We start from the raw sequence: 226,304 nt of genomic DNA on the forward strand, positions 1-226,304 counted from the left end.
CTGATCTGCAGCAGTGACTTCTTATGGAAAATATTATGCCATTAGTGCCAAAATCTGGTTATAGTGGCAAAGGCCATCGTATCGTCTTTTGCATTCATCACGTTTCCCATAAACTTGCAGTGATAGTCTTGATAAGCAAGTGTTTTGAGTTTCTGTGGTTGTGTTGTCAAGCTGCCACATGAAATGTCCCATGGGTAAAGAGTGTGTGTTTGATATGATCATGTTTGACATCGCAGTGTGACACTCTGCACATTAGTTTGACAAAGCCAGACACTTTAGCTATTCTGTGACACTTGAGTGTGTATGTTTACTGTCTATTTCTCTAGGAGACTGTTTGAGGGTTCAGAATGAATGTAAGTGTTTTTATGTTGCAGACCATTAATAATAGGATAATACGAACAGATAAGAGAAAACTGTCTCGTAAACAGAACTGTTGTCTCGACTGGCGTCAGAGCAATTATATTAGATTGATGCTGCAGGGATTGTAGCTAATTTATAGTGTTACAGTGAGAGTGGGTGTGTGTGACCGAGAACGCGCTATTCTTCACAGAGAAACCAGCTTTTTGAGGTCAAGCTTTTACATATTCCATACACATTCGAACACGTTCAAACACACATACTTCTCCACAAAGCGGTTTGGTCAGGTTTTGCTTTTCTGGAGAAATGTTTGAAATATCATCCCTACAACCATAGCAAAACCTGCCCACACACAGATTTCGAATTGTGTATATATCAGAAGCATATTAATGCATATTCAACTTGCGTGAAACACACTTGGAGGCTAGCTAATCAAAACAGAGGTCATTTATATACAGCCGTCTTCAAGGTACAGAAGCAAAAACAGCCTGTGTAACTTTAAGAGTCAGAGAGAGGACAGAAAACGGTTATATAAAACCCCTTTTTTCCCCATTTTATTCAGTTAGCATGCACTTAGCATGCAGCACTAAAATACAAGAGCAAACCAGAAGTTTTGCTGCCACAGGAAAACTGAACTTATATGTAGACTTCAGGTAGAAAAGAATATGCTGCAACAATCTTGGCAAAATAGCTAATGCTAATGTCAGCCGGTGAGGAGTAGACTGAACAGTTACAGATGACTCTGTGTGGTTGTCTGATTGATTTTCTTTTAAGTCATCAGAATAGAATAAGTCTTATTGTTAGACAACCTTTAGAGTAGACAAACTTAAGACTCCATTCTTCTCTCTGAGGGAATCCAGCTTGAAATATTAGACCTTCGCTCCTGTTTTTCTCTGTTGTTTTTGTCTTCTGCTCTCTCCTCCCATCTCTGCTGAAGGATAATTTACTGCACCTTCAGCTGTTGGAATGTATTTGTAGTTGTGTATAATGGAGGTCATCTATCCTGCCTGTCAGCAGCGGGAAACACTTTTCTGACCGCACCGGGAAGAGCTATGTGATGTTCAGATTGCTGTTTCTGTGGCCAAAAAAAGTTAGCGTACGTGTGCGTTTTGGAGACGGGTGGGACTTTGTGGGTGTCAGAGTTTGAAAGACTTTGTGCGCAAGCCTGTTTTCTGAATGAGTGCACCTCCAACTCTACATGACCTTTACACTACAAAGATTCATTGTTACTTCTTAGGAATTAATGCTTAGTTGGTACTTGTAAGAGTGAATGTCATCCTGTTTATCGCTACATTCTGTTCAGCATACACTACTGTTCAGAAGATTGGTGTTGGTAAGATTTTTTTATTGTGTTTGAAAGAAGTCTCGTATGCTCACTAAGGCTGCATTTATTTGATAAAAATACAGTAAAAAATTATATTCTTAAAATTTTTAATAAATTGCAATTTTTCCAGTCTTCAGAAATCAATCTAATATTATTCAAATAAAATTAAAATGACATTAGAAAAGCATTTCCCATTATTAGCAATGCTGAAAACAGTTAATATTTATGTGGAAATCATGATCCCCCCCCCCCCAGAATCTTTGAGGAATACAAAGGTTCAACAATGTATAGCAATGTAAAATCTTTACTGTCACTTTTGATCAAATTAATGCATCCTTGCTGAGTAAAAGTAATACATTCTTTATTTAAAAAAAAATAAAAATCTCCAACATTTGAATGGTGATGCACCTTAAATTTGGGATCTGAACCTTTTATTTTAAGCTCAAATTAAGTTGCATGCAATACAGTGCCATAAAAAAGCCCAACACTCAAAGTCCAAAGAACCGAATTCAGACTGATTTGATATCAGTTTTCACACTCGGTTTTCTGACTTGAAACATTGATCATAGTCTTAAGAAACACATCTGTTTTGATTAAATAAATAGCCAGTGTGTTTTGTGCATGGCAGAACATCCCCACACATTTCAAATTCAACATGGCTTCTCACACTGTCTGTTACTCATTAGAAATGTCAGCTTGACCTTTGTTAATATTGCTTACAAATTAATTGGATTCATTTGCATAAATTTCAATAATTAAATCTTTCTGTTGCTTGTAGTATCACTCTGTATTCCCTATACAGCATGCAGGGGAAATTAAATACATGAAACAGATCATGTGTTTTGTGTTGCATGCAGTGTATAATGTAAGTCTGTGTATTCTGAGCAACTACATTTGGATTACTAAAATGAGACAATATTATGACATCCACTGAACCACTGTTTTCTCGTTCTGGACCTCTTGATATATATGCTTAAATGCTTGACATTTGGACACTGGACACTGTAACCACACCATCTGACTGTAAATATCATTCAAATCCAGTGCTAAAAAAGTTTTTAATGCATTAATTAAAAAAAAAATTAAATTGCAAGTATTCCATTATATTGTGTAGATTTGTACTAGAGTTGGATTTGGGCTCTTAAAGGTGCACTAAGCGATTTTTGCCAAATTATATTGATATTTGAAAGCACCAAAACAAACATGCCCACACCCCAACAGGATCTTGCCTCTATTTTGATATCTCTGCCCCACACGTAAAATTAGATTACTAACTTTTAAGACTAGTCTAAACTCCATGCAACTGGCCCCAGGTCATTTGTGAAAACTATAGATTGTACTTCCGCATTTTTATATCCCTGCTCACAGATAGTCTAATCGAGCTCAGTGCATTATGGGTGTTGAAGTTTTCTTACTTTTTTTTTGCCACGGCCCTTTTTCTTTGTTTTCTCTAGTTATGTAGCACTATCTTAGACAGCCAATTTTTATTACAACTCCTTTTTGCCAGCAGTGAATTACCGCTTTAAAAGTGTGGCCTTTCTAAGAGACAAAGTGATTAACTTTTTTTATATGATCAAGATATGATTGTTTTTGTCAATGCATAATTCACATACTTCCATTTACTTCATATCACAGATAAATGACTATTATTCTAAAATATGGAAAATAGTAATAATAAATTCTGAGTATGTGTCCAAACCAATTTCTGCATATTTGCCAAATTATTTTTCCTTTCATTTATCTATACTGTTCAAATTAAGTTTGAGTATTGCTATGTTCAGTATTGGAAAAAGGACACAACTTTTCAGAGTATACTACTTTTTCGCTGCATGTGTAACTTCAATGTGTGATGACCCATCTTGATCAGGGATACAGGAATCACTCCTGCATTCACTCATACCCCATAAGCTCCACACTAGACACTAGACAGATGTCTGGAATTGAGTACATTTCTTCTACTTTTCCTTTTTTTTTGGTGGAGGAAACAAAATGTCAGTGACTAACGGCTTTGAGAGATTCCAGTGCTGTGAAACGTCAGCCTGAAGAAAGTGTGTCATTTATCATGGGAGAGAAAGTGAGTGAGAAAGAGACGGAGAGGATAAACACAACATTCACAGTGGACAACTCTTCCCATACATGGCCAGGCTCTCCAAAACACCTGTTAGCACAACATTAGTCCATCCAGCACCTGCATCCCCTCAGTCACTCCCTGTGGAGGAGACAATCTGATGTACACACTGAACAATAAACACCACACAACACCTTTTAAGGACATGTTCTTTGCTTATCAGCCCTGTTTCTAAAGTGCATAATTAACAGCTAAATTTGAAGTGAGTTACACTGCGTCTAAGTTTAAACAGTTTCTCCTGGTTCAAGTCTATAATGAGATGCCTTTTCAACAAGAAAAAAAATGTAGGGCAGGATTTCATTCCATTGGGAATGGATTGGATTCCTTGGATTGTGAAAAGTGAGCATTTAATTGAGCCTGTGTTTTACTTTTCAATATATATATATATATATATATATAGCTTATATTTCATTACAATTCTGTTTTCAGCTCTGTCAGCCATTCTGCTTTTCTGCATGGGTAGAATTTGGATCATACACGGCCCCCTGCCCCCTCTCAGTAAGGCCGGTGTAGGGGGTAGGATTAACGAGTGATTAATTGATGTCACGGCTGCGGATAGACAGTAAAAAGCACTGGAGTCCTGGAGGCTGTGTCAGTGTGACTCATTAATGGCCTTGCTGGCCTGGCCTGAGCTCTGTATTACATTAGAGCTGGTGAGTGAGTGAGGGAGAGAGAATGACAAAACTAATTACAGTGATGTAGGGGCTTTGTTTCACTCTGCTGCACATAGCCGCCGAGTGTTGCAACCGCTCACACATGTGCGTGCACAGACACACATGAACCAAAAAAAAAAGTGAGTGTATTTTATTCACATAAACCAAACTTTTGAAAACGGCACACTTCAGCTCCCTCGCACATGTGCTGCGCGTAATGCAGATGGATTGGTTATACAGTCACAGGCTGTGATGACACTGGTGCTATATCTTTCTTTTGAGTCCAGATGTTCGATCTGTCTTAAGGTACAGCAGGATCTTTGCACTCAGACATGGCCTACTCATTAGGAAACAATCAGACGGTAGGATCTGGAACAAAGAAGAGCGAGAAAAATAACAAGAAAACACAAGAAATCAAGGAATGGGTAAGAACTTCTCCAAATTGGTCTCATCTGCTGGAGTGTGATTCTGGATCGCTGACTTCAGTAATGATTCACACTAAGTTTACTAAATTAGTCAACACTTTGCTTTGACTGATCAAGGACCAGAGGTTTAACAGAATGACAAACAGCACAAAAGTGTTCCAATTTTAATTACTCATATGTGTATATTTGACAGCTTTTTGCACTAAAAATTGTTCACAGTTCCAAGGTCATGTTTCTGAAAAGTTAGCTAAATGTATTGTTTGATATTGGAGCAATTAAATAATAATCAATATTTTTGCCCAAGTTATAGTTCACCCAAAAATAACATTTCTGTCTTCATTTACTCACCTTCAAGTTATTTATGAGTTTGTTTTTTCTGTTGAACATAAATGAAGACATTTTGGAAAATGTGGGTAACCAAACAGTTGTTGGTCTTCATTGACTTCCATAGTATGGAAAAAAATACTATGTAAGTCATTGAGGAACAAAAGCAGGTTGGTTACTCAAATTCTTCAAAATATCTTCTTTGGTGTTCAGAAATTGATACAGGTTTGGAACATTGAGTAAATGATGTTTTGGGTGAACTATCCCTTTAAAGTCAAGTTGAAACAGAAGTAGCAACAGATCTCTTTTGTTTTGTGCACTGTACATCTGAGTGAAACTGATTATGAAAAAGAAAAACTATGTAAAGTGGAAACTTCTATCCATCGGTTGTTGATTGTATGGAGACAGATCTGAATGTGAGCTTGCAGGGTTTAGGCGGACTAAATAATTGGAGAAGTCTGGCAGACATCATCAGAGAGAAGTCTATCATTGCATGGATGAATTGTTCACTATAAAATCAATTTAGAAAACAGATAGGGTGACTTTCCATTTCATGCTTACTTTAGTAATTTATTCTAAACCCCTAGCATTCGGTATGTATAACTTGGATGTAAACAAAACATTATAGAGATATCTGGGTGAGCTCTTTTAACTTGGCCTGGTAAGCAATCATTGGCAATGTCCTAGGAATCACAGAGTAATGCCTTTCCATGCACTTACAATTAGTGCAGACTGCATAGCAACGTCCTGTTGACTTACTAAAACACCCTAGAACTGTGCGCTCACGTTTGAATAGTTTACATGTATAAAAATTGGGCTTGGATTAAATAGACATTTAGATAAACAGATATTGTTTGAAACTAGATCACACCCTAAAACAATAGACGAATCAAGGACAAAAACAGACATCCTATGCTGAAGGGAGTTTGGCTCTGTTTCTGACCCATAGTAAAACTCCAACCGAGTACGGGGGAGAGATTCTGTCATTATTTCTAATGTGTCGTGATGTTGATTACAGGCCCCAGATGCAGCCTACTATGACTACAGCTACAGCCTGCAGAGAGACGGTGTGAAAGAGTGCTAGGATGTAGAGGTCAGCGTGTAGAGAGGGTCAAGAGGCAGACCTGGAGCAGTAGGTTAATCACAATGCTCATATAGCAAAAAGCCAGTGTCACCAATAGAATTTAGCCTTTATGTCTCTTCTAACATTACACATCTGTGGTTGCTCTGATATTGTGAGGATTTTTTTTCCAGCCAATCCTCCTGGTGTTTGTGAGGCTGGAACAGCTGTGGACTTCAAGTCAAGCATTGTTCTTCATTAGGTTAATAACACTGCCTCAAGAACTGGGTCATCTACAATGATCACTTATGGTGTCAGTCATTCCCTGTTATTTCTCTCTAATTAAAACATGTAGAAATGATAACTGCTTGGGAATCAGTTTATGTTTTAGTATTGTTTTCAATCATTCTTATAACTGGCTTGAAATTAGAAATGGCAAACATTCATACAGTGTTATAAGATATGAGTGAGATGTTTTTATGGGTAATAGGTATTCTCAGACATGTTGGAAAGTTCCATGTTATATTTTATTTTGTGTTATATCAATAATAAATTATTAGTATTACTATTTGGGGTGGGTGATATACCAGTAAACATGATTAAATTTGTAAACTGATTTTTTGGACTATCATCTCTATGGCGGTTACATGCTCAGGTGACATTGCTGTGTTTCGTAGTCATGTAAACTTATCGTTTGCATGCAGTTTAAAAACAAGTGGTTTTAAGACATTGAAAGAGAACTGCACTGTCTGAGAGACTGTTTCTGAGAGCTTTCAGAGAGGGATTCGCACATGAAGATAGTCCTCATAGAGCGTGGGAGTATTAAATTGAGTTATTTTTTCTATTTTTATTTAAATTACATTTTAAATAATCAGAAAAGATTGTTTTGTAATATCAAATCCAATTTAGCGTCAGCACATCTGTTTTACAATGTTAGATAGAAGTGGTAGTAGTTCTAATATTCTTACCTAGCTCTAAGAATATTAGAACTACGTAAGTGTTGTGCATGTCACGTAAGAGCTGTATTCATAATATAGCCGTTTCAGCCATTATCATCAGTATGCACTATTATAATCTATTGGTATTAAAGACGATATAAAAGGGAAGCAGCGCTGAATCTTTCTGTGCTATTATCTGCTCAAGACTGTTCCATGTTTCAGAGCCCTGCTAACATTTCATCCTTTTTTAAAGGCCTTTAGTGAGCATCTGAGAACATTAATACAATTAATCCCAGTGTAAGGGGACATGTGGGCACTCATGATCATTGAGCTTTGCTACATTAATAGTAAAACTAATTATTTCATGACGGTAGATGGCTAACGACCTGCAGCGCACCCAGAGGACGGGCTCATGATAAATGGTCTCATTTACCCTTATAAGGACGCAATCATTTAACACAAGGCAAGAATCTCTGCAAGCATTTAATCCTGTTTAATGGTTAGGCTGAGAGAGAAAGCGAGAAGCCGACAAGAAGAGAAAATAGATCTACATGAGAAATTAGGATTGTGTCTGTGTGTTTGTGACAGACAAAGAAAGAGTATAGTAGGAGGGGGTAAAATCACAAATGAACTTAACAGTTAATCAGAGAGGAGAAATGGTTGCTGGGTTTATGTCCTCCTAATTAGAAATAGCTCAGATCTATCCTCTTGCCGCAAGTGCCTTGTTAACGACTGTTTCACTAACGAGCTTAGCTCAGTGGCAGTTACGCAGATAAAAACCCTTCCTGATTGATCTGAGCGGCCTTCTGAAATTTGTTTCACTCCAGCGTATTGATTTAATTCTGTTGCTTGAAAAGCTCTAATTAATAATGATAATAAAAGTGTCCCAGCTCGTTAACATCAGCTGTTGTTTTTTTTCCCTCCTGCACTCATCCTTTCTTCTTTTATCTGCTCTTGCTCTCTCTCCAATCTTTAAGGTCTGCTGGTGAGATGTTTTCTCTCCTGTTGTGTCTCTCGGGTTTAATCAATGGAGAGCTGTGTGGGTGACTATGAGAGGCCCTTTGGTTCTTTGAAAATACGTAAGTGATAGCGAATTTTAGAAAGAAAAATAAATTTAGCTGGTTCAAATATTTGATCTGTTTCTACATCAGACAAGATCTTCAGATTTCTAGTATTGAAGCAGCAGCCTCGGGACAACCACACTGTAAAAAAAAAAAAAAAAAAAGTTGAGCCAACTTAAAATTTTAAGGCAACCAGCTTCAGCAGATTTTTGAGTTCTCTCAACTTATTTTTGTAGGAGATTCTCAATTTTTTGTTGTGTAAACTTAAAACAACAAGTTGAGAAAGCTGGTTGCCTTAAAATTTTAAGTTGGCTCAACTTTTTTTTTTTTTTTTACAGTGCACCGAGAACACAAGAAGACAGAAATGTTTTTGTCAGCGAAAAGACAGAAATGTTGAGGTTTCAATTTCTTTTGTTCCAATCAAAGTAAAGTGGTGTAATTAGCCACAAAATGCATCTGATTTCATGTTGTTTGATATTGTTTCTGTCTCTAGTGGGGTTTTTTTTATATCATTTTTAAAAATAGTTTGAATTAGTTTTTTATTTTAAGTTTCATTTTGTTATGTTTGTCAATTTTGTTTAATATGTCTATATAGTTTTATTCGTTTTTATTTCAGGTTCAGTTTTAGCTATTTTTGTACATCAGAGTGAAAATCAGAATGTGTCTTGGTTACAGGAGCTTCTAGTGCACAAAGTGCAGATATAGTGCAGACATACATATAATTGAAGGTAATAAAATAAAATATAAGACTAATATAAAGAGAATAGACAATAAATAAAATAAACAAATAAATACATAACTATATATATATATATATATATAATTTTTGAAGTTATTGTTTGTTGGACTTCAAGCAACAAAAAAGAAAATTGGTTTAGTTTGGCATCTGTTTTAGTTAACTACTACCATAACCTTGTCTCTTTCTGTATTTTTACTTCTCACTTCGGCTCTCTTCCACACCTGTGTCCTCCCTCTTTTCCTTCTCGGCCCGGCAGGGGGGCGGGAGCGGGGGCTGCATGGAGGCGTTAGGGGCTACTGATGAAGATGAAGCTGTCTGGCTGTGTCACAAGGGGCTGTTTCACCACATTCTGACTGAGGGAGGAGATGGAGAGCAAATGAAAGAGAGAAGAAGAGAGAGTGAGAAAGAGTGCCTAATTCATCACGGGAAGGGAGGACTGACACAACAAAAGACAGAGTGCGGAGCAAGGCTTTTTGGCGGCTAGGGCCGAGGCAACTTCGACAATATTTTTTGGCGCCTGTCAGGCTGTCTAATAAAGCAGAGCTGGAATATGAACTATCTCTCACTGCTGTAATACGCCTCATAAATCAGATTTAATTACGTGGTGTGGGGACAGGCAGTGGGAGCCCTGGCTGGATTTATGGGGCCTTGACTTGGCATTTTAACAACTTTGCGCTTTTAATATCATTACACTGTCATCTATTTTGCCTCCTGCCACAGAGCACGCCCAAACTCCCTGTGTAACAGCACATTTTTTTTCTCATAGAGCCATCTTTTTCTTCACTCACTCTTTTTTCACCTGGAGAAAAGTGTGTTGACACCACATAGAAGCAGCGTTACACCAGGCCTACAGCACATGCCTACAGGTCAGCACATTTCCACCCGGAATCTGTCCGTTCATCCGCTCAAGATTTCACTCATCTTTTCCTCTTTCCTTCCTCGTGCTTTTTGCGTCATTGTCCTCCTTTCGGCACCATCTCCTTTCCTTCGCTGACCCCCGTTTCCTCCCTTTGCTTAATCTCCTTCGAGCCTTTCTCACCGGGCCGTTTGTCTTGCCCATTCTTCCTCGTCTGTGGCGCGGGCCTTTTGACAGAACAATAAGAGAAGCAGAAGACAAAGAGGAAGGAAAAGAAGAAAGGGGGCTTAAAAAATGAGCGCGGAGTGAAAGCAGAACCCTCTGCTATCCTCTTCCTTGTCTTACTAATGGCCCCTAGAGCGGCGTTCCACATAGCGCGCAGACGCTTGTGACGTTAGCCATCTTGTTAATGCTAGCCTCTAAATGCCTACGCGAGCTCGGTGACAGTGACATATTAGTTTTGCAGCCCTGCGTAATCTGATATTTCAAAGCATGCTGCTGCACTAAAGATTTGATTAATGCTGTTCCATTTGGGCTCAGTAATTGGCCGAGACTAGAGCGGAGAGAGAGGGAGAACGTGAGTTAGCCGGTGAGAGAGAGCCGTATAGAGAGAGTGTTAATGAGAGAGAGGGTTAATTAAGCTTCTGGCATCATAGGGACAGTTACTGATGACTCCCTATAACAAACTGCCATTGCTAATATGCACTCGCGCACATGTGCGTGCACATGGTGTTGGTAAAAGCTGAGTTTAACCTCATACCGGCTCATGGGTGGGGAACTGGCTGCTTCAGGAGTCAGGACAGCAGGCCTCTGTGTTTTAGGCCTGCAGACCCTGGTTTATTTTAAGGTACAAAATGCAGTAATTACAGCAACAGTTTCAAGAAACTAGGTGAGTTACGCTGAATCCATGCGGTTGGACCCAGTGTTTGCGCTCCTACTTAAATGGAGTGACTTTAAATAAGGTGCTATCATGAACTAAGTCGCTATTAGGCATCGAGGCCACGTGTTGTGGGAAACGACTGAAATATCAGATTTATCTGTGGCTCATTAAACCTGTTCAGTGCCCTATAAACTGCATGAGTGATTCAAACCCACGCCAGGGGCCTGGCTATTTTCAGCCTGTGCTTCACCAAGCCAAACCGCTCACTCCATCAGAGCAAACACTCGGACCAATAAGATCCGAGGTCATTGTTTATGCATGTGTGGAAGTATTTACACAGACCAATGGTGTAGTAAAGCTCAAACTGATGGAGAGACACTTAAAATGCCATTAGTCACCTTGTGTTGTTAACAAATCATGGAAGTGAGCAAAACAGACTTAATACCATTTGCTTTATAACATCAGCGAGCAGCGCATGCACAAATATAGCTGTTGTATGAAGGCCATTAAGGTCTATCTAAACATCGTTCATTGTGTCGGGGCTGTAGTTTTGTCTTGGTTATGTTAATCAGCTGTGTTGCGTTTACACAGAAGCACTCAGCACCTTTCAATATAAGCAGCAATTGTTTCATACACAGGGCAAGAGGAAATGTTGGTGACAGACGCTTGGATTGTGATCTGGATTGATGAAACTTTACAGCAAAGGTTATGTCGACATTAATCAACGCGATTGTTGACGTGAACTAACAATGAACTAGACTTTTACAGCAATTATTAATCTTAGTCAAGGCTATTTTGCACATATGCTGATATATTTTATACATTACAAATTATACATTTGGTGATGCATTCATGTGAACTGATAATTTGGGATGCGCTTATTATTAATGTTATGCTTGATACTAATAAGCCGATCATTACGTTCATGTTAAAGCCAATGTATTTTGTAAAATAAAACACTAAAACACCGGTTTCACAGACAGGGCTTAGACTAAGCCAGGATTAGGCCATAGTTCAATTAGGACATTTAAGTAATTTTTATAAACATGCGTAGGAAACGACATTACTGGTGTGCATCTTGAAACAAAACAAAGGCACTGATATATTTTAAGATCAGTCAGTGCAATTTTATTTCAGTTGAAACAGCTAAGACTTACATTTTAGTCTAGGACTACACTGTAAAAAAAAATCTGTCAAATTCACGGTAAAATACTGGCAGCTGTGGTTGCCAGAATTCTACCGTATAAAATACAGTAGCAACGTTTTAGGTTTTACGGTTTTAACTTAAATTTACAGTTAAATACCGTAATTTCTTTAACTGATATAATCTTAATATACCAACCTATTAAAGTACTGAAATCTGTTTTGTTCTTTTGAAATACACTGATAACCACCAAATGCAGGTGATGATGAGAAAGTCACATGATGAGCCAAAGCCCATCACAAGCAACTTTTAAACAATAGCATTTACAGAAGGTGCAGATGCAGTGTCATTCATACAAGCACTAAACACCATCATGGTGAGACTCCTTAAAATGAAATATGCTATAAACATTAATTTAACAACATTAGATGTAACATACAACCCTAATAAACATAACTGATAAGAAAAAACTAAGAAGAAACATAGTTATTTCAAAGAAAAAACGTCAAATTCAAACAGAATTTGAAATGGAACGCAGGGAATTCTGGGAACATCAGTTTACGGTTTTTCCCTGTAAATTTTACAGGAAGTTTCCGTTAACCATGTAACAGGTTTTTACCGTAGCATTTTCACAGTTTTTTACCGTTAAATCACGATCATTTTTTACAGTGTAGGCTTAAGCCTTGTCTGTGAAACTGGGGGAAAAACACTTAAAACATAATAAAGTAAATAGGCATCACAATGTTATAATGCACAGTATAAAATTTTGAGATTTTAAAAAATGTAAATAAAAAATCTCTAATCGATATGTAGTGGATACAAAGTAAAATATTAAATTAGGCAAGATTAATAAATGCTGTTGATTGATCGTTGTTAGTTCCTGATACAGAATACTTCATCAAATGTATTGTAAGTGTTACCAATGGAGTAAGCAAGTGACATATAATGAACTTTTATTGACATTGATACTTCGAAATAAAAACAAATTGGTAGCTGAGAGTTGTGTAGTATGATTACGATATGTGTGTCTCTGCATGTAGGAAGGAGAGACGTTACGAGAGGGAGTGTCTGTATTGGTATTTATGGCCACATTATTCTGTCATGATATGTGTACACAAGCAGTGTTTATTGTTTGGTCGTATTGTGCGGGAAGGTAAAGAGAGCCGTATTTCTTTCTCTCGGTTCGACAAGCATCCTCTTTGTGTCCCCCCTCCTGAAGACGAATTACAGAAAACAGAGGGGAACAGCATCTGTGGCTCTTCAGGGCTGTCTGAAGGAACAGGGGGAGGAGAAAGACGAGAGGAGAGATGGATGTGGCACAGAGGAGGCCGGGAGGGGAGGTGCAGTTGGTGCTGTATTGAATGTGCCCCGACCTCACTATAACCTCACCACCTCTCCCTGACCCTCACACACAAGACCTGCAGGAGAAAGGAGGGGAGGTCAAAAAGTTAGTCACTGACTTATGAAAGAAGGGGAGAAAAGAAGAAAAGAGATCCCCCTTTCAGAAACATCTGGTGCAGGGTCTTTCAGGCCGGCCGGGATGAATAGAAACGGGCCGCCCTCTCCTCAGAGCTACTAGAGTAATTAGGCCTGGTGCAAAGGTTCTGGGCACGCTGTTCATCTAAAGAGCCTGCTCAAGTTTTATATACACCTTGAGTAAGCGCTTTACGTTTGTCAAACCGACAGGGTTTGGGAGGAATTACTCTTCATTTGAGAGCCATAATGAGGTTGTTGAACTGTTGAGGAAATTTCAAACCATTGAAGTCAATATACTTTTTTAAGGCACTTTTTTTGGTCTCATTGCAAATGATTTATTGGTGGATGTTTCAGTGTTTGTCTTAGTAATATTATTCAGATGTGCTGCTTATTGGACAATGAGCATGTAGCTATTGAGGGAATGTTTAAGCAGGCTCACATTAAATCTGGCTCCAACTACCAGTCAAATTGTTTTAGGAATTAAGACCTTTTATGTTTTTTTAATTTGAAGTATCTTTCGCTAACCAAGGCTGCATTTACTTGATCACAAATACAGTAAAAACAGTTGAAATTGTGAATTATTTAAAGAACACATGATCCTTCAGAAAGTATTCTAATATGCTGATTTGGTGCTCGAGAAACATGTTGAGAACCAACATGAAAACACTAAAAGTTTTTACTGTAAGAATTTTGTGGAAACTAAATCCAGCATGATTTCAGAAGAATCGTGTGACACTGAAGACTGGAGTAGTGGGTGCTAAAAATTCTGATTCACCATCACATGTAGTGTTGTTTTTGGCGGCCTGTTTTAATTTTAGTTTTAGTCTAGTCTTTGTGTGAAGCTGTCATTTTAGTTTTTATTAGTTTTAGTCTTTTTAGTCTAGTCAAGTTTGTCAACTAAAAGTCTGAGCATTTTAGTCTTATTTTAGTCAGAATTATCCCTGACTATTTTCGTCTAGTTTTAGTCGACGAAAACTGATGACATTAAGTCTAAGTTTTAGTCAATGAAAATTGCATTTTAGTCTCTTTTTAGTAATTCTATTTAACTCAAGTCAATATAGTATAAGTACCTAGTAGCAGTGGCATACCGTGGGGTTTTAGTCAGGGCCTTCAGTAAGCAAGCTTATTTGTGTATAGGTTTATAGTGTTTTTTTACTTCATTGTTGTATGTCTGTATTTATGTAGCACCGTGGTCCTGCGAGGCACGACATTTCGTTCCACTGTATCTCCCCACATGTAGCGGAATGACAATAAAGCTCAACTTGAACTGTAAACATCTTACACATCTCTGTTACAGCTAATGCAGCTATAATGCACATATTATGCTGCACACAGGCTCTCAACAAACAATGACGGCTGATTAACTATTTTAATAGTAGGCTAGATTGGGGTGGGTTAAATGCAGAGTAAATTTCCCTACATGGTCAGTAAAAGTAATCCGCCAATACTGTGCACATTCATGTCACTCTAAAAAGACGACGTGCCCAAAGCAGCAAAACTGTACAAAGTCTGGACATCCACACACCACCCCACAGTATTATCAACACACCACCTACACCTCCATAACAATGTGCATGATGCAATGCTCATCAAATAATAAAGCACTCACCTGTCACTTGTAAATAAAGTCCATGTGTCTGTCATTCCATGCCATTTTACTCGGATTTAAAAGTAAACACAGCCAACAAAATAACTTGTGCTCGGTGCTAGCTGTTAGCCACTGATAGCACTCATAGTTGCAATCGTTGAAATGGCGCATAAAACCTTTGCTGGCCTTTGTTAGCGAATTCACTTTGGGTGTAGGTCTTCCTTTCTCAATTAGTCTCTTTTGTCTGCAAAGAGCGCCTTGAAAAAGACGATTTTAGTAGATTGGCAACAAGATATGGTGTAGGCGCCGATGACTGCAGCTGTCATTTTCTTTTCGTTTACCTTCATGTTCGTTCCTTGGAAATCCCTGACGGCCCACCACTGCGCTAGTAGTATAGACAAAACCAAAATTTTCTTTTAGCCAAACCCATTTCAAACAAGGTTATCTTATTATATTATTGTTACCTTATAGACTTAAGAATACATCCATGCCAGACGGATGACACTCTGATTTGAATTTACAACATTTATTTTACCAACCAAACATGTTAACTTTGTTTGTTGTCGTCTTCTAAATAATGCCGCGAGTGGGGCTTGAGGAAGTGACGTCGCCTGCGTCTCCGCAGTGTAACCTGATGCAGCCCCAGAAGTGACACAGGAAACAGAAATACTGCAAAATAATAATAATAATAATAACGCGACTAAATGAGATGAAATAACGTTATAACATTTCGTTACATCTGGTTTTAGTCAACAAAAATGAAGAGACATTTTAGCATAGTTTTTATTTTGCACAACACATTTAGTCTCATTTTTATTCGTCAACAATATTGCATTATATATTTCATTATCGTCATCATCACATGATCAGCATTTACGTTGCGTCTCGTCTCGTTTTCGTCACGTGATAAAGGTTTGTTGATGATATTTAGTCACAATTTTCGTTGACGAAAGCAACACTAATCACATGAATAAAGGATTTTAAAATATATTAGAATAGACAACTGTTCTTTTAAATTGTACTGTGTTTACTGTATTTGTGATCAGATAAATACAGCTTTGGTGAGTATAAGAGAAATTTTTGAGCTGTGGTCTAACTCTCACTTTTCACGATCAAGTCAATTCCTGATAGAACAAATTAAGTCCCACCCCACATTTTTCCTCATTGAATGTAATGAAAATACATTGTATTGTGAAATCAAAATAGCTTTTAAATGGCAGTTCACTTCGACTTGACATAGGTGTTTGACCTGTTATAACTTGTGTTTTTTGCTTTCATTTCTATTTTTGTTGATTTAATTGTTCATTATTTTCAGGGCTGGGCTTTTTTAAGGTCAATGGAAAAATGGAGAGAATGTGAGAGAGGGTGTGTATAGATGAATAGTGCTCTGTGCAGTTAGGGGTGTGTGTGTGTGAGAGGGAACTTTCTGTAATTAAGTTTTACAATATTCTTCTCGGTAAATGACACATAAAGCTTGCCCCTCCTCGTCATGCAAAGATCGTAATCCCCTCCTCAATTTCCTGTCTCTGTGGACACTCACTTGATTTAATGGTCTTTGATGATCGCTCAGTAAAACAGTACATGGGGTTTCCACTAAAGTTCCTAGAGGGCAGTGTGTGTGTGTGTGTGTGTGTGTGTGTGTGTGTGTCTCAGTCAGCATTCGTCAGTGAACAGTTGTGTTGAACTGACATTTGTTAATGTTTCTATGGCAGATCATCAAATGACCATTGATTGTTGAAAATGTATAGTTTCTTTTTTTTTGCACAGGTTTCCTGAATACTCCTCTGATCTACCATTTATTGGACCAACGAATAGCCCCCCCCCCCCCCCCCCCCCCCACCTCACACCATTGGTTAAGCCAGTGTTGTTGTGTCGGGATGCCCATTCAATCAGATAGTGTCCCATGTTATTCGTTTCAAGCAAATCATCCAGCAAATAACTTACTTCTAGGTGTCTGTACATATTAAGCCGGAATATTAGAATTTTTCAACCTTTCCTCTCCATTTTTCAAGTATTTCCTCACAGTGCATGAAAATAGTCTATTCTCATTAGTCTTTCAGAAACCACATTATCTGCACAAGTCAAGCAATTAAATCAGCACGTCTTAATGTAGCTGTTATGATTGATCATGTTTATTGGATTGACTCAAGAGCTCTTGGGTTCTTCATCAGTTATCAGACATGAGAGCGGCAGAAGGACGGGGGGTACGAGTGGCAGCGAGAACAGATAAACACTCACCTTGTTGTGTGCTAATTGTTGTGCCTCCTTCTGTTAACATTCCCTTCCTTTTGTTTCTCTGCTGTCAGCTCTAATCAACCATTAGATCTTCAGCAGATGGAAGAGACGATGTGGGAGCGACAGAGAGAGACCGTGGGAATAACTGCTCGGTTTTAGCAACGCTGCCCTCTATCTGACAAGGAGAATGTGTTGGTCTTTCACAGATAGAATTATAGAGAAGTATATATAGTTGATTGTTGTTATAATTATTGTTTTCGGGTTCTCTCCCTGTTAGCTCATGGCTTGGACTACGGTTGAACAGAAAGGTAATTATTTATTCCCATGGTGCACTGTGATTTCCATAAACACAAGCATGCAAGCATATTGGGTTCCTGCAGATCATATTTTACACTATTAATACGCCATCTGCTTCTGCTAACACACACACACACACACACACATACTCACAGTCAGCAGAAGAGCTGAGAATGCATGCTGAAAAACAAATGATCACAGGGAGACCAAAATATGCAGATACACTGTCACCAAAACACGATTTTGCACACTCGCTTACACAAGTCAGTCCAACAAACACATGCACATTATTTTTGGTGTTGTATATGCCAGACTTCTCCAATCATTTATTCAGCTTAAACTGTGACAATTTCTTACACTCAGCTTTAAGTTCGCATTCAGATCTTCATTCAATCAATAACTGGTGGCTTGTTAAATAAAACATTGTCGCTATATCTGTTAAATCGTGACTTTACAGATTATTAATCAAAGTGAATTGTCACTTGTAACCCATTTTACTTCCATATTGTTATTCTGGCTGAAACAGGATATTTAATAAGGAAAGAGGGAATTGGTTGGATTGAGAAAAGTGCGGCCATTTAAATAGCTATTCAACTATTGCTTAACAATGTCTAATAGCCTGTGCGGCCTCAGTTATGTATGCAGAAAGGAAAGACATTCAAGGGGAAGAGAAACTTATTAAACTGTGATTACAAAGACAAACAATGCTTTTCTTTGGAATAATATACACCAATGAATCATTCACAATTAGACCAGGAATGCGTATTAGAAAAATAAATAGTCGATTTTGATTTCGTGTTGACTTTAAAGTCTCTGGAAGGTTTTAGGGGGTTATCGGTCCATCTCATTTTCTGCTAGGAAAAAAAAATTAGACGCAGGACATAAAATCCACAGAACAATTTAGCAGAGGTCTTGCTATTTATTTCTCAGGTCAGTCAAGAGTCTCTGTTGGATTAGAGTGGAGGTCAATGACAGGTCGGGAGATAACTGCAGGCTCACCGAGGAAACTGCTTTAATGAGAACAGCTGATCAGCTGCCACGGATTAGCATTCCTGCCATACTACGGTGGGGGCTCTGATGATGGAGGGGATTACACTAATGACTAATGCATTTAATATGTCTATCAGTTTGTCAGCAGTGACATCAGGAATTACATGATGGGGTCGACCTGCTATAGTTGTGAAAATTTTTCAAGTGACTGAGGGTTTTGTTTGCACATGAGAGGCAGAGAGAAGAAAACGGTTTGGATCACCAACCTCCATGAGCCAGAAACTAGAGGAGAAAACCAGGCACTGAGAAAGTGACAGAGAGAGAGAGAGAGAGAGAAGGAGGAGGGGTGTTCTGGCTGGGTTGACAGCAGCCCATTCATCCTCCATGCTAGAGGAGACAAAGTGCTGGCTGGCTCAGGACAGGCCCCATAAATCACCTTCCATAAGACACACTACCTACTGCTTATTACATTCAGCATGACAAAGCCTCTCTCCCTTCCCCTTTTTCAGTTTTCTCCTCTCCACTCATTCTCTCTATTCATTCTGCCTTACCTTTCCTTTTCTCTGTGCTTGTTTCCTTTTTCCCGTCTTCTTGTCCTTCCTGTCTCACTTTCCATAGAGGTACACTAAAAAAAACCACTTAACAAAATGAATAGTATTTTAAAAATATTTTAAATCATGTATAATCACATTAAATTAAGACTCGTATCATTAGCCTAATAAAAGCTGATTTATTTTCCATGCACCAAGTCACCTCATGGGGGCGACATGTTGAGATCACATGACCTGCTGTCTCTTTCGGTTTACATCAGTAACCTTCTTGTTATTTGACAGTTTTACTGGCACATCTTTCCATGTAATGAGAATGAATGAGGATCCAGACTGTCAAGCTTTAAAATGACAGAAAAGCTCCATAAATGTATCATAAAAATATTGTCTGCTATGTTCCATGTCTTCTGAAGCCATAAAAGAGCTTTATGTGATGAACAAACCCAATTTTAAGTCATTATTCATTGAAATTTATACCGTCTTTTAAAAAAAGGAGCCTGTAGATGGAAACTGTCAGGTTTAACAAACGTGCGTCATGTGATGCAGCAAATCTGAATATGCAGACGTGTAGTGTTATATCTAAATGAGAGCTACAGTGGAGGTATATGAACAATGGGAATATTTAGATTTATTTCTCAAACAAAGTTATCATATGGCTTTAGAAGACTTGGAATATAGTGCATAAATTCTATGAATTCTAATATATATATATATTGTCACAAAACAGCCCGTCTCCACCTTCACTGATCACTTCCACCTGCACCTCATCTAATCATGCTCACCTGATCATCGTCACCATCATCATCCTGCACAATAGAAAAGCACGCACCTCCAGTCACTCGAGGTCCGATCTTGAAGTTACCACACTGCAAAGCCTGTTGTTTCTACAAGGACCGACTCCATACGAAGCTTCCAGCTGAGTATACTCCCTGATATTATCTACCAGTCGTACTTACCTGTTACTCTGTTCCTCTTCATCTCCTGCTCGCAGAATCCAGCTCCCGGTTCCTACCGCCATCCCCGAACTCTCTGAGACTCCCATCATCTACGGATCTGAAAGAGGAAAAGGGGACTGTTATTATCAAGCCTCAAGGTCACCGTCACGTACGGAGAAGCATTACTCACCTGACTCCACGCCATCCACTGTGTGCTGTATTCACTCACGATCTGTCAATAAACCAATTCACTTGAACCACTTACCTCTGTGTCAGCAGTTATGTTACAGAAGATCGGACCATTTACTTAAGAATGGAGTAGGAGGATCGGATTAATGCTCTGGCATGCCAGGATCTGGCACTACCAGAGTATGCGGAGGGGTTCAGCCAGATCGCCGTCATGACAGGGCTGGATGACGCAACGCTGAACTCCTTGTTCTGGATCGGGGCAAATTTCCATCGCTCCGTAGACCTCCCAGACACCACCGGTCTCAGCTGGAGGGAAGGGATCCTCCGGTGTCTGGAGAGTGTTCAGCCCCGATCCGGAAACAACATGCTGACCGCAGCTTGCTCCAGCCTACCGCCGTTCAAGGCGATGAAGTTTCCGCCCGCGGCGAGGAGGATTCCGCCGCAAAGGGCGATGAACGTTGCGCCGGCAGCGACGAAGAGGGTTCCGCCGCCTCTTTCGGATCTCCCCGAACCATCGAGGGAGGAAGATCAGGTGCCAGTGGGAACTTTGATCGAGTTTGAGGGTATGTCATGCCATCCAGTGCCTGCTCCTCGCCAGTGCCATCCAGTGCCTGCTCCTCGCCAGTGCCACCCAGTGCCTACTCGCCAGTGCCCTCCAATTCCTGCACCTCGCAAGAGGATCCCGTCCAGCCCACCTGAGTTCCCGCTGGTCCCGTCCAGCCCACCTGAGTTCCCGCTGGTCCCGTCCAGCCCACCTGAGTTCCCGCTGGTCCCGTCCAGCCCACCTGAGTTCCCGCTGGTCCCGTCCAGCCCACCTGAGTTCCCGCTGGTCCCGTCCAGCCCACCTGAGTTCCCGCTGGTCCCGCCCAGCTCTCCTTCGTCTCCGCTGGTCCCGCCCAGCACCGCGCTGCAAGAGCGCCCTCAGGTGTCCGCGCTGCAAGAGCGCCCTCAGGTGTCCGCGCTGCAAGAGCGCCCTCCTGTGTCTCCGCTAGTCCCGTCCAGCTCTCCTTCGTCTCCGCTGGTTCCGTCCAGCTCCGCGCTACAAGAGCGCCCCTGTGAACCCGCACTTTCAGAGCGCCCCCGAGAATCTAGTTCTCAAGCCACGGCCAGGAGTGCCGATCCCGAATCCCGAGAATCCAGTACTCAAACCACGGCCAGGAGTGCCGTTCCCGACCCTCAAGTGCCGCTCCTTCTGAGCGCCCCCCTAGAGCCCGCTCCTTCTGAGCGCCCCACAGAGCCCGCTCCTCCAGTAAGACCCCTTGTGGGGAACATTCCCAAATAATTTTTTTGGGGGGGGCTATATACCTGTAATCCTGGTAGCCATAGTGGCCTTGCTAGGGACATTGGTCAGGGCCACTATGGCTCAATCCTCATGGCCTCATGATTCCCTTTGGGCTCCCCTAAAAAGAATACAGCCAAGGCCGTCCAAGCTCCCTGATCCGCCATGGTGTCTCAAGGATCCTGCTCCGCCATGGCGTCCCGAGTCTCCTGCTCCGCCATGGCGTCCCGAGTCTCCTGCTCCGCCATGGCCTCCCGAGTCTCCGGATCCGCCATGGTCTCCCGAGTCTCCGGATCCGCCATGGTCTCCCGAGTCTCCAGTCCTGCCCTGGCCTCCTAAGGCTCCTGATCCGCCCTGGAGGCTTCCCTGTCCTGTCCTGGTTCTGCTCCAGCCTCCAGGGCGCCCACCCCCCCTCCCCGATATTATTGTTACGTCGCGGGACGCGTCGTCCGGGAGGGGGAGGTAATGTCACAGAATAGCCCGTCTCCACCTTCACTGATCACTTCCACCTGCACCTCATCTAATCATGCTCACCTGATCATCGTCACCATCATCATCCTGCACAATAGAAAAGCACGCACCTCCAGTCACTCGAGGTCCGATCTTGAAGTTACCACACTGCAAAGCCTGTTGTTTCTACAAGGACCGACTCCATACGAAGCTTCCAGCTGAGTATACTCCCTGATATTATCTACCAGTCGTACTTACCTGTTACTCTGTTCCTCTTCATCTCCTGCTCGCAGAATCCAGCTCCCGGTTCCTACCGCCATCCCCGAACTCTCTGAGACTCCCACCATCTTCGGATCTGAAAGAGGAAAAGGGGACTGTTATTATCAAGCCTCAAGATCACCGTCATATACTGAGAAGCATTACTCACCTGACTCCACGCCATCCACCGTGTGCTGTATTCACTCACGATCTGTCAAACCAATTCACTTGAACCACTTACCTATGTGTCAGCAGTTAAGTTACATATATATATATATATATATATATATATATATATATATATATATATATATATGTATATATGTATGTAACGTAACTGTGTATATATATATAACATGGGCAACAACCATCGTGATGACACCCACTCCTGTGACCCTATGGTTTATCTGTATGTGAATACAGAGCCAGTGAGCAACGAGCTTTCAAAATAATAATAATAAAAAAAACATTAATGTGCGATTAAAATAATTGTCGGCGTTAATTATTTAATGCGTTAACGCGATAACACGCTAACTTGCCCAGGCCTAATATATATTTAATTTATTTTTTGTGGAGGTTAAAAGCTTCCGGCTCAGTTCATTGTGATTGCATGTAAAAGAGAGACCAACACAGTCTTCAAAATTTCTCCTTTTGTGTTCTACAGAAAAAAAAAATGCAATTCATATTTGACTCACAGGGTGAGTAAATGACAAAATTTGTATTTTGTGCTGAACTTTTTTTATCAGTCACCATGTGAGGCTGACAGAAATCTGCACAGATTTCTTGCCTCCCTACTTATTTGTACTTGGTGCATTCACTGTTGTTGTTGAGCTATATTTTAATTCCTCATAGCAAGACAGGGTGGGTGGCTACGTGCCTGCTGTCTTTGTTGGACATGTCGCTAATGCTATGAGTCAGATAAGTAGAGGCCAATAGAGACGATATTAAGATGGAATTGCAAAATACGTCCTTAGGCAGTGTGCACAGGAGACAGAATATTCCAGTGCAATTGTGATGCGTCGTGGCGTTTACCTGACGTAACCCTGGTAAGATTTCATGAGATATTGGGAAAAGACTTGGGCCTCCATTTTTGTCCATGGTTCAAAAGAAGCCCAAACCCCTCATCAATCTCTGCCACTACATTATAGAAACACAATATTTTCATTTCCCTCTCCTTTCCATTCTATGTGTGCATATGTGTTTGTGCGTGCTGCTTTAATGGAGGATGCGTTTCAGCAGGGTAATGATCTGTGCGTGTGTGTGTATTGATCAGAGTGTGATTTATTTCAGCCGTTTCGTGATTATCGGGTCGTTCATCATGCCTGAATTACCCTATCAATACTGCTGCCTGCACAGACCACGAGAGACTGCGCAGAGAGAGAGAGAGAGAGATTTGTTACGAGGGCAGGAGTGGAGGGGATGCATAAGGAAAGAGGAGAGGAGTAGAAAAACATTTAAATACCTCCTCGCATGTTATCCTACATGTCGTAAACAACTGCCTTCTCAGCAGTTCTTTAATACGTTGAAACTCCACTACGTTATTGGAGTGGAAGACCAATCTGTTGAGCTCACACTCTGATTAGGAACCTTGTGAATAAACTCAACTAACAAGGTTTTCCTGAACGGGCTCAGCTAAATGTGTATGGCCTGCATAAGGAAGTAAGATTTCATTTAAACTTAGGATCAGTTTAATGACAGACAACTGGGACTGAGTGAGAGGAAGGTTTGAATGAAAAAAAATCCCTCGCTATGGAACTGTCAGTCCTCTGTCGTGTGTGTCATGTGTTTGGTTTGTTTCGTGTCCTTGTTTAATGTGATTATTAGTTAATTCTTGTCCAGCTGTGTTTGTGTAATTATCCTGTGTATTTAAGTTCCTGCCTGTTCAGTTTCGTGTCGTCTGGTCTACTCGTTACTCCCCGGTGTTCCTGTCTGTGTCTGCCTTGCCTTGTCTTGCCCTGCCTTGTTTGGATTCATTAAAAACTGTTATTTTGAGTTTACATCCTCGTCTCGTGTTCCTCGTTCATCCTTGCTGTGTGCACCATGACAGGAACCCAAAAGCTTTTTGGGAACTTTATCTTTAGTAAAGAAGCAGTACCATAATTAGCATCCTCTAGGCTTATGGTGAACGAAACGGAGCATGAGGGCCTGGAGAAGTTTTTAATATGTCTGGACACAAACACACATGCATTGTTTTATGTTTGTGTTCGCAGTAACATCATGAGCACGAGGGCATTTCTTGTGACCACGCTGGTTTAACCACTTTGAAAAACACTCCATTTACAACACTTTTGTCAGCTTAATTATATTCTTTGTGATCTCTACCATAATTGCTGGCACAGATTGTCCCTTTGAGTCTTTCACTGTCACCTCCTTGTCTGCATCGAGGGATGTCTGCTGTTGCTGTCTTTTTACGTGGCCAACATCATCATTTTAAAAGCTCAAAGGGCTATTCTGAAAGCCAGCGAACATGATTAGATGCTAACTATATATGGCCCAAAGCATGTTAGCATTTTAGAAGCTAACCTCGAAGCTGAAACTCAGCACAGGCACTGGCTTTGGTGGTTAGCATGGGTGTGTCCTTAGCTCATCTGTGGCTCATCCTAGAGCTCTGGGGTTTAACATAATTGAAAAGAGTCTGGACGACAACACTTCGTCCAGACTCCACAAGTCTGTGATATGTAATTATTATTATTTATTTTTTATGTATGTACTGGAACATAGCAGACAATACACCAAAAGGTCAAAAGGGGATTGCATTTTTTTTTTAATTAGTTGGGAGTTATTTGATCCCAGGGATCTTTGCTTTTTATTGTTATTTTTATTTTATTGTATTACTACTACTATTATTATTATCATCTAGGTTTTTCAGTTTTCATATTTGATTGTTGTAAAGCACAACTTGCATTGTTTTTAATGGTGCTATAATAAAAAAAATAAACAAACTTGGCAATAAACTTTTTGTTTACTATTTTAAAGTACTAAACAAGTACTTTAGTACTGTAAATTAATTAATTAGTACTGTAAATTAATACTTTGGTTAATCAAGGATGCATTAAATCAATCAAAAGTGACAGTAAAGACATTAATAAAGTTGTAACATTGAAATTTCTATTTTATATTGAAACAACTGTTATTTTGAAACGATTTCACAATATTAACAATATTATTGTTTTTACTGTATTTTTGATCAAATAAATGCAGCCTTGGTAAGCATAAAAGACTCCTTTCAAAAGCATAAAAAAAACTTTTCAAAAGACCTCAAACCTTTGAACAGTAGTGCATATATATATACATTTTTATGTATTCAGTCATAAAGATGACTGTGCTTTTAATATCATCTGACAAATCTCCAAAAAAAGCAACGGCTTTGTATACAGGTTGAGACAAAGCAGTAACACTATAGTCATCCCTGCCAAATCTCCCTGAAGCCAGTGAAGCCACATTCCCTAGATATCAACTCTATGAACTCCATTTTGAGACAGACACTCACTTTCCAATACCTTTTCATATAGTCTTGCCCAATTCATTCATTCAGCCAGCTTGGAATTTTGCCAGATTGAAACAGGACTTAAACTAATATGGGTGCTTTACATTCGGGCCTCAGAGTCTCTCTCTCTTTCTCTCATGCTGTTGGGAGAGATTATACTTCAGAAAGATGAGAAACACTGTAGACAGTGTGGATGGGATAATCAATCAGGCGGTGCAGGGGAATGTGAAAGCACAGAAGCTGAGGCAAGGAGAGGGCAGCAAAATAAAATACATATACACGGTTATGAGTGCAGGCTGAATCTGCACCAGGGAATTGGAGCCATAAATCAAAAAGGCTGTCAAAGGACAGAGAGTGAGAGAGAGAAACAGAGAGAGAGAGAGACAGAAAGGCAAAGGTAGTGTGTGTGTGTGTGTGTGACACTGTCACTGACTCCTCTGCTCCCTCCTTCACTGGAATGCAATTTCCTGGAATGTCAGGCGTAGAGATGGGGAGCAGATAACGTGGCATGAGCGTGAGTGTGTCTGTCCTCCACAGCGGCAACGCAGCTCAACCCAAATCTCATTACAGAGACATGATAGAATTTGCTCAGTGTGTAACCTCATTATTCTCACTCACAGATAAGGCCTGTAATTGGCCAGATCTACAGAATGGAGGAGAAAGAGGGACTGGCAAGGCAGGTGTGTGTGTAACTGGCCAAGACTACGCTGTGTGAGACAAGAAGTGACTGACGTTGCAAGATGTGTGTATGTAAGAGTGACCAAAAGCACGTGAGCGAAGAGGAGCTGTGGGTGCAGGAGATCATTGCTGTGGAAGTGGGGTTCATTGCATCATGTGGAATTAAACATTGGTCAGACCTGTATACAGTTATGCTGAGTGTGGGTGAGAGCCCTCCGGGAAAACACTGTTACGGTTTTGTTTTTATCTAGTCTCAGTTCCTCTATTCTCACCAAAAAAATCATAGTTGATTTGAGAAATCCGTATGGAAATTGCCTGAAATTGCAATATGTCTACTTTCAAGGTGATTTCTGGAGGGACGTTGGATGGAAATTGGTTCAACTCTGGGAAATTGTACCTCTAATTTGATATGGGAGAAATGCAACTTTTGTCTTAATTGTGTCAGAGAAAGATAAATAGCATAAAATAATAATAATAATATATATATTCATTTTATTTTAGAGATAATCTTAAATACCACAATATGACCAAATACAAGGATGAAATATATTATATAATTAATGCTTTTGTAAAATAAATTTTTAATAAAATAAAATGTATTTTATTTTGTTTTGTTTTTTTATTTTTGTTTTGTTTTATGTTGTGTTGTGTTGTTATGTTGTTTTGTTTTTTTCTAACAATGCTAAGACCATCATGCGCTTCTATATAAAAATAACATTTTAAAAACTTTATAAAGACTAAATAAAGATGAATTTTCATTATGTGCACATTTAATATGAAGTACAAATATATAGACATAATGAAAGTCCATCGTTATTTAGTCAAAAAGTTGGTACAGCATTTCTGAAATATGACATTTTGACAGAAAAATAAGTATTCTAATGAAATTTAATGACATTTTCCATAGCCGTTCACTATATCTGTGCTCTGTAGTAATTCATAGTAGTTCAAAGTGTATGCTCAAGCTGCATACTTGCTCGAAACCACAAAAGACGGATCTGAAAGCCATAAAACCTCTGAATCCCATGTTTCTCCGTCAGTGTAATTTGTCAAACAGTACATTGAGCTAGAAATCACCCAAATGAGAGAATAATAGCTTTAATGTGGTGGAGACCGCCGTAACTAAATATTGTGTGTGTCTGTGTGTAAGTTATCTGTCCCAAGGACCACCCATCAATCCGTCCACCCCGCCGGCACACACACGCAAGTCTTGAGGTCACTGCAGCTTTCACTCTCACACACGGTAAACGTACCCTATCCACCGCACACCCTGTGCCGGTTCAGGCGCACCGATCCAAACCTAACATGGAAAATCATACTGTGGCTGCACTGGTTCAGAATGGATGAGTGTGCTTATTCTGCAGGCCTGTTTCATGTCCAATCAAGCCCACCGCAGAGAGTGTGACCAAAACATAAACATTTATTCTGTATTTAGCTCTCTTTCTGGCTTATTATTTCTCATTAGGAATGACTGTATCAGACCACTGCTCAAAACCAAAATAAACAGGCTTTATAAATATGTCTCTTTTGGGTCTTGACTCTACAGTATATTCTCTTGAAAATGCTCCAAATAGAACCAAATAGGCTTATTTTAATAAGTTTTAATTTATAAAACAGTAGATGGTGTTCAAAATGAAAGAAACCGTTCATCCAGAAATGAAAATTCTGTCATCATTTACTTAAGCTTATGTTGCTCCAAACCGGGAAGACTTTCTTTCTTCTGTAAAGATACAGATAAAGTCCTTGTTACATGTATTTATTATTATAATAACAAAAAATTATGGATAATTAAATGCAAGTGACCTTAAGCCAAACTCTAATCCTAACCATAAAGTAAGTAGTTAATTCATATTACTCAGGAATTAAATGTATAATTACACTGTAACAAGGACACCTTAGAATAAAGTGTCATTCAGCAAGAATGCATTAAATTGATAAAAAAAATACATTTATTATGTTACAAAATATTTCTAATTAAAATAAATGCTGTTCCTCTTGAATATATTTGATCAAAACAATATAAATTCACAAACCCCAAATTTTTAAGTAGTGTGTTTTTTTAGAATACCTTTTGTTTTACAGAGATACAAAAAACATGACAGTGAGTAAAATGTGAAAAAGCTTCAAGTGTTTGTTTCTGATTCAAAAACACATCTCTTACATTCACATTATTCTTTCCTTTGTATTTTAAGACCCTCCGTCTACTTTACTTCCACAGCCATACCCAGTTTGAATTCAGACCCCACTATTACATGAAAAAAGCAGGCCTGATCTCAGATCAGTGGCAGCATTTGCTCTCTGAACCACAATCAGTGCCGGAGTCTGGAGTGTGACATATTCTTCTGCTGACAGGGGGTGGAGGTGGGACAGTTTGACTACACTGGGGCCTGCCAGGGCTGTCATTACATTCTGAATGGCTTCTCCCACACACACACACACATACATACACAGGCAGCTGGTTGTCTGTCCTCCGAGGAGGCAGACATAATAACAGAGAGAGAGAGAATTCAGATCAAAACAGGAAAACAAAGTGAGAGGAAGACAGAAACGGGATTTGTGAGTAAAAGAGAGCGAGAGACAGGGGGCGTATCGTTATCCCCCTTTTTTCCCTCTCAGTGAAGGCATGTTGACATGTCGTGAATTCAGTTCCTGCTGCGAGCCGGCTCTGTGTGTGTGAAGTCAAACAGCACGAGTGGCCCATTAGTGTCATATACACACACGGCTATCATATAAGGGATTATGAGTGTGAAAAGGGCAAGCAGGCCCTCTTAGAGAACAGGAAGGCGTCCCAAACTGACTGTGTGTGTGTGTGTGTGGCGTCTCCTCCTTCCCTTTCAAGTGTGACAGTGATTAATGATTCTCAGCTGCCAGGTACATTACTCACATGACCTCTCCTTTTCACTGACACATTTTCTTTCAGAAAGACTGGAGAATGAAAAAAGGAAAAGAGTGGAGGGTGGAGGAAACAACATGTGTCTCCCTATGGACAGTAAGTAGGAGTGCTTTCAGCATGCGGGACAGAACCACTAATGAGGGGACAAATAGTTTCACATATGCATCAGTGTGTCCTCATGGCTTTGTCAGTTTGAAGAAACCAAGGCGTTACTCCATCTCCCTCCCTCCCTGGATGATTGATGGAGAGGAATGAAAAGTTTCCTCTCCTGGATCGAGCCGTCGTCAACAAGCAGGCATCTGCTTTCCATCTCCGCCCTCCAACCCAGCCGCAGATCTCCGAGGAGAAACCTTCCTAAACCCCGACATAGACTGTTTCTGAAGGAACCGATAGATCTGCTCTGTAAGGCAACGACAACTCCAATCTGTCTCTCGATGGTCAGAGAGGAGGCGTAGCGGTGAGGAGGAAAGCCTGACGAGGCATTGTCTCGTCCAGAATGGAGCGAAAGTTCTTTAGGGAAATGACTTTGCTTTTAAGCACAGCAAGTCAGCCAAGTCTTTGATTTATTCGACTGGATTCTTATTCAGATAACAAAAAGACTGGACTCAGAGCGGGTTCGTCTCCTGAGGCCTAGAATATCGTAAACCTTTCAGATGTGCGCTAGCATCACAGAAATCCTCCTTTAGCTCTCCACCCTCCAACACAGAATACAAAAGAGAGGATTCTCTGTGGGGGAAAAAAATTAAAACAGGGGAATAGGAATAAAGCGCTCCAAACTTCAGAGTAATTACCCATGAGGCTCCTCCCAGCTCTCTTTCTTTCTTTCTCTCTCTCTGCAGGCCTGTCACAGAGTTATGGCAGGAGTGGAAAGTATGTGAATTTAAACAAAGATTTTAATCGCAGCAGCGCAAGCCTTTCTGTCACATTTGATTTATTACCAACAACGGATTAATGCCGGAGAGGTGAGGAGGTCAGTGGCTACAGAAAAGAGAGACGAGAGAGAGATTTTTCAGGCCACACAACACAACTGCCATGAATGTGTAAACACGCTTGTCCGGTGCTTTCCGTTCGTTTGCTTACAGCTGCTTCCACTTCTCAATCTTTCGTATTAGTCAGGAGGAGGAGAAAATTCTGAAAGAATTGTATAAACTGATGAATTTAAGCATATTTGGCTGCACGTGATGGAGGGTTTGAAAATGAGACTCGACTCAAGCTCTTAATACTCCCTGCACCTTTTAATCAATGACAATTATATAAAATCTGATGCATAATAGAAATGAATGAAAATAGAGATGGTGAGATGCAGGAAGAATTTCCGTAAGCGGCTATATTGTGATTGACAGGACTAGATGGATACTCTCCCCAAAATTAATTTAGAACTTCATTATGTACAAAAAGAATGGCTGTGTCTCAATTCGTAGACCATCTGTCCTAAATAGTATATGACAGTGGGAGTTCCCCAGCACTGCGAATTTTACGCACCTAATTTATCAGCTCATTAGCAGAGACTCCAAGACCTAAGTGGGTGTGTCAGATAAAGGAGACATCCAAAGTGTGCAGTGCTGGGCTGCTTCAGGACCACAACTCAGAACCAGTGATATGTGCTGGAGAGAAAGACGAGTTTGTAACAGCTCTCTATCGACATTTGTAGTTCTTCGGTTGTAAAGCTGACACAGCAGTTTTTAAATGAACAGAAAACGTTAGTATAAATGAATTTTAAGATAATTATTATTTTAATTTTTTTTAGCTAGATGTTAATGTTAATGATTTTTCCTTTTATTTTGGCAGGTATTTTGCCACTTTGGGTAATAAAAAAAAAAAAAATCAGTTTTCAGTTGAATAGATTTTAAAATATGTTTTTTTCCTGTGATGCTCCAGTCTTCAGTGTCACATCATGATACTTCAGAAATCATTCTAATACTTTTATTCGCAAGAAATATCTTATTATTATCAGTGTTGAAAACAGTTGTGCTACTTAACATTTTTGTGGAAACCTTGATAGTTTTTCAGGATTCTGTGATTTGAAACCCTTTTTAAGCCCTTAGCTATGGACAAACAAACCCCTTTAAACCCCCTTAATTCAAATTATAAACAAGATGGTCTTTGCTATAAAGGCGCAATTTTATAACATGGTGGAATGTCTCAGTAATGGCTTGTAATGTCCTTTGATGTCATCATGTACTCAAACTGGCTTGAGAGTTTGTGTAAAAATTGGTGAGATGTTATCCTTGCATGATTTGTGTTGTTGGTTTTTATTAGTAATGTTAGAAAGATCGTCTTGTGCTTTACTGGAATCAAAAAGAGTTCACATGGAGTGTCACAAATGAACATATTTGATTAGTGACCTGTAAATAGTGCAGAATGATTCATAACTTTTTTATTTTTAGCACTGTTTTTGTTTTAAATATGATTTTAAATCCTAGATTTTCAATGTGGTCTCAGATTTTTAGATTTTAGATCCCGCTGTATGTATTTCCCCATGACCAGCCAAGTACTGTACATACTTACTGTGCAGTTAAAATATGAGAACTGGTACTCGGGCAGCTAATGGAACATTATCCTACACACGTGTCTGTTGATCTGCCATATATTAATGCTTCTTGGTTCATGTGCTGTAGCATATAAGCTGCCGACTTTGGGGAGATTGTGTGTGTTTAAGAGCGTGCGTATCTGTCTGAATCTGGTGCATGGTATTTTTCACCAGGACGGTTAAGTTTGTTGCAGTTTACACAGATCACCTGACAGCAGGAACCGATTTTTCTGCTCTCACATGCACTGTAATGCACAATGTCACACACACACCCGCATGCACCCACTTTATCCCAGACCTCTCTGTCATCTCATCCACAGATATAAAACAGACTTCCTCCCTTTTCATAACACACACTCAGTGGAAAATATGTGGCGTATTATCTCAGACAGACAGGCAGAGATGACAGGTGACAGGAGACAGGTGAGATGAGGATGACAGCTATGGCGTGTGTCACGGCAGGTGAGTTACAGGTGGGTGTGACCTGCCAGTCAACATCTGTTAGACTAGCGGCGTCTAAGCCACATGTAAACATCCACCTACACCGCACACGTGTGTGCAGAAACAGCTCTGTTTTAACAGAACGTTGTCTCGGCATCTGCACTAATACCAACTTTTTTGAATTCAGAGTATGTAAATAAACCGTGTGAGATGTAATTTGAGTTAATACAACACAATAATTAGCGTGTAAACACAGAGCGCACTTCAGCATGGATACACAGGAATACATTTACATTAAGAGACCGGCTGAGCTAGAATAGGAGTGTTAATGTGCGTGTGTGTGTTTCGCTATAACCTGACAAATGCTGACATATTGTAGCCATCAGAAGTGGAATTGGAGGTCGGTGGTCCAGGGGGAGATCATCCATCATTTCCATCCTCATGGCTGTCTAACAGCATCTGACAGCCTGCTATGTCTCTATTATCCCTCCTCTCATCCCCCTCCACTCTATTCTTCCACACTTCTCTTATTCCTTTTGTCTCTCGCTCTCATTCTGGCCCTTCACTGACGCACATGCTGAAGTTCGACACGCTGTGGCATTCAAAGAACATCTGCTTTTCCAATAACATAAAAAGTTACTTGATGTAACATTTTGTGAAATAATTCTTTGTTGCTTTATGTAAGATCATATCTCTTTAATATCTCTTTCTCCTAGACAGCAGATAAATTAAATGGAGAGCAAGTGAACTGGGTCTTCTGCTGCTCAATTCTTTTTTCTATTGAGAGAAACGACCTCAGTTGTCTCATATGTGTCTCCTCTAGCTTTTTTAAAACTAAAAGCTCCACATTTATGCTTTGAAATTTGCCCCACTTTCATCCACGGTATGTGCCTCACTGAAACCTTGTTTTTTTTTAAGAATCGATCCACGATCCAGAACCCACAATATTCTTCAAGTCAAATCAAGTCAAGTCAACACTTTATACAACACAAAGCAGCTTCACAGTAGCAAACAGGAAAATAACAGAATCGGTGATGCAGAACTTTATCAAATATGAAACAAAATTTTAAAAAGGCAATAGTGACATTATTTAGAAATGGAGTTCAGTTCCGTGTTGGTTCAAGTTCAGTTCAATAACTGTATAGATCATCAATAATGAAACAAGTTCATTTTAAGAGATAATCTGAGACCAAGTTACTGGATATAACAATAAAATTCAGACTTCCAATTAGTCTGATGAGCTACACTACCATTCAATACACTCTTAAAAATAAAGGTGCTTAAAAGGTTTCTCATAGCGATGCCATAGAAGAACCATTTTTGGTTACACAGAGAACCATTCAGTCAAAGGATCTTTAAAGAACCATCTCTTTCTTACCTTTTTATAATCTGAAGAACCTTCTTTCGCCACAAAGAACCTTTTGTGAAACAGAAAGGTTCTTCAGATGTTAAAGGTTCTTTAGGGAACCATTTAGACAAAAAAGGTACTTCTATCATCGTGAAGCACCTTTATTTTTAAGAGTGTAGTTTGGGGTTCGTAAGATTTCGAAAAATAATTACAAAGCATGCTCACCAAGGCTGCATTTATTTGATAAAATAATAACATAATATGAAATAATATTACAATTTAAAATAAATGTTTCCATTTTAAAATATTTTTAATTAATGTATTGCTGAGATGGATGAATTTTCAGCAGCCATTACTCTAGTCTTCAGTGTTACATGATCCTTCAGAAATCATTCTAAAATACTGATTTGACATTTCTTATTATTTTTAATGCTGAAAACAGTTGTGCTGCATAATATTTTTGTGATATATTTTGTTTTTAGGATTCTTTGATGAATAGAAAGTTCAAAAGCACTGCATTTATTTGAAATACAATTTGAAATACATAAAAGTGTTTATATCTTTAAAAAGAAAAAAAAAAATCTTACTGACCCCAAACTACTTCTATACTTCTGTCCTGCAGGGCAGTTCTTTGTTTGTACTTCTAAAACACAGGCAAGAATTTGCCTTGTAATATGCATTTGTTTAGGTGTGGTTTAGGATTTCATAGTCAGATCCTTCCGCCTCTGAAAAAACTCACAACTTGTGTGTGTATGTGTGTGTGCATAATGGTGTGGCGTATCAATAACAGTTTGACAAGCATCTCTTTCTCTCTTAGTGTTTCACCATTTAGCTGTGTATCCATCACTCTCAATCAATAGTCTTGTGGTTCAGTGAGATGGTGCGGCAGTCACCTGACTGACAGAATCAATCGCGGCCTCTCCACAACAATGAGCTCAACCCGCACCGCCAAATTCCACTTTAGACAGAAAGCCAGTGAGTGGAGAGCTGGAATTCTTCTCACTGTGGGACGCATGACTCAGAGAAAAGTGAACTAGAAGACTGGAAGGAAGGCGGGTGCGAGATGCTTTGTTCAAGATTTTGCCGTATTATACTTCCTCGAGATGGAACCCTGGAACTGTCCTGTGTCGGCACGTAGAAAGCAAATGAAGTAACTCGCCCACTTAAAATTCTTTCCCACACTCTCTGGTGGTTAAATGTCAGGACCGTTTTGCCTTTATGAAGTTTTACACAGGCAGCGCAAGTGGCACCTAATGGGCAAGTTTGATTGACAGGCGATTGTCATTTCTGGACAGGAATCCCCATTATCCCTCAGGCCTTCTAACACCGCTATAGGGATTAGTGTGCATTCATTACTGATCAGGGTTTGATGAATTACTTTCAGATCCTCTGCACCTTACAACAAAAGCTGTCAAACAACTATTCAGCTCTCTAGACAAGCGGCTCAAAATCTACAGATACTTTTTCATTATCTCGTTCTCCCCCAAAGCCGGAGAGACACATACTAAGGGGGCAGTGAGTCAATATTCCAGCTTCAGTGTCTTGTTAAGAATGACAGTTTATGAATATGTATAAACATGTATAAAGGATAAAGATCTCTCTTCCTTTCTCTCTCTCTCTCTGTCGCGCTCTTTCTCAGCTGTTCAAATATTGGTGGGCTATTTATACTAGGGTAGTGGAAATATTTACCTTGGGCTGCTGGAGTAAAATGATATGAATGGGCATCATTTCAGCTTGTCAAATTAGGCTGTGTGTGTTACCTTCCCGTGTGTGTGTTTGTAATTGGAGAGCTGGCAGGCCTGTCTGTCTGCCGCTGGGCTGTCCTGTGTGTCCTATCTTTGTAGAGATGTCACCAAAGCTAAATTTAATGCAAGGCTTTTATGTCAGGGTCCTGTTAGCCACGGGTTTGTGTGTTATTTTATTTATTTATTTTCTTTGGTAATGACATAATTGCAAGCTTGACAAATATAGCTGTTTTCCTTTTTAAAGCCAATATTAAAGGAATAGTTAACCCAAATATGAAAACACTGTCATTAATTACTCATTGTAAACCCGTAAGACCTTTGTTCATCTCTGGAACACTAATTAAGATATTTTTGATTAAATCTGACAGCTTTCTGACCCTGCATATACAGCAACGCAACTGCCATGTTTAAGGCCCAGAAAGGTAGCAAGGACATAGATAAAATAGTCCATGTAACATCAGTGGTTCAACCGTAATTTTATGAAGCTATGAGAATACATTTTGTGCAATGTGAAAACAAAAATAATGACTTCATTCAACAATTTCCATTAGGCCACGGGAAGTCGTGGCCTAATGGTTAGAGAGTCGGACTTGTAATCCGAAGGTTGCGGGTTCGAGTCTCTGGCCGGCAGGGATTGTAGGTGGGGGGAGTGAATGTACAGCGCTCTCTCCACCCTCAATACCACGACTGAGGTGCCCTTGAGCAAGGCACCAAACCCCCAACTGCTCCCCGGGCGCTGCAGCATAAAATGGCTGCCCACTGCTCCGGGTGTGTGTTCACGGTGTGTGTGTGTTCACTGCTGTGTGTGTGCACGTTGGATGGGTTAAATGCAGAGCACAAATTCTGAGTATGGGTCACCATACTTGGCTGAATGTCTCTTCACTTCACTTCAATTTCTTCTCTTCAGTGTCAGTCTTTTCCACACGTTCACGACATGCATGTCAGATTTCGACAAAGAGGATGATTTAAAATTTTTTGCCCAGCCTTAGTTTTTTATACCAGAATATACAGACGATGAACTAGGAGATGAGCGTTCTATGTTAGAATGCCACGGAAGATAAGAAATTGTTGAATAAAGTCGTTATTTTTGTTTTCTTTGTGCACAAAAAGTATTCTCATAGCTTCATAAAATTAAGGTTGATCCATTGATGTCACATGGACTATTTTAATGATGCCCTTACAATCTTTCTGGGCTGTAAACGTGGTAGTTCCGTTGTGTTCTAAATATGAACGAAGGTCTTACAGGTTTGGAACGACATGAGGGTGAGTAACTAATTAATGACAGAATTTTCATTTTTGGGTGAACTATCCCTTTAAGTCAATATATAGGCCCTAGTAACAGTTATGTACAAAATATCTATGAAGAACCAATTTAGAAAAAACATCCAATTGGAATCACTACAATCGAATCTGCATATCTCCATTGGTACAGACTTATTAAACATCATACACAATTTAAAATTTAATTAAGAGATTTGGATGGTGCAAAAAACAGTTGTTCTTAATGATAGTGGCAGCCTAAAATCAATATTTTCTCTTTTTATCGATAGAGTCCCCCCGGGTGTAGAGGTAGACAAAGAGTGAGCGAGAAAAGAGAGACAGAGAAGGAAAGCAAGCAAGCATGTATTGATCTTCTGCTGGGAGAGATTGATAGAGCAATAAGGAGCTGGGGGCGAGGAAGGAGGGACGGAGAGGGAGAGAGATGGAATAAGGATAGAGGAGAGGGACAGAGATAGAGTATATGTGCGAGGAGGAGAGAGGCTAAATGAAAGTGTGTGGAGACCATCTCAGGCCAATCAACTCATATGGGCTGTATTATAACCGGGGATAAGATGACAGATGGGGTGACAGTGAAAGAGAGCGACAGAGAAGACGAGAGAAAAGGGATGAAAGAACAGGTGATTCATTCTCGTCAAGAAACAAGGACCGAGGGGCCTACGGCAAAGAAAGGGTGATGATCTCATCATATAGAGATAGATGAAATGATAGATAGATGGGTAAATGGATAGATAGATAGATAGATAGATAGATAGATAGATAGATAGATAGATAGATAGATAGATAGATAGATAGATAGATAAATATATCAATGGATGGATATACTATAGATAGATAGATGGATGGATGGATATATCAATGGATGGATGGATATATAGATGAATGGATATATTTTCCAGAAAGGCCCTATTCCCTATTGTTATAAAGGTTTCTTTCTAGTTATAATCCCTAACTAATTTGCAGATAACATCATAAATATATCAGAACCAGAATAAGCGATGTACAAGCCTCAAAGGTCACATATAGATTACCTATGCATATGACTGATAACATGCATTCACACGCATGTCTGATAGCCTGCGTCTCATGTTCAGTTTAATAAAGACATCTCCTTTCACACTGTCTCACTCTCTTGTCTTCTCGCTTTCCTCCTGCCTGTCCCCTTGGGTCAGGTGTAATTTACATTGAGCGATGTGTGTGTGTGGATGGACAGGGTCATTAAATAGAGGGCTCTAGAATGACACATGATGCATAGCAGCTCTGGAACCGTTATGTTGTGAGGTGTCTGAAACGCTGCGTGTGTGCGCCCGAGTGTATGTGTGTCCCATCACTCCGGTGCAACCCTAATGGAAGGCCTGTGTCTGACAGGCGCTGACAGATCACCCATCCCATAATGCCGAGCTGCAACAGTCATTAGATAGCCCTGCTAATGTCTGACCTCTTTCTTTCACTGTTCTTCTCATCGGTCATCTGCAGAAAGAGGGAGAGAGAGGAGGTGAGAGAGTGGAGAAAGATTTTATGATGAAAGAAGAAAAACAAATTGCTTAAATTTCTTCTCCTGTCTAGATTAGACGTAAATCAAGATTACGTAAATTTGCACCGTTTTAGTGGGATGTAGAAGTCATATAATTATCCTGCACATAAAGGAACACTGAATACTCCAAATACTAAGTGACATCATCATGTTCCCATTACCTAAAAGAAAACACACACACACACACACCTACAAAAGAGAAACTGAACCCACATGTGTTTCAGGTCGTTGTTGCAGAGGAACATGGCTGCCATCACTTCCCATTAGGCTGTAGGCAGATGAAATGCTGAGAGACATTAAGGTAATGTTACAGCCCAATAAAGTATTTAAAGACCCCCAGGGGCTCTCTCTCTTGGGGATTAAAGAACGAGATGAAAGAAAGGGAAAGAGTGAAAGAGAAGGATAGTCATGCTACAGGACCTTGATTATCTCCACTTCCGTCTTTACATTTGTTCTCAGTGTAAAATAGTAGTAGCTAACAGAAACAAGGAGTTATGTAGTATGAGGTCCAGTATTTACTTACCCCTATGTGACTCCAAACAAGAGTGTTGCTCAGAGATGTGATGTGGTTCTACTGTGGCTTCACGTTTGGAATTGTGTTTGTTGGTGAAGCAAAAACAGGCAAAGTAACAGGTAATTGTTTAAAATGTAATGTTGTTGTTGATTGAGCTATTATATAAAAGCAATATCACATTCACATACGATTATGATACGTATCTTCTTGGAGCAAAATACTTGTCATTGACAAAAAACTTTATTTTATTGAAAACAAAATGAAAACAAAATGAGATATGTTAAATATTGTTCATATGGTTGCTTTTTCTATATTGGAGTGTTATTTTTACTGCCAAGGTTTAAAAATGACAAAATGCACCATTATACAACCATTTCTGGGTTATTTGGCAATAATATTACCTAATGCTGGTTAAATATTGAACAGAACACATTCTGGGTTATTTTGACCCAGCTGGTTGGCTTAAATGTTTGAACCAACATGCTGTGTTGTTTTATTTAACTCAACTATTGTTTAAAAATTACTATATTGCTGGCGTAAAGCACCCATGGAAAAAAGTAATATGACAAATGTAATTTATTCGGATGGATACAGCATAGTTTACAATATTACCTGCATTTATACTCATTTTTGCTTTTTATTCTAATTAATTTTTTGCATTTTAGATATAAAAAATGTAACACATAAAAGTAACATTTTAATTCAAGTGTATTCTCTGTTATCCCTTTTCTCTGAAATAGTGCTGATCCTCGCGCCTGTGTTGCCGAAATCTGAGTTGGTGATGGGCTGCTGTTGGGGGGGAACTGTAAAACTCAGACCGCCACCTCGTGTTTCACTCGAAGCTGAAAGATACCATGACTGACTCCATAACCTGCCCATAAACAAACAGTACTGAGATAAGAGATCATAATTTATAATCAAAATAAATTTAATTCAGTATTATAATGAATAAAATCAGCTTATGTTATGCAAGGCAAAGGTGTTTCCATCATGCTGGCACATTTAGCTGACTGATATCTCGTCCCTGTATGTTGCGTTGCATAAAATAAAATAATTTACAGCACAGTAAAGACTTTATAGATTAAACAATATGTAGGTATACAAACCTTAATTTTACTGAAGAAGTGCACCATTAGGCAGTGCCGAGAACCGCTCTCTCCTGAAGAGGATGCTAAAAGCCTGTGCTCTGACTGTAACTCAACAGCTGGTTAAAGTAAACCTTGCGCTGGGTTGTTTCGGAGGGAGGGATGTATAGTTTCAGAGGTCATTGAGACTGACCCAGCCACTAACCCAAAGGCTAGTTATTATATTAGTTATATTAGGGAGGTAAGTATATCGGAGCCATTGAATCATTCATTCAACTGATTTGCTCAAAAACGCTGATTCATTCACAAACGAGTGTTGCTTGGATGTTGTGGCGGTTCTACTGTGGCTTTGTTTGGAATTCTGTTTGTTACAGGCAGTAACAGGCAACATAGTGTGTAAAATGTAAGTTACTCAATATTATCTTCTTCTTTATTGAACTGTTGTACTAAAGCAACATCACAGTTCACCTGCGGCTGAATCACCTGCAGCTGAATCACAACCATTTGTTTTACATGGAAGGGTTTGGACAAAGTGAGGGTGAGTAAATGATGACAACATTTTCATTACCGGCTGAAGTGATCTTTTAAGCCCTAACAAACTTGTACATTTATGCTACTTTATCTGAGGCTTCTCGAAGCAAATCCCTGCTATTGACAAGGAGGACCATTCAAGACATAGATTCAAACCTTAAACTTGAAAAATCCAGAGCGCAGCCACATTTAAATGACATGGGCGCAACGATAATGATCACAGATCCATTAGGAAAGTGGTCGAAAGACAAAGTCCAGGAAATAGTCTGGCTGTATTGATTTTTCACAAGCCTTTTATTGCATTGCAGCAAATAGCTAATAGCCCCCGTTCCTGCTCTATGGTGAATTATTAAACAGAGTGTTTTGTTATGTGTCAGTAACAAAGTCATTGTAGATTTATTGTAGCTGATATCCGATGCTCCCAAGGAGTCGCACACACCAGCAGTTCTCTGATCCGCTGTCAGCGGCGATCAAGCAGAACGGAAACCAATGGCCTATAGACCCTACAGACTAACATAAAGCTAATGCGATGTGGCGAAATCTATGCGAAGAAATCTATGGCATTTACTGGGTGTAATGGGCTAAAGACGGAGGAGCCGTTTCAGTCACAGGTGGAACAGAATAATCTCACACAATTTCCTGTGGTGAGACATTCAACTAAAACAGAGAGAGAGAGAAAGAGAGAGGATATTAAAACTAGAGAGAGATTACTGTAGAAACAATGACTTAGAAAGTGATAAAGCACTTGGCAATGACCTAATGTGAACAGAAGAGATGGAGAGAGAGAAAGAGAGGGATGATAAAAGCAGAGAGAGAGGGAGAGAAGTAGAGGAGTTAGTTAAGATTCAGGAGGGCTGCAGTAGGCCTATCATTACCATACATCAAGACAATAAATGAGGCTTTCAGCGGGCCGTAATAAGAGTTTGATAAATCATCAGGCGAGAATTAACTAGACGTCAAAACAATGTGCAGGGCCTGATGGATGGGAAGGGTGGGGGCCAGGACACACATTAGTCAGGCTGGCCACTGACATACACTCACACACACACTGAGGGTGGGGGCCTGCACGCACATTAGTCAGGCTAGTCACTGGCGCACATACACGAGAAAGGAGAGGAGAGGGAGAAAGCCAACAAGGTCACAAGAAAGTGTGTGTGTAGAAGAAGGTCAGAGGGGAGATTTTGATCAAAGAAAGAGGTGTGTGTGTGTGTGTTCAGTTGCATGCAGTAAAGTTGGAATGAAAGAGGTATATGATGACTACATGACATAAGGTTAAATGAATAGTTCATATTCTGGCACTATTCACTCTAATGTCATGTCAAATCTGTTTTTGAAGCATTTTACACACCATGCCAGTCAAGCTCAAAACAAACAAAAAAAAGATAAAAAAATGTTGCGCTCATTTTGCAACACCAGGTTTGATGTGATTGAAGCCAGATCATTGGTTTCTGCTTTTTTTAATCTACATTTGCTACATTTTCTCACATAAAGCTATCATGTAGCTATATAGTGCTTTAATATAAGCACAAAAGCACAGAAATTATATAAAATTATATTTTATAATCATTTATATTTTATTTTAATTCAACTTGATTTCAATCACCAAAAGTGATTCTAATAGTTTTAGTTTTAGTTAACCATAACAATACTACTCTGAATTATGGACTACTTCTATGGTCCCTTTATGGTGTGTGTTGGTACTTTTTTGAGCTTGGAAACAACAAAAAGAAATCCATCAGCGTTTGTGATGAGAAAAAAACTATATACATTTACGCTTTTCAGCTTTCAAGCCTTCATCGGAAGCCCTAGTTGACTTAATTCACTGTAAAGTTGCGCCAGTTTTACTTTTGTGAGTTACTTTTTGGAACTTGACAGCACTTTTTTTTCTTTGTATGAAAAAAACTGTGATACAAAGTATTTGGAATACAAACGCATACAATATTTGAACAAAATGAACCTGGGTAAATAATTACAATGCTGTTATTTTTGGGTGAACTATCTCTTTAACAAACAAAAAAGCCCTGAAGACAAATGAAGAACCTAAGCAAAGAGGGTGAGGAAAAAATAGTGAAGGAAAGAGAGAATCTCAGAACTCTTGGCTAAAATAGATCCAAACAAAACAAAGAAAAGCAAACCGTTTGAACAAATGAACACTGTGTCTAATCTTGTAGTAATCTACAATACATTCCATTTTCAACTCGGAGAAAGCCAAACAAACACATCCATTCCTTTTACAAGCAGTTCACAATGAAAGAGAAAAAGTAAAGAGGTGAAAATAGAGCGAAAACAGGAGGCTGAAGATAAATGAAGGGAAAGAGATACCCCTGCAGGCCGGTGTGTGTGTGTGTGTTTTTATGATGAGCAGCATAAGTAGGCTACAGTGCGAGACATTAGGGCCCTGGTGTCACAGTCAGCGCCGAAGTGCCCGTGTCTTATTCTCCTCTCTCTCCGGCCCACTGCAGGGAGATTTAATTGCATGGCGTTGACCTTTCCATGGTCTCCTTGACAACCCTGTGGGCAGCAGGGAGAGGTGACGGCTGCCCGATTACTTCTGACAAGGCGAGCAGGCACTAACGATGACGAGGAAGATGAGGACGAAGAGTGGATAATTAGAGCTCATAGTCAGCATTGGCTAGTCGCTACTGCCAAGCTCCAAGGACTCCTATGTCAAGTCTACTCAGCCTTCGGGAACTTGAGCGAATGTGTGTGTGTATGAACCTGTCAGGCCAGGGAGCAGAGGGCTAAGCTAAAGCGACAGTTCGATTGAACAGCACGAGGCACAATTACTACGTAACACTCAGAGGATAATAATGTTCCGCAGTAACACACACACACACACACACGCTGCTTTCCAGTTAACCTGATGTAATATCTCTCTCGGGGCCGCTGAACGTGATTTGTCCTACAGAGTCACCGTTCGAGGCTGAGAGTTCAGGCCTGTAGGCCTTAGAAGTGCTGTCACTACATTAGCCTCTGCTTGTGGTCATGCTGTTAACTTAGCTAATATTAGCACATACACTAACATTTGGAATCGCATTACAACATTTTCAGTATATTTTCAGCCAAAATATCATTGTAACTGCAATAAAATTGCTGACTTCGTATAATGTGCCATTGTCATCCAAAACTGACGTGATCCTGAAAGCTTCTGACAGTGTTTGAAGGAAATGTAAAGGTTTTAATGTATAAAATTAGAAACATTCTATTATATTTGATGCTTAATTTAAAAAGTTATTCTAAAAAAAATAATATAGAGTAGAAATACACTAACAAAAAGTTATTATAATGCGTCATAAAAAACGATAATCTAAAAATACATATAGTAATAAATCGATTAAATTTACACTAACAATACCAATAAGAACCATGGTTGTAAATTTTTAAACATAGATCCTTACGTTTGCTCATGGTCGTGGTTGTACCATGGTATTCCTTAAAAGTACTTAGGAGTACTTACTACTATGGTATTGGTTAATACATGGTTAGTAGGATGTAACGATGCACCCCGAACTGGTTGAAAATTAATACAAATATGTGACGATTCAAATCGGTTGAGATGTTAAATGAATTGCAAATTTTGCCATAAGTCAAACATATTAAGGTTCTGCAAAATATAAATATATTGTGGAAACTTAAATTCCTGTAGAGCTGCTTTGCAACGATTTGTATCGTAATTGAATTGAATTGCAATACATTTGGGGGTGGGAGTTTATATGAGGGGAACTTACTGTATCCACAAAAGTTTAGATGGTGTTTTCTTTTCCTCTTGCCTCCATGTAATGCATATTATAGTAGTGTTCATAAGCGCAGCACTGCGTTGTTTACAGTGTAAACACCTGCTGTCAGAGAGTGAATTTGCGGTTTCATTCAGCTGTTTTTTGTTTCGTTCACATGTTTTATGCAGTATAGTTTCACAAAATTAAAGTCAGCCAGTCTGTTTTTGCTTCTGATGGAGAGAGAGCACAGCCAAAGCTTTAGTTTGTTTATATGAGGAGATTTCTTTTATTTGTGTTATTTATTTATTTATAATTTTCATTTATAAGTAGTATTAAATCTCTTTTTTTTTTAATTGTGAGAAAATCATATCGTGAAATCAATATAACGGTTAGCATTCAGTACCTCAGTACATATCAAAGTACCATGGTTTTACCTGATGACTATACCATGGTACCCCTACAGTCCAAGTGTTTTTAGCGTAGTAAGGGCATGCTAGCAATGAGACCTAGCACCAAACTACATGACAGTGTAAGTTACGCTATTGAGGAGTTAGTTAACGAATAAAGGACAAGTGCTACCACTAAAACAAACAATGATCATTAAGTGTAGACTATGCTTTTCTTCAATCTACATGAGACCTTCAGGCTCATCGAGGAGGACATTTCAAAATGGCCGCTGTATGTGATTACATGGGAATGAGTGATGGCAAGAGAACTAATAGAAGCCATATGTCCCAGTAATGAACACACTCATCTTAACGAGCTGTTTTTAATTAAGGCCCACTGCATTAGCCGTGATATGTTGCTTATCAGCAGTCTCCGTCATTATGCAAATATAATAAAGATCATCAAGCAGCATAGAAATTAATAACTGAAGTGGCTGCCAGGTTTTGTTTAATGGATAGAGCTTTTGTGTCGCCTCACCACGCTTGTGTCAGGGTTGTGCTTTATTTTTAAAGGTGGTTTTGAGGGCAGTCTTTCGACCAAGATCCAGGGATGACGTAAATAACAACAGGTTTTATCAAGCGTTATTTAACTACGTTTATAAACCAGTAACTTTGTGGAGTTTTAGATGCTACAAGATGCTAGCATGCTAGTGCACTCCAGGACAATTGTAGCAGCTATGCTAGTTCACAAGCTGCAGCAGACCAGCATCAGTTTTTTGTCAGCAGGGAGGATTTTCCATGACATTTATGTATTTGGCAGATGCTTGACTTCAGGCTATACATTGTATTAATAGGCTATGTATGAAGCTGGAAATCAAACCTATGACCTTCTTACTCACACTTTCCTAACATTACAATTCTTCATTAAAAACTCCCACAGTCACAAAAAGGCTCATTTTCTGTCCATATAACCAGTCGATTGACTGTAGGATGTATATTAGTCCACTTCAAATGATTTCCGTGTGGCTCAGGGTCTGTAATGTCCAGAGCCAGCTGAGGAGAGAGACAGAGGGAATGAATTGAAAGCCAGAGAAAGTCCAGAACTGGAACGAAAATCTGCCCTCAAGCTCAAAATCTAACTTAACACTGCTGAAAGACCTGACAGCGCTGCGTAACTCAATATGCTACCATGAGTAAATGGAAAGGACATGGAAATGCAAGAGAATAACCACAATACTTCCCAGGGAAAATTACGATTAATCCAGATCTTACTCTCTTTTCTCCTTCACACTCTGTACCTATTTTAAATACTGTATATATTATTGGTTTTGTGTGTGTGCAACTCACCCTGCTTTGCTTCAAAGACAGTGTGTGTGTGTGTGGGGGGGTGGGGGTTAGGGGGCAGTGGGCGCCCCTCGCTGACCCCGTGGTCATTAATCTCTCTCCTTGTCAGGGTAATGGATGATGATGGACAAGCCAGTGTTTGCTACGTATCACTGCACACATACTCTAAAAAACACTCTTGGTGCCCCACTGACAGCTCCACACACACACACCCTCAGTCATTCAGTGGTTGACTGTCTAAAGCAATCAGTCAGTGGGTTGATGCTAAATCTGCACTTTGTGTGTGTGTAATGTTGAAGTATGTGTGTTTGTGGAAGTGTGGTGTAGAGGTGAAGTGTTAGCAGTAAGCCCCTTCTGTGATACAGCATGGCCATTGTATGTAGCTCAGCTAACTCACTGTGGCACATAGGCAAACACTAATGCCTGGGCCTCAGCCACCCCCTCTGGTGGTGGAGCAGGGAACTCCGGGCAATGGTGTCCATTCATTCTTTACCTCTGTATGTGAACCTTAGTAAAAATGTCCAAGGCTGTATCCGAAATCGCCCCCTATACCCTCAAATAGTGCACTATTTGAGGGGACAGCCATTTTAAGTGGTGTTCGAAACCATAGTGGATGTTCTCGAGTGCACTCATTCAATCCCACAATGCACCGCAAAAACGAGTGTACAACTGATGTACACTCAACGGCTAGAAATGACCCAGAATGCACTGTGAGAGTCACGTGCCAAGTGAATTCCCACGTCTCACCAGAAGATGGCACCCGCAGCTGAATCATCCATTGATTTTAGAAGCGCTCGTCCACGGCGCAATACAGCGTAATACAACACAGGTACAAATTAATTGTAAATTGACTATTAGGGTTTATACATCATTTCTGTGACAGAGTTCAAGATAAATCCTTCAATCTTACTGCTGGAGCTGCCCGTTTCAAATGATTATTAAACAGCAAGCAAACTATGCAAAAGCGGCAGTCCTTCCTGTGCACTCAGTGTCCGAATTCACTCACTCGTTTTCATTCACTCCTTCAAGTGAACTATATGAGTGGACTAATGTAGGGAATAGTGAATGAGGGTATAGGGGGCGATTTCGGATACAGCCCAATTGTGCATGTGATAGAGAAGATGCATTGAAAACTTTCAATGCAATGCAAACTTTTTAACCTTCATAATTGTACTATATATTTTGGGATGTTGTCATTTTCTTGTAAAGTGACCTTGAAATTTGGAATGGCTCAATCATATATACATATAGACTTATTTTTGTTATTTATATATATAATGTGTGTGTGTGTGTGTGTTATTATTATAGTAATATTATAATAATCAAAATGTCAATTCAAACTGAATGAATGAATTCACCAGAATGAACGAGACTTTCCAAAAGCTTAATTTGAAAAAAGTAGACGCTTTAGAAAAGCATGCTTGATTATCATCTCAATTTGCTTAGTTGTAAGGCTGCATGCAATACAACGTGACATTAAAAACTGCAAAGTAGCATTTTTGTTGTGCAACTTTATTGGAAAAAAAGCAGGCTGTGCCCAAAAAACCTCTGTAATGTGTATCTGAGGTGTCACGGGGAGGTCAGAAGCACACTACTCTCACTCAAAGCCTGTTTCCCTCTATTTTTCACTCCCTCCCTCCCTCCTTCCTCTGCCTCTCTCTCTTTCTGTCCAGCCAGCACTGTTCCAGCACATTTCAAAGCAATTACTCTATGTTGATTTAGCTGTCATTGGGGGCATGTGTTTCAACATGATTTATAGACTCGCTCTCCGTGCCAGTCGACTTGCCATAAATTGCACAATATTCAGAAAGGGCTCATTTGCTTAGCGTTACATTAGTGGGGCCGATGATTGCTGCACAAAGTCATGTAAATGAGTTCTGAGAGGCCCCATCACTCATGATGTCATGTAGCCAATCCTATTATTATTTATTAGCATAATTGCCCTGTGTTTCCCCAGGCCATGTAGCACTCCTGATATATGCCATGACAGCTCCACTCAGTGTGACAAGTAGAGATAGATAGAAAAAGAGAGGGAGACAAATCTGAACCCCTGAACATTATCACGTGCCCGAATGCGTTTCGTAAAACCTTGGTGTGAATATGTTCAGTATGGCATACTATCATTGTACGCTTGCTATTTCTGCAGTATATTGTATGGGTGCTGTGTGTGGTATGTACATTACCTTTCTGTACTAGATTTGCCAAGATGTGCAGTACGCCACAGACTTTATTTGGGAGTAATAAGTTCCATGCGCTTGCTTGAACCAGAAGTATTGGCTGTGATTTCTTTCTTGACTCATTATGTGATTCGACTGCCAAATTATTTCATTTTTTTACTTGTTTTATTTTCAAAATGACAGTTGGACACCACTCACTAAATGCTGAATTCAGAACAGCATACTAGCTTATATGGCAAAAATAGTACATGCAGTATACTAGTATGCTATTCTGAATTCAGCCACATAATGTGATATGGTCATGTGACATAGTGAGCTCATGTGACAACAGTGTAGCATGCTACTTTTTGAATATTGCATTTTCAGAAAGATTGTTGGTACACCATCAAATTAAAAAGTATACGTTTTATACAGTAATCTATAATAGTAATCTAGTATGCCATTCTAATCATGTTCAATGTCTTTCCCCCGTTTTATTGATAAAAGGAAATGATGGAGGGAAATGAGATCAGGGCATATTTTGAACCCTTGTTTCTCACATGAACACCAAGGCTCACTGGCCACAGTTCCAACTACAGTGCTTTTTTTCCTTGGGCTTCTATATGAAACCAAAGAATTCTCTCACCAAACACTGATCTATTGTTTCCGACAGAGATAGACGGTGTCTCTCAGCAAATGGAGCGATAGCTGTGTATATCTGTGAGATGTACATCTGTGAGATGAACTCTGACTGGATAATCTGTGCAACGCACCTCACACTTCGCATGTGCACACTCGCACAACAAACACACACATCGCCTATCACTCACAAGCACTTACAGTTTGGTATGGAGGCCGTGTTTATCTGTGAGAGGAAGGAGCCAGAGTCTGGCTGTTATCAGCTGGAGTACAGCAGGAGGACAACTGATACCATCACTGCTTTCTCAGACAGACGGAATACACATTTACTGTCATTGTCTTGTGTGTTTATAGACACTCAGACTCAAATTGGTCGTGGAGGCTTCGCCCTCCAGTGGAAACATGTGACACAGAAGACTGGAGTAAAGGCTAAATTAAAATTATATTTTATTTATTTGTGATCAAATAAATGCAGCCTTGGTGAGCATAAAATACTTTACAACCCCAAAGTTTTAAGTGTATGCTGGAGAAATCGTTTGGCTATCCAGTAATATAATATTCTGATGTTTATTTACATGGTGTGATATAACGCAGATATTTGAGTGACTTAGGTATTGATTCATGTATATTCTGTTTATTTATTTCAAAAGAATGTTGCACTTGTCCACTATTGGGCCTTTGATGGGCTTTCATTAAAATTGAACATCCCCTTTGTGAATCTCTCAGGAGCACAATTAATGCTTAATTTACCAGCCTCTGATATAAAATTATTTTTAATGTTGATTAAAAAATTTCAGACACATGATTGGGAAAGACAATTTAATTCCCCTTTGAACAATTCCCACCACATTTACACCTATGACTGATAAATACAACGAGTAAACCAGTATTTTTAAAATTCAATCCTCTCAGCGAAGCACTAACATTTCCGAACACCGTGCAAAACAAGTCCCTATCGTAGACAGAGTTGGACATGTCACAACGTTGCTAGTAGCCAGTGCAGTTGTCAAACACGTCAGCCTGAGCCATAACAAAACTCCACGAGGTCTTTTATGTCTAACCTGCCTGTGTTTACCTGGGCTGGGTGAGTGGCACTGGGCCTTTTTCCTTTCTGCCGTCAGTTCATGACCTCATTTGATCGCTCAGGTTTTACCTTAGAGCACTATTGGGGAAAGGTTATCTGGCTGAGCAATGGAGACAAGAATGTTGGTGAGAAGCTGGAAGAGATAAACATGGAGAGCTGGGAGGACAAGGTTAGTTACATTTCACTGCAATCTGCTGTTAAACAATCCTGAGAACAAAGGATTCCCTTAAAGAGACAGATAACACAAAATGAACATTCTGTCATCATTAACTCACCCTTATGTTGTTCTAAACCTGCATGACTTTCCTTCTTTCTTCCTTGAAACACAAAAGGAAGTTTAGACAAATATTCACCCTGTTATGTTCTCCATAATATGAAGGGTGACCGGGGACTACCATGCTCCAAAAATGACAAAACCCACTACAAAAGAACCATAAAATTTGTCTTTATAACATGCTATAAGTCAAGTCTTCAAATAATATTATGGCATAGTGTGAGAAACAGAAAGATGTACACTGCCGTTAAAAAGTCTCTAATACTCACCTTTTATTTTAAATACAGTAAAACAGTAATGTTGTGAAATATTACTGCATATGTAATATATTATTGACATATATTTATTCTGTAATAGCAAAGCTGAATTGTCAGCAGCCAAAGAAAATAATCCAAGGTGAGCAAAACCAAAATTTGTGCTGTTGATTATTTTTGTGGAAACCATGTTTTTTCAAGGTTTTTTGATTTTTTTTTTCAACAATGCAAACATCTTTACTGTCACATATGATCAATTTGATGTATCCTTGCTGAATAAAAGTATTTCTTTCAAAATATCAAAAATATCTTTATTTTTAACATTTTTAAACAGTACTGACAGCCTGAGAGCTAAGACAGAGGGGAAGATTTTCTGTAAATATTGACTCAGATTTTAGTCAAAGCTATCATATGTCATCAGAGTACTTGAAATAATAGAGCATGAGTCGTATGGACCAGATTTATGCTGTTTTTATGGTCTTTTCTTGTAATTTTTTAAAGTTTGATAGCTGTGGTCCCAATAAACTCACACTAGAAAAAAAACGCTGCTAACATATTCTTTGGTGCTCTATGGCAGAAAGAAAATGAAACAGGTTTGGAATAACATAGAGTAAATGATGACAGAATTTTCATTTTTGGATGAACTAACCCTTTACAGAACAGAAACACTACAGAACAAACTGCAGGAGAGCACAAACTTGACACGGAACAGGCGATTCTATGGGATACGGAGCATGACAAATCACGTCTGACTCACATTGTCAGCATATCAATTTTATGATTCCGTTATCACCTCAGAGTATGCCTCATTTTGGTCTAGTTCATCACATAAAAGAACAAGGACACATTCCTTTTGCCTCCCTCGTTTTCTTCCGCCCATATCTCTTTCGCTCTGCTATTTTTTTGTTGCCTGTTTTTTGCTCAGCCCCCTCTTCCCAGCATCGCTCCCAGTGGAGGTTTTGTTTTTTAAGGGATGAATTATTGAGTTAAACAGGGGCGATTAATCAGGGTGTAATGGGGCTACAGGGAGGAGCGGGCGGACCATGCATCACTGCAAGAGATGAGCCCTGTCACAGCACACATCCAGCACTCCTCAATCACCCCCACATTAACACCAGAGAGAGAGAGAGAGCGAGAGAAGAGGGATGGGACACAGAGAGATTAAGAGCGAGAGAGGAGAAAGAGAGAGATTAAGGGAGGGAATGAGTGGGGAGAGATAAATTGTGATGTAGGATGAAGGGGGGGTTATGAAGGATTGAGACAGAGAAACAGGGATGAGAGACTGAGGAAAGGGAAGAAAGATTGATAGTGAAGAAAAGAATAAGGAGAGAAAGACAGATATAGGTGGAGACATGGGCTCATAGTAAGTGAACCAGAGACGGTTAATTCAGAAAGTATGGAAGAGAGAGAGAGTGAGCGAGATAAAAGGCAGACTCTGGCAGCTGCTGGGGTGCTGAGCAGTATGTTTGATCTCTTCTGGTGGTAGATGTACACAAGCTGCCCACAATCACACACACACACCGAAACACAGACACTGAAGACATATCATGTCTCGCACATTAGATCACACACACATTCACTCATCACATCACATCACAACATTCCACATATCTTATGATAAACACATCCAGCTGCGCATTATACCCATTATCTCCTCTTATATCTACTCCTTACTCCTCTTATATATACTTCTTACTGTATATATATATATATATATATATACAGTGCCTTCCATAAGTATTGGAACAGTAAAGACAAAATTGCTCTGTTGGCTGTGGAGTCAAGTCATTTGCAAATATGATTAAAAGATGAATATGAGACAAAACTACAGAATGTCACATTTTATTATTAACCATTTCAACACATACATGTTTTACCAAATAAAAAGAACAGCACTTTTAGAGTTCATTGGGAGAGTTGAACATAAGGCAGATATAAAAGATTAAAAGCTATTATTTAGTTGCAGATCCCTTGCGCACAATCACAGCAGTGAGTCTGTGACCCATAGACATCACCAGACTCTTGGTCTCATCCTTTGAAATACTTTTCCCAGCCTTTAATGCAGCCATTTCCAATTGTTGCTTGTTTTGGGGAGTTTCTGCCTTTACTCTCCTCTTCAGCTGGTGAAATTCATGTTCAATCGGATTTAAATCTGGCGATTGACTTGGATTCCAAATTCATTCTGCTACTGTCATCATACATTAAGTCATCAGTAAAGTTGAGAGGGCCTGTTCCAGAGGCAGCCATGCATGCCCATGCCATGACACCACCTCCGCCATGCTTTACAGATGAGGCTGTAAGCTTGGGATCATTTGCAGTTCCCTTTTTTCTCCACATTTTTGCTTTCCCATCACTTAGATAAAGGTTCATCTTTGTCTCATCGGTCCATAAACACAGTTCCAAAACTCTTCTGGCTCACCTTTGTGCTTTTTTGCAAACTCTAATCTTGCCTTTCTATTTTTGGTGCTAGTCAGAGGTTTGCATCTTGCTGTGTAGCATCTGTAATTCTGTGTCAAAGTCTCCTGAGGACAGTAGATTGTCAGAGCATCACCCCAGCTTTCTGGAAGTTGTTGGTGATTTTACAGACATGTCTTTTAGGGTTCATTTTCACAGCTTTTATGATTTGTCTGCCATCAACTACTGTTGTTTTCTCAGCCAATCAGGTAGTTGTTGGTTGCTGGTGTCGCTGGTGGTTTCCAAACTCTTGATTTCTCCATGCCCTTTGTTTTTTCTATAGCTCTAATTGACTTTTCCTCTTTTCTTTTAGCATCCAAATTGGTTGCTTTTCTCTCAAAGTCAGCTCCCTCATCTTCATCCTGGTTTGTGTGTGTCATCAACGAATGCAAGATTCAGAATATAGATGTAATGGATATAACTAATACGACACATTCCCTACTTTTAATATCTGAAGAATTAATGCAACAGGACACAGCTGATCAATTCAAGTCAAGTCACCTTTATTTATATATTTTGTCAAAGCACTTAACAGTATCAAATTGGAGGATAGAGTGTCAGTAATGTATAATAATAAGATTGAACACTCAATTTTCAGTTAAAGGCATTTCATTATTGAATTCATAGATGTCATTGTCTAGCTCAGTTTAGTTTAAATAGCATCTGTGAAATCAAATTGACGATAATGGCTAGAAATCAAGTGTCACTTAGAAATCAAGCGGATCACTTAGAAAGACCTGTGAGGCAACTGTTCCAATACTTATGCTCACATCAGATAGGGGCATGAAACACTAAAAGTGCTGAACTTCTTAGCTGGTAAAACATCTATGTGTTGAATCACCCAATAATAAAATGTGACATTCTGTAGTTTTGTCTCATATTCATCTTTTATCCATAAGACCTTCGTTCATCTCTGGAACACAAATTAAGATATTTTTGTTGAAATCCGAGAGCTTTCTGACCCTGCATAAACAACCATGTTCAAGGCCTAGAAAAGGACATTGTTAAAATAGTCCATGTGACATCAGTGGTTCAGCCTCATTTTGATGAAACTATGAGAATAATTTCTTATGCAAAGAAAACTAAAATAATGACTTCCTTCAACAATTTCTTCTCTTTTTTTTTTCTTTGTGCACAAAAAAATTCTTGTAGCTTCATAAAATTAAAGTTGAACCACTGATGTCACATAGACTATTTTATCGATTATTGATGTACCTTTCAGGACCTTGAAAGCTGTAGTTGTATTGCTATCTATACAGAGTCAGAAAGCTCTCGGATTTAATCTGAAATACCTTAATTTGTGTTCCAAAGATGAATGAAGGTCTTACCGGTTTGGAACAACATGAGGGTAAGTACTTAAAGGGATACTCCACCCCAAAATGCAAATTTTGTTATTAATCACTTATCCTCATGTCGTTCCAAACCTGTAAAAGCCTCGTTCATCCTTGGAACACAATTTAAGATATTTTGGATGAAACCGGGAGGCTTGTGACTGTCCCATTGACTGACAAGTAAATTACACTGTCAAGGCCCTCTCTTTTTGCCCCTTTAATTTTTACAAGATGTAAAATAAATCTCTGATGTCCTCAGAGCGTATTTGTGAAGTTTTAGCTCAATATACCCCACAGATAAATTTTTACAGCTTGTTAAAATTGCCACTTTTAGGGTGTGAGCCAAAACACGCTGTTTTGAGTGTGTTGCTTTAAATGCCAGTGAGCTGTTGCTTCCGGAGAAGAGGGCGGAGCGTCAAGAGCTCCAGCTCCGCATTAGCAGTGCTAGCCTTTGCAAATAAACATTACACTATTAATACAAGCCTGTCATCTTTACAGAAAACTGCTCGGTTTCAAAGTCAGTCATCTGATTATACTGTGCATAATAAATTCACATTTATGAATTATACAAACGGGGAGCACGGCGGGATAAAAATAACATACGCGTGATACTTATTTTGCAACTGACGTTCGTGCACAAAGCGTTGGTATTAATTTCTAAACATATAGGGGACGTTACCGATTTTTTCCGGGATATTTCCTTCAAAAATGAAATTTAACCACAGTGTCTTCGGCTCAGATGAGAGGAGATTATGGCAACTCTTATGTTCATTAGTGCATCCCAAAACACAACACTTGTAAAGTCTCTTTGGCGCTGACATTGTATATAACTCCAGTAATGGCGGACCGCAGCTTCTCACTCAGGGTTGTGTTTATGCTAATAGGGCAGAGTGCGTCACAAATGGGCGAGACTTTTTCTCCTTGGTGACGTGCACAGAGGGAGACTCAGCTCATTTGGAGAGACTGTTCATGATTTACTGGTTTTATTAAAAAATGAGTTAGTGGATTTTTAACATTATAGGCCTTTAAGAACCATGGCTTTCCATGTAAAAAAAAAAAAATCTGATCTGTATTAAATTCAAATAAAATTCAAAATAATTTTCTAAAGATCTTCAGGCATGACTGAGAGAATTGTTGACAGATAAATAAAATTGGTGTAGCATTTACTTTAAAACTATTTTCTCTCAGAAATTGCTTTCACAAATAATTACAAAGAAATTGCATATAACATATTGCATTAAAATGGCATTGTTAAGTAGAACGACTGAAATAGTATTTTCTATATTTCCATCAAAAAACCTTTTTGGTGGGAAATACTACTGAAATATCCCACATTTGATAGATTTCCATATTTTATCAGATTAACACAGTACAAAAGATTGTTGAGATCCAGAGAAGACACATGTGAGGTCACAGAGGCCTTTCCTCACACTGAGAAGGAGTCTTCATTTGTTCTTTACTGAATCTAATTGCAGGCTAGGAGAAACTAAATTTATTTGTATAGCACTTTTCACAATATACATTATTTCAAAGCAGCTTTAAAGAAAATCATGATGTTGAATGAATGTTTATAACATTTTAATATCTCTGTGCCTTGTAATCACATTTAGCTGATTAGAGCAGGATGATAATATAATTTACATTTTGCAATAATATACAAGCAATCAAGCAGTTGAGATTTGCCATGTAGTATAAATCACTTTATGTGAGTATAGTGTAAGTATGGAGATAAAGTTGGACAAACGAGCTGGCTGGTAATATAGAAAGATCTCATTTGTGATTTCTCTTTCCTCTGGGCAAGCATGTTGAATAAACACCCTAATAAATCCTGTCATGACACAAACACAGAGCCCAAAGGTACTCTCACAGTACTGTGTTTGTAAGTCGAGTGCTGAATGATGCCATTGTAGGGCAGGAAAGGGTGTTATGACAGATATTAATGAGCGTGTGAGCAGTCGGTCTTATCTGAGGTCTGTCGGGCCGAAGCGCACAGATTGTGCTGTCCGACTTCTCCCAGAGACAGCTGTCAATCACTGCGATCGGCCCACTCCACGTCTTCGGCTGTGCGCTGGAGTCATAATCCCCAACCAGACTCCGCCTGTCACAAAGGTACAGATAAGTTTGATAGGCTGCCAGTATGAGACAGAGTCTGCCTCTCCTTCTCTCTCAGTCTCTCCCTCTTTCAAGGCCTTCAAACCAAAACTGTCAATCAGAAAGTGTCTTCGGCACAGAAAAAACCCTCTCCCCACTCAGAAGTTCAAAGAAGGAAATCATACAGGCTTTACTGAGACGTTAATAGCTGAGACACTGCAACTTTCTCCGAAGACATTCAGGCACGGTTTAAAAGCCGTGCCAGCAAGTGAGGACTCATCTTAGAGTGTCAGACAGACAATCATACGGTCTGCGGCTCTTCATTAGTTAAAGAGAATACCCTTGCGTCTCAGTCGGCACTGTTATGGCCACAGGCTACAGCCCTCCGCCAACAAAAAGAGACATTTTTCACGGTATGCAATGGAGTGATCCCTGGTGATGACTCTCTCACTCACGCTCTCCCTCCGTCCTATCACTTCTTTCTCATCTTCGCCTCCCTCCCTTTGTGTCTGTCAGGCTGCTGTGGGTGAAGGAGTGTTTGTGATGGATGATGTCTGTGTTCACTGTGCCTTCTCTCTCTCTTTCTCTTTCTGTGCTTTCAGCATACCTCTTTATTCTGATATCATCTCGTTTTCTCTCTGCGGTTGGGGAATATGTGTGTTTGGATAAAACACAAACACACAAAACGATCCTTCAAGAGTTCTCTCTCGATCTCTTTCTCTCTTTCATCACACACACGTTAGTGTTAGAGAGGACGCAGTAGTTTTTATATGAAGATAATGATGTTTACTGTACCTTACCCCTAAACATAACCTTTCCGTAAACTTGTTGACAATATTAGATTTAATGCAAAACCATGATTTGATTTAGGCAAGACATGATTTATGGGTCTTTCAAATAGTGAAAACCACTTCAAAAGTCAGTTTTCAACATCTTTCACTAGGCCATTTGCAAAAATTTGGCACTCATAAATACAGCCAAGCCTGTCCAAACACAAGCAACACCTACTCACATCTGCACGTTCGCCTGCTTGAAGTGCTCCTTCTTTCTTTCATTTTGTCTTTCGTCCAGTTTCTCTCTAAATATATCAGTCAGGTGATTTAGCGGTGGACAGAGTTGTTGATTGAGTGGCCTTCTCGCCGACCACAGGCCGAGACACAAACACACACTGCAGGTAGTCATTGACACTAACTCTTTAACCAATCATAAACCAACCTGCCCTCCCTAACGCAACCATCCACACCTAAACAAACACTTTGACACCTAACCTCTATCTAACCATGTCAGTCATACAACACCACTCAGCACAGCACAGGAGACATAATGAAGATCTTGCTTGTTGATCATCATGGATCAACTTTGTCTCAGATATTTTTTCCTAGATAGATAGATAGAATAAATACAGCAAAAACCGTGAAATTGTGAAATGATATTACAATTTCAAAAAACGATGTTCTATTTTAATATATTTTAAAATGTAATGTTTATTTCTGTAATGCAGCCATTACTCCAGCTTTTTGTGATACTTAAGATGCATATTTTTTTATTATTGTTGAAAATGTTTGTGCTGCTTAAAGGGCTCATCGGATGCAAAATTCACTTTACAAGTTGTTTGTACATAAATGTGTGACAAGATGTCTCCGATTAAGTGATTGAGGTGTTTAGTTTTTGGATGTAATAATGAATATAGCAGTTGTCATTTACTCCCAACATCTAAGCCGCTGAAGACGCAGTGGATTAACGTTCACTTTGAAGGGAATGCGCCGATCCCCGATCTACATAAATGCGTCTATGTTGACGCGAATCATTCGTGATCCAGCTTTATCTACAGAAGAAGTGAGTATAAGGGTTTTTATGAATCATAAAGGCTGGGATTTAAAACATGCGTTGCGTGTTTTGAAGTGCAGGCACGCATGAGTTGTAATAACAGTGAGGGTCTCAGAGCGTCGGTTCATTATTAAAATGTTCGGTCCGCATTATTAATGAGAAGAAACTCGCTCACTTCATTGCGCTGGGTTCTGCATGAGATCGCATACACCGGAAAATTCAAATGTTGCGAAAACTGTTTCAGGTAGGCTATGTCCATTCATTTCTATCGTCTGTTTGAACTCAGCGCTGTATCTTTCCGAGAGATTTAAAGAGTTTGTTGTTTTCGTTCCTTCATATGCATTTAATCCATAAACTGTCTGTAAAAAGCATTTCACATGTACGGGTTGAGCGGGGCACAAATGTGGGGTTAATTGTAACACTATACAAACATTTCCACATGTTAGCATAACAGAATTTACTAAATTTCCTATTATTTCCTTGCCATATCATCACTATATAGAGAACAAAATGTGCCAAAGTTTAAAAATCATTTGAAGATATAGCTGAACATTTATTTAACCATTGCAAAAAAGTACATTTCTGGCTGCAGTAAATTTGTCATCTCAGTTTTTAGTGTTTATTTAAAATGAGACATATCTGTTTATTTATTTATTAATTTTTACAATTATTTCACAATTATTTTAATCTCCAAACAGTTTGAGATAATTCTGCTTCGCTTCTTATGCTTTGCTAAAAAAAACTCTGTAAATGAAGAAATTAAAACGTAAATATTAGTAGTGAAAGTTTACAGTGGTACTAGCCTATAAAATAAAATGGTTATTTTTCTTAAATACTTAATTTCTGCCATATTACTCTTTTAATTAAAGGGGACCAACACTTCGTGCGTGAACGTCAGCTCCAGACAAAGTAAGTGTCACGCGTTTGTTTTCCAAAATGCCTTTCTGAAAGAGCTTCTTGGCACTCTGTAAGGCTAATGATGCTAAAGCTAACATTGTCTCTGTTTTCACTGGTGCTGTCTTCATGAATGATCGTGAATAGGAATGTGGTAGTTAAAAGTTGCATATGAAAGCAATGTGAGTCGATCGCTTGAGTTTGTTGAGCTCATAATCACGAGTGGGACTTGTTTGTGATAGCATGCCATGCACCATGAGACCAGCTATGTTGTTATTTTTATCCCGCTGTGCTCCCCGTCTGTGTAATTCATAAATGTGAATTTATTATGCACAGTACAATCAGATGACTGGCTTTGAAACCCAACAGTTTTCTGTAAAGATAACCGGCTTGTATTAATAGTGGAATGTTTATTTGGAAAGGCTAGCACTGCTAATGCTGGAGTGTGAGCTCATGAAGCTCCGCCCTCTTCTCCGGGAGCACCAGCTCATTTGCATTTAAAGCAACACACTCAAAACAGCACGTTTGGGCTCATACCCTAAAAGTGGCAATTTTAACAAGCTATAAAAAAATATCTGTTGGGTATTTGGAGCTAAAACTTCACATACACACTCTGGGGATATCAGAGACTTATTTTACATCTTGTAAAAAGGAGCATAATAGGTCCCCTTTAAGATTAAGCTTATAGTAATGCCAATTGTTTTTTTATCTCAAATATTTTGGTGGGTCTTGAAATAGATTATACTTGTCTAGGTGGGTTGTGAAATGGAAAAGTTTGGGAACCCCTGGAATAGGGAATCTACACATATCTATGGTCTGCTCGTCACTCCACAGAAGAGAGGGTTTTGACAGGGTAAAGAAGGTGTTTTTTACACTACCATTGAGAAATTTTAACCAAAGTATGTTATAGACTTTTCATTAAGACCCTAAAGAATCATATCAACTTGTGTAAAATGGGCATCCAATGACCCCTTTAATATTTTTCTGGAAACCTATATACTTTTTCAATCAGAATTCTTAGATGAATATAAGGTTCAATACAACTTCACTGATTTGAAATTGAAATCTTGCTGAATAAAAGTAAAATCTTACTAATTAGGAGTAGAAATATCTTACTGAATAAAAGTAAAATAAAATCAAACAAACGTTTTCACAGTATTTTTTTTTTTTTTTTTTTTTTTTTTAACGTTTTCACAGTAATGTACAATAAAAGTATCAAGCTTCTGTGCTTTAGATTATTTGGCGTATGTTTATGACATCTATGAGACATATGTGATATTAATAGGATCTTTTTTTCCACAAGAAAAATCTGAGAGGCGAGAGACTTTCATCTTCATTTGATCTCCATTTAATCTCATTGGTCTAAAAGAAACAACAAGTTATCTCATTTGTGATTTTTCTCTCCTACGGGTATCAATCCCATCACTCCTTCGCTCGCTTTTCTCACCCACACGTATGCGGACTCTCAACACAAATTAACTTGCTTGCCTACTTCTCCTTAAACACACTTTCACACCTATCTCCATCTGCCATCTTACCACCCACTGGCACATACGTATCCTCGCTCCATCCAACACACGAACATACACACAACAACACGACTGATCGCTCTGATAGCAGTATGATTGACCGTAGGGTTCTGTGGCATCCAGTTGGTCATGTGATCCGCTTTGGGTACCAGCCCACATGCTAATTCAGCACATGCCTATTTTTCCCACCCTAAAGCATGTCCTATTAATTTCAGTGGTCTGTCGACTAAAATAGTGAATGTGATTTTGGTCAGAGCACAAGGGTAAAGGCGTTTTCAAAGAAAGCACAAGCTGCGTGAGACAGTGAGAGCAGTGTGTATGTGTCTATGTGTGGGCTCCCAGCAGGATGTGGGCACCCCTTCCAATCCTCCTGGCAGTCAGTGTGTGTAAGTGTGTGTCTGCGTGTGTGTGTGTGTAATGTCAAGTGACATGTGTAAGCGGGTGCTGTCAGACCCAGGAACGTCAGTCTGAGTGGCAGTCTCTCTGAGGAACAAGGACAGCCGCACGGCCACGGAAAGAAACACTCCCACACAATCGTTTACTTCCAGGAGACATCATTTGACGATTACAAAATTGTGTTAAATGTAAAGGGGAGGTTCTACACTCAGTAAAGTTGCACTGTGGTAGAAACATCGAGACATGTAGGCCATGTCGGAAACCTGAAAAATGCTGTCTTTAGGTAGGTATAGGCAGGTAGGAAGACATTGTTTCAAGTTTGCTGCCTATGCTACTCTACAGTCTTGTATTTGTGGTGAAAAGCCTAATAATTAAAATGTAAATTTATTTATTTATTTTTACCTCTGCATTAGAAGCTAGTAGTGCATGGGAAAACAATAAATAAATAAATTAACATATATAAATAAATTTATATTCACATATTCATTCATGAAATTGATTTCATATAATTTATATTAATATAAATTTTATATAAACACTATATATATATATATATATATATATATATATATATATATATATATATATATATATATATAAGAAATAAGCCAATAAATAAATATTATTATGCTATATTATATTAATATGGTATATGTCAAACCAGAAAGTGTTAACAGCAGTATCAACTGATGCCAATGTCTATGTACTTGTAATCATCTATCCTATAGCTAGTTGTTTTTATTATTGCCTTTTATACAATTTTAATATCTGAATATTATAGTGAGAAGAAGAAAAATAAAAAACTTTTAGTTATTAATCTGGGCACTAGTTATGCTAATATTTGGTGTTCTTGAAGGCATTTTGAGTAAAACAGCTGTATATTTAACAAAGAACATACAAAAGACCTGGACCAGAAGTGTTGTGACCTGTTTTACAGAATATGGAAGTTTTTGTGCAAATCCCCCCCCAACTTGTGATTTTGCAAAGAAATATGCATTGTATGCGAGGAATAGTTCACCCAAAAATGAAAATTCTGTCATCATTTACTCACCCTTATTTACTTTCTTTCTTCTGCTGAACACAGAAGAAGATATTTAAACAATGTTGCCAGTAGCCATTGACTTAAATAGTTTTTTTTTCATACTATGGAATTCATTGGCTTATTAAAGGATTAGTTCACTTTTAAAAAAACTTTTGCTGATAATTTACTCACCCCCATGTCATCCAAGATGTCCATGTCTTTCTTTCTTCAGTCGAAAAGAAATTAAGGTTTTTGATGAAAACATTTCTCAATATAATGGACTTCATTGGGACCCAAACGGTTCAAGGTCCAAATGACAGTTTCAGTGCAGCTTCAATGGGCTTTAAACGATACCAGACGATGAATAAGGGTCTTATCTAGCGAAACGATCGGTCATTTAAAAAATAAATAAAAAAGTTTAAGTTTTATAAGCACAAATGCTCGCCTTGCTCTGTTCTGTGATGTGCGTTCGTGACATCACGTAATACGCAATTACGTTGAAAAGGTCACGGTTGAGGTAGGCGGAAGTACCGAGTCAGTGTTTACAAATGTGCGGAAGGAGGACCATATACACATATTCAAATGTCTTTGTGTCAGTTTATCGTTTAAAATGCCCATTGACTCGGTACTTCCGCCTACCTCAACCGTGACCTTTTCAACGCAATTGCGTATTACGTGACGTCACGAACACGCATCACAGAACAGAGCAAGGCGAGCATTTGTGCTTATAAAACTTAAACTTTTTTATTTATTTTTTAAATGACCGATCGTTTCGCTAGATAACACCCTTATTCATTGTCTGGTATCGTTTAAAGCCCTTTGAAGCTGCACCGAAACTGTCATTTGGACCTTGAACCGTTTGGGTCCCAATGAAGTCCATTATATTGAGAAATGTTTTCATCAAAAACCTTAATTTCTTTTCGACTGAAGAAAGAAAGACATGGACATCTTGGATGACATGGGGGTGAGTAAATTATCAGCAAAAGTTTTTTCAAAAGTGAACTAATCCTTTAACTGTCTAATTGCCAACGTTCTTCTGCAGAAGAAAGAAACTCTTGAGGATGAGTAAATGATGACAGAATTTTTGTTTTTGGAGAAACTGCCTTTGGTGCAAGATAGATGTCTTTGGGTCCGGACAGAGCCATAAACTTCATCCAGCATTTTGGCACAACTCCTGCTTCACTCCTCATTCATTCTCTGTCTGCTTCTATACAGCCATAAAACTGTCAGCAGTCCCTCTCTTGTGGTGTTGGAGGGGAGAGCTCAAGCACAAAGGCCTGTCAACGAAGATACGTTTATTTGGCTCCATTTGCACATCTCATTTTCCACCGCAAAAAAGTGCATAAACAGAGCAGAGCCTGGCAAGACATCTAGACTCTCAAATTTTGTCTTTGTCTTTCTGACAAGGTGAGAATGACAGAATGCAAATTTTGATCAGTGTGTTGAGGGGGATGAAAGAGAAATAGAACAAGAGAGGTTTAGCAGGACACTATTCTCTGTCCTCATCTGTGGGAATTCTAGGATAGCCCCAGGCAGCCTTTGACCTACATAGGTGGACTCTGACTGAGAGTGCGTGTCTTTGGTGGTGAGTGAAGTCAGGTGTGTGTGAGTTATATGGGTCAGGCTCAAAGGCAGACAGCCTCTGTCCCCTCTCTCGCTTTCATTCCTCTGTAGTGCTGACAGGTGACTGACTGCTTGACACACCTGTCAGAGCTTAGTCTCCCTCGCGCTGACAGATACAGACATCTCTCTGTCTCTCTCTCTCTCCCTCCCTCTTTTCTGCTGGCGTCCCTTCCTGATCCCCGTCTCCTGCTCTTGAGCAATGGGACTAAATGAACTTCCATGTATTAAAAGGTAAAGAAAACCAGAAGCTAAACTAGATCCGTCTCTGAGGTACTTAAGCGGAAACTCAGTCCCTCTTATCGTGACTGTTTTGTGGAAAATCTGCACTCCTGTTTTAGGGAGGTGGACATAAATGAAGAAAAGATGCTCTCGGTTGCCCTTTGTCTTGCCAGTTTTTCTATTTTATACTCAAAAATACATCAATCAATAAGCTCCAAAGGCATTCTGGGAGAACTTGGTGAATATGTAGCTTCACTGACATGAAGACGCTTGCTCATCTAATCCTGTCAAGTGTACATATAAACAGCTATGACCAACATCATACCTATTCACCCTTTATGTCTCTTAATTCACAAATAATTTCATTTTTAACTAGTCCAGGGGTTCCAAGCTTCCAAGCTTGATCCCTCCATCTTGTTCAACAAATCTGTTTACCTTCATTATACACAAAGATCATATGAACAGGTGATCGCATGAATCAGGTGATAGAAAAAAAATTAAACAAAATATATAAATATTAGATTAAAAAAAGAAATATTGCCTTGGCAGCTAACTAAAATAAGTTGACGTTTGAAAATCATTATTTAGAAATATATAAAAAAAAAAAAATCTAATAAAAATGACAAAATAACTGAAAATTAAAGTAAAATTAATATGAATGTTAAAAATAAATAGCTGAAATATATAAATATATATATATATATATATGCATAAAAATATGCTTTGTTTTTATTTTTAACATATTTATATAATGTTATTTTAACATTCATATTATGTATATGCACACACTAAAAATAACATCATGATATTCTTGACAAATATTTGCACTGACACTGACCGTGTGTCTGTTAGACAGACTATGTGTGTGTGTGTGTGTGTGTGTGTGTGTGTGTTTCGCAGGCATCCTACAGATGGAATGTGTGTGTTCTAGAGACAGGGCCATATGGTCTGATAAAACTGTCTTCTCTGAAGACTACTAATGAATCCTTATGCTGCACGATAAATATTACATGTCTAAAACAGATATGATGAACAATGTGCTTTGCCTTTACAGAGTCAAAAACTCATCTGTGAACTGAACGTGAGAGGTTCAGTGGTGGGTAGCAGAGAGAAGGGTCTGAGGAAAATGCTTTTGAGCTTCTTTGAATCGCAGGCTCCTACAAATGGCCTTAATAGAGCAATAGCATTTGACAGTACATGCCACAACTGGCACTCAATAGGCAATGCTACCTACAGTCCAGTGCAATGCCTTGTTTCACCAGCAGAGGGACTTCCAGAATGCAGTTATCAGATGGTAGACTGAGTATAAAAGGAAAATAGTGCAAAATAACATCATATGGAAAAACACAAAAGTAGAGCATCAACATCTTCTCTACAGTCAATGTGACATCCATTTATTCTGTCAGAATGGTAATCAATGGAGAAAAATACATTTGGGAAACAGATGGTGTAGTTATGTGATCTACCAGCAGTCAATCATGCAGTCTAGTTAGAAAAGAGCCAAAGTCACTCACAGTCACAGCTGAATTTTGAAAGCGAGTTTTGTTGATGTGTGCTATAACTGTCTGTTGAGTCACTGACAAAGGCATATTTGAGCATCCTTGTGAATTAGTAAATACGGCCGCCCAAAGCTGACTGTGTGACTGTAGTCTGTGAATGAGAGAGGCTATTTTCAAGTATCAAAGAGTGTGCACTTTCTCTCTCTCTGTTTCTGGTTAGACAGTGTGCCTTAATTATAAATTAATTGTATCATTAGGAGTAAGTTGCTGCTGGTGGCCGCATTGAGCCTGTCAAGGTTAATTACTGTAATGTGTTTATTTTGTGTCAGCCTCTGCTGTGAGCTGTCACACACGTGCGGATACAGTCTTCAAACACACGGCTACATGAAGAGGAACCTCCTGGACAGCGCTAACACATACATCTCTCTCTCTCTCTTTAATCTGCTCACTCATATTCTTATCCATTCACACATCTGGAGTGCTGGAGGAATGGCTCTTTCAGAAGACTAAAACAGAATTAAAATGCTCAGATTACAACAGGAGAAGACCAGACATCCACAAGTGCATGACCCCGCACTGTGTGTGTCGGAAGTGGCATTTTATTTATATGGATTTTTAATAATCAAGTATTTCTTATCACAATCAAAACACATTCAGTTTTATGTCATAATTTCTTATTGTTCTAATTAGTCAGTGGCATTTCTGTTACCGTCAAGCAGTGTTACCAAGGTAAAGTGACAATGTTGACAGTATGTAACAGAAATGACAATCATGTGCATGTGTTTCTCTGTGTATGACAACTTTTACATACTGTTAAAACTGTTACTCTACCTTAGTAACAGAATTGACACTAATTCGAACAACAAAACTCATGATTTGCAGCTATATAAGACATTTCTTACAGAAAATATTATATTGTTACGGCCTGTAACATCCTGTGATCCATGACAATGAGTAACAAATTACTAAAATAATAAAAAACCTAACCATTTGAAAAAAAGCAGACTTTGGACATAAAATATAGCCTACCTGCAATTATAGAATCACCCATTTGTAGAAATTATACATTTTATTTACAATTTTATACAATTGTTTCGTACGCATTTAATAAAAATGTTAAAATGTTGCAATTATTATTAACAATAATATATAAAATATTAAAATTTGTAATGTTTATTAACCATTTTAAAATGTTGTAATTGTTTTATTATGAATAATAATAGTAATGCATGTCTATGGTATGCCCTCATTCAGATAAATTGTCATGCATGTGACGTGTTTTAGAAGATTTATTTTGTAATAAAAGGAAAAATCGCACACACACACTGAATCCAGCAATCAAGATCTGCTGTAAAGAGAATTTCAGCTCATTTACCTGGATAGTACAAGAGATCAGTCAAGATCTCTCATACTAATTTTCTCGCTTTTGACTGGTATGATGTATTGAGAGTTTTAGAGCTGACGTTAGAGCGAGTGAGCGAAAGAGAGAAGATGGAGCAAGTCATGGACAGGTTTGATTTATGTTAGTTCTGATCTGCTCAGTAACTCATCTGCTGACATTTTTGTTTCTCTCTCTCTCTCTCTCTTTCTCTCTCGCTGTCTGTTTTTAGCAGTGCTGTTGAGAGAGGAGCTGCCCTCATTTATCAGGCTGTCAATCCAGCCCTCTATTCCACACCACTGCTCTGACACACTGACTAATGATGGCTTGCACTAAAGACACCTTGTTCTTAGCAACACACACACACACACACACACACACTACCATTCTACTGAATCACACTGACAGACTGACAAATGATGTTTCAAAGCAGACACCTTGCTGTCTCACTTTTTCCCTCAGTCATTTACTAGCCCCAGCTTACTAACTACCTTATCAAACATATACAAGATATTCAAATGTTATTGAATTCTTTCTGTCCTTGAACTATTCAAGAGTATGATTAGAGGAAGACAGTGCCTTCTGTAGAACAAATTGACTTGTGATGGTGGCTGTGAACAAATAATGAATGTTTATTGCACAGTATTCTGTTCACAATATACTTGAGGAAATATTGATTGTGTTTGTTGTTGTTTTTTCCCATGATGCTCTTGCCCATTCATTGAATGTTTTTTCATGCTAAGGAATTCAAGACCATTTTGAAAGACACCATCAAAGTGTTGGGTGATATTTCCATCTAGTGGCCAAGTTTGGTGTTACAGCTTGTGTATAAAAAAAATGGAGGCACACGCTAAGGGCAGTATATATTTACTTCAAATTAAAAAGGGAGTTTGGGTTAAAAAAAATAGTGACTTACTGTCTTCTTACATTAGCAACTCCTTTGTACAGCAAAGATACTCTTTGAGATGTAATGTTGTATATAAACCGGACAAAGGTACATACTAGATGTCACAAAGATCCTGTGTAAAGCCAGAAAGAATCATAACAGGCAGTGTTTGTAGCCATAAGTGAATCGATGTATTTCTAAGTCTGTCTTTTTTTAAAACAGAAATTGAAAATTGTAGGCTACAGCATTCCATACATAGTTTTTGAATTATATTATGGAAACTATATTATGTAAGCTGCAAATTATTGTTCTGCCAATTAAATTTCCTTTAATATAGAAGTCATGTCATTCCACTTTTGCTAAGCACACTTGGGCCACTGTTTTACATTTAGATGACTGTTAAAAGTGGCTCAATTTACATGAATTTTTATAGTACATTATATATCGTTGGGTCCCTGCGCATTACACACTTTCAATGAACTCTTCCTCTTCTGTGATTTAATGAAAGCTGCAATAGTTTGGTGCATGAAGTGTCCAACATTCCTTTTCTTTTGCATCTTCCGGATACTTGAACTGCACTTCTTGTTGGATTTTTTCAGTTTAAACTATTCCCACACTATTTATACTACAAAATGGTGTTGAATAATATTATTTGTGAGATTTCACTTCATTTCACTTTCATTTGATCATGTGTGAAATATTTTCCAAAGTAAAACATCAGCATCTTAGCAGGAGCTAGCATCATTGCCAAACAAATCAACAATGACAGGGTGTTGTTTTTCTGGTGAAACAAAATCTTATGTAAAGTAGTTAGATAAATCTGTATTTGCACCCTTCATTTCAGGAGACTGAGAAGAAATGACATTGGAGATGTAGTAACAGTTCTGAAGTCCATGACACATAGTGAGGAACTGAGGCCTACAGCAACAGTTCTCCTCTTTCCTAAGCCTTACAGGAAAACAATGTAAGTTTGTTTATAGCTACAAACAAAAAATTGCCATTTTGTGGTTTTTATTGAGAGGAAAGGGACAACCAAAACACTCCAGGCTGACAGATATTTTTCAGTCTTAAAGCATTGCTTTAAACAAGGTGTTAAAACCTACTCCATAGGGCCTTAATAAACAAACTGTATAATACTCCAAATGTATTTACAATGTTATTTAAGAATAAAAAGAGTCAACCGGAATCGGTTGAATTGTGTATTTAGCATCTTATAAAAGAGAATGAGGCATCATTACTGTTGTATGTGACTGCTAGCAAACTGAAGACCATCTTTCAAAGAAAATGAGAAAGGATTTTTTATTTTCACCACATTGTACTGGAAAGAATTAATTTGTGCCAAATGGCCATATGTATCAAATGGAAAGTGGACTGTAATTTTTTATAAATATGAAATTGAAACTCATTTTTCAGTTTAATAAAAGACACTATAGAATTATTAGAATATTATTACTATCTAATAATTATAGAAATAATTAGAATATTGACTAAATGACCATAGCAGAAAGCGGCACATCTTACCCCACACATAGCCAAGATGTATTGGTCATCTTTTACCATAAAGCATCATGAATTCACACACAATTGTAAAATGCTGGAAAGTATTCTTTCATTGAACACTCGAGACAACAAAGTAGTTCTGAATGGTTATTATTAAGTGTTTTTACACATGGAATATAGTAAATGGAACAACATTAGATGGAAGCATATAATCGGGGTGTTTCAAAATAACAGTAAACTTCTCTAACTTTTTACAAAAAAAAAAAAAAATCCCAGTTAGATAGAAAAAAAAAAGATACATTAAATAACTATGTTGATAAATTTACATGACACAGAAGAGAGAGAGAGAAAAAAAAAGGACAGTTGCTCATTACTTTCAATTTGATCTACTTAATCATGACTCCGTGTTGGGGACAAGTAAGAAAAAAGAAAGAGAATGGTAAGAGAAAAAACACCAGTGTCTGGGAAAGAATTTGGCTGTCTGAGCAACTCGAGAACGTGTGGCTAAACCCAGGAGTATCTTGCATTTCTTCACCTTTCCAAAATACACCAAACACTGACATTACAATCACCATCTCAATACAGCAAGGTGGAAGCATGCAAGATCTTGCTTCACTTTTGTCATTGTCTTTGGCTTGTAAATTCAACAGTGACTCTTGGGGAGAAGTATGGGAGGAACATAGAAAAATTGCATCTCAGTAACTCTAATGAACACGGTTTTGTGGATTTTACAAGAGATTGTAACAAGAACAGAGCTCAGAATGTCCACGCAACGTTACATTACAGATGTTCAACAAACCCTGAATTTACAAGATTTAAAGAAATATTTCACAACCTCATTTTACACAGAATTACAAAAATCTTTACAAAGATGCTACAGCACTGCCATTACCGCTGATTAGCTGCGGTGCTGTCACACCCTCAACTGATCCGAGCAAACATGATTTTGTAAAAACATGAAAAAAAAAAGTTTTAAAAATTGAGCCAACAATTCCATGTTACAAAACGAATAGACTACCTTTTAAATTGAACAAAAAAGGAAGCATGTTTTCTGCACCTCTGTGTTAATACAACTTGTTAAAAGCTTTAGTAATTGTCCAAAACTTTATCATGAAGTTCCTGAAACCTCAAGTACTCAAGGCCACAGAATAATCTCCCCTATATATGCAAAGTACCTTTATCACTAGGCGTCACGAGATAAAATATTTTATATTCGATTAACACGATCACACGTCTCAATTTTTGAAACCTTTCTCGTCAAAATGAAATGTAAAGCATAGTCGTACTGACAAAAAGATGAAAGATATTCGTGAACAAATCAGTTTTAGAGACAAGAACTCCATACAAAGAGTGCAGTATATTAGACCTCAAACTTTCTACACTGTTCAAGGTGTGAGTTAAATTGAGCCTGCAGATTCAACACATTGAAAAGACATTCCATCTGTTGCAAAACTAGACAATTAAAGTCCCCGAAATGCAGTACTTTTTAAAAGAAAATCTGACAACAACAAAAAAAATCCTGGGGCCTAAAAACAAAGAGACAAGACAGGATTCCTTCCAAGTTAATGGTCTGAGTATAATGTACAGAGGGCTGAATGCAGCCCTTTCAACAACCCCTGAACTGGTGTAATGGTGAGTCCCATTGGGCAGATGCCACACTGGAGTGGGGTTTAATGATTGGACTGAGGTATTAGTCAGCCACATCTGTACTTATTTATATCCCTGCTGATTCCAGGCCTGCCCATATACACCATAAGTGGGCATCTGCCAACCGTTGGGCATATACTGACCCATCTGCTGACCGTTGCCATATGACTGACCCCACTGTCCGTAAGGCTGGGCCGCATAGGTGGGTTTATTCTGCTGTGGAAAAGGAGAAACGGTAAAACTTGAGTTTGCAATAGAGCAGAGGAAATGTTTCTGAGAGGTCAAGAACCAGGTGAAGGGTTACCTGGGGCATTTGCATCTGTTGCATGGATCTCATATCAGCTGTTTCTTTGCCCCAGTAACACTTCACAGTGTGGCCCTCGATGAAGGTCCCATTTACAGACACTATGGCATGGGCGGCACCCTCATGAGAGTCGAACCTAAAAAAGAAAAAGCCCAGACACACACATGATAAATTCAAGTATATGTGTAGGTGAATGATTTAAAGTCACAAAGAAGCAGTATGCCATACCTCACAAATGAGTAGCCTTTCTCCGGGAAAACCCTGATCTCCATTATCTGCCCGAACGGAGAGAAAGTCTGTCTCATCAGCTGATCTACAGTGGATGAGGAAAAACACATTCAAACAGGATATTCATATTTTAGATTTCAAAACACACTTGATTTTCTTTATCTAGCTCTGCTTGGCTTACTGACAGGATGTCAGTCTTACAAGATCACATTCTTCTCTCAACATATGTACAATTACAATATTGAGACTACGTTCAAACTAGTGCACTTTTGTTTTAAAACGCTTAATTTTTGCTACGATTATGCCCGTTATTTGCACTACTGGAGTTTAACGGAGAGTTTTGAAAATGCTGCAGACCCCGTTTTAGTTTGAAAACTCCGGGCTTGCGTTTCAGTGTAAATGGACCAAAACGGTCACTTTTGAAAACGATGGCGTAGCTGCCCACATGCGCACTGCGTATCCTTGACGACCATGTAAACAATAACATCATGCTCATTGTTGTACCCATAGATATGTATAAACCGAGTCCCCATTTGACCGCTTCAAGCACATAGACGTGTCCACCATCTAAATAATAGGCAATCTATCTATACATATATGGTTGTACCTGCATGAATGGTCATGTGACATGCCTTTTTGATTGTGTAGTGTGGACAGAGATTGTTTCTGAAACACGATGAAAAATGCCAGTGTGGACGAGGATCACTTTCATTTTAAAACGAAAACGCACTAGTGTAAACAGGCCTTAGACAAACCTGAAAGGCCAGAAGCAATGCCGCCACAATACACGGTGCAGTTACTCGGACTCGACTGGTTCAGCACCTCCTCATAGGACAAGTGTTTGCTGCTGGCAGCTTTAGATCAAAAAGAGAGAACATTTTAGAGTAGTATGACAAATAAATGACATGAATAAAAAGAAACTACCCAGTTCCATAGTAGGTGATTCACATAATAAAACACATGGCTACATAAAAGACAAGAAATGAGAGACCAAAGAAACTGTCAGATTCTATTGTGTAAACTAACTTACCTTCATTGTTTGATTTAGGAGCTGATGGCTTCCTTGTGGCCCAGTTTGTTCTGATCTGTCTGCCTCCCAGCCACTGGCCATTCATTTGCTGAATGGCACTTTCTGCATCCTATCAGTGGCAACAAAACCAATCAAACTGATCAATAACAAAAAAGCCATAAAGACACAAAAGGTTACACTCATGTTATCCTGCTGCAGAATATAACTATCACTTAACAAATAAAATGCTAAATCTTACCCATTTATTAATAAAGGAGATGAAGCCATATCCTTTAGATTTGCCTGTGGCCAGATCCTTCACCACACGGGCGTCACTGCATGAAATCAGTAAGAATCCAAATGTTTAGACAATCCAGCTCAGAAGAGGTTTAAATAGCACTTGAATTACACAATATTCCACTTACGATATCTTTCCAAACGGAGCAAAGGCTGCTCGGACATCATCTGTTGAGATTTCTGGGCTCAGGTCACCGACAAAGACGTGGAAATGATCTACAATAAAGGTTTGAGGGGAAACAGTTAGATGTTTGATAAACTATGAAGCAAGAGAGAAAAACTCCTCATGCTTCACAGTTTGACCACACAGGCTCTTATATATGCATCCACTAACAAGACTGAAGAGGACACTTACTGCTTGTGTCTTTCTTTTGACTGCCTGGCATTGAGGCCCAGTTAACCTTCATATCCTAAGAGAGAAAGCAGAGCAGAGACCAGCAGATTAAGACAAGCAGCAGCATAAATCATCTTCATCTTACTTAGCTGCATAATATGGCAAGCCTCCAAACGCAGAAGAAATAAGCTGACAAAATAAAAACCCTGGTGATCACTCAGGTTCAAAGAAAAAGGGACTACTAAAAAAAACTCTGGAATTATTTTCTACATAGGAAAAGTGTCTAAATAGCAGACTTACAAAGAAGTGACATTATCAACTTGTATTACTCCTCAAATGGTCCTTCATTACCTGTTGAGGATAAAATATTTGCACTGAATATATTTTTCCAAGGCTTTGCTAAATTTGAAGGCCTGGTATAGACGATGATAAAGCAAGGCTAGATGTTGACATAAATGGGGGGGGGGGGGGGGGGGGGGGGGGGGTAAAAATGGTCAACCTGTACCCAAAAATGACTTAATAAAAAATGCTCACATGCTTTGTGGAGTTTGAAATATAACAATAACAAAGTAATTAGGCACTCCAATGGCCCAGTAAAGGATTCTGGTGTATTGCAAAGACTTTCTGGATAAATATTTTGCTTATTTGATTACGCTTCAAACTACCAATACAACCATAGTATTCTCAGCTATATTTAAATATTACCACGTTAAGCCATAAGCCAACGGTATGAACGTGCAATGAACATCTATTTTTGACTAGTTTACTGTGCATTGTCATATTGTGGCTTCTTACATTTTTTTTCAATTTGTAAAAGCAAATCCTTGGTCAATATACTTTGACTTGTATGTTGTAATTAATTGATGAGATGAAGGACTTGAAAGATTTGATGCACAGGTTAAAAGCAACTTACCTGTAAACACACTACAAATGTGCTAACTAAAGATAGTCAGTGTGTCATCTTAGTATATAGCTCTGACAAAACATTTAAGGGGTGGAACTTCATTTCAAACCATATCCAATCTACTTTTGAGGGTGTGTTTGCAATATTTTACCTTTCCTAAGATCTTCCTGCCATTCATGGCAGCCAAAGCTGCAGCAGCATGTCTGTTCTCATAGAACTCCACAAAGCAGTATGGGTCATTTCCAGCCGTCTGAAAAACACAAAACGATCTGGGTCAATCACTGATCTTGGTAAGTTACGGGTGTCCAGGGTTCCCAGGCTTTTTGATCAATGAATTTTTCCATGACCTTTTTTTAAAAACGTCATTAGTTAGTAGTGGACAAGAAAAAAAATAATTTAAGAATTATTTTGGATCATCAACTCAAGGACAATTTGCTCAAACTGCCCATTCCCACTTGCAAGAATTTTTATTCTTTTAACAGCTAGAAATGTGTATTAACTATAGACATTTCCATGACGTTTGAGGTTCTACTAACTTCCATGACTTTTCCAGGCCTGAAAAATATTTCTCGGTTTTCCATGAAAGTGGAATCCCTGGATTTCAGATGCTTTTTCAACTCACATCAAATATCATTTTACAGCTCTTGCAGGGGCCGATCTGGGAGAACACTTGCAGGATGAGGGCCTCCGTAACGTCCCTGGAGAGGTTCCCGACATACCTTAAAACACAGAAGAGCACAGCAAACTGAAAAACACGGTCAATGCGTCGCGTTTTTCCTTCTCTCACGCTAGCAGCACATTCCGCGAGGTTTCATTTCTGCCACGTTTTCAGCGCACGAGAGCCAACAGCTAACATGATCCAAAACCTCTATTTATGAGAGAAACCACGCATAGTAAACCGACTGTCCGTCTGATTCACGATTTTCCACCAAAGGAAAGTGTGAGAAGGGCCATGTGGGGGATATAATAACATTTAAGCGCTTTTTTGGTAGTTAGCTAATTCGGTAACGGAAGCCTAGCGCTACAAACGGAACTTGTTCGCTGGAAAAGCCGCTTCTGCACCGTAACGTGGACAGATTAGTTCATCCTTTTGGACATAACCGGGTAAATTAAAATAAGGTTAAGGTAAACCGTGGATTCTTCACCGCTACCTCTGCTAGGCTCGGTTCCGCTGCCCCAGTTTGGTGTTTGTCTAGCCGGCTTGTGCTGTCGGGATTAAAAGCATGGACGCCCATATCACACTTAATATATAACATAAAGAGTAATTAACGGAGTTGTACCCTTGAGTTGCTTATCTTCGTTGGTCGTGCTGCGCTTGCGACCTGTGCGCCGCTTTACTAAACGTGTTTAAACACGAGTTTGGCCGACTAAACTACAGCAGCACTTACAATGTCCTGGGCTGGTCCTCGTCCATCATCATCATCATCGTGCTGGTGGGAAAAGGTTGACGCTTTGATTAAAAAACTGCTCAGTTTTTAACGTTCGAGTGGATAAAGCTTCTATGATTTTAACTTGTTAGTTAACGCGAATTTACTGGAATAACTTCCTCTGACGTTACTCGTGAAACGTCATCACAGGACGTTGTGCGCGCTCTTCTTTAGCTGCTGCTGCTCCTGGCGAAAGAGACCGATTACTGCCCCCTATCGGGGCATACGCTAACCCGGCTCATTCGACAGTATGCAAACAAAAACTTTTATTTTTGGATGCAATTATTAATCATTTGACACCACTACTCTAAAAGTTTCAATAAAGCCAAATGTAGATAGATTGAGCTTTATTTTTAAGGGCATTCGTTATTATTTCACATGTCTCAGTTTAGTTTGCTGTTCTTCTTACAAAAATGAAGTGAGTTAAGTGTTCATATTTAATTCGAATCTACTACTAAAGCTGATACTGATACTAAAACTCATATACAGTTCTTGGTTTTCAACGAACTGTTCCATCAATAAAGCAAATTAGCAAATAGAGAAGGGTAATATGGCATTATTATTATGCAGTTGCATAAATTTAGTCACTATGTTAGGACAAACTAGTCTAAACAAATAGCAGTTTTTATTTTTTAGTTGTTTAATAATAAAATGTAGGAGGGTACCATTTCATAAAGCTCTGTCGCTGTAAAGTCATGCACTTGAGTGATCACAATTAAATGTAAAATTTGATATCTGATCTTGTCCACTAATGATGTGGTATAGCATATTATATCACCAAGCCATGCAACAAATAAATTGCACACCATTGGCCACATCTGAAGCAAATTTCAGTAAAAACTGAGAGGCGTGTTCATTCAGATCCTCTGCTGCTCTGCAGTGAAGATGGCGGAGAGAGGAGACGGACATCTGAAACACATAAACGGACAAATCCTTTGATTACATGCGGTCTTCAATAGAGCATTTGTGTAGTAGGTGAGAAAAGGAGAATAGTGTGCAGAAACCGCTGTGTTTTTTATTCTTATCGACATTTAGTTAACGCATGGTTGGGTTGAAAAGGTTTGGTCGCCGCACACGGCTCTTTATTACGGCGAACGCGGGCGAACTAATCGAGGCATGGACCAGTTTTTGCTAAACATACACGAAAGCGCTCATGTAATTGTTTAAGAAACAGCCGTGAGACACAAAATTGCAGTTTTTAATATATGCGTGATGAAATGTAACGTTAACCACATTGCCTTCCGGTTCTCTTAGCCGACCAATTAGCAAAGGCCTTCAGGGCTTATGGTTCGTGATAATACACCAGAAATACTGTTTATTTATTTAGCAACAACAGCCAGTTTTAATCTCAAACGAACAATTGTGAATAAAGTGTGTTACTGCTTTCTGGGGCATAGGCCTACGTTGTGAGGCAAACATTTTGGGAAATTAAAGGTGCATCTGCGTTGTGAAGTTTGACCATTTAGATCCAGTTCTGTAGTGCTCTTTGAATGCCTCTTGATTTTTCTTTTCTCTTTCTTTCAGCACTGGCAGAAGATCTGGCCACCCAGGATGGACAGTGCTTAGATGTGGGCAACGTTTAAGCTGAATGCATTGTGATTTCCAATAATTGAGACAGTGATTTCTAAAAAGCTGTCTACATTAATGAAAAGAACAATGTAGTCAGCTTAGCATATTCAACCATGTACATGAATATTGTTAAATAGGTGTCTAGAGCTGTGTGATGTACTCAATGCATGTATTAGGGGCTGCATTCTTCTTTTTTAGCTAAATTAGGCAGCTCCCTTCCCACTTGCATTCTCGTGTAGTTTTTAATATAGCTCTTTTTAAGAAATTAAACATGGATGTGAATGAGATTTTACCTCCCCTCCCATTGGAGCCACCAGACACAATATTGGCAGGGAATGATTACAGTAAAGCACCTCCACCACCTCCCCTGCAAACGTCCAGTGACGCAGAGGAAATGGACGTTAGCTCTGGTGGTGATGGACACCAACACACCCCAGCAGTGGACAGGGATGAACAGCTCCTCTTCAACAAGCACACATTGTCCGTTAGCAGTCACCCATCAGGTAGCCCTGACCCCATGGCCACGTGCCCTAGAACCGCTCGCCATGCTCCTCCAGTTACCAAGTTCTTACCTGATCTCAAACTCCTCAAAGATGTAAAGATCCGCGTCAGTTTCTCAGACAGCAGTAAGAGCAAAGACAGGAAGGTGTTGTACACTGGTTTGGGGCAGGTTAACAACGAAGAGCAGAGCCTAGAGGGACTGAATGGTGAATTGCATGAATCATTAGAGCCAGGCAGCTCGACCATGAGCACTGATTCCTTAGGGTTAGTTAGAAACAGTGAAGAGCTGGAGACAGAGCAGGAGAACAAGGTTGAGTTTGCCGTGTTGGACGACCTGGAAGATTTCAGTGAGAACTTTCTGGAAGTGGAAGATGGGGAGCCGAGTGGTTTCAGGTCTCAGACGATAGTTCAGCAGGAGCACGCGCAGGAGGAGGACCTGAATTACCCCTATGAGGTAAAATGCATGACCTTATTATGCCTCTTGATTTTGGCCATTTTATTTGTTCAACCTGAATTTTGAAAACTGAATATTACATTGGATATATAAAGATAATATTATTGCAGTCTAAACCTGTAAATGCCATCATTCAAAACATCTCCTGAAATGTGCATCTACCACAAAGAGTCTTTTATTCATCAGGAAGGATCGTGGACTGTAACAAGGTGGTCCATTTGAAGAAGATTTGAATTACAGCTCACAAAATGGGCTTGATTCAAATCTTGATGTACGTCTAGTTGATGACATGTCAGTGTCTGCCAGTTACTAACCCACCTATTCTTCCAGGAGGACTTTGACAATGATGTAGATGCCCTGCTGGAGGAAGGCATGCCCATGCCTAAGAAGAGGCGTCTGGCTGAAGACAAGTATGCTGGAGACAGTGATCACCATTCAGATGGGGAGGCCGGAGTTCAGCCCATGATGACCAAAATTAAGACTGTCCTTAAGAGTGAGCCTCAGAAACTCTTGGTTAACTCATAGAAAGTTTGATTGGAAGTTCTAAACACTGTTGCTACACTGTTAAAACTTTTAAAGATTAAGATAAATTATAGATGATTATTAGAATGGAAGATTACATTATTGCAACTACATGAAGACGAAATGTTTTCAAACCCTAAGGTTATTAGAGTTTTCTATGGGTTCCACTTTTTTTTCTGTGCTGCCAAGGTATTTTAAACGCATTTCGTTTAAAAAAAAAATAAATAAAAAACTTCTATAAAATTTGAAACGTAAATACACATTGTATTAAAGTCTGTAAAATTAGTTTGTTTATACGCACCAAGGCTGTTTAATTACTTTAGTAATTATTTGATATTAATATTTAAAGTTAAACATACGATAAAACTAACTTTTTTTTCATATATTTATAAAATTAAAAGTGAAATTGTATTTTTATTTTTTTTATAAAGAAGTAATCATTCTAACATACTGATTTGGTGATCAGGAAAAAATTCTTGTCAGTGTTGAACACAAAAACTGGAAAATTATACATTTCCCAGGATTTTGAATGTAAAGTTCAAAAGTCCAGCATTTATTTGAAACAACACTTTTGTAACAATGTGAATGTCTTGTGTCATTTTTTCAGTCTATCAGTTTAATGCATCCTTTGTGAATGTGATCATTTCTGACGTTTGAACAGTAGTGTATATTCAGAATCAGACTTAAAGTAATTTGTGAGCTTTGTTTTATGTTGGTTCCTTTAATGTTTTCATTTTAAATTTTGTTAACAATAACACTGATTCAAACAAGATAAAACCCTACATAGGATTCTAGGTGACTGTAGTTTTTTTGGTTGTTGTTATTGTTCTGACTAGTTTTTATTTATTTTTAAGGTCGCGGGCGTCCACCAACTGAGCCGTTACCCGATGGGTGGATCATGACATTCCATAACTCTGGCATTCCAGTCTACCTCCACCGGGAAACCAGAGTAGTCACCTGGTCTAGACCTTACTTCCTTGGAACAGGAAGCATTAGGGTAAATGGTTTGGCTCCCCTAAGATAATTCTATTTACAAATTGAGTGGTCCGCATTCTCATGCACCTCATCCCTTTATTCTACTCATTTCCCACCCCCAGAAACATGACCCACCAACCAGTAGCATTCCCTGCTTGCACTATAAGAAAATAAAGGAACAAGAAGAAAGGGAACAGAATGGAGAGGTGACTCCGACTGCAGAGGTGTCTCCTTTAAAATCTGGTGAGGAGGGCATCTCATTGGAGAGAGTCGATGAACCTGACTCTACTGCCACAGAAGAGCCGACTGGCAGACCAACATCAGAAGATCCAGATCTTGACCTCATGGAGCCAGGAGGATCTGCAGAGGTGAAGGAGAGCCAAGCCAATGATACTGCACAGGGAGCACTGGGCCAGGTCAAAGCCAAGGTGGAGGTGTGCAAGGATGAGTCTGTTGGTAAGAGGATGAGGTTTCACTCTCTCCTGTGCATCACTGTTTAAAATCCACATGGTTTGTAAACTCTCTTCTCATGACTTGTATCCCAGACATTGAGGAGTTTAGAAGCTACCTAGAGAAGTGCTTTGATTTTGAGCAAGTGACGGTTAAGAAGTTTCGCACATGGGCTGAGCGCAGACAGTTCAACAGGGACATGAAGAGGAAGCAGGCCGAGTCTGAGAGGCCCATCCTCCCAGCCAATCAGAAGCTCATCACACTGTCTGTACAAGACGCCCCCACAAAGAAAGGTACTTGTCTGAGTCATTCCATTAGTGAATTGAGCAGTACACAACACGTGGTGCTTTAACAAGACCGTATTTATATTTCAGAGTTTGTCATCAACCCTAATGGGAAGTCAGAAGTGTGCATTTTGCACGAATATATGCAAAGAGTGCTCAAAGTGCGACCAGTTTACAACTTTTTTGAATGTGGTAAGTAGCAATGCATAAGACTAAAATTGTAATTGAGAAACTGTTTGAAGCTGTGAAAATTGACCAATAATAAGCACATTTGTGTGAGGTATTTGTGTACAGAGTCTGCATATCTGCAGTATTATTTACAATTGTGCTAATTAGCTCGCTTGGCAGAAAAATGGGTTGTGATTTTTATCAATGTACTTGTTATAATGCTGTCGTGAAAGCAATAAACCACTAAAGGCCATGCCGAATGGTTTGGTTAAAGACATTTTGGGCTTGATGTAGCTAACAGCGCTTTCTAACCATGTATTAATAATACATGGCCTGTTGTGGCATAATGATTTTACTTTGCATGTGTGTTTGGTTTGTCTTTTTTTTTTTTTTTTTTTTTAATGTGTAATATTTTGTTTTCCCAGAAAACCCAAGTGAACCCTTCGGAGCCTCAGTCATTATAGACGGTGTTACATATGGCACAGGAACAGCAAGTAGTAAAAAACTCGCCAAGAATAAAGCTGGTACCTTTTCCCCCATCTTCATCCAAGTCCTTAACCTTAGCAAGAATGTGTTTCATGAATAGATTGCTCTAAACATTTTGAGGAATATAAGTATTTATACTGTCATTCTCTTTCTGGCAGCTCGAGCAACACTGGAGATCCTTATTCCTGACTTTGTGAAGCAGACGTCTGAGGAGAAGCCCATAGAGGGAGATGAACTGGAGGTACTGCTCTTCTTTCTGATTAAAATGACTGATTTTTATCTTTGATCAGAGTTTTGTTCTTTGTTGTACTTCTGGATGTTTATTTCCTTCTCCAATCCCACAGTATTTTAATCATATCAGTATTGAAGATTCAAGGGTGTATGAGCTGACCAACAAAGCAGGTTTACTCTCACCATATCAGATCCTTCATGAGTGCCTTAAGAGGTATGTTGCGATTAGAGAGTCTGTCACTCTTTATTACAGGAAATGCATGTTAATCTAACCATGGGTCCTTGAAATATCACGTCTGATTGAAAAGCAACTGAAGATCTGCTGTCGTCTGTTCTATAGAAACCATGGCATGGGTGACACCAGCATCAAGTTTGAGGTGATTCCAGGAAAGAACCAGAAGAGTGAATATGTCATGACATGTGGGAAGCACACTGTACGCGGCTGGTGTGAGTATCCATGCTTAAGAGGCTTCATTCAGAGCATTTCACAATGTCATACTTCAGAAATGATGTAAAACTTGAGAAAATTGTAGCTCTCCAAACTGTTTTTTTTTATTTTTATTTTTTTGTCCTTATACTGCAGGTGCGTAGAGCTAGCAGGATACTTGAAAATAGACAGGAAGGGTGGCTAACTGCACACTGATCCTCTCAAAACTGAAAGTCTACAAAAACATCTTTTTATTTTATAAATTGCATCGTGCATAAACGGATAGACATGAGCGAGCAATCAGACGTTTCAGCACATTGCTATCTTCAGTGCTCCTGAAGATACTGAGGACTCCAGAGCACTGAAGATAGCAATGTGCTGAAACGTCTGATTGCTCGCTCATGTCCATCTGTTTTTAATTCACATGCACTGCACTTTTTGCACGATGCAATTTCTGAAATGTTTTTGTAGACTTTTTCAGTATTGAGTGGATCAGTGTGCGGTTAGCCACCCTCCTGTCTATACTTCAGAAATGATAAATGTTGGTCCACTCTGCAGATTTCTCTAAAGCCAAATACCTAATACTACTCTTGTTGACCGCAGGTAAAAATAAGAGGGTTGGAAAGCAGCTGGCATCACAGAAGATTCTTCAGATGCTTCATCCTCACGTGAAGAACTGGGGCTCACTGCTGCGCATGTACGGCAGAGAAAGCACCAAGATGGTTAAGAAGGTCGGCGCTGTCTTTTGTCGAAACATAATCTGCATTTTAAGATATTAAATATGAGAGGAATGTTTCTTTTTGTTTGTGTGATTGAGAAGTTAATGTTGGACTCTTGTCATCTTCAGGAGAACTCTGATAAGAGCGTGATTGAGCTTCAGCAGTATGCCAAAAAGAACAAGCCAAATCTTCACATCCTCAACAAACTAAGAGAAGAGATGATAAAGCTGGCTCGAGAAAGGGTACAGCTGCAAATATGACCTCTTTAAGACAAATCTTGCACTTCAGATAAATGGAGTTGGATAAAGATTAAAAACATTCAGTAAATTGACAGCTAAAAAGCGTAAACCTTTCTAGTGCTCACTCATTTGTCTTTTTTTTTTTTTTTTTTTTTTTTTCCAGGAGGAGGCAAGAAAGAAGCCGAAGATGACTATAATGGAGTCCGCTCAACCTGGCAGTGAACCTCTGTGTACTGTTGATGTCTAGCAAACCCTCGTCCAGCATGTTGTGATAGCAGATAGCACTGACCAATGGTAATAATTCTATAACACAAGGTGATCGTACCATTACTGACTTATGCATTACTTTGCAGTGCAAAATGGCAATACTAGTTACATTTTTATCAGATTTTTGAGCTCTATTCCCAATCCAATTATTGCCCATAATGTATGGGTTCGTTAACAGTCAAATACATGCATTAAGAGAAGGTAGAATGAGCATTAAATACCTCCAGATGCACTTCTGCACCTGAAAGTGCACAAATATAATGACGGCTGTTGACAGTAATATGCCTATATTTAAGGAGAATCATACAAATGATGTATGTGAAGTATTACAGATGCTTTTAAGTTTGTGGCGTTTAGATGTTAATAAATTGTTGCTTTTTTCCCTTCTTAAACAGCCAATTCATTTCATATTTACTGTGGAACCACAGATTTCAGAGACTGACTCTATCTCGGTACTCATAACTGTCATTTTACAGGGATTTGTTCCTTTATGTCTGCTTTTGTGGCATGCAGAGTCGTTCATTCAGTGCACGTGATCTTTTATCTGGAAAATAGGGTTTATAATGGCTTAAAGTGTGTTGGTTTTCTTCAGTGGCCATGTCTAGTTCTTATTGGCATGTGAAGAATTTAAATGTTGTATTTCTAAAGCATTTCATGTGCACACTTCCAACTGCTGTTAAGAAATGCACTTATGTTGGAATTATTTGCTTGTGTGGAATGAACAACCTTTTGTGTTTGTTTTAATTAAGGAGTGATGCGTACCAATGGTTATCTTGACCAGTTGCTCTACTCTCAGAAAGCACTGCAGAGAAAACACAAGCACAAGTGTTTGAGGTACTGTAGTTAGTAGAGGAACAAGACATCAGGGAGATAGGATGCTAGTGCGCGCTAGTTAAGATATCTTTTTTTTTTTTTTGGTATTGTTACATTTCAGTATGCTCTGATATAATCGAAGTCTTGCATTAGAGAATGGTTGGCAATCTTCAGTAAGAAAAAATGCTATATGTTGCCTTAGTTTTTCCTCTTTTATCGATGGTACCTTGTTTCAAAAGGGAAACGCCTCACTTGAGTCTGCATTCGTGATTCTGTACATTATGTATTTGCTGTGGAGTGATGCTTGCTTTCTTGCATTGATATTTTAGGAAAAAAACGCCTTCTACGCATGTGCTTTTTTTTTTTTTTTTATTTTGTCTTAAATTTTTCAGTATGGTTTTGTGGTCATTTGCTGCAGTGGGTGATTGTGTGCACATTTTGTTCAGATGTTATCACGGTGGTGTATTAAATAGTTTGAACCTTATTCATTATTTCATAAGGCAGTCTACCTAAAAACAAAGGTGGTAACTCCATACCTCGAAGAAAATCAGACCATGTAGTTATATTCAATAGCTTGAAGAACAGTGTGAACCAAAGCTTTACGTCTTATGCATTTTTATAGAATATTGCTGCATAGCTTTTCATTAAATATATATAAACAAACATATATATATGGAACAATATTTAAAAAAATGCAATAACTGCTGGATTAAAATATGGTCCCTGTTTGAAGAAAACCACCACTTCCCCTCAAATTATAATGGGAGAAAGGGGGGGGGGGGGGGGGGGGGGGATTCTGGCTATGACAGGAAGGTCCGACAGGAAGTCTGTTTAACACCCTGAGTGGGGGGGGGGGGGGGGGGTCAGGTTTTCTTGGGACAGCAACTAAAAAAACTGCAGTGCACTGTCATTGAGTTTAGTACTTTAGTTTGTGTGCTTCTGAATGTTCACTGCGTTTGTGAAGGCACTTTCCTGTTTTCCATGAGCACAAGGCTGCTGCCATTACTAAGAGTCCTTCGAGAATATGCTTTTCCAATAAACGCCTGGAGTGTACGACTTGTCCTGTCAGTCTTGCTAATTGTGTATTAGTTGTGAAGAAATGCGTGCTTTTTAGTCGCTATCATTGAAGGGATAATGTTGGACGATTTGGCTGCAAGTAAAGCTGCCTAAAAAAAAAAGTTATTTTAATGTGACATGATCGCTGATACAGTGATTTATGCAAATAAATTGATGACCAGAAACTGATGTCTTGTGCTGTTTTTAATGCAAACAAAAGAGAAAAAAGAAACCTATACAATGTGGTAATGGTTTGAGCACTTTGATCAAGTCAACTGAACTTAAGAAAAAGTGAACATTTGAATTTCTAAGTGTTTAAATGGAAGAGAAACAGCTGTGCTGGCATGATAGATTGTGAAGATAACAGCATCAGGTTTCTGTGGTCTGAGTGTCAGAGCTGTAGTCCACTCTTTCAAAGAGCAGGATGGTTTCACAGTGCATGGTCTGGGGGAAGAGGTCAACAGCCATAGCTCTCACTGGACGGAAAGGGGCTCCTCGCACACGGTTAGAAACAGCTCTGCAGAGACTTCAAGACATAAATATACATTTTAGAATAAAGTTAATTGGGAATATTTTATATTTTCAGTAGAAAGTCAACCTTAATTTACAATTTTTTTATTATTTTTTTATTTTTATTTACCAAGGTTTGTCTTTTATCAAAATATAGTTAGCCTCTGATTTCTCTCATATTTAACATTTTCACTCAAACCACCACCATTCTGATATGTAATTCCCATCAAAATGCAATCAATTCACAATAGTTTGGATGTTGCTATCCTGAATTTGATGTGTAAATCATTGTTCACTTGAAACAGAAAATAATGAACTTACTCAATAAAATTGTTCATAGCTGCTTTGGCATTGCAGGCGACGTAGATGAGTCTCTTCAGATGCTCTGCTCTTCTAATTGCTAGAATAACTTTGGAATCTGGTAAGAGTGAGAATTTGAGCAGAGAACTTAAAAACAACACCATGGCTACAAGTCAAAAGTTACGTCTGGGAGTACTGTACATACGTAGCCCTGCTCTCGGAGGATCAACGATTGCTGTGACATTGGGGGACACAACAGCTTTAAGAACAGTGGGGAACACATCTTCTGCCTTTCCACAGTGGAATTCCACATTGGTCAACCCTGAAAATGTACATTTGAAGTGTGAGTATATCATGGGAGATGGAGAGAGAAAAACAAGGCAACGATAATGCCATTCTGGCCTACCATTAGCTTCAGCATTTGCCTTAGCATCTTCTACTGCCTCCTGGCACAACTCTATGCCAATGACCTTCTTCACTCTCTGTTAACACACAGAATTGTTTTAGTTGTTGCTCTGTTCATTACTCATATTTGCGTGTATTTTTAGAAGCAAACGCCGCACCTTTGCCAGCGAGATGCCGATGGTTCCTGTTCCACAGCACACATCCAGCACAGTGCTGTCCTGGTCCAGCTGTACCCATTCACCCACAGCTGAGTACAGAACCTCAGCAGCAGGGGTGTTCGTCTGCCAGTATCAACAATAATAATGTAATGTAGGACACTTAAACTGAAGGTCAGTATTATTATCCTGTACCTAATATTCTGAATCACATACACAAGCTGCCTGATGCCTTATCAAGAATCATAGTATTCATTTGAGAAATGATATAACAGTCAATTTGTCAGAAGGTTCACCTGAAAGAATGAGTGTGGAGAGATACGGAATTTTAGTCCGAGAAGCTCTTCGTGAATCCATTCTTCTCCAGTCACGTGTTCACATGGCAGGTCCTCTGTACCCGCAGATGTCCTGGGTTGACACAGATTAATAAAAGAATGTGTAAAGTCATCTAAAATCTAAATTCATTTCATTTAGGGTTTTTGGGTCTTACCTTTGTCCCATTCTCACAAAATACAATGAAGTGATGGCACTTTCTTTTCCTTCTCCTTCAGTAAAATACTGACGCATATTTCGTTTTAGTTCCTCAATTTCTTCTTCTTGGAGTTTCTAGGTTGTTTAAACAAATATTTCATGCAGCAGTAACAATAGTTCCACCTTTTGTAAAATACATAACCAACATTTAAAGTGGACACACAAAAATAACCACTTAATAAATCTCTTACCTGTGGATTGAAGAAAACAATGGCCAAGGTTTGCTTTATCCTGCTTGTTCGGACTGTTAGCTGCCGCCAATGACCCTCATAAGTCTCTGGACTGTATACTGCATATGGAGTTGTCCTGTTCAGAATATCAATACAAAATCATTTAATAAATACATACAGTCAGGTCCATAAATATTGGGACATCGACACAATTCTAACATTTTTGGCTCTATACACCACCACAATGGATTTCAAATGAAACGAACAAGATGTGCTTTAACTGCAGACTGTCAGCTTTAATTTGAGGGTATTTACATCCAAATCAGGTGAACGGTGTAGGAATTACAACAGTTTGCATATGTGCCTCCCACTTGTTAAGGGACCAAAAGTAATGGGACAATAATAATCATAAGTCAAACTTTCACTTTTTAATACTTGGTTGCAAATCCTTTGCAGTCAATTACAGCCTGAAGTCTGGAACGCATAGACAACACCAGACGCTGGGTTTCATCCCTGGTGATGCTCTGCCAGGCCTGTACTGCAACCGTCTTCAGTTGCTGCTTGTTCTTGGGGCATTTTCCCTTCAGTTTTGTCTTCAGCAAGTGAAATGCATGCTCAATCGGATTCAGGTCAGGTGATTGACTTGGCCATTGCATAACAGTCCACTTCTTTCCCTTCAAAAACTCTTTGGTTGCTTTTGCAGTATGCTTTGGGTCATTGTCCATCTGCACTGTGAAGCGCCGTCCAGTGAGTTCTGAAGCATTTGGCTGAATATGAGCAGATAATATTGGCCGAAACACTTCAGAATTCATCCTGCTGCTTTTGTCAACAGTCACATCATCAATAAATACAAGAGAACCAGTTCCACAGGCAGCCATACATGCCCACGCCATGAGACTACCACCACCATGCTTCACTGATGAGGTGGTATGCTTAGGATCATGAGCAGTTCCTTTCCTTCTCCATACTCTTCTCTTCCCATCACTCTGGTACAAGTTGATCTTGGTCTCATCTGTCCATAGGATGTTGTTCCAGAACTGTGAAGGCTTTTTTAGATGTCGTTTGGCAAACTCTAATCTGGCCTTCCTGTTTTTGAGGCTCACCAATGGTTTACATCTTGTGGTGAACCCCCTGTATTCACTCTGGTGAAGTCTTCTCTTGATTGTTGACTTTGACACACATACACCTACCTCCTGGAGAGTGTTCTTGATCTGGCCAACTGTTGTGAAGGGTGTTTTCTTCACCAGGGAAAGAATTCTTCGGTCATCCACCACAGCTGTTTTCCGTGGTCTTCTGGTGTTGCTGAGCTCACCGGTGCGTTCCTTCTTTTTAAGAATGTTCCAAACAGTTGTTTTGGCCACGCCTAATGTTTTTGCTATCTCTCTGATGGGTTTGTTTTGTTTTTTCAGCCTAATGGTGGCTTGCTTCACTGATAGTGACAGCTCTTTGGATCTCATCTTGACAGTTGACAGCAACAGATTCCAAATGCAAATAGCACACTTGAAATGAACTCTGGACCTTTTATCTGCTCATTGTAATTGGGATAATGAGGGAATAACACACACCTGGCCATGGAACAGCTGAGAAGCCAATTGTCCCATTACTTTTGGTCCCTTAACAAGTGGGAGGCACATATGCAAACTGTTGTAATTCCTACACCGTTCACCTGATTTGGATGGAAATACCCTCAAATTAAAGCTGACAGTCTGCAGTTAAAGCACATCTTGTTCGTTTCATTTGAAATCCATTGTGGTGGTGTATAGAGCCAAAAATGTTAGCATTGTGTCGATGTCCCAATATTTATGGACCTGACTGTATACAATGGCTGATGGGTAATGCAGACATACACTAAAACTCATTTGTAATATGGTTAGATTTGGATGCACAGTAGGCATAATCAACAGTGAACAACAGAATTATTTAATTTACCTGATGAACTGCTGGAAGCCCTGCACGACCCTCTTGGCCTCAGAAGACACATGGGTGGTTTCTGATGGACTCACTACTGCACAGGTTCCTCCTTTATACTTACCTAAACGAAAGCCCACTGTCTTATCCTCTCCATCTGCTCCCACTCCGATCACAAACTCACACTTATTCCTGTACTCCGTCTGCAAGGACAAATTCCTTATTAGACAATGACAAATCACATTCAATCATACTATTTCCACAGACTGTAATAAACAAACCATGTGTCATGCATCTGTTTAATCCCCAAAATGTTCATTCAACCCTTTACATACTTTATGATATTTATTTTGTGAGTTAAAGTGTGACTGTGATTAGAATAATTTATGTGAGCAGTGAGCACAGATGATTTACCTGCACAGGTGATGGTCGTATGGCCTCGAGTGGGCAGCACATTTTGTTGTACTTCTCTTTTTGAACAAACAACCAGGGAAGCATAGCTTTGTTGTTGTTGCCAATTTCTCTGAGAACAAGCATCAAGAAGGCTGGTTATATTGAAGGAAATCTTTACTGACCAGCTTTACTATAAGAAGCTCATGTATGAACTATATATGTGATAGTGATAGTGACGTGGCCAAGTATGGTTACCCATACTCAGAATTTGTGCCCTGCATTTAACCCATCCAAAGTGCACACACACAGCAGTGAACACACCCGGAGCAGTGACCAGCCATTTATGCTGCGGCGCCCAGGGAGCATTTGGGGGTTCGGTGCCTTGCTCAAGGGTACCTCAGTCGTGGTATTGAGGGTGGAGAGAGTGCTTGTTATTCAGCCCCCCCCCGGCAATTCCTGCCGGACCTGAGACTCAAATGCAACCTTTAGGTTACGAGTCCGACTCTCTAACCATTAGGCCACGACTTCCCATATGTGACAATGTCATGTAATTGATCTATTTTTGCAATTTATAAAAATAACATCTGGAAGCCATACGCATGTCACCAGACCCATCAGAAAATACCTGGTCAGTTTCTGGAGAACGCCTTCAACTTCTTTCTCTTTCCTTTTCAGCTGTTCTTCATAAGGCACGTTCCACAAGGGTGTCACAGCATTGGCAATCTGGACATTGAGAGGCTCTTCTTCATCCTCCTCTCCCTCCTGGCTACCGGCTGCACGTTTTGCACCAGGCTGTCCACCTTCCCCTTCCTCCTCTTGTTTCCTCTTCTTGAGGATGGGATCGGCTTTGGGCTTGGCCAGCCGAACACTCAGCACTTTACTCTTCCACTGCATGCCATGCACTGCCTTCATGGCCTTGTCCCTTTCCTCCTGGTTCTTAAAAGTGACAAAGGCAAACATCTGCTTGCTAAACAGCTTGATTTTGTGAGGATTGATCCCATGCTTGTTGAGGAACTTCTTCAGGTCGTTAAAACCAATGTACTTGGGCAAGTTTTGAATCTCAACTTTAAAGATCTCCGAGGTGAAGAGATCTCCTTTGATGTAACGGTACACACCACCTGCTGCACCCTCTCCTTCTGCTTCTGTTGCTGGTGGATTCTCTTGGTTTTTCTCTTCTCTTATGTCATCTGGTTCTTTCTCTGTGCTGGGTAATGAACCAGCTGGATCAGTCTTGTCAACAGCAACATCTGTCATTTTGTCCTGCATCAAAGGCCAAAGGAACGTATTATTAGATGTAAATATATATATATATATATAATCTTAATTTTCAGTAAATCAGTTTCAGCGGTGTTCTACAGTGTTTCATGGTGTAATTGTGTAAATCTACTTTAATAATTAATTTCCCACAGACCAGGACTATTAAAAAACAAATGTAACAGAGACCAGTTACAGCATCTACGATCCCTAATACATATGCATGTACAATTAAGCTAAAAAAAAAAGTGAATTGACATTCAATTAATGGATACTACACAAGGCTCAAATAAAAAAAACTGACTATATTTTTAAGACAAATAAAATTGCAAGCGAAGCTATTTCTGATATATCTTTAGACCGTCTGAACAAACCTACAATGTCAAATATCCTCGTTATTCAGTGTTCTTCACTATCTATGAAACATTAAGGAGCTCTAAATGCACTGTGCGGTTATGCGTGCATGCAAGCTGCCATCTTTACAAACACGTGTCAAAAGCAGTGTTTTGTGGGAACGCCAGTTAAGGTCTATTCCTCTATTTAGTAAAATCTAGTTGTAAGACTAATAGTTTTAAATATACTAAAATTTAGACCGCAAATATTATTCAAAATTATTTGCATCTAAACGTTTAATTTTATTTAATTCGAGCGCAATGTTTAATTTTATCTAACGCGAAAGAGATAGGACTTTTATTTTGAAGTGTTACTCAACTGGCGAAGAAAGTGCAGTCTTTACTCTGACGGAGACGGACAGAGAAGTTTTGGCTGCTGGAAAGGTTCGTGTTCGGAAGAGAGAGAGAGAGAAGGACGAATGACTAACAACTAACAAGTGCTGTTAAACATTACGTGATTGTCTGTAAAATTATCACCGGGGAATGAACTGACAGATTACTGAATGAGAGGCCAAGCATCTTCGACAGTAATTTAGCTGTCTAGCTCGCTGCTATCTGATACGAAGACAGAGGAAAATTACCGAGGAAAGTCGCGTTTATTCAAACTCGGACTTTAACCAGGGATGGACGACCCAACAGGACTGGAGATTTGGGTTTGATTAGAATAACGACTAACAACAGGGTTTTCAGTGGTCAGATGTGGCAGCTGGAGACGGGAGACGTGTCACTGATAAAGCGGCTGGAGTTAAGAGTTGATATCCAGCCATCGGTCCATTCACCTCGGTCCGCCCCTCAGGGGGAGTCCATTCAGCCTCTAACCCGGACCTGTAGGATTTTATCTACCCTATACTTCACCGCCCGGTGAAGTTAACACTTCTTAACCCCACTCTGGTGTGGAAAGACGTGTTTTGTCAAGATGGGCTCATTGTTTCGGAGTGAGGAGATGTGTCTGGCCCAGCTCTTTCTGCAGTCCGGATCCGCTTACGACTGCATCAGTGAACTCGGCGAACTCGGGCTGGTGGAGTTCAGAGACGTAAGTGTCAGTAATGTGTGTTTATGTTTATTTCTTGTGCTCTAGGTTTTCGTGGACCACCCACACATTGTCTACATCTTTAACTGACGTCGTTCATTTGTTGAAATAAAATAAGTGTTTGCATTAATATTTAGCCAATGTTCTTTACTCTCATTATTAAGTCATGAACAAACATGGTTTTATACATACATTTAATGTATAAAAAAAGATAGAAATTTATTATTATCGTTATTATTATTTCCAAATTAACATTATTACATGAAAGTACCATACTATAAAAAATAAGTTAATTGTATTGAATTTATTAGTATATAATATTTTGAATATGTGTAGAATATTCCAGTCATCCTGGATCTGTTTTGATATACATTTTCTTTCTCTCTCTCTTTTTTCCAGCTTAACCCAAGTGTGAACTCTTTTCAGCGGAAGTTTGTCAATGAAATCAAGAGATGTGAAGAGATGGAGAGGATTCTGGGTAAAAACTTAAACTTATTAGATAAATTATTTAATAAGGGTATACTTCAAAATGATGAGTCTCAATACTTTCTGATCACAAAGCATGTTCATGGTGGTTGAGTTATAACCAAAGACAGTAGTAGTACTAATAGGAAATGTGTTAAGCAAAAGATAAGATTTTATTTTTCTTTAAAATATTTGTGAATGAGCGATGGAGAGGACCATTAGGTTATTTACTTTTTTATAGAGTTTATAAACAGTGCATTCAAGTTAATTCAGTAAAATGTGATTTAAGATTATGTAATGGCGCTTGATCAGTGCACAGAAACAGACATTGAAGATGATTAAAATCCCCCAAAGTAAATCAACAAAATGAACTCAAAGTGGACTTGTATAACAGGATATCTTCTGAGGGAAATCAAAAAAGAAGACATCCCACTGCCAGAAGAGGAGGTGAACCCAGCTGCACCATTACCCAAACATGTGATGGTCATAATGGTGAGATCAGTTCATTTGTTTAACTCTTGTGATTAGTTGGTCTTTCAGACACATTCAAATGTCTTTTCGGTTCTGTTTTCTCACAGCCAATTGCCTAGCTTCTGTTTTCTTTCTTTTATGGCTGCTTGGCTCAATTCAAGACATTTTGTTAAATGTCAATCATAGCTGTGCTATAAAAATAACTTTTTACAAAATTTTAAGTTTGAAAATGTCAGTTTATAGAATGTTTGTCATTCAAAATGTAAATATAAAATATTTGCTTATTGAACTTTTTTTCTGGATATTCATCAGTTGGTCATGCCTTCATTTAATCATTTTATCGCATGTATTGGATGCCATTTAATCAGTTGAAATCCCTTTTTGCAGTTCCCTGCTAGATCAGCATCAGTTATCAGCTTGCACTGCTTACAATATTGATATATGGCTGCTGATATTTAGTTATTACCGATTCCTGTGTGTTTTGTTTAGGAGCAGCTTCAGAGACTGGAACTGGAGCTGAGCGAGGTCACCAGGAACAAGGAGAAACTCCAGAAGAACCTTCTGGAACTGACTGAGTACACGCATATGCTGCGCATCACACGCAACTTTGTGCACCGCAGTGCAGAGGTAGGTCATGTGGCTTCCTGTCAAATGTATGGAACATTTGTTAGAGCGGTTCTTGTTTGAGCAAAAGAAACATGAAATGTCTGATTGGTGGAAAGATTTACCCTGCTTTTGTCTTTAATTATATCACTAATATTGTTAAGCAAACTAGGGCTGCACAATATATTGCATGCGATTGTCATGCGCATCTCGTCAGTAAAGCCGGTTCCGTGATTAGTGGTAAATCTCCCATCACCTGTTTTCAAATGGAGCGGCATTTAATACACAGCCGTAGTTCACTGACAAGCTACGCGATATAACGTTCAATATAATTGTCGGTGAACTACAGCTCTGTGTATTAAATGCCGCTCCATTTGTAAACAGGTGATGGAGGTTTATTAATAATCACAGAACCGGCTTTACTGACGAGATGCGCATGACAATCGCATGCAATATATTGTGCAGCTCTAAAGCAAACAGCTCTTTATAAATCAAATATCTTTTAAAACTTTTGAAAAGCAGTTTGGCTTTTGTTTCTCTGTGTCTCTTGATGTCTTTGGTACTCAAAACTTTCCGGTGTAATTGAAAGCAATTCATCACCAGAGAAAAGGACTGTGGGAATCACGCAGGTGATTTGGAGTCACCTGATTTTCACTGACTGCCAGAACTTTGCGAGGAGCCAGCAGTGACTTTGCAAATAGGCTTAGCACTTGACTTCTTCTTTTTGATCACCGAAGCGTTGTGTGAATCTAATCTTTTGCTGGGTTTTTGCTTGTGTATGAGCAGAGGGAGCCGTCACAGGTCCAGTATGAAGAGTTTCCCTTCCTAGAGAAAGAACCTATGATGGACTACACCAGCATGCAGAGGCTTGGAGCCAAGCTTGGGTGAATATAAAGCTGAAAGTATACTGCTCTTGCCCATGTCTTGCTGTGGCTCACCAGCAGTTAATGTGACAGAATTTTCATCATCACAGTTTCCTGTTGCACACCTTCCATGTTTTTCTTTTGCAATAATCTTTTTATCTAACATCCTGTTTCTTGTATGCATGTTTAAAACCACACAAAACCTGTGTTTTTTAAAGTTCATGTTAATGTTGTAAAGTGGACCTAATAATCTTCTTGTCCCTCCTGCACAGGTTCATTTCTGGGCTCATCCAGAGCGTAAAAATCGAGGCGTTTGAGCGAATGCTCTGGAGAGTCTGTAAGGGCTACACCATCCTCAGCTACTCTGAGGTAGATGGGCTTCTGGAGGACCCTGATACGGTGGGACTAGTTGGCATCTCCAACATAGTTTGATTTTATATGTTGTTTTTGGTTACAAAAATGTATAGTTAAATCTTTTTTCTTTTTTTTTTTTCTTTTTTTTTAACCATTTGTTTCTTTTTATGTGGTCAGTTTGATCTAAGCCCTTACTGGATGGATGCTGGATGCTTGATTCAATTAAAAATAATAATAATAATAAAATGGGAATATCTAAGTCTTTTAAGATGTTCTCTGCCTGGTTTGTCAGGGGGAGCCAACCAGGAGTGTGGTGTTTCTCATCTCCTACTGGGGAGATCAGATTGGACAGAAAGTTAAGAAGATTTGTGACTGGTAACTTAGCTCTTAAATCAACTTCCTGCATTCTGGTTAACCACCAACGTGCTGATTGCGTACCTGTATCAAGATTCAAGAGATTCAAGATTTTTATTTGTCACATACACAATTATACAGAGTATAACCAGCAGTGAAATGTAGGTCAGGTCCGCTCCAAGGACAGTGCAATTGTATAGACAAATATTAAGAAAAAAATAAGATAAAAAAATATATATATAAATGTGCAGGTCAGTATGTTGTTGACATAAATAGTAATATAACAGGAATGTGCAAACGGGGAGCTGCTCCTTTTTCAGAAAGATTATAAATAGCTTGTTCCCTGTTACATGTAGGGGAAGCTTCATGGTTTCATTTCTTGATCTATTTTAATTCTTCCAGAGCATTTTTGTTCTTAAGAGAAAGTAGAAGTGCTGTAGTTTTGAAAATATTGTTTTTATTTTCATAGCTACCACTGTCACCTGTACCCATACCCCAACAGTAATGAGGAGAGGACAGATGTGGTGGAGGGGCTCCGCACACGCATTCAGGACTTGCACACGGTGAGTCCAGATGAGCTCGGTTTTACCTTTGTTACAGTTTATGACACGCACACTTTTTCTTGCTTTGACTGTGTGTAACATGATGAGGGTGTAAGTGTGATCTCACTAGTGATTAGTCATTTACTCTGGCTGTTTTTTTACCTTTATCTTAGTTACTAATAAGCTCAGCTTAATCTTAATTAAAGATAAAAAATAAAAAAAACATTCATGTTTAATTGTACTTTAAACGTCTGGAAACTGACTGATGAAATCGGGGACATTAGAGGTTGACTCAAAGCAGCTTTGATGCACAAACTGTTCAAGCATTCTGTATAACCACAGTTTTGTCCTCACCAGGAAAGGCCGTAAGACACACCAGACGTTAAACTGGCCTAGAAACTGTAACTTGACATTGTTAAATTCAGCAGCTAATTGCAATAAAGATTTTATTGCTTGTTTTCAATAAAAGTTTAATAAAATTCACACAAACATGATCTCACTTGTTAGTTCAGAGAAACAAAATGTGTCTTTTCTTAACTGAATAAAAAGTGCTAATTTAATGTTGCAATAGTGCTTGAGTAAAATGCAATTACTCGAAATAACACGTAAAACACAGGAATTATAGTAATGAAATGCGTGAAGGTTTGTGGAGTTTTGTGTCATGCACAGTAATAAATGGTGGGCTGCAATCAGGGTTTGATTGTGCTCTCTCTGTCTTTAGCAGTGGATGGTACTTCAGAAACTCCAACCAAAAGAGCAGAAATTGTACATAATAGAATCTATATTAGAATTATTTGGATTTAGTGTTGTCACTAATCTTTCCTGACCAGTTCTAGACAGCCATGCAGTGGAGGAATGTAGGGTGGCAGGTTAGGTTTGAGGGCATTTAAGTTTGCTTGTGACTGCTCTGTAAAAGAGAGAAAGAAAATTGTGTTAGTGGCCCAACTCAGCACATGATGTTCACGAGGTCTAGGCTGTGGACAAATTTCTCATAGACTACAGGCACCAATAAATTATTTGTTGATACTTTGTTCTCACTCACTGTTCCTCTCAAAACCTATGAAAAGAGCTCAATCATTAATGAAAAGTAAATTGGGTTGTTTCTGTGCCTGGAAAATATTCCTTGATTGATTGAAGAGTTGTTTGCTGAAGAGCACAGCAAAATGCTTTTACTGCATGCTCATCTGAGAACACAGTTCAGAAACCAGGTTGACCTGGGGGGAAAATACACGTTTATCTTACAAGTTCTCCATACAGGCTAAAATATTCATTTTCTGCTGTAACTATGACAAAAAGCTTGTTTTCAAAATCTTATCCACACAAACTGAGAAATATATTACATTAATTTTGTGATTCCAGAAATTTCGTATACTGTATATTCTTCAATAAAGCATTTAATTAATACTATTACAGAGCTTTACATTTAATAAGTAAATAAATATATGAAGCCCTCTGGTTGAACATGGTTTAGCTTGACATAGTTTTGAACATGCTCTTGAAACCATTGTTTCTTCGCAGGTTCTTCACCGGACTGAGGATTACCTGAAGCAGGTGTTGATCAAGGCCTCAGAGTCTGTGTACGTTTGGGTGATCCAGGTTAAGAAAATGAAGGCCATATATCACATCCTTAATCTCTGCAGTTTTGATGTCACAAACAAGTGCCTCATAGCTGAGGTGTGGTGTCCCGTAAATGATCTGCCCGCTCTTCGGAGAGCTCTAGAGGATGGATCGGTGAGTACTTGACATTATTTCGAAGGCGCACTAATTCAGATACATCTGCTTGCTAATTGTGCACATATCTCTTAAAGGGATAGTTCACCCCCCCCAAAAAATTGTCATTAATTAGTCAACCTCACGTTGTTCCAAACCTGTAAGACCTTCATTCATCTTCAGAACACAAATTAAGATATTTTTGATGAAATCCGAGAATTTTCTGGCCCCGCATAGACAGCAATGCAACAGACACATTCAAGGCCCAGAAAGTTAGTAAGGACATTGATAAAATGGTCTGTCCCATCAGTGGTTCAACTGTAATTTTACAAAGCTACGAGAATACTTTTTTGCGAAAAGAAGAAAAATGATGCCTTTATTCAACAATTTCTTATCTTCCGTGCCAGTCTTCGATGCACAAATTGTCATTTTTGGGTGAACTATAATTTAACTGTTGTTTTGTTCCTTCAGAGTAAGAATGGAGCCTCAGTTCCCTCATTTGTCAATCGTATCCCAAGCAATGACACTCCACCAACCCTCATACGCATCAACAAGTTTACCTCAGGCTTTCAGAATATAGTGGATGCCTACGGTGTAAACGGCTACAGAGAGGTCAACCCAGGTGAGAGGATAGCGATAGTATTAACATGAAAATTGACTTCATGTTTGCAGCTTTAACATGCTTGGCTGCTTGGATAAGATGTGTAATCTTCCTTCTTTATCACACCTTCTTGCAGCTCCATATACAATCATTACCTTTCCCTTCCTGTTTGCTGTGATGTTTGGAGACCTCGGGCACGGCATCATCATGGCGCTGTTTGCTCTGTGGATGGTTCTGTATGAGAATGACCGCAAACTGAAGAAAACCAGAAATGAGGTACGTGCAGTTTGCTGTTATGAAAGTGTTAATTTTCTTCTGAAATTCATTTAGACTTGGCTGTTAAAGGTTATTTAGTATAGTATTAGTTTACTGTTTTTGTTCATTTTGTTATAGTTTGATTAACATTGTTGTTTTTTTTTTATTGTTTTTTTTTAGATCTGGAACATTTTTTTCGAGGGCCGTTACATCATCCTGTTGATGGGTATATTTTCAGTCTACACTGGATTAATATACAATGACTGCTTCTCCAAATCACTCAACCTGTTTGGCTCGGGGTGGAACGTCAGCGCTATGTTTGTGCCAGGAGTCTGGAGGTGAGTGTCCAAAGCACTAAATATTGTGTATGGCATCCTTTATTTAAGCAACAAAATGTACTATACAGTATGTAGTGTGCAAAATATGTTTTAAAATGCAGTATTCTAATTTTTTTTTTTAATGGATCTACAGCTATGGAAAAAATTCTCAGGAAAAAAGTTCTCTCAAAGAGTTTGAGTAAAATATTGATATTTGTTTTATTCTATAAAGGTGTGATAACATTTCATCCAAATGTCCAAGAGAATTACATTTTAATAAGAAATGTTTTCATTTGTTGTGATTGAAAATCAGGGTTGTTCCACCAAATATTGATTTCTTAGCTCTTCTAGAGTTAAAACATTGGTATTGTGAAGATATCTGAAAATATGGCATCTTTTTTGTTATTTTGACCAACTGTCATTTCATGCCCTAAATGACATTTTATTTTTATTTAAAATTTGAAAGTCATTTTATCAGTAGTTTACAGAATAAAGCAAAAATTGTTTTACTCAAATGCATACCTATAAATTGCAAATTCAGAGAAACAGAATTTTCAGTGGTCTCTTAATTTTTTCCATAGCTGTGTTTAACAAATATTTTGAAATGTAGGTACAACCTTCCCTGTTTCCATAGAGATGAAATCAAGGCTTTACTAAAGCACATTTAATTTATCAGCTCTTTGTATAGCCAGTTTTTATCCTGGCAGTTGACTCCGAGTTCACACATAAGGGGAGGGCAATTCTAAAGGTCACTGCACGCTGAGTCCAGAATTTTCGTCTGAAATTTTTGCACGTTAAAAAATAAATACGACCTTGCGTTATGTCAATCACGTTTACACACTGCCTCCGAAACTTTCGTCTGTCATAAAAAAATTCGGATCAGGCTTGATTTTCTGTGTTTTTGGATACAAAAGGATGAGGAATACAAATAAACTGAAAAATGCACGCGAAAATTTCGGACTCCGTGTGCAATGACCTTAATAATGACTGTCTCATGATACTATGTTTGAAGAGGTTTATTCAATATACACCAACATTCAGGAGGTGCACATTAAAGTGACAGTAAAGACGTTTATAAATTGTAGTAATATTTAACAATATTACTGTTTTTATTGTGTTTTTGATCAAACAAATGCAACCTTGGTGAGTTGCAGTGTAATTCCTGTAATCAGACAGCTGATGAATCCGTAAATTATTTATTTACATAAACATTTACAACCCAGACTAAAATGCTGATGGAAAAATTTGTGGAGATTATGCAGATGATCATCTCAATTTCATTTATTACCTCACCGTAGGGAGCAACAGCAGGCACAGAGATTTCTCATGTACAGTGTGTGGCTCTAATGTGATCTTCATTTTCTCTTTCTCCCAAGTCCAAACACACTCCACTCGAATAGCTTCCTTGCACTGGATCCAAATGTCACAGGAGTCTTTAAAGGGGCCTATCCTCTGGGCATTGACCCGGTAGGTCTCTGACTTCATTTTATTACTGTTATCAACTGAAACAAATGACCTTACTATCACACCACCATAAAACAAGTAACAGTGGGTGAAAGGTTCCATGGGTGAATGACAAGCTATGATTTTTTTTTTATCGCTATAAAATATTTAATTATTTTTAAAATTAAGTTTAAAAAAATACAAAATATATTTAAAAAAAATTATTTGCACTCTGTAGATCTGGAACCTGGCGTCAAACCGTCTCACCTTCCTGAACTCCTATAAGATGAAGATGTCTGTGATCATAGGAATAATCCACATGACTTTTGGAATCGTCCTTGGCGTTTTCAATCACCTGTGAGACGTTTTAAAAGATATTTTCGATAGATCCATTTCAAATGTATGACTTTGATCCTTCTAATACTTCGTATGTTCATCTGTTCAGACACTTCAGACGGACATTCAATTTGTACCTGATATTTATTCCTGAGCTGCTCTTCCTGCTCTGCCTCTTCGGCTATCTGGTCTTCATGATCATTTATAAGTGGCTGTTTTTCACAGTCAGAGACTCTCAGACAGCTCCCAGCATTCTCATCCACTTTATCAACATGTTCCTGATGCAGGGGGACTCCAGTCAACCCCTCTACCCAGGACAGGTGGGACTGAAAGAACCGTACTTGCACCCATTCCACTTTACATGCACCTCAGTGTTTGTTTACATGTATTTTTCCTCTTTCCCACAGGCTGGGTTTCAGGTGTTCCTGCTGATTGTGGCTGTGCTCTCTGTGCCTGTGTTACTCTTGGGCAAACCTCTCTACCTCTACTGGCAACACAAGGGCAGAGACCACTTGAGCATGTACCGGGTGAGGATCCTTGTTTTGTTTGTGTGTGTTCTGCAGTTGGCTGAAGGCCGTTGGCTGATTTTTCTCTGCCTCTCTCTGTAGGGTTATCAGCGTGTGCGGCGGAGCAGTGAGGAGGAGCTCTCTCTCATGCATGCTCATGATATGGAGGAGGGCACCAGTCTGGACAGCCACTCCTCCAGCTCTGACAGCCAATCAGAGGAGGTAAGACGTTCAGAATAGGGGTGGGGGATATACCGGTAGTCATGATTAACCGGTAGAAATTTGTCAACCAGTAGAGATTTTGGAGATCTTTATGCACTCACATCAAGTTACGGTGCACTGTGGTCATGAAATGTATCGTTTGCACACATTTTTAAGCATTGAGGTTTAAAAACAAGTGATTTTAAGCTGTTTAAATGCAAACAACAGCATTATATATGCGTGCGCTGTCTATGAGACTGTTCTGAGCATGGTCTGCATTAGAGATCGACCGATATATCGATTTCCCGATATTTTTCCCGATATTTAAGCATTTTTCCATAATCGAATATCGGTTTTGTAATATCGGATTCCCCGATAAACACCGCCATCTTGTGGACGTTTTCAGAATTGCGCGCAAGATCGCAATTGCAGCGCATCTGAGGGGAGACGAGACATGCAGGTACTTGATTTGCTGTAGTTAGTAAACTATTTAATATTGCAGGCATTAATGCACAAATTAGATGTATTACATAAATGCCTGATATATAGTTTAAATGCAACTTGGCTCTAAGAAATATGATAAATAAGATACTCTGTCAAGCCCTGTCCCTATAAAGATAGGCTATAACTTTGCCTGAAATAACACAGCCATGAATTAGCACATGGTGGAAATAAAAGCGCTGAATTTAATTCTCTCTGTGGTCTATTAGTCTCGTGAAGTCGGAGTCACATAGATAATCCGTCAAGTCCTCTCCCAATAAAGACGTAACTTTGCATGAATTAAATAATACAGCCATGAATGATTGCATGTTGGAAAGAAAAGCATTGAATGTAATTCTCTCTCTGTTGTCTATATGCTCATCATTAGTCTCGTGAAGCCGCTTTCATATTGCAGTTCACTCAGCGGGTTGATGCTCAGGAAATGCTCCAGCTCGGACACCGCATGTAACTTTTAACAAGATTCACTTTTTTGAAGCACCCTAAATTGTATTAACACTTACTATATAACCATCATTTCGTTTATAAACATCTAAATTAATACAACTCTATGGAAATTAATTATTTATTATCTCCGCGATCGATCGCAGTTTGAGTAGCCTATAGTTCTGTGTAAAGGCATATAAACCGCGCTGTCAGCAGCATAATTTAGAGCATGCCAGTTGAGAAATGCAATAAAATACAATGCTTGTTATATTCCAATATTCCAGAGAATATTATTCCGTGAATTAACATTATCCAGTGAATTATTCTTCACTCTTTATCCTATTAAACAGCTTATAAACCTACTAAAACTGTAGTTAAAAATGAAGTTGATATGACTCCTTTCCTTTATTTTCTCCATTTGAAAACATTAGACTTTCTATGTTCATTTTGCTTACTGCTAATATTAGTGTTGCTGCTAAAGCTTTTTATAAATAAAATGTTTTTTATTGTTGTAATACGAAGATTAAATTGAACATGACAGGGCTCTAGACTGCGACCAAAATGGTAATTGTTTGCGAGTTAAAATTTGACGTGGTCGCATTTGTACGAGTGCCAGGTCTGCGCTGCTCCAAAGCGTCTGCTTCATACAGCGCGCGCTGCCAGCCGCAGCACATTATAGCAGGAGTCAGATTTCACTGATCATGTGAAGAGAGGTGCTTTCACCACGAGCGCTTAGTGGGTAGAGCCTGGTTTATACTCTCCGCGTCAGCACGAGCGTGAAGGTGCGCGTCGCGGATGGAGCGCAACGGATGGATTTGTTTCAAACTAAAGTAAAAGACCGCTTCTTAAACCAGAGAAGGTGAACGTGGTGTATTCTTGTAGAAAAAACATGCAAGTCCTGTCAGCTACAGCCAGTTTAGTTTTACTTTTCTTTTTGTTTTCGTTTTGAGAAGCTTGTTATCTTTGCTGTTTACCTCAGGTTATGCTATGGAGGCTTTCCTTAATTAAAAAAAAAAATATATATTAATATTTATTTGCTTCCTTAGAGTTTGCTAAACATTCTGTAATATACTAGGTACTGTATATAGTACAGCATGTGGTGTGTCCTATGCCATGCCTCGTCTTATTCGTTTTTGTTGATAAATGTTATGTAAGAGTTTGTCATTGTCAACTTACTGTTTTATTGTTGTTGCGCTTTTTAATTAAGAATAACAATGAATCCATCTTTTGTTTTAGTCTTAAAAAGTTAAAGGTGTATAGATATAAGCAAAACAGACAATGATCTTTTCTTGTAAAATGTGACACCAAGATCGCAAATTTGAAAGTAAAAAGCGCACGAAAAAAGGAATTCCTGTTCACAAAATTTAAATCACAAATAATACAGATGAAAAAGAACGAGTTGAATGTTGAAAACTTTCGTTACCATATAACAATAAACTATGATAAAAGTTCATCAGCATGCATTGATTAATCAAATGTTGTAGCAAAAACAAAAAACAAATTGCAACCAAATTATGTGCTCGTGCGCAAAAGTGAGATCAGTGGGAAGAATGAGTCTAGAGCCCTGCGTGAAAGACTGCTAATTCTCAAAACATTTTTTGTTAAGATGACTGAAAGGAGGAAAAACCAAAGTGAAGTATGGACTTACTTCACGCAGTCATTTATTTATTTTATAACAGTAAATAAATATCGGTTCTGCATATCGGTTATCGGGCACATAGACATGCAAATAATTGGTATCGGTATCGGTTATAAAAAATCAATATCGGTCGATCACTAGTCTGCATGAATCCTACATTAATCTGCTGCACATAGAGCATGTGAGTATATTTGTTGCTTTATTGGCCTTGTGTGGTTACATGCACATACTTGTATGTATGAAAATGCCTGTCTTTGCAAGTATTCTCATCAACACAGTAATTTAGGTCTTAAGTGAAAGTGAACAGCTGATAGAAAATAGGTGTAACAGTATATGTGACCCTGGACCACAAAAGTGGTCACAAGTGTCGATTTTTCGAAATTGAGATTATACATCATCTGAAAGCTGAATAAATAAGCTTTCCATTGATGTATGGTTGTTAGGATCGGACAATATTTGGCTGAGATACAACTTGAATCTGAGGGTGCAAAAAAATCAAAATACTGAGAAAATTGCCTTTAAATTTGTCCAAATTAAGTTCCTAGCAATGCATATTACTAATCAAAAATGAAGTTTTAATATATTTATGGTAGGAAATTTACAAAGTATCTTCATGGAACATGATCTTTACTTGATATCCTAATGATTTTTGACATGAAAGAAAAATCGATCATTTTGACCCATACAGTGCATTTTTGGCTATTGCTACAAATATACCCCAGCGACTTAAGACTGGTTTTGTGGTCCAGGGTTACATATTGGATCTGTGTAGCTCTTAAAGTGAAAGTAGTCTAATATTCCTGCTGTCTGTCATTCATGTTAATCAAACAAGAGAGAAAATCTCTCACTGCTCTTGACTAAATCACTTTTGTAAATTAATACGAAATTTAATTTACACAGTGATTAATTTATACAATGTATTTAGCATTTATTTATTGTAGTTTTTTTGTCCTGTTGCTTGAAATTAGTTGCTTATCTTCAGTGAGCTTGAGTTTTTCCTTTTTAAAGCTTGAATGAGTTTTTCTGTGATATTGACACAGGTGACAAGATTTATGAAAATACTATGGTATCAAACAAAAATAACATATTAAAAGCACAAATATTGTTATCGTTATATAAAATTACTCATATTGTGATATAAGATTGTTAATATTGCGCACTCCTAATTTAAAACTAATTCCGTGCATCGTTTGGTGTGAATACACTACTTTCCCTATGAGCCTAACAAAGTTTCCTCTCTTCCACAGTTTGATTTTGCTGATGCCTTCCTCCATCAGTCCATCCACACTATAGAGTACTGCCTGGGCTGCATCTCTAACACTGCCTCTTACCTCCGTCTGTGGGCTCTCAGCCTGGCACATGCCCGTGAGTAACATACCCTTCAGTGTAGTGCTGGGCAATATAAAATAATAATACCGTTTACAAAACAGAAATCAAAGGTCTTCATTAAAACCTGCCAAAATAAAAGTTTGTTTAATAATATTAGTATTGAACAATAGAAAGTTATTTTTAAAGTAATTATGATAATAATGGCAATAATTATACGGACAGCATAATTTTTAAGGAATATCACAATTCATTTGATTACGTTTTAAAATATCAACTAAATAGTTTGTTTATAAATTTATTTGATTACCACAGTTTTTCATAGTCAATTTGTATTTAACGTTACAATGTTTTTTTTTCTAATCCTGTCAGTAAAATAAGCCACTATAAACCTATACAAAGGTCCAAGCATGCAAAGACTAAAATACAGTGATATACCTTGAAACCAAATTCTTAAAAATACCGTAATCCAATTTTTTTTGTAATACTGCCCAGCACTACTTGAATGACTATTGTTTTTTAAAATAATCTGTTTCAAATAAAATAAAATGCGTGTTAATAAAAAATTTGAAATGAGCCGCTTTTTCAGAATTACAGCAGAAATACTGGGTGAAATGTTTAGCCTATATAGCACCTGTAATTGATTGTTTTGGACAATTAGAGGCCTTTAATTGCTTTTAAAAATGGCTTGATTTAAAATTAAGGACTGCTGAACATGTTTTGTTGTGGTCCAGAGCTCTCTGAAGTGTTGTGGGCGATGGTGATGCGGGTCGGTCTGCGTGTGGACACCAGTGTGGGCGTTGTGTTCTTGGTGCCTGTTTTTGGTCTGTTTGCTGTACTCACTGTGTCCATCCTGCTGGTGATGGAGGGACTTTCAGCCTTCCTTCATGCTCTCAGACTCCACTGGTCAGTACAGTCCTCAAACATACACGGTATATATTCACACACAGTACGAATTTATACTGAATGGTTCAAACTGAAATCATCTCTCTCTCCTCAGGGTGGAGTTTCAGAATAAGTTCTATAGCGGCGCTGGCGTCAAGTTTGTACCATTTGCCTTCTCTCTCTTGCACACCAGCTTTGAAAACGAGGGGTTGTTGTGAACTGCGGCACGTTAAACACCAGACCAGAGCAGATCTGTGAGCTTCATTTTAACATTTACATGTTGCACTACATGCCAAAGTGGTCCAACCAAATACTTTTTATATGGAGACACACCAGATCAGCATTGACGATACTGAGCCACATCAGATCAGTTTGGGACATGCAACTGTAACACAAACACGCTGAGATAAAGCAACAGCTCTGGACTGTAAGTAGGACTCGAGTGCTTTTTTTGTGTGTTGAATGTATTAGCTCTTCACAAAAGTGCTGTTTGTGAATATAATTTTTCTATCATGCTTGTTGGCAGTGCAGAGATGGTCGACTCTCTGTAGCTGAGCACATTCCATGAGTGATTTTAAGGTTGAACTTTTTTGTTTATTTGCTGTCGATTTAACTGCTTGTTTAAATTCCAGCATGTTCATCCTCCACAGAGTTGCAACACGAGTATGGCACATGTAGTTCATTCATAGTGTTGAATGGTACTGTGCTTAGCAGATGTAACACAATCAGTAGTTCATACATTTGGGCACCGTATTTGTCAGATGTGGGCAACAAGATGCTCAGAAAGGGCAACAATGACTTGCCTAATTGTTGCTCCAAATTTGAGCAACGTTAGCCCAAATGTGTTCATTCTTCATGTTGATTAGCCCATATCTCATTTCTGTGGGGCTGTATAGATGGAGCTTTACAAGGCTCTGGTTGTTTCAAATCCTGCTGCAGCTGATCTTCTTTCTGTTTGAAAAATCTCCTCAAGAACCTCTACTGGAGGCTCAGATATTTCTAAGTGCCTAACATTCTGAATGTATTCGGATGGGTGGGTGGTGGATTGAATTTTTCAGATGAAGTCATTTAGAACTTAATTTAATGAAAAATGCATTGTATCGTTCTGTTGCTGTTCAGGGGGAAACTCTCAAAGTCATTTATTTTTAATTCTATCATAAATGGAGATGTTTTTAGTGATTTTTAATTTGCAGATCTGTTCAGTTACTCTGTTCTGCTTCTTCAGAATGGTCCTTTTTTAAACTCTTGAATTTAATGTGAGATTTTGGTGTGTGGATTGTGAGCCACTGAAGTCATTCCAGGTTTTTTTATTTTTTTTATTTATTAACAGTACTTACTTTGATTTCTATCTATGGTTTGACGAGTCTGCATCATTTAGGTAATTTACATTCCACATTTTGCATATGAGCTCTGTATTAATATTACACCATACAATCAAACCTGTGAAGCTGGGGTAATAAAATTGATTAAATGACTCTTTATCATTGGCATTTTTGTGCAAAGGCTTTAATAGTGTCACTAAAAAGAGCTTCCATTTGTAAGTTAATTATTTATTTTCTGAAATTGTCACAATTTTTACTTAATTCTAATTGATTTCACAAACAACTGATCTAGTTGTTTTATTTTTTAGAACATCCGTCCTTCAGTGGTAAGGTGGTTTTCTCTATAGCTCTGAATTTACAATCTCTATTACCAACTCAGATCTTAAACTTGCAAACCATGTAACAAAAATGTAAGATTTTATTTGTTTTCATAAATAATCTTAAGGAAAATGGCATTTACATGTATGGGTAAATGTGAAGAAACATAAACGCTAAAATGTTGCATTGTGCTTCATTCAGTGTTTTAGAGCTGAAATGGAAACAAACCAAGGATATGCCAGCATTAACAAACTGTTTAAAATTAGTAACATCTCTTTGTGTTCAGAGGTCATAAAAGCCTACAGAAAAGCCTTGCTGGTGATGAACAATAGCTCTTGTGGGCACATCACCTCCTGACACGCTGCTGAACCAGGGTTCACTTAAAATTCTACACAAATCATCACACCCCCTTCAGTCAATCTGCATGAGACCAAAACATTCCTAACAAATGTATATAGACATGAAAAGTGCCTGCCGGTATCCAAGTCAGTGAGTTTTAATAGAAAAGATTAACATTTATAATCTTAAAGAAAACTGACTAGTTGGATCCATTTACAAGTAAACCTCTTGGTTAAAATTCAGGTTTTTACCAAAACAGCAATTAGGATGGCATGGCATCATTACTTCTGTTTTCTTCATAATAGTAATAATTATGGTTATCACAAAATGCATATGGTGGCGTGAGTGCAAAATAAGACCTCTAGGCTAATTCTACATTTTCGACAGTAATTAGAAATAAAATGTGAACCTGGTCCACAAAACCAGTCTTAAGTCGCTGGGGTATATTTGTAGCAATAGCCAAAAATACTTTGTATGGGTCAAAATGATAGATTTTTATTTATGCCAAAAATAATTAGGATATTAAGTATAGATCATGTTCCATGAAGATATTTTGTAAATTTCTTACTGTAAATATCAAAACTTCATTTTTGATTAGTAATATGCATTGCTAAGAACTTCATTTGGACAACTTTAAAGGTGATTTATTTAGATTTTTTTGCACCCTCAGATTCCAGATTTTCAAATAGTTGATTCTCGGCCAAATATTGTCCTATTCTAACAAACCATACATCAATGGAAAGCTTATTTATTCAGCTTTCAGATGATGTAGAAATCTCAATTTCGAAAAATTGACACTTATGGCTGGTTTTGTGGTCCTGGGTCACAAATGAGAATTTTAGAACTTGCTAATCATAAAAGAAATACTCTAGATTTGTTATACAACTTTGCAGTGGGGGCTACAGTTTCAAAGTGCTCAGCAAAACAACAGAAATATCTCCTTTTTATCACTCCTGAGTCCTGATGATTTATATAACCTTCGGCCTTTGTCAGTCTCTGTCATGGAGTACTGAAATTACCAGTTTAAAAAAATGTACTACAATGTAATGTGAACTACAGCAATCCCCTTCATCAGGAACACTTGGGTGTTTTAATCCACGTTCTCTACTGCTAATAAATACAAGCATGCTATGAACACAAAACAAGGTCAGCAAACTGTTTGCTTGTGTTTTCAGCATCACACTTTGTATTTTGATTGTTTGCTATGTCCTCTGAGTGAGTCAAGCGGGTGACTTGTTTACTTTTATTAGTTGATTGTTCATTCATTCATTAAGTATCCTGATTGTACAAAAAAAGTTTAATTTTTTTATTTTTAATTGCATTGATATGCATTGTACTGTGGCAGTCACAGTAACATGATAATGACCACTGGGGGCTCCACTGAGCCAATGCAGGAAGCAGCTAATTAATGTGCATGACACATTTGTGTCCGAATACCTGCACTGTCCAATACAACAGACACAAGGGCTCTTTTAATGCTTGCCTGAAGCTCATTGGCTAACTGAAGACATGAGATGAATCTTAACTGTCATTTGCTATGCAAAGTGGGCGGAGCCAGGGAGAAAGTCTTTAGCTGTGTGTCCAATAAAAGAGCCTGATTGTGCTCCTGGGATATACAAATACAAGAACTTCCTTTGTCCAAATATGGTACTGTTGTTGATATGAAACTAAAAGAAGTACAAGCAGCAGAATGTTGCAGCTGTGTTGTGTCGAGTTAAATGAGTCTCTCCTTCATATGGGAGTTTCTTCATGTGCTGTCCAGGCTAGCATGGGACGGGGGTGGAGCGGGGGTGGTCTTTGATATGATCTCTTTATAAACAAGACTGAGTCCAGTGTACTTCACTGCTGAGAAGAGAGGAAAGTGCATTTGTGATGGGGTTGTACGGAATAAAAAGAACCTGATTTGTTTTGGAAGATAAACTGGGGCGGCACTTGGCTAAGAGTTCAACTGTGCATTTCTCCCACACACTCGTCTTTGAGGTGAACTTCAGAGAGAACATTCTTCTGTTCTCCCATTTTAGTAGTCTGTTTAAGAGTCGGGCAAAGATATGTCATTGGGCTGCAAACACACACACACACACACACGCTCTAAGAGATCAAACAGTGCAGGTGTTCATGACCTGTCTCCACTACCTCTGCAGTCCCAAGGCCCTGATGAGTTCATGTAGAGGGTTTATTCCTCTTTTGTCTTTGTCTGTCTGCAGAGTTAGTCAATTGTTTTGCGTGCTCAGAAGATATCGGGACTCATATTCCAGTCTTGTCTTTCTTTGGCCTCCCAGTAACCCCCCTTATAAACATAAATAGTCTGTCCCGTTATTTCATCCGTCCTCTGTTGGAACCACAGCGGCACATAGCCTTCAAAGTCCTGTCCTGTAACACAAAACAGGAGAACAGCCTGAACTGTGGCACAAAAGTCGTGGCTGACAAATGGAGTTTATAGTTTCATGTAGAGGTGTGTGATGTATATCATCTACGATAATATCGTAGTTGTTGTTTAAAATATATGTAATTTGACATTATCGAGTATATTGCAAAAACCATACAAAAGCACACCCACAGGGTGCACGCATATACTATGAAATGTAAGTTAGACTACTGCACGGGCACATTTAGAGTTCACAATTTCATGATTTACTCTATTAAAATACATTTAGAATTCCCCCAAAATTCGAAATATGGGAATATGGCCCTGTATGACTTTTATATGTCTTTTATATTTATATCATGTGATATAGTTAATAGAGTACAGTTTTTTCAGTAAGATTGCAAATATGATATTGATTTTATAAAACAGTCCAATAAACAAGAAGTGAATATTAATTGACTTAAATTTTAGACTCAATTAGACTCAGCTTTTGCAGCAATGAAAACAATAACGCCCCTAGTTTCATGGCTTTCAAAACTTCTACATCGACAAAATGTCACAGAGATGTGACCGTCTTGTGTGACCTTGGACCTCAGCTCACCTTCATCGATGGCCTTTGAGGCCTCAGCTTCTCTCCTCCTCCTCGTGGCTCTCTGTTTTTCCTCCAGCCTCTGTTTCTCTACGTTGGCCTCATCCCAGCGTCCCGCTTCCATCAGCCGCTGGTCCGGCCTCAGCCTGCTGTCCGTCCAACACACACCCTCCTCTTCCTCATTCAGGGTCAAAGCCAGAGAGGAGAAACAGTACATGTTCTCAGCATTCTCTCTGAGAGATAGAGAGGAGAAGAGAATGAGAAACAAATGCAAAAATTATGCAAAGAATCTAACTTTACAATTTGTTCTGCAAGGCCATCTTTAGTTAAGTGGGCAAGTAGGAATTGAAGAAGGTATTTCTGCAGGTAGTTTTGGTCTGTCAGTAATGAGTCTGGTAGGTGTGTTGTTTAGACAGTAGGTAAGTAGTTAAGAAGATACAGTACCAATGCAATCACTCTTTTCTTTTGCCAACTCTGGTATTTCTCCTTAGCCAGATTAGGATGGTAATTGTTTCTCACGGGGACGTAAGGGATATTCAACATTTACATCAACATTTGATTTTATTGCTGTCTGAATGCAGAATGCCGGTGTTTTTCTCCCACCACCCCGCGTACAAATCCCTGCCCAAATTACCTAGTGGTTTTTGACAAACAGCAAAGTCGTGTGGTAATTTAATTGCCGTCCGAATCCACATATCTGAGTTTACAAGAAGAAATCAATTCAAAAATTCAATGTTGAAAACCTCTTTGACCACTGCTGAACACCGTACGGAAACTGTTGCACTTCGCTGTAATTTGCATGCATATTTAAAAAAATAAATAAATACTGAAATGCTAGAAAGTATTTACAAGAACAATATTTCATAACTGCTCCTCAACAGTAAGTGGGAGCTGTTAAGAGCAAAAAGAAGAGAAGAAAAGCATGTAAACATTTTACAAAAACTTTTATTTTGTAACTTTCAGGAGGATGTACTAGTTTTTTAAACATTTTATCACTTTGATAAGAAAATCTTATTTTCCCGAATAATTTTGACATTCAGACTTCGAGAGGAAGTCGTGGCCTAATGGTTAGAGAGTTGGACTTGTGATCCGAAGGTTGCGGGTTCGAGTCTCCGGCCGGCAGGAATTGTAGGTGGGGGGAGTGAATGTCCAGCGCTCTCTCCACCCTCAATACCACGACTGAGGTGAGACCCTTGAGCAAGGCATCGAACCCCCAACTGCTCCCCGGGCGCATGTTCACGGTGTGTGTGTGTGTTCACTGCTGTGTGTGTGCACGTTGGATGGGTTAAATGCAGAGCACGAATTCCGAGTATGGGTCACCATACTTGGCTGAATGTCACTTCACTTCACTTTGCAGACTTGCTGGAATATTACATCTCCAAACAACCCTAATATGCCTTTTAAGTAAAGAGTAATTGCTGAATTGATTGAGTTTTAAAGGGGATGTACTCATTTATGCTGAATACTGTAGTTCTGCAGATAGTCTGGCAGGTAAGTAGGTAAGCAGCTATCTACATAATGAGCTACTTACCTAGCACATTAACTACTAAACTAACTAATCTTTGGACTTGGGTAGGTAATGCCATAGTACATCTTTAGTTCAGTATTTAGTTTGGTAGGCAAGTAGGTAGAGGTTTTAAACAACTACATTCTCATATTTTTAAAACTACATTTCATGACACAATAACAGTAATATTTAAAAAAAATTAAGCAAATACATGGTGGTTGACATACAATGCTGCGTGAACTCAACCAATCAGCATGTTCAGTGCCCTAGTCCCACCCCCAAAAGTTCCATAACTTTGAAAAAGTACTACTTCGCAAGCAGGGACTTTCTGAGGGGCAAATTTGTACCTGGAACTATATTTACATCCTGGTTCCTGTGGTAGAAATGCACCGGCCCAAAGTCCCTAGTTCCTGGGCAAAATTCCTGCGGTGGAAATGGGGCTAAAGAGGTAGTTGGCTCTGCAGGCAGGTAGTTTGGTCTGTCGGTAGTGAGTCTGGTAGGTTGATTAGTCTAAGTTGTTTGGCAGCTAAGTAGCTACCATTGTAACTACCAATGTAACTACCCACCTACTGGACAAATTACCTTTAGACTTAGTTTGGGAGGTATTTAATTTGGTTTGTAGGTAGGCAGGTAACTCCCTGTCTATAGGGAGTTAGTCCGGTAATGTTTGGTAAACTTTTGGTAATTTATTGATGCGTAGGGTCAGTCAGCCTGTAGGTAATTTGGTTTGGTTGGTCAGTAGGCAGTTCATTTAGTTATACTTACACTTAGTATATGGAGGTAGGCCAGTACTTTATCGATTGACATGAATTCCAGATATTAATGCTGTGTCTTACGGTAGAGGGTATTTCTTCCACAGCAGTTTGGGCGTGAGCGTCTGATAGACAGTCTTCTGTTTGCCCTCAGAGCTGCTGCTTCCTCTGCTACTCTGCACGATCTTGGCGCTCTCCATCTTTTCATCCCATGTACCTGACAGGATGTAGTGGGCCTGGCCGTCACTGTCCTTCACCACTCCTGTGACCTTACAGTGGAAGAACAAGGAGAACAAGGGTAACAAGCTCTGGGGTTGAACTACAGAAGCATGAAGAGACAGAGAGAGGGCAGAGCAGGATAGAAAGATGGTTTAGGCATGACAAACATCATTAAGGGCTCTTATCTGCTGTCAGTCTAACTCACACATGAATCACAGCGGGAGGGACAGGAAAAAGGTAAGGGACTATTTAAGTCCAAAACATACCTTTCGTGGGACTTCCCTTGAAAAGTAGCTGTACGGAGAGAACTTGAGCTGACAGTTCTCTTTGGTTCTGTGGTTGACTATGTCAATATCTCCTGACTGCAACAAAGAAAATATGAGATGAAAAGAGAGAAATACCTACAATTAAATCAGTGGTTCTTAAAACCTGGCGGTCATGGAGGTGTTTTTCTTCAATAAAGTCGTATTTGATATTGAACAGAAAACGTCCCATATTTTTTTCAGTTAAAACTTCAAGGAATAATTCACCCAAAAATGAAAATTGTCATCATTTACTCACCCACATGTCATTCCAAACCTGTATTCTTTTGTATTTTGAACACAAAAGAAGATTTTGTGAAGAACCAAACAGTTATTGGTCCCCATTGACTTCCATAGTAGGGAAAGAAATACTATGGAAGTCAATGGGGACCATCAACCAGCATTCTTCAAAATGAAAACGTGAAAAGAATACAAAGCTTTCCTGTAGCTCAAATAGTAGAGCATGGCGCTAGCAACGCCAAGGTCATGGGTTCGATTCCCAGGGAAAACAAGAGCTGATAAAATGTAAAAACTGTAACTTGAATGCAATGTAAGTCACTTTGAATAAAAGCGTCTGCTAAATGCATAAATGTAAATGAGGGTGAGTAAAGGATGACAAAATTTTCATGTTTGAGTGAATTATGCCATTAACACCACTGTTGGCTGCATTGTTTAATTGCAAAACGTTTTTTCTCTTTTTTTAGTCTTTATTAGTCAGAAGAGGACATCAAAATTGAGTAAAACTAGGTCATACAAAGAATATATTCTACAATCATGGACCTACAAGCAATATATTCCCCTTGACGTTTCTAGGCTTTGAATTTTTTACATACTACTGCAATAATAATGTCATAATAATAATGTCAGAAGTTCAACCTGATCAATCCACAGTTTGCCCACAATGATGTTGTGCACAGTGGAGGTGACTTTACGCCACACGTAGTGGTTTCCACTCGCATGAAACTGTAGGTGGATCGCACCTGGTTAGACAGACAGAAAATCAATGTGTTCATCATTATCTCAATATGACAAACAAATCATGTGAAGTCAAGAGAGAAATACAAAATAAATCCTCTGCGTGACAATAAATTAAATCAGCATAAATAATGTTTATAGATTTCGTGTTACTTACAACCTAGTAGGGATGTAACGATTACCGGTTTGACGATAAATCATGATAAAATTCCCCACGGTTAGTATTACCGTTTCATATTTTAATTATCATTAAAACCGTATTTGATTACCGTGATTTGAACAACTCGCGATAAATAAATACAGTCCAGCATAAAGCAGAGTTTTCAGTAACAGTGTCACGAGCGCACGGCAGCACAGTAGTTTCGTTCTGAGTGAAAACAGGGCGGAAAAGCTGGGAGGTTTTAAAAGAGTGCTAAGGGAATTATACAAATGAATATATCAATGAATTAATTATATGAATGTACCTCTGAAGGTTCGGACTGTATTCAGAAACGATTTGATGGCATTTTGTTCTCATTTTCGCTCCATGCAATACCTAAAGGAAGTGTTCGCGGAGTTCACGGGAATCAGCTGTAATTCAGCTTTTCCGTATAAAGCGCCACCTGCTGCCAGAGAGTGGATTTACAGACACTTATTTACATTCAGCCTGTGTGCAGTTTCTGTCTGGCCAAAAAATGGACCAAATTTGCATGACCTGCTGTAAATTTTAACCGGTTGATGAAAAACAAACTTATGTGGATTCTACACATTTAAACAATTCAGATAAGCTATATAGAATTATTTATGTAGCAGATAAAATACATAATCATTTATTAATCAATTATCATTTTAACTTAACCCTTTTCTTTAAAGGCTGAAATGTGTGGTCTACCTTTATGTTAAACTTTTTCAAAGCTTTATTAGAACATTTACATTATTTATTTGAACATGCTATTAAACTGTTGTCAGTCAAATTGTCATTTAAAATCCAGACCTCATTGGTAATGTTATTGTTTTAGTGATTATGCAAACAAAAAGTCATTTTATTTGCTGTTTGTTGATTTTTAAGTATGAAACTTGGTGAAGTGATTTATGTGTCGGTACTTTTTGAACATCTCCAGCACATTTTAACAATACCGTGATAATACTGATAACCGTGATAATTTTGGTCACTATAATCGTGATTAGAAATTTTAATACCGTTACATCCCTACAACCTAGTACATATGTGTACATTTGTTTACAGTATATGAAGAATAGTGAAATACTGAAAGTCAAGAGACTCACCCAGAGGCATGATGGAGAGGTATTTGCCACGGAACTTGCTAGCGATGGTGATTTCCTGCCACAGGGTCCAGCCTCGCTGTGACATCACATGATGGGCGGCTGCCGGCGGATGATGACTGACCTGATAGATACAGGCAAATATCAGTCGAGTGCTGAATATAAAATTCACCACTAGGGAGTGCTGTGTCTTTATTCATTCAGACGTGTGGACTTTCTATGTGTGATTCTGGTATTCTCACAGTCACCTTCAACCATCATTACCCTCCGATCACTGAACCTTGCATGAGAAGCATTTCCAGTACTGGCTGAAGGTGACAGAAAACAAGTTTTGTGACACTGCGCTATAATAAATTGCTTAATTTCTCATTTCCTCTCTTGTTGCTAAATTCCTAATTTATATGCTGCTTTGCAAAATATGCTGTTATGAGACATGTGCTTATATGCTGGATGCAAAATGAATTCAGCAGCGAAACTTTCTTCATCACCAAATCAGTATATTAGAATGACTGCTGAAGGATCATGACATATTGAAGACGAGTATAGGATGCTGAAAATTCAGCTTTACCATCACAGAAAAAAAAACAGTGGAGTGCCTTGTTCTAGCTTAACAACCTCTACTGAGGTGAATATAAATGCTAACGGATAGCTTTCCTCATATGTTACTGTAGACCTTTTGACTCTTAACACTGACCTGTTCACAGAGGGAACGGTAGCCGAATTCTTCCAGGCGGTCCAGTTCGTAGGTCTCTCCCAGGAGAGGGTTGAAGGGCTTGGCCGTCCGGTGCACTGTGGTGGAGTATGAGGAGACGGAGAAGGCTGCGACCAGACACATCTGCTCAAGAGAGTTCTCACAGCGCGCTGCCTTATCCAGCAGCTCATGGTACTCCAAATCCTCTGTCAAGCGCTGCAGCATGGACAGGGGCTCGTTGAAGTTCACCTGGACACAGGGAGAGAGGAAAACACCTTGGCTGTGTCAAGTAGGTACTGGAGGTACTGCAATTGTCTTGTGACCACAGACCCATTCTACAAGTTTGTTTTGGAATTAAAAGGTTAGCATTCAGCTAAATTAGTTACTTTACAAAGCTAAAGCTGCCACAACTTGCAAGTATTCTTTGCCTTTTTTTCAAACTTAAGTTAAAAGAGAACTGTCACCCTCTCTTTTATAGAACAAGGGGTTGTGAAAAATATTAGCTTAAAAAAATACATACGCTAGAGACTAGAGTTAAAAAATTTGGCGTTAAGATTTTTTTTAATGTTTTTAAAAGAAGTCTATTATGCTCACCATTTATATGATCAGTAAAACTGTAATATTGTGAAATATTACTTTCAATTTAAAATAACTGTCTATTTTCATATATTTTAAAAAGTGATTTATTCTTGTGATGGCAAAGCTTTAGCAGATTTTCAGCAACCATTACCCCAGTGAACTGCGTATGCTGTTCTGTGTCAGCTGCAACACACGGATACGTTTTCTACATCACTAACGCTTTGATTTGAACAAAATTCAAATTCCACATGGATTATTTTACCGATCTCCTTGCTACATTTCTGGATGTTGATCGTGTTAATTCCATTGCTGTCTATGGGAGGGTCAGAGAGCTGTCAGAAAGCATCAAAAATATCTTAAATTGTGTTCCAAAGATGAACGAACGACATCGGGGTAAGTGATTAATGACAAAATTTTCATTTTGGGGTGGAGTAACACTTGAATGAATCAGCCATTTGAATGAATCGAATGAAGACATTTACCGCCACCTGCTGGCAGATTTAGTTTCTTTTTTAGATAAAATAATAATATAATAAAAATAAAAACATTAAAGGATTTTTGTTCACCCAAAAAAAAAAAAAAAAAAATGACATCATTTACTCACCCTCGTGTCGTTTCAAACCTTTCTTTTGTAGAACATAAAAGGTATTTTGAAGACTGTTGGTAATAAAGCTGTTTTGCTTAATGATTTTCATTGTATGAACAAAAATTCTCTTTTGTGTTCCATAGTTTATGTTAAACCTTTATAGCCTAAATTTTTATGTGTAATAAATTGTATGTTGAATAAAATAAAATATTTATTTCTAAAGCTACAATTTGTCATGTCTACTTGATACTTTCTCATTTAACACAAAAATAGCTTTAAAGGGTCATATGACGTTGCTAAAAAGAACATTATTTTGTGTATTTGGTGTAATGCAATGTGTTTATGTGGCTTAAGTAAAAAAAAAAAAACATTATTTTCCACATACTGTACATTATTGTTGCTCCTCTATGCTCCGCCTTTCTGAAATGCGTCGATTTTTACAAAGCTCTTCGTTCTGAGAAGCAAGGTGTGCTCTGATTGGCCAAATACCTCAAGCGTGTAACGGAAATGATACACCCCTTACCGTATTGTGATGCCGTGTCCCGGCGTGATGAGACAAAAACAATAAAACCCATTATAAATTAGGCATTTGTTGCATCCAGTGTGGACATAATTACTGATTATAATGACTTATACTGTCTTTTTTTTAGATTAGATTAGATTCAACTGCATTGTCACTGTGAATCTAATCTAATCTTTTTACTTTTATCTTCGTCTTTTTACGTGATGCGTTGCATAAACATTATCATGTCTGCATTTGTGATCGGAGAAACGACGGTCAACAAGCGCTACTCTACACAGCTCAAAACTCGTGTTTGAATCGTCAGTGGCAAATTCTTTAAATATGAAAACATACTTACAGGCTGTGAGTCAGAAGCACCAGACTGTCCTTGCAAAGTTGGAATTGCCCCACTTTATAGAAACAGCCTTTGTGCATTGTAGGCTACTCTCCCAGGTTCAGGAAATACTCCTCCGTAAAATGCGCTGCACACACTCTAATATTTGGTTTGAACTGTTCTGGAACAGTGTTGTAGATACAACTTAACCACTGATTTCTAGTTGTGTCCTCTTTTGGAAGCCCAAACAAAGTACTTTCGCTTTCACAATGAAACAAAGCATCTCCAGGACATGGCGCCAACGGCAGCAACTATACTAAAGCGAGAATAAAAATCACGCCCTCTTTCTTTGCGTAAACATTTGGGCGGTGTTATGAAAATCTTCCCACACAGTGATGTAGACATATGGGGGTGTGTTTAAATGAGCCGTTTTGGGAGGGCGTGGACAAGTCTTTGGGTTTGAGACTTTAGTCTTTGCAACTTTAGGGATCTTATCTATGCATGAACAGCTTGTAACACTCCAAAGAGAAAGGAAAACTTGAAATCGCATCACATGACCCCTTTAAATAATCTTTTGTGGGTATTTTCACAGTCAAATTTATTTTGCGATTAATTAGATTAAAAAATTTTAATCGACTGACAGCCCTAATAAAAATATTAATTTCTTTTTAAAAAAACTCACTGACCCCACATTTTTGAACAGTAGTGTACATGCAAATAATATATAATCTGGGCACATTTTGCTTACTATTCTCAAAGAACAGCAATGCACTGATTATAATCTTGCATTTAGGACCATTTCATTAATCTCCGATATCACTTACAGGCATTGGGATCTTAGAGAGTTCTTTGCCAATGCAATTCTTCATGATGCTCCACAGATTGAGTGAATAGTTGGGCTTCTCTGGGATCTGGGTCCGCCTCTTCCGGTGAGGCTGCAGCTCTTTCCCTGAAAAATCATTACTGCTCACAGAACACTAAAAAGACACAGACAAGAGTGTTTGTATTAAAAAAACATCTGAAATTTATTAAATGTTTTTATGCTGAAAGACATTATTTGAAGGGCCTGAGTGCCCTTGAGGAACGTAATGCATAAGCATTGACAGCTGACTGATGCGCCATCTGTCTGAGAAAGTGAGTCACCAAGAGAAAGATGAAACGAGGGGAGCAGATATCAGTTAATTAAGATTCGGTTAACTGAGATAAACAACAGCTGTGAGAGTCAATGATGAACACAGACCACCTGATGAAACATTCACAGTCACGCTGAGTCTACTGGATCTTTATGCCCCAAGAAACCCCGTGGGGTCCAAAAGTCTGAGCCCACTAATGAAAATGCTTCCACTTCACATTAGTTCAATGAAAAAAAAAAAACAACAACTTTTCATTACAAATATGAAGCAAATTTCAGGCCCTTATAACAAATTATTTTTAGTATTTCAGAATGCCTAAGCATTTTGTTTGTCGCCCTTTTAAATTAGATTTTAAATCTGAGATTTTCATTGTTGTTTTTTTGGATCCGTGTATATAACTTTTGTTTTCGGCTCTTGTTTCATGTCACACTCACATTGTCTTCCTGGTTCCAGTCACTTGGCTGTCCTCCACTAGCACCACTGAGATTACTCTGAGACCGTCTGCACAGACAAGAAAGGGAGAGAGACAGTAAGAGGATGAGATACAGGCAAATAAGCAGAATAACGGTGTGAAATTGTGTTTGACTGATGGAGTAAAGGTTTCAGGAGTCAACCAGTGAATAAGAGCCAGATTTAAAAAAAATAAAAATAAATCACAAGCGTTATCCTCCACTTATTCACAACCGTAATGAAGGAATAGTGAATGCATGAATATATCCACACAATACATTTGAATGAAAAGCATAGTTTTTTTAGGGCTATTCAATATAATTACTTATGTAATAATTGATCAAATAATTAGTTCACAATTATAAAATATTTTATAAATTACATTAATTTCTGAAATATTACATTTCAGACATAGTTATTAATAACCACTTATTTTTACCAAATAGTATTAAAAGAATTAGTTTTAGTGCAACATATTTGGTCATTTTCACCTCATGCTCATAATTTTGATTGGAATACATCTCATTTGGTCAGGTGGTCACATACGGTTGAGTTCAAATATGTAAATGCAATCGAAGCATAAATCAGACCCAAAAATGATGCATATTCATATGGTCGAAACTCCATGCAGCTTCCACTACTCTCCATTGGAAATGAATGTTTTTTGTGTACTGTTTATCAGTAGGTAGTAGAAATTGAAATGTGTTTTGAATTCATTATGAATAAAATGTCTGCATTTAAATTTTTAACGACTATTTTTCAAACTCTCCTCAAAAAAGGAAAATTGTGTCAATTTATTTACCCTAATGTTGTTGAAAAATGTATGACTTTCATTTTTGGGTTAAGTGGGGATGACGCTGACCTGTGGTGAGAGGAGTCTGTGGCAGTCACTGTAATAAAAGCAGGTGAGTCTTCCATGGCATCAAAATACTCTGTATCCTCATCTTCATCACTCGCTTCCTCTTTCCTGGGCCTTTCACTCACTCCTGTACATACATAAGTAGTCAAAAACCGTCACAACAGTACCATTACAGCAGTCATGCTCGTTTACCATCATGCCATGTCTCATAACTGAGCTCATTCACTTCTATAATATTCATTTATGAATGATCACGATGCAGCAGGGTTAGGGTGTCTCACCCGTGTTGGTGGTGGGCGTATTGGGCGTGTTGACAGCGTGCGTGGGGGCCTCTCTCCAGGCTCGTTCCAGGCTGTTGTGCTGCTTGGCTAGCTGCTCGATGGTCTCCTCCAGGTGTGTGCGCTGCTCTCGCTCATGCTGAAGTACTCGCTGCCATCTGCGGCTGTGGCTCTCTGCCAGGTCCAAGAAATCTCGACACGCCTGTGCAGGAAGATTCAAAACAGGGACTAAACATCAACACAAACACAGGAACAAAATAAAAGTACTATTTAGACCAGGAGGGCTTGATTCTGCTCCTAAAGATCAACCTCCGTGAGAGTTTTGATTCAATCACAGATGAAACAGTAGAGCATGGGTTTGATTCCCTGGGTGTTCATGAACTGATATCATACACCTTGAATGCAATGCAAGTCGCATTGGATAAAAGTGCCAAATGCATAAATGCAAATGTTTTTAAACCCTAATTAGACAAAATCTGATCGAGATAATCCTTTAACTCTTAAAGGCTTTTTTTTTTTTTTTTTGGCAAACAGAAACAGAAACTCCTGGAGATTATACTTGGATTTTTTTTACACTTCCAAATGAAATTAGTCTACATCTAACATTCCCTAAGCAAGTTATAGCAAGTTATATAAACAAATATATAGTTATATTATTAGTCTTTTTTCAGTGAAAAACAGGTCTGTTTTATTTACTGATAATATAGATATAGTTTAGGGAGTAAATAAAAAGATCACTGAAGCAAAAGTGACTTTTTTCAGAGAAATATATTTTCAATCTGAACATGAACAACAAATGCAAATAGTGTAGCAAGTAGTGAAAACAACTGTAAATTCTCACACGCAACAAAAATACAAAGTGCAAATTATTTTCACAAACAGCACTCAAAACGAGAAAGAATATACTGAGTGCAACTGAACAAATATTTTCATAGTATAAGACCCAAACAGATCGAGCGAGCCCTTGGCTGTACTCCTCCTCCCTGGACCAGGTACCTCAGTCAGAATCAATTCTACCAGGAAAAATTCCAATGCTTTATCCTATATGTAGTGTTGTTTCATCCTTGTTTTTGGTTTGTGTTATGCCAAAGTTCTCTGTCGTGTGTTCTGCTGTGCTTTGTCAGAGTGCTTCTTGTGAAAATTGGTTATTTTCTGTTTGTTTTTTGCACACAAATACTTTCACTTTGCATTTGAAAAAAAAAAAAAAATAGTGAAAAAAACTTTCACTTTGCGTTTGTTCTAAGTTCCAAAGAAGCCCAAAAACATTTTATTGGTTGGGTAGATGACAGTTTGAACCAATCTGGGCAAAGGGTGGGACTAAGCATCAACAATCATTCCAGTTTGGCTCAGAGGAACAAACAGCATGGGTTTCTTTAATGAATCAAAACTTGATGATGTAACCACATTCACTACAGAGCTTCTGAAAGTGAATCCTCTTCATGAGGTTCTTTTAAAGCATACAGATTGGATTACTGGTTCAAAAGCTAGTACACAATTAAGAACAATAGTTATTTAATAAAATAATTCCAACATAATTCACATTTTCAAAAAAGATTAAAAAATTTACAAGAAATTAAATGTATATATTTATAATTTCTTGTTGTAAAACCTTTAAATGACTATTTATTGTATTCAAATTTGTATGTGATTCATGATGTGTGAGATTTACACCTAGATCCAGTATATATCAGTCATTTTAAAAATATTTTACAGTAATATACTGTATATGGAGGATAACACCATATGTAAATACCATTTGTTTCATTTGAAAATATATTACCATAAGCTATAAATATATAAAAAAATGTTATCAATTTCAGAGGTGTACAGCAAATGTTGCCTCCACATCCTCATCTTCTTCTCTGTTTTCCCTTGCTATCTCCATCATGATAATCCCGGCTCCCAATTCCCTAGGGATCTTATTTGTCCTCCTGCCGTAGGCACCATACATGAATTCACCTGTTTCCTCATTACTGCTCTGGTCTCCCTCATAAAAATGGTCATCACAGGAAGAGATCATGGAAATACCTTCCTCTCACTGTCTTCCTCTTTCTCCACCTTTCTTCTAGTTTTCTCTCCTGACAGACAATTATATTTGACATGTCTATGACAGAAATGTTGAAAAGATCTGATGAAATCGATCATGGGTCGTAGCTCTAGTGGTTCAACTCAAAGCAGAAGTGAAAGAGTAAATCTGATGGCCAGTGCACGTTCAGACGGTCTATGAGCTGAGTCATGCTTTTTTTTAGTTGGGTCTCGGATTAGCAGTATTGAGTAAAACAAGTATCTAAGAGAGGTTACTATTGGTCAATAACATGGACACAAAACAGTCTATTTTCCTGTGCAATAACACACAGGAAAATGTTATTGCTCAAAGGTTGCTCCTTCAAACCTCATTAAACTTTTCTGAGTTCACAGTCATGGTTCAGTATAAGGCTCAGATTATCAATTTTTTTCAACAGAACTATATGTCTCCATTTGCTCTTAGTTTAAATTGTTATCGAGGAGAAATGTGAGATTTTAAAGAGCTTTTTCCTTTCTAAAGTCAAGTAACATTTATTTATATAGAGCTTTATACAATATAGATAGATTTGAACCAGCTTTTCAATAATAAACAGGAGAAACAGCCTCAAAGCTGCAAAATTATTCAGTTGGGTAAGAATAAATTCAGTTATAATTGCAGAAGACAATACAATGTCATTATTCATTTCAATTCAATTATTCCGTGTTCTCAGTCCATAGCAATGAAACCTGAAATCCTAGCAATTTCTTCAGTACATATAGTGCAATGTATGACAGATAGCATGTTTCTTGCTCATTATTAAGAATAATAACCCACACCACACATAGGTTTCACTAAAAATAACTTCTCTAATCTAACTCAGTTTCTGTGAGAGCATCTCTCTCATCAGAGCTCATCAATCACGTTAATAACTGAGACTACAGTACGTTCCACAAAAATCACTAAGGCAGCTCGCAGTCACATCCAATCACGTCTTTTACAGTGTCAATGCCTCTGCGTGTCTGTACTCTCTTCTTCTTCTCTCTCTTGATCAATGTTTCTTTGTCCATCTCCCTAGTCTCATATGGAGGCACAATGACACATCTCATCTGACTGACCCCAGTCTGCTAGATTTATCAGGAACCACACTGACAAAGATAACTGAGCTCAATTTCTAACAAAATGGGCACAGAATCAGTGACCAAAATTCACCTTTTACCACAACTGCCAATGGCAGATTAAATGAAAAAAAAAGTTACAAGATCCTGTAGTAATGCCAAAGTCATGGGTTTAATTCTCAGGGAATGAAAATACATATAGCTTGAATGCAGTTGCTTTAGACAAAAAGTCTGCCAGATCTATTTTTAAAAATTGAATGAATAAAATATTACATACCAAAAAAATGAATATTTAAAAGAGAAAAAGTATACAATTATATATGCATATATAGCATTACATAGCTGTTTTTGTTGCATATTAATGATAGGTCATTGTAGGTCACTGTACGTACAACACCTTCATAAAAACACGAAAATTCTTATATTTTCATTTGGAGGCATTAATGCATGGATTCATGGGGAAAAACTATTTAGGCCTCATATAAAAATTGCTGCTAATAAAATTGAGGCAAAACTTCAATAAACATTTGTTTTATGTTACAGTTTGACTTATGTTACAGTCCCTAATAAAGTTTCAAGCCAACTCACTAGATTGATTTACTCACAAAGCCCATTTTTACTTACATTTGGTGCTTTGCAGGTGCTAATTTTGGACCTTGTACAGAACATAGTTCAAAAACAACAGTATAGGCCTCTCCACTCTTTGCATCCCACTTACACTTCTGTGCCCTTAAAGTCCACAAACAAAACAAACCAGCCCTTACCTGACTCCTGTCAGCACTAGTGTCCAGAGCTCTGCTGTGAGAGAGGATCCTCTGTGCTACGCTTAGCATGTGACTGTGGCTTCCTCACACGTTCATGAAACTACAGCTCCTCACCTTTAACATATGCAAACTTCCACTTTTTTTTTGCTGAGTGAGGCCCTGGGCCCCAGACTGCTCGTGACTTCAGGAAGAGCTTAGAGGAAAGAGACACGTGTGTCGTACATCCACATATCCGAGAAATGCCATTTAAAATAGTTGAGGGGGAGGGAGAGCCATGTGATTCAGTGTGGCTTTGTGAAACTATTCTTATATACAAACACAGCAGCTCAAAAACTATTTGGACACTTAAATAACACTTAAAAGTGTCTAAATGTCATTACATTAGATAAAATATTAAACCAAGTGGGAAATAAAAGTGTTATTTTAAAATGCAATAATATTTCACAAATGATTGTATTTACTGTATTTATGATCAAATAAATGCAGCTTTGGTGAGCATAAGAAAGCTTTTCAAAAGCATAAAAAAATTTGTACATACCCTATACATTTGAACAGTAGCGCATGACGTCACAGACATGATTAAAAGCCTCAGAGAGTCAGGTGACAACAAGAGAATTGTCCATCTCTTCTCTTGTTTCAAATATTGAAGCATATTATTAAACATATCATCTGTTTGCCCATCAGACCACACACAAAGATCAGAATGGTTTTCCTCTTCCTCTCATTAGAACTGCTCATTAGAACTCAGCCCTTCCGAGCGCTTTAATGAGTTAGACCTCACAGTACTGTTCAGCACTTTTCATTATGCATGATTATTTCTGTTCAGCTGGCTATTAATCATTTTAGAGATGAAAGAAAGAAGACTAAAGAAGAGTCTAAACAGATCTCGCTAATGAAAGTGTTATAGCATGCAGATCTGGTGGAGCGTTCCATCAATCAAAGACTCAGGTCCTGACTGCTGTCTGCAGGGCTAATGATTCAAGCTAATCTCAAGAAGTGAGAAACAGATGGAAAATTTATCAGCCAATAACACATTGGTGAACTATTGGATTCCTATATTAAACATAAATCTAAAGAGAGTTAGTTAGGTGTACCTATATCAGTTGTTTCCAAACTTCCTCAGTGCAGCCACTTCTTATCTATGGCATTTGTGAACCAACTAATCACCATCTCACCTAAAATGGACATAATCACATTTTAACATGAAATAAATGTGCATGTAAATTTCCAATCTCACTTTGTTTATCAATAAATATTAAGACACATTTTACTTAAAAATTATGGCTACTTTAAAGTGGTCACTGCTTTGCCAGAATAAGTTACCTGTAACTGTGAAGACTAAAGTGAGGTTTGTATTCAAGTTGTGTACCAACAATCACAATTATGATGCAGTCAATGTATATTTGCTCAAAATGCTCTCTCGAAATCCACACGAATCCAAATAAACAGCATGAAATTGCATTCACCTAAGATAGGGGGCAGTCGTGGTCTAATGGATAAAGAGTCAGACTTGTAACCCAAAGGTCTTGAGTTCGAGTCTCAGGTCCGGCAGGGATTGTAGGAGGGGGGAGTGAATGTTCAGCTGTCTCTCCACCCTCAATACCACAACTGAGGTGAGACCCTCGAGCAAGGAACCGAACTGCCCACTGCTTCGGGTGTATGTTCACTACTGTGTGTACACTTGGATGGGTTAAATGCAGAGCACAAATTCCGAGTATGGGTCACTCACCATACTTGGCCACACATCATGTCCTTTCCTTCCTAGAAATTCAAAGTTGAAATGGAACACACACCTCTAATATTGACTTCCATGACTGTGAGTAGTGATACCCATCCAGAATTTGATTTAGGAAATCAAAGACACAGAGGACATCCGCAAAATTGAGAGCTATTCCTAGACCATTATTGATCACGTTAGTGGAGGCTCTACCTTCATTGATTACAGACAAAAAAGAAAAACTATCTATGATCCAGGTGTCTGCAAAAACATTTTCCTTTAGAGAGTCGCTGAACATAAAATTTGAAAACAGAGAAAGATTAGGAATTTCTCTGAAAAAGAGTAATATTCTGTTCTAGAGCTAGGTTCAGAAATGAGTCTGTTTGATGAAGTATGTTTGTGTAAAACAGCAAATACTGGATTAGATTTCACATTGTCCATTATGATAAATGAACCACAATCTTTCCACCCATTATTTCTGAACTTTGCTCATTCATATTGACCGTAGCATAGTAGGACACTGTCCAGATGATTAAAGATAATAAATACAACCAGTCCTTAATTTGAACAAAGTCAGACAGTGCTCAGACTCAGTGTTCGAACTATACCACGGACTTTGGGTGAGCCCACCTTTTTTTTGTTTTTTAATAACGGGGGGTCTTGCAATGACTTAGTTCTTGGTTGTCGGCGCGGTGGGAGATGTGCTAACAGGGCTTGCAGCAGGTGAATCGGTCGTGCCATTAACGTCATCATTACACAATTTCTTAGTAAAACCAAATTGAATTAAACTGCCTTGTGTTCTTTTTGCCATGGTGGCTATATGATGCTATATGATGCTAACTGCAGAATTGATTTCAAGGACTGCGTGCGCAGATCTACGGCCAATGTTGAATCCTACGTTTATATTTTTTTCTACCAATCTTTGAGTTAACGTACTAAACATGAGTGGAATGAATTTGCACCGCAGCGCCCCCACACCTTGGTGCTCATGACAAGAATAGCATGTATAGTTATCTTTATTGAAGTGAATTAGGTTTAAATCGCCGTCATGCATGAATGAATGATATTTCTGCAATTTTACACATAATAATCCACGTTGATCACATTACACAAAACTGAAATTGCACGTCAAAATAACACATTGTCAATATTTTTTGAAACCCCCCAAAATTTCACAAATCACGTTTTCAGGGGAGCCCATGTCTTATTAAGGGGAGCCGAGCTCCCCCTAGCTCCCCCTTAGTTCGCACCCTGCTCAGACTCTTTGTTTCATAAAAATGGGACAAATTTCTCCAGCTCCAAGAATGAAATGTTTTTAAAATCCAGGCAGTCTTATTGATTGTTATATTGTCATTACATACATTTCAATAACATACAACCGTTCAAACATTTGTTTTTTTATTATGTTTTTAAAAAACGTAAGTTATATTCACCAAGGCTACAGTTTGATCAAAAACTGTAAAAACAGTAATTTTGTGAAATATTATTACAAAAGAAAACAGAATTATTACAGCTGTTTTATATTTGAATATATTTGAAAATGAAATGTATTCCTGCAATGGCCATTACTCTAGTCTTCAGAAATCATTGTAATATGCTGATTTGGTGCTCAAGAAATATAGTTGTAATTTTATTTAATTTTAATTTATAGTTTTTTTTTTGTTTTTTTTATCAGGATTCTCAAGTTCAACAAGAATTCTTAACAGCACTTGTTTGAAAAATAAATCTTTTGTATTAGTGTAGGTCTTTACTGTCACTCTTGATCAATTTAATGCATCCCTGCTGAATAAGAGTATTAGTTTCTTTAAAAACAAAATCTTTCTGACCTCAAACTAAACGATAGTGTATACACAAAATATCTATTTTATAATAATTGAAACCTGACCCAACTCAAATTTTGTAATAACAGAAAGTCAGTTCTACTTACATTGATCATAGCATTGGAGGTGATGCGAAAGAGGGTGGCTCTCTCGTTGACAGCCTTGATTTTCTCTCCTCCCTCTAGAGGCACACGTAAGGTCTCGAGCTCACTCAGAGACCGCTGCAGCGCTGCTCCGTGCTTGGCTATCAGGTCATTGCACGTGCTCAAGTCATCCAACTTACTGGCCAGAGTCTTGAGAGTGCCTTGGATCTCACTGTGGTCTGACTGAGAGGTGGGCTCCTCGTCCGCAGAGTCATCTACACAGAGAGAGACACAGAACACAGAAGGAAGGGAGAAAATGTCATTATTGGGTGAACTATTGCTTTAAAACAGACAAAAAAATCCATCCCATGTCCCCACAATGTGTTTACCCGCTGCTTTTAGACCACAGCTCCTCCTAATTTCCCTCATTAATTATTGCTGAATTTACAGGTGGCTGAGGCCCTAACAACAGGAGCACAAACACCCAAATCAACACACACACACAGATGGTGGACAGCTTTAAGAGATAGTGACTACACACAAAATATTACCTGTTAAGAAACCTGAAAGTCTCAGATATAAATGGGTTTCCTAATTAAAGGGTTAGTTTAGTTAGTTTATGTCATTAATTACTCACCCTCATGTTGTTCCAGACCCGTAAGACTTTCGTTTATCTTCGGAACACAAATTAAGATATTTTTTGATGAAATCTGAGAGCTCTCTGATCCTCCATAGAGGATCATGCCAATTACGTTAATTCTGAGGTACTCTCCAAAATTCCGGAAGATGGTAACTCAGGGAGAAGAAGTAAGGAATAATTGACGACGGGCCGTAGAATTATTCAGTTAATTAATTATTAATAAGTCAATTATTCCGCTTATAGTTGCCACACCTCAAGACACTGATCAGATGATATATTTCAAGGCATTTGTCTGTTTTTTCTCCTTAAATCGCTATTGTGAGTAGGATTATTTCTTTATCTCATCCAACGACTCCCTTGCTGATTCCAAAACATTATTTTAAACCGTAACGGAGGCTTGAGCTGTTGACAGTAGACTAATGCAGATGCAGTTAATACAGTAAATAACTAAGTTATGAGAGGAGAGAGATTACCTCTGTGCGTCTCTCAAAAGTGTTCGGCAGTAATGTCTCTAGTTATAGTCAAACTTAAAGTTCATTTCCTTCATGAACAGCGCCATTGTTGTTACCTCGCTTGTGAGAAGTCATGTAGTTTTTAAGTTGTTAAACTATGTTACTGATAAAATCGTCAGAGTAGCGCGTATGTTAACGTGTGTGCGTCAGTGAGGGAGAGAGAGCAGGAGAGATAGGCTATGTGCTTTTTGTACATAATAAAGCGTAATTTTGTTGCAAAAACATGGATATAATCTGTCGATTGTATCCTTTTGCTTACTATGTTTATTTGTTTGGCCAGTGTCGTTGTGGGTTTTGGTTCTTTTGCTGTTTTAGACTGTAAGGACCTTTGAAATAATGCAAATCATTTGGCGAAGTGATATGGACATGTAATGCGGTGCCTGGAACTACGTTCGCCGTGTGTTTCCCTGAAAATAATTGCACACCTTAGAACGTTTGTCAGCCAATCAGATTCAAGCATTCAACGGCCCCGGTTGAACCCCTGATGTTACATGCATTATTTACCGATGTCCTTGCTATGTTTCTGGACCTTGATCGTCGTAATTACATTGCTGTCTATGGGAGGGTCAGAGAGCTCTCAGAATTCATCAGAAATATCTTAATTTGTGTTCCGAAGATGAACGAACGACATGAGGGTGAGTAATTAATTTTTGGGTGAACTAACTCTTTAAGTCATACTGGAGAACACACTGGCAAGACTCATCTGTTGATAATATGTAGGGTGAGGAAGCACAAACAACTATCATTTCAAGCAATTCAACAATGTTTCACACCAAAAGAAATTAGTATTTTGACAAAAAAAGCACAGCTAATGAAAATTTTAGCCAGTTTTCAACAGACCTCATGTGGGAATATTGATACTGAAACGTTCTCTGCACAAAATCAATTGGTGAAGGTGATTTAAATAAAACAAATATGTCCCTTTGAAATATTTTATTCAATAACAATGTTTACAGAAATTCAGTTCTCTTGAAAAAGGGTACTCATCAACTCACTAATCCACTTTTACAGCCTAGTTGTTTATTCTAACATTCTTGCAAACTATTCCAAGTTAAACTTTACAAATTGCAGATTTTAAATAAAGATTAATGATTTGTCAGAAGTGTAGTGTTGGGGACACTGAGTTTAATTTATAGCCTAACTTTAGATTGTTACATCTGCTGACTGCATTCAGGCTTCAAAATTCATAAAGGTTGTGTCCATTTGTGAAGATTTTCTTAATAAACAGCGTGCAAGAATCAAGACCATTTGTTGGTCACAGAATTGTTTTCTGCAATAATCAATAAAGCCAATTGAAAAATCCTATTGACTTTTTGCCAAGGGAACCAATGTAATGCTAACTTTGTTGGCCTAAAAAATTACATCACCATCTATACTGGAGGATGCACACAAAACTTTTTTTTTGCATGCAAGTTCCCAAAAAGCATTTCAATTGGATTGAGATCTGGAAATAGACTTGGCTATTGCAATTAAATCACCTTCATCCATTCTTCCAAGCTATTCCTTTGTGGACCAAAAACCTTAGCTTTTATATGGTACTGCATTCATTTCAATAGCTGTCAGATTAAAAAATAGCCTAAAAAATTAACAAAGTACCTTAGTGTGCCTTTACTGGTCAGGAGCATCACTTGTGATGTCTAAGCTATAAAAAATACGTCTAAGCTATGCTAGTGGATAGGACGTGTTAAAAATAAATGATAAATAATTTGGATGCCGAAATGTGTTCACTTTGCATAGTTCCATAGCTGCCATCATTAAAGTCCATTGGCATGTGTGGACATGCTCACACACACAAAGGCTCCCTTCCAATGACACAAGTGGCATAAATATAGAGCAAATGGACAAAACGTGAGTTGAGGCCATGACAGGATCATGCAACATGGATGCAATGAGACAGCTACTCACAGACACGTTTATTACACCACAATGTACTTAGAAAACAATTTCTCAAAGAAAGGATGCTGTTGCTCATCTCTGACAAAGAAAAAAGACCATTTGGAAAAAAGACATGGCATAGTGAGTGTGAGAAAAGAGGACATGGCAACCTCATTCAGAGCAGCGGAGCGGGGCAAGGGTGAGATTGATTTGACTGTGTTTGTTCCTCCTCAGCAGAGAGCAGAGCAGCCGTCAGCAAACTGTTCAAAGACTGAACACATTAACCTTCTCATGACTCAACAACAACATAGGCAGATAGAAAACACTGAGGAGGAGGAAGAGGGGTCACTTTAGGGCACTTCCTGTAGAAAGAAGTTTAGTTACATGCTAAATAAATGAGAGTCTTCTATGACTTAATACCAGATAATTATTATGCATTAAAAAGGTCTCTCCTGTTTCTCAGATCATTGTTGTGCTGGTGGATGCCAGATCAGCTACTGGCCTTGAGACAGTTATTGACTATTTTAATCTAAACAGCAACAGAATCTTGAGGGTCTGAACGCCGACATGGGGAAAACGCTCAATCAAATCGTCCATTTCTAGAGCTTCTTCTTTTCTCTCTTTGCATTAGCCACTAACACACAGACACACACACACACAGTGGCTGACTGTGCACATACATCACATATTTGTGAGCTGTGTTACTGCTGACAGAAGAATCTTTGGGTATGTTACTAACAGCATATTACCATACTAAGTACCCATGCCTATATTGCTCACAGTACGCAAATTTGATTGTGTGTGTGCGTAATATATGGTTCATGCATACATATACATATATACATTAGTGCTGTCAATCAATTAAAAAATTTAATCACGTTAATCACAGTCCTGGACTGTAATTAATCACGATTAATTGCAAATTTAAAATACTAGAATTTACCTGTAAATGTGTTGAAATAAAGAAATGCATGACAAACTAGTTTAAGGAAACATAACCTTTCACATCTCTGCTAGGTATGAGACTTATTATTATTTAGTTTTAATTCAGCCATTATCAGCCTTTCTACTGGCAATAAAACATTTACCAAGCTTTAATCACATTTACCCAACTATTATCAAAAGTATTTCTAAATAAATACAACAAAACATTGTCTTGCGACCTTACATGAAGTATTATGATAAAATGCATTATGAAGAAGAATTGGACCTGCTCTGAGGGTGCAATAGAGCTAACATTAGCATCATGCTACATAAGACAATTTATGAGATTAGTACACTTTTACTCAGAACTCACTTTAAACCACCATCGAGTGTTTGTAATAACTTCCTTTTGCGATCACATGTGTATATATAGGCTACACTTTGTGCGGCCGCGGTACATTATAAAAGTATCCCAAAAAACCGCAACTCACGGCTCTGTCATTTTTCCCACGACCGTATTTTCAAAATAGCCCAATTGTGCAGGAAAACCGCAACCCTGGCAACACTGGTTCGCTGTACCCTTATCACATATGAGTAGACAGTGATAGGAAAAAGTGAATTGTTATTTTGTTTTTTAGATTTGCATTTGCGTTTGTAATTTGTTATTTTGTTTTCAGAATCCTGATTTGTTTTGCACTTCGTGGCCACCGTACATATCTCTCGCGCACACTCTCTCTCTCTCTTGGACACTCGCTCTCTCTCTCTCCGCGTTTGCTTCACTTTTGTCGAGCCCAGCGCCTCATAATCACACAAACCCTGCGTCCCAATGTGCATACTATCCACCTTATCTGCCCTAAATAGTATTGAAAATTACTAATATCACATACAATTTAGGATGGATAGCGTGTACACTGGGACGCAGGCAATTATTTTCTTCCGCGCTGCGATGACGGCAAAAAGTTGGGGTCAAACCTTATCTAACGATTCATTTGCGTTAAAAAAATATTAACGCTTTAAAATTTTTAGATTAATCACATGTGTTAACGTTGACAGCCCTAATATATATATTATCATTGTTGCATATTATTTCACAAACTAATTGTAAGTAATATACATTATATACCACACAGTATGTAGCACATTAGTGTTTCATTCGAAACCGAACATCTCTTTCCCGTCCTCTGTTAGCTTTAATCTTGAGCACTTGAGCATCTTGATCTATAGCCAAAAAAATCCCACACAGCTTTACATTTAGAGTAGTTTTCACCCTGTTACTTTTCAGCTTTAGAAGAGCTGCTGATGAAGGTCTGAGGGTAATGTGCAGCTGGTATAGGGTAAATCTGCTGTGTGCTGGAGATTATAGCTCATTGCCACAGCAGCGTCTCAGTCTGGGAACTGTCCGACAGAAGGACAAGGTGGCTTGCTATTTTATAACACTTGGTATAACACAGCAACAGTCAGCTGAGGTCTGTTTCTAAATACATATCACAGTCATCAAACTGTACTCACTAATATCTATTTACAAAGTGATGTTACAGAGAAAGTAGTAGTAATTAACTGCAAACATGCACATACAAATCTTTCTGCCACCATCTGTCTTATTTACAATCTAACATCAGCTTGTGGCAGGCGCTGAAAAAAATTCTACCAGATTAAGGAGAGAATATTAACTATTACAAAAACCTAATTTAACAAATTTAACAGTCTATTCTGATTTGTTCGGGCACCAGACAAGCTCAGTCTTGTCATATATAACTGTTTTCCCCTGAGTACCTTTTAAGCCACCGGTTACACAAATAATTTAAATTAAATTCCCACACAAAGTAAGTTCAGGTTCATAGTTTCAAAGTTGTATTTAACAAAAAAAAACAAAAAGAGGAAAAACTTTGTTTTCTGGTTCCAGTTTAAATGCAGTCTCAGTTCACAGTGATATTTTCAACAAGCAATATGTAATCAAACAGAAAACTTAGCACTTTGATTCAAGTTCAAATACATTCTTTGATTCACATTCATATTTTCAACAATCCACCGAAGTATAAAAATAAAAAAAACAAAAAAAAAAACAATAGAGTCACTGCTTGCGTAGTCCAACAATTACAAGAAAATAAAACTTGAACGAAAATGGAAGAAGGTGCCTCTGAGGTAGCAGTTTCACTGATGCAAGTAAACCTCAGAAGATTCAACAAACCCTTGTGATACAATGTGTGGAAGGTAGTAACAATATAGAATTCTTAGATCGCATTAGAAGATAATAAAAATACCAAACAGCAAAGATTACTTTACTTAGTATTTTGTGAAAGTGTGTGCGTTAATGTTTGTGAAATGTTTGCGATGTTTGTGTGAGGCAAAAAAGAGAGTGTGTTTGAAATACGAGTGTATTGCTGGCCTCTAATGGCAAGGATGGGGGGGGGGGGGGGCGGTCATAACATGAGGTTTAAGAGATGAACAACAGCAATTCACCTTGAGATCCCGCTCGCACTTGCTCTGCAGCTGGTGTCCGGAGGTGCAGCATGCACACTCAATCTCCTGGCAACTCACGCTCGTAGCGATCCACCCTGCCCAAACACAGCGAGGTCTCCGTAATGCAGCGACACAGTCTGACTCAATTCAGGTGACCTGCATCTCTCTGCTCATTACTGCTGCTCTCTCCAGCAGCTCCACCCTAAATACACATTTCCTCACTTCCGGATAATTGATTTTCCCTCCTCCGCTCGGCCATAAGACATTAAAAATCCTCGTATATTTTTCCATACTGCCAAGCTTAACATCAGATGATAGAATAATTATTACATCAAATGGTACTTTAATAGAATCCTGTATCTCTAAACCCCTCTATGTATGTTTGCACTTCATATTTTCTACAACCTTTTGACCATTACATTTTCCTGAGCTCAGCTGTATGCCTGAAATAGGAACATTAAACTAAGTATGATGTATGGTGAATATGTCAAGGAGCACAATCTACCAGCCTGCAATAATGTGGTATTAAATCTGACAAAGGAATTACTTATGAATTAATAAATGTATAAGCTGGTTTCATACATCCAGATTTACTGTAGTAATGCCACTGCCAGCAATAGTTCACATTCACTTAGGATTTAAAAGTTTTCAAGTTTTAAAGAATTTGCATGTCAAAGGAGAATTTCCTAATTGCCAAACCCTTTTAGAAAGCACATCAAGTGTGCATCAACTTGTATGATTATTTACAATTATTTTTATAGGATCTATGGATGCAATCTCACCAGCTTTCATATATTTGAGGGATAAAAGCTGCAGAAGAATGAAAACATCAACACCTGTACAACCAGATCAGGTGGATGTGCTGCAGATGAAACATGATGATGCAGATATAGATTATGTAGCACTGCAATGAGCAGATGGCAGTGTTTAATCTTCTCCAGCCAGAGTCTGTGAAGCATACAGCCTAAAACTAATGTATATCACCTCCACAACAACTTCAATAACTTAGAAATCTACAGACTATGCCTCCCTGCCAGAAATGAGCATAAAAATAACAAAAAACAGTGTTAAATGAATTAAAGAGTTATTAGGAAGTAACAGACAATGACTGTGGCAATATAATGGTGTACAGTAGCAATGTTTTAAAAACATAAACACATATAATAAAAGTATAATACTATAAGCTAATAAGAAGCAATAAGTGCAAATTTGGTGTCAAAATGAACAATACAGTGGGGAAAATTATTATTTGATCCCCTGCTGATTTTGTAAGTTTGCCCACTTAAAAAAGAAGGGTTTATCATTTTTATGGTAGGTTTATTTTAACTGATACAGACAGAAAATCAAACAAAAATCCAGAAAAAAGCAGCATACAAATGTCAAACAAGATTTACATTTTAGTAAGTCAAATAAGTATTTGATCCCCAAGCAAAACATGACTTAGTATTTGGTGCAGAAACCCTTGTTGACAAGCACAGAGGTAAGACGTTTCTTGTAGCTGGTCACCAGGTTTGCCCACATCTCAGGAGGGATTTTGGTCCACTCCTCTTTACAGATCCTCTCTAAATCATTACGGTATCTTGGCTGTCTCTTGGAAACTCGAAGTTTCAGCTCCCTCCACAGATTTTCTATTCACAGATTGGCTAGGCCAGTCCATGACCTTAATCTGCTTCTTCTTGAGCCACTCCTTTGTTGCCTTGGTGGTATGTTTCGGGTCACTGTCATGCTGGAAGAGCCATCCATGACCCATCTTCAGTGTTCTGGCTGAGGTCTCCATTTGCCCCTCAATGTGGTAAAGTCGTCCTGTACCCTTAGCAGAAAAACAGCCCCAAAGCATAATGTTTCCACCTCCGTGCTTGACTGTAGGGATGGTGTTCTTGGGGTGATAGTCAGCATTTCTCTTCCTCCAAACACGATGAGTCGAGTTGATGTCAAAGAGCTCAATTTTGGTATAATCTGACCACAGCACATTCTCCCAAGCCTTCTCTGAATCATTTAGATATTCACTGGCAAACTTCAGATGGGCTTGTACATGTGCTTTCTTGAGCAGAGGGACTTTGCGGGCACTGCAGGATTTCAATCCATTGCGGCGTAGTGTGTTACCAATGTTTTGCTTGGTGATTGTGGTCCCAGCTGCCTTGAGATCATTAACAAGCTCCTCCCGTGTAGTTTCTCATGATCATCCTTACCCCATGAGGTAAGATCTTGCACGGAGCTCCAGACCAAGGCCGATTGATGGTTGTTTTGCATTTCTTCCTTTTCCGAATAATCACACCAACAGTTGTCTCCTTCTCACCAAGCTTCTTGCTGATGGTCTTGTAGCCCATTCCAGCCTTGTGCAGATCTACAGTCTTGTCCTTGACGTCCTTTGACAGCTCTTTGGTCTTGCCCATGGTAGTGGAGAGGTTGGAATGGAATATACAGATTCTATGGACAGGAGTCTGAAATTAGGAGTATCTTCTTAAAGTGACAGGACTAATCTGTGTTCCACATGTGCACATAACCAATCTGTGGGAGCCAAAATTCCTGCTGGTTGGTAGGGGATCAAATACTTATTTGACTTACTAATATGTAAATCTATTTTTGACATTTGTATGCTGTTTTTTTTCTGGATTTTTTGTTTGAAATTCTGTCTCTATCAGTTAAAATAAACCTACCATAAAAATGATAAACCCTTCTCTTTTTTTAAGTGGGCAAACTTACAAAATAAGCAGGGGATCAAATAATTATTTTCCCTACTGTACATAAAGGAGCAAGTAAAACAAATTGCATAAAAATACCTATAATATGAATAATACTGTTGAACAGAGTCAACAGCCATAAAAGAACATTCAAAAGCAAGGTTTTTGGAAAGTTGGTTGCTGTAATTGATTTACAGCAGTGAGGTTGAAGCTATGCAATAGGCATTTTGGTCTGTGCCCGGGCACTTCTGTTTCTCAAATTGTAAAGGCAACGATTGGGACGCCTGGGGTCCTTAAAAATGATCCAGCTATCTTAAGTCATCTATCTGAATATATGTCATGGATGCTGGGTGCTGTGATGGACTACGTTGTCTTCACCACCCTCTGCAGTTCCAAGGCCTTAAAATACAGAACAATTTCTGTAGCAGGCAATTGATGCAGTTGTTAAGAATACTCTCAGTCATGCATCTGGAGAGTTTGTCAGAATCAGTGGTGACATGACAATCTTTCCTCGCCTATGGACTTGCATCTTTCAGGGAGGCATACTGTAGGCCTAATACGTCTATGTTTGTTTGATAGACTCTGTAGTGGTTGGAACAGATTGAAAATGGCATTCCATTGGTTTGGATAAAAGCATAAATGCACATTTAAATGTACTGAGAAAAACAGGTGCTGGCGTGCCTGTTTCCTCACTGCTGTTCTGCTAGCAAAACTCAACATCCCTCAAGTGGAATCAGATCCATTAAGGATAATGAGAGAGTGACTCTAGACAGTCTCAGCCATAGCTTGATTGACAAATCGGTAAACCTGATTAAGGACTCTGAATAATCACAGTCATTTCTACTTTCAATCACCACACAGTATTATTTACAGATCAGGTCCTGTTAGGACAGAAATCAAGGGTTGGCCCCAACTAATGTGCATAATAAAAAAGTACTTTTGAAATAAAAACTATAAGGTAAGGTTTCACACCAAGGTTCTGTAGATGCTCAGTTTTTACATCTGAGAGCAGCAGCACATATGTTGGGGAAGATCCTTGTAAATCCTTCTAAAAGTGGTGCTACTTCTCTCAGAATGAATGAGAATAGAGGTGATGTACTGATTTCAAAGCATGGTGATTAATCAATGTAATACTTTATATAAGGACTGGCATCACTGTTGAGTATCAGCATTACTTACTGTTAGAAACAGTATTTTCCAAACAAGAACGAACAGTCCTATAATGACAAGCCAACAATTAACTAAATCACAGGCATTCTCATTGTAAATTACTACTTTTGACTGTAAGATGTCTAAACTGAGTATTAAGGTGTTAATGGTCACTAACACAACTACAATTAGAGCTGCGATGAACTTGCAGGGTTTAATGACACAACAGTGACAATGACATTACATCATGTTTCTAATAGAATTTTGATACCCAATGAACTAATTTGCAGATTTAAACGATTACATAAACTCACTGAATCGAAACTCACTGAAATGAATATCATCCCAGCTATCATTTTAAATTCCTGAACGACCAAAGAAGGCATGCATATTAACTACAAATGTGCTGTCTAATGAAGCAAAAAACATGGTTATTATTTAAATTGCAGAATAGTAACCGATATTTGTGTAGCTCTCTTTTAAAGCAACTTTTGAAAATGTTTCTGAGACTTAAAATTTTCCGCCAATAGTATGTGCAAAAGATGATTTAATTATTTCCCTGACATGCAATGCATATATTTAATCCTAGCTACCCACATGCATAACTGATTTGTCATATTGTAAAACTGTCTCAACGTACTGCACACCACCATAATTAACATCTTTCACCCTCATATCTAACTTACAACAGACAGAGAAAATGAGTATTTATAGCTTAATAAGCTGACAAGTGGTGTTTTCTAAAAACATATGAAGGTTATTGACTAAATAAACAGGCTGCTTTATAACTGCATTATTAATTTTTGTGTGGAGGACGTACAGGAGACAAGTGCTCCATTTTCAGTTCAAAATCAGAGCAAAGATTATCACTCTGACAACTGTCAACAAGAAACAGATCACACATTCACAGAGCCGTATGTACAGTCACAGATTACAATCTGCATGCTTGTTTTGCACATATCAGCACAATAGTCACAGATGGACAGAAAGCTTGTGTCTCAATCCTGTTATAAAAGGGGCATCACCACACATTAACTTAATTATGCAATAATGTCTTCAGTGGGTTAACAATGTTTGCATATACTCCCATGTAGGCCATTGTATGAGTGGAGGAAATGTTTCCTTCATTTCAATGTCACTCTGACCCACAAGTCTCTCTCACACACAAAACGTAGAGCACAGCAAATCTGTTAATGATGCAATAACTAAAAGACCATAAATGACCAGAGAGCGAGAAAGGTAAAATATTATTTTAAAAAGCAAATTGACCACTAAAATCAGGAAATATGTCACAATATGTCCTTTTTGTCAAAAATTCATAAGTGTTAAACTTCCTCTTTGAAAAAAACTGCTGAACTGTCCATTTAAAGGGAAGGTTCACTAAAGTTTATAAAAATAATTCTGTCATCATTCAGTATGATTGTCTTTTGCAGAAGGCAAAAGAAGAAATTTTGAAGAACACTGGTAACCAACAACACTGACTTTCATTTCTGAAAGTATCAGAATTTTCATTTTTGTGTGAACTATCCCTTTAAAGCTAAAGTGCTTGATTTTTCCATTTTAAAAAATTTCTCATAATTTAAAGTTATTTATAGATAGATTTCCCTGTGTCCCCGATAGATTGACAGTATATGAGACCACTTAATTTAATTATTACCCCATTGCTTCATCTATATCTCATATCACATTCTGTTGAAGGTCACACAGCTGCTGCATGAGGAGCTCAGGAATTTTTCATTGATCTCACTGCTGTAACTATAGGGTCATGACACTCATGCCCTGTAACATAAGACCACTATTACTAAGTACACCTTGTGCAGTATACCATTTATTTGAAACAGATCACACTCTCATTGGTAAAAAACACGGGGCCAATGGATATCGGAGAACGCCAGACAAAAATAAAACAATTACAGTTATTGGTTATTGGTTAATTATATGCTCTATAAATATGTCAACAAACTGCTGAATTAAGCATGTAACAGCATTACATACAATGAAGAAGCACAAACTCTCACATCCTTGGTAGTTGTAGGCTGTACTACGGTTTAAAAGTTAATACTTCTACCGAGCAAGGGTGCATTCAACTGATCAAAAGTTACAGTAAAGACATTTATAATGTTACAAAAGATTTAGATTTTTTAAAAATCCACTTCTTTTAAACTTTCTGTTTGTCGATGCATCTCGGGGGAAAATGTATTACCGTTTTCTCAAAAATACTGAGCAGCACAACTGTTTTCAACATTGATAATAAGAAGAAATGTTTCTTGAACACCAAATAAGCATATTAGAATGATTAATGGCAGCTTTGCCATCACAGGAATACTGTAAATTACATTTTAAAATATAATTGAAATTAAATAGAAACAAAATATTTTAAATTGTAATAATATGTTGAGAATTCTGCTGAGAATAAGAGTCATTCAAAAAGACGTTAAAATTTTTTTGATATGTAGCAACTTATGTTTCTGAAGCACACAACAGTTTCAAAATTCATGTCTGATGTATGACAGCATGTTTTTTTTTTGGTACGACATAATGTGCAATTCTAACAATGTTAACCACAAACCTTATTTTATTCATAAATCTAAAATCTCTATTTTTACAAACTCCCAAAGACGACTTGGCCTACAAATTGACGTCATGACTGAATAGCTGTCCTGTACTAAAGAAGGGCTTATTCGCAAGTCACAATACTGACAGGAACATTTCAATCTACGCACAACCACAATTCGGAGAGCGATTCAAAGACAAGCTCCACAGCTATGGGCGTTACAGTGTGCTTGGACACGTCAGTCAACTTCTGGTCACCAAAATGAAGCTGGGCGAGGAAGTGCTGACCCCACACTGCCTTGCAAGAAGCCCAAGAGATCAAAAATCACAGACATTGATCAAAGCAGAACACAGCCAGAGCTTTATCGGTCATATCCTACCTCTGAGGCAGGTGAGGTTCAGGAGATGACAGAATGAAGAGGAGCGAGTCGGGGCCCGTACGAGAGCGAGAGGAGCAGGAGCATGAGATAAAGATGAGGAAGTGTCATCTCTTCCACCTCTTCCTCCGGCGGGAGCGCACTGACCCTGGCTGAAGCGGCTCAGGCAGCCCGAGCTGCAGAAGGAGCGCACCGTTCCCGGCCCCCAGCATGCTCCACTCTTCATTCCACCACGCTACAGGCCTGCCGCACCTCTTTCCCTCCTCTCCACTCCTTACGCACTCGCATACACTTACGCAACCAACCGCTGCACAGGAAGTATGCCGGACTACTATTTCAGCTGGCTGAGTGCAGGGGGAAGCGGCCACACTGCTGAGTCTTCTCATCTGGCATCACACATGCGTGCGCATGCACATGTTCTCGCCGTCATGCTGCAACGGAGCAAACCCTTCTCTCTAGAGCCAGCGCATTTATAGACCTTAACGGCCTTGATTTCACATCCTCGCCATCCCGCCTCACCTTCAGAACGTGTACGCACATACTCGGATAGCGCAGCATATTGGCATTCTTCTCCTCATGCACAGCTTAATGCAGTGTAGAGTAGGACAGAGCGAGGGGAGGGAGGAATGGAGGGAGGGAGGGAGGGAGGGAGGGATACAGTAGTCTGCAGTACACTGCTGTCTTGACTGGTATAGACCACTGAACACACCTTCTGTCCTTGCTTTCACACACACACACACACACACACACACACACACACATCTCTTGCAATGGCTATCCTGAGTTTAGTACTGAGAGTAATATGTTTTTTCAATTACAGGAACTTTTTTACGCCCCAAGGGTTGATTTTTAGTAAAACTGAACAAATTTCAGCTTTTTCTTTTCTTCTTTTTGTAACATAAAGGTCACATTAGACTAGCTCTAGGAAACCTAGTTTCATTTTGCTACTTTTTAAATGAATTTCAGTAACACACTTTAACACAGTCAATTTTGAAACATTAAGAATATGAATTATGAAATTCTTAAAACTAATAATACAAAACAAAGATTGAAATAATCCCTCAGTTAGGCATCATTTTCACTGCATTAGACAATTATATTACCAATAAATGCTCTTCTTTTGAACTTTGCATTCATCAGGTTTTATTTGATCATAATTCTAATAGTGCCTAGTAAATATATAGAACGTACAGAACAAGGGTCCTCAAATAGGGAACCTGGTTCCAACTGGACCGCAAGACATAATGACAATGGTAACACTATTTTACTGTTTCTTCAATTTAGAGCGAGCAGTGCATCAACAATAATACAGTTATTTTTTTTTTTTGATTCTTTATTTATTACAGACTTTTGATTTACGATAATACAGTTATTTTAACAACTGTCGCAGAAACACAGTTGGCAGCAAAATACATTGATACTTTTGCTAAAACACTGCAGAAAATACAATTATTTTTAGCTGTCATACATATATGACTCTAGCCGTTCAAATAAACCAGGTATGTGAAAAGACGATTTTTCAACTAGATTTATCATTATTCATCAGCATGAAAAGAGCATTTCATAATAAACAATGATATACGTTTTTAAAATTTATTATTACTATTATAAAGTATTCATAGATGGCAAGAAAAGATAAACGTTTTGAAATTACTAGTTAATGTTCTGTGCTCATGAGGAGAACGTTTTGATTATTATGTACATTGTTTGTTAGCTTTGTTATTTACTTATTGTAAGCCAAATATATAAATGGTCCAGACTTCAAGAGGAAAACCCTAAACCCCCATACAGCATTTTTTCTTAGTCACACCCTGATAAAACATCTGATCTTACCTTTTAATATACATATTCAATGAGCTCAACTGATTAATTTCTTTTTTTTCTCAAACACCACTGTTTTGCCTCTCTGGGCCCAATATTCTTATCTTTAATGACTATTTTGACCATTTAGATTTTTTTTTATAGTTTTATAAATTTATAGCTATTTCAAAAAAGTATTTTCTGGACCTCCGCTAGGAAGTAAATATAGAGACCGCTCTCCTGAATTCAGAAACACACACATTCTGTCCAGAAAATAATCGCTGAGAAGATGGCACTCTGTTCAGTCCCAGCAATGCTCTGTGTCCGCTGCAATGCTCTGTTTAAAGCAGGGCAAGGTCACTGATGTGTTGTAACAACCACACACACACACACACACACACACACACACAGAAACACCAAAAGAATCACCTGCCACTGTGCAATTATTACTGCATTATTGCTGCACTCCAAGGTCACCTTCAGTAATGTGTGTGTGTGGGTGGGTGTGAACACACATGGAATCTATCAAGCTTAATTCAATTTATCTACACTGACAAGTACAAAACAAAATGAATGCCAGAGCACACGCTAAGCACATACTAACACACACACATACAATAACCCAGGCAATTATAATTGAAACCATGTGACATGTGAAAGTGTTTGCACCCACTCTTTTTTAGTCATTTTTAGCCCCAAATCAAACGAAACGTTTTTAATTCCATGCTAAAAAAAGAGAAGACTTTTTCACCTTCCCCTTACGCAGCCGTTTCAGACCAGCACTTACCAGCACTGAGTTCCTGTGCTGAAGACTAACAGCGACAGTGACTCATTCTGATAATTGGCAACAGAAATAAAAAGTGTAGCTACTAGATGAAGAGAATGAAGGGCAGAGACGGCACACCAGAGACAGGTCTGTCACAATTAATACATGATCTTCTGACCGCAATCGTTTTGCGCATTTTTAGATTCCATCATTAGATGCTTCCATCTAAATAAGCAAATTTGCCAAACTCAAAGACCAACACATGCGCATTTTCTACTCAGCAAGTGTTGCATTTCAAGCTATGGCTAATATAACATTTGAAAATAAATTGTTACGGAACGCAGACAGACACAAAGGTAAGTGAACACACAGTGACTTTATTGAAGGGATCGTGGCAGGCTGGAGAGTAACTGAGCTTGCAGGGTGAGTACACTCCTTAATGGGATTTCACAGGATCTTGACGTGGGTTAATTCCTCTTCTCTTTCTCTCTAGGTTCGAGAGGTAATGCTAACAAGGAGCACCATGGCAGAACGAGGCAGACCTCTGGTTGGATGATCTGCGGACAGGGAGAGATCGGGACGGAGAACAGAAGGTAAGTTTCACAGGTAAGGATTTAGAGGTAATACTCATCGGAATGACGGCTGGGTAGGAGTCCACGTTGTGTCAACGAGATCGGACACAGGAGTGACTGTAGTGCGTGCTCTTATGGTGCTCTTGATGAGGGTGGTGATGAGGTGCAGGTGCGCGTGGTTAGAATTCAGGTGAAGCTGATCGTGATAGTTGACAGGGTGGAGAGCCTGGCCGTGCTGTTACAGTACCCCCCTCTCCACGACCCGCTCCTGAGGGTCGACCCCGGCGACGTGGTGGTCTGCCTCGACCTCGTGGAGCTGGAAGTTCAGGATGTGCGGTGTGGAAGTCAACTAGGAGTGTCGGGTCGAGAACATCCTCTCCACGACCCACGAGCGTTCCTCGGGACCGTATCCCTCCCAATCGACCAAATATTCCAATTTACCACCACGGCGCCGGGAATGTAGGATCTCACGAACCTTGTAGACGGCGCCTTCATCCAGGATAAGCGGGAGAGGGGGTTCCTCGACCGGACCAGGCTCTGGGGACACAGAAGGAGAAAAGGGTTTTAGGAGTGAGACATGGAAGGTAGGATGAATTTTATATTGTGATGGTAATTGGAGCTTGTATGTGATCTATTGCTTCTATTGATCTGCTCAAGGATGGTGAAGGGACCAACGAATCTGGGACTCAACTTCCGGCAGGGCAGGCGCAGTCTGATGTCCCGGGTAGACAGCCATACCCTCTGTGGGAGTGACAGATCGACGAGCATCGGCTGCGATCTGCTGCCTGCGCACTGCCCGTTGCAGCTGATGGTGTGCCGCGTCCCAGACTCTCTCGCTCTCTCGGAACCAGTGATCAATAGCAGGAACGTCGGAGGGTTCACCTGACCATGGGAAGAGAGGGGGCTGGTAACCGAGTACGCATTGGAAAGGCGTGAGTCCAGTGGAGCCTTGGCATAACGAGTTCTGTGCGTACTCGGCCCAGCCCAGAAACTGGCTCCAAGAGTTCTGGCGGCTATGGCAGAAGGTTCTCAGGAATCGCCCTATCGCCCTATCTCCTGGATTTTGCGTTCGGTCTGTCCATTGGACTGTGGATGGTATCCAGACGTCAGGCTTACGGTCACACCTAGGAGGGAGAAGAATGCCTTCCAAACTCTCGAGATAAACTGCGGACCTCTATCGGATACAATGTCCTCTGGAATGCCATAATATCTGAACACACAATTGAATAGTAACTCCGCTGTTTGAAGGGCTGTGGGCAGACCTGAGAGTGGTAAGAGGCGACAGAATTTGGAGAAACGATCCACGATTACCAAGATACAGGTGTAGTTCTCCGAGGCTGGCAGATCCGTAATGAAATCCACTCCCAGGTGTGACCATGGGCGGTTGGGAATAGGTAGAGGAAAGAGTTTACCTGCAGGAAGATGACGGGTACTCTTTGATCTGGCACAGTCCGGACAGCCCCGAACGAACCTTCTCACGTCCCTTGCCATATTAGGCCACCAGAAGCGATCTTGTAGCAGCGAGAGTCGCGTTGGCCCCTGGGTGGCCAGTACCAAGGGAAGTGTGCGTGGTTGAGTTCTGGGAACATACTGGTGGTTAGGAGGGCAGCCCGGCGGATTGGCTGGTGGAGTGGCAGAGGCAACTAGCGGAGAGGACCATTGAATCGGGCTTACGATGATATCAGTAGGCAGGATACCCTCTGGTTCTTCCATCCTTTCCTCAGGGGTATGGACTCGAGACAGGGCGTCTGCCTTAACATTACGGGGCCCAGGACGATAGAAGATCTTGAAATCAAACCGAGTGAAAAACAGAGCCCATCTGGCCTGGATTCAACCGCTTAGCCTCACGTAGGTACTGGAGGTTCTTGTGATCCGTAAGTACGAGGAAAGGATGTGAGGCCCCCTCCAACCAATGCCTCCATTCTTCCAAGGCGAGTTTGATGGCCAATAACTCTCGATTGCCAATGTCGTAGTTCCGTTCCGCCGGGCTGAGCTTAGGGAATAGAAGGCGCATGGATGGAGTCTGGGAGGCGTCCCCTGCTGCTGAGATAGGACCGCGCCTACTCCTGTGGTCGATGCGTCAACTTCCACGATGAAGGGCAGATCAGGATTGGGATGGACCAGGAGAGGCGCGGTGGTAAAGGCTTCCTTAAGGAGTCGAAAGGCGGTGGCAGCCTCTTCGTTCCAGGCTAGAGTCCTCGACCCACCTCGGAGAAGGTCGGTGAGTGGGCTCGTGACAGTGCTGTAGTTGTTAATGAATCGGCGGTAGAAATTAGAAAATCCAAGGAAGCGCTGGAGTTTTTTGATGGTCTTGGGCTGTGGCCAGGTCGTGATGGCCTCCACCTTCCCCTTGTCCATGCGGATGCCACTGCTATCGATAATGTATCCGAGGAAGTGGACGGTGGACATGTGAAAGGTGCACTTCTCAGCCTTGAGGTAAAGGTGATAATCTCTAAATTTTTGGAGGACCTCCGCAACGTGCTGACGATGTTCGGTCAGGCTCCGGGAGTATATGAGAATATCGTCAATGTAGACAACGACGAAGCGATGGAGGAACTCCCGGAGTACCTCATTCATGAATCCTTGGAAGACGGAAGGGGCGTTGACGAGTCCATAGGGCGTAACCCTATATTCATAATGCCCGGTAGGCATGACAAAAGTGGTCTTCCATTCGTCCCCCTTCCGGATTCGAATGAGGTTGTATGCGCTGCGGAGGTCCAACTTCATGAAAACAGTGGCTCCGCGTAGTTGTTCCAAGGCGGCAGGGACAAGAGGAAGAGGGTAGCGATATTTCACCGTGATCTCATTCAGTTTCCGATAATCAATATAGGGACGGAGGCCACCATCCTTCTTCGCGACGAAAAAGAAGCTGGAAGCAGCAGGGGAGGTAGATGGTGCGATGTATCCCTGTTTGAGGGCCTCCTCAATGTACTCCTCCATGGCCTTCCGTTCAGGGATAGAGAGCGGGTAGATCCTGCCTTGTGGTACTTACTCACCCGGTAGCAGATCAATCGCGCAGTCCCATGGCCGGTGTGGAGGTAGTTGGGAGGCTCTTTTTGGGCAGAAGACATCACCGAAGTGGGCATATTCGGCTGGAATGTCCATAGATTGTAGGGCGACAGGGCTCTCTATGGAGGTGGCATGCAGAGGCAGGGTAGTGGTAGTACTCGGTGTGGGCTGTGGCAGCTGAGGGAAACATTGCGGGAAACAGCAACTACCCCATTTCAGAATGTCTCCGGTGCTCCACGATATAACAGGGTTATGCTGAATCAGCCAGGGAAGACCCAGAATGACATCCACACTCGAGTCCTCCAGCACCAGCATATGTATCAGCTCCTGATGTAAAACTCCCATGCCCAGCTGTAAAGGGCCAACATATCGATTGATATAACGACGGGAAAGGGATTTACCAGTTATGGCTTGAAGTTGGTAAGAGTTTTCGGTGGCGATGGTCGGGAGCTGGAGCTGCTTGCAGAGAGACCCGGCGATGAAGTTCCCCGCGGAACTGGAGTCGAGGAGGACGGTGACTGACAGGGAAGTGGAGCCAAAGGTTATTTGGGCTCGAGTGGTTCATTTTAGGAAAGGTGGGCCTGATGCCACTCACCGCGAGACGAGTAGGACGAGTGAGGCATTCGTGGATCAGGTGAGTGGCCTCTCCACAGTACAGGCATAAACCCCGCTGTACACGCCTTCGTCTCTCCGCAGGTGTAAGATGCAACGCATCCATGAGCATGGGCTCTGGCTGATTATGAGCTGGAGACGGAGATAAGATGGCAGGGTTGGTGACATGGTGTGTCGGCAGTGCGTGGCGGGACCTGCCTGGGACATGATGGTCTCTGCCCACTTCAATGCCGGTCCGGTAAGAGATGTAATGATGAATGCAATCTTGGGACTGCTCGGTGGTGAACATCTGAGGATGGAGATTGATAGTTAATGTACACTGCAGGATAAAGCCATTGCACTCCTCGGGCTCACCAGAGTAGGGCGCTGGTCGGGCCATGGGACTGGCGAATAATACCGGAGAAGGAGAACTGGTGACGGACGGAACTGGTGAGGCGGGTGGTGGAGATGAAGGAACAGGCTGGGTAAGTAACCTCTTCAAGGAGTCGATCAGTTCTTGGAATGGGTCCGTGGTGCTCATCGTGATGACTGTGTTGGTCCGATCTTCTGTTACGGAACGCAGACGGACACAAAGGTAGGTGAACACACAGTGACTTTATTGAAGGGATCGTGGCAGGCTGGAGAGTAACTGAGCTTGCAGGGTGAGTACACTCCTTAATGGGATTTCACAGGATCTTGACGTGGGTTAATTCCTCTTCTCTTTCTCTCTAGGTTCGAGGGGTAATGCTAATAAGGAGCACCAAGGCAAGAGATCGGGACGGAGAACAGAAGGTAAGTTTCACAGGTAAGGATTTAGAGGTAATACTCATCGGAATGACGGCTGGGTAGGAGTCCACGTTGTGTCAACGAGATCGGACACAGGAGTGACTGTAGTGCGTGCTCTTATGGTGCTCTTGATGAGGGTGGTGATGAGGTGCAGGTGCGCGTGGTTAGAATTCAGGCGAAGCTGATCGTGATAGTTGACAGGGTGGAGAGCCTGGCCATGCTGTTACATAAATATTCATGTATTTTTTTTGGTTTCTACCCCCCAACCTATACAAGTAGGCGTGGATGACCAAAAAAAGTCTCCTACTCAAGTACTACAGTCATCAAGCTCAAATATGCCTTCATGCATAAGCTGAAGCTGAACCATAAATTATCTCATCGCAGACTGCATTTTAGCAAAAACGATACCAGAGCAGCACATAGCAGGCGCTCTTGCAGGATGTCTCCAGGCTGCTATGGCAGATCGATCAGTAAAGCAGCTCAATACATCCTGCATAACTACAGATAACACCTTTAACACAAAGACTGCAGCCAAGCTCAAACAGTCGCAATGGAACTACTTTAAAAAATTAACTATAAGACTATTAAATTGAAATTTGTTTTAATAGTTGACACCTAGATCATATTCAGTTAGACATGAAAGAGGCAGAGAGAGAGAGAGGGAGAGAGATCGATGGGTAGAAATGCGTTCCAGAGGAAATACAGATCTGAAAGATAAAAGAGGAGAGGCTATATTTAAAACCCAGCAGAAGAAAAAATCCACTGAAGGACAGGACACATTCTGAAACATGAACTCTTAAATAGTACCACAGTGTTAAACGATTAAAGAAACTCTGAGTTAATTTAGTGTGTGATGAATGGAGGCCTGAAAAATAACTGAAAATGAACAAATAAATGTTTCTGCCACTACCATTTTATGATCATTTCAAGAGAGTTCAGATCAACACTGCTTAAAAAGCACAGTGTCAAGCACAGAACTGTGGGTAGAAGTATGTGTGTGTGTGTGTGTGTTTATCTGCCAGAGATACACTTTCTCTCAGAGGTAGGATCTGAAAAGTCTAAAAGTGGAAAGTCAAAATCACAGGAACATAATCACAGGTTTAATAACACATTCTGAAGGAGTGTTTATAGGACCCATATTTAGATGGAGGATAAGACTTCACAAATCTATACTCTTCAAATGAAGAACAGGATTGTGAACAGAGATGTGAAATCATCCTGCAGACTTCTGTACACAGTAATAGTCAAAAATTTGATGAAAAAAAAAAAGACTGAATGAATATTTCTTATGACCTTAAAAACATTGGAATCTAAAAGCTTATGCCTAAATGCTTCATATTTAAATTAGATTTGAGTAGATACTTAATATTAAAATAAAATAAAATTTAATTTAATTTTCCTGCATTATTTCCCTTATGCTTGCGTATTTGGCTTGACTGCGATCTTAAAGACCTTCTGATCTAAAAGCTTATGCATGAATACTTCATTTTTTAAAATATAAAGATATCATAGATTTAGCTTTTTATTTAAAAATTAAGTTTCTCAAAAAATAAAATACATTTTCACTAGGCTCTCACTTAAGTGCATGCTCTTTCACGTAAACCTGAGACACAAGTCCATCAGTGAGACAGAGAGCCAATTAGATGCAAGCTTAAAATATGCTGATTGGTCCCTGCTTACAGCCTGACACAACATCTCAGACAAATGCCCTCTTGCAATTATAGCAGCCTGTCGATAAAAACACCAACGATGAATCATACAGTCACACACACACCTCTTAAATCCTTGTGAAAGTCATAGGAGCCAATATTCACAGAGCAAATAAACCAGGCATTAATCAGCAAGTCTATATAACAGATACACAAGGCATCAGGAGTGTTTATACACAGATCGCCTGCTACCAGAACACATGAGTGGTGAGAAAACATGCCTCAGATCACACCAGCATAACACCAACTACAAGTCACTCCTCTTTAGGTGACAGAGTCGTCTCTCCTCTCAGTTTCTCTTACCCTTTTGCCCTGGAGACCCTGGCAGTAATCCAGCCCTTAGGTCGCAGAGAACCACTGACCTTGCTGGAACACAGTAGAGTGCATTACTGGCACAAAAACACTCGGATGCCTCTGATCTGCTAAATTATGATGATGATGATAGTTAAACCAAATGACTGGAAAACAGTGTGAGCCTAAATATGAGGAAACTGAGTTACAGCGGTCCAGAGACAATAATCAGATACAGATGACATCTTATCTAAAAGAGCCACGAGACAGCAATCCAATTACTGAAGCCCTGATCAGACTTGACTGATTATTTACAACCACTTCAAGCACAAATAAACATGTTGCTCTCACGCACACATATTCAGCTGAGGTTTTGTTGCTTTTAGTCCATATCTCTTTGGAGGCTATGTGTTAGTGAACTCATTTACTCACCTTCATGTTGTTCCAAATCTTACTTTCTTTCATTGAACATAAAAAGGTTGTGCATCATATTCCATGTCTTCTCAAGTCATACAATAGATTTGTGTGAGAAAAAGACTGAAACTGAAGTTGTTATTCCCCACCATATATCTGAAATGGACTACAAAACTTGTATCAAATTTGTTTTGTTATTGTTAACGAAAACTATTAAAAATATTTTTCTGTAATTGAATTTAAGCTGAAAACTGAAATAAAATAGGTCTTATGTTTTGTGAGGTTTGACCATCACTGGTTGAAGTTCTAAAATTACTGAGACTAAAAAAACTGAAATAAAAATAAATAAATTAAAGCAAAATAGTAATATAAAAAAATATATAACAAAAACAATTTATTAAAACTTAAATATTTAAATAAAAACTGAAAATATTTAAATAAATGTTCATTCAAAACATTAATAAATGCTATAAAAGTATATTAATAACACAAATATAACACTATTAATTGGTATCAACACAATTTGACTCATAAAAATGGCAAAAGGCATTGAATCTCATGTGTCTTCTGATCAAATATCATTAACATTAATACCATCTTATTTGATTTGAAAACAAGCAAGTTTGCTTGGTTCATCATATAGCTATCGTACACAAGACATATGAACCATTTTGTAATAATTTTGGAGCTTGACAGCCCCCATGTTTCACTTTACAGATTGGGGGAAGACATGAGGTCGAGTAAATATTGACAGTAGGTTCCTTTTAAATAAAACTAGTCCTTTACATCTTCACATATACTGAAGCATTTGTAATATAAATGCTTAAAATAAATGCTTTATTCATAACAAATTTTGAATGGTAGTCATTAGATAAACATGTTTTTTTGGGTCCAGATGGTGCAGTTACAGCATCTACCAACAGGAGCAAACAGGCCATGTTAACCAGCTAACTAGACCATTTGGGTTTAACAGCAGACATATGAACAGCCAGAGAAGCGTGTGAAGCAGCATCTTCACGAAGAGAGACATACTGTAAACAAAACCGCCAGGGCAAAAAGAGATTTCATTCATTTAGAAATGCTGCTGGTTTTGATCAGACGTCTGTCTGTAGCGTGAGACAGAACCACAGGAGCACATGTCTGAGCTGGATCCTGCTGTAATCAAGAGTGGATACGGCCCAAAACGGCCCACCGCAGAGACACAATTTCATATTGAAGTCCTTTCCTTCTGCAAAAATTTAATATGCCATATGCTCTGCTCCTCTCTCTCTTCTTCCACCTATTCCACCCGCCACATACCTCCACATCCAAACACAGTGTTTACATAAGGAAAGAGATTTCGCTGTTCACACTTCAACAGATCATTTTTTTCAGTTTACATGAGGCCAGCGAGCACGGGTGATTGCTGGATTGATGTTTTGCTGTTTGGGTTGAGATCGGTCCCGCGGGGAGAGGTAGCTAGACACTGGAACCGTTCCTGTGGGTCGTAATGTTACAGATCTGTCCACCTGCATGCCTGAGTGTTTCCTACACATACAGATTCTCGCCCCGCAGCTTTATCTCCCTCTCGGTCTCTCACTTTCCCCCTCTGCGCCTGCTATATTTCACACCAGGTAGCATTCAAGAGAGAAAGCGCTTCTATACATAGAGCTACATAGTTGGTTTACGTGTGCGTTTGTGCACGACTGTAAATGTGAGAGAAACAGCGTGGGTAGGGATTTCTGGGAAATTCTTGATGTCTAGACTGGATGTTCTAGATGTAGAAGGACTCTAGTACTTTCAGGGTAATCTGAAAAGGGCAAAGGCTGCCACACCAAGAGATGAAAGATCACAGAGGACATCTGTGCCAACTGCTCAACCATGTGGTGAGAGCAGGGGAAAAATTACTACAAACAAGCAATAACTAAATAGTAAGGAAGTGGAACAGATTAAAAAGCTCTGCAGTGAAACAATGTCATGGATCTTACGATAAAAAATGCATGGATGAGAAAGATACAGATACAAGAGACATCAGGTAATATAAGAGAAGTCATCATGGCAGTGTTTCTTAAAGTTTACAATTTAAAAGAACTACTTTGTATTTTCATATATTAAAACTATTTATTTTGGGGATGGCAAAGCTCAACTTTTAGCCGTGATTACTCCAGTTTTCATGTCACATGTTCCTTCAGAAGATCATTCTTATATGCTGATTTGTTGTTCAAGAATTTCTTTTGAAAGGTTGTTCTGCTTAACGAAGAGTCATGTAAACATCTAGTCAGTTGTTTCTCAAATTCAACACTGATAAGATGAAAATCATGTTATTCTGCCCCATATGTTTCTTCTTACACAGACCAATCAAAACAGCATCTTTTTGTCAGTAGATAACAGTGCCGTTTTTCACAGTATTTTATGAGGGTTCTGAGATAAAGAAGTGGAGTGGGCGATCATGCTGAATATTGCTGCCCCATCTCTCCTATACTCTCATATTATTTCATATAATGGCCTTTACTGTTTTTAATGACTAGTAAGGCCAGAATTCAGTGTGTAAAAAAAAAAAAAAAATCTTAAACAGCTTACTGTAGCCATTTCTTTAGCAAATTTGAAGACAAATTTTGGGAGGCAGAGATGAAAGCAGTTTTTAGTGTTATTAATATATTACTATAATATTTATTAATATTTTGAATTAGATATTTTTTATCTATATATACTGTATATATATATATATTTATATATATAGAGAGAGAGAGAGATGATAGATAGATAGATAGATAGATAGATAGATAGATAGATAGATAGATAGATAGATAGATAGATAGATAGATAGATAGATAGATAGATAGATAGATTTTTTTCTTTTTTGTCTTGTTTTAATTCATTTTTATTTAAGTTTTAGCAATTTTAATACTTTATCTTTGAGATCTACAAACATTGCCTTGGTAACTGGAATAAAAAAAAAAATTTCATCTAACAAGTTTTTCATCTAATATTTATATTTTATTTTATTTCATCTTCATTTCAATTAATTAAAAACATTTTTTGTTTTAGTTAACAAAAATAGTTTTAGTTAACAATAACTCACTGACAACAAAGACAGGGAATAAAGCAACAGTTTTGACTGACACAAAGAGACTTGTACAAAACACACTTGACAGACTTGCCACCTCAATATCGCAAGACACTGTTCCATGGTCACCGATGGAGATTTGGTTCCTTGCCGCTGTCTCCTCTGGCTTGCTTATTTGGGGACACTTCATTTCCAGCGACATCGTCGACTTGATTGCACAGATACTATTTGAACTGAACTGAGCTGGATGATGACATCACTGAATTCAATGATGAACTGCCTTTAAATGAAAATTGAATGTTTACTACTGTCCTTTTGCATTGACACATTCTGTATTATTAAAAGCACTATATAAATAAAGGTGACTTGACTTGACTTGACAAGCGAAAGTGTGGCAATCCCATCTGAGACTGTAGTCTGGGAGTGAATGACTGGACAGCTGGACAGATAAACAGCACGAGGATTCACATCTCACATTGTAAAATCACCAAAGCATGTCTTTCCGTCCTTTACCCTTCTTTCTTCTCCTTTCCAGCCAGTTTTATAATCAATTACTACTGTTGTAGAAACCAGGCTGAGTGTGTATCCAAGCATACAGAGTCTCTCAACTGTACAGTGAGTCTCCCTGTGGGCTAACACACACACACACAGAGGCACAAACGAAGCAAAAGGCAAAGACTAATAAACAACCACAATGCAGATCAAATCATGTACTTGAAAAATGGAGATTAGAACCCGCATACATGTTTCCAGTCTCTCTCTCATACACATACACACACACACAAACCACAACACGCAAATCCCACTGTAATGCCCGACGGACAGACATTAAAAAAGGAAGGAATGATGGATAGCAGGAGGAGTGATCGATGGAGGTATGATCAAGAGAGAGATGCACCATCTGTCAGTGTGTAGTAAATCAGGTCAGGCTGGAGTGTGTGAGATTATAAAACACACACAGAGACATGGCACAGCGGTGAGACATATAACACACACCACACTAATAACACGTGCACACACACACACACACCCGTCGTTTACAAACACACAAGAGAAACTTGGCGTTAACCACTCAAAGTCTACTGAGCCACAGCAGAAAAATTCTTCACATATCTTAGAAGATATTAATTAAAATATATAATACAGATATATCCAACGCACAGTGGGTATGACGATCTATCTAGGCAAAACCAACTCGCCTGGACACACGTTATGATATTACTTACACACAGGAGAGAGCCCTCCTCCTCTCTGCTGGCATAGAGATTCACTCCTCAGTTAAGAATCCAGCCAGAGCCGATCGAAAGAACGGGAGTGTGCAAGAGAGAGCTTGTCTATGAGCTCACCCTCATAAAAAAAGAAAAGGTCACTTGTGTTGCTTCTCTGCTCTGGTCCATACTCAGGGAAAATGAATGAGCTTACAAAGAAAGAGGAGAGGTAGAATGACTAGGAGGGGGAGAGAGCAGCCAGTAAGATAGTTGGGAAAATAAGAGCAAGGAGAGAGAGCAAGAGAGAGAGAGAGAGAGAGAGAGAGAGAGAATACCAGGGAAACAATCGCCAATTAATCGCTGACACTTTGCTCAAAGAATAGACTTCAGCACCATGGACAGATGAATGGGGAGTGATAATGAGAATACAGAGTGAAATATGAAGGGCTAAACGAGAATGTGTTGTCCACATGTCAGGCGTGTTGCGGAGGGTGTGAAATGATGACAGGGACACGAGGCGCTCCTTTCTTGCCTTGTGATGTGCCCACTGAGGCTGGGTAATGAGTGTACATACCAGAACTGATCATTCAGCTGCACTCTCCCTGAGCGTGACAGACAGGAAGCTGAAAAACCACATGCATGTCTGCATACCTTCATTAGACTCTAAACAAACCCAATGTCACGCTGTTAAACAGCTCATACTGGAAACAGAAGGAGAGCACAAGGAAGAAATGAAAACAGAGGGCGACTAAAAACAGAAGTGAATAAAAGGCCAATAAGCATTTTGTCAAAACGCTAATCTGAGAACTAAGTAATGTAACCCGTTTACCCTAACAAATCCAAACAAAGTGTGCCCAAAAGTATTAGTGAAAACAGAACTTAGAACTTTCTCACATTTCCTGACCTTGCAAAACTCACCACAATGCCAGGGCTTTGCTATGTGGTGTACTGAGCGGTTTCGAATCTTGACTGTCTACTGACGTTTGTTATGACATCCACTTTGAACACAATACGCGTAATAACGTTTTTTAAAGGGATAGCTCACCCAAAAAATTCTGTCAGTAATTACTCACCCTCATGTCGTTCCAAACCCGTAAGACCTTCTTTCTTCTTCGTAACACAAATGAAGATATTTTTGATATTTTGTGCCTTGAAAATGGTAGTTTTGTCGCTGTGTGTGAAGGGTCAGAAAACTCTCAGATTTCATCAAAAATTTCTTAATTTGTTCTCCAAAGATGAGCAAAGGTCTTATGGTCTTAAAAAAAGTCTTTATTTCTGTGGTAGCAGTGTTAATTTTGGCAGGCATTTTTGATTTAGTCTTAGTCTTTATCTTGAGACGAAAATGCTTAATAGTCTTAGTCACATTTTAGTCATTTGAGTCTTTCATAGTTTTAGTCTAGTTTTAGTTGATGAAAAGTCATTGCATTTTTGTCAACTTTTAGTCATTACTTTTAGTCAAACTGCAGGTACCCACATTTATTTTGGTAGCTAGTTGATATGTAGTATTCAAGCAAAAATATTCATCAATTCTTCTCTCTTTAGACCAAATCAATTAAGCTTGAGAAATTTGAATCAAGGATTGAATTTGGAAAAACTGGAATAAATTTTCATTTTTTGGTAGAAAGGGTGTGCCCGAAGCGTGAATCTTGCTTCATAGTACTGGCTGAGTACTGCTGCTCCATAGTATAAACAGAGTACGTGCGATTGTGAATCTCGAAAGTGAAAGTGAAACTAAAACAAATCTCCACATCCACACGTAGCCTACATACTCAACCATGGTAATGACAATCACGGAAACAAGCGAAGATGACACAAAAACATATTCAAGCAAAAGCCAACACGGATAAGTTGTGTGAGACAAAGCAAACCTCTCCATCCAGTTCCTTGAGTTTCTCTCCACCGCTGGAAAGCTGCTCCGATATATATTTACATGGGTCCTACCTCTTGCCTGATCGTAACCCTTCTTTTTAATGTTTTATTTCTCTGATATTTTCCTCTTTTTTTATCTGCCATCTCTCTCTATCTATAGTCGATCTGCTAATATCCATCCTGTGCACTCAAATAGAGCGCTCTCTTCTCATCAGTACAAGACACGCCCCCTTACTGCTGATTGGCTACATGTGTTTTGGGATTCGGTCAGACACAGCGTTTTTCAAAAATGGCTTAATGCATGTGGCCTGGCTGCCACTACTTAGGCTAATGTGCATAGTGGAAACCCTGATTTATCCTCCGTATACCGATGTTGCCTGTCATAGAGACAGTGAGGGGGACGGATCGGGTCACTATGAATCTGGGGGGGTCATGTCCCCCTGTCCCTAGTGCCATCTGTGCGCCTGAGCCTATAGGATGTAATTTGAATGTACGGTAGTCCTCAAATAACATTTTAGTCCCGTCTCGTCTTGTTAACAAAGACGCGGCATAAATTTCGTCATAGTTTTTATCATCAGATTTTAGTTTTAGCTCGTCAACGTCTCGTCTTAGTCACAGGAAAAAGGTTTGTTGACGAATATTTTGCGTCGTAGTCTTCGTCGATGAAATTAACACTGTGGTAGGATGCAATATGTAGTCCGTTTCTGTGGTCGGTTGCAAAATGCTTAGACTAGTCAACTATCTCATCTAATAACTTCAGTTATTATTAACACAGATTGGTCTAATGTAAATCTGAAAAGTGAGTGTACTTTCCTCTTGAATAACTGCTGTTTGATCAGACAAGTTCTTAAGACACAGTCGTAACATAGTGTTTTTGCAACCAGCTACTGGTCACTAGTTAAGAGAATGTTTTAGAAAAAAGTTGTGCACATGAATAACCAATATTAATAGGGATGCCGTCCACTAAAGACTCACTAACTAAAATATCTAATATAGGGGTTTCACGCCCATGGACTGTCTGTGTGTGTTTTTCTCCCCATGTGCTCCCCGTGACCCAGTTTCTCTCATGTGTGATTGTCTTATTTGGTTCAGGTGTGTCCCGTTAACTACCCCTCGTTTAGTTCTGTATTTAAAGTGTAGTCTGCCCCATGTTTCCTTGTTTAGTGTTATACGTCTAGATGTGCTACGTGTATCTCCTGCCTGCCTGTGTTACTATTTGGATGTTTATTAAAGACTGTTGTTTGAGATTATCCCTTGTCTCCATGTTCCTCGCTTCCTCACAGTAGGCATTGCTGATAGGGGTGGGCAATTCCAGTCCTAAAATTTTTAAAGTGTGATTGATTAGGGATAAAGCTAAATTCTCCAGAGCAGTGGTTCTCCAAGACTAGAATTGCTTATCCCTGGTCCAACAGCTATTGTGGTCATAGTATTGTGCCTAGAAGTCGTGGCCTAATGGTTAGAGAGTCGGACTTGTAATCCGAAGGTTGCGGGTTCGAGTCTCTGGCCGGCAGGAATTGTAGGTGGGGGGAGTGAATGTCCAGCGCTCTCTCCACCCTCAATACCACGACTGAGGTGCCCTTGAGCAAGGCACCGAACCCCCAACTGCTCCCCGGGCACTGCAGCATAAAATGGCTGCCCACTGCTCCGGGTGTATGTTCACGGTGTGTGTGTTCACTGCTGTGTGTGTGCACGTTGGATGGGTTAAATGCAGAGCACGAATTCTGAGTATGGGTCACCATACTTGGCTGAATGTCACTTCACTTTCACTTTTTCACTCAGGTATGGCCTGCCACCTGCTGGCTTTTTTATGATATTACACGATAAAACACATTTTTACATGAAGCAGGTGACAAACAGGTTCAGTTGGTGATGACTTATTAATTTGGCAGATGCTTGTATCCGAAGACACCTACAAAGCCTTCAAGCTAGACGTTTATCATATGTGTTCTCCAGGTAGTAAATCCCATGACCTTGGCAGTGGCGAATCTGTTTTTCAGTCTATGCAGGATCTCAGTGCAGGATCACATCACCATGACACCCACTCCCACCATCCTGACAACCAGACACTGGAGCACAGGGATCAGCCGCTGTCAGAGTGACTCTGAGCATGTGTGAAAACAAACAGAGTGAGGTGGGCCTGCTGGGACTCTGAGGCAGAGACAGAGAGACAGGCAGGTGGGGATGCAGATAAAAAATACTGGCGCAAAAATAGACACTGTTCTGAGCTGGGTTTTTAAAGCTCACGGTGTTGATCTAAAAGCTTGAGATCAATGATGTGAGTCTGACCCACTTCTCTGTGTCTCTCACTTCCTTCAGGAGATCACACTCTGACATCATCAGATTTCAGCACAGCTCAGGCTGACAAAGGCAACCGCATTTTCATCTGAAATCCTTGTCTAGACCAAATCATGCTTGAAAAAAATATTTCGGTTCCTGTTTAGTAGTATCTTATTATTTTAATCTTAACCTTGATTTTCACATGAGCAGTTTAGAAGGTCATCAATATTTCTCATCTGTTTTAATAAAAGATAAAGATATTGTATTATGTTATTATAATACTAACAAAAACATGTATCATGGTTTCCACAAAAATATTAAGCAGCACAGCTGTTTTCAACATTGATTGTAATAAGAAATGTTATCAGCATACTAGAAAGATTTTTGAAGGTTCATGTGACACTGAAGACTGGAGTAATGGCTGCTGAAAATTCAGCTTTACAATCACAGGAGTAAATGACATTTTATTCCTATATAAATATATTAAAATAAAAAACAGTTCTTTTAAATCGTAATAATATTTCACAACATTAGTGTTTTTTTGTTTTTTTTCCTGATCAAATCAATTTCAGACCCCAAATTTTTGAATGGTAGTTATTTATATATACTATATATACACATTAATTATGTAACTATGCTAGCTATATGATCTATATGTGGTCTTTCATGTAAGGGTCTACAGTTAATTTTGAAGATTGCCTAGCCATCGTACTTTGTACAAATTTAAATGTCTTTCTTTTTTCCTTTTTATTTTACTTGATATCACATTTAATGCAACCACTAATTGCCCAAAGTGCTTCACTATCACTAACACACATGCATAAATAACATACAACCACAGAATAAAAAAAGAAATACAGAGAGCAACACACAGAGTCATAGACAAAAACACTCCATCATGAAGATGCCCAAAAAATCTTTAAAAGATCTGGTTTTAAGCTTAAATTGTGGCACTGACTTTATTGGCCTAACAGAAAAAGGGAGATCATTCCAAAGTTTGGGTCCGACACAAGAAAAGTCTTGGTCACTTTTTTGTTTGTATTTTAGTATTTTTAGTATTTTATTTACACAGAAAAGTTAGCAGAAGCTGGGGAATTGTCAGGGTGATTTTACTGGCCTTTAGTATTTAATGTTCTGAACATGATTCATTGCAGACCATTTATACATGGCGCACAGACAAGGGATTGAATCATTTTAGTTTGAGAGAGTTCAGGTGCACTGACCACAAACACACACAACATCATCAGCGTTCTGTCTGCCATTCAACTCCACAGAGGAATGAATCTGTCATTTATACTGACACATACCGCTCGCATAGACAGAATACACAGAATGCGACAGCTCCACAAAAATAGAAAGCTTGGGTTTGTTTGTGTGTGAGAGGAAAGAGTGGGCAGCATCTGGAATGGAATGAAGAGAGGGGGCTGGAGCACAGCCAGGGTTTCATATGGATGAGAGTCTGACATACAAGAGAGATTAGAGAGAGAAATAAAAAAAGAGCTCTGTTGTCACGTGAGCGCTGGCTAGGTTCTCATGAGAACTCAAATCACGTGCCAAAATGAACACACCTGCCCCTTGTGGTGAACCTATTAAAAACAGAAACCATTTTTCCCCACTTCTATGATGATGAATAGGCTACTAATTTGAGCAATATATCTTTGTGTAAAAAATTCTTAAAAATCTGAAAAATAAAATAAAGAAAATATGTATTATAAAAAGTTTTTAGTTTTTTTTTTTACTCTGTCAGTTATAATTTTAATTTAAACAAGCTAAGTACAATGGCACATACAATACATGAATAACTGAATGAAAAGTTAAACATTTTCAACACTCATTCATCTTCATAAAATACAGCAAAACATTATTTCAGTGTTAAAGTACATGTATGGTTAACATCTGGAGCTATGATAAAACACAAGTTCTAAGCCATCTGCTTCAGGAGCTCACAGAGCAATAACAGTTGTGTGTGTCACAGGAGATGAGCGCTTCAGGTCTCAAATATAAGACAGCGCTGTAGCATGGCGAACGTGCTGACCCACTCTGAGTACTGCCAAAGAACTAACACTGAGTGATTCATACAGCTTTGTATGAAAACATTTAGAGCTTGAGAGTATATTAGGAAGCCCTGGAATGAGAGCAATCTTTTTTCTTTGCAGATTTTTAATTAAAAGGAAGCGACGACGTAACTTTAAACATGCAGCAACAGCTTTGACCAAATAGTGCCTTGTCTTTCAAGAAAAATGAGAGAGCTGCAAAATAGCAGGCACTGGCTATATTTACATTGACTGCAATAATATGAACAAGACCTACTATTCTCAAAATTATTAAATTCATATTGCCATTTGCATTTGAGGTTGTTGATTGATGAATGTTGTCTCTACATTGTTTATATCCAACTCTCAGTTCTAAAGTAGTAAATAGCTGGAGTCTTGCAGTCCATGTAAACATGTCCTCTAGAGATTCTAAAGTTTGAATAGCACTGTTACATAAACATAAGCAATAAAATCATGCTCCATGCAGTCCTGAAACCCAGAGGTACCATCTCATCTAGCATGGTTCAGCATTCCGTCAATGAGAGGCATGAACAGATCTACAGTATGTAGTGTTACAAGCCAAAGGCTAATACCATCTGTTTGACATCTCACTGTTCAGTGGAAAGAGAGATTTGACCTATCTGAAGCAATGCAGTGACCTACCACAAACTAAACAATCCAAAAAAACAACATCTTTGAGCCAGTCCAGTCCAAATGCAATCATTCCAGGGCTCAACAAAAAGGACTGCCTAAACAGTGTAGGATAGTCTCAAGTCTTAATTTAAATTTCTATTCATATTTCAATATTTGATTTTCTATTATATATTGAACATTGTTGTTCAATTCTGATCATTTAAATGCATTATCAGGGTAATGTTATCCAGCTGGCTAATGTGGATGATGCTTTGTCAAGTCTTTTTTTTTTTTTTTTTGAATTTAGAATGGGTTGAAAATGATAAATCATCATATGCCATTGTTTTTTCAGTCAAAGTGCATCCATGAATTCATACATTATATCTGGTAAATTACTAGTTCTTATTGCTTAATTCCATTACATTTATTCATCAGGGTTTTTTTTTTTTTTTTTACAAGGTTTTAAAGGGGTCATGAACTGCCTTGTTTTTTTATTTTGTACTGTTCTCTGAGGTCCACTTATAATGTTATCAAGACTTTTACATCAAAAAACATAATTCAGAAGCAATAGACTATTTTCTGTCCTGTTTTGACCCCTCTCATCGGAACGCTCTGTTTGAACAGTCGAGGTGGATTGTAGACTCGGAAGTAAAGCCCACTGCTATGATTGGCTAACAGTTGTGTATGTTTGACAGTCTACATCCTTCACAGATGGGCGCTGCTGTGATTTAGGTTAAAAATGCATTAATACTCAGTAAATATCAAACAATCTGTAAAACCAGACAAAGCAATAGTGACCATGTAACAAACACAGTTACTCAAACTTGTGTATTGCGACATTACTGTCGGATCAAATATATTCAGCATAGCATCGTCTTTTAGTTTCAATCTTTCTGAAAATCCTGCATGAAATTGTGCCTTGTTTGTAAACGAATCAGCAGTAAAATGAAGTGAACAAAGGACCAAGTTCTTACTTGAAGCTAATTAAGAATAAAGTTCATCAAATTAATTTTATCGTTCGATTCTGCGTAGACCTGCATTTGCCTCTATCGTTATTTACACTTCATGCACGAATCGGTAGGTGGGGCTAAACAGGCAGCGATGTATAAGCAGGTGTTGATCTTCCTCTGTGGAGGCGGTGATTAGCCACATTATTACAACATAAAGTGACATATTCCACAAAATGTCGTTTTGGCAGATTTGCTTCAATATAAACTGTTTTGAAACTTACAGTATGTCAGTTCATGACCCTTACTAAACCTTAATTTTGTTTTTAGTTAATTTAGTTCATTAAAAATATTTTTTTTAAATAAAAATAGACCTTTTTATGGTGCAGCCAGTGAAAATCCAATGACATGGCCAGCACAAATTGGATCTCCTGACTGAACCAGAAGAAGAAAATTCTTATTGCTGAGCCCTGCAATTTTCTGCAAACACTCTTAACTACACACCAGCCCTGCAAACATTATGCAAAGCCTCTGTAAGAAGCCCAGTCACCTTACCAGACTGATAACAGCGTGTTAGCGGGGCTGTGGGGCCATTGTCTAAAAGCACAGACATTTTTCATTCAAAACCTTTGTGCAGCAACTCAATTAACACAATTAGTTCAAAGCAGAGAGAAAACATGAATCCAGATGAACATTTCTATACTGTTTCAATTACAAAGTAACACTTTCAACCATATGATTAGATGCCATCTTGCCAAAAAGGCAGACGAGTTTCCGCATTTACTATAAAAGAAATTTCAAAGTGACCTATTGTTGCCAGGAAACTTCAGATACATTTTTGTTAAAGACTTGAAGGACTGATGTGATTTGTCGAATTTAGCTGAATCATTGTGCCAATTTAGTATTTAGACAATCAATTTACAAGCCCAAATATAATGTTGGCAAATCATTTTTCCCGCTCTTACCGGACTGATTGTTCATCATTCGGATGGCTTTGGCCTTGGCCAGCTCCAGTGCTGTGACCCATCTCTGCCTCTCCACCTCTGTGCTGGCTTTCAGATGGTAAGTGCGCCCCCCACTGCTCAGAACAATATTGCAGGCGTCTTCGGTGTCGATGTGCGCCGTGGCCAGGTTGATGGTGCCGCGGCACGTATGGGCCATCTCTGCCTGCGTCCTATCAAGAGACAGAAGAAGACAGAAGGAGCAACCAAAACATAGAGAGCAGGAAATAAGGGGGAGGTGTTAGTACATGATGACAAAAAGACACCAAGAGAAAAAAAATCAAAGACAGACAGACACGGGGAACAATGAGGAGAGGAAGAGAGAGAAAAAGAAAGTGATTAATAATATTGTTAAATCATTAATTCAAATGTACACTTTATCAAATGTTGAAGAAAGGAACCACACAATGCATAACTTTTTGGTATCATGTAACTTGCAGAATAGCTGTACTGTGAATAAATTCATATGTAAAGTAAATAATGCATCAGTCGTATGTAAGAGAGAGATATACGGAGCACCTGTAAGCGTTACATTACTACACACAGCTGCATACTGAGTGGCCAGAGAATAGACGTTAACGGCTATTGTGTGTCAGCTGACCAAACAACAACACTCAAACAAACCAGCCAGTGTCACAGCCAGAGAGAGAGGGAACAGAGCGTGATGTAACCCTGACAGAGAGATCAGGAAGAGAACTTACAGTACCCACTATCAAACAGCAAAGAAACTACACTAGTGGCCTACACTAGTGAAAAAGTAATATATTTTAAATAATTTTATTTCATACTAAGTATAGTTCAAATCTATTAACATATTTACTGACATATCGCTCGAGACGTATAAAAATTATAGCTAATTAAACTTTATTTGGAATACTACTAGTGCACAATGCACATTTTTAATATTAAGCCTAAAATGTGTTTTTTAAAGGGATACTCCACCCCAAAATGAAAATTTTGTCAATATTCACTTACCCCCATGTCGTTCCAAACCCGTAAAAGCTTTGTTTGTACTCGGAACACAATTTAAGATATTCTGGATGAAAACCGGGAGGCTTGTGACTGTCCCATTGACTGCATATTAAATTGCACTGTCAAGGTCCATAAAAGTATAAAAAAAACATCTAAATAGTCTGAATTTTATGAAGCGACGAGAATACTTTTTGTACGCAAAGAAAATAAAAATAACGACATGTATTCAACAATTTGTCTCCTCTGTGTTAGTGTAGCACCATTTTAGTAGAGCATCCGATGGACTCAACATGCGTACGCTATTCTCTGTCATCAGTAACGCATGGATATGTACAGTACGTTTATTTAAGCTAATTTGAATGGAAACAGCATATCCATGCATCACTGATGACAGACGCACTTTGCGTCCATCGGATGCTTTCTAAAATGGCGAAAACAAAATTAGTTGTTCCAATTTAGCAGTATACTGGTTTAGTATAACAAAAGCACAATTACAGGGTATTTTTATTAAGCAAATAAATATGCAAATGCACTTGTAGTATACTTAGCATGAAATAAATGTATTTCAAATACAATTTAGTATATTTTCCACTAGGGTATCCTTATGGAAACATGACATTTCTCAAAAAAAAAAAAATGTGTATATATATATATATATATATATATATATATATATATAAATACCCGGTTATGTTTTCAAAAGCATCGTGTGCCATTGGTACCATTGGTAATGGTTCTATGATCTATTTAGGCTTAAAATGCTTTTGGGAAACGCAGCCCAGAAAAATAAATGCAAGACTAGCTGGCTAAGGCTCTGTTTTCTACAACACCCCTGAACTCATAAAGGCTTCACAAGGATCACTATTAGTGACAAACTGATGGATCACTGAAGATCAATCAGCCAACAGCATGCTATTTTAAGATTATAGGCATCCACAAACAATTTGATCAGAAATAATTTCATTATTGTTTTTAATTTATTGAACATGAGTAAAAAGATTATCTAATATTATCTAGCAAAAATCGCATGTTTAATAATTTACAAGAATGTAAAAAAATAAGAATAGAACGATAGATAGAATGATGATAGAACAATAGACAGACAGACAGACAGACAGACAGATAGATAGATAGATAGATACAGAGAGATAGACAGACAGACAGACAGACAGACAGATAGACAGATAGATAGATAGATAGATAGATAGATAGATAGATAGATAGATAGATAGATAGATAGATAGATAGATAGATAGATAGATAGATAGATAGATAGATAGATAGATAGATAGATAGATATAGATTTCAGGTCTGAAAAGATAGCAGAGCCTCTTGGTAGTCTGTCAGGCTATTCTAAGGAGCTCTAATTTAACCAAGCCTTGAGTAGAGGCCTAACAAAAGCCTAAATCCTCCTAAAACACAGCCCAAGAAAGACAGAGACAGGGAATAAAGACAGATTCCTCACTCAGCTGCTTATGAAACACTGATTCAAACTCTGCCACGACACTGAGGCTTTGCTGACTCAGAAAGAAAAAAAGAGGTTCAGTGAAAGTATAAAAGTGAGGGCACTAAAAGGCACGAAGGGGTAGAGAAGAGCCGAAAAGTGGGGAGACACACAGAGCGCCATAACCCTGTCTCTGTATTACTGGTTACCCAGTATCTGTTGCACATCTCTAATGAAATGTCAAAGCTCTGACCTCTCAGAGAAACTGTGAAAAGCATTCCACTCATTCAGAGCCGGTCAGATATCTCTGACACAGATATACACTGTGTTTGTGGAAATGAATGTATCTGTATTTAATGTGAAACGTGTGTGTTATATGGTGGGATGCTAGATATCAATAAAATGTTAAAAATGTAAACATTCGTTTCTTCTGAACTGTTCTCAAGAGCTGCATGCAAAAGAAAACATACAGCACAACCAAGTTAGTCTGATTCACAAACAAATTATTCATATAAACCAGTTATTTATAGTGTATCAAAAACATGATCAGTATGATTTTTTTATTTGCAAACAAATTCGCCCAAAGCCAATTCTAAAGATTTCATTGGTCATGTCAATCAAAGTGCTGATTGCCTACACAACGCTGAAAGAAATACTAACCCATAACCTTAACCTGCATCCTAACCTTAACCTAAGTGTTTGATAGCACATCCTGATAGATAGCATTACTGTTTGTCATGAGATCCATCTTTCTGAACTTTGAACTGAATGCATAAAGTTTGAACTTTTCTTGACAGTTGACCAATGAAATTGGCTGAGAGGTGGTATTTCTGCTTAACTGGTTTGGACAAAAATTACATACATTATCAATATAGTCCAGTTGAAGGACAAATGACTCTTTGGAGCTTTCATTACTGTCAGTGACGTCAATCTTGAAATAAACAAAGTTTTGTGTACTTAAAGGGATAGTTCACCCAAATGCGAAAATTTGATGTTTATCTGCTTACCCCAAGGGCATCCAAGATGTAGGTGACTTTGTTTCTTCAGTAAAACCCAAACAAAGATTTTTAACTCAAACGTTGCATTTTGTTAGTCATATAATGGCAGTCAATGGTACTCACGGCTTTGAGAGGAAAAAAAAAAACACACAGACAAAACCAAATTAAACCCTGGAGCTAATGACGATACACTGAGGTCTAAAGACACGAAACGATCGCTCTGTGCAAATCGTTTTTTTACCTCTGAGCTCGTTCACACAACAGCCGGCACGTGACGCGTCTTTTTCTTCTTCCATCTTCTTCTTCTACCTATCTCTCAAATGGACCATTGATCTCAATTAGAAGTGTCAACGTGCCGGTTGTTGTGTGAACGCGTTCAGAACAGTTGAACCGTGCGGCGGATCAGAGGTAAAAAACGATATAAATACTGTTCAGTTTCTTGCACAGAATGATCGTTTCCTGCCTTTAGACCTAAATGTATCGTCACGAGCCGCAGGGTTTAGTTTGGTTTTGTCTGTGCATGCTTTTTTTTCTCTCAAAGCCGTGAGTACCATTGACTGACATTAAATGACTGACAGACTGCAACGGTTTGAGTTAAAAATCTTTGTTTGTGTTCTACTGAAGAAAAAAGTCACCTACATCTTGGATGCCTGTGGGGTAAGCAGATAAACATCAAATTTTCATTTTTGGGTGAACTATCCCTTTAAGGTTTGTGAACATATGTAGATTACTGACTGGTTGTTCATATGACTGCAAAATGTTAATGTGTATTGTGTGTTAAATTATTGTCTGTGCATGAAACCATCATTTAAACCAAGTCTAAAAACCACAATTGTACAGTCTCTGTCATGTTAACTTTAAGGCCTATGCAGTTTATGGTAATACTAATAAATGTTAAGAACATTTGTCTACGTTTGCACCCAGCAAGTTGTTTCCTACTTGAAACTGAACAATCTGTGTGAGAAAGGGGATTAAAAAAATATACCAGCATAATAGGAAATCTGAATCAGAAAACAAGCGATTCTCTCTTTCCACATACTATAGTCTCCCTACTGTGTGTGTGTGTGTGTTTAAAGAGTCCAATGTCTGCTGGCTACATTTATCAGGCCTTCTGGGACTGATGGTCTGACAGTCAAGCAATTGGCTGAATCCAAACTCAGTTGACCGAGTCACTAGCAGGAGGGAGAGATACACATTTAGCTCAGAGACCAACCATCAATTACCATATTCTCTCCATTACGCAAAAGAAAAAAAAAGCCCTCTAAAGCTTAGATTGCATACTCAAACCCCACCAAAGCAAAAGCAGACAGGAGAAAGAGAGTGAAAGTTGGGGGAGGAGGTGTGGAGGGGTAGAAGCAAAGATCTTAAATTAGCTTCACCCACCCTGCAGGGGACAGACTGGACGCAAATGGCTGTAAGTGGGTCAGAACTGAGAACATGAAGCCAGGGTAAGGAACTACGATGCCGAGCAAAAAGAGAGAAACAGAGATATGTCATTCAAATCTGCGAGGTAGAGAGAGGTAGGGAAAGAGAGAAGAGAGAAGACTATGAAAAGGGTAAGGGAAAGTGAGGCAATGACAAAAAGAGAGATTTATCCAGAATTTAAGAAAAAAATTCATAAAAAGCAGAGGGAAAGAAAAAGGGGGTGATACTGATGTAAGCGAGTCTACGAAATTCACTTACATACTACCAGACATGTAAGTGAATTTTCAACCATAATTTCAGTTAAATATTTAAATTATATAGTTTTGAAAAATTCTAATTTTGAGTGCCTTGCAGGACATTCTGACTGTGGTTTCTTGAGTGTTGCTAGGGTGTTCTTGTTGGTTGCATCCTCCATTATTAATTTTAATATACAATACCGTTCACATGTTTTGTTTATTAAGGCTGCATTTATTTGATCAAAATACAGTAAAAACTGTAATACTGTGAAATAAATCCTGCATTTTAAAATAACTTTTTATTGTAATATATTTTAAAATGTAATTTGTTTCTGTTTATTCATTTTAGCAGTTGTTAAGCAGCTGTAGTATTTTAGCAGTTTTTTTGTTCTATTTATTAATTATTTTTTGTTTGAATCGCTCAACATTTTACAACAGTAGCCAGGTGGTGAAGACAAGAAAAAAAGAAACTAAATTACAATGTCACTTGCAATCGCTGCTTGCACTCTCTGCTACCGGCAACGTCACTTGCATTCGACAAGAATCATGCGCATTGCCAATGGAGACGAGACGCTCTGCGCTTAAACGTTTAAAACAAATTTAGTACAATAACGAACAGGGTTCGTTTGAAATTGACGTCACGCGCAGAAGCGCAAGTGTCTGAAAGTGCAAGTCTGAGAGTGCAAGTGCAAGTCTGCAGCCAGACCCTTCTCGTTTTTTAAGTGGGAATGTAATGGAAATTCACCCTGTCTAAATGCATCTTAAATTTTTTTTGTTTTGTTTTTTAATCAAAATGTCATAACTTGATCTTCAAGTGAAAAACAATGTACAATTTAAAGGAGAAATCATAATCTACTACTAGATTTTACAGATACTGACAGTCAGATATAGGCAGGTTCACTGGATTTCCCTCTTTTACAAACAGATTCTTCATGAACTAACTAAAACAAATTACCATTACAACTGACTGCAATAAGCACATCTGACATTAAAGACGGGTGAAAAGTCTGTTAAGAAATCAAATATGCATAGAAGGAACCAGGCAGAGAAAAGTGTTTAAGAATAAAAACACAAGAGGGGAAGATATGTGACTCATCACAAGTAGGAGAAGGAGATGGGGGAGGTGCTGTGATAGAGTGCAATTTACGCAGGCCATTACATTTTTACGTGTTTTAGTGCTGCACATGGACTGCGTGTGTGGTGATGGAGGTGGGGGTTCTATTGATCTCAGTAAAACTAACACATCAGCAGAACACATCCAAGGAGCGTCCTACAGAAAGCCTGTGCATTTCCTTCAGAGTGTAGTGACAGCACAGGGAGCTGAGTTCTTTAGAAGTGCACATAGAGAAGAGTGATTGATTAATGTGTCTCTTAGTAATGATGCACAAGTCTGTATAGGGGGAGTTAGAGCTCCAGCTCCTCCCATTTGGCTCTGCAGGGAGCACCCTCTCGAAAAAACGGCACTCTTCGTATATTGATAAACTATATGAATTTATATAAATATATACAATTTCTGCCCCCTTTTCTTGAATTATGTGATTATTTTGAATGCATATAAATAGACTGAATCATGCAGTGAAAGAATGCACTCTAAATGCGCACGTGCACTAAGTTAGTCTACCAGACTTAATCACGTTGTGTATGCGTGCACTTTGTAAGTGTGTTTTGTTTGGTTTTCGCAATATAGCTACTCGATAATATCATGATGTCTCACGAGTTCAGTATTTGCGCTAAACCTGCGCAGACTTGGCTTGCATGAACTTCCCCAAGACATTAATGAGTAATAACTTACGAAAAGTAACCGCCAAATTAGCTAGTGATTTGACAGCGTTACCCACCACAGCTGATTTTTGCCCGCATTTAGCGGGTTCAGAGCCGATCCTCCCTATACGCAGAATATGCAAGCTGTGTAGGGCCCCCGAAACACCAGGGGGCCCCCCTTGCTCTCAGAGATGTTTTAATTTTAGTTTTGTTTTTGAGCTTGGCCAGCGGTTATTGAAAACATGAATGAGCATTTCTTTTAATGCGGTGCGCTGTCACCCTCTCTACGTAAAAATCAGTCAAATTATGTAACGTGAATGTCATAAAGTCTCTTGCTCGAGACTAAAAAAACCGCGTTGAAAGCGGACCGAGCCGCAGAAGAGATATTATTTCTCGAGCGCTTTCGAGACGGTGTGAAACACAGACAAATGCATTACATCCATTCTTTCATCCCAACATCCCCCATCGCCCCCCACCCACCGGCGACAAAGTTTTGCGTAGGGCCCCCAGAAGTCATCACTGGGATCAGCACTGGGCGGGTTGGTGGGTGTTAATTTCAAACCCTGATTGAGATGCACCAGAAGATCTTAATTGGATTGTGATTGTTTCTGCTCAAAATTAGTTCTGAAATAACATTACTGTTTTACTTTAATTAAAGATCAAATATTAACTAGCAACTGACTCGCTTCAGGGAAAAAAGCATGAGCCTTGTTACATGAGTAGAAAATCTCCTCTGTATCTCTTTCCCCTCTCAGATTATTATAACAACCTGCTTCTTCACTAATTGAACCACAGGAAATGATATGAAGTCTAATGACGCACTGAAAAGAAAATTCTCTTTCAAACCCTTGGCCAAAACCAAAAATTCTGATCATACTGGGGAGAAAATATACACCAAGAATGCAAATAATAAAAGTAGACTTTGTTTGGAATAAATAAAATATGATTTTAAAAAACAATAATGCTTTTATTCAGAAATTATAATAATGAATTATGTTCTTTTAAACTTTCTGTTCATCAAAGAATCCTGAAAAAAATCTATCAGTTTCCACAAAGGCAATAATGTGTTCCATGAGCACTAAATTAGAATGATTTCTGAAGGAACGTGGCACTGAAGAGTGAAGACTGGAGGAATGGCCACTGAAAATTCAGCCTTGTCATCACAATTTATATTTTAATATACATTTAAATAGAAAACGGTTATTTTACATTGCAATTATGTCACAATATTAAGTTTTTTTTTTTATGAAATAAAGGCCCTTGGTGAGCATAGAAGACTTCTTTCAAATCCTACAAATTTTTCTTTAATGGTAAATTACAAATAGATAAAAAATATTGATACAAGGAACAGAAGTATTGATTCAATATTGTGCAAAACACTGTAGAATTGCGCATTATCAATATAAGATTGTACTGGCTCATTGCACAATGTTTTAATATATTTTTTTGTAAATAAAATTACTGCATGGGGATGGTTAGACTGATATCAGCTGAAAATAAGAAAATGCTGATACAGAGGACACCTAGAGACTGCGAGGCAGCTGCTCTCTGCATTTAAGCGCTGTAGGATGTTGTAATTGTGCATATTTAGCAGCATGAAGCAGATTTGCTTGAAATATTGGTACAAATCTTTCCATTCACTCGACTCACTCGAATATGTTGACCACTAATGGACTAATAAAAATGTAGGCATAAAATACACACTCTAAGTACATCTCCTGTATTTGAACAGTAGTGCTGGGTTTACGTCTAAATCACATCCCATGCTTTCTCATTCCTCATGCTGTCCAGTAAATAAGAGTCCTGAAGTCTCTCTACTAAAACTTAAAATGTTTTCCTTTCTTTTGTGAAACACAAAGGAAGATTTTTTCAAAAATTATGAACAGTTACATTCACAATCTTATGAAGGAATTTTCAAGAAGCTATTCATAATCTAATGACCGGTACCATATATTGGCTCTAAAACATATTCACACATTTACTGTTGCTCTATCTGGCTCCCTAACAGCATATTTGGCAGGTTGATTTGGCAGACATTAGCACAGCACGTTATCCAGACACTCCATTATATTGGCTACGTGAGCACCATTGCCAGACTTCTCCGATGACAGCAGATCTAGCTTTACACCACTGCAATCGCCTTCCACCATAATAGACTCTTAATAGAGGAGAGCAGCAAGAGACATGCTTCTTCTCTTTCACAGTCAGCAGAGAGTCGCTTTCCCTTCAGACTCTACAGAGCGGGTGGAAACCCTGTGGCCCACTGTGTGAAGAGTCAAGAGGCCCACAGGGTCTGCCCAGTAAAGATACGGATTGATGGGCATTGCTTCAGTGCTCTTACAAGAGCCTTTGCCCTTATTTCATTAGCCGCTTCACTACAGATGTACTCCATGACGCTATCACGATGACCCTCATGACCATCCGATAACCATTCATTCTAGATCACAGTTGGTGCACAATACAGATCTGATAGCACAAAGGCTCTCAAATACACTTCTTGAATGTCTTCAGTATGCCTTATTGCATTTACGTGTTACTAATAAAACATTTGATTTTCAAAATGATACCTACCAGCTAATACCGTATTATACCTATTATAATACAGGATATACCTAAATTCTGCCTTCAAGTGCACCTTGGAAACTCATATCTCTGAGTGAGGCACTTGTTAAATGACATCATGCATTCAAGCCAGAAACATAACACAGAAGTAGCCTAAACAAAAAAAAAGCAAACATCTATATTAAAAAATATGAAAATTATTCCCTTCTGTTATTTATATGGTAACACTTTACTTGAAGGGGTGTGCATAAGACTGACACACATGTCATGAATATGAAGGAGGTTTTATGCATGTTTATGACAACTGTCATTAAGTGTCAGTTGCTCAGTTATGTCATTTTTAATGCAAAGATGACATTAATTGACCTAACCCTACCCCTACCCTTACCCCTAACCCTAGCCCATAACAAAGACATCTCAAACAATGTCATCTTTGCATTAAAAATTACATAACTGAGCAAATGACACTTAATGACAGTTGTCATAAACATGTATAAAAAAACCTTCATATTCATGACATGATATGAAAATGATATAAGACCCACCAAATACTGGCCAAATCACAGAGATGCCGATTCGCACGGGACTAATAATATCCGAAGTATGGTAGGTCATTTGCAGGGGAATTTTTACTTTACAAATTACAGACAAGGCCGATTCGCACGGGATTAAGATCACAGACAACCTCTGCAATTATTACAAATGACTGGAAAATTACAAATCACCAGGTAATACTAATCTCGTGCGAATAGGGCTTTATACATTTCAATGAGCAATATTTCTGCTCGACTAAATCATTAAACGCTTCTCTTATGGGACAGACCTAGATGCAGTAATGAAGCAATTAAAAGACAGCAGTAATTAGGACTTTTTGGTGACAGTTACCTCATGTGATCCACCTGTCTTCCTGACACAAGGGGAGAAATGAAACATGATTACCATTGCTGGCTCAAGGGCCTCTTGAACAACAGGTGTTACTGGCCCAGCTCACAGGTGACACATGTGGAGGTGGTTTAAATTTTAAAAAGATACTGTATCACTGCATACATAAGCTTCACATCGGATATCTCAGCCCCTGTCATTCGAGATGCTGTCACAAAAAAACAACAAAAAAACCCACACACACAAAAACAATGTGTGTGTGCGTGTGTGTGTGTTGCATTACCGCATCTAGGCCTGTCCCACACACACGCACACATAAGTATACATATAAAGCCACATACATATATGGAAAGAAGAGTGTATTGTTTTCGTGGATCACACACACATATATAAATTAATTAATTTTATTTATAGAAATTAATATGCGAAAAATTGACTTTAAAATTCTTTATTTTCCATATTATATTTTAAGGGAAGCTGGTTACCATGGTAAATGTTTGTAAGGGATGTTTAAGATCGTTGCGTGTACGCTGGCTAAAGCTAACGCTGGCTAACACATCTGTAGCTGGCCAGAGGCTGAATGTGGACCTGAATAAATTTCTGTTGACCAAGTTCACCATAAAAACAAGCCATAAATATGATTAAACCTAAAGTTGTAAGACACGCCCACAACCACATGCAAAAGTAGGTTGTCAGACGTTAAAGTGCAACGACTCTCATAAGCGTCACACAGTATCGCTACACGAGAATATCAGTTGACGTTAGCATGAGCGCTAGCTGGCGCGCTAATAAAAACAGCGTACTGACGGGCTTTTATCCGCTCGAAATTACATTTTTAAGGATCCGTTTAAAAGAAACATACGGTGGTTAAGTGTAGCGAGGGTTTTGAGAAGCGGACTAGCATCTGTCCACACTAGAGACGCGCTCATGAAGTGCAATGAGCGTCCGCATGTGTGTTTGACAGCTTTAATGACCTGCTTTGACATGACCACACAACAGCATACTAACATAGCCCATTATAGCCTAAATATATGCATATATTGCATTTTAAATGAATGACATCAACACATGTGCATATAGAAGGCGCATTATTTACCTGTAATAGGACAGCAGACCGTTGCTGAGCACGAACCATCTGCGCTGGTAACCTTTGATGTAGTTAGTCCATTTAAAGAGCCAGCCTTTGTACGTGTCCGAGCCCGGGACTGGTGTCCCGCTCGCTGGCGTGGACGCAGCACTCTTGCCCTGCTCGCTCATGCTGCCCCGGTCCACTGCCGCAGACTGATGCCGCCGCCGCCGCTGCTGCTGTTTGCAGGATAAGCACGGAACTGCGGTGAGAAAGGACACGATCCTGCCGGGGCCGCTGCAGGGAGCGGCCACTCTCCCCATAAAACTCACCGACGATGTTCTGAGATGGACGGGCTAACAGAGGAGGAGGACGAGGGTCTGGGGCAGGGAGAAAGAACCCCCCCCCCGGCGCGAAAGGCGAGGAAGTCACGCGCGCACTGCATACGCTCATAGTATATTATCCAGTCGCTCACATTTTACTCTAACGTTACATTATTCACCTGAATTGCAAAAATACTAGTGAGTAATACAAAACATGCGCTCGATAATAAAGAGTATTTAAAATGCTTACTATTATAGACACTTTTATATGTTATAGACAATTCTAGTATTTATGTTATGTACATTTACATTTAATCAATATCACTTGCTGTTGGACTCCACTGTTAATGAGTTAGTGAGTAACTAAGTGCTGAAATTTGGAGTTAGAGGTGTTTGGAATGTGCAAATAATGTACAAAATAATTATCTATTTTATAATCTGTCTAAGTTACACTGGATGCGGAGCAGCGCGACAGACAACCCCGACACTCCTATTTATAACGTACTGACACAAAGTTCAAAAGATTTTCAACGGTCCCTTTGTCGTGTCATGTGTTACTGTCATTAGATATAGTTTGCTAGCTATGCCTTCCTCAGGTTAATTCATATTACCTGTTCCTATTGTATGGCTGCACTGTAAATCCAATTAAGCTGATGCGGTGTGTGACAGCTTTCCCGCGAGTGGGCGTGGTTTCAGCTCAGACAGCGGTCACTCGCACTTATTTTGTCAAGATTTTGACAACTTATTTTATTTTATTTTTTATCATTCAGATAATTTGGGTGGTTTAATAACATTTTCTGTGGAGTGACAAACGCAAAACGCATATTTAATATTGCTTTACGACTTTAAAACATCGCCAAGAAACGTAGCCTACGGACTGTGGAGCGGAGTCATAATAGACTAAAATGTAAGTCTGAGCTATTTTATTAAGTAGGCCTACATTAATAAAAAAATACTTAAATGTCCTAATCGAACGGCCTAATGCTGGCTTAGTCTGTGAAACCGGGCCTTAATTTTCTATTTGCAGCTGCCTGCAGTGCACACTATATGAGAAACAATTATTAACGAAAATAGGCAAGGCAAGGCCAGTTTATTTAGGCCTTTATAGCACATTTCATACACAATGGTATTTCAAAAATAGTCATAAAAAAATAATCACAACAATAAAATACTGGACATAACGCGTTCCGTATTGATTGGATAAAAGACTGTTGTTTCCGTGTTTCAAATGTCAATACGGGACGATCACACTCTCACTTTTGATTTGCAAGAGACTTAAAAACGTACTGCAAGCATTTCGGTTAAGGCTAGAAGGGATACAGCAAAAACTGCACGCGCATATCATAATTTGTGTCACACTGTACTACAAAAACTACTGTTTTTGCATTATTGTAAGGGGTATGTTTAGGGTTGGGGTAGGTGTAGACGTTAATAAAATACAATCTAATAGGTAGAAATTTAATTTATTGTTAACTTCCAGATTTTGCTGTATCCCTTCAGCGCAGATTTCGCTCCCTTCGCATTCACTCCGGATTGCTCACGTCAACAAACCTGTCATCACTTTTGGAACGCTGCTTATCCAATCAGATCTGAGGGATGGAACTTTATTATTGTACTGCATTTAAGCATGCAATATATGTTGGAGACCTTAATCAAAGTGTTATTGTAATAATAAAAATAGCAATATTTAGGCTAGATCATGGATGAAATCCATGATAGGCAGGCTAATTCCTGACCTGTACCCATATTAATTCTCGGTATAAGCGCGTAAAATATTTCATTTGCGTTTTTACCTGTATAGTTCTTAAGTGTACAATTTGTTCAAACCTATTTGATATGCTAATTGTTATTTTGTAGTTCACACCAGTCTTGCATTTTTATTAATATATATATTTTTTTTAGTGAAGAAAAAAACTGTCTTCTTTAAAAACTGTCATCTTTTTCTGTTCTCTAGTGACGTTACATCATTTGCAACGAATTGCTTTTCTTATTTTTATTAAAGTACTGTGATAACTTTGTGATCAGGTTTTTCATAGAGTAGGACATGGAGACTGCAGTCATGTGATCGTTGTTTTGTGATCGTTCACCAACTGATGGCGCCACAGAGTTTGAAATATGGCACAAGCAGTTGGTTTGGGATATCAGACACAAGTGATATATGAAATATTCAACAAAAGAGAAGAATAGCTCAGGCATCGTTTGAAAGGGTTTATTCATTTTTCATTGATGAAACATTACAACTACATAAAAGAAAAAATAATGTTTTTTTCCATTTTACAAAAAAGCAAGTAGCCCTTTAAAATCTAAAAAAAAAAAAAAACACACAGACAGTCCTACCAAGACAACCCATATTCAGCAAGTGTGAATGTTCAGTCTAAAGCCTTTAACATTACTAGCACAGGACATATTCCACAAGAACATGACATCTGCTACATTGTCTAGTCCTCAGTCCACAACCATAGCACAACACTGTCTGGCATGCAAATGTATGAGCCCCTCTCTGCTGTTTTATAACACTAGCCTGACTTTTTCTCCATCATTTACATTTAAACTACATGCTAAGCATATTCTGCACTAACATTATACAAAAAGACAAAAACAATGCTCAAGTACTGTTACAAAGATCTTGTACTCACTCATGTAGGTACATCAGTGCAATTTACCCCTGAATGATTTTGGTTTTGCCAATTAAAGCATGCAGCTCCATTAAACAGAAAACAGATTCTTTATGATAAAAAAAAGTCTGAAGGATGACCCAAGTTGCTAACTTATTTATGTCTCCATCTGCTGACAGAAGGTCTTAGCTCTTTGAGTCATGTAAGATGTGTACAAGTGCATAGATGGCTGTCAGAGTTGCATTTGTGAGAAAGGAAGTTGATTTTTCTCCTTTGCACACTCTAAGAATATTATGTCTTATGACCTTCTTCTGTCATGGGAAAGCATTTGGGGTGTGTGCGCGGTGTCTAGGACCATCAATTTTCTCTGTCTAACGAATTTCCACCTGTGTGCCAATGCTCCACAGTTTATTACCTCAGACCAGAGTAGGTGACAGAATAGGTGTAGCAGTGCGACAGCTCTAGCTGTGAATCAAGACTTCCGCACAGCCAGCCAATCAATCGTGTTGACTATCAGTACATCTACAGGATGTTCTCTATTAGTTAATTTGAAGCTTGAGCCAAACGTCTACCTGTTCGCTAAGCTAGCAGAGAAAAAAACAGTAGCCTCAGATCAACCAGAATTTCTCTGTAGACATTAAAGCACTTTAACTTTAATGTATTCTGCATTCAGAAATACTCCAGGGACAATGTGGATTGCACTGTCATCTACTACCATACAGACTGCAGTCCACTGCAGTAAAGGATGTAAGCCTCTGCATCCTGGTTCAGCAGAAATCTTCAGGTTTAGGGAAGCCCCAGAGGACCTGTTGGCTTTATCATCACTTCTCACAGCTTCTAGAGTGCCAGTGATTGTACATGCTTGCTGAAATCTGCACTACACCTCACTATCCTGCCAGAGGAAGACATTATTTTTGTGCCTCATTTCTTCAGTGATCTACATTTAGGAGGTAGGATGTTTGCCATTTTACTTGATTTGGCAGGGCATACGATGAGAAAATCACTATTGTGGAAGGACGTCTCATCAGTATGAAATGCTGGTGCCTATTTTAAGGACAAATTTCCAACATTTCTTAAGGCAGTCGCACAGCAGAACAGAAGCGCAGTGCTGCATTGTGTCTGGGACAACTCACTGGTAAATACTTAAAGGGTTAGTTCACCTAAAAATGAAAATTAGCCGGAGTTTTACTCACCCTCGAGGCATCCTAGGTGTATAAGACTTTCTTCTTTCAGACGAATCCAATCAGAGTTTTATTAACTCTCATGGTATATAACTCTCAGAGTAATATTAACTCTCGTGGCAGTCGTGGCCTAGTGGATAGAGAGTTTGTGGGTTCGAGTCTCAGGTCTGGCAGACGAATCCAATCAGAGTTATATTAGTAGGTGGGGGAGTGACCCTCAATACCACGACTGAGGTGAGACCCTTGAGCAAGGCACCGAACCTGCAGCAATGCTGCAGCAATGGCTGCCCACTGCTCCGGGTGTGTACACTTGGATGGGTTAAATGCAGAGCACAAATTCCTAGTATGGGTCACCATACTTGGCCACACACCACTTCCTTCTCCCCTTAAAAATGATCCTGACTATTCTGAGATGTCAAATAAAGCACGCGCATCCATATTAAAACACGTGCCTCACACAGCCCTGGGGGGTGAATAAAGCGAATCCATGCATTTTTGTAAGAAAAAAAACCATATTTCAAGGGTAATAAACACTTCTCTCTCACTTACGGTATCTGTCATGAGCAGAAGCCGTTCCGGCAGATGACGTAGGATGTCGGCGCTGTGTGATTAGTGACGAAAGCGGAGAGAGAACAAAACAAAACACCGGTCACAAATTAGAAGTACAAACTGAGGATTTGTAAAGAACATTGTCAGAGGATTTCAATATAAGCAAGAAAACTTTGCTTCCTTTGCTCCTGTAAACAAACTCGAGAGACTACATGTCTCACAGCTGTGCGTGCGACGCATACGTCCTACGTCATCCACAGATACCGGAAGTGAGAGATTAGTGTTTGTTACATTTGAAATATGGATATTTTTCTTACAAAAACGCATGGACTGATAATGCTTGGAATAGCCAGGACTATTTTTAATATAACTAGGAGGTCTCTAGGATGAGTAAAACACAGGCTAATGTTCATTTTTGGGTGAACTAACCCTTTAACCTAATCACCACTTTATTAAACTTTATTAAACTCACAGAAAGACAAACATTTGCCGTTTCTAGCACAATACTGTGTATTGTGCTAAAAAATGCACAATACACAGTCTTCCAGTATACACAGCCTCAGTCATAGCTGAATGGCGCAGCTGGTGTGTGTACACTCATAGAAAACCATATGTTCAAATTTTACAGACACGGCATGGCGCTTCTTTTCCAGTGTGCGACCCCCTAGCCATTATGGACAAAACCATTTTGCTATTAAAAAAGCTGTTCCAACCACATTGTAGGAATATTATTTACACTTTCGCAGGGTCTGTGTAAGGTGGCCCAATGAATTACTACAAATGGAATTGGAGAATGGTGAGGTTTCTGTCTGTGAGCCGCAGCATATGGTTAATAAGGTTTATGAAGTGAAATGTTGGGGCAGGATTTGAAGCCTGCAGCTCCTTCAATATTAATGTCCTGAAGCAGTTTTGCAAAAAGGAAACTGGCCAATGAGTAACAGGACAGGGATTATTTTAAAGTCAGTGTTTCTGAGAAAACGCAGATAATCTGTGTCTCCATTGTTGTTTTGTTTTGAATTGATACTACAACATAGGGAAAGATCAGCTCACATTTTAAGTCAAATTTGATGACCACTACTGATAATTCCAACGGGTTAACAAACTTTCACTCATCATTATTTCTAAACGATAAGTGCATTCTTCATAATAGTGGTTTCCGAGCAACAGTTAAAAACTTTCACACTTGCACCCACAGCATCTGAATTTAAATCTGAGCAAGAAGGGGAAACAAATTAGACTCTGTTTGAGTCAGATGCAATATCTTACTCCGACCCTGACAGACTTTGGTAAGATGAAAAAAAAGTCCTTATCTGCTTCCATTTTTCCTGTTTGTTAGAGTACACTGGAGAAAAGTGAAATCAGTAGTAATCCATCAGATGAATGCATCAGTTACAGAGGCCCCTAGGTGGTAATATTCCAGCCATTTTGATTAACAGTTTGTCCCCAAAGCTCCATTCTTGTGGTACAGCAAAGTTGACGTTCAATACTGACTTAGGACCAGTTAAATAAGACCAGATAATTAAGACTCTGATTAAACAAACTGGTCCTAAATAAGCATAAATTCAAAAAATGCTACATATCTGTCACATGACATTACAGCGATTCCTCTGCAATGCCCCTTGGAGACGGATAGAGGTGTGGTTCGGATGCAGTCCTCGTGCCACGGCTATTCCCAGGAGCTCTTTGAAGAGCAGAAGCACATGCCAATTATACTTAGCAGAGCACTCAACATAGCCGCACTTCCAGGTTTTCTTCACCAGTACAGACACGGCCCTGCGCTGGGTGAACCGATGCCGCTGAAGGTCCCGCTTACTGCCCACCACCAGGATGGTCACCTCACTACTGCTGCCCACTCTTATGGAAAGACACAGAAAGAGACGAGAGGGGGAAGGTAGGTGAGATGGCAGGGGAGAAGAGCAATAAAAAAGAGGTTTAAGAAGGAATTAGCAAGTAAAACATAGCGACCCCATGAGAATCGATCCGTTTCTTATGTGACATTTATGCTGGATATAATATTTGTTCATGTTTGCACGACAATATCTTCAGCAAACAAGCAAAAACACACACACACAAACATGAAAAGCCCCTCAGCTCCTTGACATGCTCTAAAAAAAATGACGCTGATCTTATAATGTGTGATGGAGAATGCATGATGTGTGTCCTTTCTCAGCGCTTGACTGTGCTTGAAGGTCACACACACACAAAGAAGAATGAAAGCGTTTCATGTTCAGGGGGCTTCAATGGCAAGTGTGTGTGTGTGTGCGTGTGTGTGCATTTTTCTAAAAATAAAAAAGTGCAATAAATTGAATTGCCAATTCACTGTTGCAAAAGGAATTGCACAAATTAAAATGTGAGGTTTCATTTATTTGCTTAGAAAATGTCAAGAGTAACATAGCATGGTTGAATATGTAGCTATTAAATAAATGTCTGGCCAATATAGTACTGACTATCTTCACATAATAGCAAAATACCAAGGGCTCAATGCATACACAAATTACATATAATAAATATTTAAAACCTTTATTTTAACATGTTAAATTTTATTGAGGACTCAATAGTATTCCATATTATTCATTTTAATATTAAAAAGCATACTACTGCTATTATTCTGATTCTACTCATTTCAAATCTGTCAGATATTGAGGATTTATGCTATTATATATGTGTGTTCAATATACGCGTCACGAATCCGGTCCATGAACTTCCATTCCCTCACCACCAGAGGTCACCCGCTCACCGCATGGACTCTTGCACTACACCACTGTTGCACTTCACCATTGGACTACAATTCCCATAATCCATTTCACTGACAACACACAGCTGTCACCAATCTCACATTGCTCCGATTACACAGCTGATCACACAATCACACATGCTTTATAAGCCTTGGACTTCCTCGATGTCATTGCTGAGTATTGTACAGCGTATATCACTCTCCTAGCGATAGCTACTCTACGGAGCCCACGTAGTTGGCCTTGCCTTGTTAGTCATTTCAGCATAAAAGAAGTGAATAATTTGTCAAAGAGACCAGTGCCATTATGTTTAATAAGCCTACACCAATCCCTCATTCCTGTGTCTGAGTGCTTGTTTAATTTTTACACTGATTTATCCCCCTTTCATATAGTTTATCTGTGCTCTCTCTCTCAGTATGGCTTTCCCCGTCTACCCTCTCACTATCTCTTAAACCATTCAAGTCCATGTTTAGTCAAAGAACATTTGTAAGAATTTCTTCTACCACTGCTGCTTCTTTTATCACCCCCTCTCCATGTGTATTCAGTCTACGTTCAATATTCTACCACATCAAACATCTCCATGCAATCTCTATATGTTTAACTGAATACAGTGATCATTAAAATCTTATTGTCTAAAGCACTTTTTGCACTAAGACTGAGGTGACCTCTAAGCAGTGAAAACGTGATCCGCATGTGTAAAACAGAAGTGTGATATTGTGGGCGGGGAAAAGGGCTAAAGATGGAGACTGCAGATCATTTTCTGTCATTCATTCTGTTCACATAAGACCTTTTTGCAAATACATGATGCTGCACACAAGCTATGGTGCACAAGGCCTGCATATGTAAAAGGCTTTTCTCACTGGCATCTATTATATTCTTATCAGATGTAGTAAATGGTGACAGTGTCTATGCTCTGTAACTGTCACTCATACATATTCTCAAACGTCACCTCATTATCTCAGCATCAGCTGAGGAAACAAGGGCCAATTGTTATTAAAAACATCAAACCCAATCAGTAGTTTGTCAGTGCAGCTGACACAGTTACTTTAATCAGTGCTGATATGCCTCATCATGGGGAAAAATGGTTTCAAGGACCACAGTTTGTCCCATTCTAACAATAATAAAAGGAATGTCAAACATTTGCATTGTATTGGATCTTTCATAGGATGATAATGATTCTCTATTATTCTTTGAGGTGGGACATTTCAGGTTCTAAATGAGCTCTGTCTTACCTGTTATCCACAATTTGCTGTCGGATCATCTTGACATACTCAAAGCTCTCGACACAGCAGATGTCATAGACCAGAATGTAGGCGTTTGCACTGCGGACACCTCTACACCGCACATCCAGCCACTCCTGATAGAAACAAACAGACAGACAGACAAAAACTCTTAATCAACCAGATGACCACTGACTGATTGCTTGACAAAGCCAATGAACAATTCATTTATGAAAATAACTTCAAATTATTACAAATTATTATTATTACAACATTGCACAATGTTGCATTTTGGTAGTAGTTTAGGTTATGAGGCGGTACGAAAACATTTAAAGTTCAAGAAACCATGATTGTGATAAAACAAGTGCAGCCGACATGTACTTAACATATTTAAATGATCAGAAAAAGACCACACTTTTTTTTTTTTATTTAGGTCTTTATATAAAGTTATTGATAAATTATACAAAAAAAAAAATATATATATATCATGTCTTAGTTACACATTTTCTGTGTTCCTAATGCCATTTCTCTACTCCATCCAAGGTATTGAGTGCAAAATATGCACTTGTGTGTGCGTGTGCCCATTGTTATTTGTATGCTGGTACATCATTAGTTAGTTCAATAGACTGGGGGAGGATATAAGGTTACAGCCCATGAATAGTAATGATTTACCTACAGTAATTACACAACAGCACTGAATGGGGGACATCTGAAAGAGGCAGTGAGCAAATTTCTTCAACCGTGACACACTGACCTTATCTCCTCTCTCCCTCCTTCCCCTCCCCTCCGCTTTTCTCGGGAGAGCTCTTATGATATGAACTGAATTTCAATTCCAGTATTCATTTACACCCTCAGATGGGGTACATCATGTCATACAATGACATTAAACATTACTGTATTATTTGATAAATTACATAGGTTGCATAAATGATTTGAGCGGACCTCTCTGTCTCAGAAAACATTTTGACATTATGCATCGGAGTGATTTTTTATTAAATATTGTACAAAACAAACACTCATTTAAGCTGTTTTGTTCTTCTCTCATTAAATTGTATTATGAATCAGCCTTCAGCTACTAAAATATCACTGGATTTGTTTACCTAATTCATGGAAAACCTTTTAAAGATATTTAGAGTTTGTGTGAGGCATTAAGCAAGCAAACTAGATATTCACCATCAGAATTCTGCTTTGTTTAGAAATTCTTTAGTGTTAGGCTATTTTGACATTTTTTCAGAAAGATACGTATTAATTATAAATACATACATGCAATACATACATACTGTAAATAAGCAAGCAAGCTGTGACTAGACTGTTAGCCTTTGAGACCATAGGAAAGACAACATGGAATCTAAACGGACAATTCTTATTTTGTTTGGAATATTGCAATCTGTACTTTAAATGATTTTTCATTTATGCATATCATTATTTTCATATTTCAATAATCCATTCAATCTCACATGAGATTGCAGCAAACAACAAAAATCCAACAATCCTAAACTAAATGAAGTCCCACCCTACATTTTTTTACCTCAAGAAGATGTTTCACTCAGATAAAATGAGAAGATAATCATAATTTCCATTTCATGCTGAATTTAAAACCAGTTTTTAATGCCAAACACAGTGTGAAATTAACCTAAGCTTAAAAAAAGCTGCAAGTGAAAAGTCTGACCTCATAGAACTAACCACAGCACATTCCTAATAACTAAACTCTACAGAATCAGTGATTGAAGCGGATAGAGCTTGCATGTGATGAAAATCCAGTAGATCTTGTTTAATTCCCATATTGATTGTGATCTGCATTTGTGTGTGTTGGGGACAGAAGAGAGATCGAGTGAGAGAAGGCAGTCAAATTGAAACCATTCGTCACGAGCTGATCTTGCTTGTAAAGAAAATCGATGTCAACTGTTGCAAAGACAGTGGTTGCACATTCATCTTGACAGAGGAATAATTACCTTCATCCTCTAGTGATGTTAGAAAAGCAGCCCACTGCTAATATTTCACACTCAGAGACGACTACTGTGATTCTGCACTTGTGCATGCTCGGACATTAGTGGAATAATAATGAAAGCAATCAGGTGTGCAGATAAACGCACCGACATATTGTAGATCATTATAATGTAACAGACAAGGACATTTAAAGGGATAGTTGACTCAAAAATGAAGTGGTATCATGATGTGGTTCCAGGTGTCTGGTATGATGGGTTCGAAACGGACTTTTATTATACAGACAGAAAAACACTAAGGCGTATTCTTGGGTAAAATATAGCTTTCTGCTTTCTCACCACACTCTCCAACTTCTGACTGATCATCTATAAAACCCCAAAATTGAAGAGGCTAGAGCCTGTGTGTTTGGGTTTTAAACAGTCCTTAGTTGCTGGATAGGAAGTCTTTGTCCTTTTTTCCCATCTCTCTTTTGCTCTTTTCCTTTTTCAATTTTCTGCACATCAAAAGCAAATACCTTGCCCTCCGTCTCCACAGGGAAATCTGACGCTTCTCAGACCTTATTAAGCACAAACTCAACATTCTATGAGATTTAATGGAGTTCTAGTTCAGTGATCAGTGGTAGATTGAAGCAATTATCTGCAGCGGTTTTGAGCATTAACTATGGTGCTAGAGCACAAGACAAATTTCTGTCAATTAAACATGTGCCTCGAAGCTTTCAGTCTTTTCTGCTGAGCACTGTTCTTACATAAACACTCCCTCAGTGTGCCTGTTAGATATTTCAGATGCGCTGCCATCCCCGTGAAAGCTAAAAAATAGAAGCTTCTTTCTCTCTCCTTGTCAAGCCTCAGTTCTGCTCTTCCCTGTGTGTGAGTGAGTTAGAGAGAGGACACGTTCAGAGTCACTTTCATCATAATTCAACATTCTCCTCTGGGCAAGGAAGGTATCCACTTTAAGCAAAAATTTATTTGGAAATTTGGAAGATGTCCACCAGAAATTGCTGAATGGGTAGCTGTGCTGCTGAAAGCTGCCAAGCGTGTTCACAAATAAATGTGATCTGATCCACGCGTACGTTTGATGTTCTGCTGAATGGACAGCTTGGACAAACACTATTGTTAGGCTAAAATAGGAGAGGGAAGGGATATCTATTCAGGACTACATAGAGCTCCATCAGTTTGAGAATTCATTGATAGTTCTTTCTCGAAATGTCTTTTCTCTATTCTTAGTTTTCTCTAAATTTCTCTAAAAGGATATTTAATAACGAAAACTTGAATTCTATTAAATAGGATAAAAATATATTTTAAACACTGAAATGTATTCAATTTTTATTAATATATTTTCTAAATTTTAAAATACAATTGTATATTTGTAATACTGTATATTTAAAAAAAAACGTATTAATAAAATTACAAAATAAAATGATAAAATTACAAATATACAATTTTATTATATTGTATACCATATATATATATATGTATGTATATGAAATGTAAAAAAATTATATAATAATCATTTTATAAAAATATGTTTAATACAATATCACACACACACACACACACACACACACACACATATATATATATATATATATATACATACACACACTCACACACAATCATAAAATACATTAATTAAAAGTTTAAAAAATGAATAAAAATATATAAAAAATTATGTTTGAATAAAGGAGTACAACAAAATGCTTTCTGTCCTTTAATACAATTCCTAATGCATTTATTTTTATTTGTTTTTACATAATCCTGCTGAATCTTTCTCTCTAAGCCATCTGTTTATTCATGACTGAAGGCAAAACAAAATAATTCTTTCAGCACAACATTCATTCATCTATAAACCCAAATGTGCCAAATGTAGATGTGGAAATAATCCAGAAAAGCACTAAGTCAAATAACTGCATCTCTCAGTTAAATCATTACATGCCAGGGAACTAAACTGCTTGTTCATTATGTATCATCTTTATTTCTGGTTCAGTCCCTGATAATTGATGGTATAATTACTAAATTATATTTCTTAATTTTATGCTAAGGTGTACAGCTAGATTTATTGTGTTGGTTTCTTTTTACTACTCGCTGACACTGTGATGTATGACAATGCATCCTAAATTAGAGTTTACCATTTTCAGGCGTGAAAAAAATTATGAGAACATCTGTCCTCGAGACAGCCCAGTTCTGAACTTTGCATTTATTCAGAACTCGCTGTTAAAGCTGTGCGTGATGAGTGTATGGAGAAAATCTGTGTGAATCTCCACTGGTAGACCATAAAAACTTTTGCAGTTTAAACACTGACAAGAGTGATAGATTCATCCATCTATTTTGTAAGTAACAAAATGATCCTTCACATAACAAATCACCCTTATTCACGGGACTGAAAGAGACGGAGTAGTTGAAAGAAAAAGTGAGTGCCATAGAATAAGTGGAATGCAAGAGTCAGTGTCAATAAAGAGTATTTCCAAAATGAGAGTTAGCAGTGTGACACCGGCAAAAGCATTGAGTGACAAACCAGAGCTGAATGAAAAGAGACCCTACTGAGAGTCAGTCGTGTCAGAGAACAGAGCAGGAAAATCAAAACCCAAAGTTAATGTTCCTCAATTTCACTGGCTAAAAGAACAACCAAAATCTGCCACAAGCACATTTTCTCCTCAAGTGAATTCTATCACATTCTGAGGACCATTACATCATCAAGCAACTGCTGTAGACATGGGGGAACGTGTCACTGAGCCCTCTGTTGTCATAATTGAGCGAGAACAAGAGCGAGAAAGAGAGGCTGGCAGTAACAGGAAATCCTGAATCATGCTGGCTTTTGATCTGCTCCATCTGCCACGGCATCATGTGAACAAACTGCGACATTCAGTCACCAAAGTTGCCAAGCAGTCAAAGATTATTATTCACAGTTGTCTATACGACAAATATCAGCGGGAGCTGAGCAATTCTATTGCATTTTACATTTGAGTGTACAGAGATATCCACCTTAGTTTTCAGTGCGGAAGTAAGCTGTTTTCTGTGAATGTGAGAGAATTCCGGTTCATTAGCCGCTGTAGGGAAATAACGAGAAGAATTACAAAATGCAGCAAACGGTCACTAAGACATAAGACAATACATTAGAAAAATATGGTAAGACACATCCGTTTGCAATATCAAGCAGCAAAACAAGCTGGTTTGTACAGCTAAAAATAGCTGGAAGCGGATGACACCGGAAGCTATTGAATTTACAAATGACCTCTTATGGACAAATAAGGTGGACAGAGTAAAGAGATATTCAATGATGTATTATGGGGAGATTTTGCAGTTTTTGCATGGAATATGAAAGTGTAAGCAAGCAATGTTAAATGTAGAATTTGAAATATTGTCTGGGTTCATTGTCATTGTTTTTTACACTGTAAAAAATAAATGTTGTAAATAAATGAATAAAAAGATTATTGGAGTAGGCCTATGTTTTACAAGAAAACGTCAAATTAAAAAGAAAAAAAGAAAGGCTTTGAGTCTTTCAACTTCAAAAATTCATGCTTAATTTAATGTCACTGCCATTTCTTTGTAAATAATTGTGAAATTTACTAGCAACTTCTGAGACCAATTTTTTTTCAGTGTAGCCATGGTTACCATAACTAAACAGAAAATAATTAATATAAATTAAACTATGTTAATTAAATAAATCACACAGTTACATTATTTCCATTAATATAAATTTAATGTATCATAAGTAAGGTATAATTGACAATAGGCTGTTAAATTAGAAAATAATGCATACCCATGATGGTAATGTTGCCATGATGCGTAGCAGAGCTACTTTAGCCATAAAAAATTGCACATCTTAAAATGTTCGTCAGCCAATCAGATTCAAGCATTCAATAGCCCTGTAGTACAATATAATATACTTTACTTACTTTTACTTTTGTCATTTAGCAGACGCTTTTGTCCAAAGCGACTTACAAATAAGAAAAAGCAACCAAAACTAAAAAGTTACAACTCTATAAATACTATCTACCCACATATTTAAGAAAATAAAGAAATTAAATAAAATTGACACATGCATATAACAACAACATTTCAATAATAAACATATCAATGAAAAAAATTAAATAAAAAGCTACTACTATCCCTTGCCGGTGTCCCTGCCCGGTGGAGTCGCACGGTAGAGTCGATGGTCTTTACACTCTTTGGTCTTCACACTAAGAGGGCTTCACACGACGACTGCCGCGACCGCTGCCGCGGTATAATAACCTTTATTATACCAATCTAACAAATGATCATTTCAATTCAGCTGGACCCACTTTCCTGTTTATCAACTACAAGTGGCCAAGCAAGTGCACACACTGACAAGATACACGATGCAGTACGAGACCAAACGCGATTTCAGCAACTCTCATCCTAGTAAACTATAATTTTATTAATATAATATAATTTAATATAAAACAATATATATTTAATATATATTAATATCTAATACAAATGCATTTTTTTTTTTTTTGGTAATTTATACATTATGTTGCTTTGGGGAAAAAAAGTCAGAACTTTTTTTTCTTTCTTTTTTTCTCATTAGGAAAGCATGCTTTTGTCTGCAGAATGTTGTTGTAATGGTATCTACCAGCTGGGACTATCCGCTGAAGAAAACCACTCAAAAATGGTCCTAGATCAGAGGAAACTCAAATACAACAGAATTCAGCTTCACGCTGCACCACTTAGGAGTAATGTGCTTTTTATGTCTATGAATTTTCTTATGGTTAAAAAAACTGAACCTTTCTTAGTCTAAAAGCTTTTATTAGTATTTGGGTTTAAGTTTTGTATCTATGGATTTGCTACACTTTCATCTCTACAGCCATTTAAAATCATGTTTGATTTCAATGACTTTGAACTTTTGGTTTTATTCCTTCTTTCATCAGAAACATGTGCATATAAGCGCCTGTCAAAAGAAGCCAGAAGCATTTTAATAAAGATTTATCCACACACACACCTTCTCCTCTACGTGCTTCAGCCTACCATGCTCTAAAGCAGGGGTAGGCAACGTCGATGTCCTGCAGAGTTTAGCTCCAACCCTGAAAAAACCCTCACCTGCCTGTAGCCCTAGTAATCCTGAAGACCTTGATTAGCTTGTTCAGGTGTGTTTGATTAGGGTTGGAGCTAAACTTTGCAGGACAGCGGCACTCCAGGACTGATGTTGCCTACCCCTGCTCTATAGGGAGCTAAATGGCATTTAGCTGCAACGTGCTCCGGTTCAAATAGATTGCAATGTATCAATGCGCTCCGAGCGCTGAACGCAATGCCCCCTCCGTACCTCAGCACAGTATGTTCATGATTTTTACATTATGTTTGCTGACGTGACATCAAAACCACTAAAACCTATCTGATTCCCTGTGGGGACATCATGACACCACAGTACAAGCAACCCTTTTATTTCTCCATTCAACACGCTCATCTCCATTCTATAATAACATTTCTTTCTCATCGTGTTTTCACTGGTGTCAACACTATTTGGTAATACAGAACCTACCAACAATTAACATAATCGCTTGTTGCTGAGACGACCTTGGTGGTCTCTGTCTGGAGAGGGTCTTCAAGCTGTGTGAAGTGGTCACGATGCAGGGAATTCACTCTGAAATACTGCCACGGAAAATAAGGTGAGAAAATAGCTCCGTTTGTTCACAGAACAAATAGGATTTCACATTCTGAAAACCTCTCAGTCTTTCATATGATGACAGACCAAAAGGGAATTTGTGTCAGCCTTAAGTCTTAAAAAGGTCAAAAGTTAATTATATCTTATTGCTTCAAAGACAGTGCTCTGGGTTTTCAGCCGTTTGCTTTGAGGAAACCACAGATCCCTGCTTGGCCCTGTCTTGCATGCAAATGCTCTGAGTGTATTAGGAGGAGGTGAGCTGAAATGATTTGTCTGGATTTGTAAGGATCTAGCATTGTGCTACTCTGGCATAGTAGCACTTCTTGGATTTATAATTAGTCTGATTTGTAAATGGCTTTGGATAAATCAAAATGTCTGCAAAATGAACGCATTTAAATCTAATGTAATTCTTGAGAGCGCAAATTGATTATGTTTACCTTGTTATAAAATCTACCTTCCTGCAGTTGATTTTCTGCTCCAGTGAAACACGCATGAAACAGCTAATGAAGCTTTTGTGTTTGTGTGAATATTACAGACAGTTAATTACTAACTAAACAAACTAAACCTGTAACGGAGGTAGATGTCTGCGCAATACAATGCAAGTATTTCCTGTAGCAGCTAACTGACAGAATTTGGTGGTGGTTTCGACAGAAAACTCATGTGATGCAAGAACACCTAGAGACGTAAATTGCTAACGACATAGCTAAGCCGCTCTCTTAACAAAACAGATGTTTTGGGGGCTTGGATTATTCCAAAACATTGGAAATTTGAGGAGCTTCCCACAAGAATAACGAGGGGTGCTTTAAATGCCAAGACTGTTAGACAAAATAAGAGGAAGAGTAATAGTGTGTGTGAGTGTGTGAGACGGAGAGAGAGAGAGATGAGGGGGAGATACAGAGAAGCGAGTGAGAGGTGGGGGAGAGAAAGAAATATTTGCCAGAGGGAGGATACAGAAAACAAGCTTACAGATGCTCAGTTCAAGCCATGTCGCCATAGCAACTACTCCAAATGAGATCTTTTTTTCTAGAGGAAAGCCCCTCTCTCCAGAAGCAATACACTATCATTCCTCAGGAATCTCGGCCAATTAATGGATCTGTTGAAGATTCAGTTCAGCTGTACTGGTGAAAGTTCACAAGAACAAAAGGACACTCTATTTTGATTGGAAAAGTGTGAATTTGAATAATGACGGTTTGGATGTGCAAGGTCAAATCGATGGTTTAAGGATTGTTCCATTAAAACAACAGGCTTCTGAACCTTTATAAAGCGTTACAGTAATCCCTAACGTTATAAAGTGCCCTATTTTTGACAAGACATTTTTTAATAATTCAATAATATTATTACTAATAAATTCAATAATGAAAAATGATCACTGTGCCTTAAAATGATCATTTCCCACATTTGTACTGATTTTGAGAGCGAAAGAAAGAAACTTTCCACGTGTGAGCATTAGTGACAGCAGACACACAAATTTTAAAACGCAAAAACATTAAAAATGCTGCATTAAAACGTTTTCAATAAATTAGCTTGGCATAAAAGGTGAATACATTTAACGAGACAATAGTCATTGAAAAATATATCATAGGCCTATTAAATACTTTGTTTTGGGTATGAAAATGTTTAAAATTACCATGCAATTTATTCAACAATATGTACCCTACTTTTAGAGTAAAATAGCCCATTTCTTTATTATCTCTTATACAGGCCTACATTAGGGTATTTATCCTGCATTTGATGTGCTTTACTCTGTTGCATTATCACACATTAGCACGAGCGCTTTACTGTAGCCTACCTGACTTGGGCTTGAAGGAAAGGAGGAAATTGGCGGAACATCCAAAATCTTCAGGTCGTACATGACACCGTTAAGAATGACCGAGGGTCTGTACACGTATCGCGTTTGGGTGGGGGTGTAAGTGTCGGAGAAGTCATTGTAAATAAACTGACGGATGATAGAAGTTTTCCCGACTCCAGGCGCTCCGATGACGGCGATGCTCAGCGTCTCGACCATCCCGCGCCGATCAGGACCGCTGACGAACACTAGAGATCAAGACACTAGGAAACTGCTCAACAAATCAAAACAATAACATGAATGGAGAGCGTGCGCCTTTTTTTGCTTAAATCACAGGGACGCACTTCGCGGATGTTCAAATAAATAAGAGTTTATTTACAGATCTCCTCTCTTCTGATGCATTTCGTTATCTCTTTTGGTTAAGTATACTGTTAGTATCGTGCGGTAATGAATGGATCAACAAACCAACTTCGTTCACTGCGGCAGCTGCGCTGTCTTTTCTGCATTCCATTGGGGAACAGTCCTCACCGCTCCACAGTCAGCCCACGGTATTCCTACACACAGCTCTGGAGCTCAAAACCCGTCAGCTCTCAGCATAACGTGTGCTCTTCGGTCTCGAGGTTACCATTGACCCTTTCTCCTCGTAACCTCTCATAGCTTCTCTCATCATCTCAGCAGTGCGTGCTGCGCGCTCGCTTCACCGTGCACCTCGCCGTACGCCAAATGCAGTCTGCGCAAAGGTCCATCGTTAAGCTCAGTAAGATTGTAGGTGGACTGTATCAGCACAGACCTCTCGTTGTCGTGGAAGCTACACGTGAGAAGCAGTCTCCAGTGCTTGCTGTGCGGTTCGAAGCGCTGCTCCTCCGCGCGCTCTCATGTGATTCATCTTGACGCGCGCGGATTCATGACTGTTTTGTTTATTGGCTATAAACAGCTCAAAAAGGTCACTCGGAAATGACTTAAATTATTGGAGAAATAAAAGGTGAAAATATAAGGTAGCTGTCGACTGTTTAGCTCAAACAGTAATGATGATTACTGCTTAATAAACAAACAAAAGTATTGATATTTAGTACGACACTGATGTACTGTGTTTATGATGCGTAAAATTAAAGTACAAGATAATCAAGTTTCAAAGAATTCGTATATTTCTTCTCCGCCAAAGGAAAAAAAAAACAAAACAACAACAACGACTGAAAGCCTGAAAAGGTCTGGAGTTGAAGAGATTCCCCATTCCATAATCATTATTCCCATTCCCTGATCCCAAGCTTTTCATTTCTCCAGACTCATTAATAGAAGTGCTGGGCAAAATAGCATGGACTGTAATCTTATCTAATGATATCTGGATTACTAATCTGAAATACATTCATCCATTTGTCCAATTTGATTTACAATAAAGATTAATTGCTCTGGGTTTTTGTCCTCTCAGTCCACATCTAAAATGATGATTCTTCTCCTTCCATCTCCATTCTTAAACCTGACAAATAGTCAGGAGACATATCTCAGATGGTCAATACACACACAACTCTACAGTACTGGCTATTAAACATTAATCGTGAGTGCTATAACATCTAAATATATAGATTTCAATTGCCAGGCCAAGTTCATTAGTATGAGCAATAGATTACAACCCAAGCCTCCTGTCTTCCTTGTTTAGATTTCTTGCCATCAGCTTCAAAATTGAGCTTCTGGTTAGGCTTGTGATTGCACTTCCACTTAATTATATGGTCGGATACACAAATGCAACCCCTAGCTCCTACTCTACATTACACTGTAATTTCATGACAGTCAACACAACAAAGAGGAAACTGTGCTTAAACATGAGCTCAGCAAGGATTCACACTGTACTGAATAAAAAGGAGATACCATGTCCATCATAGCTTCCAAAAAGACATGCAAAAACAAAACAAAAAACTACCGAACAAAAGATAAATATTGCCAAGACACTACAGAACTACTCTACACAGTCAATTATGAGTAAACAGACTTTACCTAATGTTTTAGTGAAGGACTGGATGAAGCATGCATGCGAAGCATAATAAATGGCATTTCTTGAAACCTTTGCAACCCCTTAGGCAAGACAGCCTATTGGTTTCACTCAAGAAAATGTCATTAGATGAGATACAGGTTCAACTTGTGCCACCAGGATTTCACATTTACCATAAAAAAGTGATATTTGGAAGTCCAGTTTAAATGAGATAGTTTGCAGCATGGTGCATGTTTGAGTCATACTGCCTAAGATTATGAATGAATAAAACAATATACAAGGTGTTAGGACTGTAACTGAAGCAGTCAAAAGTGGTCAATAAATTACACTTTAAATCAATGGGTAATATACTTTTTTAATTTCTATAACAGATGCACTCATGACAGAATCCAACAAAAAGTAAAGCAAATTTCTTTGCAGCACATCTCCTTGTAGTCACCCCCAAGACTAAATCCATAGAATATAACACGCATACAGAATCAACAAACTATGATTTAAAAATAAACAATAATCAATATTATTTGGGAACTTCTAAGTGTACACACACAACATTCTGTGTGTACAGGTCAGCAGTGTTTTGTCTGGTGGTATTTTACATTAAGCTTGAGAGAGATTTGTCCACCTTGTCAACATCATTTAAAATAATTAATCATCATATATGGACATGAAAGATTAACATGTCCCTGTCCTGTAAAGAATGAGAGAAGAAACGTGCCGTGAACAAGTTGTTTTGCAAAGCAGGACACTTCAGGTGCATCGCGTTCAGTGTGATTTAAAAGAGATTCATACCATACAGAATATCACTTTCTGCAGGATGATCTTAGGAGTGGAGTCTCCCTCAAAGATCCAACAGTTTATCAACACAAACACACACACACTAAATGAACAACCCACCCAAATATATGGGCATGTATATAGTCATTCAGGCGAATAAGGGAGGACAGGGAATATTGCCAGGAGGAGGAGGAACAGAACATGCAGCTGGTTACATCTCCAACTCTCTCTCTCTCTCTCTCTCTCGCGCACACACACACACACACCTGATACACAGCACACAAAACAAGACAGTAGTAACTAAAAATAAACCCAGCTTAATAGCAAAACATGACTGCAAACTTAGTCATCACCAAATACAGAGATATTTTGAAGACAAAGAAGAAGTTTACTCAGCAATTGTGTAGTGCTTCTGGATAAACACACAGCATTTCCCTTAAAAGAAATTGCAGGAGACCTAAATTACTGAGGAGAGACCAGGGAGAGCTTTAATAAAACAGAACAAAAAATAAATAAAGATTTGAACTGTTTATGTGAATACAAACCCAGCAACCCACTGTCTGATTAAGACTAAATTAAAAACAGCAGTGTTGAAAGGTTTCTCTCAACTGCAGTAAACACACCCTTCCTATAACTGAATGGATGACGAATACAGGCTGGTCTAAAACTCTTGAGATCATCTGTGTATGATGCTTAACCTCCATGAGGGGGAAAAACAATCACCCACGATAAACAGTGAAGCAATCGTGTTGTACAGGAATGAAATTTGCAGAGTAGAACACCTGCACATATGTGAAATAGAGATGATGTCTTTATATTTTGTGTCGTATTTTACTGCAACTGTTATATTTTAAGGACTGCAAGATGGAAACAGGCGGGATAAAGATGGATGTTGGGAATGGACAAAATAATGAAGAAAAATTCCTTGGGATTCAGTCAATGCTGAAAGCACAGTCTGAGGGAAATGCAAGACAGCAGGGGTTCTTTCTCTGACTGGTTCAATTAAGTTTCAGTCACCCAAACGATGCCTGGGAACTGCCTTTTCCTGTTGGTTTCCCCCCTCTTCAGTTCTTCAGCACCAACTCGTAGCACTGGTACACAAACTGAGACACCTCTGGTGCTCTGCACTTTATCGACAGCTAAGGAAAAAACAGAGAAAGAGAGATTAGAATAAAATACACTAGCAATTTAAATTTCATAAAATTGTTAAGTGAAGATGTGAGGGCATGCTAAGAAAATTAAGACATTACAAAATGGAGAAAAAGAAGGTGAGAGAAAATAAACACTAGTAATGCTGAAAGCTTGCCAACACACTAACACAATATAAAAGCACAAAATTACAAACACTGCCATGTAGAAGATCAAGCTTAAACTTTATGACTAACACTTCCAATTTGTTCCTTATTATTAGTTGAAGAAAAGGTTCTTACATTAATTGCTAATCTGAAAGCACAACATTTTGCTTGCACCAGGCATATATAAAATGTACACTACACCACTGTTCAAAATTTGGGGTCAAGCGAGACTTAAAAAGAAATTAATGCTTTCATTCAAGCATTAACAATCAAAACTGACAATAAAGCCATTTATAATCAAAGAAGCCTGAAAAATTCATCAAGGTTTTCACACAAATATTATAAAATACAACTGCTGACGGATCATGTGACACTAAAGACTGGAGTAATGGCTGCTGAAATAAATTACATTTAAAAATGTGTTAAAATAATAATAAAACTGTAAAATTTCACCGTATTAGTTTTATTGTATTCTGGATCGAATACATGCAGCCTTGGTGAGGATTAGATATTCTTTCAAAAGCATTATGAAGTCTTGCCAACCACAAACATCTGAATGGTGTTGAATGTCTCTGCCTTTACCCCTTTTTGCAAAACAATTTCAACTAAACACCTGTAGCAAATTCATAAGCAAGCGGTGTTTACTTGCAGTGAGCCACATAAAAAGCTGTTCCCCCTAAATGGATCTCATGTGGCACTAACAGAGTAATAGACAAACAAATGTAAACTAATGTAGAGGAGCAACTGCGCTTGGAGAGGTCGACATGAGTGGAGACCTCCATCTACTGCAACACCTGCTTCCTCTTTTGTCAAGTGAGCGCTGCAGCAGACTTGAGGCTTCTCACGGACCAACCATACAGAGGATAATCAGAAAGTCTGTGGGTACTGCACAACAGGACATCAGAAGTGCGAAATGGAAAAAGATGATCGTGAGAGAGAGATCAATGGCACAATTTATCCCTCCCAAACCCAAGAGCTCTCTCTGGGCTTCTATGAGATCACCCTGCAACTTTCCACAGTGGATTTGTGATTGTGAGGCTCCCACTAGTCAAAAGAAATAACTCTAAGTTAGAGATAACTAATACTGTGTTCACCAAGGATGATGGAACATGTTTACAATGACGAGTATTTGCATGTTTGTTTCAAGGTAAAAATGCTTTATAATAGAATAGAATCACAGCCAATCAGAACATTATAATTTATTCAATTAATGCATACTGATTTATATATAGGCATATGATTATATGTATATAAAAACATTTAAAAGTAGCATATTACAGTTTATTACAACATAAATTCTTCTAGGGTGAGAAAGATTTCTAATGTTTTTAAAAGAAGTCTTATGCTCAAGATGGAGAGCATTTATTCAAATATAAAGTAACATTAATACTGTGAAATGTTATTGCAATGTATTTTAAAATGCAACATTCCTGTGACGACAAAGCTTAATTTTTTAATTCATCTTCAGTGTCACATGATCCTAACATTTCACCCCAGAGTCTTACTTGGTAGTATATATTAAAATTATATAAAACAATTTTTTTAACAAAATGAACATGCAAGATACTGTACAAAGATATATAAAAATAAAGATCAATATACAGCTTGGGGAACAGTGTAAAAATCATTCAACTCCTCACCAGTAAAATTTAGACAGGTAAATTAGTTGAATGAGTTTGTTCAGAACATCTAAGAATGAGGTGGCATGTCCTTATCAATCAACCCCCAGCCTGCTCCCCTTTAAGATTTGGAGGATTTTGTCTTCGCTTCATGCAGAATGTAGTGGGTGCACAAATGCACATAGACGCAATGACACTGGTGCCGACTTGCTTTGTGGCATCAGTTTCCTGTACGCAGAGGCGTTTTATTAACAGATACATTGTTCTATAATTTGACTGGAGATACTGCACAGGTGGGTGGTGGACATGAACCACAGAACGAAGGAAGAGTGGATGGTGTGACTCTAAGACTTAGAGATATAGCAGCAGGTTGCGACAATAGGGAAGAGTGTAATCAAAGTGAAAATGAAGACAGACGACATGGTGGGATGACAGGAAGAGTGGAAGCAGCAGGGTGCTGCATGAAGGTTTGCGGAGGAATGCTTTAACAGATCCCTGCCATCAGATGCTCGCAACATTTAAAAGGGGAACCAGGCCGTGTCATTGGACGCCTGGTTGCCATAGGGACGACGAACAGTGACAAATTGTAGAGCTTTGTAGCTAATGGAAACATTGCTATATATTTAGAGAAAACAACATATCAGACCACTTCACAGTATAGCCACACTGCCACATTTTTATGTCCTTTCAGACAAATATTGTTTATATGCTACAACAGCAGCAAGGAACAAAACAACCATGATTCATGAGCCCGTGTCTGAGATGTGAATAACAGTTCTGCCTCTTAAAGTGGCTGTTAGGATGTGAGGAGAGAGATGGAAGATTAGCAGTCCCATACAGATGTGTTGTGCATCAGTGTTTCCTTCAGAAATTTGTGTTCCGTACAGCTAACATGCAGTTCAAGTGCGTGCCAAATTTAGTTTCTTCAATGAAAGATTTGTCAGAATGTTTGTAAAAATTGTTTTAAATGATTCTCGAAAAGAAGTGAGTCACGTATTAGAGATTTGGACAACACTGATCGAGTTTGTTTTTGCGTGCAGTCACGAGAACAACTTGTTTTCTTGCTATAATTTTGCAGCACTCCATCTTATCCCATCATATTCAATTCAGACTGCCAGCTCATATCTCAGATAAAACATCATTTTGTGGTGATTTAGATTTAACAGCGTATTTTTAGATTCAGCTTGAAAGCACTGCAGGAAACACTGGTGAGTGTATAGGAGAGTGAGTCTTGTGCACATTAAAAGCACATGCCGTGAATCGACGGGTTCCTGCTGAAGAGCAACTCCTTTGATGAAGGCTATTTAATTTGACTATTCCTAGAATGAAATCTGGAAAACAATTCTGTGCACACAACCTCTGTATCTTCCTATAATATCATGCTTTTCTATCATGACAGAGGACTAGAAAATATAACACTTCCTCATGTGGTTTGCTTGATCATTCAAAACAGTTGCTCTTATATGAAGTCACATAGCTGTGATATTCACTGTTATTACAGACATGCTTCATTTCAGTGGACTGTTTACTGTTGATAGAAGAAAGTCAAAGAAAGAACCATGCTCATTTAAAGGCAGCAAGGTGTAAAAGATAAGACGTTTAGTTTAAGTTAAGATTATTTTGGGGGGAAAAAACACCCAACCTCCATTTCCTGCATTGTGATGTCATCATCAAAGGTGAGTGCAGATATGAGCAAACACAGGAAAAAAATACAATAACATCAAACATCATAAATAATAACATTTGTCACTTAGACAACAAGATGTGCTAGAGGAACGTGGGCGCATGGCACAGATTTAGCCTAAATCGAGCACTCAGTAGGGGCTACATCTATTTACAGTGATTCATTTTGTGTTAGATAGTAGTTTGTAACATATCTAGTGTCTTCTTTAAAGAAGATGGGATTTGTGCACGTATTGCTTTAAAGAAAAATAACGGTACACTCACTACTCAAGAAAGGTGCCACATCGTGGCGGGAATAACATAATAAATGTGCATGTTATGATGAAAACAGCTGAATATGCTGATTAACTCGGAGCAAAATTAATTATAATTGTATAATATACTAATAATTCAATTCTCTAGGACTCTAGTGGATGCATACTCTGCTACAGGGAATGAAGCATGCTGGCATAAACAATTCTAGGTACACCTGAGATCTGAGAGAATAAATGGTGCCCCACAATTATGTTTGAAGAATGATTCATGTGGGAAATGTGAAAGGGAACACGAGGGAGAAGAAACAAACACTCCGCATTGGGCTGAGTGATAATGGCAAATCCCACAAAACCAAAGGGAGAAAGGACTGGCATCTTTTCTTGACAATCTTCTTTCCTTATCTTCACCCACCCAGGATTTGCCAAATATTCTTTCACTCTGAACACAATGGCTGGGTCTCCAGTCTAGCATGCAGCATGACTAGACAGCATTTTTGGACTGGGAGGCACCTATAATGCCAGTAAAATGCTATCTAGGCATGCAGCTCAGTAGGCTTTAAGAAGGTGTTTGATCTACCCAGCAGTCCTTTCCCCTTTTACCCGCTTCTTCTCTCATTCGTGCACACAAACACATCTTGCTCCCGCATGACTCATTAGGAAATAACAGGAGAGTAGTTCTGCAAAACACTCTCTCTCGCATGCGGCCGCTACGGTCTCCTCCAGCACATCCTCTTGTCTTTATCGATCTATGTGTGTTCGAGTGGTACTTTGCTAGCCTCTTCACATCAACTACAACATTCTCCATGTCTCTTTGTTCCCATTTACCGTGTAGTTGGGGTTGCCGGTCTGTATACGCATTTCTGCCAGCACCCAAATGCCATTGGTGAGTTTGATAGACTGGTACAGCATGTCCTGCCCCTCCACTGTTCTCTTGGCTATGGTGAAGATATTACTGCCTTGCAGCTTGTTGCTGGCCGCGTCTGTGAGAGAGAAGTTACTCATTAACAAAACACAGACACACATAGCAGGTTTTCTGAAGACAAAGTGAACCTGAGTGAGTCTCTATGGCAACTTTGTGGCAAATGTGAATTTTTACTTTCACGCTGACATATGAACCATTCAGTAATAATTAGACTGATTTAAAAGAAAAGTTAGCACAAAAATATCAAATTTTCAACTTCAAATTCTTCTATTTTTATTCTTCCATGAAAAAAGATATTAAGTATTTTTTCATAGAACAAAAGCATTGATCTGCACTTCAAAGAGTAAATGAGATGTGAATTTGATATCCACTAATTTAAACATTACATGGATTCACCAATTCACTAAAAAAAGACCCATCTCAACATTATTTTGTGATTCAGATGTGACCAATTGACTACTGTTCAAAAGTTTTAATTACTAAATGTTTTTTAATGAAGTCTTTTGTGTTCATTTGATCAAATACATTTTATTCAGGATTCTTTTATGGATAGAAAGTTCAAAACAGCATTTATATAAAACGTATTAATAATATTATATTAATAAAAAATAATATATATTTTTTTGTAATATAAATGTCTTTACTGCCATTATTCAGCAAATTAATTGCTTGCTGAATAAAAGTATTAATTTCTATCAAAAAAAGTTACTGATGAGGTACAAACAAAGTTGAGTTGTCTCTTTACAATCTACTGTTTATATTTTGTGCTGCTCTGACTTTCTCGTCATATTTAATTGCAAGATCAAATCTTTGCAAACATAAAATATTTAGTTTTGGGACAGGAGATTTATATACAACAATGCAGCAAACACCTATATTAAATACCAAGCCACATGGATAGAAGAGAGAGAGTCAAAAAAAGAGCACTGAAGACACCCACAGTGCATTCATTAGCAATATCACTGAGAGTGTGTGTGCATGCTCATGCCTGTGTGATGAACAATTATTTTGTGCAAACAGCCATGTGGAAGAGGATTATTCCCCAAAAACCTGCCTCGAGTTAATTACACCCAGACATGCCACCGGATCAGCACTCTTCAGAGACAGAGCTCAACAAGACAGTGTGTTCTTTTAAAAGACAGAGTGTGCGACAGTCAATATAATACAAAGCACTGATAAGAGTACAGCACTTCCCTCCATTCGATCTTTGCTTATTTGTTTCATTTCCTTCATTTCATTCGTTCCCATCTTCCTCCACATACTTTACGCAATTCACTCATGCACAGCAGATATTTATCCCTGTTACCTGAGTTGAGGTGGATGTCTTTGATTTGGAACTGTGCCTCGTTGTCATTTGGAATGTCCTTCCAGGTGGCCAGGAACACCTGACGTTCTGAGAAGCAGAGGGACAAAAGGAGTTCATGTGAGAGGACACCAGAGGGGGGGAAAAAAAAGGTAGAAAGCAAAAAAGAAGAATGCAGTTTGGCTGTATCTGAAACTGAAGGCTGCTGTCTTGCTGTCAGACAGATGTATTTGTATAATGGCAACCCACATCAAATATGCTTTTAGACTGGTTTTTCAGGCACCATATTGTCATGTCTAAAGATGTACAACACATTCTAGCAGGCTTTAGAGATAACCAAGCAATATATATCCTTATTTCTTGGTAGAAATTAGGAAAAAGGGATTTATTATTTTTCCAACCTTGCATGGTGCCCCGCTTTAGCCGTGTCCAAATACCCATATGGTTAATTCCAACCTGATTCGAGTGTGCCTTGATGCCTTCCTACCTGCATATTCTGCCTGCATATTTTTTTTTTTTCCGGACACAGCTACTGTGCATCTGTGTGATATCCTGCAGAGACTGAACTCCATTTAAGAGACTCCTAGGGGAAGCCATTTATGCATAAGCTGTTTCTCTTACACTCACACACAGCTCCACATAAACATCAAGACCTTTTCTTACACACTCATTTGGACACAGATCTGGCACGTGTGCTCACACTCTCATGCACAAGTCATGAGTCAGAACTTAAAAACAATACCCAAAGAAAACCGAAGAACCCACACACAGTTAAAAAATTTAAAGGATTGACGTCACAATCACCTGAAACGCTACTGCTTACATCCGAGGACGCAGGCAGTGATTAAGGGTGCACACAAACACACTCACCCATCTTTCCATCCTCTACAAAGAGCAGGCTGAGGGGATATTGGCAGCTGAAGTAGAACACGTCGATGTTATTCTTCACAGCTACCTGCAAGATCGACAAAGAGAGCGAGAGAAACACATTATGACTGTGATTTAAGAAATTGTGGCTGTTGACAAGACTCTCAAACCCTGTTAAGAGCAGACAGAATTCAGTTAATAATTTCAGCCAAAATAAATGGGCCTCTCTTTCTCCAGTACTTTCAAAGAATGGCATACACACACACACATCACAGAACAGTAGGGAAATATGGTCCTTTGATCATTTCTTTCTTTGACATTTTGCTTCTCTCCCTCTCTCTCTCTTCATTCTTTTGTTTAAGACCCTCTGTGACATTGCAAAGGTTGGGTTCAGCTCCTGTGCGTGGAGTTCACGTTTGCACACCAGTATGTGAACTTCAAACATGCATGAATGCCTCAAAGGCAAACTCATCAAGAGGATAGAAGATGCCCACTGACAGTTCGAGAAAACAGAGTGAGTGTAACTGTCCTGGACAATCATACTCAAAAACAACTGTCCTAAAGAATCAGATAGAAATATAATCTATGTGAGTGATTGTCTATATTACTGTTATTGTAAAATGAGGTTTCTTGCCCCAAAAATCATCCTAATTTAGTGATTTGCATGAATTTTAAAGAAATACAAAAAGTGTTTAACAACTCCAATCATTTCTTTGTTTTTCCATTTTGTGCATTAGTAAATTTGCAGCTGGAAAAACAAAACAAAAAAAAACACACACCAAACTTCATCTGATTATGGCTGTAAATCTTCTGAGAGCATGAGGGATTGAAAGGCACCCAGGGGAGCTTTTATAAAAGCTGACAGCAGGTGCACAGCATCCATCAGAACAGAGACTACACAGTCTCAGAGAGGGACAGGCAGAGCTACATAGACATCCAGACCTGCTACACTCCACTTCTGAATAATTCATTCAGCAAAACCGCTCTGAGCTGCACAAACCGGATTCATCCCTCCCTCACTTGTCTAATTGTGGTTAGAAATACTATAGAACCATCAGGCAAAATAATATGAAGAAAAACAATGTACTAATTAATGTGAAATCAGAAATTAAACTGTTCATTTTGTGTAATTGTCAGGAATTGAACCAAACATGACATATAAGAATTGGTTTCTCTTCTGTTCAGATTTATCTACAGTATAATTGGCCTAGTAGTCAAGCTACAGAAAAATAAATAAATAATGCCTTTTTTCATTCAGTCTGAGTAACATTCACTTCCTGTGATGCCACTGCAATGAATAACTGATCTGTTATCAGCAGCCACGTGTGAAGTTAATAATGCCACAAGCCTCTCTGGGACTGGAAGTATCAGCTGTTGTAATCCATGCCTGCAAAGACTGGAAACGCATGGTAAGCCAAAGCACGTCCAGATCAAATACAAGTGCTGAAGCTGTGAGCTGCCTGATATCCAGACATATTGTTGTCACATCAGTCCTAGAAAAATGGAGATAAAATTCATGTTGCCTCCTGTGATTCACAGTGACAAAGAGACACATTTATGATTAACCATTTAATGCCAATCTAACATGTGCATCCTGAACACGACACTCACTAATCTCTCTCTCTAGGAAAGCACAACACACACATTTAATTTGAAAATGGCATTAGATGAAACCTGAAGGGCTCTATAAAATTTTCAGATTAAAACACCATCTTCTTTTAATCTCCTTTAGGGCTCTGAGAGAGAAGAGAGATCCTATATTTTTGCAATTGCTTCACCCAACCAAAACAGTCCCTGAAGCTCAACGCAATCTTTTCCTGGTTTAATTACTACCAATTAGTGAATGCACGCTTCCATAATGCCTATGCCTTCCTATTGTAGTCTGTGGGATTTGTGGTTTATTTCCCAATGCAGTCACTGGAGAGCACTGTGAATGATTCCACTGAGAGAGATAATCAGGCAAAGCAAATTCAGACCTATTGAAGACCTAAAACCCTGATCAAAAGATGACAGAAATGGACATGCAGTGAGAGGGGGAGAAAGACAGAAAAGAGAGAGCAAACAGTCAAGGGAGAACCACTAATGAAGATTTATTTTATTTTATTTTTTTTACTGAATCTCTTCTGAGAAGTTGCATCCCTTGGTAACCACTCACACTTATTGTCTATACTGTCCCTATACTGCAGCCTCTGTTAATGCTCATCTGGGGCTTGCTTTATTGCTTAACAGCACAACACTCATTTCATACTGCACGTGAATTATGATGCTGCAGAAATGCAGTGGATACATTACCTGCAGATTGTTGAGAGGTTCCATTTTCATGACAGGGCCATTCATGCTGAGAGGGAGACTAACGTCAATGGTCTGATTGGGGCTCAGAGGAGTCAGAACCTGCAGAGGGCCAGCAGGGGCGAGACCGAAACTACAGAAAAACAGAGAAATGGTTTAGACTAGCGATGCAACAGAAACTGAAATTTTTTACAGAAACTGAAATTTAGTCAAAACTACTGCTACTGCAGTTAAACGTGGGTAATTTAATTTGAAAACGTATTCGTATGTCATATTCACAGTTCTTCTGCAATGAGCCATCTCTTAATATTTTCAACCAAAAACATTTGACATATTATAGCATAATTTTTAGTCACAGTGATATACGTGACTGATATGTTTACCGGCTGTAGCTAATCCATGCTGTGTGCACAAAATAAGACACCGACATTTCGGTCAATGATTTAGCCCTCCAAAACTAACCGTTTTGCTTGCATCACCAGTTAAGACCCGTAACCAACCACCCAGTCACCCTAACAAATCCACAGCAACACTTTGTCAACCACTCTCAACAGCCTAGCACTGTGGCTTTAGATTTGTGTGAGAAAGCACCATTCTATAAATCTATGTCCTTCTGTTGCCCTTGCATTAGTCAAAGATCTAAGTAGAATATATTACAACAATCTGCTTTACTAAACAAGCAGTAATTTTCTAGACAGAAGTCCTCAATTGACATGAACACGTTTAAGTCTCTTTAGAATATCAGCATGTCCCTGAATGATCCCACTGACAAAATGATATAAATCAATGGAACGTCTTCCAGGCAGGCCTCCAAACTGATTAGCAATCGGAGAAGATATCACAGAGAGAAGAGCAAAACCTTGAAGAGACCTCCAAAACAGTCTTATGTTGGACTCACCTGTTCCTGTTGAACTGAATGGCGAAGTCAGTCATAACGCTCATGGCTTTGTTGGTAAGAGACATATCCATCTGAATGATCCCACCGCGTCTGGCAAATGTCCCAGAAATCTCCAGCCCTTTAGCTTTCATTGCCGGTAACCACACCTGAACCCACAGATAAACAGGTTGAGAGTGTGGGGGAAAGAAAGAGTTAGGGACACACAAACACATACACAGGACATCTCCATGTTTCTGTACACACGCATCAGACGGATGTTTTGGGCCCCTGCATTGCACTTTGCTGTTTTTTTTTAAAAATCTCATTCTATGAGAGTTGCATTTTTAAGCCCTTTTTTTAAGATTAAAAATGTGCTCTGAATTCTGTTGGACTCTGTCGAGCTGTTATTGAACACCACAGCACGTTTCATGTGCACACCCACTTAGAGTCCAGGAAACACTGCTGCATTACAAATTGACTTTAAAAAGCAGGGAAACTGCTTATAAAAGACTTCTGAAGTCATAATCAAAGCTATTGATTCAGAGTATTGATTAATTCTATACTTACAGTTTTAGGAGCAACGTAGGATCCTGTTGGCATGCCAACACCTCCACCAAGGTCAAAAAGGTCTCCCAATCCACCTCCAACAGCAGGAGCACTGCCGAGAGCAGCAGGCATGGCTGCTGGGGCCGCCCCCAAACCGGCACCCATCTGAGCAGAGGGAGACAAGTATTACAACCTTTTACAACTTTTCTAGATTGCTACAAGACCATCGGGAAAAAGACAAATTTACTTAAAGACGTGGAGGAGGAATTTAACAGCTCTTTGATTAATTAAGGCAAACCCCTCTGTTGATGCTAATACTCCTCCAATGAAGCACATTCATCAAAGTCTGGTTGAACTTTGCTAAAAATCTTTCTCAAACTTACCGAAGGGCTTCCGCCGATGTCTCCTCCCAGCTGGGAACAGAGAGAGGACAAAAAGTGAGTGTAAGGATCAGTAGACGGGAAAGATGCAGATAATTATGAAGAGGTTGATGAAGGGGGAACTAGCTCAGTGGGTGGAAACAAGTCAATGAGCTGCTAAGGACGTTGTGAGACATTCTATGGACAGTTTCTTTCATCTTTTTACTCTCTACTAGGGATGGGCAATATGAAATGTCAATCGATAAAGTTGTTTATATCGCAGCATGTAAATACATCTGCATAGCACAGGACTGCTTAAAGTTATTGAGATGTTAAAGTGAACAGAAAGATGTTCATGAGTGACCCAAGTTTGCATCCAGAGTCACAAGGTGCTTTCCTAGTCCCATCCCTAACACTTCTCTGTCATTTCCTGTCTCATCCCTACTGTCTCGATCTAATAAAGCCAAAAAAGGCCATAAAATGTATGTCTTGGTGAGTATCCACAAAAACACAGTCAGTTATGTGTCAACATACTGGATCTTTATAATGAAGTCTTAAAGTGAGTCAGGGCCGAGTACCAAAACAAACTTGTAGCCAATCAGCAGTAAGGGGCGTGTCAACATATGGAGGAGAGAGTGTTCAGTGAACAGCAGAGCGACAGAAAGATAGAGATGCCGGATAAAAAACAAAAGAGGAAAACGTCTGCGGAACGATAAGGCAAGAAGTAGGAACCGTGTAAATATCGGATCAGCTTTCCAGCGCTGGAGAAAACTCAAGGAGCGGAAGGCCTGCGATCGGACGCCGAGGTTGCTTTGTTTCTTCCCGACAGGTGAGTAACACCGTGTCTACTACACCAGACGCGGCGTGCCGCAACAGCTAAAGTCTGCCTACACTGGACACGTATATTTCAGGCTAGAATGTAGCTGTTTGAAACTCAAATCTGCGGTTTATTTATAAAAACAGCACCTATTTGAAAATGTGCTTCGCCGATTTCGGAGACGTGAGCTCCACGCGATCACCGGGCGCTCAGTGCTCTTGTATCCTGAAGAAAGGAGCATAACCTCGGGTAGTCCTTCTGACATTTGTCGCTGGCTCTGATGTCTAGTGGTTAAACATAAGATATAATTAGTTTTGGGTAAATCTAACAGGTAATCTTTGGTCTTTATTCTATTGTTCTATTAATATGTTAAAATGAAAACAGGCAATGTTTGATATAATATTCCATTTCATTGTAATGTATGTAGACTACGTTCCCTGAACTACATTTCTGCAGCTATTAATACGTTTAAATGAAAACGAAGAGAGGCAGTGGTGTTTGATATATTTAGTCTGTAAATACAGCGAGGAAGATTGCAGCAGCCAAGGCGAGCTGACTGACGTTATCAGGTACACTGCTCTTTGAAGAATTACCGGACTTGCATCGTTCCGTCTGCGGAAGCTCACACTCCCGAGTCTAACTCGTGAAGTCTGACCTACAGAGGATGCAAGTCCGAAATTTGCATACTGGGTATTGAGAAACGTGCGGAGACCTAACGTTATGTCACCAGACTATTTGCCTAATCTTCTCGGTACTTTAGACTGCGATGGAAACGCAGACAGCAACAGGTCTGCAGGAAAAAAAATTTCCTGGGACATATTGTTCCATGTAATTTCGGTGGAAAAGCAGCTTATGTTCCACAGAACTAATCGTTGCCTGGGTTGCGTAGGCGGATCTATCAAAATAGGGGCGAGACCCTTTTGGCGTATAGGGGCGTGTTTGTTCTGGTGACTTCAAATATCAACATTGGCTTCCAGAAATCGCTTACCCTGCCTTTAAATGCTATTGTTACATAGACAAACTGCACCTGAAAAAATATTGTATTTGTCTTATTGTATATATTTGCATATTTTTTTATTTTAATAACACAGCTAAAATAACAAAAATAACATTTATATAATTATTGGGACAAAAAAAAAAAAAAAGAGACTCATGAAAACATATTTAAATACTAAACATACTAAACATTTTTTATGAGATGTGACTACTTGTGTGGGACTACAACTAAACCTACAAACTCAAACACTGAAACAAAAATGAGGAAAAGGTTTTTATGGTTTTTTCATACTGATCTGAGAGCAGTTTATGTTGAGCAACAGGGACTAGTCTAAGGTCAGTAGAGAGGAACTTTTTAAGGATGAAGTCAAAAGGTGAGAACACCCACACAGACCTCTCTCTCACTATAATCAGAAGATGGCTGGGGAGACTGCACTTCTGTCCTGTGGGAAACTCCCGACTGATAGAGGAATGAGAAATGGATTAAATTTTTCCAATGCATGAAAGCAGAAGAAATGAGGGGAATGAGGCTGGGGATTTCTAAAACTTTACAAACATTCATGAACTTTACAGCGACTAAAAATATTGACATAACTTTCAGAAAAATAACATGTGGTTGCATCAAGTCCAGGACTGTTAATGCAAGGTGTGTTATGACAAAAACATCTTGGAGATATTTTACCTATTTCGACACTAGTCACAAGTGAAGTGATTGTAAATAAAAATGTTGGTGCTGTAAATATACATGGTATTTTGCAGTAGCTGAGGCAGCCCTCTACTGGTGTGAGGAGTACATCGGATACTCATACTAACAGATCCGCAATTTAGACAAATGAAATGGCATGATATGAAAGTGTCTGCTTCCTCTTTCACTTAGTTTAATTACCGTATCTGATTCATCGCCCATCTGCAAGTGTAGCGTGAGGATAAAAGAGAGAGGAACAAAAAAAACAAAAAAAAACCCCAAGTCAAAAAGGAGAAAGAGAAGACCAGAGGGGAAATGCAGGCAAGGAAAGTTAACTGTAATTATGCAAGACCATCTGTGATTTCTCAACAGACACAATTACACTGGTTAAGAGACTTTGGATGTGTGTTTAAGGAGAAGGGGGCTGATCTGTGATTAAATGATCTCGATTTAGATCTAGATCCTGTTCAGGTCAAAGCTAACTCAAAATAAATGTCCTACATCATGTGTGAGCTGAACAACTGACAAACACATTACCGAAAGCCTATACGAACACACAGATTGTTAAAGGAACAGATGGGTATATTCATTCCAGTAATTACAATGTTTTTCCCTTTAAATGAATCTAATTTCACCAAAAAGGGGTGATTATGTTTGTTGCAGAGAGAGAGAGACGGCGGGAGATAAACATACCAGACTATCCAGACCTCCTCCCAGTAAGTCCATGGCCCCCATCTGCATTGAGGGCTGCACTGAAGGGACAGTGGCAGTGGGTGGGGCCAGATCCAGGTTCAGCAGGTCACCTAGGAGATCACCTTGTGATGGAATGACAGCAGGTGGAGCTTCAGAAGTTCCAGACTGGCCAACATCAGGGATCTCAGCACTTTCCCCACTGAGAGAGAGAAATTTTCAGATTATAATAAAAAATGTTTTTATATATTGTTAATAATAATAATAATAACAAAAATTAAATAAGATGCATAAAAAAACATGAATGTAAAATAATTTCATAAATATATAATTAAATATTAACTATAATAATTATTATAAATTCTTTGTGCGCGCATACATACACATATACATATATATATACATATATAAATAAAAAATATAAATAGTTACATTTGCTATTTTATATATACAGCAAAACAAGAAAAGAATATAAACAGAGACTCACGAGGCAGCACGAGCAGGAAGTCTCCTGTGCTGAACGCCACGGCTGCCCTCCACAAAAGCACTGGGAGGTTTGTGGTAGACTGAGGCCAGAGTACCAATGTGGCAGATAAGCTCCTCCAGCAGGGTGGGCTCAATCAGGTCCGTCTCCTCTGATATCAGAGGCTTCTCGGCCAGCACAACCTCTTTTGCTGCCACAGGGTCAGTGGAAAGTAGACGCCAGTAGATGTAGCCACGGTCACGCAGGTCAGGATTATCAGAATCCTGCAGAGTTAAAGAGGGCAAAATACAGGGAAAGTGAAATTGACCAATAGTGAACCTAAGGGAATCATACACTGTTTATGATGTGAGAGGAAGGAAGAGAAAATGAGTTGACTGTTTCTTTCCACAAAACCTCATCTGAAGGACAGAGTCTTCTGTAAATAATGCAAAAGTTCTTTGAGCACCAATTTATCTGTGTGATAAGATCAAGTGGTATGCCAGCAACACCCAGAGCAAAACAGCGGTGAGAGAATTAGATCTTGAGGCCATTAAACGGCACCTGGGATAAAGGAGGACATTTGGTATTCTGACAGAACCCTGGCGGCGAGTACAGCCTGTGGCACTGAACCTCAAGGTTAATAATGACAAAATTCAATTTCAGATCCAAGTCTGACAGCACAAGCTCACAGCTTCTCTGAATATTAATAAGATCTCACACACATACATGCTCTCTGGCTGATACACACACAAATATTCAACTAGTCTATGTCATCAACATTTTGAAGTTGCAAAAGGTACGTAAAGACAAAGTAAACCATATGAATTAAGCGCTTTAATGCAAATCTACTGAAAAGACATGAAAGTTTAACATTAAGGCTGGGTATTGACAGATTTCACAAATCGAATCAAATCTGATTCACAATAGAGGTCTGCAAGCCCGTCGGGACCCACGCTGAGTCCATTCGAGCCAGGTCGGACTCGGGCTCATTTAGCTTCTCTCCTTTAATTGTGCCCATATTACGCGCAGAGCACACATGGCGACTGTATGAAATACTGATTATATTATAAATATTACACATCGCCTACGCAACGCATATTTGCACGCATTAGCATACAGGTGACAGTTGACCATGCAGAGCATCAGGGAGAATTTGGAGCGTGGTTACTAATAAAAGTTCCCAATGCTTCGGGAAAAGCTGCATTTTGGATCATCCATGCATTTGATGATGATCCTGACTCGCCGTCTCCTCATGGATGCACCTTTAGAGTTTTTCAGAAGCGCTCCTGCTCAAAACCGAAACAGGCTTTTTTCCCCTTTATTTAATGTCTTTATTGCATGCTTTGTTGATATTTTGAGTGCACACAAATAAAAGTAGGCCCTTTACAGTTCCGAAAAATGAAGCCTATTACTCTTACCTTTATAAGCAAAAATGACAGTGTATTTGAAATGTTTCCAATGCAAGTGATCGCTCTGGCGCGTCCTGTAAAACCTTTAAACTAACATTGTGGAGCTGTTTTATAACTATACATTTAATTTTAGACAAGTGATAATTTGAGAAGGCTAAATATATCAAACATGGACTATGATCAACTCACTGTCTGCCCGCTGGCCGCTAGGTCGTTACTTTAAAAAACAAAAAAACGTACATTTAACAAATAAAAAAATGCTCCAAACGTTTTTTTAAAATTAACTTAATAAAATAACGAAACGAAATACAATCACTTTGCCATTTCATACAAAACTGAAGTATTTTAATAGCTGAAACAGTATAAGCTGTTTTGGGAGAAGGGGAAAAAAAAAGACGGGCTCGGGCCGGTAATTCTGATAAGCTGTCGGACACGGGCCGGGCTAGGGCCTGAGCGTCTCGGGCTAGGGCCTATATTTTAGGCCCGTGCAGGGCTCTAATTCACAAGCTCTTGATTTGATTTAGTTTTTTTAGTTGATTTAGTTGTTGGGGTATATAGAAAGTATCCATGTCATGTTTTTTTAAAAGGAAAATCTCTAATGCTGTAAACTATACAGGGAATCATTACTATAATAATAAAGATTAAAATTAAAAACAGATTCCAAATTAAAACGGTTATTCATTTTTAGATACAAGTACTTAATATATTAAGTTTTTACACATCAACTTTTTAATGATAGGGCCTATAATTATGTTTCTACTCCAGTTTGTTGTTGAAATATAATCATTTAAACTGTAGCTGTCACAAAAATTCTCATGACAGATTTATGCAAACCAATCAATGAGACATCACGAACAGGTTAAGTAGTTTTTTCTATGGCTTTCCTGATTTAAATACAATGTTACGTGACATTGTTTACCAGCTGTTTGTTGGCATCTTTCTGCAGTTGATTTTGTGATCATGAAACTTTCAAAATTTGAAAGACGATGCATTCATATTAAAATTAAAGCACAAGACTTATTGCGGCTATTGGGTGAAGTCACACTACAAAACAATATTTAGTGAAGCTTTGTTCACACATCAAAAGAAAACAGCATAGACTAAAAGAGCGTCGGAATTTGAGCAATTTAAGGATTGATATTGGTTCATTAAAATGGAGATTGATTAAAATAAATAAATTATTACTGTCAACCCCATCATAATTTATATGATGAATAGATTTTAATTAGATTTAAATAAATCAAATATGGTAAAGATAATCTCAGTCGTGCCAAAACTGGTTTGTGTGGAAGCTCAAATGTGCTTGTTACATGTGCGAGAAACTTGGAACTCATTTGTCAAGCAAGCACATTTGTGCTGCACTCATCTGAAATTAATGGATAAGCAGCACTCTCTTTAACTGGGAAAAAAAATTCTGCAACACTGTAGCTGAAAAAGCTTATTCTGATGATGAAAAAAAACATGTTAATAGCAATTAAATTCTTAACTGGCACAAAAGCATTAACAAATAAATATTTACGTTTAAAAAAATATAAACCTGTCGTGTCTGGTACGAGGTTACAAACCTCTGGCCCACAAGTTCTAACCCAAATGGTGGTTTACTATGTACATTGCATTATGACACAAATATGTACATATGCATGTATATAATATATTGAAGCAGAGCAGGTCATGTAGTCTAATGGAGGCACAGGAGCAGGACACTAATCCCTCTCTCAACTTAACTCCTGATGCTTTTATAATCATCATCTTTGTTTCCTGTGCACTTCATTTGAGACATGTTTACTAATTAGAAGTCTTCCATTTTGTGGTTTGTTTATCCTCTTATTGTCTGCCTACAGTTACAAAAGCAATTACAGTATTTTGTTAAAAAGAATAAATGTATCAGGGTTCTCAGTATAAATTTTTTGGAATATCTTGTTTTCTTCAGAGGGAGTCAGAAAGCCAAACAGCCTTGCTTTAGAGATCTGCCATTTGAGGATGGCAACACCTACAGAGGGTGACCTTGAAGGTGTGAGCAAGTATATGTGCAGAGTCATTTTCCCACTGAAACGTGTGCTTTGATAAGCGCCCGTGTGGATATCTCACCTGTGTGGCGAGACTGAGCACTTGTTGCACCAGCTCCTGGGTCTCAGTGGGTTTCTTCAGGAACAACTTCACAATAGCGGTCAACAACTGCAGTTGCACCTGAAAGAGAAGCGTGAAAAAACATTAACACGGGGACAAATCCTGTAACACCATTTTCCAAGAGACAAGTTCATTACAGTATTCATTAGGGTAATATGGCCCGATTATTATAATACCAACATTTCAGTAGTCATTACCACTACTAGTGAAAGAGACCAATTTCGATACCACAGCAAAAAGTCATCCTATTACACATTTGTAGTTTTTCTTTATGCGCTTTGGAGCAACTTAATACACTGCATTCACAAGTCTGCTGTACTTATTACAGCATATTTAATAAAGCAATTTGAAAGGCACTTCACCTGTGTGCTCTCATCATGGAAGCCTTCCAGGAAGCTCTCCAGCAGCTCATCTGCATTGTCGATCCTCTCTGCGTACTCTCCCACAATCCAGATCATGGCTGCCCGTGCCTCAGGCTCATCCAGAGAGTCCAGGTTCTCACACAGAGTGGCAATCACACTCTCATACCTGACAGTACATTCAAAAAAAAAAAAAAAAAAGCAACAATGAAGCAGCAAAATGACAAAGCAGGAGGGAAGTCTGGGTTCAGTGAATCTTTATTGAATTATTCAACACATTTTACTATGAAAGGCATGGCTGAACAGACACTGTGTCAGGACAATGAACCTCTAACATCTGGATAATGAACCATAGCCAAACAGAAATAGGATGCAATTTAGAAAGAGAAAGAGAGAAACAGCTTTAGTGACAGAGGTCAGGGACAGGGGAAATTGCACAAGAAACAGAAAAACCTACTTGTTGGGGTACTTGCGGAAGATGTCCTTGATGACCACAATAGCTTCCTGCACCACATAATTGACCTTGGTCTGAATGAGGTCAAGCAGTGTGCTGACACAACGCTCTGCTGATTGCTGTAACAAAGACAGGAGGGACAGAAAAACAGATAAGCTAATCTACTGAATATAAATGGTATCATCAGTTAACCAATTAAGAATTTGGCTTTTGTTTCACATCAGGTTGAATACTTTCATGAGGAGTGGTGAACTTTACAATTAAAATTAACACTCATACGACTGCCAGTGTTAAGTTAACAATAATGCTATCCTGATCAGGGTCAGGCCAGCTTACCTCTACTTTAATTGCGCAGCGGCCAATGGCTCGTACAGCTTTACGCACAAAGTCCACGTCCACTTCAGTGGCATATTCCTTCAGCTCAGCCAGCACCTACACCACACAAACATACAGAAATTGAGCACAGACTCTCATAAACATACATTTCAAATGGAAATGTGATAAAAAGTGGGGTCCAAAAGTGAGTGATGTTAACATATGGGATTGAAAAGAAATCTAAACATGGAAATAACAGTTTTCGGATTTCAAAAAAAAAGAAAGAGAAAGGATAAAAACAAACTAAAACAAGACTAAAGATTATGAAGGATATTATAAAACAAAAGTAGTAATAATATTTATGTTTATTGCCATTTCAGCTTCATAGACACAATAACAATAAAATAATGATAAAAAGGCTAGAAAAAAGAAGAAAGGCTAAACAAATTTGTACATTTAAAACATCATTTAATTATATTCCCTCTCTGTTATGACAAAAATCACTGTCTCATGACATTAAAAACTGGGGAGACCATAAATACATTGCTGCTGTCATTAATGCAAAAGACAGAAAAAACTAATTCATGTTGATTTGTTATTTAAATTGTTTTTTTTTACAAAAATGCAAAACAGATGTATTTTCACTAGCAGTCTTAGACTTTTGGAACCCACTGTATTCTGGGTGGAGTAAAAGAAAAATATACGAACATTAATGATCAGGCAAAAATCAGGTTTTACATTAGTGAAGTGAAGTGTAGTGGTGTGGGTGGCGTTTCATTCACCTGAGCAATGTTGGCCTGAGACGCCAGGCGGATCATGATATCCAGCTTCTCCAGCTTGACATAGATTGGGTCATTATATTTCACAAAGAAAACCTTCATCTCATGCTTTAGAATTTCAGGGCTGGTAGAAACATAAAAGAAAAAGAAAAAAAAAGAAGATAAATATATAATAAAGTTGATTTACAAAATAATTATTTGTGCATTAACTTTTGGAATACCCAAACCTTCATATAAACTAATTTATTTTCCACAGCTCTCCACCTACCGTTTTTGTACGATGAGGTTAATGTTCCTCAAGGCAACATACTGCAGTTCAGGTTCAGCTGAGAGCAGCGTGACCAAAGGAGGAGCAAGTTTCTTCAGAAGAGTGCCGTAATAGTCTAAATCTTTAGGAAGCATTTCCATGAACTTCATCAGAACCTTCACGGCAGACAGAACCACGGCAGAGTTAGCGTGGGACAGCCGTGGAGTTACACGCTCACAGATACTGTGGGAGGAGAGAGAAAAACATGCTTCAACAAGGCAGAGGAAAAAACAAATCTTTAACAGCAAAACCAGGCTGGGTAGTTTAATATTGCCTGAATTACAGCTCATACAAAAATATATACTGATTTTCCAAAATACATTCTTCATTTGAATAATCTGATATTGATTCTTAAATTACGGAACTGAATCAACAGTCCAACTCTGATCTAATTAAATTCTTTTTTTTTTTATTATGCAAGTAAAGAATGTGACAATGTTTACATGTGCCAAACACAGAATCCCATGGACCAAACATATAACATATAAGTAAAAAACATAGGCTAAGTAAGATCTAATTAAATTCAACTCAGGTAATCAGTGCAGATACTAGATACAGCTTTATTAATGAAGCTAGTGTCTATGTATTATGTAGACTTCATTAGAGAAACTGTGTAGAGTCCACCACACAGAAGTGATGAAATAACATTGCCCTCTGACCTCTGTGACTCGCGGTCGTCCCGGGACGTGTAGTTGGCCAGGCAGTCGAGGATGAAGATCTGGCCCCACTCGGTGCACTCATTAAGGGCTGTCAGGAGCTTATTAATTGTCTGAGGGTTCAGGTCCAGAAGGTTGCTGTTAGGATGAGACTCTGCTATCTCGGACAGAGCCGCTACTGCATTTGCCACCACCTAATGGAGAAAAAAGAAAAGAGGCATTAAACTCAGTACAGTGGTAGAGTATGTGAACGGTCTCAGTTTTCGCACAACAATAGCATGAAATTACACACCATGGAGACTAAGAGAGCTAAATGGCACTGGCAAGCCCACGGATGCCCTTAAAACAAACATAAGAGCGTGGGCAAGTGAATTAGCACGAGTACAGATGCACTCAGGGATATTTATCTAAGCTCAGAGATTATTTTTTGGAATACTGTCAGCATCTAACCAGGACTTCCTTTCACGTGCCAATTATATATCTTATATTGGTTTTATCTTATTTGGCTAATTAGGTTATAATGCTTCACCATGGGGTTGGAGTCAGAGATCAGGTCTTTCAGGGTGTCCAGGAATCCCTGGTCTTCCACCAGCTGGGCGTTAATGTCATGTAGCTTGGCGACACAAACTGCAGCAGTCTTCCTTACATAAGGGTCTTCATCTTTCAGACACTTCCTTAGAGGTTCACACAGGTACTCTGTGATCTTGTCCACTCGGATGCAACCCATGGTGCGCACAGCCAGTGCACGGATCAGAGGGTTTGGGTCCTCACAGTCCTGCAGGAGAGAACATATCACCAACACACATAAGCCCTAAAATGTAGACATTGTCAAAAAACTAAAATTTTTGAAAACGAATTTAATATTTTTTGTGAAAATACATTCACATATACACACTCACATATAAACACATTTACTGCAGGATTCTATGATGAATGCAAAGTTCAAAAGAACAGCATTTGTGTTTTTTTAAATATAAACTTCTTTGTAACATTATAAATGTCTCTACTGCCACTTTTGATCAATTTATTGTATTTATGTGTGTGTGTGTGCTTGTGTGCATTAAATATGAATGAGTACATAAATATACACTAAACTATCAACTACTAGGCCTATACAGAACAATTAGCTAAGCTAAGGTTTCTGTGTGAAACAGCTAATCAAACATACCAAATAATGTTTCTGTGAAAGTTATAGAAAATATCATTTGCACAGAATAAAAGCAATGAAAGTCAATGGAAAAAGTCTCCACCGTGAAAAAACCCCACAGGAGACTCAATTAAATTTGCTACTGAAAAGCATAATTTTAAAACTAGCAATGAAAAAGTCTACTGCAGTGGTCTCAAACTCAATTCCTGGAGGGCCATAGCTCTGACGAGTTTAGCTCCAACCAGCTCCAAATCATATCTGCTTGGAAGCTTCTAGTAATCGTAAAGACCTTGATTAGCTGGATCAGCCGTGTTTGATTAGGGTTGGAGCTAAACTGTGCAGAGCTGTGGCCCTCCAGGAATTGAGTTTGAGACCAATGGTCTACTGAGAAAAGTAAATAAACTGTGTGTAGCACCACAAGAGTCCAACACTGAGAGACCGGTGTTTTTGTGTTTTTAATTTGCTGTGATGAGCCTTATTGCCTACTTGCTTTAGTCTTTGTCTAGTTAGTTGCTTCAGTAATGTGTCTCTCGTTCTATTCTCAGGTGTGTGGGAAGCCAGCAAAAACTCATTAGTGCTGATGGAGTGACTGCCATGCACCAAGACTATTCTAGCACTCATAGGCCGCGTTTACACTGCATGGTTCAAGTGACCCAATTCCGATTTTTTCCTCCCATGTGGCACAGATCGGATATTGCCCACGACCATGTAAGCAGAAAAAAACCCCCAAAAAAACATTGCATGGATTCCGATATTCTCCGATCAGTTTCAGGCCTCATTCATATGTGGAAATAAATCAGATATGAATCGGATACGTGCATTTGCGCCTGCCGTGTAAGCGGACGGATAGGATATTCTCCTGCAAATGCGACTCCTACGTTTTTGAAAAGCGAGTTTTTTTAAACATTTCGCAGTACAGACATGCCTGTAACAAATGAAACATCTCTAATTGAGTAGCAGAGTATTAATTTTGTTCGTTTGTGTTAAATAAAAGACGATCTGACGCTGATATGTGTTGTTGTTGTTAGTGACGACGGCTCGTGCACAGTATTATTCAACTCGCAAGCATTCAGCGGAGCTGAAGATCATCACTGTCCTGAAGAATTTGTTCTAGGCTATATAATTATTTTGATGTATAGATGTAACTATTGCATTAAAAACGTTTCTATATGAATTCCATGTCCATAAATTAAACTCAATGTACTATTCAAATAGATTTGTGATGTCATATATGCTATTTTTGGCTTGTTTCACCAAGTGCAGTGTAAAATGCACACATCGGATATGGGTCACTTTTAAAAGAAATGTAAGCATGTCGTCCAAAAAAAAAATCGGATATAGTCACAAAATTGGAATTGGTCATCAAGACCTGCAGTGTAAATGCAGCCATAGAGATGAGTTTCTCTGCTGCTGCCAGGCTTATGCCATGCCTTTTAAGAACATCACAGTCCGGAGTAGGAATTTCATCTCTCTAAACTTCAGAGCGTGTTTTATAATCCATATATTACAGTTGTTTGACATTGAAAATTAAATTAATATCTCAATCTATATCTACTGCCAGTGCAAATTGTATGATCAAATATTAAAAATACTATCAGTTGTTTCGTCTGAACTGTACCTTCACAAAGGTGTTGACTGCCATAATGGCCATGTCCGGCTGGCTCTTGGCATAATTCATCAAGTACAGATAGACCAGCTTCTTCAGCTCCAGATTATCCGTTTGCATGCAGTTCACAACATCAGGAAACAGAGCACTGAAAACAAAAATATTAAGATCAGAACTCCATAAACTTATACTGTCCCAATGGAAACAAGGGATGGATGACATACAGAGTAGCATATAAAACAGTGAGCCATATAAATGTTGCATACGTAACTGTGAAAAGGCTTGTCTTACCTGACATCTTTTCCCACTGTCATAGACGCAATGACCTTCTTCACTGCCTCCTTCTTCTTCTCTTTCTTATCACTGTTGAGCTCTGCCTTCAGCTCAAAGATCTCCCCTAAAGAGTCCGACACACAAGAAAATGAATTTTAGATCACACCTAGAACATGAAAATAATGTGCAAGTCTAGACAGACAGTACTCGGAGTTGTTTACCTTATGTAATAAAAGAGAAAATAATCATAATTCTGTGTAAAGTGTTTTTCTTTGCTTTGACCAAGTATTGTGTGCAGCTTTATTTACAGATAAAATACTCTGGCGCCTGCAAGTGCCTAATCCAAATAAAGCCAGAACTCCAAATCTAATTTCAACTGCAGTTAAATAAAATACACAATATTAGACTTTAGTGTACTGGGTTCTGCAGAAAGAAAGACAGGAGGAATATCAAAGCACTAAATGTTGATTTATTTAACAGTATTTAAATGTGTAATGGTGTAGAGAACTTGATCTGCATTGGCCAGAACAGACACAGTAAATGACTAAATCTCTCTGACATAATCTTTAAAACAAAATGGAAAACATCAGACCTTTCTTGGTAGTGGTGAAATATTTGGAGTCTGTCATCTTGGATCCCAAGCCGCGGTTCTCCTGCAGAAGAGAAAGAAGATTCCTAAGCCCATAAGAAAAGCGTTGAAGACAATAAAGGGAGGTAGGATACTGAAAAAGTGCAAGCGCAGGGGAATAAGAGGAAGTCAAGTCCCTGTCCTGCTGATACCTTCCCTGATGTTTCTTACGGATTGTGGAGTGGTGAAAAAGTTGTGCAAAAACTCATTGTTAAAGCTTGATGTTCTCTTTCAGTCAGCAAATTATATTCTCTATGTGCAGTGATTGCCCTCTCACGCTCTCTAAATGTGCTGTGAAGAGTTTCCCATTTCCTGTTATTGAACATTAGACTCTCGCCATCACCTAAAAGGTCTTTTAAGAGGAAGAGAAACTTTAGGATACAACAGTATTTCATTTGATTCAGCTGACTTCCCCAATGACTAACAACACGAGGCATTTTCATTCTTACAGTTACAATAAAGAAGCTGCAGATTTATGATCTGTGCACCTGAATGCCTTGTGTAAGCCTGCTGACCATTTCCATGCAAACAGTATTATGATCATCCATGAAAGAACACCTGTCTGTTAATGTTCACATCTGTTTAATTGGCCCTTGACAAATGAATGGCAATACTGACACTGAGAGTAAGTTGGTAAGGTAACACTACCAGTCCACTAACTCTCCAAATGCATAAATCATTGATCAAGGACTGCTGTGGTATTTCATTACCAAACATATCAAAATCACTATGTTATCATTATACCCATTTAAAACATTTACCATGTTAACTGTTAGCAATAATAATTAATAATCATTAGCAATTTAGTAAATCAATATCAATATACATTTGACAGTAAAGGTATTTACACTAGTATAATGGTACAGAAGATTTCTACTGTTCTATTCACCAAACATCTCTGGAAAAAATGCACCATATTATTAAGCAAGCATTTTTTAAACATTAATAATAATAAAAAAGGATCATATGGCACTGACATCTGGCTGCAGAAAATTCTGCTTTACCATCACAGGAATAAATTACATTTAAAAATATTTGTACTGTATTTGTATCAAACAAATGCACTTTTGAATGGTCGAGATAGATAGACAGAGTCTTTATCTGAAAGCTTCTTAGATTGTACGAAGGCCACATATTGATTAATTCTATTTTACAGAGATGTAAACTCTACAATAACTATAGCATTTTTTAAGACTTACAAAGCTTAGCAATGATAAACTAAAGCCAAAGGCTTTATTATTTCAAAGTTGATAACGCTGGCAGCCACATAAAGTAATAAACAAGAATATAATATGGAACAGTACAACTCTTTATCTAAAAGCCAGTCATTCCAGGCGGTTCCCTTTAAAGAAGAAGAATAATCTATCTTTTTAACCCGTGAGGCGGCGTCCCAGCTAACATTAGCGCAGTCACTGTTACAGATAAAGTAACTGTCAGCTGTCAGAGAGCTGATGGACTCCACTGAACGACGGTTAACGTGATGCAACGCTTTATCTTAAATGATTAACGTTAACAACAACTGGTTAAATATATACGTGGCGCAGCGGTAACTGCAGCAGGTGACAGTCTCACAAGGTAAACCCACAGAGCTAACTAGCAAAACCCATTTATTACGCTCCGAATCCGAAACTAATTTTCCATTCAGAATGATCAGCGGGTCTTTCTTCTAACCCTAAAAGCGAGCTGGACCTTCACTCACACAAAGCTGACTTGCCCACTCCATTTTTGGCGGATGAATGAACCTGCTCGCGGAGATATAGATAGTCGATGGTGTGCTAGCTAAATGCTAACGGCTAAAGCTTCATGACCTTCTTAATCAGGGTTTATGTGAGCGCACAGTTAAGCCTTTAATCTAGCGGACTGTATTACTGTCCAACCACGCAGCGCACAAAGCCATAGATAAGTGGAAATCAGGCACCGTACCTCAGTTAAACCGAGAAATGCTCCTTACCGAAGTGAAGAGTGAGTGTGTACAAGTCGGCCTTCTTCCTTCCCTCCCACCTTACATCATATGATTCACACTTCCGCCTTCATTAAGGGGAGTTTTCGTCACACTGTTGAATGCACTAAGATTACATGAAAATCTTCATTGGTTTTCAATTTGTATTCATTTAAACATACGAAGAGATTTTATGTTATTGTTATGTCAGCATAACCTACCTAATTTGCTATTTATATTCTATTGGAAACTTTCAATAGATTATTCAGTTAGTCAGTGTTTTATCCTCACATAACTATATTTTAGCAAAATCAGGTCACACTTTATATTTGGAGGCCTTAACTACTATGTACTTACGTCAAAAAATAAGTACAATGTACTTATTGTGGTCATAATGTATTGTAAAACACTTTTGCTGCTATTAAGGTGGGATACGGGTAGGGATGGCAGACGTGAAACTGACGTTTCGACACGGTGTCGAGATCCCGAAGCGCAGATGTTTCGAAACACGGCTCCGAAGCGTGATTCGAAACACCCATGTCACGTGACTATGGTGATTCGAAACACCCATGTCACGTGACTAAGGCGATTCGAAGCATCGGGGCGTGTCACAAGTGTTTCGAGATGTGTCATACCTGCCGATTTGGCGTTTGATTGACAGGGTCGGGAACAAATCACACAATTGCACATCTGTCTCAACCTAACTCCAACAAAGTATAAAAGTAGAGTTAACGCATCTTCACTTCGTGGGTTTTTGTGAGAGGAGAGAGATTTTGCGATATAGTGATATTTATAGTGTAATTTGGTTAATTATATTTAGGCTACATTAAAAGTTATTATTAAGATATTGATAGATAGGCTATAGACATTGACAGATAATTAGGATAGATATACTGATACATTCCTAAGACTTGCAAGAGCGGCTGACAAATCTTCATTACTCATCTTGCTAGATTTGTCTGCTGCTTTTGATACAGTCAACCATCAGATCCTCTTGTCAACCCTATTGAGAAAGGGCTTCTCAGGAACCGCACTCCAGTGGTTTGAGTCTTACCTCTCTGATAGGTCCTTCAAAGTATCTTGGAGAGGTGAGGTATCCAAGTCGCAACATCTAGCTACTGGGGTGCCTCAGGGCTCAGTTCTTGGACCACTTCTCTTTTCTGTCTACATGGCATCACTAGGTTCTGTCATTCAGAAACATGGCTTTTCATATCACTGCTCAGCTGATGACACTCAACTCTACCTCTCATTCCATCCTGATGATCCGACGATAGCTACTCGCATCTCTGCGTGTCTAACAGACATTTCTTGCTGGATGATGGACCATCACCTTCAACTTAACCTAGCTAAAACAGAACTGCTTGTAATTTCAGCTAACCCATCGCTTCATCACAATCTCAGCTTCCAGTTAGGCTCATCTACCATAACTCCTTCAAAAACAGCCTGAAACCTTGGAGTTGTGATTGATGATAAGCTGAATTTCTCAGACCACATTGTTAAAACTGCCCGGTCCTGCAGATTTGCATTATATAATATTAAGAAGATCAGGCCCTTTCTCTCGGAACATGCAACACAACTCCTTGTTCAGGCTCTTGTTCTGTCCAGACTTGATTATTGCAATGCTCTCTTGGCAGGTCTTCCAGCCAATTCTATTAAACCTCTACAATTAATCCAAAATGCCGCTGCAAGATTAATCTTTAATGAGCCGAAAAGAACGCACGTCACGCCTCTGTTCATCAATTTGCACTGGCTACCAATAGCTGCTCGCATTAAATTCAAGGCATTAATGTTTGCCTACAGAACCACCACTGGCTCTGCTCCCCTTTACCTAAATTCTTTACTTCAGACTTATGTGCCCTCTAGAAGCTTGCGTTCTTCAAGTGAACAACAAATTATTGTACCATCCCAAAGACACAGAAAAACACTTTCAAGGACTTTTTCATTAACTGTTCCCATCTGGTGGAATGACCTGCCCAACTCGATCTGAGCAGCTGAATCCTTACCCATCTTCAAGAAACGGCTAAAAACTCATCTGTTCCATCTTTACTTGACCCTCTAACTCTAGCACTATCTATTCTAATTGTATTTTATCTATGTCTTTTTATTAAAAAATAACAATAATAATAATAATTATCTGTACTGCGTTAGGCTAACCAAGACTTGTAATAGCACTTGCACGTTGTTGCTCTTTTGTTGGTTTGATTGCTTCTTATGTCCTCATTTGTAAGTCGCTTTGGATAAAAGCGTCTGCTAAATGACTAAATAAATAAATAAAAATAAAACATTCATATAGGCATACATATACATTCATATAAGTTAGATAGTGACAAACACATCATGTTACAGATAGGATATCATTGGCTAGTTGATAGATAGATTATTTCATATTGAAATTACATAATAATGGAAGCTCCACACAAGAGATGCTGGCCCTCTGTGGTGTGGGAGCATTTCCATTTGGAAACACAAAATAAAGTGAGATGTATGTATTGTGATAGGCAGCTAGCCTACTGTAATAATACGTCATCCATGATGCGCCATTTGAGGAGCACTCATCCTGCCCTTTTGGGGGGTGCAGAGTGTCCCTTGTGAGAGGATTTTTTCAAAGGCTGGAGAAATTCTATGTAAAAAAATAAGTAGGCTAAGTTCATCAACAGCAGAACAATTAATATTTTTAAATAAAAATCTCTATATTTAAAAAAAGGAAGACATTGTGGCTTGATG

The 226,304-nt window shown here is 38.7% G+C and overlaps 7 protein-coding genes across 14 annotated transcripts; 2 read left to right on the forward strand and 5 right to left on the reverse strand.

Moving 5' to 3' along the window:
* Positions 1-68,195: 68,195 nt before the first annotated feature.
* On the reverse strand, positions 68,196-75,021 carry LOC306871042 (cytotoxic granule associated RNA binding protein TIA1-like). 3 transcript variants are annotated; one of them, XM_079418705.1, is made up of 11 exons: positions 74,811-75,016; positions 74,045-74,141; positions 73,574-73,672; positions 72,540-72,594; positions 72,313-72,400; positions 72,147-72,222; positions 71,909-72,017; positions 71,634-71,732; positions 70,879-70,963; positions 70,651-70,786; positions 68,196-70,562 (listed from the first exon to the last, which is right to left on the reverse strand). In XM_079418705.1, the coding sequence occupies exons 1-11, from the start codon at positions 74,846-74,848 to the stop codon at positions 70,410-70,412; spliced, it is 1,035 nt and encodes a 344-aa protein (XP_079274831.1). In that variant the 5' UTR covers positions 74,849-75,016; the 3' UTR covers positions 68,196-70,409. The 3 variants fall into 3 exon arrangements, with proteins under 3 accessions (XP_079274831.1, XP_079274832.1, XP_079274833.1); XM_079418706.1 differs by having other exon boundaries at positions 68,794-70,559; positions 74,811-75,021; XM_079418707.1 differs by having other exon boundaries at positions 68,794-70,562; positions 74,703-74,995.
* Positions 75,022-75,671: 650 nt separating this feature from the next.
* On the forward strand, positions 75,672-83,436 carry LOC306871539 (microprocessor complex subunit DGCR8-like). Its single transcript, XM_079419556.1, has 14 exons — positions 75,672-75,824; positions 76,374-77,373; positions 77,704-77,866; positions 78,750-78,892; positions 78,993-79,326; positions 79,416-79,613; positions 79,695-79,796; positions 80,198-80,296; positions 80,417-80,499; positions 80,603-80,703; positions 80,830-80,936; positions 81,520-81,647; positions 81,764-81,877; positions 82,038-83,436. The coding sequence occupies exons 2-14, from the start codon at positions 76,690-76,692 to the stop codon at positions 82,119-82,121; spliced, it is 2,340 nt and encodes a 779-aa protein (XP_079275682.1). The 5' UTR covers positions 75,672-75,824; positions 76,374-76,689; the 3' UTR covers positions 82,122-83,436.
* Positions 83,437-84,197: 761 nt separating this feature from the next.
* LOC306871540 (tRNA (uracil-5-)-methyltransferase homolog A-like) lies at positions 84,198-90,130 on the reverse strand. Its single transcript, XM_079419557.1, has 12 exons — positions 90,015-90,130; positions 89,008-89,642; positions 88,404-88,512; positions 88,011-88,192; positions 86,103-86,217; positions 85,871-85,986; positions 85,677-85,788; positions 85,384-85,506; positions 85,227-85,302; positions 85,026-85,142; positions 84,842-84,938; positions 84,198-84,536 (listed from the first exon to the last, which is right to left on the reverse strand). Exons 2-12 carry the CDS (start codon positions 89,634-89,636, stop codon positions 84,380-84,382), a joined length of 1,833 nt encoding a protein of 610 aa, XP_079275683.1. The 5' UTR covers positions 89,637-89,642; positions 90,015-90,130; the 3' UTR covers positions 84,198-84,379.
* A 225-nt stretch (positions 90,131-90,355) lies between these two features.
* Positions 90,356-106,341, forward strand: atp6v0a2b (ATPase H+ transporting V0 subunit a2b). The gene is made up of 20 exons (XM_079419562.1): positions 90,356-91,061; positions 91,458-91,536; positions 91,918-92,015; positions 92,484-92,621; positions 93,384-93,481; positions 93,733-93,859; positions 94,107-94,189; positions 94,638-94,731; positions 96,229-96,441; positions 96,892-97,042; positions 97,158-97,297; positions 97,457-97,614; positions 98,970-99,060; positions 99,275-99,393; positions 99,482-99,692; positions 99,780-99,899; positions 99,981-100,100; positions 103,890-104,007; positions 104,703-104,874; positions 104,969-106,341. Exons 1-20 carry the CDS (start codon positions 90,945-90,947, stop codon positions 105,069-105,071), a joined length of 2,550 nt encoding a protein of 849 aa, XP_079275688.1. The 5' UTR covers positions 90,356-90,944; the 3' UTR covers positions 105,072-106,341.
* A 227-nt stretch (positions 106,342-106,568) lies between these two features.
* On the reverse strand, positions 106,569-175,662 carry osbp2b (oxysterol binding protein 2b). Of its 4 annotated transcripts, XM_079419563.1 has the most exons (15): positions 175,220-175,627; positions 163,808-164,016; positions 163,398-163,439; positions 127,745-127,995; positions 120,220-120,418; positions 119,942-120,065; positions 119,064-119,130; positions 118,321-118,473; positions 115,499-115,744; positions 114,808-114,928; positions 113,443-113,546; positions 112,531-112,626; positions 112,130-112,314; positions 109,799-110,019; positions 106,570-109,202 (listed from the first exon to the last, which is right to left on the reverse strand). In XM_079419563.1, exons 1-15 carry the CDS (start codon positions 175,510-175,512, stop codon positions 109,060-109,062), a joined length of 2,454 nt encoding a protein of 817 aa, XP_079275689.1. In that variant the 5' UTR covers positions 175,513-175,627; the 3' UTR covers positions 106,570-109,059. The 4 variants fall into 4 exon arrangements, with proteins under 4 accessions (XP_079275690.1, XP_079275689.1, XP_079275691.1 ...); XM_079419564.1 differs by lacking the exon at positions 163,398-163,439 and having other exon boundaries at positions 106,569-109,202; positions 175,220-175,662; XM_079419565.1 differs by lacking the exons at positions 163,398-163,439; positions 163,808-164,016; positions 175,220-175,627 and adding an exon at positions 140,895-141,175.
* Positions 175,663-181,440: 5,778 nt separating this feature from the next.
* On the reverse strand, positions 181,441-193,389 carry LOC306871830 (ras-like protein family member 10B; the record flags this gene model as incomplete). Its single annotated transcript, XM_079420012.1, has 3 exons — positions 193,162-193,389; positions 183,822-183,946; positions 181,441-181,711 (listed from the first exon to the last, which is right to left on the reverse strand). The coding sequence occupies exons 1-3, from the start codon at positions 193,375-193,377 to the stop codon at positions 181,441-181,443; spliced, it is 612 nt and encodes a 203-aa protein (XP_079276138.1). The 5' UTR covers positions 193,378-193,389.
* Positions 193,390-195,483: 2,094 nt separating this feature from the next.
* Positions 195,484-223,670, reverse strand: LOC306871558 (AP-1 complex subunit beta-1-like). Of its 3 annotated transcripts, XM_079419594.1 has the most exons (24): positions 223,341-223,470; positions 221,606-221,666; positions 221,032-221,137; positions 220,753-220,888; positions 218,517-218,762; positions 217,991-218,181; positions 217,293-217,514; positions 217,028-217,148; positions 216,267-216,362; positions 215,934-216,049; positions 215,480-215,645; positions 215,079-215,177; positions 211,606-211,865; positions 211,122-211,320; positions 210,630-210,650; positions 210,138-210,203; positions 207,955-207,984; positions 207,593-207,736; positions 207,047-207,192; positions 206,152-206,281; positions 203,863-203,947; positions 202,996-203,082; positions 201,593-201,747; positions 195,484-197,055 (listed from the first exon to the last, which is right to left on the reverse strand). In XM_079419594.1, exons 1-24 carry the CDS (start codon positions 223,362-223,364, stop codon positions 196,981-196,983), a joined length of 2,982 nt encoding a protein of 993 aa, XP_079275720.1. In that variant the 5' UTR covers positions 223,365-223,470; the 3' UTR covers positions 195,484-196,980. The 3 variants fall into 3 exon arrangements, with proteins under 3 accessions (XP_079275720.1, XP_079275721.1, XP_079275722.1); XM_079419595.1 differs by lacking the exons at positions 210,138-210,203; positions 210,630-210,650; positions 223,341-223,470 and adding an exon at positions 223,593-223,670; XM_079419596.1 differs by lacking the exons at positions 210,138-210,203; positions 210,630-210,650; positions 223,341-223,470 and adding an exon at positions 223,565-223,650.
* Positions 223,671-226,304: the final 2,634 nt, after the last annotated feature.

Source organism: Barbus barbus, assembly GCF_936440315.1.
Source record: "Barbus barbus genome assembly, chromosome: 6".
Taxonomy (NCBI): Eukaryota; Metazoa; Chordata; class Actinopteri; order Cypriniformes; family Cyprinidae; genus Barbus; species Barbus barbus.

What these genes read in the sequence shown, in the direction of transcription:
- LOC306871042 (XM_079418705.1), bottom strand. Translation starts at nt 74,848, where the DNA reads ATGATGATGATGATGGACGAGGACCAGCCCAGGACATT. An exon ending in TCAAAAGAAAGACACAAGCA is followed by an intron (nt 72,401 to 72,539) that starts GTAAGTGTCCTC and finishes CCTTTATTGTAG; the next exon opens with ATCATTTCCACGTCTTTGTC. An exon ending in AACAGATGCAAATGCCCCAG is followed by an intron (nt 70,563 to 70,650) that starts GTAACCCTTCAC and finishes CCTTTTCCACAG; the next exon opens with CAGAATAAACCCACCTATGC.
- LOC306871539 (XM_079419556.1), top strand. Translation starts at nt 76,690, where the DNA reads ATGGATGTGAATGAGATTTTACCTCCCCTCCCATTGGAGCCACCAGAC. An exon ending in AGACGCCCCCACAAAGAAAG is followed by an intron (nt 79,614 to 79,694) that starts GTACTTGTCTGA and finishes TTTATATTTCAG; the next exon opens with AGTTTGTCATCAACCCTAAT. An exon ending in TAAAGCTGGCTCGAGAAAGG is followed by an intron (nt 81,878 to 82,037) that starts GTACAGCTGCAA and finishes TTTTTTTTCCAG; the next exon opens with GAGGAGGCAAGAAAGAAGCC.
- LOC306871540 (XM_079419557.1), bottom strand. Translation starts at nt 89,636, where the DNA reads ATGACAGATGTTGCTGTTGACAAGACTGATCCAGCTGGTTCATTACCC. An exon ending in CTCCACACTCATTCTTTCAG is followed by an intron (nt 85,507 to 85,676) that starts GTGAACCTTCTG and finishes TGATACTGGCAG; the next exon opens with ACGAACACCCCTGCTGCTGA. An exon ending in GGCAAATGCTGAAGCTAATG is followed by an intron (nt 85,143 to 85,226) that starts GTAGGCCAGAAT and finishes GTACATTTTCAG; the next exon opens with GGTTGACCAATGTGGAATTC.
- atp6v0a2b (XM_079419562.1), top strand. Translation starts at nt 90,945, where the DNA reads ATGGGCTCATTGTTTCGGAGTGAGGAGATGTGTCTGGCCCAGCTCTTT. An exon ending in GCATTCAGGACTTGCACACG is followed by an intron (nt 94,732 to 96,228) that starts GTGAGTCCAGAT and finishes GTTTCTTCGCAG; the next exon opens with GTTCTTCACCGGACTGAGGA. An exon ending in CATGCTCTCAGACTCCACTG is followed by an intron (nt 104,875 to 104,968) that starts GTCAGTACAGTC and finishes CTCTCTCCTCAG; the next exon opens with GGTGGAGTTTCAGAATAAGT.
- osbp2b (XM_079419563.1), bottom strand. Translation starts at nt 175,512, where the DNA reads ATGGGGAGAGTGGCCGCTCCCTGCAGCGGCCCCGGCAGGATCGTGTCC. An exon ending in CCTCCAATGCTATGATCAAT is followed by an intron (nt 120,419 to 127,744) that starts GTAAGTAGAACT and finishes CTTCCTGCACAG; the next exon opens with GCGTGTCGAGATTTCTTGGA. An exon ending in CTCAAAGGCCATCGATGAAG is followed by an intron (nt 109,203 to 109,798) that starts GTGAGCTGAGGT and finishes TTTGTGTTACAG; the next exon opens with GACAGGACTTTGAAGGCTAT.
- LOC306871558 (XM_079419594.1), bottom strand. Translation starts at nt 223,364, where the DNA reads ATGGAGTGGGCAAGTCAGCTTTGT. An exon ending in CTTCCTGCTCGTGCTGCCTC is followed by an intron (nt 211,321 to 211,605) that starts GTGAGTCTCTGT and finishes TCTCTCTCTCAG; the next exon opens with TGGGGAAAGTGCTGAGATCC. An exon ending in CTGATTATAGTGAGAGAGAG is followed by an intron (nt 207,985 to 210,137) that starts GTCTGTGTGGGT and finishes CTCTGTTCCCAG; the next exon opens with CTGGGAGGAGACATCGGCGG.